General features: G+C 37.6%; 5 protein-coding genes and 1 long non-coding RNA gene across 9 annotated transcripts in view; 1 reads left to right on the forward strand and 5 right to left on the reverse strand.

Annotated features, from left to right (window-relative positions):
- The window catches only part of rnf19b (ring finger protein 19B), a 68,792-nt gene extending 50,846 nt beyond the window's left edge, over positions 1-17,946 (reverse strand). For both annotated transcript variants that reach the window (XM_056479289.1, XM_056479288.1), the window contains exons 1-2: positions 17,712-17,946; positions 3,210-4,423 (exon numbers count right to left, since the gene is read on the reverse strand). In XM_056479289.1, coding sequence (XP_056335264.1) covers positions 3,210-3,808 — 599 coding nt within the window. In that variant the 5' untranslated portion in view covers positions 3,809-4,423; positions 17,712-17,946. The remainder of the gene's footprint in view (positions 1-3,209; positions 4,424-17,711) is intronic.
- Positions 17,947-20,168: 2,222 nt separating this feature from the next.
- ak2 (adenylate kinase 2) lies at positions 20,169-29,689 on the reverse strand. Of its 2 annotated transcripts, XM_056480403.1 has the most exons (7): positions 29,499-29,688; positions 24,507-24,632; positions 24,303-24,413; positions 23,404-23,498; positions 22,718-22,790; positions 20,848-21,043; positions 20,169-20,371 (listed from the first exon to the last, which is right to left on the reverse strand). In XM_056480403.1, exons 1-7 carry the CDS (start codon positions 29,595-29,597, stop codon positions 20,364-20,366), a joined length of 708 nt encoding a protein of 235 aa, XP_056336378.1. In that variant the 5' UTR covers positions 29,598-29,688; the 3' UTR covers positions 20,169-20,363. The 2 variants fall into 2 exon arrangements, with proteins under 2 accessions (XP_056336378.1, XP_056336377.1); XM_056480402.1 differs by lacking the exon at positions 20,169-20,371 and having other exon boundaries at positions 20,433-21,043; positions 29,499-29,689.
- Positions 29,690-31,931: 2,242 nt separating this feature from the next.
- anln (anillin, actin binding protein) lies at positions 31,932-48,312 on the reverse strand. The gene is made up of 24 exons (XM_056479795.1): positions 48,170-48,312; positions 47,007-47,157; positions 45,326-45,718; positions 44,482-44,789; positions 43,943-44,324; positions 43,659-43,858; positions 43,476-43,580; positions 42,024-42,132; positions 41,744-41,830; positions 41,238-41,434; positions 40,996-41,150; positions 40,745-40,889; positions 39,332-39,467; positions 39,075-39,263; positions 38,857-38,983; positions 38,713-38,761; positions 38,523-38,576; positions 38,091-38,123; positions 37,408-37,429; positions 37,207-37,319; positions 36,587-36,673; positions 36,362-36,469; positions 33,660-33,832; positions 31,932-33,573 (listed from the first exon to the last, which is right to left on the reverse strand). Exons 1-24 carry the CDS (start codon positions 48,185-48,187, stop codon positions 33,459-33,461), a joined length of 3,456 nt encoding a protein of 1,151 aa, XP_056335770.1. The 5' UTR covers positions 48,188-48,312; the 3' UTR covers positions 31,932-33,458.
- Positions 48,313-51,471: 3,159 nt separating this feature from the next.
- On the forward strand, positions 51,472-63,925 carry LOC130246434 (uncharacterized). Its single transcript, XR_008839444.1, has 2 exons — positions 51,472-51,651; positions 62,784-63,925. It is a non-coding gene; the product is annotated as an uncharacterized LOC130246434 (long non-coding RNA).
- On the reverse strand, positions 55,806-85,971 carry ptp4a2b (protein tyrosine phosphatase 4A2b). Its single transcript, XM_056479379.1, has 7 exons — positions 85,861-85,971; positions 69,947-70,219; positions 69,546-69,654; positions 69,369-69,461; positions 62,811-62,941; positions 60,521-60,595; positions 55,806-56,948 (listed from the first exon to the last, which is right to left on the reverse strand). Exons 2-7 carry the CDS (start codon positions 69,949-69,951, stop codon positions 56,837-56,839), a joined length of 525 nt encoding a protein of 174 aa, XP_056335354.1. The 5' UTR covers positions 69,952-70,219; positions 85,861-85,971; the 3' UTR covers positions 55,806-56,836.
- Positions 85,972-86,967: 996 nt separating this feature from the next.
- col8a2 (collagen, type VIII, alpha 2) lies at positions 86,968-192,329 on the reverse strand. 2 transcript variants are annotated; one of them, XM_056479217.1, is made up of 3 exons: positions 191,715-192,329; positions 98,315-98,495; positions 86,968-92,073 (listed from the first exon to the last, which is right to left on the reverse strand). In XM_056479217.1, exons 2-3 carry the CDS (start codon positions 98,460-98,462, stop codon positions 90,161-90,163), a joined length of 2,061 nt encoding a protein of 686 aa, XP_056335192.1. In that variant the 5' UTR covers positions 98,463-98,495; positions 191,715-192,329; the 3' UTR covers positions 86,968-90,160. The 2 variants fall into 2 exon arrangements, with proteins under 2 accessions (XP_056335192.1, XP_056335191.1); XM_056479216.1 differs by having other exon boundaries at positions 191,710-192,329.
- Positions 192,330-288,358: the final 96,029 nt, after the last annotated feature.

Here is a 288,358-nt window from a genome sequence, read left to right on the forward strand (position 1 = left end):
AATCACTTAATCGGATTAGACCATTAGCATCTCACTCTAAAATTTCTAAAAATATTTTTGATAATTTTCCCATTTAAAGCTGGACTCTTCTGTATTTAAATTGAGCACTAAGACTAATGGAAAATGAAGGAGCACTTTTAGCTTAGCTTAGCATAAATCATTGAATCGCATTAGACCATTAGCATCTCACTAAAATAAAATAAAAAAGTATTTTGATAATTTCACTATTTAAAGCTTGACTCTTCTGTATTTAAACTGTGCACTAAGACCATTGGAAAATGAAAAGTTGCTACTTTCTAGGTTGATATGACTAGAAACTATACTCTCATTCCTGTACCATGACTGCAGCAGGCTAAATGATATAATGTACATAGTGCTTGAAAATAGTCCCCAGCTAGGCAACAAGGTAACATCACTGCTTAATAACTGTTGGTCTTAGTACACGATGTAACTACAGAAGAGTCAAGTATTTTTTTATTCGAGATGCTAATGGTCTAATCCGATTCAATGATTGTTGCTAAACTAAGCTAAAAGTGATCCAACCAGACCAAGAGATTGGCTGAATGGATTCAAAAATGGTAGAACTTAACTGTTTAACTCTAAGAGAGTTGTAAACAGAGCCTATTACCAAAAAAAACGAGAGTGTTCCGTTAATTAATCATAACATTATAAACTGGTTTAATTTCAAAACAACTGACTGTTAAAAAAAAAGAGTAGGTCCTTCATGATAGCTTTCATCCTATTAAAAAGGTTAAAATCTGGACCATTGTGATTCTCATTCTGATTCAAGAGCATGTTAAACCAGAAAACAAACAAAAAATAACAACCAACGTTAGAGCAATTTTTAGATGCCTATACACTGGAGACTGTTTGACGGATAGCAATGCGTAAGCTCTGTTTTAAGGGTGTGGGAAGAGCTATGTTAGGCTGAAAGCAAGAGGGAATACTGCAAATTGACTTGCTGAAAGCTGTAGCCATCTCTCTGAGATCCTTATTGGTCAACGGATGCTTAAGTCAGGGGTCATTCTAGGATTTGAGTCAAAGGGGGTCCAGATGGGACATGAGCTGATGTAGCTCTGGGGAGTGTTCTTGTTTGAGTGCCAGAGAGTTTGAACTGCTTTTTTTTTTCTTAAAAACCAAAACTGAAATTAAAGTTTTAATTTAACTAGAAAAGCAAGCTTATACTTGTTTAATTTTTGTAGCTTGACATGAAACCGACACCAGAACACATTTTCTGAGGAGCAATACTTAGAACAATCATCTACTATGCCTGAAAATCTCTTTGTGTAAATTCAGACCAATGTTTTCAGCATAATTTCGATGCATCAAAAGTGGCATTCACCTGTCAGCACATGCGTTCAGTTACAGTAGCAGATCAAGTTCCATTTTATTAGTGATTTCGCTGGAACCAAAGCATTCAAATGAGACAAATGGAGCATGACAGATGCATACAGGGCACCACTATATGTCGACCATTGCCTATGATCATGTCCGGCAATGATTACAGGGAAGTATAATGCTGGGTGAAACAAACATCCAAGTAAATGGATGATTAAGTATGAAGTCACGTCAGATATCAGGAACAGAATAGGTCAGCAGTCATATCTGATCTTTTGTGGCAGAGGGAATAGGAAATGAAACATGATATGAGGGAAAGAAATCGGTCTATATTTTCAGACCTCCTTCTGCAATACAACGGCCATCTTTAACCCCCTGACTGTCCTGTAATGGGGATGTTTTTAACTACATTTTTCTGAATTTATCTTGAGCAACTATGTATAATAAGCATATATTACCCATAATTTTCAAATGTGAATTCCAAATGTGGGGTGGCAGTTAAGGGTTAAACCGTGACAGCTAACACACAATCCCATTTTAATTTTTGTACCCCGACCACTTCCCCTTCCCCTTGGCCCTTAAAACAGTGGAAAAGTGGAATGGTTCCAAAATTTACCCCTAAAAAATGGGAGAGCCCTACAGCACCTGCACATGTCATTATATGTCATCAGTATTTGGGCTGCGTCCGAAACTGCCTTCTACTCAGTAGGTACTGCATTTGAATTTAAACGTACTACTCGGCCGTTAGAAAAGTATGTTCAATACAGTATGAATGTGAGAAGTATTAATGGAATTCGGACGTACTACATCCGCCATTTTGTCATGGTCACCCACATCAGTTGCGACACTTTACTCCTATTCATGAATTCTGTTGCAGAGCATCATGGGATATCGCAGCATGCATGAGATGCACACTTCAGAATATCGCCCGAAGTCATCCGGGTACTTCTCGCATACTGTTTTTGAATTCTATCAATTCAGACATGCTACTCGGCTCGCATACTGTTTTTAGCGTCCTATATAGTATGGAAGTATGCGGTTTCGGACGCAGCTTCGAAGGGTATCAAGCCCTTCCCCTTAGCCCTACGCCTTCAAGCTGAAAAGAATTGGGACACTCCTACCCCTTCACGTGAACGTCTAAAACGAGGGAAGAGGTAAGGGCTAAGGGGTAGAATTAAGATTGGGCCTAAATATTAGAAAAGCCCTTTAAAAGCTGGTTTATTTTAAGTATATATAATCGGTTGGTCTCATGCCTACATTTACCTACCAACTTTTTCCAATCAAACCAATACTTTGGATTTAGATCTAAAGGGATAGTTAATCTAAAATGAAATCTCTTGCTTGCCCTTCATTTGTTCCAAACCTATTTAAGTCGTCTATTGGACACAAAAGAAGATGTTTTAAAGAATGCAGGTTGATGATACCCATTCACTTTCATCATATTTTTACAACCATCATTCAGCATTTTTTGAAACACATTCTGTGCTCAACAGAAGAATGAATCTCAAAAAGGGTTTAAAATCACATGAAGGAGAGTAAATGAGGAGGTCATTTTCATTTATGGGTGAACTGTCCCTTACTGAAGTTACTCAAGTTGGTCAACATCATTTACTTAGAAAATCATTTCTAAAATGACCTCACTTTGCTCACAGGGGAACAGTCACACTAGAACAGAAATGGCCCTCCCCAAAAGTCCAAAACTGCCCACAATTCCCTAGAACGTCAGTGTATGCAGTAGCATGACGCATATTCAGTGGAATCTAGGAATCCTGCCAAACTCAGGGTTTGCAAACTTTTGTCCATGTAGAGTAAATACAACCAACAAAACAAACAAGACAACAGCATCTTTTAGGATTCCCAAAGATTCTTACCCACAGTCTGGAGCGGGACACCATCGGCAGTCGGGGTCCGATGCTAAGCAACGGCGCAACAGGAACTCTTCATACTTCTCCATCAGGTTGGGATCATCCAGGATGAGGGCCACCTGCCATGGGGCAAGTCTCTCAGCGCACTCTGGGCAGCTGAGCTGCACTCGGCTCTCCGTGATTTCGATCCGCAAGTACTGCCGTAGACAGCACAGGCAAGAGCGATGGCTGCATCCCTGGAGCTCGGGAAGCTGCTCCGCAGGTTGCCGCACCAGGCACAGAGGACATTCTAGGAGTTCTTGACCTCCCAGAGAGGCCTGGCTAGTGGAAAGTGGCTCGGCAGGATCTGCCGTTGAAGGGTCTGAAGACACATTGGTGGGCGTGGGGGGCTGCAAAAGCTGCTGTTGCTGGATTTGTTGCTGTTGGTGCAGCTGTTGAGCAAGAGGAGTGCCCACATTGGCCTTGTTCCCCCTAGGTCCACGTTTGCTATGGAAGAGGCTATGAAAAGAGATCCTGCCTTGCTTCTTGCCCGGTCCACGACATTTGGGATTGGGAATGCCGCTAACCGAGGAGTGGGGTGATTCAGAGTCCTTTTCGGATCCCATTTCCTAGGAACAACTCTGTAATGATCTCCCACTTGAGTCTTTAGAGAGGTCAGCAAGTTTGGGTTACAGGAGTTCAAGTGAAACGTCCCAGTTTCTTCCACGGAAAGATTTCACCCAAGCTCCAAACCTCAAGAACGTGCGCAGTGCTGATCTACAAAATAATTTCTGTCAAGGTCTCAGCAAAATTCCTAGTTAGTTTCCCCGTTGGAGAAATTCCATTTAATAAGTCATTTCTTCCTCTTAGCTATAAAAGGGAGTTTAAACAATAAACGGAAAGATAACCATACGAACAGGAATTAAAAGTCCTTTCACTTGAACAATCTTCTCGTAAATACTAAAAGGAAACCAGGAAACAAAAACAGTTGCACAAAAACGATTGCACCCCAAATATAATATCAACTACAAACCTGACAGATACTGTCAATTAAAAACGGGGTACCAAAATATAACCACAAAAGTTTAAGATGACAGTACAAAACAAACTGTAAAGTCTGCGTTGGCTCAAGAGGTTGTAATCCTTTCTCAGGGCTTGTCTTCTATCCTCTCCTGCTCACTGAGCCGAGATGTGTGTGTGAGTGCTCCCGTTTGCTGTTCTCCACTTCTGAATCGGCCGGTCTGTTAAGAAAGAGAAATAGCACAGGAAGTTAGCACCGAGCACAGACAGCCTGCAGGAGGAGCATGCTCAGTGCACGCTCACGTACACACACACACTCCTCCCTTCTTTTATTCTCAATCTCTTTTCATTTCACAGTTAACTCTTGATGAACTGAAGTGACTGACGAATCAGCCCCTTTCCAGCTAATTACAGATCACACAGTTAGTTGAAGAAGTAATTGGCACTGTGACATTAAACCCATTACTGTCATCAGATTTTCTGGCCATCTATCTTGTGCTGAATATTTTACATCTCTGGTTTTCTTTGTGTCTCAGTGTTGATGACTCCTCTCATCCACACACTCTCACACACACACTCCAGCGCTCGCTCTCCACTTCACACTGCGCTGCTAGTGCAGTTGCTATGGTGATTCCCACTATGAATACAGCAAACAAGGACTCTCACAGTGACTCTGGCCCTCACACACACACACACACACACACACACACCTGGCAGATATTAACACCATACTTCACATAACGCATGAGCGCAAGTGCACTTTATTCATTTATTAATACGATCATCAATACGCTTCGTAAATGTCATTCTGAAGCAGAGGAAATGGTTTTGTAGGCCAACCTAATCTGTCAATCTCTCTAGTACATATTACTACTCGAAAAAACACACACTAGAGCTCCACAAACTCATCCTCGTGTCCTGATTCCTGCTCTGGACTAATGCCTGCGTTGTATAAATCTGTTTACTTGAGCGAGGGGGAAGGGACAGAGACCACCATGCTAGTGTAAAGTTATCAGTGCACATTTATGTGCAAGTGTTATGTGATTGTTAATGGGTCAATGACAAATAAGTGTGTCACTGTGGGGGGAAAGAAGGAATATTTTGAGGAGTAAGTGAATTATTTCATTTAAGAATGTCATGTTGTAGGTTCGAGCCCCAGCTGGGTCAGTTTCTGTGTGGAGTTTGCATGTTCTCTCCGTGTTTGCGTGGGTTCCTCTGGGTGCTCCGGTTTCCCCCACAGTCCAATTTAGGACGGACAATTTAGCTTGCCCAATTCACCTATAGCGCATGTCTTTGGACTGTGGGGGAAACCGGAGAACCCAGAGGAAACCCACGCCAACACGGGGAGAACATGCAAACGCCACACAGAAATGCCAACTGGCCCAGCCGGGACTTGAACCAGCGACCTTCTTGCTGTGAGGCGACAGTGCTAACCACTGAGCCACTGTGTTGCCCTATGTTATATATGTGAAATCCAAATATGACCTTGTATGTCACATGTAATTTCCATATATTTCCATCTATCATGTCACAGCATGAAGCAGAATGAACTAAAGCAGGCTGTTAGCTTTTCTGCTGGCGTGCGTTCATGGATCTGCAAGGTACGCAGTGACAGCAGTCAGTGTGACCCACTTTCCGCCGAGTGCTTTTACACACTGCCACCACCGCGTCCCGATGTCTTGACCCATTATGAAAGATGCTCTAGGTGCTCCATACTGTACACGTACATTAAAAATGCAAAAGTGCCCGACGGAAACAGGAAAATCCCATACAGTCTCCACAGATCTGCTCATTCTAAACATGGAGACTGAATGAAGGGTGGGATTGAATCATAGCAGGCTAAATGAAACGTCTATGTATTTATAACTTGGGGCTAAGATGGTAATAGCCCTCTATTCCACTTCAGCAGCCTCTGCTAATGCAACCCATGACACATAATTACCATCTGCGCTCTCTTAGCTTTAGCGTGTGCGAGGGATGCTATGCTAGTGGGTGAACAACAAAAGCTGTTTCTGGAAAATCTGTGTCACATCAAAGTGCAAGTGTACAAAGTCAAAGAGTGTGTGTGTGTGTGTGTGTGTGTGTGTGTGTGTGATGGGCGTGGCTGGGTTTGTTGTAAAACAGAGGTTGTTCTATTATTTATCAGCTGTGAATGACGTGTCGATTCACAAGAAGCTATTCAGTGCTTGTACTGAAATCAGCCTGCTTTTTCCATCTAGGGAAGAGTTTACATCAAAACTTTAAGTGTCATGGAACAATCCACAGCATAAACTCACAGGCCTCCTTCTTCTTTTTTTGTAGAAAAATATTTATAACTTTTTAAGTTTGCATATCACAACAAATTGAATTACACTTTATACAAGAATCTGGAATATTATCGTTAAACTTGTGCAATATATCAGGAGTTACAGTTAAAGTCAGAATTATTAGCCCCCTTTGAAGTTTTAGTTTCTTTTTTAAATATTTCCTAAATGACGTTTAACAGCGCAAGGAAATTTTCACAGTATGTCTGATAATATTTTTTCTTCTGGAGAAAGTCTTATTTGTTTTATTTAAGCTAGAATGAAAACAGTTTTTAATTTTTTTAAAACCATTTTAAGGTCAATATTTTTAGCTCCTTTAAGCTTGATTTTTTCAATAATCTACAGAACAAACTATTTTTATAAAATAACTTGCCTAATTACCCTAACCTGCCTAGTTAACCTAATTAACCTAGTTAAGCTTTTAAATGTCACTTTAAGCTGTATAGAAGTGTCTTGAAAAATATCTAGTCAAATATTATTTACTGTCATCATGGCAAAGATAAAATAAATCAGTTATTAGAAATGAGTTATTAAAACTATTATGTTTAGAAATGTGCTGTGAAAATCTTCTCTCCGTTAAACAGAAATTGAGGAAAAAAATAAACATGGGGGCTAATAATTCTGACTCTAACTGTATGTATGTTCGCATTAGCCTTTTGTACTGTACGAGTTTCAGGCTACTGCTGATTGTTTGTAACTGAGCTTTCTGACATGCCTCATTCCAATCCTCTACAGATAGTTCATCCTATCTTCTTTTCATAACCTTAGTTTGGATTCTGAGGATTCGTTAGAGCCAGATACGAACAATCCGTACAAGGAGGAGATTGAACCTTTTTCATAACAGTGTCCTATGATTGCTGCCTGTAATGAGAAAATGTTAGGAATATCTAATGGATGATTTTGAAATTAGGAAATAAAACTTCTAAGTTGAAGATATATATAAAAAAAGGGTCTTTGGAATGTTATATTTGTTTGAAATTGCTGCAATGGACATAAATACTTCATCCTCATTGTACATATTTTGTACTTTCCTTAACCCATACATATAGCCCATATCCGAAATCCTGCATCACCTTTTCCTGGTTTAAAAGTAACATTAGCCCAAATAGGACTAAAACGTGACCAGGGGGAAGTTCTATTCAAATATTTACAACACAGGTCTTCCTTTATGAAGCATTGATCACAGTTATCAGAGGTTTGCCTTTAAAGGTTGTCAGTACAGCCTCACTTACAGAGTTTGTTACTAGATGAAATGTTGATTAGCACACACTAGTGAAAACATTTTTAGAAATGTTGTGAAATGAGGTGAAAAGGGGAATTTCTTCTATCGGTCGGGGATTTTTTTAGTTTGTTGTTGTTGATTCTGTGGTCCAGAGGTGCGAATCTGTGATTTTTTAAAAATGTAGATCAGGATGTGAGCAAGAATACTGAGAATTAGGTTGGTAAAAATCAAATGTTATTTTTAGGTTAGCGATAATCAAATGTGTTCCTATTTACTGTTTCTATTTACTGGGACCTTTTATGTGAAGCTGCTTTGACACAATCTACATTGTATAAGCGCTATACAAATAAAGGTGAATTGAATTGAAAAATGTGTGCAAATTACTTATGATCAAATTGATTTTTTCCATACTATTGATCAACATGTCGCATTCAAAATAGGGCTGTGCGATTAATCGAAAACGAATCGCGATTTGAAACATTGCGATTAGCTAATCGCAGAAGGATGCAATATGGAATATATATATGTATTATTTAATTTGGAGTTGCCCAGAGCAAATGCGTGACTGCCTTCTGTGTGTGATAATCTGACTAGCCAACTAAGTGAGCGCACTTTCGTTCTGCCCAATCAGAGTTTCTCAACCAAACAATGCGGAATGCCCACAATAAAAACAAACTTTTGCCGCTTCAGAAGCATTAATAGACGAATTAATACTACATGAGGAGTATCTTGCTAAAAAGTCAACTGAAAATATTGCCAGTGACACTCAGTCTAGTAGTTAGCAACAGCAAAGTACAATTTCAGAGTTGTTTCAGCCATGTTGGTTTGCTGAGTGTTCTGTATTTCTATAACTTTTTTTGTTGTTGTTTGTATAATAAGCTACACTATCTCCCTAATTTGAGTTGAACTTGTTTAAGAAAGGAAAGGTCATTTTATTTGTGTTTACTGTTTGCTCTAGAGAAGTGTTTAATTACTGAATATTTAAAAACAAATTTGAAATTAATAATAAAATTAAATAGTTGAATAAAAATTGAAATTACATAAAAATAAACAAAACAAAATATAAAATTAAATAAAGTTAAACATTTGTAATAATAATATTAGTCCCGGCTGGGTCAGTTGGCATTTCTGTGTGAGGTAAATAAGAAACATGTTTTTTGTTCCATTCATTCATTTACCTTCAGCTTAGTCCCTGATTACCAGGGGTCACCACAGCAGAATGAACCACCAACTATGTTTTACTTAATGGATGCTCTTCCAGCCACAACCTAGTGCTTGGAAACATCCATACACACTCTCATTCTCACACACACACATGCACTACGGCCAATTTAGCTTACCCAATTTACCTATAGCGCATGTCTTTGGACTTTGGAAACCTGAGCACCCGAAGGAAACCAATGCCAACACGGGGAGAACATGCAAACTCCACATAGAAATGCCAACTGACCCAGCTGACTCAAACCAGCGAGCTTCTTGCTGTGCTAACCACTGAGCCAAATGATTCTTGTTCTAAATGCATAACAAGATGCATTGACGTGTGTGTGTGTGTGTATTTTTAAAGAGTTAATTGTCTTATTAAAGAGATAGTTCACCCATTATATGAATCTTTTTCTACTGTTGAACACAAAATAAGAGATTCTGAAGAATGTTGGAAGAAAGCAGCCGTTGACATCCACAGTAGGAACAAAAAAATACTATGAAGACAATGACTGTTTTTTCCCACCAACATTCTTTAAAGTATCTTCCTTTGAGTTTGAAATAAGTAAAAGATGAGTTCGAGATGACATAATCTTCATTTTTGGGTGAACTCATTCATTCATTAATTTTCCTTTGGTTTAGTCTCTATTTCAGAGGTCGCCGCAGCAGAATGAACCGGTGGCAACTATTCCAGCATATGTTTTACACAGCGGATGCCCTTCCAGCTGCAACCCAGTATTGGGAAACACCCAGACACACTCATTCACACACACATTCATACACTACGGACAATTTAGTTTAATCAGTTCACCTATAGCGCATGTCTTTGGACTGTGGGGGAAACCGAAGCTCCCGGAGAAAACCCACGCCAACACGGGGAGAACATGCAAACTCCACACAGAAATGCCAACTGCCTTTGGGTGAACTATCCCTTTAAAACTCAGATATTAAGGTCAGAAATTAACCTAATTATCGCTGTTGTCTAGCAGAAAGTGTTAAACCATGTTATTTTCATAAATGCTTCTAAGTAAAGCATACAGTTTAAAAGCGCGGCTTCATTCAGTGTCAAACCAAGAAAGAGGGAGTCAAATGTATTTGACATAGTTTTCCAAAGTAACTTCAAATTACTGAATAGAAATAACTCAAAATGACCTTAATTTGTGTGCGTGAGAGTGTCTATTTGCATGTCTACTAAATAACAAGATTTGTCATAATTTTACACTATAAACAATAAGTGGAAAATGTATCACCAGGTGAAAACAAAATACTGTCAATTTTGTGTTAAGCTAAAAATACTGTTTTTCCATCCGTGCATTATTGAAAAAGGAAACCACTGCTCAGTCATAATGAAAGCAGATGCTTACTACACACACTTACTGTAAGAGACATCCCCTTTAATGAACAAAAAGCTTCTGTTTTAGAATGAATTGTGTTTTTTCCATACCATTGATCAACATGTCGCATACAGAAAATGAATTATTAACAGAAACCTCAAATGAAGGCTACAAATCAGAACCCAGAACAATTCATGCTAATTCTCTGGAAACATTTGATTAAATATAATATTATTACATTTAAAAACAGTTAAATAACATTTAAAAAATTGTAATTATAAAATTATTATTTTTTAATTAAATATAAACTTAAATATTTAAAATTAAATAAGTACAAATTAAATAAAAATAAATAAAGCTTAATAAAATAAAATTAAAATAAACTAAACTAAGCTAAATTGAACAAAATTAAATAAATAAAATGTATTAAATTAATATAAAATAAACCAAACAAAATTAAATTTAAAAAAATAAATGAAACTTAATTAAATATAAAACTAAATATTTAAAAATAAATATAAACGTAAATATTTGATATTAAATAAAATTAAATAAGTAAAATAAAATAAAAATAAACTAAACTAAGCTTAATTGAAATAAAATGTATTAAAGTAAATAAAAATATTAATTAAATGAAAATAAACAAAACAAAAATTAAATTAAAATAAATTAAACTAAATTAAATATAAAATTTTAATTTTAAAATAGTTAAAAATTTATAAAATGAAATATTAAATTGTTTTTTGTATTAAATACAATTAAATAAGTACAAATTAAATAAAAATAAATAAAGTTAAATAAAAATTTAAAGAAACTAAACTAAATTGAACAAAACAAAATTAAAATAAACTAAATTCATTCATTAATTTTCTTTTCGGCTTAGTCCCTTTATTAATCTGGAGTCGCCACAGCGGAATGAACTGCCAACTTATCCAGCATGTGTTTTACGCAGCGGATGTCCTTCCAGCTGTAACCCATGACTGGGAAGTTAAACTAAATTAAATTAAACAGAATAGAATAGAATAGAACAACAGAATAGAATATAATAGAATAGAATATAATAGAATAGAATAGAATAGAATAGAATAGAATAGAAGACATCAGAACAGAACAGAATAGAACAGAACAGAATAGAACACAACAGAACAGAATAGAACAGAACAGAACAGAATAGAACACACAACAGAACAGAACAGAACAGAACACAGCAGAGCATTGAGAGAAAAAATGAAACAGACAATAATTGTGTACAGCGTTTGGTCTCCAGCCAGTGATACACCACAAGCCATCTTGACAAATGTGTTACCGTGAGAGAAAGACAGAGCTAGACTGACAGCGTCTCAGCACTTCTGCCCGCGACAAACCCTGAACCTGCACACATCAGCACTTTACTATCATCCTATAGCCCTAGACTACGGCTCAGTCTGTCTCTATCTCACCACACACACACACACACACACACACCAGTCACATGGTTTAATTGGTGTACAGGTGGGCTATTGGATCTCTGGCCATTACATAACCATTTGAGTCACATCTGAAGCTGTCTGTTGTTGTTGTTTTTCCATGAGCATCTGTATCATATAGTATATTGCTAGTATTGTTCAATTATTTCAATTAGCAGCAAAGTAAAGAAGCTGAGAACGTCACCCATATAATGAAATTGATATTTACTCAGTCTCATTTTCCTTAAACATTTGATCAATTTTCTTTCAGGGTATATAAAAGGGGGGATTTCTCACAGAATCATATGATATGGCATTTAAGTAGTTATTCACTAACTATTAACAACAACTGAGGGCTCACTAGTTTACAAAACGTGACAAAAGAAAATGATTTGAAAAATGTTTTATATTTAGGTATATATAACAGATTTTTCAAATAATAATAAATTATAATAATAATGTGTTATATATTTAAGAATATTTAAATAGTTTTATATAAGCTTATCTTAAATGAAAAATGATGCCTTGGCAAATGGCAACTATACCTGAAATCCAGTGCTCAGCATAATTAAGTACACACCATTTTGAAAATGAATACTTTTATCCATTTCTCAGTGAATATAGGCAATGTATTTTGGTGCATTTGAATAAAACAGATTTATTAAACAGATATATTTATTCAAATAATATTTTAGTCACAGAACTTTTTCAGAAATTGAAAGATAATACAATTAAATTCAAGCAAAATTTTGCAAAAATAAATTACAACCTACAAAATTTCAACTAAATTTTTACATTTTTTTGCTTCTCTTGATTTTTCCTCTTTTTTTAAATTTGTATTTAATATTTTTCTATAACATAAATTTGGGTGTACTAGTTTTTGGACTGTTATCATAAGTCAATTTGTTAGATGAGCTTCAGATTTAGCTTCAGTACTGAATAATCTAATGTATATGCACAAATATAATATTGTTGAGCTTCCTATTAAAAATATGAACTTAAAAGAGAGATTTGTGAGGGGTGTACTTATATATGCTGAGCACTTTAAGTCTAAAAAAATACTAAAAGTTCAAATTAAAACAGAAAATCTAAAAATGTGAGTAAATAGTAAATGCTAATTCAAAATAAAAAGTACAGAAATGTATATAAAATAACATTATTATTATTATTATTTTGGAAAATAAAATGTGAGCAGATAGCAGTAAACTAATCCATAATATCAATACAGTTATATTAATATGTTCATGTTATAATGTTAATGCTAATATAGTCATATGGCGTTTGTTCCAAAGTTCAAAAACGTTTTTTTCATAAAGGAAGATATTTTTATTAAAGTATGAGTGATTTCTGACCCTTCTTTCAAAATATATTCACCCAAAACTCTGCTGCTTCGAAATAAAGAAATAGAAGTACGATATGAACTCAAGTCTTAAAGTATGAATTTAATGAGCATGAATGAATATGAATATGTATGAATATGTCTCTGATGTGGTATGAGTAGGGCCAGACAGAATCTGCTGACGTTTTTTGCTATTTCTGCGGAACATTTTGTAAAACAATCTGTGGATTTATGCAGTTATTTTGGGAGTAACGTAACGAAAACCTAATACCTTTTTAACTTTTCTTTAATGTTTACAATGTAAATCCATCTAGATCCACTTATTTGGTAAACAAAGCAAGTCTCTCATATAATATCTCTACTAAAAGACAGAAAATATGACTTTACAAACTGTATTGTACATAAATCACATGAACACTTTCATATTAGTCAATAATATTATGAAATTAGTATTAGTTGAAAACTGAATAAATATAAATGTACACACATTTACACAAGTAAATTAATAAACTCAATGATGGGCCAAAAATCTGCGGATTTCTGCGCGTCAGATTCAATGTGGGCCTAGGAGTGTTCAAACCAGATGTGGCACCTACGAACAAATCTTGTTATTCGCGTGTGAATAGACGCGTAAACATTTTGAGTTTACTCGCTTCATTCGCCCATCAAATTCACTTCAAAATAATCTACCCGGTGACTCTAGCATCATTGCTAAATGGCTAACATGGATATTATTTAGAGATTATCTGCGTTTATGTGCTTTAGGAGGGCTGAAAAACACCGTAGATTCGTTTGGCGCCGTGTTTGAGTGCACACAAACTCTACCTAGATGATGGAAGCTTTCAGCATTGCTTCTGACTGAGCCGAGCCCAGTTTGATGAGCTGTTGTCCGGTGTCGACAGGAGGATTTCCCCTCAGGACACCAACTGCAGCCGGTACGTCATAATCATGCGCAAACTAGAGCAAGCTCCTGATTGGTTAACTCAGCGATTTTCCATCTCAAGCGAATCGTAAAAAGGGCAAAACGCTCAATTCGTGTCGCTTTATTCCACGAATCGCCACATTCATGCCACCTCATTTACGTGAAATGCTCACGTCTTTGCATTGACTTAACATGTAAATCGCTCGCACTTGACACTTCATCTGTGTCTGGTGTGAACAGAATAGATTCAACTTAATTAACAGCTTCATTCACTTGGATTTATTTGTGGGTCTCGTTATGAATATTTGGTTTTCATAGTACAGTCAATGGAGGGACAGAAATCTCTCTGAATTTATTACAAACATCTTCATTTGTGTTCGTTTGAAACCCCATGAGGGTGAATAAACAATAAAATAATTGACATTACATTGAACTAAGATAAAGATCGGTCCAAATTTTGATCCTCCACTGTAAGAGTTTTCCAGCAGGAAGTACTGGCAGACGGACTGACTGACTAACTCATTAGAAGAGTTGTAATGCTTAATGAAATCTCTTTAAGCTGCGAGTCTGTGTGAGTGTCTGTTCAGAGCAGGTGTTGCGCTGATTCACATCCCCTCCGTGCTATAAGAACCAGACTGTCTGTTCTCCAGCTCATCCCATATCCTTTACTCGATCCTCATAACAATCTCCAATAACACTCTAATAACATGATCACAAATACCTTTTACGTAGATTCACAGGCAACACTCAACACTAACACTACTGTGCCTCATTCACAGGCACTGACAACAACAGCTAAAACCAGCCACGGCTTTCTTGTGAAACCTAAGTTCTCGATTTTATCAGTTCTCGACAATCATAGGGTGGTTTACAGTAAAAAGAATTACCCCAACATTTCAGAAAAACAAGACTGGAATTAACCTCATGTTTGGTGAGGCAAAAGAAGAATTGAAACTCAAGTTCTAGTACTGTGCATTTCTGTCTTACACTAGAGGGAAGAGCTAAAACTCCTAACACGTGTACACGTCTACTCAATGAGTTTATGACATACTATAAAGTTAATGACGAACATGTACACTCTATTTTTGGAAAGGTGTTATTGAGGAAGTAACGCCACAAAGTAGGGCTGTGCGATTTGGGGAAAATATCTAATTGTGATATTTTTTTGACAGATATCGTGGTTTCGATTTTATTAGTGATTTAATTCTGTAGTCAAGCTTCAGCTCAATAATCTGTATCGTAGCTTCTTACTGCTAAAATGCAGTGAGTGGAACTGAAAAGATATCAACTTATATTAGCAAACAACTCTGAAATTGTACTTTGCTGTTGCTTACTGCTAGATTAAGTGTGACTGGCAATACTTTTAGTTGACGCTCCTCATATAGCCGCCTGTGGTGCTTTTTAGGTGCTGGTTGTTGTATTTCCTCATGCTTTGGCAACAATTCTGGGACAGATCTTACAAATTACCTATTTTTGTTTGTTGTCTGTGACTTTAAAACCAAAATATTCCCATATTACTGACATGATGTTTTTCTTTTACATGAATTTATCTATTAATTCTTCTGAAGTGGCAGACGCCATCATCCCGCTCGGTTGCGATTTCCGTTTTGTTTGTTTGTTTTTTTTTTATTGTGGGTTTTCCGCGCAGTTCGGTTGTTGATTGGGCACGTGTGCTCACTCAATTGGCTAGTAAGGGGCCGATCACACTGAGTGTGCTTTTTGCGTTGAGGCGTTTTTTTGAATGATTTACTAACAGCCGCGAGCATTTTGCGTGCTGTTTATGCGCCTCTTGCGATTAGCTAATCTCAATGTTTCAAATCATGATTGCGATTCGATTTCGATTAATCGCACAGCCTAATTAATCACACAGCCCTACCACAAAGAGTGTGTCTTGGCCAGGGTCAACATAAAACCTTTTTGGGAAAGGAAGATATTGGTGGAAAATTGGTGGAAAAAACTTTAACAGGTCATTGACTTCCACAGTATTTTTTTGTTCCTACAATAGATGTCAACGGCTGTTTTTTCCCCAAACATTCTTCAGAATATCTTATTTGTTTTCAACATTAGGAGGAAGCTTAAAACTGGGAGAATTATACCTTTAATATTTTAAAATTAAATAAATTAAATATAAATTTATAATAAAATTTAGACATTTAAAATGAACTCTTCCAGTTTGTTAAAGTACACTTCAAAGAGACACTTTTCTGAAATATTATTATAGTGTTTATTACAAATTATTTATTTGAGCACATCATTTTTACTTATGAATGGCCCACATGATCTGTTATCAAAAATTAATGGGGGTGGAACGACTTGTCAATCACATAGAATTGACCAATAGCAAACCACAAATCAATTGCTGATGGACAAAATCCCTTCCAAAGTCCATTTCTACAATTGTATTAATCTATTCAAGAAACCATTGAATATATAACACACACAGGGGGGGGGGGGGGTGTTTAATGATAATGTCTTGATTGATCATTTAAAATACTCTATTTAATGTATCTATCCATATTAAATATGAACCTTTTCACTGAGGGATTATGGGACATTATTCCACCTATATTTTGTTTATTGTCATCAAAAATTACATAAAATTACATTTTCAAAAATCTGAAAAAATGAAGCAGCCATTTATTATGGTTTTAGAATCACTTGTTCTTTTATACATGCTTTTGTTTATAAAATAACTTATACATTTAAGTTGATTTAAACACAAAGGTTAACATATATGAAATAACAAATATATATATATATATATATATATATATATATATTAATAAATGATCAATTCCATGCAAATATTAACCTCAGGTTTTCACCAAAATAGCGAAACCATTTCTACATTTTTTGCGTAAGCAAGTATTTTACAGTAGTTTAAAAATACTTAAAAATGTCTCTGTTAATGTTTAACAGTTAATGTCAAACAATTATATTTGATTTACCAAAGTCACACAAGTGACAATTTCACATCTGCCACATCCATAACAAAGAGACGTCACGTCCATATCAAAGCTTTTTACTCATAAATGCAAAAATGTCAAATAAAATAAATCATTTTTATTCTAAAGTGAGCTGACTTTACGTATTTGATTAGCATAATTTCTTTTGGGTTGTGCAGTTTAATTCACATAATTTCTAAGAAGTATCTTGTATACTGTAAACGCTTCCTTTTTTGGTCACATCCATAACGCATGTTTCTTTCCCTCAGGTAAAATATTAAAAAATGTTTACAGATTGCCATCTTTCTGATCCCATAACTGAGTTGTTTTGGAAAATATATTGGATGTTTCAATCTAATGTTGGCATATACTTTCTCTGTCAATTTGTTTAGATTTTTTTTTTTGCAAATGTCACATCCATAACGCTGGAATTGCTCAAATATATTATTAAATAATCCGGTTTTTTTTTTTGGTGATAAACGTGCGTAAAAGAATAAATATATTATTCAGTTTTGGCCTTTTCTGTGTGTTAACTAAATCACAATTGTTTAAATAAGCTAGTTTATTAACTGTAGGCCAATTTTGTCGTATTTCTGCCTGTAAATAAAGTAAAACAGTAAAATAACACAATGCTGACTGGGTTGAAGCAGCCAGTCATCTAAACAACATATGTGCTATCATACATAGCAATATCAAAACACTCTGCCAGCATCACATTAGTTTTAAATCCTATAATAACAGGTAAACAGGGTGAGAATTGTCCATTGTAGCGATGACGGGGGATCTGTAGAGTACTTACCGTCCTGATGATATCTGAGTACAGAAGCAGAACAGGGCGGTGCGCAGTGAGCTTCGCTGCTCTTCTACAGCCGTCACATTCAACTCACTACACTGTAAAGCTAACAAATGTCACCCGAAAGCTCTGTGCTACAGCATTTCCCCGACCGTCAGTCCGCGGGGAAGATTTCAGCCCTTTTTTCTGGCTTGAACGTGATATGGCTCAGATTATGTCCGCAGCTTGATTCTCTTTTCCATTCACGTCACCGAGGAAAGCCCCTGCGTGTGACGCCACTGGCCTTCGAGTCGGAAGCTCCACCCACTTACGTCAGCTCGAAACGGAAAAGGTGCGTCGTAACACCAAAGTTGTAACTTGTTTAGCAAGACACGGCCTTTAAACGAGTCTTCTAAACATTTTCCTGAATACTAAAGCAAGTAAGTACAAGTAAAACACAGTTATAACACAACTGAACACATACAGAAGCCTTGGCTCAGTGGTTAGCACTCTCGCCTCACAGCAAGAAGGTCGCTGGTCGAGTCCCGGCTGGGAGTCTGTGTGGAGTTTGCATGTTCTCTCTGTGTACGCGTGGCCCAAAGTCTAAAGACACTGTAATTAAATAAATTAGCCGTACTGTACATGTGTGAATGAGAGTGTATGGCTGTTTCCCAGTACTGGGTTGCAGCTTGAAGGCCATCCGCTGTGTAAAACAGATTTACACAGGATAAGTTGGTGGTTCATTCTGCTGTGGTGACCCCTGATAAACAAAGGAAATGAATGAGCACGTAAGAGGTTAAAAACTACGGTCAAGAGGCCACATACTTTAATAAAGGTGGACATTAATAATCCTTAAACTTGTTTCAATAGTTTAAGATACTAATAATAAATAAAATGACAGCTTTAATTAGGATAAAATTGGCCATTGAGGAAGTTATATATGCATAACTAATTAAAATATGAATGTATATATGTATATCTGATACAATTTTAACATAAAGCTTTTGAAAATGTGTGTTCAGTGTGTGTGTACAGGTAGGTCATAGAAAATAGCTTTAACTTGAAATATAAAGGCCTTTGTAATGTCTTTACTGAAAAATATGTGTGTATGTGTATTTGTATGTTTATAATATGGCTTGGAAAAAACTATTTGAAAACTCCCTGATGCATCTAGTTTTTTCCGTGATCAGGGAAACCCAGCATTACACTTCTTAAACTTGCACTTCCCTTTTTTTCCCCCCAAGCAGTGTAGCATTGTCACACACGTTTCTGAAAGATTTTAGAAAATCTACATCCTACCTGAGTATTGTTGCTGACCACGTCCATCACTTTATGGCCACAATGAACACTACCTGACAAAAGTCTTGTCGTCGATCCCAGTTCGAGCAACAAATAATACCTTGACTTCTAGTTGATCATTTGGAAAAGTGGCAGAAGGTCGATTTTTCAGATGAATCATCACAAATACTACAGAAGACCTACTGGAACCCGCATGTTCCCAAGATTCTCACAGAAATCAGTCATGTTTGGTGGAAGAAAAATTATGGTTTAGTTACATTCAGTATAGGTGTGTGTAAGAGATCTGCAGAGTGGATGGTAACATCAACACTCTGAGGTATCAAGACATTTGTGCTGCCCATTACATTACAAACCAGAGGAGAGGTCAAATTCTTCAGCAGGATAGCGCTCCTTCTTATACTTCAGCCTCCACATCAAAGTTTCTGAAAGCAAAGAAGGTCAAGGTGCTGCAGGATTGGCCATCCCAGTCACCAGACATGAAAATTATTGAGCATGTCTGGGGTAAGATGGAGGCATTGAAGATGAATCTAAAGAATCTTGATGAACTCTGGGAATCCTGCAAGAAAGCTTTCTTTGCCATTCCAGATGACTGAATTAATAAGTGATTTGAGTCATTGCAGAGATGTATGGATGCAGTCCTCCAAGCTCATGGGAGTCATACACAATATTCATTCTTTTTCCACTGCACCATGACTTTATATTCTATACTGGACATTATTTCTGTTAGGTGACAAGACTTTTGTCTTAGCAAAGTCAGACCTTACTGTCCTAATTAAACAAATAAAAATCAAGGCATGATCATGTTTTATTTTGGTAAAATGAGCGTAATAGAGGCCTTTGCCTTTCATATAAGCCACTTTTAAGCCACCAAATGGTCAACTAGATGTCAAGTTGTTAGTTGTTGTTGTTCCTTAAACGTGGATAGGCAACAACACCTTTGTCAGAGAGTGTACACATCTGATGCCTACAAAGGATAGTTCATGGTGACGTATCCTGATCATTCAGTCACCTTATAAAGCCCCTGCAAGCTTACAATCATCAGCCTCTGCCCTCGGATTCAGCGATCACATCTTAAAATCTAACCAACAACTGACCCATAGTACCAAGTGGCTGCCTTACATTTATCCTCTTTGATAACTTGGAGGTAAATATGGAAATGGAGAATTAAAAAGAATCAACACTGCATTGTAATGTAGTAGAAAATAATCTCCAGTTTATTGGAGGTCATCAACTGGCTTTCAGTCGAATCGGTGTTCATTACAAAACACACTCACTACATGGAATGTTCACAAATTAACATCTCAGATGCTTCCAGCTCCCCCTTTCCCCCCCATCCATTATTTTCACATCTGGATCAACCTGGATGGGAGAAACTGGATTTCATACAGCTGCAGGAAAAAAAGAGAGAAATTTCCAGACGTAAATTAATGATTCACAGACTGATAAAAATAAGCAATAAAGCATTTAATGATTCATTTCTTTCATTCAGTAATGTAACCAGGCATTTATACGACCCCTGCTGGACATCATGCATTACTACAAGACTCAAGACAACCAGAAAGGCTTAGTAATTACTACATTTCATTTAGTGTAAATGACATAACCATACCTTTTTACAGGTGTCTGGTTAAAGAAAAAGCGCTACAGAACCATCGTAAAATGAAGGCTTCTTAACAATTGTATGTAATCCTAATCAATGAGACGTTACATTTAGCTTGAGTTCTACAATCACATTTAATATTTATTTTTTTTCCTCAAAACAGCCATGTTTTGCCACAAAGCACGAAAAGAATTAAATGGCTATAAAGCATACAAGGAAGAGGAGATGCAGAGATTATTTAGACAAAATAAACAAGATCTTTACAGGTAGCAGCAGAGAAGGCAGCGAGGATTGAGGCAAAGACGAGGTCGGTGGACTGAGAAGCATCAATAGCAGTGTGCAGGCCGCGGGCGCTGTAGTACTGCACTAGAGGAGACGTCTGCCTGTGGTAAGACTCTAGTCGAGAGTGCAGAGTAGTTTCATTATCATCACTACGGCGGATCAGAGGTTCCCCGGTCACCTGTGGATGAAAGCCAAACATTACAATAGTGCTCATAGGTGCCTTATCTAGTGTTGGGGACTTTAAAACTAATGTTAATTAAAGTGGGTGCTGATAGCCCAGTGGTTAGTGCACTGACATATAGAGCAGTAGCACTCAGTGTCCCAGAGTTCAAATCCCAGCTCGTGGACCATTTCTGACCCCATTTCCCCTCTTTTTAACATTTAATTTCCAGTCATGCTACAATTAATACTTAAAGCCAAAAATAAAGAAAATGCAAAAATAAACAAGTGGGTGGCACAATCGCCTCACAGTGAGAAGGTCACTGGTTCAAGCCTTGGCTGGGTCAGTTGGCATTTGTGAATGAATGTGTATGGATGTTTCCCAGTTATGGGTTGCAGCTGGAAGGGCATCCGCTGCATAAAACATATGCTGGATAAATTGGCGGTTCCTTTCGCTGTGGCGACCCCAGATTAATAATGGGACTAAGCCGAAAACAAAATGAATGAATAAATAAATGGCTAAAATTAATAAATAAAAGGCAAAAAAAAAAGCAAGAATAAAGACAAAATAAAAAATAAATAAATAAATAGACAAAAAAAAATGCTAAAATAAATAAAATGCTAAAATAAATTAAAAAAAATGCTAAAATAAATAAATATATAAAATGCTAAAATAAATAAAATGCTAAAATAAATAAATATATAAAATGCTAAAATAAATAAAATGCTAAAATAAATATATAAAATGCTAAAATAAATAAATAGCTAAAATAAATAAATAAAATGCTAAAAGAAATAAATATATAAAATGCTAAAATAAATAAAATGCTAAAATAAATAAATAAAATGCTAAAAGAAATAAATATATAAAATGCTAAAATAAATAAATAGCTAAAATAAATAAATAAAATGCTAAAATAAATAAATATATAAAATGCTAAAATAAATAAATAGCTGAAATAAATAAATAAAATGCTAAAATAAATAAAATGCTAAAATAAGTAAATAAAATGCTAAAATAAATAAATAAAATGCTAAAATAAATAAATAAAATGCTAAAATAAATAAATAAATAAAATGCTAAAATAAATGAATGGCGCATATATATATATATATATATAAATGTTGCATTACATCTTTTAAAAAGTAACTAAATATAGAATTTAGTTACTTTAAGCAAAGTAATGGACTAATTTAATGCGTTACTGTCATCTGGGCTGGCCTTGCTTGTTAATGGCACATGTAATAACATATATAATGTGCATGAAGATTAGCAGGCATGGTGAAAAACTCTTCAGGAATGAATATCTTGAGTTTGCATTTCAGTTTTTGATCATTTTAAGAGTACTGATATACTGAATCTGCTTTTGTGCAAGTGTGATGATGACAAAGTACATGTTCACATTAAAGTTAAATTATAGTACTGTAAGTATCTCATGTACAGATCGTGCATAATTCATTCTCTCAACACATCAGCAGGAAAGCTGACATTCAACAATTGGGAAAACAATGAACTGCTGTTATTTTTGTTGTTGCTGAAACTGGAGAGATCTTATTGGAAATGAAAAAGTAACGGACTAGAAAGTAACTTTTTTAGTTACTTGGAAAAAGTAATCTTGTAACATAACTCGGGTTACTTGTAATGAGTCACCCCAACACAGGTCTTTTCAATATATAAAGCTTTGTTTCTCACATCATCCTTCATGTGCTCCTTGGGAGGATGAAACTCTTCGTGATAAGATCGCCCGCTGGGCTGATGAATGAGCCTGAGGAGCAGCAAAACTGAACTTTAGGTTTATACTGATTTAATCACATTAAAATAGCCACTGCAAGCTCACATTCAACTGCATTAACATCCGATCAACAAATGATCTCTAGCATCAAGTGACTGCCCAACATTTATTGTTTTTGTTAATGTGTTGAACCCAGATATTCAGCGCAATATAGAACATCTTTTTGCCACCGCTGTTGTATTGCAATTTCAAACAAGAATATCATTTCCATGCTTTACAATTCTTACCAAAAGGAAAGAGAAAGACCTAGATTACAGATCTCCTCTTTACTCATTCTCCACCTAATCTTTCACCTTCCGTTAAACCCTAAAGGTATTTTGAGGAATGCTGGAAACAGGTAGCCATTGACTTTCACTGTATTTTTTAAATGTATTGATGAATGTCAATGACACTCAGTTTCTAACATTCTTCAGAATATCTTCTTTTGTGTTCAACAGATCAACTCAAACAATTGCAACTACTTGAGGGTGAGCAAATAATGACAGTATTTTCACGTTTGGGTGAACCATCCCATTAACAATGAAGATTTTAGAAAGGTGTTTTTTAGGTGATTGATCCACACTTACAGGACCCTCCATGCTCTTACCTTCCACAGATCCTGCGGACCAGCAGGGAGTCATCGACAGAGAACTCAATAACAGAGTCCAGTTTCTCACTACGCTTCTCCATGAGGTCGTCCAGCTACAAATGAGAATTAGCAAAAAATTGTAAGTTAACCCTTGTGTACTGTTCAAAATACTGTTCAAGGCCGTTATTGCCCATTATAACAAGATTTTTTTGATTGCAAAGCCATGACACCAAATGATCATGCATTTTTGATTGTTGGGAACAGGTAAAACTGTTCATTATTACTCTTGATCATCAGTTGGCATCATTAACCCTTTAGATAGGCCAGTGAAGTTTTAGATTTTTATATGGAGTTATATGGAGTAAAACAAGAAATTATAGTGCGCATGCATAAATACACATACCATGTTTACCATGTACTGGGAGCGGAGCTGCTTATTTTTTAAATTTCTCAAACATATCAAGGAAAGCACGCAAATGTCTCACACATACTATACTCTATATAAACATATAATTAAGCCAGAAACTAAGCTTTTTTTGCACAGCAAATGATGATCAACAGTAAAAATGACACATTTTACATCTTTTCAACAGGGAAAACCAGTAACAATCAAGTATGCATGATTATATGGTGTCATGGCTTTGCAATTAAAAAAATGGCATTATTATGGAAGTCAATGGGGCAAAAACAGTCACAAACATACTGAAAGGGTAGTTAATTTGCCCAGAGTGTTGATTGTTTCAGAATTTTCCCCAAAATATGCATCAAAATAAAATGTCACTAAAGATCATTCCATTTGCTGAAACACAGAGAAATCTGTAACCAAATTAAAACTCAAAAATCTCCCCAGAGTGGATGAAAATATCCCCGTTTTATACACAATTGAGAGGCTCAATTGTTTGCAGTAAAATCCTCACCATTTCAGCTTGTTTAACGGTGCGGGGAAATCCGTCCAGGAGGAATCCATTCTTGCATGCTGGCGTGTCCAGGTTGTTGTCTATGAGCTCCACCACCATCTCATCACTCACCTAAAGAAAAGTAGAGATGAAGAGTCAGCACTTATTCTATCCAAACAACATACTGGACAAAGAGTAATGTAAATATTAAAACATTCATTTCACCAGTTTGCCGGCATCCATGGTTTCCTTTAGACGCTGGCCAAGCTCTGAGCCAGATGCCACCATGGCCCTCAGCATGTCCCCAGTAGCTAAATGACACACGCAGTATTTCTCCGCAAGCTTGGGTGCCTGTGGGGAAAAAAAAATTTAATTATGGAAATTAGCAGAGAAATATTTTTTTTTAGGAGTAAATATTAGAAGAGCTTTCTAAAATCCCTAACTATATGTGAACAACTGCAAACTAGGAGGTAACGGATCATGGTTGATCAGATCAGATGGATCACAACCCACAGTAAATTAATCCTAAATTTGTAATGATCACGGAGAGAGATTGGCTCACGCGTCATTCAAATCACATGTATGAAAGCATTTAGGCTTTCCTGTAAAATATAATTATGACAGAAAAAGTTGTGGTGGGTTATTCGGGATGTGGAGGGTTTCTCAGGTTATTAAAGGTGTTTTCTGTCACTACTTGTTTAGCCTGCATTAATGCATTCAGTGTAAGCTGCACGATTAATCATTAAAAGATCGGAATCAAAACACCCACGCAGCATAAACTACAAATGATGGCGATTCGCATATGTTTATTAATCCTTCGAATCGCTGCATTCAAATCTGTAAATGCAAAAATCAAGAGATTTAGAGTTCAGTCTATTGATTTACAAATCAAATAACACAGAAGTACTGGGATAACAGTTTATAGTTCAGATAAAACCACTGATGTTCATAGTAAAGATTAAAATCACCGTCATATGCATTTAACGATGCTCAAAAATGAAAGTTGTAGGGAGCAATTACAAAATTTAACCAATAGGGGGTGACAACCAGCCATCAAAATATGCCACTGAGTAATTCTCCAAAAGTGACACATCTAGCAATGAAGCATGAAGTTTTATGAGTGAATAACTGAATCATTTATTAAAAATGAGACTAAAAATAAATATAGGTTGTGCAAATTATAATGTTAGATTCCGACATTCAGCAACAGTAGTAGTAGTAATGAATGTTTCACAATACTGAATATTTTTCTATTTATTTTTATTCAGCTGATTATTTCTTCATTTTATTTTAAAGTTCTACTTTCTGTTTGTTAAAACCAAAAGTGTCTTGCAGTACTGTTTTTGTAATAAATGGAAAGTAAATTACATTTGTCTTCTCCCCTTTTTGGCTGACCCGAAAAATGGTTCGATCCGTGACTCAAAAAACCATTATGTGATCCGAACAATGAGATTTGTGATACGTTACACCACTACTGGGAACTATTAATCTCATTCACAGTTATGTTGCAAGCACAATCATAAGCCAAGTTTTAACTGTTGACACAAACGTTGCCTAATATCAGCAAGCAACACTGCTAACCAAGTATCTTCTGCTGAACTATCTGCAAAGCTGATATGCTTCTTGATTTATTTCAGTTGCTCAACAGGACAGAAAATTTAGCTTGATAAGGTTCAGAGTTCAACCCAAAATTATGACATTTCAAGCCTGTGATGTTTTTCTTATGTGGAACACATTATTGTTTATAAATGACAGCTCCATTCACCAATCATTTTCAGTGTACAGAAAATTATGTAATGAAAGATACAGAAATAGTTCACCCTAAACTGAAAATTTTGTTATGTTTGACTTGTTCCAAACTTGACTTTAACCATTAGTAGTTTATACTAATTAATTCTAGTTAAAGGTGCAGTAGGTGATCTGCCAAAAATCTAACCGGCTAGCATAATATCTTTGAAACACAGTTCCTCCCCTGCCGTCCAAAGCCACGCCTCCTGAAACACGAATGCGCGCACCTTAAAGATGACAGCAGACAACCCATTCGTTATGACATTAGTCAGCTAGAAATGTAGTTAGTGGTCAGCCAGCAGCGTGCAGAAATTACACTTATTACTAAGCCATACTTACATGCTAATTCAGAGTGAATATTCAGAGTAGCATGGTAAACAATATAGGGAGCGCGTCACAGGTCGTCATTGTTCAAAAATAAACCAATGTGAGTATAAAACCAACTTCACCTCAGTAAAGCAGGCTAGGCAGAATAACACTATTTACTATTGACTTTTGTTGTTAAACTAAATAAAAATATAAATTATCGATGCTGTAAAAGGTCCCTTATGAAACTGAAAATAGTCACATCTTTCATCGGAAGATTTCAGTGGCTGAACAACACTTCTGTGCATATAACCCATTTATAACAACACAATGTACATCAGCTTTGCGTGAGTAAAAGAGTATTAAAACATAACATTACTTGTCTAAAAGAAATATTTCAGCTATGGTGTCTTCCTCCAGCGTGCAAAAACCAACTGCAATATTCATTCAGGATTTTGAATGAGTTGATTCAGCATTTGATTGTACTGTGACTGTGATTGTCTTGTGTGCACATGAACGCGCGGCGTGCATGCATGTGTGTACACGCTAATGGTGGATCTGCGTGAAGAGATGCGCAGTGGTACAAATCTTCATTTGCTGACAGTTTCATTTGTGCTACTTATCAGAATTATGGGAGATGTCGACCCGACAATATTTAATTGGATAAACATTTTTTAGTTTTATGCCTTACCCAGAATATAAAAATATATAAAAACATTTAGATCATTTACTTTAATCAGTACTATTAGAATGTGAAGAGACCTTCAACCAGGGGCGTGGCTAGACCCAATTTACTAGGGCACATTTCCCAGTAAAAATTGCCCCAGTGCCCCAGTAAATGCTTTGAGATATGATTTACTTCATATGCAAAGTATATTTCTTGAGAGTGGTAATCCTGGAATAAAGAGGTTATTCTCTGTTCAACCGAACCAACGCTGGTGAATGCAATGTAGTTTAATCAAAAAGCAAACTGACGCATCTCTGTATGTGCGCAGAAAACCATATCCACACGCCTCACACACCACTCCTCCGCCGCTCTTCTCCCGGTGCGAGTCCCGGTCGAAAAAAAGTACTTTATGCTCACGCGCCATTCATGCATTGTGAAACGTAACAGCCTTTTATGTGGAGGTGTCGGCACGTTCGACAAAACTAAAGTTTAAATAATATGATGGTGATCTTACTAAGCATGTCTCCTGATAGATTTCTTTTAAAAGTATGGATGAGGAGTCAGGGAGGAAAAACTTAATAAACCTAAATCTCTGCCATGTGTCAAGTCTAAGACAACAGATCATTCGAAAACATCTTTTTTTTGGATTCTACAGAATTGTCTATAGAATTTCATTAAAGTGAAATTATTATTCATGCAAAATATTGCATATCACCCCAGTTGTGTCTATGTTGTTTTCCACTTATATTTACGATTAATTTCTGTTATTTATTTAGAATAATAGTTGTATAACAATAATATATATATATATATATATATATATATATATATATATATATATATATATATATATATATATATATATATATATACACACATACAGTTGTAGTCAGAATTATTAAACCCCCTGAATTATTAGCCCCCCTGTAGATTTTTTCCCTGTTTAACGGAGAGAAGATTTTTTAACACATTTCTAAACATAATAGCTTTAATAACTCATTTCTATTAACTGATTTATTTTATCTTTGCCATGATGACAGTAAATAATATTTGACTAGATATTTTTCAAGACGCTTCAATACAGCTTAAAGTGACATTTAAAGGCTTAACTAGGTTAATTGTGTTAACTAGGCAGGTTAGGGCAATTAAGCAAGTCATTGTATAACAATGGTTTGTTCTGTAGACTATCGAAAAAAAATTGCTTTAAGGGGCTAATAATATTGACCCTAAAATGGTTTTTAAAAAATTTTAACCTGCATTTATTCTAGCCAAAATAAAACAAATAAGACTTTCTCCAGAAGAACAAATATTATCAGACATACTGTAAAAATTTCCTTGCTCTGTTAAACATCATTTGGGAAATATTTAAAATACAAAAAAAACAAACAAATGGAGGCTAATAATTCTTCAACTGTGTGTGTGTGTGTGTGTGTATGTATATATATTTATTTATTTGAGAAGTGGGGGGTGCCCTAGTAGAGCTTTATGTCTAGCAATGCCCCTGCTTTCAACCAGCACAACAAAAAAAATGTTTCTGAAGACAATCACCTACTGCACCTTTAATACTAACCATTCAACAGTTACAGGTTCTTTAAAATATCTTCCTCAGGGTTTAACAGAAGAAAGAAAAATCATAAAGCTTTGGATTGGGACTAAAGTTGGTTTTATTTTCGCACATTGGTTCATGTGTGACCAGTGACAATTTGTGACATTCTACTTTGAATATTGGGTCTGAAATCTAACGCAAGTATGACTTCAAAACAACATTAGCACTATTGACTGTGTGAAATGTTGTTCTTTGTTGTAATTTTTAAAGAATACTTTTCTGAAATTTTATCTGGAAGGCAAAAGTCAAAATATGCGAATATAAAACCAACTTTACCTCAATTAGGTTTGGAACCACTTGAGGGCGAGTGAATGGTTAAGTCTTTTTTTTTTTTTTTTGTCTGTAAACTATCTATTTGACAGTGTGTCTGTCTAATTCAGTCTTGTTTTTTTCCCCACAGAATAAATAAACCCATAACGTTACAGTACTGAAAAAATACAATGTGTAATGTTACATGATGACAGCACTTAACGTTACATTACAGAACTAACATTTCTGAGTGAGCTATCATTCCCAGAGCACGTTGAGGTAAAGCTGGTTTTATATCAACACATTTAGACTGTCTCCTCTATAATATAATCTCATAAAGTGTTATTTGCTCATTTTAAATAGTTAAAACATATAAGCAGTTAATGACTATCAAAGCACAGCAGTGTTCAGTCAATTAACCTAAATAGTGCTAAGTCATGCTTGCATGTGATTTCAGACCGAATATTCAAAGTAATGTTACCATGGTAAACAATACAAGTACCATATCACTGAACTCAAAATAAAACCAACTTTACCTCAATATCCCAGAGCACTATCCCGCTTCAGAATGAGCCACGCGGCCCTATGCATGAACTCTCACCTGCGTCCCCTTCCCGGCGCCGGGCGGCCCGAGCAGAATGGCTCGTATGCCTTTCCGTAAACTGGAGACGGTATCGTCCTCTTGTGTGCTGGGGGCCATAGCTACAGCTTCTTTACTAACTAAACACACTTCTCTCCACCTCACACTTCGCTTCCACAAACTCTCTCAGCCTAGAAAGGAAGTGGTAACGCCTCCGTTAGCTGAGTATTGACTCAAAACCCGCCTTCTCGCACAAAACTAATCATCTGATTGGCGAAAGGCACGCCATTCACACAGAACGTTATCTCATTGGATGAAATTGAATGCCTCAGCATCACCTAATATCCGGAGTTTGGCCTGGAATGACACATCGCACTGGAGGATCAAGGAGATGTGGAGATTTATATCATATAGAGCTTTAGATAAGGCGGAATAAGATATCCGTATATAAAACGACACTTTAATGGTTATATCAGAATGTACAAAGGTTGTTATTACGCGTTTGTTCTTCCGACTCAATTGATAACTTTATATTAACCACAGACCATAATTTAGAAGTCTTTAAAAGTATTACAACATTTCAAAACCTTTCACCAAAACTGTCGTCAAACTATTGAACACCCATTCCTGTCTAAGAGGATACTTAAAAAAAAACATTTTTCCATCCACTTCAAACATTGACTACTGTAATCACATTTAAAACTAAATATTTAGTAGTTTAACAGAATTATTAATGTTATTTTAGTAATAGTCTAGTATAGTATAATGTATAGTATAAAAGTATATGGTATAATGCTTTAAATTCGATATATTTAGGTTAAATTTTAGCTTTTTGTATGTGGTTTGTTCAGTATTTAGCTTTATTTGAGCTTCAGTACTTTAAGAACTCTGACTTTAAACATTCCTAAATGCTCGGTAATGGTTAATTCAGCATTTTATGTTTTATTTGAGTTAACAAATTAACAAAACTGCTTTAAAGGTGTTTTATGTAAGTTTTTGACTCTTCGAAAGCATAAAAATGCCAAATGTGTGCAGATATTTCAGAAACGTGCTAAGTGAACATTCTTGTTTACCTGAAAAACAATGCTGAAGTCAGATATTCGCTTTGAAAATGTCGGTTATGTGCCGGAACGCTGTCTTTGTTTTGGTTCTTTTAAACTGTCCACTGCCACGTAAGCCAATTATATTTCAGCACCCCGGGTTACCTTGATAGAAAATCATTCAATCATTTCATTTATTCATTCATTCAGAAAGGCTCTCAAAGCAAGCGCCCATGACAGAAATGCGATCTCTGGTGGACAGTAGCAGACTCTGAAATAAGACACAGATTCATAGTTCCACATGACATTATTAATTAGCAAATAATATAAATATTACGAGCGTAAACATTAGGTGAGCAGGTTACCTTGTAACCCTGTGTCCTAACAACACTCTATGTGAGGAGATTTGCAGTGATAAGCAATTTGGCTGTTTGCACCAGATGAAACACGACAGAAATTTAAATACAGCCATTCAGAAGCACAGAATATGCACTCACTCACGAAATAGTAAGGTTTATAATCCAATTAATACATATTAAACCTCTTCAAATTATTAAATGCAGATGCTGAATCACAATGTGTTGGCTTTGAGTCGCAGTTCTAAAGTTCAATTTCAAACCATTTCTAATGAGGCTTACCTGAGGTGATCATTGTCAGTTTATTCTGTTGTTCAGCTGCAAGAAATAGAAGCCATTACTACAATATCAATTTCAGTTGTTGGTTAAAACAAAAACTCCTTTTGTGTGGAAAATATTTCTTGTATTGCGTACCATTGCTTTAATTTAGAACACAACTTAAATCAGCATTTAGGCTCTATAGTCAGGGTCGCTCCTGTTGTCAATCTGGCAACCTTCGCCTGTGTTTGTTTTGATCCAGAAATGCAATACCTAGATCAACCACTGGGTGTCAAACTGGCATACTGCACCTTAAAGTAGTTTCATGCATTTGGTCCTGTTGACAAAAACGACCTTTAAAACAGCCATTTTTAAGAGATAAATTTAAAAATGCTTTTAAATTTTCCCATTTTGGGCTTGTGTATGGAACACCATTCTGATCAAATAAACGTATAAAATCATCTACATTATACCAGTATCAAAACTTTTTGCAAGTGTATTTCATATATTTTCAGGGTATAGATTCTTTTTAAGAGAGAATAATAATGTTGCATTGATTATGCTTTATTAGAAATTTGCAAGTTTATGTTAGAGCAGTCATGAGTTCAAAAATGTTCAAAAATCAAAGGAATGCACCTAAACTCCATTCATTCCACTGGGGTTAGTGCAGATGATTCTCAGATCATGTTAACTGATATAAATATATATTTTTAACAGACATGCAGGTTTCGCACCTTTACTAATTGAAAGTCTTAGTAAATCCACAGTAGTCCCACACAAAAACAGCAGCGAGAAGCAGATGTTGTCAAAAGCTTGATTTATTTAACTGCAGCTCTGCGTGATACATGGAAGCCACATTTGGAGTGTTTAAGATACCATAACACACAACTGAAGCCATGACATTAAAGTGCCTTAAATGGTCAATTAACCTCAAAATAATAATAAAAATAAAAATCTGACCCTCATGTTGTTCCAAACCCATAAGAAATCTGCTCATCTTTGGAATACAAATAAAGAGGTTAATCAAATCAGTGTCATTTTGTTTCTTTCAAAATCTCTTCACATTAAAAACAGAAGCTTCAGAGATGGAACTCTCTCAGATTTGTAATAAACATCTACTCATTTGTGCTCAGAGTTTAGAACAACATGAGGGTGAGGAGTGAACTGACCCTTTAAGATTACTACATTGATAAGGGCTGAATTTTGGTTTTGTATATCACACGACACAAGCTCAAGAAGTTTCTCAGTCAAGGTAACCTGACATTGAATGTCATTAAAAATAGTAAGCTTTTGGTAAATGTCACTTATTTAACAAATACATTTGGATACAGGTAAATAAATCTAGAGTAAGTTACAACCATTAAAAAAAACTAAAATATTAATATAAAAATGCAAATGCACAAAAATATACATATGGTGTAGAGAGCTCAGAAAACAGGGCACGTGCATGATACATAAACAAGAAATACTGTAAAGACGTGGATCAAACAGAAAAGAACAGTTTTCCCTGTTAATAAGGAATGAAAATCTCTAGTAAAATGTTGTGTTTGTAAACTTTTGTTTGTGTTTTTTGCAGAAACTAACCTGAAAAGAGCTTGTGTCACTTAGGGAAGAATTAAACTGTTCTAACCCTGTAACTGTTCCAAAAATAAAGAAAAAAACCCCATTTCCCTTTGCTTATCCAAGTGTGCTCTACTGTGAATTTCAACAAGAAGAAATATAAATATAGATTTCTCAATTGAAGAACATTTTCATAACTCTAATATCAAATCCTTTACTTATTCAAACACAACTCGCAAGAATTAAAAACATCCGTAGCATTAGCAAAAGCAGATCTGCTTGCAAAATGTAAAAAGCAGATCATGGCTGTTTAAAAAAAAACCTTAAAGAGAGTCAAATGTGCTGCCACCATGCAGTGACATTAAGTGTGTGGTTCATTTAAAGATTCAGGACACTGGCTTGCTTGACGACTTTTTTTTTTTTCCGCCTAGAGGTGCGATGAAGAAATCTGAATACAGCAGGAATCCCAGCAGTCATGCAAAAGACATTTAAATATACACAAACTAGCAAAGCAAACAAACGCCGATTAGTCGTTAAGTTAGCCATGCTTGTTTTACACTCAAGATCAAGATAGAACATACCTGAATACCCCTGTGAGGCAAAGCATTGTCCTTTCATTGAAATGTCTCAACATTTATGGCTTTATTGATTTGACATCGGTCAAAATTCTAAAGAAAAGCCGGTGTAAATTCATCTGTAAACGCTTTGTAACTGTGATGCCGTATTGCACTTCCAAATCAGACATGTATTCAGTGTAAAATTGACCTTCACATGGGTCTGTAGCAGGAATCCGGCTGCCACATGCGCAGGTCCACCAGGATCTGGTTGAGTTTCTGCATCCACAGATTCCTCTCGTCTTTAGTGTCGGCACTCAGCCAGTTCCTGCACATTACAAAGAGGAGATTTGAGTTGGGATTCGATCTCCTTCAACAAAAGCACATGGATTCACATTGCTGACTGGCTCTTACTTGGTAACACAGAGTGTGTCCTTGCACCGGCTGACCAGGGTCTCTCGGTCATCCTCTCTCTGTGGCCTCACAGTGATAAGCTCAAAGGTATTGGGTCGAGCGCAGAACTCTCGGTTTGCCGGCTCCACTTTACGACTTGTACAGTTGGCAAGGTTAATGCGACCCATTGGATTCTGGAGGAAGAACAACCACCACCACAGTTTCATTTTAAAGCACTAAACAACTTCTTTTAATACGAAGCTAACGAAGGGGTTTGTGTTCTTCCTATACTACAATGTTTGCAGCAGGAGAAAACTGGCTCAGGGTGGCACGGTGGCTGAGTGGTTAGCACTATCAGCTCACAGTAAGAAGGCTGTTGGTTCGAATTCTGACTAAGCAAGTTGGCATTTCTGTGTGCACGTTTCCCCCGTGTTCACGTGGATTACCTCTAGGTGCTCCGGTTTCCCCCACAGTGCAAAAACATGCACTATAGGTGAATTGAACAAACTAATTTGGCCGTAGTGTGTGTGTGGATGAGTGTGTATGGATGTTTCCCAGTACTAGGTTGCAGCTGGAAGGCATCCGCTGGAAAAAAAAAAATCCTGGAATAGTTGTCAGTTCATTCTGCTGTGGTGACTTCTGAAACAGAGACTAACCCGAAGGAAAATGAAATGAGAACAGGCTTATTTTGAGCATTTTCGTAATCTGGCTTTAATCTGGTGTTGATGTCATCGGTTGTAACCAGGATATTGACAGCAGTAATCAATGAGATGTCGGCCTCAATTATTCATGAGACTGGTTCCTCTGCTTAATTATTCACAGCAGCATGCTTTGGTTTCCCATGACGCATCTCAGACTGAGAGATTGAATACAGTAAGTAAAAGACTGCTTAAAATGTCACCCCTATACCATGAGTCTTTGACAAACGAGGTGGTTCATTCTCATCTTTAAGGCCTCAATATACTTCAAATAAACGTTTTCATCCTTTGTTTAAGAGCAAAAAGAAGTTCGAAATGGTTGACTGAGGATATACTTTTAACATGCCCATGCTGTAGTAGATGGGGTTGTAAATGTGTCAGGTTGTTTACGTATACCCCTAAACAACAAAGATAGCAGCTGAGACAGAGAACAGTTTTGTAAACATCTGACAAACAGCATTCTCTAGCCTGTCGCACAACAGACGAGAAACGTCCCACATCTTAACATTGTTTTCTAGTTGCCATATACAGACATCAAATGGCTCTGCTGGTGTGTGGACACTCACAAAATATTTATGTATGCTGTCCAGGAAAAGCTCATTTTTTTCCAGTGCGTAATCAAATTACATTAAAACAACCCTCTCCTATCAGTCCTTACTTTATATTTGCATGATCGCATCCAGTAGCTTAGAGTGGGTCATGGGGGCATGAATAAAATCTTGCTGTTTCAGGGTATATGCAGGAATCCTAAAGGTAATTTCAATACATTTAAGACTTTTTAAAGACCTCCGAAAATTAAGACCTCATCGCCACTTCCTGTTCTAATCAGTATCAAACCTTTAACTTAAATAGTTAACAAACAGTTGTAGTTAAATAAATCAATAGAGCACAACCATGCAAAATAACTCAGATGAGCTCTGAAGAAACAAAGCTTGAAAGAATGAATTACATGGTTGTTTTCAGCGACAGGCTTCAGCCACTGTTTAAACTAATCCATTTCCTACCAGGAGTACACAAACCTACATTTCCATTTTGTCGTCTGTTTTGCTCTGTGGTTACATGTGGAGAGCATTACATCACCTTCCAGAGTTTGTTGCAAATTACGTGACATCACCCTGATGGAGGAGCTTGGCCGGATGCGCCCCGGCCCAAACCAATCATGTGGATCGAGCAGGCCATTGTGATTATTAGGAGGAAAATAAATATATATTTATTCTTTTTTGGAGTCAAACACTTTGAACAAACTCGTAAAAGCGCGATTAAGACTTTTTAATACCTTAAGGGCCTTAATTGACTTAAAATAGAATGAAAGACACGTTTTCTTAAAATTAGTGTAAAAATCTCGTCTTGTGAACCCAATCTCTTCTCTCGTCTCTTTTGGCAAGCACCTCGTCCCACCCCTACCTTTGAGTCTTTAAAATGTGCTCTGTTACTCGAGCCTCCAGTTTTTTCACGTTGCTAACCTGATGTTGTAGTCTTGGATGTTGTTAGCCTGTCTGACATCCATGGACATGAAATATTAACCACATCAAAGGTGAAGTTCAAGATCATGCTACAGATTGCGTAAACCAATGAACCAATGGTTGTTTAAAGGTGTTTAGGAACCAAACCAAACTCCACAAAACGTTTGCTTTGATTAGCTATTTTAAACTGGCAAAATGATGGCTAGATTGGTTCAAAATTATGTCATTTCACTTCGTTCTTCTACTTTGTTTAAAGTATTTCAGGGTATTTACACCTTGATATGCTGATCAATTTCATAAAGCTTTGAAAGCTGCAAGTGTATTTCCGACACGGCGTACAAATGCTGATGTTTGTTTGTTTCTTGCATTAATTTATGGCGGTGACCAGTTATACACTGGTTTAATGTACTGTGAGCGTAATTTTGTTGCATGCAATGAAGAATTTTGGTGTACATTTTTGGACAGCATTTTCTTTTATTTGATGAGTCAAATAAAACCATATGAATCTAAAAATGCTGTTGTATTAAAGGATCAGCAATCCTTAAAAAACTTATAACAATACCTTCCGTTTTTCATCATCAGGGTAGGTCCAATAAGAGATGCAGTATCCTGATAGGACGCACCACCTCCTGTGCCAGGCCCCAAAACCACTGACATCTTCAAACATAGTCTGCAAATTATGACAAACCAACTAGCATCACACAAAGCCATCTTTGTATGAAAGAGGAAGTATATTTAGAGGAAAAAGTAGTGTTTTATTCTGTAGACGATCAGAATAAAGACTCACCAAGAAGCCTCTTTCCTCTATCCGTGAGCCAACCTCACACTGCATTTTCAGATATATATGCCCCTCCAAAGGACAAAGGAAAGGCACCTGTAGCAATAAAGGACAGTAAGAACTGGAGCATACAAGTGCATCCAAAAGAAGCAACATTTATAGCGAGAGAAATTTGCCTGAGGGAGTGAATGAGTAAAGCTAACATACACCCAAATGCATAGGAATTGTCGTGCACACAATATTTGTGAAGAAGCACCTTAAAAGTTAGTAACGCAGAAACACACACCACCCATACACTCAGACAAACAACCCGTGTTACTAAACACAGAGCAAATATAGCAACCTTATTGTGAAACATGTCACTGAGCAGCTCTCTTTCAATCCTTTCATATTTGATCTAAAAGAGAGAAATCACTACATGTGATAGAGTTTGGCAAATGCAAAACGCAGCGTTGTGCAAGAAAAAAAATGAGTAGTGTTAAAACTGGTGTGAACATTAGTGCTGTGCTTCCCCCTCTTAGACATCAGCAAGGTTTACATGCAGTGTTTCACCAGGTGGAGTGTTAGTAAGGTTTCCCTTGTGAAAAAGTTAGGGTGGCATAAAGAGAGACACACAGAGAGGAAAATACCTTCTCCAAAGGGAACTTATTTTTCCCAATAGAAGCTAGAGTTAGCTTGTGCGATCCAACAAGTACAAAGCTACTGGTGCGCACTGCATTTGGACCGCCAGGGCTGGCCATAACTGAAAAGAGACCAAATAGATTTTGTAATTGGAAAAAGTTTGAGAAAGACTAAATTGAAATGTTAAATTAAACTTAACTAATACTCACCAGGTGTTTGGAGGTTACTCTTCTGTAATAGTTAAATGGAAAGGTCAAAATGTGTTAGAAGATTAGAACGATTAAAGATTCAGTTGCATTGTTTATTGATGAGGCTTGCATTATAAAAAGGAGGAAGGATTTGGTAGCCTTAAATATAAGAATGTTTAACAACAGTCCACAGCTTTTTCCAATTGTTATTCAATGCTTTGATTATTATTTCTTTTGAACCTCATTTTCTGAAGACAAGGACAGTTGTGTGTATGATTATTATAATTATCTGAAATAATGACTAGAAGCTTTGTTTTATGCATGCCTATAGCAAAGGTTTGAGGTCAGAGAGTGTTGCTTAGCACTCTGGGAACTATATTTTTTCTGGTTGCAATCACACCAGCAGTAGGACCTCTGAAGTGGAGCTAGTTTGTGTAGAAAATGTAAACTGTCAGTGTTTAGTCACTGTCTTTTTGTTGTGCTGGGTTAGACTTTTGATGAAATAGAAGTCAACTAATCCCCCAAAAAGGTAATGTAATTGAAACCATTCCTATTTCCTGCGGTGTGAAGGCACCAAAAATAGAGAGTACTTTTATAGAAACTCTGAAAATGTTCCTCTGGTGCGTATGCTTATTTATTTACTTCAGATTCCAAACTTGAATGGTAGTGTATGTTGTTGAGGGATAAGCAAACAGGCTACTTACAGAGATAGCGAGGAACCTTTTTGGTGTGATTGCCTGAGGAGAGAATTTTATTTCAGTGTAAAATAGAGGAAAACAATTATAACATCTTTTAAAATATCACAAACATGCCTAATAATGTACAGCTGAAAGAAAAAAAAAAATACATTTTTAGTTAACAAATGAATAAGAAATAGCCTTCTATGAGCACCTTTAGACTAACGACTCACTAAAAACACCTAAAAATTTAACAAACTGCCTGCAGACCAGAAGATGATGACTTGGAAACCAAAAAGCATGCTTTCACCGAATTGAAATGCCTCAAAAGAATCTGGACATGCTGTTTGATGCTCTTTATTGTAGCTGTTCCTTAAAACTGGCTGTTAAAGTGTTACACACTACACTTCCATGTATATGGGATCTTGCAATTCAGTATGTACTACACTAAAAGTCTACCTTTGACTTGCTGGCCTTTTTCCTCTTGTCAGGGTTTGGCTCCCGTTTCTGAACCTAAAGAAGAAGAAAAAAAAAAACATAACACTTGTTAAATCTTTTAAATAAAGATGCAATTTGAATTAAGAACACTCATTTAGTAAAAAAATAAATAAAATGAAAAAAATAAAATAAAATAAAACAAAGTACTTACCAAACAGTAGACTTCAATATCGATCTCAAAGTCATTAGACACATCAGACCTGCACATTGATGAATAAATTAACATGAAAAACACTGCACTGAGGTGATTGGAGATTTAGCTATCAAGAGTGGTTTGTTAGTAAATGACACTTACAAAGTGAATGTGGTGGTGAAGGTCAAAGCATCACCACTCAGACCTGTACGTGTGCTTGATAGAGGAGTCGCCACAGTGTTTTCAGCTCCCGCACGAATCATCACAAAGTAGTAGTGATTTCCACATTCTTGCATCAAAAAAGAAAACACAAGTGTCTGTTTGCTCAAAGATGGTTAAATATTAATATGACTAAATATAAATAAATAAAATGTTCTTACCAGGCTTGTTGGCAGAAGAGCAGATAAAGTCAGCCTTCAGAGGGAGTCTCAGCTCCAGTAGTGAGATGGAGCCTTTAGAAGCAGGTAAACCCATATCCACCAGGACACCGCTTGCGCTCTTCTTTTGTGCTGTTGGTCCTTCTGCTTTTATTCGGTCCAACTCTGCCTTGAGAGCAGCCCTCCTCTCAGCTGAAAGCAAACAAATAATTATCCTATGCTAAGTAACCGTGCAATGCAAAAAGTTCAGCATCACTCACTGGCAATAATCAGCAGTCTTTCAGCCTCAGCCTCCACCTGAGATCCCTTTCCATGTTCTTCATCAGTACAGCAGTTAAGAGCCTGACTTGCCTGATGGATCACGGTCTGCTGCAAGTTCATCTCATTGGTCAACATCTGAGAACACAGTATGGCATCATAAATTCACTTTAATTCAAAGATTTGGGTTCATACATATTTTTAGTACAAAAAGTCCCTAACTTTTCCAAGACTTAAGTAAATATTCATGACCTAATGTTTCATGTAATGTCTACGTACATGTGGTAAATAATAAGAAAAACAATGTACGTTCAAATTTATTACAGCATATCATAAAACACGTAACAATCTATTTAGTTTACATGTACTTTTATATACATGTAAAATGTGTTCAGACAATTCTTACACAGGACTAATAATGTGAGAGCACATGCTAAACTTATTTCCATGACTTTTCCAGGCCTGAAAAATGCCATGTCAGAATATCATGACTTTTCCAGGTTTGTGTGACAAGCCAATAACCTACCTAAGGGCAAGCACACATATCAAATATCATACTTCCCATACATAGAATGAATCCCTTTTTTTTCATCTCCACTATAGCTTGTTTATTCAGGGTTTCCCAGGCTTAAAGTTAAATTTAAGACTTTTTAAAACCCTTTTAAAATCATTCTGAATAAAATTTTGGATTTTTTTTGCTTGTATCTGATTTGATTTTTTTGCTTGCATTTGATTTGATATTTTTTTTTGGCAATTATTTCTTAGCGACATACTTTAATGTTATATCAAAAATTGGCTTTTGGTGCAAATTGATCGAGTATAACTTCTCTTGAACTTAATGCATTTCTGTTATAAAACTTTGAGTTTCATCCCCATTTAGAAATAATAGGTCTACTCCCCCTTCTGTAAATAGTTTTTGTATGGATGTAAGATAACAAAGGAATATATTGCTCTGTTATTATCACGAGGGACTGTGTAATTGTTTTCTTTTCCCTGGGAATTTGAAGAAACTGCTGTAAAATGTCTAACTGCTGTTAAATTGTATCGCTTTGCAATAAAAAAAACTTTAAAATAAACTTAAATTTATATCTAAAAATTATTTTATTAAGATGGATTGTTGGTGATTGGATGGATGTCGGCTTTACTTGGACAGAGAAAAACTAAGACCTGTTTAAAATGATTTAAGACACACAGCACAATATTTCAGTGAATTTATAAATTTAAGACCTAAAATTTTGTTTTTGAAATTTAAGACATTAAAGACCCTGCGGACACCCAGTTTTTTTTTTTATCTGAGATTTCATTTGACAAATATTGTTGGCTGTGACTCTTCTGCAAGTTACTTTAAATAAATACATTTCATAAATAGAAATCTAAATGTGACCATTTGCAACACAGATTGCTCTAAAACAGACCTTCATCTTCTGCTTGATGTTGATGTGATTGGCGCTCCCATTCATCTCCATTTTCTGAGACACATCCTCTTTCCTGACAATCACCTGCTTAACATGAGGTCTCTCTGGCTCGGTCTTAACCCTGGTGGATCTGTAGGCATCAATGCTGAAATCAAACAAAACCACAGATTAAACTGCTGGTCAAACAAATCAATCAAGAGGACAAATATGTTTGAATACTGCTTGAACATGGAAAAGCAGCAGATACGCACCTATAGAGAAGTTTCTGGTTTTGTTGCTCTTCTAGAACATCAATGCTGTCAGATGATTCAGCTCGTAACATGCGTGTCCTCTGGAACTTACTGGGCCTGGATGGATTCTCAGGGGTGGAACTCTTCACCATGAATGAGTTGGCAGGGGTTGATGTCTGAAGCAAAGATAAACTGACAAATGTCTCCCCAATTTTCACATTATTTAGTGCAATTATAATTTCTCAAATATTCTCAGGGCTCACCATAGGCTTTCTTTCTGGGCTCTTGATCACAGCTGCTACAGTCTCTGCAAGCGGGGCAAGCAGAGACATGGAGGAGATATTCAGAGGATCTTCATCTGCATCACTTTCCTCTAGGACTCCATCAAACAGTTCATTTATCACCTCCGAGTTAACAGAGGCATCCACGTTCATCTCAATCTCACGCACTACATCAACTTCTGTAATGAAGACAACAAGAACGTTCATGATCAAACATGAAATCAGCATGAGGGATTTATATTTTTCATACATTAGGTTTAAATGGTTTAGTTTTCCCTGACTGGTTCATAAATACAGATATGAACATCTTTAATATGTTGAATACCATCACAAAGATGGCCACAGAGTGAAATGGCTTGGTTTAAAGGGACTTTGGAAATAATACAGTTAAAAAAAAGGTTTAAAATGGTGATCAAGGAGCAAGAGCCAATAAAATTGTATGAATAAAATGCACAACAAACTACAATCATTCTGTTTTATGGGCATACCTTGCACATCCTCCGGCTCTTTCCCTGTAGGCATCTCTACTTTTAATTCAATTTTCTTTGCTGGACTTGAAGGAGCACCGCTCATGTCTATAAGAGAACAGACACTGTTACTATAGTGTAACTGTGAACAAAACAAGCTGAAATGTAGCAAAAAGCAAATGCCTTTAAGAATAATTGAAGAAAAAAACACAATGATGTGGAATGACCATTGAGAAGACCACTGCACTAAATTATATGAAACATTTTTAACACATTGTTATAGATTTATATAATGAAATACCTTTTCTGATAGATTTTGAGGGGCTGTTGAACACTTCAGATGCTGGTACAGAAGGCTCATTATCATGCAGTGGTAAGGAAGTCTGGCTCTGTAGAGAGAGTTCAGTTTCCTAAAGATAAGAAACAACATTAGAGTCTCTGACTTCTCATCCCCGGGTTAAGTCCTGGGTTTATAACATACATAATCACAATGGTTACTGAAAAATGAATCATTCAAATGACAGCTGCAGTATACTGGCCAACAATACCCTGTTCTTCAACTTTTTGAAGTTTTGTTTTATGCAGTGTCAGTTATATGGATCAGGGTTTCTGCAGGTTACATCACGTTAAATTTCAGACTTCCAAAGACATTTTTAAGACCATTATATAATAAATTTTAGACCTCTACAGAGCTAAATGCTCAAAGTTTTTTTTTTCAAATATCCCAGTTGGAAAAGTTTTCATTTGCCCTATCAAAAAAAGGATACATTTAATAACACAATAAAAATGATAATAATAATTAAATAATAAAAAAATATAGGTCAGGTCAATATCCTTAGCAGTAAATACACAGAGAAATTTTAAACAAATGTTACTGTAAGGAAAGTAATTAAACCATTATGGTAAATAAAGTTAAAAATGCAACTTCTAAATAAAAAAAGTTTATTGAGGTGGGTTGTTGGTGATTGTAGGGGTGTTGGCCAGATTGGGTAGCTATACATAAAGGAAAATTAAGACCTGTTGAAAAAAACATTAAGACCTACAACACAACATGTCAGTAGATTTAAGACTTTTTTTTAGGCCTAAAATGTATTTTTTGAGATTTAAGACCCCACGGATACCCTGATGGATATTTCCACTGCAAAACATGGACAAATCAGTGATAGAAACAAATTAATAAACAAATTTTAAAAAGATAAGAGTATTCCCTTGGTCAGAAAACAACTAATTTTATCTACATTTCTTATAAAGTAGGTAAAAAAAAATAAAAAGAAGCCAAGGTGTACTTACATAATATTCATGAAATAGTGGACAATGGTAGCATCAAAATGGTTAACTTTTTACACCACAATTCTAAATGAGCATTCGGTGGTCAATGTAATTTTGCCACGAGGCCATGGTTTCTTATCCTAACAGTTGCAAAACCGCTCAAATTCAAATGTTCCTGCCACTATAATCCAATATTTGTGGACAAAATTAGACACAAAATACATATACATTTTAAATTTGCAACAAATGTGGCGTCAGCCACGGCGAGGGCTATGTGACCGTACGAAGGCTGCACCGGAGCATATGCATGCGCTTGACGCAGAAGAATAAATTCCTTAAAATTCCATGAATAGTGGGAAAAAAACAAACATCTAACTTAATCCAAGCAAGTGCCAAAACATTTGTTTGAAATGCTATGCAACAGTTTGGACTCATCTGTAACCCATCCCATGTCCAATAAGTCACAGCAAACATGATAGCCAACCTTATTTTCAGGGTCATCCTTGACCTCACTGATGTCCTCTTTGGTTCTCAACATGTTGCCTTTCTGAAACCTATTACGGATTTGTGCCAGTTCTGCTTCTCGCTCCTGTTAATAAGAAGTTAAATAAATAAATGATCCCATTTCATGTGCAATTTTAAACTTAAAATAATTACAAACACATGCCATTTTTTGCTTCTGAGTAAGGGCGGCTGTGGTGGAAGTGGCCTGAGCCCCTCCGAGCCTCTCCTGGAGCAGTTTGGATTTGGGGGTAGCAGGAGTAGAAGCTGCAGATGTGTGGCCTGGACCTCCTAACATGGAGGGAGTGTTCTGGTTGCGCTCCTGACACTTTTCTCCAAAACGCTCCAAAAATGACTTGACCCCTCCTAAAAGTCAAAATAAGCAAATATAAAGTTAACTATGGAACACTTTAGGGTGCAAACAATGAGTAGATGACAAACTCCACTGACCAGGCGTTGCAGCTGGGCCTCTGTGCTGTGAGGCTGTCGTGTCTTTGGTAAACCTCTCACGACTCACAGCATCATCAGTAGCAGATGGTTTAGGTGCCAAAACCGGTTTCGCAGGACTGGAATTAAGTGCTGCTTCAAAATTCAACGTGTCCGGTTGGCCACGGTTCTTCAGTGGGCTCTGAGAGATGTAACCTCTGTGGGGAGTAGAGGGAGATGCTGTGACAGATTTGAGTGGACTGGAGGGCTGGGTGGAAGGGGGAATCTTCAGTGGGCTGGAAACAGGAGAAGGAACTGCTTGAGCCAGTCTGGCCTGAGGAAACTCTGTCTTCTGAGGACTAGAAGGAACCACTCTAGTTGATTTGACTGGAGAATAAACTGCAGGCTTAAAAAAAGAAACAAATCCTATAAGTTTTAGACATATATGACAAGAAAATGAATAAATTAAAATTCACCATAATGCAGAGCCTTGACATCAAAAGAGATTCTCAACCCACGATACAAGCTTGTATAGAACAGAACGTGTAGATGCAGTGACCCACCTGCTGGCCTCTGTTAACAGGCTTGTGTGATGTTGGCCGGGCAGACTGAATTTGCTCACTGTTACTTGTTACTGTACTGACTGGTGGGCGCACATAGGCCGTGCCAGGCTGTGCTTGTGCATTGTCCCGGCGAGTGGGCGGGTGTCCAAGGTCATCTTCCCAGGAGCCAATTGTGGCAGCAAGATTAGCAAGTCTACCCTTTCTTCCAACAGAAACCTCAGAATTCGTTGGAGTGGCAGGAGGGAGATCCAAGCAATGAGACTTCAAAGGAGATACAACTACACTCTCTGGGACAGCTTCTGTGGCCCCTGAAAACAGTTGTATAGATCATTACACACTTATTGGTAACCCTGAAAGGCATTATTACACATGACAAAATTTTGTCTTCTATCTTTTAGATGCAATGCTACCTCAAAAAAGGACTGTTTTTATGTGAAGGAGCCAATGTAAAATGTAAAAGGCACCTTTATAGATTGTTTAAAAGCCCAAATAATAACTGTCAAATTTTAATATTAAAATTGTCTCTAATATTATTTGGAAAATACTTAGTAACTAAATAAACTAAAGTATTGAATTGTTAAAAATAAATTAACTTTCAAATAGTGTGCATTTGTTTTAATCCATTTTATCTTACAGTATGTAATCATGCTTGTTTGTATTCATTATGAAAACAGCTAAAATAAACGTCAAAAAATCTGCCATGCTAATATTTATCAGCCAAATATTATTTAATGCCAGTTAAAACAATTATGCACTTAACCCAAAAACATTGGACTATCCCTTTTCCCTCATTGTTAAGAAATCTGTAAGCAATTTCTATGTATCCGGGTGTCCAGTTTCCTACCATTAGAGTCCCAGTTCTGCCTCTGATCAGCCAGTCTCTGTAGACGAGATCTCATGCTGGAGGGTACTGTGGTTGGTGCATCTTTCTGCGTTTCTCTAGCTCCATCTAGATTATTGTGTCTCATTACATTATCAGCACGTTTGGCTGGAGACTGTGGAGGACACACCACCATCTTTTCAGTGTCTGGAGGAGGCAGAGTGGGCGGCATGTCTGGAGCAGACCTTTGTTCCACAGGTATCAGTCTAACAGTGGTTGGTGCCAGGGGTGGCTTCTGGTCAGTCATGGGGTCTGTCATTTGTGAGGCCACCGGCTGCTTGTTTTCTTCTCCAGCAAGAAGAGCATTTTCATCTGAACAGCGGCGTTTGAAGGGGGATGGCTTGGAGGAGGGAAGCACTGTAATAAAAAATATATATATATATTTTTAAAAATACATATAAATAAATACATATAAAAAATTATATATAAAGATAAACAAATTTGCTACATCAGTTTCTCTGGCTATGCTATAGCAAAAACAGATCAAATTAAAAAAAAATATATAAATAACATTATTTTAATAAAAGGTTTTATAACAATAAAAAGAGACATAAAACAAAAATAAATAATACATAAAATAAGATAAAAATCGATAAACAGCTTTTTAAGATTTACTTCAAATTAAAATCCTACCATTTTTTCAGTATTTACATTTAAAGAATTACATTTTCTCTAGATAAAAATCCTTGTCTGACAACATTAAAAACTGGGCATTGCAAAAGAATATCTTTGACAGTTAGGATTGTATTGCAATATTGACATTTTGGAGCAACTTCTCCTTTGAATAGACGTCCACGGGTGAGTTTAGTGTGTCCAACTTCATCTTGCATAAATAATCTCTTCATGGCTTGAGTTAAGAGTTTCATTTTACTCCTAGTAAGGGCTGGATATGAAAAAGCTTTATGATTTGATCATTGATTAAAAAAAGAAAAGAAAATGTATCATTAGACCACAAGTAACGAAACATCTGATATTAATCTGCTGAGTATTACTAATGCACTAATAGAGTTTTTATTTCTAAGGGATGGTTCAAACAAAATTAAATTCCTGAAAATTTCCTTTGAAATTTTGAAAAACGTACATTTATTTCACACAAGCAAGTTGTTCTAAACTTTTATTGAATGTCCTTCTTCTGTTAAACTCAAACAAGATATTCTGAATAATGTTTTATAAAAAGCAGCCATTGACATCCACATTAGAAACATATATATTTAAATACTATGGAGTCAATGACAGGGTCTGTTTTGCATTCCAAAGAAACAAAGAAAATCAAACAGGTTAGGAATAAGTGGATGATGTGTAAATAATGGCAGAATTTAAATTGAGTGAACTAACTAATTAGAGCCTGACCGATGTGTTTTTTGGGGGGTTAATGCCGAAAATAGGAGTAAAAAAACACTCATTATGATATGTCGGCTGATATTCTTTTTATGCATATTATAGCTATCTACCAAAGGTAATGATGTTTTAAATAATGTTATTGCACAAACTGACTGATTTGCTCTGTAAGAGCTCAATTTACTGTCAGAAGTCATGGGTATTAATTTTGTCTTGCCTGTGTTATTACTTTTTGACTCTCAAAGTGCAAGTAAGGAAAAATCAGTGCATCTCTAGTCAATACTGAAATGCAAAAATAAATAAAAACCTTTTTCAATGGTCGGCTCACTTAAGACACTGTTTGTATCTGTAAGTGGCTCTCTTGTTCTTTTAGCCATTGGACGACTGGCTGCCGTTGGTCTCTCCGCCATCTTCTTCTGCAGATTTTCTCTACGAGCACGTGTGCGCTCTAACAGTTTCTGCATGAGCAAAATGAGAAATTAGCATTACAATTCTTTTTTCATTATTGTGGCCTATAAGACAGTACTTTTTTTTTTTACTATAAACATAGTAAATCTACTAAACGCAAAAGCATACATTATGTACAGTTAACTTAATGTCAATGTTCTGCATGAGCTGCAAAACAAAAAAGGCAAACACTCCTAAAGTTTCAGTTCTTCATGCAAAAGCCCCATCTATCTGCTCTGCTCATCATCTGAGTGTGAACAGACCAGCAGCTCATTCTAGCAGAATGTGTCACACTCGTGATTAACAGCCTGAGCAAGACCAAACACATTCCTCGAATGTGGCTGTGGGTTTGGCTGTCTCCCAGGGAATGACTGGAAAATTCAGTTACTAAGGATTTCATGTCCATGGAATTTTATCATGTGAGCCCAGCAGATGAATCCCATTGGCTAGACTCAAACCCAGCTTCCTGTATTCAACCAGCCACTGGTTATGGCCACAGCCCTGACAGCATTATTTTCTCCCTTAATCAAATATGCGCTATATTTAAATGTAGATAATAAATGAATGCATTACTCGTGTTGTGATTACTCGCATGTTTTATAATGGTTTACAGGAAAACGTTTAGAAAACAATGGGTATTTCTTAAATGTATAGTCAGTTAACAAGCTGTGTGGATACAAATAACAACACAAAATAGAAAATGATCATTTTACACAAATGTTACACAAAACAAAATGGTTGACTGAAATGTTGAAGATTGTTTACTTTGTAATGCAGTTGTTAGCAAGTAACGTTAGAGTGGCGTGAGCTTTAAATAACAAAACAATACATTATCGACTAATGACTAGCCAAACAATATGCTAATACATAACGACAGAATGTTGACAAAATAAAACGCTAAATAACGTTAGCAATGTCGCGTTAAGTACACATATACGTTAAGCAATGGCACTGGTGCTAGTTTATATCAACACACTCGCTAACAATCTAACGATGAAATAATCTTTCACAAAAAGCACTCACCTCGGTGAATGGATCCATCCTAGTGTACACCACAAGCTAAAATTAAAGTACAATCCTCTTTGTTTTTTTCTTTATTTTTCTGTGGAGGGAGTAAAATCCTCTCCGCTCTTTCACACACACATACACACTCGCCACGAGCTCCGTCTTCAGCTGTTTGAAAATTTTGAATTTAGCGCTTGCTCACTACGCTGCAGCCAACGGTCGCAGACACGTCACTGAACATGAACTAAACCAATCAGAGAGCAGTCCGTTGGAGCAGCCACGCCCACTATGGGGAAGACTCCCATTTAAAGTCAAGGGAGCCGCTCATGTTTGTTATTCTGAATAAACAAAGGGCTGAAGTACTGTTTTAGTTGAACTTTGGATAAAAATTAACATTTTACTGAGTTTTTTTTACTACATTTTCCCATATAGTAGTCTTTTTAAGGTATATACTATAGTCTTTGATATAAGTATGCTGATGCCAGGCTAAAAGAGGTTAAACTTTAACTCATTGTTTGTGTGTTTGTCTGCAACCTGTCTACATTTTTATTTCAGTCTAGAATAACCCTGCTGTTGGGGATGTTTTCATCCACTGGGGTGATTTTGAGTCTTAATGTGGCCTTTTTTCTGTGTTTGAGCTAGCAGAATGATTTTTGGTGACTAATCTTATTTTGAGAAAGTGCTTTGATTTAATTTTAAAAACCTCAAGGATACACTCTGGGCAAATTTACTACCATTTCGCTATATTCGGAATGAAAACATTCACTGAAATAAACTTATGTAAAATGCATCAGATAATTTTTTTCCTAAATTTTCTGCATAAATCTGTTAATCAACCTCAGTACTGATCAAAACTACTAAATTGCTTAGAAAATTAGAGGATTTTAACTCTTTAGATGCCAAATTCATAAATGATGTCACTGATTAGGTAAAAAAAAAACACAGAAAATGACATATTTTAAAATAAAAAGTAATTGTGGACTGGATTTTTAAAGACATTTTATCACAGTCTTGGACGTGAAACAACATTGGCTTTGATGCATTGTTTTTGATTACATTTCATTTATTTCTCCCTAATTTACTGTTGGTGGCTGTTTTTGCCCCATTGACTTCCATTATAACCACATTTTTTTTAAATTACAAAACTGTGACACCATATAATCATGCATTTTTGATTACTGGGAAGAGGTAGAATTTCTAATTTTAACAGTTGATCATCAGCTGGCACCATTAACCTCTTAAATAAGCCAAAAAAGGAGCAAAAATGTTTAGTTTCTGGATTTTATATGGAGTCTAACAGCAAATTAAAGTGTGTGTGTGTGTGTGAGTGACCTTTACGCACTTACCTTGATGTGTCTGAGAAAATCAAAATATGCATCTCAGCTCTCAGAACTACATGGAGTAAATAAAAACAAAGATGTGGATTTGTGCACCATCAAATGTGGTTATAATGGAAGTTAGTGGGGGAATAACAGCCACCTGCTGAGCATATATTGGTCATAAAATAACAAATCGTTTTATTCATTTTTTGACAACACAATAGCAATGTTTAACCTCTGAAAAGTTTTTAAAAATTCAAGCTTTAGTCGACAAGCCCTTTTAATCACAATAAAAACATAAAAATTCTAAACAAACAAAGCTCTAAATTACTATTTAAGTTGAACTTTGGATAAAGAAAGCAAATCAACTTTTTCTATAGGTGCACCTGACAACAAATAATAATTGACTTCTTGTTGATCATTTGGTACCAGAAGTGGCTTTTATGAAAGGCAAAGGCCTCTAGATTACACTTATTTTACCAAAATAAAACATGATCATGGCTTGATTATTAATGGTTTAATTAGGACAGTAAGGTCTGACTTTGCTTAGACAAAAGTCCTGTCACTTAACAGAAATAATGTACAGTATAGAATTTAAAATCATGGTCTCTCAAGATCTCTCACACACACCCATACTGAATGTAACCCCAAACCATGATTTTTCCTTCACCAAGCTTTTTACAATACAAAAGGTATAGCCTGATAAAACATTTATTCTTTATTTGTAACATGTTGGTTTCAGACTTCCTTTAATTTATGTTGTCTACCATAATCGGCATTATATATGACAATAAAATAATGTATTTTTGCGCATGAAACATTTATTTTCTTCAGCTTAGTTCCTTTATTCATCAGGGGTCACCACAGCGAAATGAACCGACAACTTATTCAGCATATATTTTACATCGGCGCAAACAAACAAACTGCTGTAGACCAGGGGTTCCCAAACGTTTGATCCTGTGACCCCCAAAATAACAATTCCAGTGACTCGCGACCCCCACTATATCCTCGGAGGTGGTTATAAACATACAAGTATTGCAAACAATGCTGCACACACAACAATTGGCCTATATGCAAGCATTCAGTCAAACAATATTATTATTTTGTCTATGACTTTTTAAAATCTTTAAAAAAACTTTTGTTTTTTTTAAATGTACATGAGTACTGTAAAGGTGTCAAAGTTTACCGTGGTGCTGTAAAATCAGTCTGTTGCAACTGACACTATGCTAGACTCACTGACTATGCTGACACTATGCTGGACTGACACACTTTCAATTTACTAGAAGTTTTACAATTAACTAGTTAAGCTGCTTTGACACAACGTACACTCTCAGAAATAAAAGTATGCGAGCTGTCACTGGGGTGGTACCTTTTCAAAAGGTACAAATTTGTACCTAAAAGGTCAAAATTAATACCTCAAGAATACATATTAGTACCTAAAAAGTACAAAAGTGTTCCGCTTAAAATTTGTAGGTACCAATATGGACCCTTCAAGTACAAATGTGTACCTTTTGAAAAGATTCACCCCAGTGACAGCTCGCATACTTTTATTTCTGAGTGTACATTGTAAAAGTGTTATAGAAATAAACATGAATATTTTTATCTTCTGTAGGTTATGGATAAAATATGGTAATTCTAATAGATTTTTTTAAACCAACAAGCGACCCCCCACATTGTCCCGCGACCCCCCATGGGGTCTAGACCCCCACTTTGAGAACCACTGCTGTAGACCACCAATGTTACCTTTTCTAAAATACTACAATTCAAAATCCTTCAGGAAGACGACTATCCAGCAGATGGCACTGCAAACAAACACAGAGCAGCCCAGACGTGTACAATCTGGAAAATCTTCTGTACCACCAGTCAACATACTTCAGTTTGAAATTTAATCATATTATGCATGTGTCTACTTAATGAAACGATAACATTGTGTCATACATCTGACTCTTCATATTTCAGACTCCCGTGGATTATACCAGCAGGTGCAGAGATGGAAATAAATGGGTCATTTCCCAACTTCCTGTGGATTTCCATCATGTGACTGAATTAAATATTTCACGAGTTTCGTCATCTGCACTTTCACTCCTGCCGATAGAAACGTCACATCAGATGAGCTGTACATGAGTCATTGACCGGTCAGGACCTTTCTGGACAGAGGAAAAGAAAGCTTCGTGGATTCAAGTGAGTCATGCTGCCTTTAAGCGAACACTGGAAATCCGTAATCTTCTTGATCGTTCCCTGTTACTGCCATTATACAACGCCTACCAATGGCTGTAAATGCTTTCTAACCTTACTTTCTGACACCATGCTGTCACTGTCGCTACCCGTAGAAGCCAGGTCCTAAGCAATTCCAGCCATAGGGCCAAAAAGCTCTAAAAGTATTTTTAATTGATTTACTTTGCTGTTTTTTTTTTTCTTATATCACCCAATGACTCATTTTCTACTATTTGTCTCAATGCAAAAATAAAAACAACATATAAAACATCTTGTAATGGTTTGTTTTCTTAAAATGAACTAATAATTATACATAAAATATTTTGTTTTTAAAACTAAATCTTAATTAGACTGCTGGACTTCTCCATAATTTAGGGTGGGGGATTCTTTTGCGCAGATGTAATAAACATCAAACTTTCATTTAGACCCTCATCATACAAAATATGATAGAAAACGATGTTATGTATAATTTATAGGTGTAATTTACATTTCTAGGTATTTATTTGGGGGCCCTCAGATTTCCTGGGGCCCTAAGCAGCCACTTATCTTGCTTGTTAGTCAAATCCACCCCTGGAACGATCCCACCACCACCACCACAACTGACAGTTTGGAATGAGCTCATTTGTCCCATTTTTGACATTATGCCATCATACGTTGTGAAAATAACCAATAGAAGAAGGCTTTAAGACCAATTGACTGAGGAAATGAGCTGGTCAGTTTGTTATTTGCCTATAGGCTACTGTTTTTCATTTAAAACAGATTCCTAATCGTTTTTTTTAGTTTTACCCCCTTTACAAGATTTAAGGTAAAACCATGGGGTGTGGTGTGAGGCAGAGGTGGAGATACTCCCGAAAAAAACGAGTGTTGGCATGTATGCACAAATGTCACATATGTGCACGTTTACCGACGGCTGTCAATCAATTCGGTGGGCGGGGAAAATAGACTCCTACGTCACGTTGCGGTGGGCTACAAAATCACTGGGATTTGGGTCCCATTTTAACGTCAGGAAATTTAAAAAAAAAAAGAGAGACTTGTGTTTCTATCACTCCAATATGACAGTGGACACATACCTACACACAGTTTACAAAAGTTGACTTTCATCATAGGTGCCCTTTAAAATTCTAATCTGATTACATCATTTATAAAACTGTAATAGCTTACAGTTTTAATGCAGACTTGTAAATAAACTCTTTGTTGTAGAATAGTATGGTAAGCACTTTGACAAAGATGTAGTAAAAAATTTTGTTGCATCAAAAAGTGTGGTTATGATTACCCTCCGACAAGCTAACCCAGCAAAAATAAGTGCTTAATGTCATTAAAATGCAGTATTTGAACTACATAACTTTAATAGAAAATCAGGTGAATAACTGTAAAAAGGTCCCCTTTTGAGGAAAAAAAAAAAGAACCACCAGCTGCAATAGGCTGACTACAGGCCTGATACTGTAAAATATTTCAGAAACAATTTGTAACTAATATAACTAAAATTAAATTACAAAATTAAAGTTTTCTTTTCTCATTTTTTTCCTTTTCTTTTAAAAATAACAGATTTACAAACCATTCTTATTAGTTTGGTGAAATGTTTTAGTTACTATGCATTGTTTTTTTTACTCGTAAAAAGTATATATAATCAAAGAAATATTAACGAAGTAAAATATCTCATGAAAAATCTGGTATTATTGAGCATATAATTATATTTTTCAATACAGAAACAGTAAAGTTATAATAAAATAAGCATTTATAATAGCCACTGTGCTGGCTCAGTGGTTAGCAGTCACCTCACAGCATGAAGTTTTCTGGTTTGAGCTCCAGCTGGGTCAGTTGGCGTTTCTGTGTGGAGTTGTATGTTCTCCCTGTGTTCACGTGGGTTTCTTCCGGTTTCCCCTCACAGTCCAGACATGCGGTATACGTGAATTGAATAAGCTAATGCGCTCGTAGTGTATGTGTGTGAATGGGTGTTTCCCAGTACTGGGTTGTGGCTGGAAGGGGATCCGCTGTGCAAAACATATGCTGGATACGTTGACGGTTCATTCTGCTGTGGCAACCCCTGATGAATAAATGGACTAAGCCAAAGAAAAATGAATGAATGAAATCCTTAATTCTTTTAATTTATTAAATAGAAATGTTTACTAATTAAACTAGTTAATATTTCTGCCTTAATTAGTAAACCACAGCCATATCACCCTGCTCAAGACCAGTAACTCACTGAAGCTAAGCAGAGCTGAGACTGGTCAATACCAGGATGGGAAACCACATGGGAAAACTAGGTTGATGTTGGAAGTGGTATTAGTGAGGCCAGCAGGGGGTGTCTCAACCTATGGTCTATGTGAGTCCTAATGCCCCAGTATAATGAAGGGTATACTATGTCAGTGAGCGCCGCCATTAAGACATCTCTGTGGTCATTAAAAATCCTATGGCACTTCTCGTAAATAGTACAGGTTTAAGCCCAGTGTCCTGGCAAAATTACCTGTCATGGCCTCCAAATCATCCCCATCCACCGAATTGGCTCCATCACCGTCTCTCCACTCCACCAATAGCTGGTGTGTGGTGAGTGAACTGGCACCTGTGGCTGCCGTTGCATCATCCAAGTGGATGTCGCACACTGGTGGTGGTGGTCTGGAGAGCACCCCTCCCTCATAGGGCTGTGCAATTAATCGAAAATCCAGTTTTGATTTCAATTTTGGCTTCTAACGATTATGAAAAAGCATTAATCGAGATAAACGATTATTGCATCATATACCGCCCCCCCCTTTCCAGTTGTACACATGTTGCTCCGCAAAGCTCAGTTCCATGTGAAAATGACTAAGAGCATGTGCTGTAATGTAATTTCTGCAGCACGGGATGCGCATCATTCATTGATGTACGTTCGAATCATTCATATTTTTAAAAGCGCAAAGGAGCACATGCTGTTGTGTGTGTGGCCTCAGACAGGCTTGGAGATGAGCAGAGCACACACATCTAATGTCATCTTGATGTGAGCGCTTTAATGGTCAAATACATGCACATTTGTGTCAGAGCGCGGTGTTTAGTGATTATTCATATTAACCCTCCTTTGTGTGATAAACAAACAAGTTGAGAATCAAAGGACGAGAAAGAGGAACTATATCAGCGCCGCAATAATCCTGCCGCCGCCTGTTTATTATTAATCAAACAACAATAGGAGAAAATCCCTCACTGCTCTTGACTGAAGGACTTTTGTAGCTGAAGTTTTTTTCCTCACAGTGAAGATGCTTAAAGCACAGTTTAAACATAACAGATTTAATAACTTATTTCTTTTATCTTTGCTATGATGTAAAGTACATAATATTTTACTAGATTTTTTCAAGATACTAGTATTCAGCGTTAAGTGACATTCAAAGGCTTAATTATTGTAATTAGGCAAGTCATTTTGTAACAGTAGTTTCTTCTGCAGACAATCAAAAATATATATTGCTTAAGGGGGCTAAAAATATTGAGCTATTAAAATAGGTTTCAAAATATTTAAACCTGCTTTAATTCTAGCCGAAATAAAACAAATAAGCCTTTCTCTAGAAGAAAAAATATTATAGGAAATACTGTGAAAAATTCCTGTTAAATATTATTTGGGAAATTTTTATATATAAAAAAAATTCACAGGAGGGAGAATAATTTTGACTTCAACTGATAATCGTTTTGAATAATCGTGATTACAACTATGACTCAAATAATCGCGATTATGATTTTTCCCATAATTGAGCAGCCCTACCCCCTCATGATTGTGAAGCGCTTTAGCTGTCTGGCCATACATGATACATGCACTATATAAATAACATTACTTTCTAGATTTTAAGTTATATTAACGTTGGCAAGATGTTTGGAGCATAGTATTTTTATATTAAAATTAAAAACAAAAAAGGCCACCTATATTTTGGTGTTATGACCCTGGACAGAGCCATCTTTTTGTCCCATGTTCAATTTCCATTTTCTGATTGATTTACTTCCCTTTCTGTTGCAGGAGCCATTTTCCCAAATGACTTCTCACAGAATCTCCCTCCATAATTTGAGATGTTATCTCGAAGGTGGCCGTAAAATCAGTCATCCCATAATGACTCATCCACCGAGAACACTAAATAGCTTACACATTACAGGAAGGAACACACAATGAATCAATTTCAATTCATTTATTTGTCTTAAAACCAAGATGAAGTGGGGATGTTTTCAAAATGGGCACAACGATGATAAAGAAAAGGTGGATTAAAATAAAAATGAAGCCAGTGCTGACTGGTTTTTCTGCCTCCTTCAGTGTGTCTGTGGGCTGAACAGATAAAAGCTTCTAACTGACCAGCCAGCAAAGAGCAGCTATTGAAAGCGAGTACCGAAGAAGACAAGCTGAGAATCCTCCTGTGTTTGAATCTGGATGTAGGACGGTCCTAAGGGTAAGGGCTTTTCTAATCTGGACTGAATATTGCACTCCCCAGAGATTAAGAAAAGGACTGAAAAGAACATGGCTCCACGAAAGAAAAGAACGAAAGAAATGGTCTGAACCCCACCCAAACTCCTGACTAGACGCGCTAATTATAGTGAATAAATACAGCGGACTTATTTCAAACCCAGGCTAACCCTAAATTAAAAAAGTGATTGCTGCATCAAAGGGGAACTTCTTAAAAATGTCATACTGTGCAAAAATATCGTGTGCCTACTTTATAGTTTTTGTCTCTGTAACAAAATTGGCTATTGTCTGTTGAAATAATAATAATATTAATAAAAAAGAGAAAACGATGATAAAAGAAATATGCCCAACAATAAGTCTTAATAAAAAAAGTAGTAATAAATCAACAAATGACAGCATTTAACAATTGTAAATCTTTTGATCACGTTTCAAAGTACTCATTCTGAAATAACCCGAAATAAAGTCGTCCCATGATTGGAAATTTGGGAAATCAGGGGAACGTTAGTATGTTCTAGCCCGTGACTGGTAACACTGGTTAAGCAACCAGGTTTGTGGGCTTGTCTGTGTGCTTTGACCCTTCTCTTTGATACTGCTGGTGAATCCATAGATCAGCTTCATTATTCTGTGATCGATTAGCCATGATTCGTTTGATAATAATCACCACAATTATAACCCACAGCTTTTGCTCCCCTATATACCCTGGTTGAACTTCCCACTGCTGTTTTGTATGACTGACAGAATGACACACTACTGGACACAGCAGTTGTGACCGTTGTCATCCTTGAACCTCAGACGCATCTTGGGTCGGTATTTTTCAAGGTACATAAGCTGTTTGGCGTTGAAGGCTCCACGTCTCTTGCTGAAAACAAAAAAAACAGATAAAATGTTCACATTAGTCCAGTTTTAGGTTGGAGTACACAATGTTTGCCCTGGTTTTTAGTCTGGACGGGTCACCTTTAATTTGCTAAGAGCATGCGGCTGTTTAAAATAGACATTAAATGTGGTCAGCCAAGATGAGTTACAGTTTTAATCTGATGTTCAGAAAGCAAGCATATAAAAAGAATGGATATTCATGTTTTGCATTTTCAACTACCTCAAAGTTGGACAACCTCAAAATGTTTTAGACCCCATTTAAACATGCATGTAGCTTCATCTATTTAAAGATTTTTCAATTTAACCCTTTCACGCCGGTGTGATCAGCTTCGGCTGGTCCCTAAAGCGTCCGATCACACCGGTGTGATTACAACATTCAGAGCGCATGTCATTAACTGTTAAAATTCTAATCTGACAGTGCACGGTGAGGCACAGAAAGGGTTGCACAGTCATCCAGACCTTACTGCTCTGCAGGAGAGGGTGAAGTCTAGATGGGATACAGCTGAGGATACTCACGTCAATATAGCATAATTTGAGACACGCGTCACAAACAAACAAATAATATTTTTAAATTACCGTTAGGGTTGGGATTAGGGTTGAGGTGGGGTAAACACTTATAAAATACATTTAAGGTGTAATTTAATAAATAATATAAATATTTTCCAATCGCAGCTGTATCCCTTCTAGAACAACAGTGGTGCCCAATTACCTGTCATTTAAGAAACAATATGATCATTATTAAGCTGTTTAAAAGACAAAATATTTGTTCAATCACATATTTGAGAATCGGAGAATGAGAAATTTTTACAATATAATTAGAACATTTGTCAATATTTACAGAAAAGGGTGCACTGCACTCCCAATAAAAATGGACAAGTTTCTAACTTATTCATTCATTTTCTTTTCGACTTAGTCCCTTTATTAATCTGGGATTGCCCCAGCAGAATGAACCGCCAACCTATCCAGCATATGTTTTACGCAGCTGATGCCCTTCCAGCTGCAACCCATCACTGGGAAACATCCATACACACTCGTACACTACGGACAATTTAGCCTTTCCAATTCACCTATACCACATGTTTATGGACTTGTGTGAGAAACCGGAGCACCGGGAGGAAATCCATGCCAACACGGGGAGAACATACAAACTCCACACAGAAATGCCAACTGACCCAGCCGGGGCTCGAACAAAGCGACCTTCTTGCTGTGAGGCGATTGTGCTACCCACTGCACCCCCGTGCTGTCCCAATTTTCTAATCTAATTCTTAAATATTAAACTTAAATTAAAATACAAATTGAGTGACTGATGTTGTTGGTTTGCACAGAATCACATTTCTAAACTTCATGTTTAAACTATGTGTGCTAATTATTTTATTTTCAAGAGCTGACTTGAAAAACTGGTAAGCCATCAGTATGGCAATAAATGTCACATTAGATGATATTTCAACTCATAATAAAGCACATTATCTGCATAAGAGGTGATCATCGTCAGTAGTTTATGCTGTTGTTTCAATGTTGCAAAAGAAATGGCTGTATCTAGTGCAGTAGCACAAAGTGTAACAATTTTTAGAGAAAAAACAAAAAACAAAAAATCCCGCAAACATAGCAAGACACTAGGACTTGGTGTAGAGTTTGTTTACATGTTCTAAAAACAGAACAGTATTTTTTTAATCCTGCTTGCGGATGACAACACTGTCAAAATGATTGAAGTCCTCATAGATTAGATGGAGTGACTAAAAACACTGTTATGCACCGTCTATAAATGCATCATTATGTAAACATTTTTGCATACGATTTCTCTGCATGAAACACCCGCGACTGGCAGATCAATGTGCCAATTTATTTCTCTCTAATATGGTAGAAAATAAAATGTGGAGGATGTAAACGGTGACAAGATGACCGATGGTACAATTAAATGGTGACAGACTGCTTTGTTGCTTAGTTACAAGTTCATGTCCTTTTAAAGACACAATGGGGTGTATGCACAGCTAGTGTTTTTCAGCCAATGATAAACCTCCGGTCAAAGCCTAATGTGACTATTTTCAATTTCATAAGGTTCCTTTTACAGCATCAATGTTGTAATGTAATTACAATACATTCAGGGGGTACTCTCACTAGGCACGGTTGCCTTGAACCATGCCGAAGCACGATTGTCCCCCATCCCCTCTCCCCCGACGGCCTGCACTCACACCGCATCTTTACTTACCAAACTGGAGCACGTTTACTTTATCGATGATGCAACTGCTCAGTTTAACAGGAAGAGAAGCGCTCTTGCTCAGCACAGCGGACATTGCTTTAATTATATCGTTTTAGTTGTTTGGGATGCAGTGACACGCAGTCAAATATTTTGCCGAACAGATCCACAAATTGACGCTCATAAATTATAATAAAAGTCCTCTTGCAGCAGGAATTAGGAGGTTTCCTGAAGGTGCAGCTGACGTGCACCGAGGGGTTTGAGTCTTCAATTAACTATGACAGTTTGCGTTTATTGAAAAGAATGATTAATAAATTCATATGAAACAGTCCCTTAAAAGTGACATCGCATCTTCAGTTTCGGGCTCAGGCACGCTTTGCACTCACGCTACAAGCGTACCACGCCAAAGCCCAATCGAACCACCCTCTGGCACACCTCTTCCAATCGGGCCAGGGCCAGCCAACTGAACTGCGCCTGAGCCCGATTCGGAGCACTCACACTTGTCAAATGAACCAGGAAATGCATCTGGGCACAGTCCGGATAGCATCGTGTGTGTGCAACCTCAGTTAAATAGACTTAACCATTCATTTTGTTGTTAAAGCGTAAAATGAGATGAAAGACCGTGTAACCACTAGCGCCGTCAGGATTAGCAGGAGAGCACAGAAACTCAAAATAAACTCGTCATATTTTAAAGACATGGCGGGGGAAAATAAAGTTTCATGCAGAGACCCACTTCAAGATCGCTGATTTTTAAAGAAATTAGACCTTAAACATGGAAATTTTATAATGGAAGGACAGGTCACAGGAAGCGCTGAGGCTGGCTGGCTGAAATTAAAAGTGTGCATATACCCCATTATGAAATAAAGTAGGTCCCAAAGCGTTTTTTACTACACACATAAAAGTTTATACGTTTTCCTTTATAAAAAAGTACATCATTTTAGGACATAGTATTGACCTTATTCTTCGATGCGGAAGTGTGCTCGATTTTGCGATTGTTTTAGAACTTCCAATTCAGTTGCCTATGAGAGAAATGACTAGGAATAATAAACGGTAGAAAGCGGTCAAACTACTTGCTCTACAAACAAATGTGTCCATGACTATACAGACAAATCAGAATAAGAAAATAAGAAAATATCAGTAACGAGCCGTTTTTAACCTCTAAAAATTAACCGGAAGTCTCAAGTCAAAAAGATTCAAATGGCTGCGCCCGCTTGTACGCGAAGAATAAGATGAACAAGTAAGGACAATGGGATGCAGCAACATTTGTGAACTAAATTTAGAACCTATTGTTTTTACTTAACATGCATCTCCTAGCAACAAGTTTATATTGGGAACAAGGAAAGGCTTTAAAAATGTATACTTACTGTCGTATGAACACCACTGCTTCTTCATACTTCATTCCACACTCGAGTAAGGCTAAAGCCACCAGCACAGGTGCTCTGTGAAAAATAGACAAAACTGATTTAATGAAAACTTGATGACCAAGAAGAATTTCATTTTCAGGTCATGAATTTTGCACCTGCATCAACAATGATCAAAACAGAGTACCATCTTACGGAGCTCATTAACAACAAGTGTGCTTGTGTTCAACAGAGAAACTATATTCTGAGCCGCTTGTGTACGCAAAGAGGTCAGGAGCTGAGATGGCAGTCTGTAGAGTTCTCTCACACACACCCTTCCCAAAAAAAAAATGCTGAACAAACAACAACAACAAAAAAAAAACACTTCTACACTTGGAAAGCAGCACGACCACAGGCTCGTTTTAAATGGTGCTGCTGTCTGCCCCTAAAGGAACTTTGGTAAACTGAGCTCAGGGAAATGAATGCGAGAGAACAGAGTGCACTGTACTGCCCACAATGTTGGTTACACTAGCAAGTCACAGACGCTTACCTTCTCAAGTTGAGCCTGGTTAGTGTTGAGTGTGTTTGTGTCAGCGGATTTATATAGAGGTGAGAAAGGCTGAGTGCTAAATATGCAAAAGCGTTTGTAGAGAACACAAGTGGTTCTCACATGCACTCGTTACACGCCTACATATTTTTGACTACTCATGCTGCTTGAGCAACTAATCAACCCATTTAACTGGACGCACAATATAATCAGATGGGATGTGTTTAACTAAATCTGATTGGACAATGTTTAGTTCCTTATTACCCATCCTATTGTGTAGAGATTATGTAGAGGTTCCAGTACAATGATGGTTACAGTGGTTACAAATGGTTCACAACAGGCTAAATTAAATGTTAAGCTTGTTTAATGATGTTCGTTATAACTACTAATTTAAAAACCCAGGTGATCTACACTACCTGACAAAAGTCTTGTTGTCGATCCCAGTTGTAAGAACAATGAATAATACCTTGACTTCTAGTTGATCGTTTGAAAAAGTGGCATAAGGTAGCTTTTTCAGATGAATCACCTGTTGAGCTGCATCTTAAAATCTACTCATCACAAATACTACAGAGGACCTATTGGAACCCGCATGAACCTAAGATTCTCACAGAAATCAGTTAAGTTTGGTGAAGGAAAAATTATGGTTTGGGGAATACATTCAGTATAGGGGCGTATATGAGATCTGCAGAGTGGATGGCAATATCATCAGCCTGAGGTAAACATATTTGTGCTGCCTATTACATTACAAACCACAGGAGAGGGCAAATTCTTCAGCGGGATAGTTCAGCCTTCACATCCAAGTTCCTGAAAGCAAAGAAGGTCAAGGTGCTCCAGGATTGGCCAGCCCAGTCACCAGACATGAACATTATTGAGCATGTCTGGGGTAAGATGAAGGAGGAGGCATTGAAGATGAATCTAAAGAATCTTGATGAACTCTGCAAGAACGCTTTCTTTGCCATTCCAGATGACTTTATTCATAAGTTATTTGAGTCATTGGAGAGATGTATGGATGCAGTCCTCCAAGCTCATGGGAGTCATACACAATATTAATTCTCTTTCCACTGCACCATGACTTTATATTCTATACTGTACATTATTTCTGTTTAGTGACAAGACTTTTGTCTAAGAAAAATCAGATCTTACTGTCCTATTTAAACAATTAAAATCAAGCCATGATCATGTTTTATTTTGGTAAAATAAGCGTAATCTAAAGGCCTTTGCCTTTCATATAAGCCACTTCTGATACCAAATGATCAACAAGTCGTCAAGTTATTATTTGTTTTTTCTAAAACTTAGATAGGTGACAAGACTTTTGTCAGGTAGTGCATTTTGTCATCCCGAGGAATGCAACACTTGAATGAAGTCTACACTTTTTAATTAGATGACTGTGGTAAATTGTTATTGCATTCTGGGAAATATGCAAGTATTTTATGTAGAAGGGCAGTTCTTTTGTATCATTTTTATACGTTTAGTTATTATTTTGTCATGTAGAGTATGTAAACATCTGGTGTGTGATTGTTTATTCAGGGCATTATGGAGAAAAAAATAAAATCGGTTTTACTAGCCCTTCAAGAAACATTTCTTTTAAATTGCAACTAATTTTGAACAAATAAATGCAGCATTAGTAAGCATAAGGCAAGACACACACACACACACACATATACATACATATATATATATGTCGTATAAATTAAGATAATGAAGGATGAACTAAACCCAGTTTCTCTTATTTAAAAATAGTTTCAAGAAGCACATTGGAGGACTGACCGGCCCAAGCCTGCAACACAGTGAACGGCAATGCAGCATCCTGGCTCCTCTCGGAACTTGGTCTTCAGCAGGTTTAACCAATCGTCTACAATCCGAGTGGGGGGCGAAGCTCCATCATCAAAGGGCCAGTCCTGCAGCCACAGAAGAACAGAAAACAAACAAACATCAAGATAGATTTTGTTGTTATGTCTTGTTCACATTTCAAAGCAGCAGAGAAAACATGCGTAATGTGAAACAGCTTGAGAACTTGAGATGTTTCACAGTTTGCAGAACTTGCCTGTGGAGCAAAGCATTGTGGGAGAACAAATCGTTCTCATGAACTGTTTTTGGGCAAAAAGCCATAGAGATCTGGTCTCCTCCCAGATAACCACACAACTAGTGAAAAAAAGCCGAGAAGAGAGAAAAAGCAGGAGAGGATAGTCTTTGGAGTTTAAGATACATAAAGTGAAGCTGGAAAGACGAGTCCAATAAGAAGTGGAGGAGTAGAGAAGATAGAGGGGAGTTTGGGGTAAGACATATCGGTTCACTGAAATGACGCACAAGTCTAATATCATCCTGAGGGAGTATGGTGGTTTTCTGGTAAAACCAATTGCATCACTAAACACAGCTTAAGATGGCATTAATTATCAGCAGTTCTATGTAGTTATCTCGGTCTGATTTTTATTTCCTCTTTGAATATCCCAAGATCTGAGCGTGTGTGAAGATTGGTGCTTGGCAATGTCAAGGAGAAAGGGTGTGTGGGCGAGAATGACAGATAATGGAATCGGACTGGCTGGCAGATCCGTGTCTGTGCAGCTGTCTGGGCCTCCGTGCTCCTGCTGACCTGCAGACAGCTTTCCTCTCCCTTTTTAATGCTTCTTATTCAGTTCCTTGTTCTCAATCAAACCTTGATCTTTCCTTATTCTCCTTGTTAACTGTGAGTGAACAACTTCCAAAGAAAAATGGATAAGATGCACTATGTTGAAGAGCAGAGCCTATTTTTGCTCCTGAGGTACTGGTTACAGTTCCAGTTAGCCATGATTATACATCACCTATTGTATGTTTACTGTTACCACCCTACCGTGACTGCGCTGTACCTTCTCTTTAAGGAAGTAAAGATATTGCTCCGTTCCTAACACCTTTCCTTCCTTATTATTATTTCCAAATAACTCTCTGTAGGTCATGGGAAGTGATCAAATGCATACAGGAACAAAGGCTGGGGTTGAAATTCTTTCTTTTTTCCCACTTAAGCAGTGGTTAACTGGACAATTTTATAAGCCCTCTTTTAACATTTATAATAATAAGCGTAATTATGAAAGATCATGTGATTGTTCAGAAAGCGAAATTCATGAAATATGCTCAAATAGAAAACATTTATTTTAAATTGCAATAAATACGGCTGTATTTTTGAAGTAAAGTGGTTGGCTTGTCAATGCAATTTTATCATGCCCTCTTTTAACGTTTAATATAATTAGCGTATTAATCTTAATTCTGACACATGGTCATTTTAATACATTTATAGCCATCAATATTTATGTATTTTTCCAACTTGCATACAGAGAACTGGGCAGGGCTTGACGCTTACTTTTTTCAGGAGGAGCACATGCGCTCCTAAGATGAAAAAATTAGGAGCACATTAAAGAATTTCAGGAGCGCAGTGAAAATATATAAAATAAATCGTGTTTTTGCCTAATAAATGAAAACAAGATCATCTTTAAAAGCAAGGCAGTTTCACTCATTTGAACACAATTACTACAATAGGTTTCATTTTACTGCAACAACAGCTTAAATAGTATTTAATAATTTTTTATAATTTAAGCTGTTTTGAGTTTAGCTAGCGGTCCACAGCGGTACTGGGATCAAATTGCTCCAATGAAGGCCTTTCTAAACTGATCTGAATCAAGTCTTCAGTTGTGGACATGCCTAGGCAGCTTCTTGTTCAATTTTGATCCAGTTTCAAGCTGAAAAAATATCTTTCACACTGGGCAGCAGAAATAGGGAGTTATTGTTATAAGTTATTGTTAAGTTAATAAAAACTGTGCAGGTGGTTAGAGCAAAACATTCACATGACCAGAGCTATTTGTATCATAAGAAGGTTATGGCTGTATCAGTGCTCCCAAACAAACATTATTAAATTTATAATAAAATATATTGCACATATTATCTTTCATATAACTTGCAGTCTCCAGATTGAAATACACCTTTTCTCCACAGCACATAAAATAATGTGACTTTTAAGAATAATTTCAATCAAAATTAATTTATTTGCATAATATATTGCACAGATTCCACCCTACTTCCCACATGGGAAAAGTATGACAATGTAAAGAAAGACACAACTACAAACTCACGTGCAAAGCTGAGCTGAATGTGTTTATCAGAGCACTTTATCTTTCTGGGCTTTTTAAAGAAAAGCTGAATATGGGAATCCCTCTATGAATTAAAGTTTCCTAACATCCCAACCCTCTTCACTTTCATACGCGACAACCCCTCGCTCTTCACTTCCGTCCTGCGTTTGTGACACCCCCTGCTCTCCACTTTTTCCACGAGCGACACCTCTCCATCCTCTGGTAACATGCCGGATCTGTTACCCCGATCTGTTCCAGGACTTACAAATTAGGCACTACATGTCCGGGAAAAAGGGGATGCATTATCACCCTACTGTAAATAATGAGCAGGGTCAGTCTATTTAGTAAAAGGCTTTTCTTTTCAGTGTGTCCTCGCGCTCTTCTCAAAGCCACTATCAAAGTCAGAACAGGTAGTTTTGTGTCCAGCGACACAGCAACACTCTCTGAGTCTGCAGTAGCAGAGCATGCGATTCTGTGGCGGAGGATTCTCAGTTTCTCATGCACACAGAACCGGGCCGCCCAGGTAAAGTCTGTGTGCCATGACCGAATTGTAAATGTTTTCTATGAGGCTAGCACGATGCGCCATTCAGTGCCTTGCGTTTCTTAGCAGCACAAATAAAATTATGTTAGGACCTCTTTACATGAATTAAATAAACCAGTAGAGATGTGCTATAGCTGAGAGCGTCAGTGTGTGCTACTGTCACAATAGATTTCTAACATAATACACCATAACTTGTGTGAAGAGCATGTTTTCGATCAGGCTCATTTATTTAAAAAAAATAACAAATAAATACATAAATAAATAAATAATAATAATAATAATAGCACATGTGCGACAAAAAAAAAAAAAAAAAAATCCCAGTTCGCACACACCTATTTTTAGTCGCAAATGCAAGCGAAATGGTCACATTGTCGAGCCCTGCTGGGGCCCATTTCAAAAAGTAGGTTGAGTTGAAACTCTGGGTATGTTAACCCTGACATGACGGTTTCAGAATTGGATAAGCGGTGTAAGTCAAATCAGTTTCTATAGACTCAATTTCTTTCATCTCAGGGTTAACATACTCAGAGTTTTCACTTAATCTCCTTTCTGAAACAGGCCCCAGGTGATCAGAGATGGTAAATAAACCAGGAAGGTTATCTAGGCTTTTCCAGCAGGGTCGGGATAAGATAACATCATACATAAACAAGAACATTCTGAGCATGTTTCCCCAAAGGCCACTAAGAATGAGATGTGTCTATTACACATACCCACATACAGCACTTGTTGGTGACATCAGTATGTATCTGGGTGAAACAACTTACATGATCCAAAAAGAGCATTTTAGAGGTTTTACTTGATCACATAACTACGCCCACACGGAATCTGCGTGCGCAGAATTCCGCAGATTTTCCGCCCATCATTGATTGTTTATTTACTTGAGTAAATGTGTGTAAATCTATGTTTATTCAATTTTTAAATGAGTTTGTACATGAATATTTTCTGTCTTTTAGTAGATATATGAGAGACTTGCTTTGTTTATCAAATAAAGTGGATCTAATTGGATTTGCATTTTAAACATTAAATACAAGTTAAAAAGATATAATTTTTTTTATTTCATATATCAGGGTTTTTGTTATGATACTCCAAAATAATTCCACAGAAATCCACAGATTTTTACCAGAGTTCTCCGCAGAAATAGCAAAAAAGTCCGCAGATTCCGTCTGGCCCTACATATCTTTTTAATGCATACAATCACAGCGGTGTGATCAGTCTAGGCAGGTTACTGAAGTGTAGAATCACACCAGTGTGATTTAAACATTCAATCGGTCACATGATCAGCTGCTAATTTAATCAGCTTTCCCACCATAGCCGGTCTTAAATCACATTTACATTCAAATAGTTTGAGATCCCATAACACTTATTAAAGAACAACAACATTTACTCTATTCTTCTCGCAGTTAAACAGCCACTTCATTTCCTGTATTCAGAAGAACGTGGTGAATTGATGCAATTAAGCACCTCAAATTTCCCCACCGCAGTGCAAATTAACATGGTGGTGCCCATCATCCAGCATAAATGAACTAATATGATCAATATTAAATGGATTAAAATGACAAAATTGTGTTCTTGCATATTTGAGAATTGATTTAGGAAGTTTGTAAACATTTGTGGAAAAATAGAAAGGAAAAAACAACTATATATTCATACGTCAAATTGGCTTGCAGTGTGTAATAAACACATCACAAAGGAAATAAAAAAGTGACTTAAATGTAAATGGCTATATTTAAAAACAGATGCAGTAAAGTCAGCAGGAGAATTTAAAATTTAGCTGTAAAATGGTTAAATAATTATATTGTAAATAATTATAATTAGTAATTTTAGCTACAGCACATAAACAATCCTATCTGCTACCTATATGAATTAGGTATTTGTGAATGTACATGGCTATTTCTTAGACAACTGCTAAACATTTCCCCTAAGAACAATAACATACTAGGTTACTAGAAATGGTTTCCGTTTTCATGGGGCAATGTGCAAGAAAACTAAACTTCATGTTAGAGTTGGTTAGTGTTAGATGTATTTGCACACCTCTGATTGAAAATTAAAAGAAGAGAGATGGAATAGCTGTCTTCAGTCTCATGCTGACACTTACTTTCTTACAATCTTTTGAACAGTAATGTTCAAATTTTAAAAAAGATAGTTCAAAAGTTCAAAACAACATTTAACTGAAATGAACATCTGTAACATTTTGCTCTTTTTGAATTTTGAATTTACACTTAAAGGGCACATATTTTACTTCTTTTACAAGATGTAAGATAAGCCCTTGGTGTCTGCAGAATGTGTCTGTAAAGTTTCAGCTCAAAATACCCATCAGATCATATATTATAGCCTCCAGAATCTGGCCATTTTGCTGTTTGAGTAGTGTAGCGCTTTTTGTAGCCTGTGACTTTAAATGCAAATAAGCTGCTTCTTCCCGCCCACCGCTCCCATGTGCGTGTCTGCTTCTCATGCATTACATCAGATAAACAGCAGTCAGTGAGAGACAGACACAGATGAAGCTGAAAAACAACTCATCATTAAAAAATACCAAGCAAGTTTATATGATGTGTTTGTGGTGGAGTTTCAATCTGTCAATCAATTCGGTGGATGGGAAAAATGGCACATCTACGTCACATTGCAGTGGGCCACAAAAATCAATTGGATTTGGATCCTATTTTAACGTCAGGAAATTAAAAAAAAAGATACTTTACTGTCTTTATATCACCCCAACATGACAGTGGACACACTATACATACACAGTTCTGTCCACAGAGCTTACAAAAGTTGATTTTCATCATAGGTGCCCTTTAAATGAAAAAGATAAAACATACCAAACATATACTTTGAAAGGCAATGTATGTGAGCTCAATATTTACCATTTAAACATGTAAACATAAAAGGCACAATAAATAATAATGAACAGGGCACAACAATAAGGCCCTGGGCCACTGTGAGTATTTTGGAATAGTTCTATACTTCAGGGTTCCCACATTAAGCCAAATATAAAATCCTTGGACTTTTCCATTACTTTCCCAGTCTAAAAAGCTTAACCTACAAGAGTAAATGTAAAAACAGGCCTCTGTTGTTCTTATATATTAATAATAGAATATTAAAATAAAAACATAATATTAAAGTGGTTTTAGTATCAGTATAATTTTTTGCATGACTTCAAAAGCCGCTATGAGAACAACAATGGATAATTTACTTCAGAATGCGAAAAATGTGAAGTACTTGCTGTTTCTGAGGCTGTGAACTGCTCCCGCTCCAATTTTGATAGCTCGATGGTAGTTTTAAAAACATTATATCTAGCTTTTTTCTATTTACTTTTTAACAACCAGTTTTTGAAGTGGTCAATTTAAAGCCAAAGCTTTTAAAATGTATATTATCTGGACATGTTTGGCTTTGTTAAGAGTTAAGTTAACACTTTAAAATTGCAACAAACAAAAATCCTTGATATTGCATAACTTTGGCAAAATATATATATAAAAATTCCCTGACTTTCAATGTCCGGAATGGACCTTTTAAAATACCATAAAATTCCAGAAATGTCCCATGGAAACCCTGGTATTTTTGCCAACATTCAAGAGAATAGCATTGCCTTCTCATCAAACAAAGCCAGCTGATCTGGCAGAAAAAGCAGTGTATCATTAAGTGTCATGTTGACTTTCCTTCTCTCACTCTAAACACTGTTGTTCAGTTAGATTTACTCACAAAGACTTGGATGCCCTCCTTCTGCACTAGTGCAGTGTCATAGGTGGCTTCACATACTCTGACCAGTGTGTTCACTTCAAACTTCTTCAGCTCCTGAGGAGGAATGAAGAATGAAATGTGAGACAGATTATATCTAGGTTTCGCCTTTCATGATAAGCTCTGAGAAGCCTCTCTTACCTCAGTAAACTTGTTGAGAGTGGAGTTGGTGGGGTTGTGTGTGATGAGGAATCTCATGCAGTCATAGGAAATCTCAACAGCGGCAGGGCGGTTCATGTTGGCAAGACGTCTTTAAAACAATTACAATGAAGTACTTATAATTCCTGTTCCTTTTTTCTTTTCAAAAATCTTTGGCTCAGATCTCAGCAGTATGAAAAAATAAATACACAACAAAAAATGTGTTTAAAAAAATGATGGGTGGACACTGGAATACTAGAAGTACAAACAAAACATAAAAAAGGGTGATCTAGTCCACAATGTTTAAAAAAAAAGTAGAACAAAACGGATGAGAAACTGGAAAGGAAAACTAAAGAAAATGGGAGACTATCCTTCAGTCATCCAATTGAGACAATTGAGATTACCCCATTCAGGAGAAGAGTTTCTGATTGGCTACAGGGAGAAAAATCTGTAGGAAGGAAAGAGACGGATGCTCGAGGACTACACGGGATCTCAAAGGGGTATAGAAGAGACAGACGGGCCCAGTATGCTGGCTGTCAGGGAGGCTTCTGGGTGGCGTAGTCCCACGGGCAGCTATCGATTCACTTGTCCGCAAAGGTGAGGTGCTGAGCCTGGCAGAACTCTCTGCAGACGGTCACAAACGCCATATATGTGTGATCCGAATCAACACGGAAACACTAGAGAGAGGGAACAAGAAGGTACAGTGAGTGCAGAACAGGACAAATCAACTAAACAGTCATTTTGACATCCTTTCAAATCTTATGAACATCTAAAAAGTACTCTTGCTCTGCTCTAACTGATGATTCATTCTGGCTGCTGCGTAAGCCAATGACTCGTCCCATTGAGAAAAGCAATTGGAAGCAGGGGTGTATGATAACAGCATGTCTAGGACATCAAGACACCTACTTTCTGATGTGGCACAGAGCACAATGTCCTGTGTCATGCAAATGCCACGTTTGCCTCTTAAATGAAGCGACTCTCTAATCAAAAGCAGTGCCCAGGGGAGGTAAAAAACTAAGCGTTGAAGTCAAAAGAGAAAGGCTGACATGGAAAAAAAGGCACAAAGAGACAATACAAGTAAGGCTTGTTGCTGAATTTCTGAAAACTGAAAAGTAGCGAAGGATTAAAGTGAGGCTATGCTTCAAACAGCATCGACTGTTTCACAGTCCCACGCTTCTCTCGTAGACTTGCCAACCCCATCCACACTAAAAAGACACCCTTCAAAGTAACCAAGTCATCTTGGCTCCCTGTTCTGTAACAGATTGAATAACCGCATTAAGAAAAAAAAAAAAAAAAGGACACACAATGAGAGTCTTCAGGATGCCAGACTTGGACATGTTGAGACAGACACCATTTCAAAAAAAGGAACATCAGAAGACTTGGACTGTCAACAAGTTGCAATTCTCAGAAGGAAAGAGGCAGTCTCGGATGCTAGATCCAACAGATGAGGCTAAATAGACGGCAACAAAAAGAGAAGAGAGTGGCCTCTTCATAAGAGAAAAAGCAGCAAGACTAGGAATGTGATTATCTTATCAAAAGAGGAGCAGGGCTAAAAGCTTGCTCCACACTAAAACGTTACAAGTGCTTTTTTTTAAACAGTCTCCAGGGGCTACATGGTAAACCAATGGCTTACAGGAGAGAACCGAACTGAACAAGGAAGCACATCCACACAAAAGCACAGGACGGGCAGCTACAATTTTAAGGCCTCCTTTCCACCTGATATTAAAAGGTCACGAAACACCAAAACAAACTGAGATGTTGACAGTCATATACTTGTCCCACGTTGCTAAAAACATTATATTAGAATATTATAATACATATATTTAGCTTACAGGTGAAAATTGGTTGTTTTTGGTTGTTTAGAGCAAATTCATACTACCGGTTTAAAAAGAAATTGAAGCAACATCAGAGCGATGAGATCATGGAGTAAATTCCAGCATGGAGATTGGCTGTCTGTACTGGCCGGTAAGTGACGTCATCGAATTTCAGCACATCTGTACATTGTTTCATGAGAATGAGTCGATTCGAACCAATCAGCGCACTATTATGAACGAGATTCAGCTTCGAAAACTCCTTTTACCCGTTACAGTGTTCAGAGAGACGTCACGTTGTGTTGCCAACCGTAATTCAAACAAGTAGAAGAAAAATTGTTCAGAGACATGGGTCGTCAGTGTTGCGTTTATAAATGTGCGCAACAAAGGTTTTGTTTCCATTTCCCTACGATGAGAGCACAGCTAGCGTGTGGACCCACATGTGTGGATTACAGTGGTCTGGTAACACATGACAAAAATATGTTTGAAATAACATTTTTTACCCGAGAGCTCTTCGGATCTGGCAATAAGGGAAATCAGATTTGCCGCTCATCTTCTTTTAAAAAAAGATGTGGTTCCAGTTTGTGTTGATTGTCCCGTCTCTACGGTTTTGGCAAGTGTGTGATCAATGTTGTTTGTTCATGGTTATTTAGATGGCAAAGTTAGTTAGCATCGTCAGTGGAACTCTTTCAGTTTTTAAAGACATACCGTAGGGTGCTTTCACACCTGTGGTTCAGTTCATTTGGTCCAGACCAAGGGCAACAAATGATACATTGTAGCATTTTCCTGCAGTTTTGGGTCCTTTTCACACCACATGGATTGCTTCGGTCCTAACCAGTTGAAAAGAACCCAACTGCAGTCATGTGACAAAATCCACATTACTCATTGGCCAGATGTTACTCACTGTATTTCCTAAACTGCTTTTCTAGTGGTCAGAATTAACATGCAGGAAAATACCAATGGAACTCCCGCAAGTAACTGGCTGATTGTATCCCTGGTCATAGTATACTATATAGTTTGTAAATATCACTTTAAACAAACTATACATTTCGAGAATGAAGTGCGGCTGGAAAACAATGTTTTAATGTATTGCAATCGGTGAAGGTGTTTGGAGGAGACGTGAATTAATTTAGCTAAACTGTGACATGGTCATCTTCCAGAAATACTGCCAAGATCCATCAGGTAACGTTTTTCCCTCTGTATCTCTCTGTTTAAAACTGTTGGTAAAGCGCTGTCAACAAGTATTTTTCCTCCGTATCGGACTATGGCAGCTGGATTAGTCCAAAAGGTGCAGCAATTTTTGCAGTTGGGTCTGTTTTAGTGTGGATCATGTTCTCTCCACAAATGAACCACTCCAGGGTTTGTTTGAAAGCGTACCGAGACCACCTCTTCAAGTAGGTCTTGGTAAGCTTTTTTGGTCCGCTTTTGGTGTGCACTCAAGTGCGATTGCTACATTCACACCTGCCCAAACGAACCACACCAAGAGGGAAAACTCTAGTACAGTTCAACCGAACTAAATTACGCAAGTGTGAAAGCACCCTTAGTTAAAATGATTTAGTTACTAACAATAATACCACTACAATATTATGGACTGAAAATCCTCTACTTCCACACAGCTCTCAGATCCGCTGTAAATGCTGCTCTCCGAATCACTGTCTATCTCCCCTGAATCTGTGTTGCCGCTGTTAAAATCAGTGTGTGCACGTAATGAAACTCCATTTTTATGCAAACCCTTCCCTCGTTCGACACTCCACACTACCACCTAAACAAAGCTGGACTCACCCACTTTCCTGACTTTTTTCAAACTAGAGCTGTAAAAACACCCTGTTGAGACAGGTGGGGTTTCATGGCCCTTCAAGGTGGGAATTTGTCTATTTGGTTGCAAGCAGACAACACTAAATAAAACTGTCATCAACTTTTATCCACTTCTAGGAGGTAGTCAATAACGCAATAAATCTCATTATTTCATGGCATAAATGCTGATGCGGTTGAATGATTTAAAACAGCCAACTGACCTAACATGGTGCTCTTTCTCATGAAAGGATCCATAAAGGATTGAGTACTGACTCTAAAGTTTTAGTGGAAGACAATAAATAAAATAAATTGTTGCCAAACATATGCTTATTTTATTTTGGATTGTTTTACTTCATTTTAGAAAATTACTAACCCTTGTTTTAGTGTTGATTCATAGGTGGGTGGATTTGTTATCAGGGATGCCTTTATGTTTACACTACAAATACAGCTAGGTCGCATGCATTTCTCACCACCACCACAAAATGCATGCAAATGCCAAGAATAAATAAATATTGCCAGTAAAAAAAAAAACAAAAAAAAACACACTTTATAAGAAGCAGTCTGAGATACAGCTGTGTGAAATGGTGTTCCTATCATAGCCCTACTTCCTTCTGCTCTGCTTCTACCAGGAACTCATGCAAATCACACAACCGCATTTGCAAGCCGCTCCTGTAATTGCTACTACCAGAACAGATGGGGAAGAAATGAGTGCAAATTAACATAGTGAAACGAAAAAAGGCAGGTTGGAAAAAAGGCAAGTTTTAGTTAAAGAGCACTAGAGAAGCTTTCTGCCTTTAAGAATACCTAGTCGGCCCTCTGCACTAACACAATGCTCACAATCTTTTCACGAGACACATCTAGTATTTAGAGGTCACACATATAAACTAGGCAGAACTGGAACAGTCCGGTAAGACTTTCATTCGGTTTCTTTTTAACACCAGAGGCAAGATAGTGTGAAGCCTCTGCAGTGTCACACTTTCACCATGCTCAGTTCCCCTGCTGCTTATACAAACACTCACACACATCAGCTGCCCTCTGCACGAACAAACTACTGGGAAAAAAAGGAAGAATTCTCAGAAATGACAGTTTCATGTTGCCCACTGTTTTGTGAAATACTGCTGCTTGTTATCTAGAGGAGAGGTCACTGGGTACAGAGCTCTGTCTGTCTTTCTCTCCGTTTGCTTTCTTCCATCCTTTCTCCATCGGAGCTCTCTTTCCCTCGATGCTACGCAGCTGGGAAAGTTTGAAAGGCCATATGGCTGCTCTTAATCTAGGAGTACAGTGTACATAGTGATAATGAGGATGCTATCTGGGAACACAGCAGCCCAAACAGGTGATAGAAAAGTGGGACGGACAGTTTTACGTAGCATGACTGAGCAAATCTCATACTGTAAGAGCAGAGCCGTGAGTCTTAACATTTTGTCAGGAAGTTAACACCACTATTAGGAGGAATTGATCAGTTGTGGGAAACTCTGACTTATGTTGTTACTTAAACAAAAGCATGATAGGGTCTATAATGTAAATATGTACATAACCTAGTGGCTTTCAAAAATGGGGCAAGGGATCACAAAAACATTTAAACACATCATATAAGAACATGCTAAACCTGCAAACATTATTGGGATACTCCTTGGCAAGTAAAACGGATTACAGGGCTTTTGAATAGCTAATATGCCAACAGCAAAGCACTGATCCTCCTCAGATCCCTTTGATTTGAGTAACAAATCCAGCTGGGACAAGGAGGCTGTCTTCATCATCCATGATAAATCCAGGCAGAAACCTGCTCTAAACATTAGCCAAAATGTCAATGTATGAATGCACATTTTACAGCCAATGTCAGGACACGCAGAACTAGGTCAAAATTAAAGCATCTAACTGACCGTATTTATCTTAATTAGCAACAAATGTCATTTAACCAAAAAAAAACAAAAGTGAAAACATAGTAAGACCTTCATAACACTGCATCTGACCCAAAGTTTGACCTGTATCAGGGTCAGATGCAAGGCCTTCCTCTCTCCTTCAGAGCTCTTAGGAAATGACTCTGAGATCACGGGCCTTGGGCTGAGGGACAGAGAGAACGATCCAGAAAAAACCCAAAGATAAGGGCTGTGCTATGCTCTGCTCAAACGTCTGCCTATAATCCCACTAGTTCTGCATTACAAAGTTAGAGCAAGGCTTGCAGCCTTCAAGCATGTCAAATAAGTCAACATTACTTTATATATTTTTCAACAAGTCAGAAATAAAAATCCTGAAACATTTTAAAGTACTATAGTACTCTAAATGACATATTGAAATAAGAGTTGCACGACATTGGAAAAAACTCATATTTTGATATTTTGTTTTGCTGCAATATGTATTGCGATATGAATATAATTTCACCAAATGTTTGAATAGCTCTATTTGGAAAGATTTGATTAAATTAGATTGACTGGGATGATCAGTCGGTCTATTTCTTTGCGATGCATCTGCATCCATTATAATAAATTACAAGCAAAAATAAATGAATTTACAAGAACGGATTTACAAGTACAAGAAAAAAGTCCCTCAGGTGACAGTGAGAGATTCCTTGGAGATTTGCCTCTTCAGTCTACTACTAAAGTGAACAGCACCATCATCTGTAATAGGAACACAAGAGTAAGTGTTGCCATTTTTTAACCACAAAAGTGCAAAAGCATCACTTGCTGTCTCACTGTGACTAGAACTTCCGAAGATACACACTTCCTACTGAATTTGATCTGATTAGTATGCAGAAGACCACGAGCAGTGATGGAGCAAAATGTGAGGATACACCTGCTCAAAACAATTTGCCTGACTTGTGGCATGACCGTTCTGCACTGCGTTGGTGGAAGCCACGTGTTGAGAAAGTGCAGCGGCAACTCAATACACACAAACGAGCAAATGACTGATTGCTTCATCTAGATAAGAGATAAGTTCAAATCCCTCCTCTAGAACAGTACAGAAATGATTCGAGGCCATTAAGCAAATACCACAAGCAGTAAACTTTACACCAGCTTCAAAAAGGTTGATATGCACCAATGCAGGTTTCCACAGGCCATACCACAAGCAATCCTATATTAATGGCTGCCAAAACGCTTTAATTAAAATGGTATGGAATGTATGAGAAAAAGCAAGTTGGATCAAGTTAGACCATCAAAAAAAAATCACAGACCTGTGAAAGAGATATACATTCCTTTAGTGACTATCGCAATTAGCAACAACTGCTTCTGAAGTAAAATGCCTGAATATAAACTGCTGCCGAGATTCACAGCTTTGTTTGTTGCATTCCAGGTCATTTCAGATAAAAAGGTGGGTATGTTGACACTCTCATGAGATCAGAAAAAGAGGTTTGGCTGGGCAGGTGTAGCTGTATCGCTGACACTGTAATAAAGAGATTTACATGGCTTAACAAGTAGTAAATGGAATGTTGATAATGGAGGCAATACATTTTAGTCAAAATGATTTTGCCCTTGGCATAAATAACATTGCTATTGTTCAAGGCACTTGGAAATGTACCAACCAGTGATGCGTTTCCGAAAACCATCGTGAGCAAACTAAAGTCGCAAGTTCCATCGTTACAAACATAGTTTGTTGATTTGGCGGTTCCCAAATCCATCGCTCCAACGAACATTCGCAAACTTGTATGTTTCCAACTACACCACTAGAGCTGTAGTTAGAAGCATTGTTCCTGGTTGTGTTCTATTAGTAGTTTTCCCCTCTATGCCCTATTCCTTTAGAATGTTTTAACATTTAAACTTTGAATGATTAAAAAAAAAACATTAAAGTCATATCTCTTAGGTGTAATTTGCGTTTAGTATTTTACAGTTCAGTTTTAGCGATCTTCATATTGACAATTGCACTCCCTTCGCAGTGCACTTTGAAAACATTTATGCCATTCTGAACGCAGCCGTGGCTCATGACAAAGGCTATAAGTGACCTATAATTTAAAAGCTGAATTTACATTACATCTCCAAGGCTTGTGAAAACAAAAATATATAACATACGTTAATGCTTTTAATTTATAGTAGGTTATTTATTAAGAAATCTATCTGTACTGTAGACCTCAAATTCTGCACTCATTTGTCATTGAAATAACACCATAGGTAGTTGAAATACCCGTGTAAAAGGCCTGCTACCACAGCTGGAAAAAATCCTAGAGAAAACACTGACAATGGTTGTAGTGAACAAAAACAAAACAAAAAAACACCCTTGATTCATTTTAAGCAAATATATAAACTTGGCAGATAACAAAAAAAAGACTCTAAATGGAAATGTATTTAATGTAATGTACTTTTAATGTATCGACTGGATGGATGGAAGCAGAAACAATTAAAGTTGATGGGCTGGGGTCGAAGCACAACACACAAAAAACAATTAATAATATGTTAATTAAATATGATATATTTTATGTACCATAAAATGACTGAATTGTTCACAATAATACATAAAAAAGTTAAACAAATTGAAGCCGTCATTAAAGCTATATAACTGAGCTCTACATGCGTTCAGAGATCTGGGTTGAAAGATTACTCGTTTCCTCTAAACAATAAACAGCCCCTCAGGTAAATATCTAACTGGATTTTACACCTAATGCCATCAGAGTGTGATTCAGTCATGTTAGACAGGAAATCCGAACACGTAGACTAAAGGATGAACTTCGCTCCTTCAGCATGCCAGAGTGGAGGCACTCAGGAGTGTGAATTCTGGGCGTTAATAAACATTAAAGAGGTCACTGCTGCCATTCTCAGAAAAGCAGAGGAAATATGAGTTCTTCTTGAGACAGGATAACACAGTGTTACAACAAATGTCCCATCTCTGTGGGTGTTTTAAGTTGCTGAGAAACAAGTTAAGAGTAGCCCTATTGACCTAATTAACATGTCTTAACCACACCATGCAGAAAGCAACAAAAGACAAAGGACATGAAGTAACCAATGGACCATAGAGTTCATCAACTTCAAGTAGGGTTGGGTATCGTTTGGGGTTATTTTGATACCGGTGCTAAATTGATACTTTTAAAAACGGTACCGGTGCCAAAACGGTGCCTGAACAGATACTTTTTAGCCACAAATTTATTTGACAAAAAAATACATATATATATTTTAATCATTATAATTGAACAAAATAAATATATTTATAATACGTTCAAAGTAAACATCAATTTATAGTTTATATATTTGAATTGCATTAATATTTATTTTGATCATTTGTTTGTTAGGATGGATGCAAGATTTGCATTATGCTATTAACATTACATTAGCTTACTACTAACCTGTGGAAAAGCTGTCATCAAAATCAGGGAACACCTTTTTTCTGGGTTTGGGGCTTGTGACTACTTTTACATGGACATCAGTGATCTAATGATTTGCCTTAATCTAAATAAGACAATAATATGATTCGGGTGTTTACACGAGTTGCTTTTTGAATGTTACATTCATGATTCTCAGTTACACGTTATAGCACATAGATCCATTAACGTCATTGCGTCACCTGCCTACAAATGTTTCCTCTGCAGTTTGTGTCTGTGGTCCTTTAAGATAATCAAAAATCACTGTTTACGTGGTAGACTCTTGATCAGAGTATTGTTTTAATCATATTAAAATCAGAGTATTGGTGTCCATGTAAACTTACTCACTGAAAGTGCCAGATGAAGTCACAAGCTGTCAAAGACAGTCCATTCCTCACCTTTAAGTTGATTCCATGAGCTCTCAAATTTCATAAGTTTGACGTGTTTTCCCCCCTTACACGCAACTTTTGTAAAGCATCTGCTGTATGTTGGTGTGTCAGAATCCTTGCTTGTAAAATATAGCCATACTTTAGAATGTTTAGTTTAAGCAAATTAGATGAATGTGATCATGCGTGTTGATAAAGAGAGTCGCTCACCGCATGCCCCGTACTGTGTGCTTTGCCTTCTATAAGCAACATGAACGAACGGCTGACATCGCTGATGATGTCTATATCCCTCAAAGCTGTTTAGAATTAAATATTTAGAGATGGTGTGACACAATGTGCACTTATGTGTGCCTTTGATGCACCCCTTGATGCTTCTTACGGGTGTCACACACCGGATGCGCCACTCAGAGCCGCGACACAGTGTGCACATGACAGTTGAAAGTATCACACACCAGACGCACACAGTCGTTATTTAAAATGAAAGTATTCAGATGGCGCTCTGTGGTGCGGCAGAAATATGAACAGTGTCCTGAGTCGTGGCATGCCGTGGCCAGCCACCGACTTGCGGCGCCAGTGTGTGTACCCTGATAGAAACCTATGTTTAGTATTATAAAATGCATGGCGCTGCACCAGTGGCACCGGGTACCAAAATTCATATGCAGATTCGGTCTGGTGCATACCGCTTACAGATACCAGTGCCATAATGGCCCCGAGTTTTGGTACCCAACCCTAACTTCAAGTAGCTATTTAGCAGTTTAAACAGCACTACCAATTCAGAATGAGGCATGCTTGATCTCATAAAATCCAGAAATAAAAATCTGTGTAAAGCTCATGTAGCGGCATATAAATACACCTGAGGTACACACTGAATGCCACACACATTCTTGAGGCCCGCCTGTCTGCATTCCTTAGCAGTATCTCAGAGGACTACTGGAGAAGAGCTTACTTTCATTTACTCACCATGTACAAAAACCTTTCATTTATACACCATTTGATAATATGACAGTGATGACATTCAACACACCCATTGTAACAAAAAGGAGACTCCCTTTACACAGAAATGTCTTTTATCATGGCTAGTCTTGACTACTGAGCAAAGCCTGATAAATGGTTCCTCTGCAGATAAAAAGTGCTTTATTTTGAATGAATTCATCTAGCTTTTTCAGACACAATACTAATCTGATCCAATTCCAACGGGTTATATGCACAGAAAGTGTTTTACGTCATTGATAAACTTCCGGTGAATGCTTTGAACTATTTAAAATTTCATATGGTTCCTATTACAGCATCAATAATAGGGCTGCACAATATAGTTTCAGCATTGATACTGCAATGTGATCATTTGCAATAGCCACATTACAGGATATGCAATGTTGAGTTTGTTGAATTTTCATGTGTTTTTGATACCTGTGATTGTATAATAATTTTAAAAGCATTCAGGCATTAGAATTTGTACCATAATTTATTTGAATCATTCAGTTAATGTACTTAAAGACTGTTAGACTCAGGACATGATAAAACAGTTTATTTCAATTGTATTATTTTCTTAATTGTATTTATAGACTGTTATGCATGAAAATACAACACATGCAAATACAGAGGTGCATTGCAAAAAGCACAGATGACATTAAAAATGTGTCGGGGGAGCCCAAAAATGTAGAAGATTGTTTATTAGATTTTATGGAGATGCACTCCCACTGCAGAATCATCCCAATCAATCCAACAATATAAATTATTTCCAAATAGAAATATTAAGTCATCTGGTAAAATTGTATTCATATCGCAATATATATCACAATGCTAGATTTTTCCAATATCATGCAGCCCTAATTGATAATATAATTTTTTATTAAAATATAATCGGTTAAATAGACTTCAGCATTAATTTAGCTGTTCAAGCGAGGCAGTTTAAATGCAAGCAGACGAGTTTCCATATTTTAAAGACACAGCATGGAAAAATGGAATTTAACTTAGTGCTTATTGTCTGGTCTGATACCCACTTTATATTTTGTACATCAGGCAGTGAAGATCATTGATTTTTAATGAAACCTGATCTTAAACGCAGCAATTTTGTACCGGCATGATAGTTCAACAGAATTGCTTGAGCTGGCTTACTGAATTAATTGATTAATAATTAAAAGTCCCTGTGCATTAGTCCATGCATTAGAATGCCAAACGGTTTGCATTCTTTAGCGATACTAAAATCAGTCACACATAAGGGTGCTGGGTCTATGATGAATTGAAGTTTCCTGCACTTTTTGCTCAACAAAAATTAAGAGATTCAAATGTTTTTGCACTGATAATATACATCTAACCAGCAAGCCTTTTTTGTTTTTAAAAGAGATCTAATAAACATCTAAACACAGTCTTCTTGGCTAAATCAAGGCTAAATTTGGTCTGTCAGTGAAAATCTAAGAATATGCCAAAACTAGACTAGCTGTCAAATAAAAAGAAACGAATGACTACACATATAAAGTCTGTCTAATCTGTCTATATGACGATTAGTCTAGTTTTAAGCTATTCTAAGATGTCTATTAGATTTTCACTTTAACAAGGTTAAACTTGGGCTGTCTACATTTAGATGTCTATTAGACATCTATTAAACACAACATTGTTGACTGGGTACTTTATTCAGGTAAGTTGTAAGTAAAACTAAACTCCCCATTTCAGTCAAATGCTTGACAATGTCTAATTGGAAATAATGCTTTTAAGTGCTTGGCTCCATGAGACATACATGAATATAACCTATGGACTTTTTTTTTTTTTTACCATGTCTATGTAACTGCTTCAGCCCAGCTCTATCACTAATGATACTACAGAGTGCAAATATGAGCAAAAAATGCTTTACCTTGACCAAAAAAATAATACTAACTATAATCCTTAGAAATCCTAGTATTATGGAAAAATCATGAGTTTACAAAGCATGTGGTATAAAAACGTGAATGAAGAAGACAGTGTGCTGGGAAGAGAGAAATCAGCTGCCAAAACCCAGGGGCTCAGTGCACTGCTAATCTCACTCTACAGACAAGGCAATAAGGTAGAGCCAGAAGCCATCATCATTCTTGTGTTGTGCTTTGCCATAGCCACAATGCTCCACAAAAACAAGAATCATTTTAAGAGAGAATGAATTCAATAACGTAGGCTATACTTTCCATGCACCTGCTCTATTTATCTTGCTAGTCAGATGTCCAAAAGACAGAAGTGATGCTTTGGGCAAAACAAAAGAATTACAAGCCCAAATGCACTTTGCAAATTGCCTGTATTCAAATTCAAGATGCACTGAAATGACTATTTTAGGTATAATTCACTACACTAGCACCATTTAAGTGCTTCTGAATAGTTTTGTAATTTGATTTGATGCTTAAACCTTGCTCATTAAAATGAACACTAACATTTTTATATCCTTTAGATCCAAATATTTCTTTAAAAGCTAGCCATGCAAAACTTTTCTTTAAAGAAAAAGCATCAGCTTGTGCAATTTAAGTCATCAACAATGGCTGATGAAATTGATGTGTAAAATAAACCTAACAACCCCACCACCGAGCTCCATTTTATTGAGTTGTAGAAATGCTGAGAAGAGACAACTAGTATCTCTGTGGAAACTCCGCTAAAGAGGGTGGGGACTATTGTAAATGCTGCCACAAACCTGCCCACTTCCTGTCAAGCTGCCGCTTAGAGCACTGTGACTGTAAAGCTCACAGAATGACTCAAACGACGAAGCAGACAGTTCATGTTATTCAACACAGACATCTTGAGGATTGATTGCCTTCTCAAAGGCCACATCATGCAGCTTGAATGGAAGCCATGCAGAGGCAGCAGATGTCTGTCGGGTCAGGATGAGACTGTGGTGAGCAGCACGCTCATTCATCAAGGGCTAGCAGTGCTCATGCTGGGCTTGCATGCCTGCTCAAAGGGTACAACAACTCCTTCAATATTTAAGCAGAAAGCTGAAAAGACATGGGAGGAATGGGAGTCATGCTGTTGCCAGTTGTGTAGATGGTTTTTAAGAGAGCCTGCTGTGAAGCACAACTCGATCCATGTTGGTTAACAAGCTGTGAACTACTGCTACTGGTGACATTTAACATGCTGCTCAGTGAGAGTGGCTACTGACAGCTCTGTTCATCCAAAATGCCAAACAAGACATAACTATTGTCCAAACAGGACAAAAACAAAAAGGAGACGTTTTGTAAGGTTTTTAGGTTATCATGAGACAGTCTTTGCAAAAAAAAAGTTTTAGAAGACTTGACGAAAGTAGTTTTGGCAGGTCTGGAGAAATACAGTACCATGCTGATGGTGTAATGAAGGTCTGCCTAAATGACATTTTTTACTTAACCCACAAAAAGCATTGGGGTCGGTTTAATCTCAAAGTGTGACATACAATTTCTAAAAACTTTTTTAAAAAAAATTAAATAAAAAAAAAAGGTAATAAAAGTGATTTAAGTCACTCAAAATACATTTTTGAGTTTCATTTTGGAATTTGTGTATAATCTTTCTACATGTCTAAAATTTTTTATTATTGCATTTTTTGGTTATAAAAGTGTCAAAAAAAAAATATATATATATATATATAAATAATAATAATGATATATAAGGGTTGTCATGATGCTGGAATTCGATACCAATCGGTACTGAAATTTTAAAAACGTCCATTACCTGCGAACATTTGACCGCTGATTTGCCATTGTGTTTACGTGCTCAACAGAAATAACTGTGATTTGCCGTGAAGGTACTTGGTTTCCCAAGCTCACCACTGTTTACTGCGTCTGACCACAGATACAAGGACACTGGAGCATTTTAATGCCACGTTTTATCAGCGGATCGCTCGTATGTCAGCTTATAGAGAAACCAGCTGATTGACGTGACTTCAAAAAAGCTCCAGTGTCCCTGTATCTGTGGTTTCACTCAATAAACAGTGGTGAGTTTAGAGATCCGATAACCTTCATGGCCAATCAAAAATCTGTATATGATTCACACTTAGTGTTTTATTGGAAAAAACAATCTATAAAATATATATATATATATATATATATATATATATATATATATATATATATATATATATATATATATATATATATATATATATATAAAATAAATAAACCCATAATTGTTTTAAAGAAAAAATTAAGTTACTGTATTTTCACCATGCTGATACTGCTTTAACCTCTTTTTAATTCCCTAAAACTGAAGAGGAAAAAAAAAAACTTAAATAAAATTAACTCAATTTTAATTGCCATTTTAATATATATTTTTATGCATCTCTTCTGAGTCAAAACATTTACCATCTCCACCAATGTGTGTAAATCAGTGACATTCACTCAGTTTCTAAAACGGAATCAATGCCTGCCTTATCCAGCAGGTTCTCATGACATTTAGTGATGGCTTTTGTGTACCACAGGTTGACACTACAGTTAAATCTGTGTAAATACTGATAAACCACTAATGTATGCATTATGCACTATTACGGATCTGCTATTTTATTAACAACAAATAAATTTAACAAATTAAACAAATAAATAGATAATATATAGTTTGATGTATTTAAGTATTTTGTATTGTTTAATTAAGTTATTTGGCTCATATTTTAAATCATATCACTGTAGCACTGTAACAAGATTGATAGTGAGAGAAATATTTTATCATATATAAAGGTTGTAAGTAAGCTACCTCTCCAATAAACATGCCCACGCAAAAGGTATTCATTTTATAATTCAATGTAGATAAGAGAAGGTCAAAGTAATAAAAAAGCAACCTCGTCACAATTTCAAGACTTCAAACGCATAAGCTACCCTCTAGAACAGCACAAAACCCTGTCATGTCAGGAGAATATCTTACTTTTTATTACGCACACACCTCAAGTTCTGAAACATGCCCTGACTTGATCCCACTTCGCAATGTTACAATATCCATCCGATTTCGGCAGGGATACCTGATTGTCTCATCTCAAAGACAACAATAGGCACGAGAAGCACACCAAGACCTGTTTCCTTTTATGAATCGGACAGGACCAGGATGAGAACAGGTGAAGCGTGAAGACAGGTGACTCATCAAGTACTACCCACGACACCTGAACACAACACCTTGGATCATGTCGTGACATTAATAATCAACCTGTTATAAATCATACCTCCCCCATACGTCATTTTACCTGTTAGGCAAGCATGGAATTTAAATATTATCGGCTTACCTGCTAGTTTACTACGCAGTTTAGATCTTATGCTGGGTCATCAGCTTACAGTTTAACCATGTGTTGGTAACGGGAATAATCAAAGACGCGAGGTCGACCTTCTTCTCAGGGTTACCATATGTTAGATTCACGGTTAAAATGAAGCAAATACGATCACATGAACAAAATCAACCACACGCACGTGAACTGGCAAGGCTTATTTAGCAAATTATGTGGAACACTAAACGACTGACTCTAAATCTACCGTATTTTGCATAACCATTAAGCCACTAAAATCAAGAATATTCTGGGGTGTCGATAAAGTGTTATCTGACTGAACTGACAGTAACATTAGCACGCTGGCTAACAATTCAATCTCACACCCTCAGACACCGGTAATATGATGTAAAATGGCGAAGTGGCAATAATGTTTTGCGTTCAAACACACAACTTAACTTCTGTTTAAATGTATTATCCAAACAGTCGCGGGAACTAAACCGTCTAAATAACTTCTTGAAAGGGTTTATGGCTGGTGATGAGACCGCTAGCAAGCGGCTAGTAAACGCAGTCCCGGACAGCCTGAGGAAAACTCCAGACCCCACATTTACAGATAATCAACCTAGGAACGAGAGTGAAAAACGACCACGAGCATGTCAAAAATCGCTCGCCTCTTAATACAACTAAAATACCGAGTATGGAGTTTCCTTTCGAACGTACGCGGGCAAATGGCTGCCACCTTCGCGAGCTCAGCGAGCTCCTTCACCGGCTGAAGCGCGAGCTTTCACAGATACAAGAGAAACGGTCAAACAAACGTCTCCGGTAAACATTTCAACGTCGTTCTATTAAACGTGGAAGGCGAAAGAAATTAATATATACTTACAAAGAACGGGCCAACCATTGAAATCCCTTGGCAATCCCGGAGAAAGTGCACGTAGAGCCGTAACCGCTTTGAGGGTGAAGTCGTATTTGTCGCCCTCACAGTAAAAATTGAAATGAGATGAACTGAAGGGGTGGAGTCAAGCACCGAGTGCGTCACATTTGCGCAAGAGCCTGTTGACGTTTTACGAGGACTTTATTCCAATACTTTGTGAAACAATAAATATTGTTTATATAATCCAAGAATATATATATATATATATATATATATATATATATATATATATATATATATATATATATATATATATATATATATATATATGTATGTATGCTTATATATATTTTTTTAATTAATTAATTAATTTTTCTAATACAGACTAACGTTAATGTTGTTTAATGTTGTTTCAAAACAAGGATATATTATACCGTTTATCGTATCTAATAATATATTTTACTTTCATATTTTAAATTAAATAAAAGTAATATATTTAATTATTTTAATTATTAGACAGATTTTGTGCCAAAATAGTTAATCTTAAATTTGAAGCAGTTTAGATTTAATTCATATTAAACTATAATTCAATGAAAGTGTTTAAAACATCAGTATAAAAATCACAACATATGGTGTGATAACAGTTAACAGTCATCAGATTAAGTTTTCCTCAGTGTATAGATACCTCATTAGCATATATTAGTGTTAGATTTACATAATCCAAATTAGAGTGAATAAATTCTTTTTAGTGTGAGTTTAAAGCCATTTTTCTGTGCTCACAGGTGATCATTTCTGTGAGCAGCACTGGATGGGATATTCACTCCCCCTAGTGTTAGTTCATGTTCATTTCAATGAATGTGTGAAGTGAATGGGATAAATCTCTGTTCATATATATGCATTACCCTAACAATCACCTACATATTGTAAATATTATTGCATAAAATCTGTCACTGGATTTGATTTTAATATAATGTGGCTATTTAAGTAGTTCACCTGTCTCATGCAAAACATATACTGAATTTATGAGATGTATTTATGCAATGCCTTTGACTATCACTTCTATAATTAGTAACACTTTAGCTTTTATTAGATAGTGATTAAAAACAAAACAAAAACTTGATCAAGAAAGTCTTTATTGATGTTGCAGCAGTACGGTCAAGTACTTGCAGATTTTGTATGAGCTGACAAAAAAAAAAGTTCAATCAAAGAGTGCATTTTAATACCCAAAATGGATTGCGTAAGTGAATGCAGTAAGACAAAACATCCTATAGATCAATAGGTACATTATAAAACATAGAAAGTAAAACAATGGAAGCTGTTAAATATACTGTAAGGTTATTTGTACGTTCAGGGTTTCGGTGGTTGGACATTCCTTACTGGTTGTATAAATATGCCTTCATTAAGTTAATGTGCAATTGGGATGGTTGTTTCTTGTAATTTGACTAATACCAAACACATATCCCATAAAAATAATCAAGGCTTTTTTTTTCCAAGTCTGTTTTCGAACAACAAATAGAAGCAACATAAGCAGTTTTGAGATATTGTAGTGCAACGAATTCTTCAAATTGTCAATCCATTGCACAAAAACAATACACACTCATTAGAGAAAATATCAGTCACAGTGTTAATATACAATAAAAGGTCATTAAATACATGCTGAAGTATTAGGATCTGGTGCCAAAACATTATTCAGATGTGAATAATCTCCAACTAAAGCAACTAATGTCATATAACCGTGCATGAAAAGTCAGTGAGTACATTCTTTTAGTAATTATTTTAGTCTGATTCGATAAGGGTCAAACAAACAGAAGCAAGGGGACTTCTTTAAAGGGGTGGTCCACTACGATATCATATTTGAAACTTTAGTTGAAGTATAATGTAGCTGTGTGAACATAAACAACATCTTTGTATGTAATATCCTCAAAGTTCAATGCAAAGGGAGACATTGGCTTTTACAGAGTTAGCTTAGCAAAGTTTGGGGACTACAAAAATAAATAAATTTGGGCTAGTGAGATCACAAACGCTTCAGGTTGCGGGTATTCACCAGAAGCACACACCCCGGCTCATGCAGCAAAGGGGCGTAGACAGAGGCGCTGTAATATTACAGCAGAGAAAGCTAAAATGGCGTCTAAACGCTGCTATTTCCACAGAGCTTGTCCTGTTTCTGTATTTGGGCTTCTAAAGGACATGACACAAAGAGAGAAGTGCTTACAGTTTAATTTTAATTATGTTTCAGAGAATTATAAAACATATACAGCTAGCATTTGACAAAGGACAGCTTTCAGAATCTCTCCCAGTTCAGTGCTGGATTCAGCTAAAAACTCCTCCAACCGACGAAGCTGTGGAGTGGGAGCCACAACCTGTAAGTATTTTTATTTGTTAAAATTGATCAACTAAGGGCACAGTTTCTAGTGTTAACGGTATGTTGTAGTAATGATGCAAATAAGGATGTAAACAACGGGAAATGCTGTTTAGCACGGCTAACAATTTAGCTACAAATTCATATTTATCTGTAAACACCCACAATCTTCAGCAGCGCTGCAGTGTCTCTCTATGCCGCTTTCCGTGTGTTCTACATCTCAAATAACAAACTCGCAAAAGATATGTGAACGTTTCATATTACTTACACATGGTTTTTCCGAATATATGTGAAAGACACTTGTCAGATTTTGTTTTAGAGAGCAGGCGTGAGGATCAGCTGTGTCCTCTTCATTTCCTGTCTGATTAAGGCACAATCTGATACGGTTAACAGCTACTGTTCACACAGCGCAAAAGCTTGTGCTTGCAGGGTTGTGATGTAGTGACGTGGAGCTGATCCGTGAATTACAGCACATTATGTTAGCTGACCAATCAGAGCCTCCTAAGGGCGGACCTTTCAGAGAAACTAGGAAATATGAGTTGTTTTCATGTTAGCTGAGTAGCTGTATATAATCAAAGTAAGATATATGTAAAAATAACGTGATTTTTTTTTTTTTTTTTACAAATGAAGCATGAGCACACATTGTTTTGCATCTTATAAACAACACACTGTTGGACCACCCCTTTAAAGAGAGACTTCAAACCACATTTTTCACTCACTTCATTAAATATGCAAGAATGTTAATCATTCGTAGACAACACTGAAGCAGAGCTATCACAGTGTGATGCATCCAAATGTCTCATATTTTGTCAAAATGTGATTGATTGGGATGTGCACTGAATCAAATGAATCTTAGAAGAATGCAAATTAATTAGTCGAAGCATCAAGCAGCAATGAGAAAAGAAAGAATGTCAATAGTTTAGAGAATGCAATGCAGAATTTTGTGGTGGAGAATTGAATTGTTACAAAAGAAAAGTGTTATTTTCATACGCACAATCCGTTAGTAGTCCCTTACTCACCAATGCACTGTAGGCTCTCTTATGAATTTGAAGAGAAGCTAAAAATGATTTGCTTTGACGTTGTGATTTTGAAAGTATGAAATAAGTGTCGCAGAAAAGAGCATATTTGTTTTGTGAATGCAAACCATGTCATACAGCAGTCCTCTTCAGACCTCCAACTGACACAAACTTGCCATGAACTCTGTAAATCATCAAGTATTCTCTTCTTAAAGACTCTCAAACGCAACATAGTTGCACAGAAACCAACATATTAGCACAGTAAATCAAACAAAACATATATAACTAATAACTAAGCAAAAAAGATATTCACCTGTCTGGTTTAATAATAAAAAATGATATGAAGCTGAGGATTATTCTTTAAATTACGGATGTATTTAAACATACATATACAATAACAATGCTTGTATAGAATGTCTGCATTCTAAAATCTGAAATGTCTCAAGTAGCCTGTGTTATATAAGGGAAAAGATATAGGTGAATTTGACTGCAGCCAGGGGAACATACAACCCCAGAGTCAATATAAAGGACCTCAATGGGAGTCAGAACATATGGCAATGTGTGCAGTCACACGGGTAAGTCTTTAAATGGTTACCTACACATTGCAATGTACTTAATAGTCTGATCGCGATAAACAACAACTACAACAACATCAATAAAATAACACCATTATATCAACATCAACCAAAATAATATAACAGTTATAATAAAATTATCATATAGGCAGAAAAGAACAACACTTGAAAGTAAAACAATGATCAAATCAGACATTTGAAAGAGAGGGTGAAAACAGAGACCCAGCATGAATCCTCCATCTTCTGCTTCAAACTCAGCCTCTCCGTCATTCAGTAAGTCTTTCTTATTATCTAGTCGCTGTTATTACAGATGTTACTGCAGGGGACTTGAGCAAGCAATTCTCCGCTGAGACGGACCGTTATGTAGGGCACAGGAGGAACCCTGAGAAGGACGAATGGATGTACTCAGTGGAGTAGAGCCCATTTGCTTGGTCAGAGGGCATTTGCACCCAAACCTGGTCATTCTCCTTCAGCTCTAGTACTGCACTACCTGAAGCCTGGTCCATATAACCCTTCTTGTATTCATCATAGGTGTATGTGGCGGGCACATTGTTTTTATACAGTGCCACCCACAGACTGGTTCCCTTTACGTGTACATGATAAGCAAAGTAGTAGACTCCGGACAGTGGGCTTGTGAAAATGCCCGTGGCAGGGTTGTAAGCATTTTGCCCATTGTAAAGAGTTCTGTCGAATTTGATTGGCATTGCAGATGGTGGAAATGGTGTTGTCAAAATAGCAGTAAAAGCAGGAGCCACGGAGACAGAGAGCTCGGCGTGACCAAAATTCGGCCTCTCAACATTTGGTTTTGGAACAGTTTCTCCTGCGATATTTGGCCCTTGAACTGCTAACTGATTTAAATCACCATTAGAGGGGCCAGGGGGCCCAGGAGGTCCAGGTGGACCCGGAGGGCCCTGTACACCACTAAGTCCAGGAGTGCCTTGTTTTCCTGGAGGTCCCTGTGGACCAGGCATCCCCTTGTCTCCAGGCTTTCCAATTCCTTGTGGCCCTGGTGGCCCTTGTTCGCCTTTCAATCCTGGAATGCCTTGAGGTCCCATATGACCAGTAGGGCCTGGGAGTCCAGGAATCCCTGAATTGCCACGTGGTCCAGGGGTTCCTGAGAACCCGTTCTCACCTTTTGGCCCTGGTGCTCCAATTAAACCAGGATTGCCTGGCAGACCGATGTGACCTGGTTCACCTTTAGGTCCAGGTTTGCCCGTGGCTCCGTTAAGACCAGGTAGACCTTTATCTCCTGGGAGGCCAGGTTTTCCTGCAAGCCCACTTGGGCCCTGATCTCCTCTAAGTCCTGGCAAACCTGAAGGTCCTTGTGGTCCATTCTCTCCTTTTAGACCTGGCATCCCAGGTTTTCCTGGAAGACCCATTAAACCTTGTGGACCTGGAAGCCCTGACTGTCCAGTTGGCCCTAAATCTCCTGGTAGACCTTCCAGTCCAGGTTCTCCTTTATCCCCAGGGGCTCCTTGTAATCCAGCAGGACCTCTGTCTCCTTTCTGCCCTACAAGTCCTGGTTTTCCATAGCCAGGGGGTCCAGGAAATCCAGGAGTTCCTCTGGGGCCAGCTTCCCCCTTTGGACCTATTGGGCCCAAGTTTCCTGGAATGCCATCAAGCCCAGGTTTTCCCAAACCAGGTGCTCCTGGTGGCCCTTGTTGTCCCGGAGGACCAACTTGTCCAGAGGGTCCATGATCTCCTGGTGCTCCTTTATCACCTTTTGGTCCCAATGGCCCAGGCAGGCCATTAATCCCTGGTTTACCCAACCCAGGGACACCTGGAGCTCCTGGAGGTCCTTGAAGGCCAGTGGGTCCCCTGGGACCTGTTAGACCTGTATGTCCATTGCCATTTTCCCCTTTAAGTCCTGGTTCACCTGGAACACCACGTGCACCTTTACTCCCCGGCTCACCTCTTGATCCTGGCGGGCCTCTAGTGCCAGGTAATCCTGGTTTACCATTCAACGAAATACCTACTGGCCCAGGTGCTCCTGGCTGACCTTGAAGTCCCCGTGGGCCTGGCTCTCCACGAGGCCCAACCTCGCCATTAAATCCTGGAAGTCCTTTAGGCCCTATTTTTCCTGGTAAACCTGGTAGTCCCGGTTTTCCAATCCCAGGTAATCCTGAAGGCCCTTGTGGACCAGTCTGACCATTGAGACCAGGCTTTCCTATACCTGGTTTTCCAGGTAATCCAGGGGGACCAGCTGGTCCCCTTGGTCCTGGTTTCCCTTGGGGACCTGGCTCTCCTGTTATGCCCGTCATGGGTGGAAAATCTGAAATAAAAAAAGATACTAAAATTAGGGATCATGGTTGACATCCATAACAAAATTCTATAATATATTAGAAAAAAGATTTAATCAATTCAAAATTTAAAGATGCATGTAGAGTGTACCCTGAAATGCCAATTTGCATTAACAACTACCAACTCATAAAAACAAAGTAACATTGCATTCACTTCAGTGTTCGATGGTTTAAATTTGTGCTTTGATGTTAAAAATGTCCAGAAGATGCCAGTTTTGAGAGAGATTGACCCAACTGTTTTAAATGTTTGTTTTTCACTTCAGAAACCATAAAACAAACACAAACATTTGGAGCACAGTTTGACAAGAAACTTATGTGAGGAATTTATTTTAAACTAAATGTGATTTAATTATCTAACAGAATTATCCCACATATATGTTATGGCTCATGTATTGCTAATGTATATCCATCTGTCCGTTATCTGTAAAAATTTTGCAGATCCTCATCTGTTGCAAAATGCTGCATTGTAATTTCAAAGCGCCCTCAAGTGGTGCAATTGGTCTACTACACAGCCCTATGCATTCAGTATCTGTCCCAACATGATTAATATAGATCCTTACTTTTCCAATACAGACTAATTCAGACATTCTCCTAAACACATATGGAAAATTAAAGCAGTAAAAAAAAAAAGAACAGAAGACAGAAAAAAGTACACATGACATGAGCAGTTGACTTTATACGGCTATTATATAGTCCTATTTGTTATCCATGCCTGTGGGTGTGCTGTATTTTGTTACATTTTAAAGAAAAATATCCTTATGTTCTAACTTGGCAAGCAATGTGTAATATGACAGACACTTCTAAAGCAAAATCCTTTTTTTAGAACATCTGCAAGAAGAGCATGTCTTTCCACGTCCACTAGATGGTAGTAAGAACACACTTTTTCTTCAGAGATTTTTTCGGCAGTGTTTTTTTAACAGACATGAAATATATAGTAGCCTGTTGCACCCATATACACCCAAATTAAGCTCCAAAAAACCTAAAAAAATTCAATATTTATTTAGTATTCATTTTTTTATGGAAAAAGTAACTCCTACTCTTCTGAAATGACCCAGGGGTCCTCTTTAGATATTTTGAGAATAAATTGATCATGTATACCACTTATACACATGACTTCAGTTTATGGTTCAAATGTTCAAATTTCAAATATGGGATAACACAAAAACGTTACACAAATTTAATAGTCCCTGTATTACATGACATGTCCATAAGTAAATTCTGTGACTTTTTAATTAGTTTTAAGAAAAAACATTACTGTATGGGTGAAATACACAAAAACTTCAACGCAACTTTGACTTTTAGCTTGACTTTAAAGTTACCAGATGCTAGAGGACAAAAAGGACCAGCAATCTTTGTCAGCAAACCACAGACATGCAAAAACCTCATGAACAATCAGCAGAAAAATGTACACAGACATCTAAAATCACATTTAGTTGAGTAATGTTGATTAATAGGAACGCAAGTCACACCTTTTATAACACTCTAGTGTTTATAGCACTTTCTTTATTTTGTAAACTGAGAATTACAAAACAATGTTTATGCCTTTTTGGTCTTGGCATCACATTAAACTTTCAAAAGTGACTATATATTCATTAAAAGTGTATTTCACAAAAGAATTTTTGTGAAAATGAATTGTCAATTAATTGGTGATCAACATACAGCATAATATATATCACACCCATATCACTCAGCAGCCCAAGACTCACTGAAGCTAAGCAGCACTGAGCCTGGTCAGTACCTGGATGGGAGACCACATTGGAAAACTAGGTTGCTGTTTGAAGTGGTGTTAGTGAGGCCAGCAGGGGGCGCCCAACCTAATGCCCCAGTATAGTGAAGGGGACACTACTGTCAGTGAGCAGAGTTTTGGATGAGAGGTTAAACCGAGGTCCTGACTCTCTGTGGTCATTAAAAGTCCCATGGCACTTCTTGTAAAGAGTGGGGATGAAACCCCGGTGTCCTGGCCAAATTCCCTCCACCGCCCCATAACCATCTTGGCCTCCCAATCATCCCCATCCACCGAATTGTCTCTATCACTGTCTCTCCACTCCACCAATAGCTGGTGTGTGGTGAGCGCACTGGCGCCGTTGTCCTGTGGTTGCCATTGCATCATCCAGGTGGATGCTGCACACTAATGGTGGGGTGGAGAGATCCCCCTCATGACTGTGAAGTGCTTTTGGTGTATGGCCATACACAATAAATGCGCTATATAAATACACACTACATTACATTGAACATTACATATTGGTCAAAATGACACAACATCCCTGATCAATGACCTGATCTTATTAAAATAAATAAAAGAAAAAGCTATCATATTTAATAAACAATACTTTGACTAAAATATTATAAAGTAGTTTTACTGATAGTGGTAATATAAAGATTTAAAATGGCAATTGATTAGTATTTTTGGGCTTCAACTGTTATGTTGTTTTTGTACGTTTTTTTGTTCATAAACCCCTTTTCATCTTGGGCATTTATTCAACAATATACAGTGTTTCTCTGGATTAATTCAACACTGATTAAAAACAAAATCCATATACAGTCACTGGCCACTTTATTAGGTACACCTGTCCAACTGCTCGTTAATGCAAACTTATAATCAGCCAATCACATGGCAGCAACTCAATGCATTTAGGCATGTAGACATGGTCAAGACGATCTGCTGCAGTTCAAACTGAAGTTTTCCGAAACTGCTGATCTACTAAGATTTTCACAACCATCTCTAGGGTTTACAGAGAATGGTCTGAAGAAGAGGAAATATCCAGTGAGCAGCAGTTCTGTGGACACAAATGCCTTGTTGATGCCAGAGGTCAGAGAAGAATGGCCAGACTGGTTTGAGCTGAAAGAAAGGCAACAGAAACTCAAATAACCACTCGTTACAACCGAGGTATGCAGAAGAGCACCTCTGAACACACAACACATCCAACCTTGAAGTGAATGGGCTACAGCAGCAGAAGACCACACCGGGTGCCCCTCCTGTCAGCTAAGAACAGGAAACTGAGGCTACAATTTGCACAGGCTGTCCAAAATTGGACAATAGAAGATTGGAGAAATGTTGCCTGGTCTGATGAGTCTCGATTTCTGCTGTGACATTCAGATGGTAGGGTCAGAATTTGACGTCAACATGAAAGCGTGGATCAATCTTGCCTTGTATCAATGGTTCAAGCTGGTGGTGGTAGTGTAATGGTGTGGGAGATGTTTTCTTGGCACACTTTGGGCCCATTAATAGAAATTGCGCATCGTGTCAATGCCACAGCCTACCTGAGCATTGTTGCTGACCATGTCCATCCCTTTATGACCACAGTGTACCCAACTTCTTATGGCTACTTCAAGCAGCATAACGCACCATGTCATAAAGTGTGAATCATCTCAGACTGGTTACTTGAGCATGACAATGAGTTGACTGTACTCAAATGGCCTCCAGAGTCACCAGACATCAATTCAATAGAGCACCTTTGGGTTGTGATGGAACGAGGATGCATCATGAAGTGCAGCCGACAAATCTGCAGCAACTCTGTGATGCTATCATGTCAATATGGACCAAAATCTCAGAGGAATATTCAACAATGACCTTGTTGAATCTATGCCACAAAGGATTAAGGCAGTTCTGAAGGCAAAAGGGGGTTCAACACTGTATTAGTAAGGTGTACCCAATAAAGTGGCCGGTGAGTGTACACACAGGTTTGGAACACCAATCATATTTTCTGAATTTTCCTCTGGATGAACTTTATCAGCAGCAGGCAACTAAACCAATCACATTCCAGTTACATCTTTAGTACCTTCTGTACGTCTTTCATTCTGACACCCACCCTGAATATCTCATTAGCCCGAGGCTCTCTTGACTTGTTTTGACACACCCTTTAGGTCTGCACTGTATTGGCCTGTGAAATACTGCTCCAGAAGGAGGCGATGTCACCTCACCCTGATCCTCTTTTTCTTCCTCTGGCACTCTCACAATGCCCTTTCATATATTATAGAGTGAGAGAAGTCAGTGAATGGCATTCTCGTTGTGTATCTCAGTGTTTAACAGTTTAAGTCTTGACAAACATCCAACTCTTTCTTTGAGTGAAGAATTTCAGTCATCCAGTACGTAATATTGCAATAGGAGACTTGAAACTGAAAGCCCACGTCACACCATGCAAATCGCCATCCAAAGCCACACCTCCTAAACACATGAATGTGCGCTAGACAATAGGAATGTAACCAAGCGGCAACCTCCATCTCTCCATCGTGAAGCAAATACAGAAGTAACTGAAACGGCAATTCATCGAAATTCTGCTAGTCCTGGCTCCATAATAGAGCAAATTTCTATTGACCCCACTGTGAAAATGGCCAACTTCACAGCAGAAAAAAAGTGTTTACAGCCTGGTACAAAAAACGGATTTTGGTTCATATAGCTAATATTACCCTTCATGATAACTGTGAGGGGGGTGAATTTTTTTTATAACTCATCCGTTTCGTTTATATTAAGTTATATTAAGTTTGCATAATTAAGGGTGTGGCAACTTGAGCGACAGCTAGGTCTCACTTATCGCCGTCACTTCACCTTAGCTGATTCTGGCTGATTAGCCGCTGAACTCAGCATATACATCGTATTTTTGTTTTGTTTTATGTGGCTTTACACAGTCAGTTGCTTTATGGAATTATTTCCTACAATTATGAGATGATCCGTCATGCTGTGTGCACTTAAGTGTGCTCACAAACCATTCACATGGCCTCCATTTCCCAGGTGAGTGAAATTATATACTTATATCATATCTATAAATGTATTCACCGTGAGTCGGTTAAAAATCAATTAAATTATGTGATGATTCAATTGATACAAATATTGAATGAATCGTGATACATTTTTAGAACAGAGGCGGTGTTTACAAGCGCAAGCATGCTTTACCTGAACATTAGCGGCAAGCAAGATGTGGCGCGGCAGAGTAAAATGACAGTGGTGAAGTGGGCCAGACAAAACACAGTGTGCAAATACTGTGAAAAGACGTTTACTTTCACTACCAGAACAACGAATATGATGCACATAAACCATCAGCACAGTGAAAAACTACTGTCACAGACGTCTATACACACACACACAAAAAAAAACTATTAATAAGCCAAACCACGTGGACCGGATGATTGGCAGCTCCGCTTGCTTCAGCGAGTGCTACGGAGATCACACAATGCGTCAGTGTTTTCATAGGGAAAGTGTGAAGATGTTTTTCAGACGGAAAGAGAAAGTTGTTCTTTTACTAAACCAGGTATTAGATTATTTTTACCCTCTCATTTAGTTATATTATATAGTGGATATTTTAATAATTAGCTTATTTTTATTGAATATTTTAAAATGTTCAAGATTATCGCTTCTTAAGTGTATCACACTGATATTTATACTAATTAATTATCCAAGTCCTGTTTCTATCCTACTATATAATTGGTAATTTTATAATCAATTTTTTATGCCAGTGACCAGTCCCCTGGAGCAGAGGGCCTATTGACCACCTCTATACACACACTGTTTTTTGGGTTGGGAAAGGCTTTCCTCTCAATAACACTTTATTTTGATGGTCTTTTTGAGTATTAGTAGACTGTCTGCTTAATATCTGCTGATGCTGCTCCTTCAACAGACATTTAACTGACTATAAGAAACATTGCAAGTACATGTCAACTTACACTAACCCTAACCCAACAGTCTACTTATAATCTAATGAGAATTAGTTGGCATGTAGATGCAATGTAACTTAGATTCAACAAACGGACCATCAAAATAAAGTATGACCAAACAGTATGCAAGCCAAGCAGTATGTCCAAGTTCATAGTATTCGAAAAACAGTGATTTTCAACTGTGGTTTTCAATCAGTTGAAAAGTTGGAAAGTGCCAGTTGCAGGATATTGTGCTGACAAAGAGTTGAGTATATAATGAACAGGATTCTACCAAACAAACCGTTTAGACCAAAGATTACAGACAATGCTTCATCATCTGTTTGTATTTCTGCATAAAAACTGGCCTTGAAGGACCACAATGGAACCTCTTGGTTTTTTTTTTCGGTATTGCTCTGTTGCTGCAAGAACATTGCATCTTTGAAAACGAATCTTCCTGAGTCTTGGAATAATTTTTGATCCTGACAACTTCTGTCGAAAACATTTTTATAAAGCAAAATTTTCAAATGACTCAATGGATTGTTTGATGGCAAAACCACATAGATATATGTTAAATGCAACACTCACCGAGATACTGGCCCTTGCCTTCTCTGAAGGGAGGCCCAACAGGCCCCTTCATCATGGGCTGCACGTACTTCATCTGAGGCATAGGAGCGTAACCTCCACCAAGGGCATGATTCCCCAGGGTTAGCAGGACACAGAGCACCGTCAGCATTGTCAATGGCCTCTGGGGTCACAAGATTACAAACTGCAAAGAGAGAAAGATAATCAAATCATTGTTAATTTTCTTCCAGCAGCCTATTACCTTTAATATTCTTCTTTTTGATTAAAGTCATAATAAGGCTTTTCACATTAGAATTAGTTAACCCTGAGTTATTTCAAATCCTGGATTGTCTTGCTTTTTGTTTCACAATAATCATAATTTTGCCTGTAATCCAGCGTAATAATACACTGATGTTTCTCACTATACACTGCCTGACAAAAGTCTTATAATCAATCCCAGTTGTCAGAGCAACAAATAATAACTTGACTTCTAGTCGGTCATTTGGAAAAGTGGCAGAAGGTAGATTTTTCAGATGAATCATCACAAATGCTGCAGAAGACCTATTGGAACCTGCATGGAGCTAAGATGCTCACAGAAATCAGAGTGGATGGCAACATCAACAGCCTGAGGCATCAAGACATTTGTGCATTACAAACCACAGGAGAGGGCAAATTCTTCAGCAGGATAGCGCTCCTTCTCATACTTCAACCTCCACATCAAAGTTCCTGAAAGCAAAGCAGGTAAAGGTGCTTCTGGATTGGCCAGCTCAGTCACTAGACATGAACATTATTGAGCATGTCTGGGGTAAGATGAAGGAGGAGGCATTGAAGATGAATCCAAAGAATCTTGATGCACTCTGGGAGTCCTGCAAGAACGCTTTCTTTGCCATTCCAGATGACTTTATTCATAAGTCATTTAAGTCATTGCAGAGATGTATGGATGAAGTCCTCCAAGCTCATGGGAGTCATACACAATATTAATTCTTTTTCCACTGCACCATGACTTTAAATTCTATACTGTACATTATTTGACAAGACTTTTGTCTAAGCAAAACCAGACCGTACTGTCCTAATTAAACCATTAAAAATCAAGCCATGATCATGTTTTATTTTGGTAAAATAAGTGTAATCTGGAGGCCTTCGCCTTTAATATAAGCCACTTCTGATACTAAATGATCAACTAGAAGTCAAGTTATTATTTGTTGTTCCTAAAACATGGATAGGCAACAAGACATTTGTCAGGTAGTGTATAATACTAAACACTGGGTTACATTCTCATTTGCATATTTGAAGTTTTTGTATCACTGATTGGATGAATACAAGTGTTGCATATCCTCATATTATGCCGGTAGCATGTGTGTGTGTGTGTGTGTGTGTGTGTGTTGTTCGATGCATAATTAAAATATTTAACAAACTAGGTTATGTAGTAATCTTTCGCAACCTTAATGTGTTAAATGGTGCTGCACAATTAATATTTTCCTATTTAAAATGGTAATTCAAAGTCAATTTAGGGATTATACATTTTGTAATAGTAAATAAATAATGCAAATATAAATACAGAACAGTTGAAACATTTCCAAACTAGGTTGTAAGCAACCCTCACTTGAAGTAAAATGATAGCACAATTGATTATGAGCTTTTAACGTGTATCTGAACACAGTGCCAGGCTTCACTTTGACTCATTCATTCATTTTCCTTTAGCTTAGTACTTTTATTGATCAGAGGTCACCACTGCGGAATGAACTACCAACTATTCCATATGTTTTACATAGCGGATGCCCTTCCAGCTGCAAATTAGTACTCGAAAACACTCATAAACACTCATTCAGACTCACACAACTACGGCCAATTTAGTTTCTCCAATTCACCTATAGCATATATCTTGGGACTGTTGGGGAAACCGGAGCACCCGGAGGAAACCCACATGAACACGGGGAGAACATGCAAACTCCACACAGAAATGCCAACTGACGCAGCCGGGACTTGATTCAATGACCTTCTTGCTGTGAGGCGACAGTGCTAACCACTGAGCCACCGTGCCACCCTTCTCTTCAGTCTTTGATGTGATGATAACCCATATCGCAATTCTGTGGTTGTTTGGTGTTCTTGTGAGCTTTTCACTGCAGTTTTTCACTCCATGTTCTTTACTCCAAATCATCTTGGAGACCTGACCGATAATTCAGTTTCCCTTCACATTCGCGTTTATGTTGGCTTTCCCAACGTACTCGGTTGAATTTCAAAGTCCTCCGCCAGTCAGCATTACTGCCAGTAGGTGTAATAGTGAGTGACAGTGGCATACATAAACAGCTCTCCAAGAGGTACATGAAAGTTTCTCTCTACTACCACATGAGCTACCAAATGCTGAGAAAATAACCCCTTAACATCAGTCCAAAACTGAAAAAGCCCAAGTAAAGCCCTTCACGTTAAACTTCTGAAGTGAATTGTTATTTTAGGCCACGTTTCAGTACTTCTTGGAAACAATTGCAGAATGAGTTTTTGGTGTAGACAAGCAGCCATGTCAGGAGTACACAGTTTCACTCTTGGGCCTGCAGAGACGCTCATAAAAAGAGGATCTTCCTACATAGCTGGCTGTCAGACGGGTCACTAAGTAGAATTATTGACCCTATGCAAGATACGCATGGGCAATGAGCTATGGATGCCGAAGCCTAATGTCAGTGCCTCAATGTTTAACCAGTCGCTCCCCGAGACGGCTGCAGCTGTTTGCTTTAATTTAGCGGAGGGAGGAATGATAATTTAATCCTCATGTTACCCGCGCCAAATATTTACACAGATTTGATCAGGTGCATGGGAGGGACCGCTGGCTCCTAAAGAGGGGTGCTGATGGCATCACAGTGGGGCTTGGTTTATTTGCTGTGTAATGTTGCGTTCTTGGGTAGTACGGTGGCTCAGTGGTTAGCACTGTGGCCTCACAGCAAGAAGGCCGCTGGTTTGAGTCCCAGTTGGGGCAGTTGGCATTTCTGTGTGGAGTTTGCATGTTCTCGTCATGTTTGCGTGGGTTTCTTCTGGGTGCTCTGACTTTCCCACAGTCCAAACATATGCGCTATAGTGAACTGGGTAAGCTAAATCGCCCGTATTGTATGAGTGTGTGTGAATAATTAGTTGTGTATGAGTGTTTCCCAATACTGGGTTGCGGCTGAAAGGGCATCCACTGCGCAAAACATGCTGGAATAGTTGGCGGTTCATTCCAGTGTGGCGACCCCTGAAATAGAGACTAAGCTGAAGGAAAATGAATGAATGAATGTTGAATTCTATTGATTACCTGACCTGTTTCCACATGAACAATTGTTTTTGGTTGTCTCTACTTGTTTTTATGGAATCAGTGGATCTAAATTAATGGTTTGTCCTTAATTATAAACAGGGCTTGTCATAAATTTTTTTGATCACCAGCCACTGTGGCTAGTAGTTTTCCAATGTTACTAGCCACTCGCCATTTTCACTAGCCACAATTTTATTGTTTGGAAATATTTTATACACATAAACATGACTGACAAGCTAAAATTACTTGATTTAGATTTTGTGTTATCTCCACAAGCCTCCTCATTCATTTCACTTTTTGTGTGACGTGTATGAGCTTATATATGATTATGATTAAGGTGTTTACATGAGGTGCTTTTTGAATGTTCTTTTCATGATCTTGTTTTACATGTTATAGCACAAAATTCGATTAACGTCACCACGATATCCACATTTCCTCCAGAGTTTCATGTAATTTTTTAATTTGTCAACTTTAGCTGCAGTTTGGCACTTTCACCTTCATTCAGTAATGTTTGTCATGCATGTCCCCTGTGACAAACGAGATAATGGATGCGCGTATGAACTGCTGGAAAAGTGTTGTTTTAATGAAATTTGATACCGCACGCGTATAAAAAAAAAACTCCGCATTTTGCGATGCAGTGGTCCTTTACTGACTCGGTAATTGCAGAGAATAGTGTCAAGCAGGTGTGTATGAATGGAATATCCTGTCACAAAATCTGGCGAAAATCTTACACGATGGTAATAGTTTGATTAAGGTGTCTGTACCAAGCGACAACCTCCCGCTCTCCCTTGGGAAGCCGATACAGAAGTAACTAAAACTCAATTCATCCAATTGCCTTTGGGGGCTGGCTCCAGGAAATCCAGATGTTTTCTGATTGCAATGGTAAACTGGCCAATTTTACAGCTAATAAACACATGTTTACAGCCTGGTACAAAAGATGGTTTTGGTGCATGTAGCTAATATTACCATTCATGACAACTATGAAGGGGGGTGAATTTTCAACTCTTCTGTTTAGTTTATATTAAGTTATATTAAGTGTCAATAAAGGGCGTGGCCACTTGAGCGACAGCTAGGTCTCACTTGTCGCTGTCACTTCACCTCAGCTGATTCCGGCTGATTAGCCACTGAACTCAGCAAATTCATCATATTTTTGTGTTGTTTTATGTGGCTAAACACAATCAATTGCCTTTTGGAATTATTTCCTACAATTATCAGATGATATGGCATGTTGTGTGCACTAAATTGTGCTCACAAACCATTCAAGTAGCCTCCATTACCCAGGTGAGTGAAATTATATACTTATACCATCTCTAAAAATGTATTTGTTTTATTTAAGATCATTTATCATTTATATTTTTTTTAGAACTTGAATGCACTCCAGAATCTGACAGATTGAATAGCTGTAGGCTATAGAACAGTCATCTGAAACATTGTCATTCAGTCTTATGCCTGGATTTCATAAATAGCCTTGTTTTTACTAACACAGACCATATTTGAAGTATTTGGAAGGAATTTGCGTTTTCATCCTGTAGAAAAACGTCATAAGAACAATGTTTAGTGGCTTAATGTATTTCAGAAGTGTTTTTAAAAGTCTAAACACTTTATAGATATAATGTACAACCAAGCACATGTGGTCAGAACACAAATGAATCACAGGTAATGAAGTATGAAGCATTTCCCCCAAAGAAAATCCTGTCTAAGCAAAATACTAGCAGGCGTTTTTAGCTCCAATGACACTCCGCCTCTTTGCCCATATTTAGTCACCCCCGGTGGGTGTGATGGTGCACGAATAAAATGGCGACGTCTGGTTATGCCTACTTGTTGCGTTCTTCAGAAATCAATGGTTGACATCACAGATACTACACCCATATCTTTTACAGTCTATGGTCTGTTCTGCACTTTAATAATGTGACTAAAATCAGCATACTCCACATATCTTATTTTGATTTCGGTTTAGTTCGATTATGACCTTAATCGGATTCAATTAATAATAAATTGGTGTTTACATGGTAGACTCTTAATCAGCGCATTGTCTTAATCGTATTAAAATTGGATTATTGGTGTCCATGTGAATGTACTCATTGTCTGATTGGCACATGCGTTTGTTGTTTGGTTTATTGGTTTGCTCAGTATAGTTGAGGCATGACACACAGTTGCATTTTTCCTCTCGTTGTGCTTTATTCTCCATCATTTTGTCTGAAGATATGATCTCTCAAATAGTTCCTCATCCACCTTTCTCCTCCCAAACACAACAGAAACAAGTCCATTCTCAATACGGACTATCTGTCTTACAAATCTGGCCTCAGATCTATGATTGATTCCTGACCAGTTGCTCTACACTTCACACCACACCTGGATGAGCTGTCCTGTGTTCTGATTGAATGTGGCAGGTAGTTTATTGATGGAAGCGTCTCCCGGTCCTTCATTTCTGCACACTGTGTTCTCTCAAGAGTGCTTTACCTGCAAAACCTGAGAGACAGCGCTTAAAGTCTGCCGATCTTAAATTCTGTCCAAAAACACATGGACATCCTATCCGTGGCCTGCACAGTTCACAGGTTTTAGTTTGCCGTTCTCAGCGGACCTGGCCGTGCCAAGACACATTCATAACGTACCTCACTTCCTATTTCAATGTGCTGTGACAGCTGAACTCTCTCTCTCATAACCGCAGGTCTGAACACTGAAAGCCACTAGTCAGCCCGACTGCTTCTGCAAGCACTAGACCCACAGGTCATCTCAACTTTCTCCACAGTGCCACAGCCCAGCAAGAGCCTCTTTAAATACTAGCCAAAGGTTAATGGTGCCCCTTTCTCAAATATAAAACTGTTCACAGAGTCATGTAAGAACCATTTCAAAGACTGTAACACGTTTGAGGCACTTTCTGTGAATAGGGTGCGATATCATGCCAGAAACCCCATTTCTTTTTATTTTTATCATGCTTACATCACTTTCATATGGAAGCTTGTCTTTTGCTTCTGAATAAGAGAAAATAAACTGCAACTTTTTATCCTATGGATTCTCTAACAAGTTTAAATATCATACTTTCAAAAGCAAGGTCATCAGAAAAAGGAGAAAAGTTAGAGGTGTATGTCCGCAATTATTTGTATAGTACATCTACAACTGTTACTATTACTATTATAAACCCTTTAACTACCACACCAAGAAGAAAGTGTTTGGATTGCATTTCTTAACTCCTAATGTCACTAGTTAACACCCTCAGTGCATTTTATCTTTCAACACATCCCATAGTTTTACATTTCAGCATCTACCAAATGGTAGATATGTCGGTTTATGGTAAAAGTACCCTAATTAATACATATACTATGAAAAATCTGAAAATCTGAAGTGTAAGACCAGTTTATTTAAAAACGTGATCAAAATAAAATATCTTGAACACTAAGTCATCTATATTTTTTTAAGTATGCCATAAAACATTTCAGATGCTTTTCAGACTCTGTTTTTTTACTATAGTAACAAAATCAAGTGTAGTAGTGCAACATGATTATGTTTGTCTGATTTTCTTTTGTAAACCATCAATACTGTGTGTGTACCAATATTTAAAACAGTCATTCTTTAAATGACTTTAACAGTGATTATTATTAGAGCTGGCAGTTAAAGGGTTAATAAGATTAATGATGATGATGATGATAATAATAATAATATCACATCTGTTGCCGCTACTCCCTTTCTCACACCACTACTTTAATTCATTCATTCATTCATTCATTTTCTTTCAGCTCAGTCCCTTTATTTATTTGAACTTATATTAAACTTTGAAAACTTTGAAGTTAATTAAACTTATCCAGCATATGTTTTACACAGCTGCAACCCAGCACTGGGAAACACCCATACACACTCATTCACACAGATACACAACAGACAATTTAGTTTATTCAATTCACCTATAGCGCATGTCTTTGGACAGTGGGGGAAACCAGAGCACCCGGAGGAAACCCACGCCAACAAGGGGAGAACATGCAAACTCCAAACAGAAATGCCAACTGACCCAGCCTAGGCTCGAAGGGGCCTTCTTGCTGTGAGGCGATCGTGCTACCCACTGCACCACTACTTTAATTATAAATATTATTCCTCCTATTGTTACTTATACTATCATCACATGCACCCGCTTTAAATACCTCATCCATAGCTTTTTATGATAATTGCTTAAAGATAATTGCTTTATCCCTGATAATTTTTTAATTGAAGAGTTCAGATGCAAAAGCCGCTAAATGCCACTTCCACCAAAAATGAGATATTCAATTCAATTCAATTCACCTTTATTTGTATAGCGCTTATACAATGTAGATTGTGTCAAAGCAGCTTCACATAAAAGGTCACAGTAAATAGGAACAGTGTAATTCAGTTTGTAGTGTTCAAGTTCAGTTCAGTTTAGCTCAGTTCAGTGTGGTTTAATAATCACTACTGAGAGTCCAAATATTGAAGGGCAAATCCAACGATGCGCAGCTCTACAGATCCCGAACCATGCAAGCCAGTGGCGACAGCGGAGAGGGAAAAAAACTTCACTAATGGCGGAAGTGAAGAAAAAAAACCTTGAGAGAAACCAGGCTCAGTTGGGCACGATCATTTTAATTTCTCCGCTGGCCAAACGTCTTGTGCAGAGCTGCAGTCTCAGTGGCGGAAGCTGGAAGCTGGCCTCAGCGAAGACTCGTCTGTCCCTGGAGCGTCACAGGAATCAGTCTCATGTTCTCCACTCTTCCATGACCATCACAGTAGCTGCTCAGGATTCGGCCTGGTCCAGGATATGGAAACCTTGGTTCATCTCGTCGTTGGTCTTGGATCGAATCAGTGGATAATGACATTGAGTGAATGCTTTTGGCACGTAGTACATGTTCAACAAATAGATTTGCTTCAAATCATCTCAATCACAGTGTCAGCGCTTTCAGACGCTATATACTGAGAACCAATCAGAAGGCGCGAATCGAATAATATGTTTTCAATGTAGCAGTGCGCTGATGTGCCGGCTTTATGAGGGAGAGCGTTTTATTCTGCTTCCAATTTTACATTTACATTTAGTCATTTAGCAGACGCTTTTATCCAAAGCGACTTACAAATGAGGACAACGATGGAGTTTTAAAAGATGGAGTTTGATGAACTGGATGAGCCTGTCCGACTGTCTGAATGGCAAATGAAAATGTGCCTTACCTCAAAACTCAAAAGAAAACACAATGTACAGTCAGAAGTGTAACACACATTCATAACGTGCTTTTGCGCAGCGACGCATGAATGACTTTGAATGAGTCCGATTTACAATACATTAAACTACACATTTACTATACATTAAACGGCAACTCCGTTTCACAAAAGACAGAGTTAAGATGCCTTTCTTTTATCCAACATGGATGCTATGAGGATAAACAAGAGACGAAAAAGAGACCAAGACCTTAAGTATAGTGAGAATGAATGAATGAATGACAGCTTCTAGAATTGTCTGAGAGACATCCCCTTGTTGCCCAGTGGGCCCATCTTGTGATTTATCTGCTAATGTAAGCTATTTTTAAAAGATAAATATAATGCAGAAAACTATACGTTTATATAAGCCTACTTCATAATACCTATACGTCTGATAAGCTTTTTATATTAATGGACAATGCACAGATATTGATGTTTCACAATGTTTTAAACTACAATATTTAAATCTACCAAGCTTAGTTTACAATATTTACATTGCTCTTCTTGCATTAAATTTAATCCCAGATATTAGAAATGAAAACTGATTGTTAAGATTTAATTAATGTCAGTTTTAATGTTATTAATTAATGCACTTACTTGACAGACTTCATTCATTCATTTTCCTACTGCTTTTCCCCTGGTTTACCACAGTGGAATGAACCGCCACTTACACGACAGATGTATTTTTAATTCTAGGTGGCTTGTGTAATGCGTTTTATGTTTGGAAAAATTCTTTCTAATTGCATCTTTAGTCATTTTTTTTAACTAAATACACTGTCTTGTCCCAATAGGTGGATTTAGAGGTTTTTGCAAAAAAAGCAGACGTGGATTTAGCTGGTTTTGACAAAAAAGAAAATCTACCTTGTAAAAAACCAAATAGTTGTCAAAAGTGACATTTATGAAAAAAAGTTATTTTATTCACTAGCTAATAACCTTATCATTACATATAAAATGAAACTTCTGAACCTAATTATAGGAGCCTGATGCTCATTTACAAAAAAAAGGTGGATGATGTATTTAGAGGGTTTTGCATCTGAACTCTTCAATTGCTTTATCCCTTTTTTGTACATACCTTTGCTTTTTGTTGTGCACAAAAAAGTAGAAAATTCATAATTGCAATGTAATTCACATAATTGCAAGACAAATACTAAGCATATATCTCACAAATCTGTCTTAGTATGTACCAAATGCAAGTCTGTATCACACATTTCTGAAAAAAAAAGTCACAATTCTTTTTTTTACATTTTTGGTAACACTTCAATACAAATTCTCACTAGTAACTAGTCACTTATTCCTATTAATAAGATAATGGCTGTTAATGTGTACATATCAAGTACATATTCTGGATGAACTTATTCTACTGATTTTATCTAGGTAGAATTAGGAGTTTATTGTGTCAAAAGTCATAATTAAGGTTTGCTAATATGTGTGAAAAGGAGCAGCACGGTGGCTCAGTGGTTAGCACTGATGCCTTACAGCAAGAAGCTCACCGTTTCAGCTGAGTCAGTTGGCAATTCTGTGCGGAGTTTGCATGTTCTCCCTGTGCACAGAACCATCAAGGTTTTTACACTCTGTTGAAGTCTGTGAAAAACTCACACATGAGCAATGCATGACTTCATTCTCCATATGAGTGTTGTCTTTGAGCTGCCATCACCAAAAAGCCTTTTATATAAAGTATTAAATACATTTCAGCCTTGTGTTATTCCATTGCTATTACATATAACACATTTTTCTGATTTTTTTTGTTTTGTTTTGTTTTATTTTTTGTTTGTATGATTATTTTTACCATAATCTGGTTCAATTTCATGTCATCAAGTCTTTTAGAATACTTTAACCAGAAAAAAAACATGACGAGTTGAATACTTATTACCCTGCTGTAGCTTATGAAAGCATATATTGAGTTTTGGAATACCTTTTAAGGTGTTCAAATGTGAACAAGTTCAAAACGATTAGGATGTCACTTACACCTGTTTTTTGCTTTTTCCGCTTGTGATCGGATTGATGAAAACACATCTTAACACCGGGTGTAAACAGGGCATTAGATCATCGAATCTTGCACCGACTTCAAGGGAAGTTCGCGAAAGCAGCATGCAAATGGAAAGTTAACAACAGTTAGTTTGTGCCTGTGTTGCATCAGTGGAAATCAAAAACGAAAAGTATGGCAGCGCACATGTCCATGTTATACCACATCTGCAGAGAACCTGGTCCAAATGCAGCTCAGGCACTAGCTGGCCCGAGACATGAGGAAAAAATCCAGACATGCTCAGCCTCTCTGTGTTTTCCCAATCAGCAAGACTCCAAACGGGGCACTCTGTGTCTGTTTGCTTTGCCTAATTCACTGTGGTTCACTGGCGTTTCCCTCTTTTATCATTTTCGATTTTCGCTTTTATTGTTGTTCTTACTGGAATTTCAGTTCAAGGCTCTGCTGGGCTCCGGCAGGACAATTTTGGGCTTTGCTCCGGCCTTGAAGCCCTCCTACGGCGTATAGTGTAGAGTGATGCTTTTTTGCAACAGTGAGCTTATAGGCCTGTGGTTGCCATCTTATTTTACTGCCGCGTAAGGATGTGCAGTCCCAAAAACCCATGCGCAAGCCTGTATAATTAGTCACGTCTGTGTGAGCATCTGTATTTGCGCTCGCTAAAAAGCTCACTTCCTCCTAGTTCTCACATGTAGCCGTTTCCCCCTCCAGGAAAAACACGATCACAAGGAAAGCAAGGAGGCCAAGAGTGCGAAACAGAGAGTCAGACAAACAGAAACAGGGCAAAAACAGAACGCACTGGTCAGGGGCGATTTTAGATTTTTTTATTTTAGGGGGTTCAGCTAGTTAACTCTAAATTAACTGACAGTCATTATACACATTTGAAAAGACCTTTGAACTCAGTGTTGAAAGTAATGAGTTAATTAAACACCTCATTACTTTAACTTAAATGGAGTTCACAGTACTCATTAGGATTCGTTTTTGAACTTAAATGGTTTGTTGCAATCGGTTTCCTCAAATGGTTTGAGTTACCTTAACTTTTTGGGTTTTACAGTGTATATATATATATATATATATATATATATATATATATATATATATATATATATATATATATATATATATATATATATATATATATATATATATATAGATAGATAGATAGATAGATAGATAGATACGCCTAATTTTACATTTATAAGTTATAATTAAATAGTTATACACACTTAAAAATGTTTGACTTTATGGTAGTGTTGTATGCTAAAATAGCAGTATTCCACTGTATTGTATAGACAGGCATAGCCATTTGAGATCTGAATTAGCCAAATAGGCTCAACACACCTTTTTAGTGTTGTACAAAACACTTTCTATATTCAGGTATATTTTTTGTTTCCATGTAATAAATAAAAAAAAACACATTTTCCCACTTTTCTAATTAAATAACATAATATAAGTTTTAAACCTATCAGCTAATTCACAAATTTCTCGATCTATATCATACACTGTAAAACCCCAAAAAGTTAAGGTCCAACCATTTGAGGAAACTGTTTGCAACAAATTATTTAAGTTCAAAAACTAATCCTAATGAGTACTGTGAACTTAATCCATTTGAGTAAATGAAGCAATTTGAGCCCAGTAAAAACCCCATAAATAAAGAGAACTCAAACCGACTGAGTACTGTAAAACCCAATAAGTTAAGGCAACTCAAACCGTTTGAGGATTGCTACAAACCATTTGAGTTAAAAAACTAATCTATATGAGTACTGTGAACTTCCTCCATTTAAGTTAAGTAATGAGGTATTTAATTAACTCATTACCTTCAACACTGAGTTCAAAACTCTTTTCAAATGAGTAGAATTAACTTTCAGTAAATTTTGAGTTAACTACACTTATTTCATTTGATAGAGTTGACTGCTGGGTTTTACAGTGTAATAATGAATAGGATTTTTATACAAGACAACACATGATGTTTCTATTCTATCTCTGTCAGTGACTCTGACAGAGTACATTCACTAAGTGGTTCTGTCACTGTGTTTAATCCTTTCTGTGCATGACTGTATGGTATAGGCTAGTCAATGACATACGCACTGTAATGTGTTTTATATTCGTAGTTCATTTTGAAATTAAAATAGCAAAATGTTTGTTAAGAGTAGGGTTGGGCAATGTCAATTTGGCATCAAACAATGTCTAATGTGATACATCGCGATGGATGATGGCATCGTCGTCGTAGACGGCGGTGAATTAATTATTTATGAATATTTAATCAATTCATAACCAATTAATTATTTGTAGCCTACCGTTTCAACTATTTGACCCGCATGGTCTTTGTTTTACCCATAGCCAAATCACAAATAAAAGTTAAGTTACACACAAATTACCACCTGTCAATCACTTTTTCTGAGCGTGGGACTCTGGCATGAATAGGCAGAGTGATCTGTGTCGTTATAATGGCAACAACAAACTTGGTTGGTAAAAATCATGCACAACAAACAGGAACCAACCAACAGTATCTGAGGTTTTCACTGAAATTACTAAGTACAAGCGTGAAAGCGAAAAATTGAAGCAGTGTACTGACGCTGTGACACATTACCTGACAGATTTAAAAGAGAGAAGAGTCGTTAGATAGAAACAAGATTAAATATCAACAAGATTTAATATACTTTACAACTTTATATATAACAACTTTAGTGAAAAGCGATCCAGCGGTACATCCTTGTATCTCAAAGCACTCGCTGACTGAGCTCAGACGTGCACATACATTAGAGCGCATGACAGAGTGTGTTTGTGTGTGTGTGGTCACGTGATGTGCGTTTTCAGTGTGTGGAAGGAGGGCTTTTCAGAAATGCTAGGTGAAACACCAATGTGGATAGTTTTTGTTCTAAAGTGGCATTTTAAAACTAAGACGTATTAGTGTAAACGAGGCAGAAGTGTGTATTTTTTACGAGTAGGTTGCTGGTGCGACGGGTCAGGGTGGAGGAGTATGTTGCCGGCTCAGCATCGTGATGTCAATCGGCCATCAGCAATAGGCGATGGCATTGTCCATTGACCCAACCCTAATTAAGAGGTACATTTTCACTGGAGGAAACAGCTTTGATGATAAGATGAGATAGTAGATGGGAAACCTGATTGCTCCTCCATGACATTGGGGTACAAGTGATACAAGTGTATTTATAGCAAAGAACTGCAAATAAGCAGCTATTATAATAATTTATCGATAAACACACTGTTCTCTCGCTCTGCACAGCTATGGTTTGCTGATCAAATGAAAAACGAAAGAAGGGAGGAACCAAATTCTGCCGCCATTTTCATATCAAATTTAAAGGGGATTGAGGTGATAATTTAGTGCACAGTTTGTGAGCTAATCGCAAAAGTTTTAGGGAAGCTGGGTATAAACATAGGGGGGCTACAGCCCACCCTAAAATAGACCTAGCGACGCCCATGGCACTGGTACAGCCAACTTGGTTAGCTGTTGAATAGTTAGCTGATGTTGCTGGTGGTCGGGGGATGAATGGCTGAGCCTTCTTTGGAGGGGGGTTGTGGCATTGTGGCTTGGATAATTGCGATGTTTTTAACTATGTGCCCTGCTCTGAGCAGGCGTCTTCACACTCAAAATGATGAAAATCAGACATTACCCCGATTCCACAGGCAGGCGCAATCTGTTTATCTAATGTTTTTCTTGAAAAGCTCTGCAGACGCAGTAAAAAACTCTCATGCAATCTGTCTGGCCAAGCACTCGGCCATGCATGCGCACTCTCTGTGTTTACAGTGCACAGCTGAGGTCTAAAACATAGATATGCACATAATAATGGGTGACTGCCAAATGTCTATAAGGAGCTTCTGAGTAACCAAAGCCAGTCATGAGCATCGAAGGCGAAACCATGTAAAAGAACAATAAAAAAGCAGCAATTTGGCAAATGGTGGCGATGTTTTATCTAAAACAGATTTATAAAGAAGTCAGTTGAATGTAAGAATTCACGGTAACAGCTAGCAAAATTTAAAACAGAAACTGTTTAAAGAGCAGAAAAGGAAATAAGGAAGCGTTCGCCCCAGACATTACAAACTTTATGGCTTTCCCATGGTGAGTCGGGTCTTTTAAATCAGCAAATAACAGAATAATAATTCACCAAGACCAAAAATGAGCTTTAAAAGCATATCCGTGTAATTCACCTCTAACCAGACTTATGAAACTCAATCAGAAAGTGGAATGTTCTCATGCAGGTCCTTGTATGAAAACAGGAAAATAAGTAGTGAAAAAAACACATACCGCATCGCTTTTCACTATACCACTTACTGCATGCTGGCAGAAAATTAGGCAAAACACTGTGGAGGCCAAAACCCACTCGCAGTAATCTCTAAAATCAACATGGCAGCTCAGGTGGTAACCAAGACACCAAAACTGAGCGGGCCACAAGTAAATAGCTCAAAAGTAAGCTATCCCCACTTTTCATCACCTTAAATCAAATGGCTCTTTCCAAGATGTTTGAGAAATGCACACCTCAGGTCTCTAGCGAAACCCACAAACAGCCCACAGGGAGCCCACTGTAAGACCTTTCAGGTGCGTAAGCTTATATAACCTTTGGAGATGAAACAAGAAGAGCTTAACAACACAGAACTTGCATAAATGTGTGCGTGTAAACAGCTGTGGACCACTTAAAAATATTTTTCGGATCAATTGTCATTTTCTGAACAAACAGACACATAGACAGACATATAGATAGACAGATGGATGGATGTATGGATAAATGGATAGAATGACAGACAGACAGACAGACAGACAGACAGACAGACAGACAGACAGACAGACAGACAGACAGACAGACAGACAGACAGACAGACAGACAGACAGACAGACAGACAGACAGACAGACAGACAGACAGACAGATAGATAGATAGATAGATAGATAGATAGATAGATAGATAGATAGATAGATAGATAGATAGATAGATAGATAGATTTACATATAGACTGACGGACGGACAGACAGACAGACAGACAGACAGACAGACAGACAGACAGACAGACAGACAGACAGATAGACAGATAGATAGATAGATAGATAGATAGATAGATAGATAGATAGATAGATAGATAGATAGATAGATAGATAGATAGACAGATAGACAGATAGACAGAAAGACAGACAGACAGACAGACAGACAGATAGACAGATAGATAGATAGATAGATAGATAGATAGATAGATAGATAGATAGATAGATAGATAGATAGATAGATAGATAGATAGATAGATAGATAGACGGACAGACAGATGGATGGATGGATGGATGGATGGATGGATGGATAGATAGATAGATAGGACAGATTTTTTCTTTTTTTTTTAACAGAACCACAGTGGTACTGGTATCTGGTGACAACAAGTTCTACCATTTTTGTTCGACATTCAAATGCATACAAATGCTTGAAAGCAAAGACAGAAATAAAAGGAAATTATAAAAACTAATTTAGAAAAAGACACTGTCATTGAGTATCCTCAAGAAAATTCCAGAGGGAGGACCAAATGCGCCAGAACCCCTCAGATCTCTGATGTAAATTGTAGGTTAATTTTACCAGTGGTAAAAGTGTGGTGGTGTGGTGGCCTGACTTATGGACACATATGGACTTAAGGTATCTGAGTAGTTCACCATAATAATAATAGTAATAATAGTGATAATAATAATAATAATAATAATAATAATAATAATAATAATAATAATAATAATAATAATAATAATAATAATAATAATAATATACATGATTATATATATTTTTGGCCAAATATACACAAAAATTCAATACACATTCTTTATCACTATCAAAACCCTAAAAACATTTTCAAAATACACAACTCAAACTTCTTTTACAAGAAGAGTTGTATATAGGTATGCATTTTTGAATTAACTAATATATTATAAAAGTGTGTAATGACATCAAATAGTAGTTCACCCAAAAAAGAAAAATCTGTTATTAATGTTGTTCCAAACTCCTGAGACCTTCTCTGGAATACAAATGAAGATATTTAGGTAAAATCTGAGAGCTCACTCATCCTCCATAGACAACAATGGTCCAGACTCTTTCAAAGACCAAACAAATACCAAAAAAAAGTATGTGTAAGTTAGTGGTTATGAGAATACATGTGCGCACATCTAACAAAAATAACAACAGTTTCTTCTAACAGTTTCATCTAACAAAAATAACAACAATTTCACCTCCTCAGTGTCAGTATAGTGTGCATACTCTAATTTGCTGTGTGTGCACTGAACACTGAAGCATGTTTCTTCAGTGTTCAGTGCACACACACAGCAAATGTGTGTGTTTTAATGATGCTTTCTGGTATTTTTCTGGACTTTGAAGGAGTCGGGACCATTGCTGTCTATGGAGGATGAGGGAGCTCTCAGATTTCAATCAAAATATCTTCATTTGTGTTCTGAAGATGAACGAAGGTCTCTGGGTTTAGAGCAACATGAGGGGGAGTAATTAATAACAGATTTTTAATTCTTGTGTGAGTTAAACTTTTTAACCCAGACAAATATATATTATATGGCGGCACAGTGGCTTAATGGTTAGCACTGTCATCTCACAGCCAGAAGGTCGCTGGTTTGATTGATTGACGGCATTTCTGTGAGGAGTCTGCATGTTCTTCCTGTGTTCGTGTGGGTTTCCTCCGGGTGCTCCGGTTTAACCCACAGTCCAAAGACATGTGCTATACTGTGGGTAAGCCAAATTGTCTGTAGTGTATGAGAGTGTATGGGTGTTTCCCAGTAATGGGTTTCAGCTGGAAGGGCATCCGTAAAAAACATATGCTGGATATGTTGACGGTTCATTCTGCTGTGGCGACCCCTGATTGATAAAGGGACTTAGCCAAAAATAAAATAAAATAATGGAATATATATTATAGGGTTACATGATGGCTCAGTGGTTAGCACTGTCGCCTCACAGCAAGAAGGTTGCTGGTTTGAGTCCCTGCTGGGCCAGTTGGCATTTCTGTGTGGAGTTTGCATGTTCTCCCTGTGTTCGTGTGGGTTTCTTCCGGGTGAAGTGTAAAGACATGCGGTATAAGTGAAATTGGAGAAAAAAAATTGGCCGTAGTGAATGAGTGTGTGTGAATGTGAGAGTGTATGGGTGTTTCCCAGCACTGGGCTGCGGCTTGGAAGGGCATCCGCAGCGTAAAACATATGCTGGAATAACTGGCGGCTCATTCCGCTGTGGCGCCACCTGATAAATAAGGGACTAAGCCAAAGGGAAATTAATGAAATATATATCATAGCTGTTATTGAACATAAATGAGAGTGTGTCTGTGTGTGGCATGCGAGACTGTGTTTTGCGCAGTACAGGCACATGTCTGTTTGATAGGCACCATGTTTATGGAGTCAGCGAGAAAGGCGGAAATTGGGTCTGAGAGTTTTATTCCATAAATCAACTTTTCAGCACGGGTTAAATCTCAAGAGAGACCAAACGGTGCTTAACCTGTAACTGCCTCCCCATCTGCCAATCTTATATATCACTTCTCCTCCCCCCTATATACACACTATGTCACCGGCTACCTTAGTAACTCTACAGCACTGCGCAAATATTTAGGAACGCGGCGCTCGCTTTCAAAACACTGCACATTAACTTTCTCTGATTGCATGGCGTATTAGCAGCCACCGTGACTTTAGCCCACTGTGGATATTAAAACCGAGGTATGCCTCTCAGACGGCTGTTCTCAGACATGTTGACCTACAGAGCAGGTCTCAAAAGCCGTTGGTTAATATGCAGCCGTCCTCCCGCTGCGCCAACATTTAACAGAATCGTTTAATAAATCATCCATTTAATGCTGTCAGGGTCCTGCTGAGGTGTGACTTAAGCTGTTTACGCTGCCATTTTGTTCAGTTTTTCCATCAACAGGGGTCTCCGACTTTGCCCAAGGGCCCCGTAGATGTTATGCAACAGCCCTAAAGCCGACGCTCCTGTCAAGCTAAGTGACAGATAAACAGCGACGCTTCTACTGTTCAACGTCTTCAAATGTGGCTTGTGGAGAACATGTTTTTTTTTTCTCAAGTAGCTCCCTCTATCTCGGCCCTGAGGAAATGTTCTCTTAGACATACTGTAGTAAATAATGGACACGATTCATCTGAGCTGTCTCCAATTCTTGGCTTCATGAGCGATGCACATACCTTTCATAGTCTCGGGAATATAGCTAAAGTGTTCTACTCAGACGCACATGTGTGGCATCCAAGAAGTGAGTGTTTAGGCTACACCAGCTGGACCATTAGCATGTGTGCTCCTATAGTTTTTTAATGGAGGAATAGCTTCAGGTTTAAGCAGAAATTGGCCACTGGAGACACTGTGGTGCATCGTACATAACTTGAACTTATGTTGTAGTAGCATCTATCCATTCATTCATTCATTTTACTATGTCTTAGTCCCTTTATTTATCAGGAGTAACCACAGCAGAATGATCCACCAATTATTCCAGTATATGTTTTATGCAGCGGATGCCCTTCCAGCCACAACCCAGTACTGGAAAACACCCATACACTCTTGCATTCACACACACATACACTCCCGCCAATTTGGTTTATTCAATTCACCTATAGCGCATGTCTTTGGACTGTGGGGGAAACCTGTGCACCTGGAGGAAACCCACACGAACATGGGGAGAACATGCAAACTCCACACAGAAATGCCAACTGGCCCAGCCAGGACTCGAACCAGTGACTATCTTGCTGTGAGGCAGCAGTGCTAACCACAAAGCGATTTTGTGTTTTATTGACATCTAATAGACATCTACACACAGATGATAAATCAAGGCTAATATTGGGCTGTCAATGAAAATCTGATAGGCGTCTAAAAATAGTCCAAAACTAGACTAGTGATCAAAACTAGACTAGTGATCATATAGACAGATTAGACACTTGATGAAGTGTTGTCATTCATTCATGTCTATTTGATAATTAGGTTATTTTCGGAATATTGTTATGCTGGGTTCACACCAAATGCAGAGCTCTGTATTACTTGGTCTAGTTTACTTGTGGGATGATTTTTTTTTACCTCAAGCAAATTATTTGAACTTGCACATTAGACCCAATTTAAGACTATAGAATACATAGGACATGTCACTCATATAGTTTTGAATGGGGAAATGTGTAATGGTCAATATGGCGAATGAAGCCCCGCCGACTAGTCATCGATTGCTATAGACTGATGTTTCTCCAGGGGAAAAGCTCGGACCAGACGTGTACTTTTACGACTTTTATGAATTTTTTGTAGTCAACAAACACACATGAATCCCAGCAAATACTTGCTTCACAGACATAAAAATATATCCACATAAAGCTTGAAATCTGTACTTTTAATTAAATCCACTACACTTAAAAACAAACGTTTTTGGTTTTGTAATCTGCATGAAACCAACGTGAGGTACAGTCCATCCTGTCAAACGCACATCACATGACAGCAACTACTCAAACGCCCACAACAAAGAGTAGCTGTTATTTCTGGAGGAGATTTGCCATCAACACCAAGTTGTGAATTACTCTAGAAGAGCAGCGCAATCAGATGATCATTATCCAGAGGATGATAATGTGTAACAAATCTCCTTCCTTTCGAGTGCGCATGTGCATTAGTTTGGTCAACCTGAAAATATGCCGATTTGTCTGATTGGGACGTTTAGAAACGAAACTCATGAGACAATTGTTGTTTAATTGTATTGGTGATTCCAAATATGTAATGTAATCATAAGCTTGGCAAACAGTTTTGGAGAATTTGATGTTTTTCCATTCAGACAAAATGCCTGAGCATATGAGTAAAATGACTTGCCTTAAAGGGACTTTGACACAATTAAGTCACATCCTTACAGGTACTGTTTACTAGGTGACAGTTGAAAATACTGGCCTGCAACACATATCACAGAAAATGGTAGTGTACGAGTTTCTTTCATCTGTTGAACACGAAAAGAGATTAAAAAAAAAAATGCTGGTTCCTGGCACTCATTGGCATCCATAGTAGGAAAAAAAGACTATGGAAGTCAATGACTGTGTCTCATTTTAGAGGCTGCATCTTCTAGCCTACAGAGGACAGATCTTGTTATCTAGTGACCGTAACAGCTGCCGTTTATAAGCGCTAATAAAATTTGTCATTTTAAAAGTGATTTTAAAATGTATTTTAAGTTATATAACGTATTTTAAGATTTGAAGGCAAAACAAGGTTTACAAAAGCTGGAAATATATTTCCTTTGATCCATACATGTACATTTAAAACTGTAAACTGTCTATAAAATCACTTTTTAGTAAGATATGTCATACCTTTTTGTTTTTCCCATGTGTTTAGGTTTCCAAGTAAAATGAAACCTAATATATTCAACCAAGAGTGCCGTTACCAGCACGCAACGAATTGTGGGATGTTCGAGGTCGAGAAGGATCCACCGGTCGTATCCTTCATTACCTGGGATTACCAGAGGCTGCATTTGAAGGAGCCTTCACATTTAAAAAAAAATGAGACAGCCTTCGTCACACTGCGATGAAGCAGCACCCTTCGAATGCATCCTTTGCAGGATGCAGCCTCTGAAATGAGACACAGCTAATAGATGCCTGGCAGCCTGCATATTTCAATATATCTTCATTTGTGTTGAACAAAAGAAAGTCAAACAGGTTTTGAACAGTTAAAGGTGAGTAAACTATGAGGTCATTTTTGGGTGAACTATCCTAAAGGATAAAAAAACAAATGTTGTCATTGACATATAACTAGTCATGGTAATCAGGTATTTTGCTTATATTCTTAATAAGAGATACCGTTCCACTTTCCCACTGACTTAAGTGTTTTTCATTTAGTCTTCATAATTTGATTCGGTTCAGTTGAGTTCCGATCCAAGGGATCAGTCAAAAATGTTTCGGTTTGTAAACATAGCCCTAAGACTAACTGGCTGGCGCTTCTGGAAGGTTGATGATTTTAGGTAAGCACACAAACGAATGTCCCCCACTTTATTCTCCCTCACACATTGGTCTTATATAAGACCCATTGATATTTTTCCAACTCATCTTCATGAATTCATTAACAAACTATTCTGCATTTTATTCCATCATGATGGAAAACAAAGCAGGGCATCTGAGTTGAGCATGTTGAATGCTTTAAGAGACAGAAAAATGGCTGCGGAGAGAGAAATAGTAATAAGAATAAAGCCCAGTCTCCAACTGAGAACCACTTTGTTTTGTTAATTGCGAAGAAATATCTGATTAAGACAGCTGCAAATACAATCCAGGTGTCAGCTTAAAAAAACCCCAGCTTAGTTTACAGGAAAACGCTCACATTCTTTCCTATTTCACATGAAAATGAAAAAAGAGGTTTAAAGGCGCCACAATCAGGACTGATACCTGGAGGGACAGTTTAATAAAAGCACATAAAAACAAAGACTTGATAAATAGAATGAACGTTGTATTATATGTGTGTGAAACTTTTAAATAAGACCATTAGACATGCCTAAAATCCTATCACAGATTAGCCTCAGTATATGGGAGCAGTATTTGGTTCACTGGCATGACCTGTGCTCTGGCTGTATTCCTGCTGTGTGTCTGGGTTTGTCTGCCCTCCTCTTTCCTCAGACACAATCTGATCCCCATGTCCTTCCTCACCTGCTCTTTCAACACACTCTGTTTTTCCCCTTACCACTTTTTCTTTCTCACTTTCTATCTCCCTTTCCCTTCCTCTCTCTCTCCTCTTTCAAATTATACATCTTTTTTTTTTTGGTTGAGCTGGCGGTCTCTTTATTACTTCTCTACACGCCACAGTTCTTTCCTTTTCTTTCCTTTCTACATATATTTTCATTTTAACTACAAAGATGTGTCTTAATCCAACATCTGATTCCACGCAAACATCCCATAACTTTCATGTGTTAGGTCTGTAGGTGTAGAGTTTTGCGAAAGTGATGCTAACAATCACCTTGTTTATTATATAAAAAAATCCAAACAAATGTTCCTTGTCTACATCGGATAATGGTTGAAAGTGGACAAGCTCGAAAGTTTTTGAGAGCACATTTATGGCAATTATAGTACAACTCGGTACAATACAGTCCGCATTTATGTCTGTTTCTGATGTCAAAGGCACCTCACCAGTGTATTTAGTGTCATCCTGCAATGAGTCGGGGTAAAATGAAGATGAGGATCCAAATGCAGTTTATTAAGAGAGTCGTCAGGCAGGCAAAGGTCAAAACAGTGACAGATAAGTGCATGTATGTAATCCAAAGTGTAGTCAGAGTACAGGCGAATTGGCCGAGACAGGCAGCAAAACAACATGAGGCAAGGCAATGCTTCATAATGCTCACTTACAGTTTACCAGACTTAGCAATAATGTGTGTGTGTGCGCTGTGTTTATGGTCCATCTGATTAATCCATAATGAGCTTCCAGCTGTGTGTGCGTGTAATCAGGGGAATCAGAAACTGATGTGTGTGTGGGGTGCATGATGGGAGTTGTAGTTCAGTACATTGGTAGATGTGTAGTTCTCCAGCAATCTGCACAGGCTTGATCGCTGGTGATGGTGACACATCCATTGTTCTCAGATTGATGAGCATCTTAATACTATATAAAAAAAAAGCTTTTAAATCAGATCTTTTCAATGATTCAGTTAAAATACGATGAAGCACCAGCTTGTTTACAATGTGGATTGTCTTGTTGTTTGAGAATTCAATGATTTGATTCATTTGAAGTAGTTAGAAGCTAAACGGTAGGAAAGTTTTTTGGTAAAAAATTTTTTGTCATTTAAATTTTGAAGACTTGAAATACAGGCAAAATGTTAGATTTGTGTGTTTTTAAACATCAGAGCCACTAAACTATGCATTTTCATGGAAAAATAAATATCGATGTAACGAAGATCGATGTAATCAATTAAAATATATGGATTCAAATCAGTTGAGATGTCAAATAAATTAATCGCAAAACAATTGAAGTAGTTTTACTCCAATTTACTCCAAGTTGGTTTTAATTTACCAACTGGCTGTCTTTACAAAAGTTTACATTTTATTTTCTGTTCATCTTGCCTCTGAATGATACATATTAAAGTGTTGTTGCTTTGTTTAAAGTGCGGTAACACTATATCACTACTGTTCAGAAGCACCACCTACTGGCAGAGTGAATCATTCGGTTTGTCTAATGTTTTCTTCAGGTATATTTGGTTCATTCTGACCCTTTTTTGTTTCTAAATACAGTTTAAATTAACTGAATTAAATTTCAAATTAAATTAAGTTGATAAACAAACTGTTCATGCTGAATCTTTGTTTGGATTATCATTAAGGTCAAAGTCCCTGTATTCTATACTATTCTATAGTCTTTGTTAAGGTGCAGTGGTTGCCTCTAATTTTAAAAAGAAAGTGCACAAACAAAGTCTTACTTTGTTTAAATAAAGACCTTTATTTCAATTTGTAGCTTACTTATTTGTTTTGGGGTTTGTTTTAAAATTTTAATTTAGTTTTATTGGTAACACTTTAGTTCAGTAACACTTTATTTTGATGGTCCATTTGAGTATTAGTAGACTGTCTCCTTAATATCTTTCAATACTGCTTCTTCAACAGACATTTAACTGACAATAAGAAACTTTGTAAGTACATGTCAACTTAAATAAAAAAAATATTAAAACATTTTCTGTTTATTTGTACTTATAAAGTACATATTCTGCATGATCTTTTTCTACATCCCCAATCCTACCCAATGCACAAACCCGAACTATTACTATCAGCAAATCAGTTCATCGAGCAGTGAGTTTGAGTATATTGAGTTTTTTGTGAGAAAATCAAGTTGTGAAATCAAAATCATGGATTGAATCCAATCACAAGTTCAGTAATCCTTACATCACTAAAAACTAACGAAAGTTCTTCATAATTTAAGCCTTTTTGTATCTCACAGAATATTTGTGGGTGGTTAAGAAAGAACAGAAAGAGTAGAGTAACACAATTATTGATGGAAGAAAATGAAGTGTGTATAGCAGCAGACTGGACAGAGCTTTCAAAGAGCAGTCATCAGCTGGCTGTGTTTTGCCTCGGCGGCCTGTGCCATATATTCAGCCCGGATGACGAATGGCCTGTTCTATTCCTCCATGTGGGTGGCACTCGTCAGTAGAGCAAGACCTACACCAGTAGGTGAACTCATTAGACGCATTACATGTACATACCTATGTCTGATGTGGATGTGGGGCCCCAGAATTCTGTCAAGCTAAAATTACTCAGGGATTCTTCCAGAATGAGAAACAATCCACCTTCTCTGCATGGTAATGATAAATGAGTACAGTACTTAAATCTTGCCCTTCCCTCAGATCATTCAAACATTATTCATTCAGCACATCCAGTCACAAACGACTAGGCGGCAGTGGCTGCAAGGAATTTAAGACTTGTGTTAGCTCTGCAGGGTGTGAACCAAATAATTGGCTTACACCAGGGAAATCACACTTCCTTCAAAGACTCATTGTTCTCCAAGCAAGGAAAAATTGGGATTTGGTTGAAAGTGAGAATCGCTTCCAGAAGGAGAGCGAGTGACCTTTAGGTTGATTCCTATTGTGAAATTCTGACCACTGATAGCACACTATTAAAATACCTGCTTTACTAACACAGTGCTAGACGAAGCTGATGAAGAATGAGCATTGTTTTTGTTGAAACCATCTGTTCACATGAATTCACATGAAAACACTAGACCTCATGCATGGGAACTTTACAATTTTACAATAAGGCCATTTGGGCACTTCCGGTGAACTGCCATTATAAACTCACAGTGTTTAAGATCTGGTTGGTTTAAATTTGGATTGAGATACAATATAAATGGATCTGTCGACTAAAAGCAAGAAGGTCGCTAGTTGGAGTCCTGGCTGGGCCAGTTTGCATTTCTGTATGGAGTATGTATGTTCTCCCTGTGTTCATGTGGATTTCCTCCTGGTGCTCCAGGCTCCCCCACATTACAAAAACATGCAGTATTGATGAATTGGAAAAACTAAATTGGCTCTAGTGTATGAGTGTGTGTGTGTGTGAATGCGAGTTTTTATGGGTGTTTCCCAGTGCTGGGTTGTGGCTGGAAGAGCATCCGTTGTGTAAAACATATGCCAGATGAATTGACGGTTCATTCTGTTGTGGCAACCCCTGATAAATCAAGGATTAAGTCTCTAAATGTTCCTTAAAATGTGAACATTTATTTTACCATAGTATTTTCAATGGATATTCTGCACTCGGCTGTTGCTTCTCACAGTGCATGTGTTTAAACCTGCCCTTTATCTTATTTTGACACTTAAGGTCCCGTTCACACTAATACGTTTTAGTTTTAAAATGCCTAAGTTTTGCTACGGTTACGCCATCCGTCCACACTACGCTGGAGTTTTCGAGCGCTGTAAACGAGCTTTTTGAAAACGCTGAAGAGGCCGTTTTCATTTTAAAACGCTGCTGCTCCATGTCAGTGTGGATGGGGGAAAACTGAGACATCTGAAAACGGAGGGCTGCAGACATTCGCCTATCTGATTGGGGCTTTTCCCTCAATATTAAGTAGCCTACACACAGTTCAGTCTTGCATCCTCTCCTTGTAAGTTCAGACTTCGCAAGTTTGATATGGAAAACAAACTCTCGAGGACATGTCAGGTAAATCTTCAAAGGGAACTGTGTACTTTATAACATCATTCACATCACCCTGTCTACGTTGTTTCCTTTTTTTAAACAATAAAATGAAAACATGATATGAATAACTGCCTATTTTCATGTCGATATTAACTTGAACAAACACGTTACAAAACAAAACACGTTACCCGAGAACAAGTGATAAATTTAGCAGACCAAAGTCAGGGAATATGTCATTAGATATAGACAACAAGATGAATTATATATCACGTTTAACAAATATAGTGAGATTAGATCCAGCGGTAGATCCTTGATTCACAGTCCGCCGTGCGCAGCTCTCATCACTGCAGTGCATGCCAGAGTGTGTGTGTGTGTTCACATGGTGTGCTTTTTCAGCGTTGTAGTCTGGACAGAGAGCTGTTCAGAGCGGAGTTGACCATGACGATGGGGTTCGAGTCCGGTGAAAAACGGTTCCAGAAAGTGGGCAAGACAAAAACAAAAAACAAAAAATAAAATAAACAAGTAAATAACAGGATGAGAATGTGGTAAAATCTGAAAACGTGATAAAAATCAGACGAGGGCTTTACTATTTCTGGATTGCTTTTGAAAACACTGTCGGTTGGGTTTAGGGAAATGGGTGGGTGCTGGACAGTTGGTGCTTTTGAAAACACTATTGGATGGGTTTAGGGAAGGAGGAGGGTGGGTCAGTCGATCGGTCAGTCAGTCAGTCAGTCAGTCAGTCAGTCAGTCGACAGCGGCCTCTGGTGGATTTAAGCGAACAGCAGGTGCGAATGGCACTCGCGATAGAAATGTGAGATCTCAAAAAAGCATACACAGCAGCCTTTGGTGGATTCGTGAAAACAAAAAACCACAAAAAAAGAAAAAAACGTAGCTCCTGGGACATATTTTGACTAGAAATGTACATAGGGGTATGTAATCAGAATGAGCCTGGGTTGGTTTTATATTTTATAATTCTTTTTAATGTAATTGCCATTCTTAGCACTTTATGGGATTGTAGTTCATTCCCTCACTGTTAGATTTTCAATTCAAATCAAAGTTTGTAATGTTGGGAACAACCTCACAGCTGGATGTGTTTATTAATGATGACTTAAATGCTTTATCAAAGACATTTTAAAACGCCTTATGGAAAACTCCTAAAGGAAAAATCTGACCAATGCACTGTATCTAGTCTTGCGTTATATGATTGCACTGCATATACAGAGAAAGCATTTTTACTGTAAGGAATGAAGCTGCTAGTATATTCTGCTATAACAGAAATAAAAACCTGAGAAATGACAGAAGTTTCACTTTTGAGTGAACTATTCCTCCAGTCCCAGGTTGCTTTAGGGGAATGGATAAAAGCTTCGGCTAAATGACTACTTACAATCACCGTATCAGTGTGTCTGATGGGTATCCAAGACACATGGAAATCCTCCACCTTATTCTTACAGTCTGGATGGCAGCGAAAAGGATTGCGGCTCTGTGATGAGAGTAAAGAGTGAGAGTTTGGGGATTAAAATTTAATAAGGGCCAGGAAATCTTTGTCAAACCCTCTAAAGAGGATGAAAAGCGGTGGTGTTCTGTGGCAGACAGCAGGATCTCAGACGGTGGGACAGGTCTGTTTCTCTGACACAGGGATGAAAGGCCAGCTATATTAGCATTTCAGGTCGCAAACCATGGCCAAATCCACTGTCTGAGGTGGGGATACACTGTTCTGAAGCTTCTTCCATCATTCTCAGTTAGAAAAATATGGAAAACCACATACTGAAGGATGTTGAAGGATCTTACTGTACATAACCAATGCTTTCTGGTGTCCAACAGCAAACAGAATGATTTGTTAATGTCCGAGTGAACCAGATTTTGTGGAGACTTATATTTCAGTATGTTGATTTACTTCCAACCAAGAGTGAATACTGAGTAGGGGGCGGGGCATTGTTTTTGTGCATCATTACCTCATAGCAAATTCACAGTAAGAGGTGTGTGGTTAATAATATTTTGGCTAAAGCATCAAACTGATGTCAAAAGAAAAGGAAAAACGTGGAATCAAATGGTCAGACTTTGATTAAAGATTACTAAAGTACATTTTATTTTCAGTGGATTAACACAGATTAATTGTTCAGCTAAAGAATAAGTGTGAGCTAGCAAATTAAACATTGTAAATTTGGATTTTACACAGATTTTAATATACTAGGTTTGTCAATGCACAACATTGTATTATAGAATGTTCTTAGAGACCCACTGAAAATATTTTCAATAACATTCAAGCATAAATATATTTAAAGAGGTTTTAAATATAGTTTTAGAATTAACGTTTTGATTTGATTGAATAATGACTGACAGACAGATGATCAGCAGAGCACATAAAACATTATGACAACTGAATAATTTACTGAATTAATAACGAAACGATGGAGATGATAGGAAAGATAGATAGATGATGACAGATAGGGCAATAGATGGAATGGCAGAAGGATAGATGGCAGAACAACAGATAGATAGATAGATAGATAGATAGATAGATAGATAGATAGATAGATAGATAGATAGATAGATAGATAGATAGATAGATAGATAGATAGATAGATAGATAGATAGATAGATAGATAGATAGAGAGATAGATAGATAGATAGATAGATAGATAGATAGATAGATAGATAGATAGATAGATAGATAGATAGATAGATAGATAGATAGATAGATAGACACAGTTAGACAGACAGACAAGATGGACGGACGGACGGACGGACGGACAGACAGATAAATAGACAGACAGACAGACAGACAGACAGACAGACAGACAGACAGACAGACAGATAGATAGATAGACAGACAGATAAATAGACAGATAAATAGACAGACAGACAGACAGACAGACAGACACATAGATACATAGACAGATAGATAGATAGACAGATAGATGGATAGATGGATAGATAGATAGATAGATAGATAGATAGATAGATAGATAGATAGATAAATAGATAGATAGATAGATAGATAGATAGATAGATAGATAGATAGATAGATAGATAGATAGATAGATAGATAGATAGATAGATAGATAGATAGAGAATAAGAGCAATGCTTACAAAGGCTTATACATTGGGAACTTGACTGACACTTTCCACCCCACCCATCTGACAGAAAATAATGTATGAAGGATTATTGCACCAAACTGTGAGCCCCATTTCTCAAAGTGTGAGGGGGTGTTGTGGTTTCGGGGTGGGACTCTGTGCATGAGCATTTGGTATGAATTACAGTTTGCTCTCACCTCCATGCACACATATGCTATTGACCGAAAGAGTGATCAAACGAGCCAAGGAAGTCCATGTTGGACATCTTCTGTTTGAAGAGTGCCTTTTAGTGCTTCCTTCAGAAAGGTTTAGTCATCCATGTGTGCCAAACCTTGATTTAAACTTGTTTTCACACATGTGAGTGGTCAAGATTCCATCCAATCATTGAGACTTTTGTTCATATCAGGCGGTAAAAGGAAACTTCGAGCTGCAGTGTGGGATCAACATCTCATTTCCCCGAGCTTCTGGAATCTGTGCTCTCTCCTCCATTTCCTGGTGGTGAGGTTTTCATTCCCTCTCTGCTCTTAAACCTCACCCTTTCACAGGACCTCCAGTTGAGATTAAATAGATGCAATTGAAAAAACAGTGGGTTTGTTACCAGCACAAAAGTCCAGCTGCCAGTTGGACCTTGAAAGTGGAACAAATAGAGATCCCAAGAGGCTGGTATCCCACACCAGACGTTACTGTTCCAGCTCTTTAATTGTTGTTCTGACTTCCATTTAGCGTACAAGAACTCACAGTATCGATGCCAGTCTTCTTCACGGACTGAGCTCTGCAATTACCTCAACAGGCTTTAGTTATTTTGACCTATCATGACACTTTGGTTTGGCTTAAGGATACCCCTTGACTTGTCAAAAGAGAACCCTGATCCCAGTCCAGAACTCTTCGGAAGATTGGACTCTGTGTTGTCCAAGGCAACACACATTGTGTAAGGCAACACAGCTAGTCTCTGCTTCACCCTGACTCTGAAAGTCAGTGTGAAGCGGAAGTTTTATTATGTTGATGTACTTCCAACTGAAAATGCATATGCTGTTGGGATGGAATAATTTTGCGCATCATTCCCTCATAGTAAACTAAAGGTAAAAAAGGCATGGTTAGGAATAATGCTATGCAATTGCTATGGAAGTCTTCAAGTTGATGTCAAAATAAGGACCACCACTCCAAATGCAGATGCAAATGGTCAGATTTTGATTAAAGATGGGCTAAACTTCATGGATTAATTATTTACCTCAAGAATAACCATTTGTTCTAGCAAAATAAATGTAAATTTTGATTTCAGGTGGACTTTAAAGGCCTGCAAAAGTTTCAAAATAGGGTCTTTATGAAAATGTAGCCCTAAATACATTTCCGGAGATCGCGAATTATGTAGCCAGAAGCATGTATGGCTGCATTTCATCTTTAAAACGAACGCTATGGAGCAGTATGATGCCGTTATAGACGGCTTTTCCGCTGTTACCAGTTTGTCTGGTAGCTCGACACATACGTCGCCGAACTTGAGATGCAGAGTAGAGTTGACCGCGACAACGGGGTTCGAGTCCGGTGAAGAACGGTTCCAAAAAGCAGGTAAGGAAAAAAAAAGCCAAAAATAAAACAAATAACAGGGTGAAAATGTGGTAAAATCTGAAAATGTGGTAAAAATGTGGCTGTTGTAAGGACTTTTCTGTTTCTGGATTGCATTTGAAAACACTATCGGAAGTGGGAGGGTTGGGTTATCAGGGATCAGGTCGGTTGGTAAGTCACTCAGTCAGTCATTCGACAGCGGCCTTTGGTGGATTTACGTGAAAGCAGGTGCAAATGCCACTTGCAAGAGAAATCTGATATCTCAAAGCAGCCTCTGGTGGATTTGCGAAGACAAAAACTGCAAAAAACATAGTTCCTGGGATGTATTTTGCTCTCTCCAGAAATGTATATAGAGGTACGTAATCAGAATGAGCATGGGTTGCAAAGTTCTGTGTAAACAGCTAAATGAATGAAACTGTACCTCCATCAAACAAACAGACACAGTTTAAGGTTTAAGCAAGTGAGAGGGAAAACCATCGGATGGTGAGGGGGCGTGAGAGATGAAGAGGAGGATGGGGAATGAGAAACATTCATGGATCATTGAAAGCACTTTGCCATTTTGGTTATTTACTGAATATTATTATGATGACAGGTGGAACAGGGTCTCAACGGGAGATGTAAAATGTGGAAACGTCTTTGCTGGAAAAAGGAAGGTAGTGGGATCTTAATCTTTAACTGTCCACTAGGGAAGGAGCAACAATTGTGGACAATAACTTTGAATGATGGCAGGGTGGTCCAGCCAGCATGTGCAGCCGCTCTGGAAAGGAACTATAAAAAATGGTAAGACATGTGCTTTCTAGTAGGAATCATGTAGTGTATACACTGTTTAGGCCTTCATAGAGGCAATCTTTTGGACTCTGCACCTGGTTATACAAACTGGCAGGACATTTCAAGGAAATTGCTTTCCGGGGTGGTTGGTTAGTTCTTCTTTTGTGAAGTCACATTGAGTCTTGATATTGGGCCTTCGAATCAAGAGGTTTACATAAATCCTTCAGATTTTTTTGTCTAGTTTATTTAAAAAACTAGCTGAACATGCCTTAAAGAACAGCCTAGAGCAGGGGTGTCCACACTCTGTCCTGGAGGGCCGGTGTCCTGGACAGTTTAGCTCCAACCCTAATCAAACAGATCTGAACCAGCTAATCAAGCTCTTACTAGATTTACTAGAAACTTCCTGGCACGTGTGTTGAAGCAAGTTGGAACTAAACTTAGCAGGATACTGGCCCTCCAGGACCGAGTTTGGACACCCCTGGCCTAGAGGATAACTGCATTTGTACAACTAAAGCAGCAAGGCAAATCACCATACTGTCCTTCTACTACATGTCAAGTGAAGCACAGTGCATATGCAGTGTTAAAAGTGGACTAGCAACAACATTCATTGCAATCAAGTCTCTGAAATCTATTAGCTGAGACATAACTGATATTTAATACAGCAGTGGACAGCTGGCACATTAGTTAGGCTCTCATCAAACCAACAATTATTTCAACTCCAAACCCAATATTTACCTTTTTAGACAATCTTTCAATCTCCACAGTGCAACTGGCAACACATTGGATTTCTCTCATGAGTGAGACATAGCGATTAGCCAACAGCCCCGAACAACCCCCATATGAATAATCAGACCTTACAGATTTCAGAAGGAAAAACAAACATGGCAAGGCAAGAAGTTGTACATTGCCACTGAACCATGAGCAAAGGCCTCATTACTGACAATCAAAGTCTCTATTGGTGAATACATGCAAAATGTGACCTTGTTCCTGCTCTACAGCTGGAAGCAGAGGGAACAGGTTTTCCCTTCACTATCATGCACAGAGCACCAGATGTGCACCATGAATATGAGAAAAGATAGAGGGGAAAGAAAAAGGAGGGAGGGGCATAAATCTTAGCTAGGCTTGGAGTCGGACAGGAGAGGTTAATGCAACACTTCCACCCTTAATATCATCTGCATTCTGACCTCCTATTTTCTCACAACCATCACTTCTTCATTTCCCATCTCTCCTAGAGAGGAGTCCACTTTTGTCTCCACCTAATGAGGGAATGAATGACGAAATAAGCCCGAAGACGCATTAATACTTAAGCTGTAACTCATAACAAGGAATTTGTGTCATTTGAGGATGAGATATGGAGCGGGAATGTCTCGATTCGAGTCACAAGACTGTCATCCTGAGCGCTGAGTGAGTTACGATGTTATACAGGACCATTGTTTTGAGAGCGAGCAGGGAGGGTGAAGCCTGCCAGAGAAGGCGAGAAATGCTCGCTGCTAATTGCTACAAACTCATAAATGCAATTTCATTTAAGGAACGCAGACGTGGAATGATTTTCACATCTGTTCCAGTGGTAAACCGACCGGAATTGAACCAAATTTATGGCTAATGGACTGTTAAAAGATCTGGGGCTCTCCCAAACACCACTGAAAAACAAAACAACAACAAGAAATGGATAGATGGACCAAACCCAGACAATTACACCTTCAAGAACTCATTTCCACCTGTTTGATTGCGTTCCTACAGTCATGCCAAACCGTATAAAAGGGCTTGTGTGGCCAGCCTAGACGTAATGACTGTCTGATTATTCATGCACTAAATATTCAAAAGTTGAGGGAAAACAAAGGCGTCTGCTGACCCGGAGGAGAGCACTTCCACTGACTCAGATTGTATCATTCTAACAAGTACAAGGAACAGAACTCCGACCAACTGGCTCATTTAGACTGTAAATGCATCCACATTGATTTGAACAGAAGTCTGGAAGTCTAGCTATGCATCTGGGATATGTAGACGGCTCCTGAGAACTCATTACTTACTTCAATGTGACAGAAAAATGTGGGCAAACACAGATTTTTAAATAAAAAAGACATTGGCGAGACTGTTATTAGTCAAAACACGCAGGGAAGAAAGAAAGCATTCAAGAATGTCCTGGTCGTATTTACTAGGTTTCTCTACACATTGTAAATGGCTATAATGCTACAGGCAATGATGTGAAGACGTACAAAGTGAAGCAAGTGACCAAATCAACCACTAATAAGTGGTAAATCACACTGACAGATGCCCATACCATTCCCGTAATATGATTTATCCATGTCAGCAACCGTAGGTGAACTCTTTAATGTTTTAAATAACACATTAAATAAATGTGACATGTTCCACTTCTGCTGACATCTTGTGTCTAGGGTAAAGGTGAGGTCTAGATAAGGAGAGGGTTTTGAGCAGACTAGAGAGTCTCACATGACAGGTACCCCATTTTCCATGGAAATGGTACTGATATTTGGCTTGGGCGGTGAGACATGAGAGACTAATGACCATAAGAAAGTACTACATAAGCTCAGCCACAGAGATCACACCCATAAACTGCTGGTTGACTGTCTGGGGCATAAGACTCAAATAATGTTTTTTAGTCAGCGTCTCATTGGATGAATATTATAGGTTTGTGATGTGAGTCAAATTCTTTCAACCCAGGCTTATTATGAAAATGTACCTCTATATACATTTTTGGAGGCCGCGAAAAACATCCCGGGAGGTACATATACAGTTTTTGTTTTCGCAAATTCACGAGAGACCGACGTGTACGCTTTTTGAGATCTTAAATTTCTCTTGCGAGTACCATTCGTGACTGCTGTTCTTGCGTAAACCCACTAGAGGCCACTGTTGACTGACCGATCAACTGACCCACCCTCCTCCTTCCCTAAACCCAAACAATTTTATTGATTAACCTGCCCTCCCACTTCCCTAAACCCAACCAACAATTTTTAAAAGCAATCCGGAAAAAGAAAAGCCCTTGTATGATTTTTACCACGTTTTCAGATTTTACCCCATTCTCACCCTGTTATTTACTTGTTTATTTTATTTTGGATTCTGTTTTTGTCTTACTTGTATTCTGAAACCATTCTTCACCAGACTCAAACCCATCATTGTGGTCAACTCTGCCTCTCAAGTCAGCCAACATACATGGCAATCCAACAGGTCAACCTGGTTATAGTGGAAAAGCCATCCATATGGAGGTAAGTGGTCAGCTGGTAAGGACCGTAAGGAATGGCGTCATACCGCCCCATAGTGTTCGTTTCAAAAATGAAATGCAGCCATACGTACTTCTGGCTACATAATTCACAATCTCCAGAAACATATATAGGGATATGTTTTCAGAACGAGCCTATGTTGAATTCTTGAATTCTAGAAATACAGCTGTTGTGTTGTCAAAACGCTTCATAAAAAAAAGTTGGTCATGTTTGGTCCGTGTAGCCAAGTGTAATTGGTTTTCTCGTTTTTGTTTTCAAAACAGAAAAAAGAATAAACTTAATACATAAATATTTTGTTTTTTTCAATTATTTATTTTTGTTTCGTCACATTTTTTTTTACACCGGAAATAAAAATGCCATAAAACCAAAATGAATAAATAGATTTTAAATTTGTTCTCTGTGTGGGCGGGATTTATTCACGCCCCCTCTACTCTGATTGGTCGACCAAACTTCAAACCATGCTGTCACAGTTAACAATTGCTTATCAGGATCAAAAGTATGGGAAGTTTACAATTATTCATTCTCAATTACTAAAACATTCATGAACGAATGTTTATTGGTTGCATGCTGAACTGCACATGAATTAAATTAACTGCAATTGATTGTTTACATGTAGATCAGATATTGGGGTTTTGGTTATGGGCAGAGATAAATTTGTGAATTGCAAGGTCCCGGATCGGGCATGTTACCCGAGAGGTGTCGCCGATGAAAGTGAAAAAGGTTGGGGAGTCACGGAAGAAAGTGAAAGTAAACAGCAGACGGAGGAGGAGGGTGGTTGAGGAGGGGGATCGGTAAATTGAGGTGCCGGATCAGATTAAGCCTGGTTATGGGTATTATTGTTAACTAACTAACTAACTAACTAACTAACTAACTAACTAACTAACTAACTAACTAACTAACTAACACACTAAAATGTACATTCAGTTGAGGTCAGTTTTAATAAACCCCCTTTGAATTTCTTTTTTCTTTTTTAAATATTTCCTAAATGGTGTTTAACAGAGCAAGGACATTTTCACAGTATGTCTGATAATATTTTTACTTCTAGAGAAAGTCTTATTTTTTTTATTTCGGCTAGAATAAAAGCAGTTTTTAATTTTTCAAAAAACATTTTAAGGTCAAAATTATTAGCCCCTTTAAGCTTGATTTTTTTTTCGATAGTCTACAGAACAAACCATCATTATACAATAACTTGCCTAATTACCCTAACCTGCCTAGTTAACCTAGTTAAGGCTTTAAATGTCACTTTAAGCTGTATAGAAGTGTCTTGAAAAATATCTAGTCAGATATTATTTACTGTCATCATGGCAAAGATAAATCAGTTATTAGAAATGAGTTATTAAAACTATTATGTTTAGAAATGTGTTGAAAAAAAATTCAGCTAATAATTCAGGGGGGTTAATAATTCTGACTTCAACTGTATATATATATATATATATATATATATATATATATATATATATATATATATATATATATATATATATATATATATAGGTATATAAGTTTTATATATAAAACAATTGTGGTGGTTCATTCCGCTGTGGTGACCCCTGATAAATAAGTGACTAAGCAGAATGAAAAGGAATGAATAAAATACAATTTACTTATAAAAATAGTTCAAATAAACTAGGTTTTATGATCGAATAAGATAAAGACTAGAAAAGTTTGAGAGTAACTTTAATATTTATTGCAGTGGATTTAAATGTGATATATCTAAATAATAACTTCAATATTATGGAGGAAAGAACGTGTCTGAAGCTGCTGTGCTGAACTTGGACTTGGATATCTGTAAAATAAATCTGCGCTTCACCCCTCACATCAAGAGTTTCTAGAAATATTCATTCATTTTAATAGGAAATTAAAAAATAGAGCCAGATGTCTTTCTGTGTTGGATTCAATGAAGAACTGCAGTGGTTTCTGAATGGGCTGGAAAAGGGGCACATGTGGCCTGCTTTAAATGTGTCCTGTGAGAGCAGCAGTAGCCAGTTTTTATGACTAAAGATAGCTAGACAGAAGACAGGACAATTTGCCATCAGTTTAACAGTTTAACAGCATATCAGTTTTTAAAACAGCAAAACACAAGAAAGAAAAAGTGAGACTGTGACACTGTGCAGGCTCTGTGAGAGAAACACAAGCCTATTTTACTGACTGTGGGCAGAAACATGAAAGCCATACTGTTTGATCTTACAGCTGAATACTTCGCACAGCTTCTGCCACCCATTGCATTTACAAAAGATCCTTCTTTGATTTGATGCAAGGCATTTATATATTTTAATACAAAGGCACATTCCTGCTGGCTTCTGAGGGATGGCAGACATTGTGCAGCAGCATTATGATGAGAATGGCCAATATGGCTCAGTGGAAACATATACACTCAGTACATACAGTTGAAGTCAGAATTATTAGCCCTCCTGAATTATTAATCCCCCTGTATATATTTTTTTCTCCAATTTCTGTTTAACTAAAAAGAAGATTTTGACACATTTCTAAACATAATAGTTTTAATAACTCATTTCTAATAACTGATTTATTTTATCTTTGCCATGATGACAGTAAATAATATTTGACTAGATATTTTTCAAGACACTTCTATACAGCTTAAAGTGACATTTAAAGGCTTAAAAAGGTTATTTAGGCAAATCATTGTATGATGGTTTGTTCTGTCAAAAACAAAAACAAATATTGCTTAAGTGGGATAATAATATTGACCTTAAATGGTTCAAAAAACTTTGACCTTCTTTTATTCTAGCTGAAATAAAACAAATATAATTTATTTATATAAATAAAAAAATATTATAGGAAATACTGTGAAAAAAATCCTTGTTCTGTCAAGCATAATTGGGGAAATTCATTCATTCATTTTCTTTTCGGCTTAGTCCCTTTATTAATCTGGGGTCGCCACAGCGGAATGAACCGCCAACTTATCCAGCATATGTGTTACGCAGCGGATGCCCTTCCAGCTGCAACCCATCGATGGGAAACCCATACACTCTCTTACACACATATACACTACGGACAATTTAGCCTACCCAATTCACCTGAACCAGGAACCAGAGCACCTAGAGAAAACCCACGCGAACGCGGGGAGAACATGCAAACTCCTCACAGAAATGCCAACTGACCCAGCCGAGGCTCGAACCGGCAACCTTCTTGCTGTGAGGCGACAGCACTACCTACTGCACCACCACGTCACTCATAATTGAGGAAATATAAAAAAAACAATTCACAGGAGGGCTAATAATTTTGACTTCAATTGTATATCCACACACACAAACTACTGTTCGAAAGCTTGAGGTATGATAACTAATCAAGTATGAATTAAATATGAGTATTGTATTTTTTAATAAATTAAAGAGGTCCTGAATTGAGAAATCACTTTGACTTAGAGGTCAATGCATTATGAAAACATCCTCTCAGTTTTAACGCTTAAAACTTTCTTGTTTGCCTAAAAACAGCTTATTTTGAAGCCAATCTACTAAGTTTTGGAATGAAATGAGTTATTAAAACTATTAAGAAGTCACTTTTCGTATGCAATAGTGCAGCTAAACCCCGCCTCCATATCATTGTCTGTTTAGCTCTGCTTAAACATTGCCTGAAAAAGTGGATTAACTATTTTTCTATATTCTAGAGCAAATAATTGAGAACGTCAGTATTTGGACTCTCAGTAGTGATTATTAAACCACACTGAACTGAGCTAAACTGAACTGAACTTAAACACTACAAACTGAACTACACTGTTCCAATTTACTGTGACCTTTTATGTGAAGCTGCTTTGACACAATCTACATTGTATAAGCGCTATACAAATAAAGGTGAATTGAATTGAATTGAACGTCAAACCCTCACTTCCTTTTTCATTTGACAATGGATTTGTTTACAAACATGGCACATTCAGACACTGAATCATTTATTAAAGCTTATTAAAAGATTATTTGAAATGAAATAAAATACAAAATAACAAACATCCGGTGCCAACTACTGTATTTGACAGCAATGTCACACCACAAGTGCGAGTAACAGTTTTTATTTTTACTATGTGCTTACAACTACTTTGACAGTTATTGCAGCTTGTTTGATGTGTACTCAGTATTGAAGTGCTTTAACCTAAATCACAGCAGTGTCCATCTATGAAGGATGTCAAATACACATGCAGAAATGTACATTGGTTGGCACACAGCTGTCCTTACAAACTCTGAAACCCACTCGTGGAAGCAGAACATTGAAAATGGTTAAATATGCAAAATTTGCAAAAGCCACACCCACACCCACTCACCAACACACACACACACGCACGCATGCACAATGTTAACAAAATAGGTCTAAATACATTTTTAATTTACATTAACAATCTTAAGCACGTTATTTTTAAGAAAATCATAAAATGGGACAATTAATTAATTGACAATGTAAGTCTTTGACCAGCAACTGTTTAATTGACTAAATATAAATTTACCTTTTTTATTTACAACACTTTTTTTACCTTATGTGGCCAAACTACATGAGCTTTTTAAATATAAACTGAAATAATATCAGGAAGAATATCTTACAATCAGATTAAATCAACAAAATTCCTCTTGACACAGCAAAGATGGCAAAGAAAAAAAACAAAGTTAGCATTTAGATAAATGTACTGGTTATTTATAAACTGACTGTTTAACAAGGCATAGGAGATGGCATGAATGCAATGAAATTAATAATAAAAATGTCATGAGATTTGAAACTAAAACCACCAGTAGGTGGAGTCAAGTCTTTGTCACTGAATGATTCCTTCAATAGGGTATCTGCCGAGCTAGTGTGTTTCCCATACTGATAAACATCCGGTGACCTGTTATTGTGAGTTTTTTTCCAATTTATACGGTTCCTTTTACAGCATCGATGTTGTAATGTAATTCAAATACAATCAGTTAAACAGATTTCATTTAGTTGCTCAAGCGTAAAACAAGACAAAAAGCCATTTACTCGCACACGCCTGTCAGAATCGGCAGGCTAGCGTAGAAGCTCCATTGAATATACTAGGATAAAATAAATGCTCATATTATAAAGACATGCCGGAGAAAAATGTTATTTAATGCAGTGCTTCTTGTATAACCTGAGACCTACTTTATTTCAGATATCACTCAGCCAGTGGAGATCGCTGATTTTTAAAGAAAACAGACCTTAAACACGCTGATTTTGCATTGGCATGCAATTCACCGAAAACGATTAACCCAGGTTACTGGCAAATTAAAAGTCCTATTAGCATGCTTCGGCATATACCCCATTTAGTTGTTCGAACAGCTGATTCATTCACAAAATGTCTTTCTGAATGAACAACTGAATCATTAACTCATATCAAAGCTCAATATACATTCATACATTCAATATACAAAACATTCATTCATACATTCATAAACAAAACATGGTATAGAGATACAGCAGCTGAGCTGTTTGGAAGCATTTTCGAGAAAACAGAGCAACATTTGGACAACAGTGATTCTAAAAACGCATCACATCATAAGCGTTCTGATTTTAGGGATGATAATAATAACAGTTCATTTTAGAAATAGGAACGTAGAATCTGCTGTAACTTTGATATTAACAGCGAAACTTGGGTCGCTAAAGTATTAGCAAGCCCTGTTAACTGTATTTTACAGTGACTACAGAACAGCTGAAGTTACACTTGTGTCAACCCGCCTACACTAAAATGCAGTTATGCATGGCAGGTACAGCATACATATATGATATTAAAAAACTAAATATCATACCTTCTGTTCTCTTCTTTTTAAAGAATGCAAATAGTTGCTTCTGAACTGCTCTCTTAGACATTTTGAAAACCGCGCAAAATGATGCAATGAACTGTATTGTGCTTGTGCGTGGCGCCTTATTACAATACTGAGTTCTGATTGGTCAATAGTCATTGTTTAAAAGTCATAAATTATCATACATAGAGAATTTTAATATTTAATTTGCATTACACACACTGTTGTTAATCTAAAGAGCATGGTGTGGGGGGATGGTGGTTTTACAAAGGGGATGCTTTTTGTAATTTTTTCCATAAGGGGGGCAGCATCCCCCCTTAATTCAAGCACTGGGTGTAGTACAGTATGGTACACATTTATTTAAGTTTCTACTCAACAGAGGTACCAAAATAGTCAACCATACTGTAACACTTTTTGGTACTGTTTGTAAGGGTCTCTCTAACAGTACGGTACTAAAAGGATGAGTTAGACAGGAGAATGAATTTTTAAATACAAAGCAAAATAAAATAAAAAATGTTTTAAATTGCTCATAAGACCAAAATGTTTGTGAAGAATTGCATTTTTAATCACATTTTAAGGCTTTGCATTTGAATTTTTAATTTAAAATTCGCCTGTATAAAGATATGACAATACCTCGCTGATTACTTCATTGCTAAATTGAAGTTTACATTCCACAATAGCAGAAAAAAAAGACATATTGCATATGTGGCCTATTATTCAAGTGTTATTCCCCCCATACTGTACTCTCTGGAAAGATTTCTGAGAACTGTGTGAGTTTTATGAGCTTGTGTCGGTCAGAGGAATGTGACCTGTAACGTCTTGAGAGCTGGAGAGGAGTTCATTTTTTGCACATTATTGGGCCTGGTCTCCATTGCAGATATATATATCACTCCCCAGCCCCTCAGTAAATAAAACACCTGTCAGCATCAGACCATCAGGAAGGAGCACCACCCACTGGATGCACTTGTTGACATAAGACGACCTGGGAAATGGGAGTAATTATACAAAGCATTTGCAGAGGTCAGCGGGTCAACTAGCACTAAGGAGGTTCTTCTTCTTCTAAAAACACTGTTAAAAAACATCACAGCTAAGGGCAAGGATTATGGACGACCACACATGAGCATATAAGAACACAAAAATATATCTTTAAATGAGAAATCGGCTAAATTGTCCATAGTGTATGAGTGTGAATGAGTGTGTATGAGTGTGTATGGATGTTTCCCAGAGATGGGTTGCAGCTGGAAGGGCATCCGCTGCGTAAAACATGTGCTGGATAAGTTGGTGGTTCATTCTGCTGTGGCGACCCCGGATTAATAAAGGAACTAAGCCGAAAAGAAAGTGAATGAATGAATGAATACACACTTTATACTTTATATACTATCTACCAGGGGTGGCCAAACTTTTTCTTATGAAGGGCCAAAAACCAAACTTGATTTAGGGTGGTGGGCCAAAGTTAAATAAACCAAACTGTTACATAAAAAAAAAAAGCCATTTATAATGCTGAATACACTTGATTTGCTTGTCGAGGATCCTTACAGTTTTTAAAATCCAATTCATGCACACTTAATTGAAACATTTAATTTTACTTGGTTTTTCATATCTCAACAATTCAACAAACAAACAAAAGGTTACGTTAAAATTAGAAATGACGAGCTCTGTTGAAGGCCTTAACCTTCCCATTATTCTCTCTCTCTTCTCAGATGGGATGGCGGGCCCTAGTTTGGCCATCTCTGCTATATACTATGTATATATACTATTATATATAAATAAACATATGACCTTAAGTACACAGCTAAAATAACTGTCTTGAGTGTCTTTACAAAAATTCCGTGACTACTCTTGAATGGCAAAGCCAGAGCCCTGACTTAAACCCAATTGAGCATTTTTAAAGAGAACTAAAAATGGCTGTCCACCAATGTTTACTATCCAACCTGACAGAACTTTAGAGGATCTGCAAAGAAGAATGGCATAGGATGCCCAAATCCCTACGACTCACGGCTGTATTCGGATCTTCTACTAAATACTGAGCAAAGGGTCTAAATACTTAGGATCATGTGATATTTCAGTTTTTCTTTTTTAATAAATCTGCAAAAATCAAAAATATCAGTAATTCTGTGTTTTTCTGTCAATATGAGGTGCTGTGTGTGCATAATTGATAAAAAAAATTATCTTAAATGATTTTAGCCAATGCTAACAACATAACAAAGAGTGTAAAATGTAAGGGGTCTGAATACTTTCCATACCCACTGTATAAATTATGCTTTCTGTAATGGGTGTTATAATTTATTAATCATATTTATATTTTGGTGTATTAAGGTCAACTATTCTTGTTCAGTTAAGAATGTAAAATGTCATGAGGTTCATCTTTCCAAAAACTTGGCGTTTATTAATTACTAAAAATACGGATGGGGCGGCACGGTGGCTCAGTGGATAGCATTGTCACATCACAGCTGGAATGTCACTGGTTTAAGTCCCGGCTGGACCAGTTGGCATTTCTGTCTGGAGTTTGCATGTTCTCTCTGTGTTCACATGGATTTCCTACAAGTGCTCCGGTTTCCCCCATAGTCCAAAGACATGCGCTTTAAGTGAATTGGATGAACTTAAATTGGCTGTAGTGAATGAGTGTGCGTAAAAACACATGCCGGAATAGTTGGTGGTTCATTCTGCTGTGGCGACCCCTGATAAAAAAAGGATTAAGCCGATGGAAAATAAATGAACGAATGAAATACTGGTACAGCAAAATTTTCCACATAATTTCTTATATTTACATAAATTGATTAATTTATTGAATTAAATTGGGCAAAATTTTGTAGACTTGCACACAGTCAAGGTTTAATAAACAAACTTTTCCCTTTCATTTTATCAGGATAACTCTTGTTTGTCACTGCTCCATGTTTCAGTAACATCTGTTCCAAATGCTAGATTCCGCTTGGCTGTTCTCTGACTCTAATGTCTTAATGACACCTTTCCTTAGCACTTGTGGTGTCAGCCACTGTTTTATACCCGTTAGAGTGGTCTGGATTCCTCCTCTCACACAGAACAGCTCTATTTGGTTTTAACTTCATCTAGACAGGAGCTTTAAAATAATGAGGCCATAAATGTACAGTCGTTACTCAATGCTGACACCACAATGCCAATTAAAAACCAATCAAGCCTTCACTCTTCATGTCAAAAAGCGCTCCATCTCACACAGTTCAGCTCCTCTTAAATTCCCTCAAACAGCCTCCTAACATCTTCCTCCCTTCTCTTTAGTCTAAAAGGCCAGGTCTAACAATAATTTGAGCTCCAATCAGAGCAGAGCTACAATTGATAGGACGGAAGATAAAATGCCAAAGACATGTTTCCACCCAAATAAAAGCTCCAGCCAAAGCACACCTCTCCGGGAAGGGATGAATAATGGCTGTTGTGCAAGTGCAGGCCAGTCATAATTAATGAGATTATGATCAGCCTTATTCACTTCAAAAGGTCCTGGGAAGACTGTGTATCACTGGCTTAATGGTTTCCGAGGCATGGCCTGCTTTCATCATAGATGACAGGATCCATTCCAACGCAAGTCAAAGAATTTCTGCAGCTGTGATACTGTGACGTATTCAGGTATAGAGGAGAAGTTATCCTGTTATGCCCTTTTATTAATTTTGACTTTTTTATGATAGAATATCAATATGTAGACAGAAAGTGAAGTTGGAGGGGGGGGATTGGAAAAGGTCTGGGAGTCAAGACTTGAAATCTGGATGCCGAAGGGTGCAATGACACCATATGTCAGGACACTGCCCACAAGACTATCATCGCAGACGTGTTATGCCCTTTTTATAAGATGCAATATAAGGGTTCATTCTCACCAAATGCGTCTTAGTTTCTAAAAACGTAAGTTGCAGCACTCATGAATGGGTTTAAAAAATACAGCACAAGGTCCATGTGACGCGATATTATGAACGTGATGTAATAACAACAATAACAGACCAATTAGAAAGAGGAAAACAATATGCTACGCTAAGCACTTGAAGATACATTATATAAATCAGGAAACTAGACAAATCCACAACGAGCACCTCCATTAATATAACATAACACAATGAATGTATGTGTCTCCGTTGTTGTGAATCCACACTTTTCTGGTGAAGTGTAAGCAAACAATAGAGCAACAATATTATTTGTTTTTTGCACTTATTTTTCATCTACACCTCAGTAAACATCTATTTTTTTGGTGTTTACATAGACACATCAATCCATCCTGCAACTTCACAGATCTTGTTCCTACTCAAACAATTCTAATTCAAAAACTTTCCATATTAGAAAGATCCATTAGAATAAGAAAAAAGTTCTGATGTAAATAACGACTCACAAGAGGACCAGTTAATTCCAGTAGGAGTCATTTGATCCTAAATATTTGACAAAGGACATCTTCTTTGATAAGATACCTAGATAAGGACACTACCAAAGTAGATGTGTAGATGTGGGACATATATATAAAACACATGCATCTATATGAATAATGATATATATATTATGCATTTCAGAGCTTTCAAACCATGATGAATATCCCTGAAAAGTTTGTAGTGTTCATTCATTATGGTGTTAAAGTGACCCTTGTTAAAAGAGGAGAGATGGACCACATATGGTCTGAGAGAGAGAGAGAGAGAAAGAGAGAGAGAGAGAGAGAGAGAGAGAGAGAGAGTTGAAGAAAAACAGAGGATGGGGGCAAGGTGAGAGGGGTCAGTTCTGCTAGAACAATTATCTTGTTCCTGAAACCTGCTATTTAATGGAAATCCTCAGTCCCTGCCAAACTACACGCCTGCATCTTGGTATGAGCCGTGGCGCAGACACACTCGCTTTCTTGCGTTTGGTTTTTGATTGGACACTCCACTTAGATGTTTGCTTTGTAAGAAGTGGCCATTAGTTTCAAAGATGCCTCAAAGGGGGAACGCCATCAAAATTCCTCACACACATTACCTCTTTCTTTACCTCTTTTCATCCATCTGTGGACTAGCACTCACGCTCACCCAAACAGCAGGTGCCTATTGAGCTGGTAAAATCAGTTGTGGACACTATAACTGGGGCTTTGCTTTGTGCCTTTGATTAGTGAGCCATGGAAGGTTACCTATGTTGCGGCTGCTTTTCTGGATAATTATTCTGGATGACCACTTTTCCAATCTATTCACTGGGATTGTTGAATTCTGGGTTTGTAATATTGAATACTGTGCCGCTGGGGTCTCTGGCATCTGCTACGAACAGTGGCACATTCCTTTAGAGGATTGGGTGGGCACCGCTGGAGCTCCATTAAATAGACAAGCCATTGTTTATCAATGGGGCACAACAGCTACAGAGAAGCCCTTGATGTAGAGTAAAACATGGCGGTGAAAGAGACCGCACAAAACCTTCTTAAACAGCCTCTGAGAGGTTTGTTCCCATTCTTTGGTCAAGATTATACAGGGCCTATGATTTCTGTGATGTGGAAAATGTGGATTTGAGGAGTCCAGCAGTCATCAAAATGGAATTAGATGTAAAATGGGGAATGCTGCAGTATTTGGCACATTTTAGATGTATAAATCAAACGCAGGGCTGTACTACACATATATGATCAATAAGTCATGTTTTTAGTTAATTGTAACTTATTAAATTGAATTAATCATGTTCCTACTTAATTTTATGAGTTACGCAAGTCAGTTTAACATAAGTTCAAATGACTCATAAGGTTAATTTGATTCAACTTAAAAATTTAAGACAACCAGTATTTTTTTTACAGTGTACTTAATAGTAATAATAATAATAACTTAATTTAAGCATTTAAAATGTTTTAAAACATATAAAAGAAACAATATTTCATATGGTTTTTTAAAACTGTAATATTTGTTCCACTCTTTCAGGATTTCAAATTGTTTGTACATGCTTGTTTCTGAATTACAACCTGTGAAGAGATGATGCGTTGGCATTGAGGACTTTGAGGCCAACACATACTTCGAAGACAACAATGCACAAATGCACTTCATTGAACGTAGACATAAACATCACCTATACTATATAACTGCAGGTTAACTATGTTTATAATAACTTTAACTGTTAAAAGCTTAATTACTACAGTTATTAATAACTAATAAAGTTATGGTAACAAATGACGATAACCTTTCCGAATTTGATTTTAAGTGAAGTTTCATAAACTAATTTCGAGAAGAGCATGTGATATGATTGACCGCAGCTGGTCCCTATCGCTAATCATTAGCTAGCCAATCGGATTATTCTAAATTTAACATAAATATCCAGCCATACTTTATTCCCTATCTTCGATTTGGAAGACCCCCCCATCCATCCCTTCTCCTCAATTCTAGGATCGGGCGACACAGTGTCATCACAGCAAGAAGGTCACTGGTTCAAGTCTTAGCTGAGCCAGCCAACACTTTCTGTGCGGAGTTTACATGTTCTCCCCGTGTTTGCATGGGTTTTCCCCAGGTACTCCGGTTTCCTCCCACAGTCTAAAGACATGCAACACAAGCGAATTAAAGAATACTAACAGTTAAAAACATTTAATGCATACACAGTCATGTGGTTGGCGTTCTACTCCTATAAAACCATCTTATTAATCAAGGTATAGGCTAAACGAATCAGGGGAGCTTTCGAGAACTACCTAATCTTGTATCCCTCCTAACGCTCATTGACCAGGCGGAAGCATTGGGCTCATCTACTGTACCATCGACCTGAAGATTCTATCCTGGGACAGCATGCCAAACCTGCTAACATAGTCAAGCATTATCTAAGTGTGAACTCTTGAATGCAATAATGTGTACCTATTGTAAAGGTGCTTTGAAACAACAATTATTGTAAAAAGTGCTATACAAATAAACTTGAATTGAATATTTCTTTAAAACTACTAAAACAGTGAAGGAATCATTTCATTCACACATTTAAAAATTGCATGCAATGTATAGTTGTTTTAAAAATGGAATTTTATCCATTAAAAACACTTATTATATCGCCTTAACATATCTCAACCCATATTGAGATTTGAATGTGAAAACACCCATTATGTATGAATTTTAAGCATTCTGCATTATGAGGGGACATGATATGTTATCATTAACCACCTCAACATTATAATACCTAGGCCACAGCCATGTCAGTATACAAATTCCTTGCAAACCACCAAAACAAGCACACACACTTATTAATTTTTACATTTAACAGAAGAAAACAGCATGCAGGTTTTGGAACAACATTAAGGCCAGAAAATAATGTCCAAATTTCCAAGTGAGCTGTTTCTTTAAGATCTCCATCTGTAGGCGAAACCCTGAGGTCACTAATAATGTGCAAGAAACATTTGGCAATGAAACGAATGTAGGTGCTAACAAAGAGCCGAAACACACAATGTCATGGACTCAAATATATGAAAGAAAGCAGAAGGTGAGAACGTGCTTCTCCATCCAGTCCAAAGATAATTAATTGGCTGAAGTCAAAGCCACAGCCTGTAAGCGAGCTCTTCGTGACACAAAAATAAGTACATGCAAATTACCCAAACAGCCCTTTCTCTAATCATTCACGAGTTGCTGACCAAGAGCTCTGCACTTTAGTATGGTTTGGAAAAGAATGTGTTTACTTAGGTTTAGGGAAAGAGGGCTAAAAATCAATGGACCACAGCCACAGAGGGAAAAAGCTATGAGAAAACCACTCCTTGCCACTGAATATGGCGCAATCCGGTTTTACATGCAGATGTGAGAAGAATTAATGAAATGAATCTGACAAATTAGAAGTTTTACAGCAAATCAAGCATACCCTTGAAACGAACACCATGGCAGAAATTGGTATTTTACACCACAAAGGCCTACTCTCTAATGGCACAAAGGGTTGTCAGTAGGCAAATGAATTATAAATCTAAGCACAGCCATCTAATATTCCCTTTCCTGTTTTAACAATCTGCGGCCTGAAGATAAAAATATCACATTAAATGACACCATTCCCCGCTCGAAAACTCATGAAAGATCATATGAACTGAAATGGCTCCAATCACCGAGAGCTTAATGGTTATAAGCAATTTTTTAGTGACTGCCATGTTCGCTCTTTCAAGCCAAGCCAATAGTCAAGTCATGGACGAGGCATTTCAATTCGCTCCATGCAACAACCATTTTGTGGCTTCTGTGGGGTGGCAGAGGAATGTCGTTTTAATCCCTGTTGGATTCATGCCCCTTTTTCTGGACAAGACAAGGGTTCTTTGGTCCTCTCGTCTGGCTTTGTAAATCTTTGCAGACTGGGCATGTATCCATAGACACCCTGGAGCTCCACAAACCTACTATTGAAACGCAGACTAAGGAGCCTCCACACTTAAACATAATATATCAAAGTAAAGCAGACCACTGCATGTGTGTGTGTGTATGCTAATCTATGTGGCAGATGTTAAGGCGACACCTCATGAGGACAATGGCTGCAACACGGCATACCAAATAACCCAGCAATGGATATTCATGAGAAAGTGTTTGATTTCCATTGCACATATTGAGTTTTAGATGCATCTTGGGGCGATTAAAGCAGACTGTGGCATCACACAACTTCTAGTGAAAAAGATGTGCTTAAACACACCAAAATGACCACAGTCAATGACTAGGAGGTACAGTCCGAGTCTGCATGACAGGAAAAAATTGTCTATAGCAGCACACTCCCAGAAATTAAGGTACAGGAGCTGTCACTGGGGCAGTACCTTTTCAAAAGATACATATTTGTACTTGAAGTGTTAATAATGGTACCTCAAAGCTACTTTTTAGGTACATTTGGGCACTAAAATGCACCTTTGAGGTACCACTGTGGACTGTGGGTACGAATATGTGTCTTTTTAAACGGTACTGCCCCAGTGCCTCCTGTACCTCTATTTCTGAGAGTGCAGGTAACAATAGTTTATTTTTGTCAATCAAATCTGGAACTGAATATACAGTGGGGGAAATAAGTATTGAACGTGTCAAGTTTTTCCCCAATGTTTCTAAAGGAGCTGTTGACATGGAATTGAACCAGATTTTGGTAAAAACCATAAAAAAAAATCAATAAAAATGAGTTATGTCCAATGACAATGGAATGACACTAGGAGAAAGTACTGAAAGGTATTTAACACTCTATATAAAAGGCTTTTTTGGTGATGGCAGCTTAATGACGCCTCTTATATGGAGATTTGCATTTTCTATTGGATTTAAGTCAGGTGACTAACTGAGCCATTCTACAGCTTGATTTTCTTTCTCTGAAAGCCTTTAAGAGTTTCCTTGGCTGTGTTTTGGATCATAATCTTGCTGAAATGTCCACCCTGGTTTCATCTTTATCATCCTGCTAATGTAGACGTTGGACTGAAGCAGCTGATATTCATTTAAAATGATGAAGGGCAGAGAGTTGCTGAAGAACTACTGAGAGATTTCAGCTGCTGTCAGGGCTTTCACTGCCTTTCTACACCTCCTCTTTCCCTGTGTCATTTTATTTTATTACACATAACTTAATTTGTGAACTAATTAGTTTGTTTGCTCTGCACATTTGGATTTCTTTGGTTGTTTCCAACATCCGGTTTAAATTTCAAGACAACATCACCTTTAGAAATATGTTTTCAAATAAAAAAAATTGTGATGTGTTCAATACTTATTTCCCCCACTATATACAAACCATCACCAAATCAGCGCTTATTTTTAAAAATATGAATTGTTAAGTAAATTAATCTTTTTTTCTATAGCACTTTATACTATATAGACTGCTCAGAAAGACTACTTTACAAGGATGAACAGCAATAAGATAAACAATATTTCAATTTGTGGGACATATTCAAGATATCAGGCAGGTAGCAGATGCTGCAGTTGTAGTCAGTTTGAAATAATCTTGATCACTTTCATTACAGATGGCTCATGTGGAATGTGGATATGAATATATTTCTCTTTCCTAAGAATAACACTGACACCAGTGGATGCCGATCCAACATACCCAATCACACAAAAAGTCCCCAACAGAGTGAGAATAGTGCTGACGGTGTGAAACAGTCCAAAAATAAGCTGACCAATGCTTAAAACGTGGGTCTTTAAAGGTATAGTTTACCAAAGAATGAAATTTTTGTCATATTCAGTCACTCTTGTGCCACTAAAAACTATTTTTACATTTTTTTTAAATGTCATGGGGTCCAAAACAACAATAGATGCCATTGACATTAATTTTATGCTCAATTAATCAACTTTTGCAGCATTTTGAAATAAATCCTAATGTAGACTTCACTAATATCCAAGTTGCTCTAGTAAATTTGTTGTGTTGACCTACTGAAAGCTGACTTTCTTTGGTACTGAAAACAGATAATGGACGTATTTGTTTTGTTGCAATTTTGGCAATCTGACTGTAGCTTAAAGGGGTCCTATTATGCTTTATTTCAACTTCATTTACAGCAGAAACAGATCTGCAAAGTTACAAAATCACTATCAGTAATCACAGTTTCTCAAACATTTCAACTGTAGTCCTAAAAAACACACCTAAAAATCTAACAAATTTTAAATACTTGTTTTTCTCCACAGAAAGTAAGTCATAATGGTTTGGTGAACGTTCATAATAGTTATCAGCAGAAAGTATGTCCCTGTTAATGTATAAACACTGCAAAATGTGAAGAAATCTGAGGCTGAAGCAGAGAATAGGCTGATTAGCATGGTGTGTGGAGCTAATGGAGCAGATAACTGCCTCTGTCTATCAAGCAATAACACAAAAATAATAGTGCTGGAATATTCGGCTCTACAAGTATGTGCTGTTACTGGGTTTGGAGGAGACTTTGAGCCTTTGAAGTCATGGGGTCAAAAACAACATTAGCTGCAATTAACATTTATTTTATTGACAGTTAATCAACGTTTGCAGCATTTTGAAATAAATCCTAATGTAGACTTCACTAATATCCAAGTTGCTCTAGTAAATTTGTTGTGTTGACCTACTGAAAGCTGACTTTCTTTGGTACTGAAAACAGATAATGTACATATTTGTTTGTAGTAATTTTGGCAATCTGACTGTAGCTTAAAGGGGTCCTATCATGCTTTATTTCAACTTCATTTACAGCATAAACAGATCTGCAAAGTTACAAAAGCACTATCAGTAATCACGGTTTCTCAAACATTTCAACTGTAGTCCTAAAAAACACAAATTTTAAATACTTGTTTTTCTCCACAGAAAGTAAGTCATAACTGTTTGGTGAAAGTTCAAAAGAGTCCTCAACATAAAAAATAAGTTCCTGTTAATGTGTAAACACAGCAAAATGTGATGAAATCTGAGGCTGAAGCAGACAGTAGGCTGATTAGCATGGCGTGTGGAGCTAATGGAGCAGATAACTGCCTCTGTCTATCAAGCAATAACACAAAAATAATAGCGCTGGAATGTTCGGCTCTACAAGTGTGTGTTGTTACTGGGTTTGGAGGAGACTTTGAGGCTATGAATCAAGCAGATAAACCTCATTTGAAAAACTTGCATGGTCTAGACAAGACTCCTCCATGCAGTTTTTATTGTCTGCAAGAAAAATGCATGAAAAAAATGATAGTGATGCAGCAAATTAGTGTTCCCCCCGAGGGGAAAAAGCAATAAAGATCGCACTTTTAAGAATGGGAAAGTATGAACTTTTCACACCCTCCTACGCAGACTAAATCTCTAAATCTAGACGACATCCAGCGCCTTCGCGAAAGCGGCAGGAAATAGATACAAAGGAGAGACAAGAAAACAAACACAGTCTAACTCTTTCTTTGCTTTTCCAGAATCTTTTTCTCGTGCCGGGTGCCGTTTGCTGAATCGCAGGCTGCCTAATAAGGAGACTGTGGTTTCTGCTGGAATGACTTAACTAGTGCTTAAAATGCTATTTTAATGATTTGTGTGAGAGTCTGTGATGGGAAAGTGAGAGAGAGGCAGGCAAGAGACGATTGTACTAGTGTCTGTGGGCACCATGCTTCAAGATCTATTTCCAAGCTAAATGCCAAAATCACTCTCATCCCCCATATCTCCCCCAAAGATGAATAATTCACATTAAATGTACTCTAAAGGCCTCGCTGAGCTGCTTAGTTCACTTTAACACAGAGGTTTGAATACTTACTAATGCCAAGGACCCCCCGGTATGATGATCTGCTCGTTAGAGACCACTTTACTGAAATATAAAGGCTCCTGTATATTTTAGAGTATTATATGACTTTGTGTGAATTGTGTAAAATTGTAGACACAGTCATGTTTCCAGATTTAAACGTTATTTCACAGAATCCAAAACAAATTTCTTTTTTTCTTACATTGGGAAAAAATTAGGGCTGAACAACAATCGTTTGAGCATCGATATCGCAATGTGTGTATCCACAATAGTTACAACTTAAAATATAAAGATAATTCATTCATTTGCCTTTGGTTTAGTCCCTTTATTCATTAGGGGTCGCCTAATGAACCACCAACTTATCCAGCATATGTTTTACACAGCAGATGCCCTTCCAGCTGCAACCCAGTACTGGGAAACACCCATACACTGTCACATGCACGCACATACACTAGTATTAGTTTATCCAATTCGGGGAAACCGGAGCACCCGAAGGAAACCCATGGCAACACAGGGAGAACATGCAACTCAAACCAGCGAACTTCTGGTTGTGAGGCAACAGTGCAAACCACTGAGCCAGCGTGTCACCCCATATAAAGATCATATTAAATATTATCTAAAAAAATATTATTACAATGTTGCTCATGGTATTTTACTTTTGGTTGTTCAATTTCTGTACTGTTAGACTCTCCAGAAAACCATAAAGCACTGTTATTTCGTTTATTTTTGCTCTGTCATATTTATACTATATAAATAAAATAAATTACAAGCATATATAGTATATATGCTTGTAATTTATTTTATTTTATAAAAGACTGGATCACCCCGGTTGATCTAAATGAATGTAATCTTTCCAAATAAAGCTTTTAAAACAAAATATCACAATGTCAGATTTTTCCAATATCGTGCAGCCCTAGAAAATATGCACTTTCACTTACTGGAGATGTAAATAATAATAATAATTATAATATATATATATATATTTTTTTAGAACAATACCTTTCATAAGAAAAAAATACATACCAAAAAGAGCCAATAATAAGTAAACCAACAAAATGATCAAAAATGAAATTTAAGATACTGTAAGTCAGTGTTTCTCAACCACGTTCCTGGAGGACCTTCAACACTGCATGTTTTAGATGTCTCCTTTGGCTGTCACACCCATTACAGGTCTTTCAGTCTCTGCTAACGAGCTGATGATCTAAATCAGGTGTGTTTGGTTAAGGAGACCTGGAAAATGTGCAGAGTTGGTGGTCCTCCAGGAACGTGGTTGAGAAACACTGCTGTAACTGGACTCAACGATAGAGACAATTCTAACAGCTCCATAGACTTTGCATTGCAGGAAGCTGCCTCCCTGTCATTTCTGACAAATAATAAAAAACAAAACAATGTCGAAAAATTGGTGTGTTACAATTTGAAGAGTAAACAGGCTAAAGAACCCATAACTATGCTTTTATAAGATGTCAATCCCCTCGAAAACGAGCATTTAAGCACACAAAAGCAGGGTACAGCATGTTGTATTACAGAACTACCGTTAAACCTGCTGGAACGAATTTCAATCATTGACAGGAAACATTCATGATTTTTAACCATGTCAAAGGATTATTTCACAACCCTATGTGATCCTAAGAGGAGGAGATTTGGGATTCATGTTTTTATTTGACATTTTTCCCCAAGTATGAATGCTTTTTTTATATATATATACATTTTTTAGGGAGTTTCACCCTTATTGTATAGGACAGTAGAGAGTATTGACAGGAAAGCATGGGGAGAAGGGAGAGGGGAAGGATCGGCATTGGACCGCAAGGCGGGAATCGAACTTGGGTCGCCGTTAGTACCAATGTGCATGTGTCAACGCACTAACCACTACACCACTGGTACCGACGTATGAATGCTTTTGTATTGCATTATGGGACCTTGATCTTTCTTCCACCTTTTTAACCTTAGAAGTTCGAAAATGTGACATTTTTAACAGTTTAAAGTGATCTATTGTCTAGGTTGGTGTTGTACACTTCACTACAGAAACTTTGTAATAAACTGCCAGTGCATTTTATGTTGTCTTACAGACTCATTTCTCTCTATATTATTTATTATACATTATATTACTTCAAACTACTAAAATGTCAATAAAAGTCACTTTGAACTGTAAAAAACACAAAATACTGAAACTATTATTTAACAAATTTTTACAGCGTAGCTTATATATCGGTAGCTTATAAAAACTAAGTTCTGGGTTTATTTAGATTATTTACTGTATATGATGTCACACAGCAGCTTTTAGATATTGTTCTGTTTTGAGTTATAAGTCAGAAATGACGCCTTTTGGGGGCGTGGCCTAAATGTGTTCTGTCTCTATTGCAGTAAATTTTTACATCTGTCACAAATATGTAAAAATTAATGAAAACATCTGCATTGGATTTTTTTAAATTTATTTATTTCTTGCAGCAACATGCCTTATGAATTTGAATGAATAAATGAATTTATTAATTTAACAGGGACATGCACAAAAATTACATTAACCTCAAAAAAGAGAGATGCAGGTTGTAGCATGATTGCTATTTTCCACATGCAGTCCATGGACAGGTAAAATTAAAACAATAATTATCAATTAATTAAAAAGTCAGTTTAAAACATACAGGCATAATCACATGATTTGATTTGACAAAAAAAACAAAAAATGCTCCTAGTCAGGCGTGAAAACATCTTATAATTTGTACAAGTGATTATTTCTGTTGGGAGAGAATTCCATAGATTTGTGGCTTTATAGATAAAAGAAGATTGACCAAACATAGGGCCTCTTACCATAGAACATATAATTTGCAATGTTTTCCCTAATGTGGAATTTACAATTTTTTTAACGATTGAGTAGAACGATTGTGAATAATTTTAAAAACAAAACAAATATTGGCATATTTAGTAATATTTATCATGAATTTTAAGAGCTCTCTTGTTATAACCAACCATGTTTATTTCTGTTGAGCTAATGAGCGCAGCAGCCAATCAGAGGCACTTAGATTAGCCTATATTAGATTTGTTTTTTTAACACACTCTTAAATTCTTTCATCATAGACAACATTCTTTTTAAATAACTTTTTATTTAACAGATTTAGTGATTAAAATCAACAATAATCAACAGTAATGACTTCTTTTCGACAGTATACATACAATTTTAAACAGATTGATTGATTCATTGATTCACTGAGGTAATTGGTTTAAATGATTGCATTTTTATATTTGGCATAAAATACAACACAGGTACAATTAATAATAATAATTATATTTATAATTTTGCCCTTATGAAGGCAAAAATGCTCCTGGAAATCGATTTTACTGTAGTGTGGAGTTTTAATAAACACAGGGATTTGTTTGGGCTACTAAACTTCATCCTAGCGGCCCAAAAAGGACACAAGATAGTCATTAATACAGCAGCAGAACATTTGCAGTCCAGTTGATGACCAGTATTTCAGTCGAAGGATGTTATGTCTGACCGGGATTCAAAATAATTTAGTCAGCAGTAAGGCACGTAACTACTTCTTTTTCAGTGAATAATCAGATTGAATCTTTGGAAGGGAAAGGGGAAGTGGACTTCATGAAGAGCATTTTGTCCCTGTCAGATCATTTCCATGTCTGCAATCCTCTTTCCCACTGGGTAGTGATAGTACACAGCTGCAATGCAATGCAATGCAATGCAATGAAATGCAATGAAATGAAATGAAATGAAATGAAATAAGGTTAAATATCATATGATAAATTCAACATTTTTTTTTTACAGTGAGCTGGGAAAAACTCTTTAGTCAAATGAAATATTTATTGCTAAAGGAGTTTTAAATGACATATCTGAAGGGTTAAATTGCAAAAATCTCTAAACGCCACCAACATTTTCTTCTTAAATGAACATCTTTCTTGTGTTTTGGTTCAGTAATTTCATTTATTCAACCCAGGCTCGTTCTGAAAATGTACCTCTATATACATTTCTGGAGACCGCAAAATACGTCCTAGGAGCTACGTTTTTTGCAGTTTTTGTTTTCGGCCTCTGGTGGGTTTATGCAAGAACAGAAGGCGTGAATGGCACTCACAAGAGAAAATTGAGATCTCAAAAAGCATACACAGCAGCCTCTGTCACCACTGGCTTGCTTGGTTTGGGACTGGAGGAGCTGCACATCGATGGATTTGCTCTTCAGTGTTTGGACTTTCAGCATTGAAAACTAAACCACACTGAACTGAACTAAACTGAATTTCAACTCTGAAAACTGGACTGACAGTTTAACTTTACCAGGACTTCTATGTTAAGCTGCTTTTGACACAATCTACATTGTAAAAGCCCTATAGAAATCAAGCTGAATTGAATTGAATTAAAAAGTCATCATTTAATTGATGTCTTTAATTGTCTTAGAAGATTTTTTAACACAAATTATATGTATTACATTGCAACATGTGCATTTAGTTTTTCTACTGTTCAAATCTATACTTACGTTATCTTTATACTGTTGTACATCAATGCTTTTAAAATCCAAACGCTCTAAAGGTTTGTTAAGCTGCATTAACTAGGGCAAACAGAGCCGAAAACACTTTCCAAAAAACATTATAATTTGAACGGGGAAGGATGGAACGTGAGATTGACAGGCGGATTGGTGCAGCGGCAGTAGTAATGCGATCAATGTATCTGTCTGTTGTGGTAAAGAAGGAGCTGAGCCGAAAGGCAAAGCTTTCGATTTACCAGTCAATCTACGTTCCTACTCTCACCTATGGTCAAGAGATTTAGGTCATGACCGAAAGGACAAGATCTCAGATACAAGTGGCTGAAATGAGTTTCCTTTAAGGGTGGCAGGTCGCACCCTTATGGATAGGGTGAGGATCTCTGACACCTGGAAGGAGCTTGGAGTAGAGCCGCTGCTCCTCCACATTGAGAGAAGTCAGCTGAGGTAGCTTGGGCATCTGTTTCGGATGCCTCCTGGATGCCTACCTAGGGAGGTGTTCCAGGCATGTCCCACAGGGAGGAGGCCTCGGGGAAGACCCAGGACACGCTGGAGGGACTATGTCTATCGGCTGGCCTGGGAACGCCTTGGAATCCCCCCGGAAGAGCTAGAGGAAGTGTCTGGGGAGAGGAAAGTCAGGGGTTCTCTCCTAAGACTGCTGCCTCTGCGACCTGGCCCCGGAAAAGCGGTAGAAAATGAATGAATGAATGAAAAAGTCTGTATTGCAGTTCTGTTAGTAATGTTTATCCTACTCGATTTCAATATCACTTACACCACAGTGAAACAACACTCTATATAATTTATCACCAATACATAACCAGGCTAAATGAAATTCCACTCCATCTGGATTCCTTAAATAATTAAAGACATTTATGCAATGACACTATTGGATGGTGTGACCAATGTAGCCATTTGCAAACAGAAACAATCCTAATCCAATTTCTGTTGGACCCACACACTAATATGAACTGGCAAATTCATTGGCCAAGCAAACAAAGGCACGTCAAGTCATGCACGCAGCGTCTATTCTGCAAAGCATGATGGGATGCAGGATGTGTGTTTGGTTGCATAAAAAATGCCACACAATACTCTCCAGACTTAATATGCTCTTACTGAATCTCGGCTGAATGTAAAAGGATTAACAGTTGCTACTTGGATCCAGACACTAGTCCATGACCCACAGTGCTCTGGGAGAACTCAAATTCTACAGGGATTCTTTAGTCTGGATTTACCAATACATGTAAAAGCAAGGCAAGGCAACTTTATTTTAATATAGCACATTTCATACACGATGGTAATTCAAAGTGCTTTACATAAATAGGAATAAAAGAAACATAAAATAGAAGTATAAGAAAACAAAAACAACAAAGAAAAATGTGATTAAAAACAGATTTAAATGTGTTAAAACAGGTTTTAAAGGAATGAAAATGAAAAGAAAAATATAAGTATAAGCAGATTTAATAATGTTAATGTTTTTGGGAGCTTAAAATATCAATATTATTATTAATTTTGGCTAGAAAAGAAAAAGATCAAAAGGAAGAGCTGAAAATATTAAAAAGTTCCAAATGAAATGTACAGAGTGTTCTTTTAAACATGATAAGTTGGATTTCAGTCAGCTTTTTGGTTCGTAGTTTCATATTTAGAGCAAGATTTCTTGATACAAATGAGCACAATGTAACAATGCATAAATTTGGAGATAATCTTCATAGAGTGCCATTACTTACTGCTTTGCTAAAGTGAAAGGACAAATGGGATCCAATCGTGTTGTGATTATGATGTTTATATATCATTTAAAACCATCATTAAGTTTAACCAATAAAAACTGGTCTTAGGTATGATGGGTGGGTAGTGGGTGGGGTGATGAGTAGAGACCAATCAGGGACTTTTTTACAGCAGCAGCATACTTGGATTGTATTAGGATATTAGGAGTATTAGTATTTCTGGAGCATGAGTGTAGAGTGAAAGCATTTATCAAGCAGATATGCACACATTGTGATCATACAGTGCTCAGCATATACGAGTAGACCCCTCACAAATCTCTCGTTTAAATGAATATTTTCTAAAGGAAGCTTTACAATATTATATTTGTGCATAAACATTAGATTAGTCAGTACTGAAGCCAAATCTGGAGCTAATCTAACAAAATAAGTTTTGATAATGGACCAAAATTAGCACACCCAAATTTATATCTAAGAGAAAAATATTAAATTTAAAAAAAGAGCAAAAATCAGGAGAAAATTACATTTGAAATGTTGTAGTTTGCTATTTTCCCCCAATATTTTGCATGAATAATTTTTTAATAAATCAATTATATATTTTATAAATTATTTATAAATTATCTTACTATTTCTAAATAAATTTGGTGACTAAAGTATTACTTATAAATATATCCATTTAATAAATCTGTTTTATTCAAATGCACAAAAACACATTGCCTATATTTACTGAGAAATGGATACAAATATTCATCTTCAAAAGGGGGTGTACTGTATATGTGTATGCAAACACATTTGATCTTTGTCTGCATTGTTAACACTACACTTGTGTTACCAAGGCAACAACTGAACTGACACATTTGTATTTCACATTTCCCTTTCCAGAGAGTTCCGTGTCCATGATGATTAGCTAGGATTGGCTTGGAATGTAACACCATGTCCTAACTACATGCAATATTGCGGGGCAACATGCGATAAAAGGTATCTTTTTCATGTTAAAACAAGTTTTGGCCTAACCATCTGTGACAGCAACACACACAATTTAAATGTTAGAAACAGTTTCTATTTCCGTGCCGTTGCGGCAAAACAGCACAAACTAATATGACTATTATCACCTCAGGTATATATTATATGCTTTATTCAGTGTTAAATGCTACCAATAAGAGTTTGAACATCGTTTTACGCGACATTTATTGCCATACTACTGAAAGCAGCAGCAGATAGTTCACCTTAGAAAATAAACCAACTAGCGGTTTGAAATTGAAAGTCAGAACTGTGACTCAGCGCAAACAACATTAGTCACTTAGCCTACGTCACTTTAATACTGTTAAATAGATTAAATATGTGTTAATTAATCATTACCATTTCACTGGGAGCACAGTGACTGATATTTAAATCAGTGGTCCTCAAACTTTTTATCACTGCAGACCGGTCAACGCTTGACAATTTGTTCGGAGGTTTGTAGGTTGCTAGGGGACCATCAACCATTTTCTCAGAGGATGACAAACTGTCACTCTGATACTCTGAAATTTTATTTATGGAGAAAATTACAAAGCACTGCAGTGTTTGAGTGTTCTGTGTTTGTCTGACATAATTAGTCTACTGAAATGTGTATATCCCATACAAGCTGAACGGTCAGTTCTTGTCACGTGACACGCGGTGCGCTCGAGGCATTCATTTAACTGGGTACGGTTGGAAGGCATCAAGGCTGATTTTCACGCCGCTTGGGTATACAAGCCACACACCTCCATTGGAAATAATGAACCTGCGCGAACGCAAGACGCGATATGCAGAAGAATCAATGGGGAGACAGAAGCCCTACCCATCACGCAAATCCGTGTCTATTGTGAAGTGAATTTGATGCGCGAATTAAGCGGATTTGAATGAAGCGAGTAAAAAAAGGTTGCATGAATAGCGCGATTTATCCGCATGTATTGCATCTGGTGTGAACACAGCATAAAAGGTCGTTGTCATTTGTGATCTCCAGCAGTTTAAGTTCTTGCACAGACATGGTGGATTCACCTGATTTGTTGACAAATTGGTTGTGGATCCATTCCCTTGCAGTTCGTGGGTCCTTTACAGGGTCTTTTCCCCTATCACAAAGAAAATTTCCAAAGACGTCTGTTTCTTACTCATTATGCTCATTGTGTGTTAAATTTGGGCGCTCAAGTGACCGAGATGTGAAGTGAGAGAGTACGTTTCAAAATAAAAGATCGTTCAGACTCAAAAATAAATATAACAGAAATAATTTATGATTTCTTGAGAGGCCCATTACCAATTGATCCACTGACGTGTACTGGTCCGCGGCCCAGTGGTGGAGGACCACTGATTTAAATGAATGGCTGGTATTTGAATGTTTATGTTGTGCTGTGTTTGTTTGCGCTGACAACCAAATTGCTTGTTGCTGGAATCTTGTAGCGTCACGTGTAGTTAGAACACAGTGTAGCGGTTAAGCAAAGAGAACCTTTGGCCTGATAGCGGAAATAAAATCTGGGGTTGCCACAGCTGAACGAACCGCCAACTTATCCAGCATATGCTTTACGCAGTGGATGCCCTTCCAGCTGCAATCCATCACTGGGAAACACCCTGTCATGGATTGGTCAGGCTCTCACGACCCCCACTCACGAAGATCACCATCACCTGACTTCTAATGAGCACACAGCTGCATCACATTCACGAGCACCAGATAAAAGCACAGCACTCCAGTCGCTCATTGTCCGGGCTCGTCTCGACGAAAGCGGACAACTGAGCGACCACTCAGCGTAGTCATCCTCAGCTAAACAAACGATTTACTTACCTGTTCTCTTTGTATTCCTCCTAGTCTTCCTGGTCCTCCCGAATCGTCCTGTCTTCCAGTCCTTCCAAGTCTGTGTCATCCTCTGTCAGCTGTATCTGGTGTGTGCTGTCCATCCTCGTGTATTCCTGTTACCCAGCCACGGAGGAAAAGACCCCAACATCATTCCTGATCCTCCTGGCTATCCTTCATGTGCTCCTTGTTGTCATTCAATAAACACCCTAACGTTTCCTTACCTCTGTCTCCTGTCCGCTTCATAACAGAAGCCCGGACCCATAACGACGACAACATGAGCACCCTCGATCACTTTCAAGAGCTGGTGGACCAGTTGAAGCGGATTCTACAGCCACCAGCTCCACTTTCCAACGCACCACCAGCACCGAGCACTTCCGCCTCCACAGTTTCTTCTTCGGCCCTTCCTTCCAGTCCCATGGCCCGACCAGCGCCCTACTCAGGCGGAGCGGGGGAGTGCAATGGTTTTCTGTTACAATGTTCCCTCATATTCGAAATGCAACCTTCTCTATATCCCACAGATAAGTCAAAGATCGCCTACATCGTATCACTACTCTCTGGACCTGCACTTAAATGGGCTGAGACGATCTGGAACCAAGCCGGGCCGGTCATGAATTCCATCACTACCTTCACGGAGTATTTCAAAGAGGTGTTTGGACGTTCTGATGGGGAAGTAGCCGCTGGAGAGCAGCTGTATCATCTAAAGCAAGGTACTCTATCTACACAGGAATATGCTCTCCGGTTTCGCACTCTAGCAGCTGCAAGTGGATGGAATGAGAGATCGTTGTTGACCACGTACCGGCTCGGCTTGGAACCCACTCTCCGAATCCAGCTGGCCACATTAGATGATACAATGGGTCTGGAGAGATTCATCCAACATTCTCTCCGATGTTCCGATCGTCTCCGTTCCTATCAACAGGACACCATCACCCCCTCGTCTGCACTCCTCCAATCGCCTGAGTCAACAGCCTCTCCAGAACCAGAACCCATGATAATAGAGTCTGGAAGACTGACATCAGCGGAACGACAGAGGAGGCTGACCCGGGGTCTGTGTCTATACTGCGGTGTCAGTGGACACACCCGTATGGAGTGTCCCCTTCGTCCCATTCGGACTTCAGTGAGTGTATTCAGTACGAATATTGAACAATGTAAACCACTTACTACCACCGTACAAATAACTACTGCCTCTATTTCTCTCCTTGTCACAGCCCTCATCGACTCCGGGTCAGCAGGGAACTTCATCTCCCAATCCCTCTGTCGTCAACTCCACCTCCGTACTGAGGCGTCCTCGCATATATACCAGATACAACCGATAACCCAGTGCACTCGATCTTCGACCCGTATCCATCGACAATGCGAAGACATCCTTCTTCAAGTGGGGCTGTTACATCAAGAGAGGATTCAATTTCTGGTTCTGGAGGGTGCAAATATGGACATCATTCTAGGGCGCCCGTGGCTGGTGAAGCACGATCCCATCATCTCTTGGGGCACAGGAGAGATAAAGAAATGGGGATCTGGATGTACACCTACCTGTTTTCCAAATCTCCCTCTTCAAGGTCGGAACCCCATTTCTTTGTTTGCAACATCGGTCGAGAGCCCTCCTGAGAAGCAGTCTATCCACATTCCTAAGGAGTACAGCTCCTTTCATGATGTCTTCTGCCCCAAGAGAGCTTCCCAGCTACCGCCGCATCGGCCATGGGACTGCGCGATCGACCTAGTTCCAGATGCCCAGTTGCCAAGAGGTAGGATCTACCCGCTCTCGCTTCCAGAGAATCAGGCAATGGAAGATTACATAAGGGAGGCTCTGAGTCAGGGGTACATACGTCACTCAAAATCACCAGCCGCCTCAAGCTTCTTCTTTGTGGCCAAGAAGGACGGAGGGCTGCGTCCATGCATCGACTACAGGGTCCTAAATAACGGTACAGTAAAATACCGATATCCCCTTCCTCTGGTACCAGCCGCTTTGGAACAGCTCCGAGAAGCTAAAGTCTTCACTAAATTGGACCTCCGCAGCGCGTATAATCTGATAAGAATACGTGAGGGGGACCAATGGAAGACAGCATTCGTGACCCCTACTGGCCACTATGAATATGAGGTCATGCCTTACGGTCTGGTCAACGCCCCCTCCGTATTCCAAAACTTCATTCATGAAGTCCTCCGGGAGTTTCTTCACCACTTTGTAATAGTGTACATAGATGACATCCTCATTTACTCCCGGAGTGAGGCCGAACATCGCCAACACGTTGCGGAGGTCCTACACACATTGAGAGAACATCACCTCTACCTCAAAGCGGAGAAATGCTCATTCCACCAGAAGTCGATTCATTTCTTGGGATACATCATTGATCAAACCGGTATACGTATGGATGGGAAGAAAATTGAGGCTGTTCTATCCTGGTCAGAACCCACTTCCATTAAGGAGCTCCAGAGGTTTCTTGGGTTTGCTAACTTTTATAGACGGTTTATCAAGGACTACAGCAGGATTACATCACCTCTCACTAATCTCCTCAAGGGTAAACCCAAAGGACTGGAGTGGACCAAAGAAGCAGCCGCAGCCTTCCGCCTTCTTAAGAAGGAGTTCACAAGGGCCCCACTCCTGACTCATCCTGACCCAAATCTTCCTTTCGTGGTGGAAGTGGACGCATCCACCACCGGCGTCGGGGCAGTATTATCTCAACATCATGATACACCGCCCCGACTGCATCCCTGTGCCTATTTCTCTCGGAAGTTGAGCCCGGCGGAGCAGAATTACAGCATAGGAGACAGGGAGCTGCTAGCAATCAAGCTAGCCTTGGAGGAGTGGCGTCACTGGTTGGAGGGAGCCAAACATCCGTTCCAGGTGATCACAGATCACAAAAACCTCCAATATATTAAAGAGGCCAAGAGACTATGTCCACGTCAAGCCAGATGGTCACTTTTCTTCTCACGTTTTGATTTCTCCATTTCCTATCGTCCAGGACCCAAGAATCTAAGAGCAGACGCTCTCTCTCGTTTACACGAGCATCACGATCATGAAGAACTCCCAACGAAGATTCTTCCCGAACACATCTCCATTTGTCCGATCACCTGGAACGCTCCTCCAGTCGTTGCCACTCCGGAAGCCCCTGCTCCGCCGGGATGCCCTCCTCATCGGCAGTTCATACCACCTGAACACCGGGTAGATCTGATCCACTCCTTACATACCTCGCTAGGCACTGGACATCCAGGGATCAACAATACTCTCTCGCTAGTATCCCAACGATTCTGGTGGCCAAACATGGCAAGGGATGTGAGGCAATATGTTCAGGGCTGTAAGGACTGTGCCCAATCCAAGAGCCCACGTCATCTACCCGCTGGAAAGCTCCATCCCTTGCCGATTCCGAACCGTCCCTGGTCACACCTAGGAGTGGACTTTATCACTGATCTCCCTTCGTCAGAAGGTAATACCTGTATTCTAGTCATAGTAGATAGATTCTCAAAGTTTGTCAAACTAATCCCTCTGAAAGGTCTTCCCACAGCCTTTGAAACAGCCGACAATATCTTTAATCAAGTCTTCAGGTCATTTGGTATTCCAGAAGATATTGTGTCGGACAGAGGTCCACAGTTCATCTCACGTCTATGGAAAGCCTTCTTCAAGCTCCTAGGTGTGGCCGTCAGCCTCTCTTCTGGATATCATCCCCAAACCAACGGGCAGACAGAGAGGAAGATTCAGGAGGTGGGACGGTTCCTGAGGACCTTCTGCAGTGGTCACCAGAGCTCCTGGAGCCAGTATTTGGGCTGGGCAGAATATGCCCAAAATTCACTGCGGCAACCCTCCACCGGACTCACGCCATTCCAGTGCGTCCTGGGCTTCCAACCACCGCTCTTTCCCTGGGATGGCGAACCATCTGATGTCCCCGCAGTGGATCACTGGTTCCGGGAGAGCGAGAGAGTCTGGGACGAGGCTCATCAACATCTGCAGAGGGCAGTCCGTCGAAGCAAGGTAACCGCCGATAGAAGAAGGTCTGAAGAACCCAGATACACACCCGGACAAAAGGTGTGGCTATCCACCCGGGACATACGCATGCGACTGCCCTCTCGCAAGTTAAGTCCCCGATTTGTTGGTCCCTTCACCATCGTGGAACAGGTTAACCCCGTCACCTACAAACTACAATTACCCTCTCACTACCGTATTCACCCTACATTCCACGTATCACTCCTGAAACCCTATCACGATCCTGTTCTTCCCTCCACAGAGCCTGACCACGAAGAGGAACCCCCTCCTCCACTGCTCCTAGAAGAAGGAGCCGTCTACGCAGTGAAGGAGATCTTGCGTTCCCGACGTCGTGGTGGCCAGTTGGAGTACCTGGTGGACTGGGAAGGGTACGGCCCCGAAGAAAGGACATGGGTTCCCAGAGCTGATATTCTCGATCCTAGTCTCATGGTGGAGTTTCATGAGAGCCACCCTGAGTTCCCAGCGCCTAGAGGCAGAGGGAGACCACCACGGCGTCGGAGGTGTCGGCCCTCAGGAGCGGGCCCTGGGGAGGGGGGTACTGTCATGGATTGGTCAGGCTCTCACGACCCCCACTCACGAAGATCACCATCACCTGACTTCTAATGAGCACACAGCTGCATCACATTCACGAGCACCAGATAAAAGCACAGCACTCCAGTCGCTCATTGTCCGGGCTCGTCTCGACGAAAGCGGACAACTGAGCGACCACTCAGCGTAGTCATCCTCAGCTAAACAAACGATTTACTTACCTGTTCTCTTTGTATTCCTCCTAGTCTTCCTGGTCCTCCCGAATCGTCCTGTCTTCCAGTCCTTCCAAGTCTGTGTCATCCTCTGTCAGCTGTATCTGGTGTGTGCTGTCCATCCTCGTGTATTCCTGTTACCCAGCCACGGAGGAAAAGACCCCAACATCATTCCTGATCCTCCTGGCTATCCTTCATGTGCTCCTTGTTGTCATTCAATAAACACCCTAACGTTTCCTTACCTCTGTCTCCTGTCCGCTTCATAACACACCCATACACACTCAATAACACACACTACAGCCAATTTAGCCTACCCAATGCAAACACGGGGAGAACATGCAAACTCCACACAGAAATGCCAACTGACCCAGCCGAGGCTCGAACCAGCGACCTTCTTGCTGTGAGGCGATTGTTGTTGGTAATCAAAATATCCTTTTTTGTTTTTTTTTAATTGTGCTTTAATTGATTGGGTGGACCAGCCATCAGTCTGAATAGGCCCTCGTATGTGCAAATACTATAAAATCTACTTAATTATTAGTGAATGAGAGCCTTTATTCTGCAGTTAACATTCTCTGTGTGAATGGCCTTCTTTAGGGGTCATGTACTGTTATTGATCACATAGGAAGCACCATAGAAAGTCTTTGCAATCTATGAAGGTTGGATCATATTCACAGAGATCCACTCAAACAAGGCTAATGGCTTGATTCTTTTTAGCTATGCCAGGAAATTGAATGGGTGACAGAGATAACTATGTTTGGACCAGAGGAAATCATGGCATTGTCTTTTGACTTGGGTTATCTTCAAAAAGGCCGATATGGAAGTGAGAGCATACGTAGCACTGTAAGATTCTGTTTTGGAGGATCTATGTTTCAGTGCTGAAGAACAGGAACAACAGTGCCTTTGTCTTGTCATGGGTTTATATTACAGGCCGCTTTGAACTTAAGACTCCCTTGGTTTAAATTCTCATCAATTCAACCAGGTTATGATGATGACATCTGGATGTCAGGATTAGTTATCCAATCTAGTTATCGGGCAAAGTGTCGTCCAATGACATTTTTTTTCTTCTTTATGAATGTTAAGGTGACTCTCCTACTTAAACTCACTTTATGGTTTCATTTAGATGCATTTATGTGTATTTCAGAGAAGGAAATGTACCAAAACATCTACATCTAGGGAAACCCTAAGCATTATATGCTGAGTGGACAATACTGAGGATGACCTTCATCTTGTCTGGCATGAGAGAATCTTTGTCATACATGTGGGGTACACAGGAAGACGAAATACGATTTACGATTGCTGTAATTATTTGGAACAGATCGCCCCTCACTTTTCAAAAACACCTGAAATGAACAATATAAAAGATGTATGTCACCAAGTATACATTTATTTTAACCCAGGCACATTCAGAAAACGTAGCCCTATATGCATTTCTGGAGAGTGCCAAATACGTCCCTGGAGGTATGGTTTTTTTTGTGGTTTTTGTTTTCACAAATCCACCAGAAGCTGCTTTAAGATCTCAAACCCCTTGCCTTATTTTTGCCATGTTTTCAGATTTTACCACATTCTCACCCTGTTATTTACTTGTTTATTTTATGTTTTGGCTTCTGTTTTTGTCTTATCAGATTTCTGGTACGGTTCTTTGCCGGACTCAAACCCCATCATCGTGGTCAACTCCTCTCTGCACAGGAATGTCCAGAAATGTATATAGGGCTACGTTTTCAGAATGAGCCCATGTTGATTTATTTATTTAAAACACAGAAAATGATAATATGAATTTAAAATTTTACATGTTTTTATGTGAATGTAATCAAGAAATCACTTTTGCAAATTTAATTTGAAGTTTGTTGAGGAAAACAACATTGTGTAATTTATGCAAAAATGAATGTACTTAAAACATACATTCTGCTATGTACTTAGGCCACTTTTACACTGTCAGGTCTTGATGCCTAAATCTGATTTGTTGCCTATATCTGATTTTTTTCCTGTCCGTTTACATGTTATTTTAAGTGTGACCCATATCTGATTCATGTGTTTATGCTTGCCATACAATTTACAATGTTGCGCATGCATAAAGGCGGGTTCTAGCATCTAAACTACACTAGCCATGGATTTCTTCGATGGAAGAAATTGTCTTGATTTTAAATGATTTTGAGGAGGAGGGAAAGGGCCGTCATCGCAGCTTGCGCCTATGGTTTAAATTTGGTGTTTTTTTCAATATGGCAAAGAGTTTCCAAGATGTATACAAAAGAAGATGTGAATGAAGATGGGGTGTCCCAGAGAGACAAAGCCAAATCCCTTTTCTCTACATTTTCATCAGCTTTAGCTAGGGTAACGTGAGATACAGTGCACCATTTACACTAAGAAAACAGAGTGGGCCTTTGAGATTTAGACAAATAGCACAGCGATCTTGATTGCACAACCGGTGCAAGGCACGGGACATTCTGAGACGAGACAAACAAATTGCAGGAAACAAAGGTTGCAGGTGGGACGGTCTCCTTAATCAGGAAAAAATCTGCAGCTAAAGGCAAATCTAGACCAAACAAAAATGCTAAATCTCATACTGATTAAAGCATAAAACCCCTTAAACAAAACTTATTGCACAGGCATCAGGTAACACGAAGAGGAATATCATGCAGGTATTATAACACATGGGAAAGTTTGTTCTGGTGAAAAAGCATCAGATGAAAGGCCTCAGACTAAAAAAGCATCAGACAAATGGATTCAGGAGGAGGGTTATGGTGGAGTGCGGTTCAGGAAAAAGTCATATGGAATACTGATAGAAAGTTAGACCTAATATTCATTCATTTTCCTTCAGCTTGGTCCCTTATTTATCAGGGTTTGTTGACCACAGAAACTGTTGTAAAAGCACACGTCTGATCTGAGCTTCTCCCTCGGAGAATAGTCAGTCTATAGCGATTGATGATTGGTACCTGTTCAAGCACGCGGGCCTTCATTTGCCATATTGACCGTTAAACTTTTACCCATTCAAACCTATATGAGTGACATGTCCTATGTATTCTATAGTCTTTAATAACCATCACAGAGTCTGACCAAAAAGTTTCAAATCCAATCCATCTAATGAGATTAATCAACCAGCAGAGCATAAATAAAACAACATCCTTTCCAGTGCACTCAGATTCACTCACTCATTTCCATTCACTCCTTCAAGTTGACTATATTAGTGGACTAATGTAGGGAACAGTAAATGAAGCGATTTCTGATACAGCAAATGTTCTATGACCGAGCTTTGAGGATGTCCTAAAATGAACATTGTACCACTGTTGTAATCTGTTGCATGTGTTAATAAGCACAAAGTAATGCAATAAAGAAACTTAAAATTTTGTCAGACTGTCTTTAAACAAAGCAGCACAGAAACGATATTGGATTACTAAAGTACTTGAAGTCGGATGATCACAGTGACCAACTTTATACTCAACAGTCAACATATTCCATTTTTTTCACCAACAAATGCTAGCATATGCGAAAGGTCAGCCGCGCTGCATCGGGAGCCAGTTCTCCATGCTAACATGAATCTCTTTCCTTGCTGTGGTTAGCGGAGAACACAAGCGCTCTGTTGTGTTTGGGAGCTGGATGATGCACGGCCCATTTGAGCGCTCTCATCTTTGGCCAGCTTGTCAAGCTCCTCCTTCATTCTGTCACACCAAACTGCCCAGAGATGCAGAGCTTTACTGGGCAACGTTAAAGCTGGAGGCAGAGGGGAAGGGAAGGGGGATTTAAAATCATAATTGTCAGCATTTTGGATGCATATGAAAGCGGGACTTCCAGAACAGGATGCGATTGGATAACATGTACTGAGACTACACAACCGAGTAGTGACACAAACCGAGACTGTGAGAGTTTTAAGTATTAAAATGGGTCATGTTGCACTGATTTTCAGACTTCTACTTATATTTGTACAAATTTTAATTATTGCATGTTGTCCCGTGTTGGCGTGGGTTTCCTCTAGGAGCTCCGGTTTCCCCCACAGTCCAAAGACTTGTGCCATAGGTGAATTGAATGAACTAAATTAACTATAGTATATGAGTGCATGTGTGAATGTGAGTGTATAGGTGTTTCCCAGTACTGGGTTGTGGCTGGAAGGGCATCCACTGAGTTAAATATATGCTTGAATAGTTTCATTCAATAGGTTCATTCTGCTGTGGTGATCCATGATACATAAGAGACTACGCTGAAATAAAAGGAATGAATGAACTATATTTTTAGATTCGGATATCTGGATAATAATAAAACAATATTTATATAACCTATATGCAATGATGTTAATATATTAATATTTATTCAGATTAGTAGATGATAATTAAACAATTATTGAATAAATCATTAGCAATCATCAGAGTTGGGAGTACTGCATTACAAAAGTAATGAATTACAGTAACGTATTACTTTTTCCTGTAACGCAGTAATGTAAGGCATTACTAATACATTTTTAGTAATATTTTACTCGGTATTTCACTTTTCGCATTTCACTTGCAAGACATTAACAAATAAAAAATACCGCAAATAAGTTCTATCTCCTGTCCGTGGTTAGTAAATATAAGCGTGTGTTGTCATTAATCTCCCTCTGGCTGTTGGAACATTTTACTTTGAATACAGAATGATTTCAGCCTATGAGCTCGAGGTCCGAGGCTCTTGGCTCAGCCCGGTTCGCGGTAACGTGAAGCGCTAACGCGCAGCATAAAGGCGGCAAATATATGAAAATGGCAGAAGACAGTACATTCGTGAGATGGAAGTACGCGCATATGGCGTTATTTTATTGACAAATGTCGTAAGCGCAGTATTACAAGTCAAGAGTGCATTCATGTAATACAAGCGAGCGAATCTCTTTGCTCAGTCGCCGGTTTCCTCTGTTCGTGGACAAAACTGCTCGCGAGCTCTCAAATATATGCTGCTCGTGCGCAAAACTGCTTGCACGCACTCAAAACACTGGCTGCTCATGTGCGAATGATCTGCTCTCGCTCCGTCAGATGGTGCAGACTCACAATTTGTGCCTTGTGTTTCCTCTACTTTTCGTGCTTTTGCTCTCCAGAGATCCTCCTGTTCAATTGGTTATCCCAACAATGTTGATATGGTTTATATATTGCTACACTATTTATTAACAATACACGAAAAACTAAAAGGTTAAGGTAAATTCAGCTTGTTAATGAATGCTTCAGCATACTGTAGTATTAAGAATAGTGAACTGATGAAATGAAATACAAAGTGTAGTTTTACTACAGTAAAATGTGGTGAATTGTAGTATAATATACCCTATATTGTAAAAAAAACTACAGCACTGGGTAATTTGTTTACATTACACTTGCTGTGTTACCATAGCAACTATAGTATTACTGGATGTAAAATGCTCTGCAGTACATTTTGTCATTTTAGAAGGTTAAGTTCTAATTCTGTAGTTATTTTGGTGAAAATAACTAAAAAATAATATAAGAGTCACGTAACATATTACAATTCTGAGACAGTAATATTGTAAGGTAAAGGATTACTTTTTAACAGTTACAAGTAATCTGTAACGTATTACAGTTTGGAAGTAACTTGCACAACACTGGCAATCACACTAATCATCAAATCAGAATCAAAGAGAATTCCCATAAATAACCAAGCTCATCCTACCTCAGTCATCTCAACGACTTTGCATCCCTCCTCCACCCCAACTCCACACTTTCAACCAGATCCATACTAAGCACAGGGAGGAAGAGCTTTCTGGGATCAGGCTAGATGCTGAGCTTGTATTCCTCTCTGTCTCTCTTGATAGAGAAAATACCCCGAGCTCAGACGTCTCTCCGGCCTCAGAGCCCTCTCCTTGGACAGCATGCCAAATATGCTCATTTTGATCTGCTTTCTATGTATTGGTGTGAACTTGTGAATTGAAATGATTGTCAAAGATAACACAAGTAAACACATCATGCAGTTTTTAAATGAAGGTTTCTATTATTAACAAAATCCAAAACTACATAGCCCTGTGTGAAAAAGTGTTTGCCCCTAAACCTTATAACTAAATATTAGGTCAAGACTAGGCCATTCCAAAGTCTTCATTTCGTTTTTCTTCAGCAAGAAAAATTTAAGAAATCAGGAAGGATGCAAACACTTTTTTCACACCACTGCATATTACGAATAAATACTATAGGCAATGCCTACTGTCAGTTTCCCAATAAAAACAGCAACAGTTTTATATAGCTGCAAAGTCTTTCAAGGATTTATACAACCAGACAATATAAGTTATTCAGATCTCAGATCTATTCAATCTAAAAGATTAAGGAACAAGCTTCACGGAGGGTTATTTCTGAACTAACTTCACTGAAAGACTTCAACAATCGCCATGACAGACCAAATCCAAATCATGAGGATCTCATGACAGCGGGGTGAACAGTACAGTCTAATGTTACTAATGTATTTCTGGAAAAGTCTTACTGAAGAGTGCAAGGGTAACAACTGGAGCTGTTGTCGGCAGTGCTCTCGATTCCCCTAAGAAGTCGCCGGCGGAGAAAAAAAACTGGGAACATGTGTAAAGAAATATTATCCAAGACTTAAGCTGAAGTAAATAACCTCTAAAGCCCTATTCCCATCTCAGCTCTCGCAGACCATCCATCAACCCTTGCCATAATGTGAGAAAAGAGGGTAGAAAGTCCTGTCCTGGGAGGACAAAGGCAAAGTTATAACTGGAGTTTTATTTTAGAGATTTGACCCAGAGAGGAACTGGCGCTGTTCTGTTGCACAGAGTCCCTCATCCGTTTGGCTCCCAGATGCCGAACAAGAGACTAATGAGAAATCAACCGGCATCCAATTAAAAGAAATCAAGTCCTTCTGAAGCTCAAATCACCTCATCTGATGTCCCATTACAGTTCAATTGGGTTGCAGGTAAAACTAAAGCAAACAAGGCCGTAAGTGCCTCCAGCTGGATTCGACTTTTGTTTTGATATCCTGTCAATGGCTTCAATGTTTTCTAGAGTTTCCTTAGAAGATTCGGGAACATCTTGCACGCAAAATAAAGATTTGATTCTGGAAAGCACATGGCAGAGATATGTTATTCTGGCAAATTAAACCACAGAAATGTCTTGTTTTGGTATTACAGTATGATTTTGTGAAGTCCTCTGAGATGCTTCCTTCTTTGTTTGTGGACAAATAATATTTTGAGTCACAGAACTTGACCGAAATCATTCTTGGGTCCAGTATGCCAAACCACACACCACTGTTTCATCACAGACATCAAACATGGTGTAGTAAAGAGCAATGATTCATAGAAAAAATGAGCTAAAAAAAGATCAAACATAAAACTTGAGGAAAAAAGACAGAAAGAGACAAATTAATCTTCAGATTTTTAAGACTCTGCCATCACTTGAGGTCAATGGCTTATTGAAAGACATCCAGCAAAACCACAACATAAAAAAAATAAAATAATTATATGTATGAATAAATAAATCAGTTTAAAAAAGGTTCTGGCAAAAAACAAATCTTTAAATTTGGTTACATTTACGTCATCTTTTTTACTTTTGTATTAAATGTTCAAGATTCTTTGTTGAGGGTGGCTCAGTGGTTAGCATGATCACCTCACAGCAAGAAGGTCACTGGTTCGAGTTCCAGCGGGACCAGTTGGCATTTCTGTGTGGAGTTTGCATGTTCTCCATGTGTTCGAGTGGGTTTCCTCTGGGTGCTCCGGTTTCCCCCACAGTCCAAACAAATGTGCAATGGGTTAATTAAATAAACTAAATTGGCCTTAGTGTATGAGTGTGTGTATGTGTGTGTGTGTGTGTGAATGAGTGTGTATGGGTGTTTCCTAGTAGTGGGTTACAGCTGGAAGGGCATCCACTGCATAAAACAAGCTGGAATAGTTGGTGGTTCATTCCGCTGTGGCGACCCCTAATAAATATGGCACTAAACCGAAGGAAAATGATTAAATGAATGATTGTAGAAACAACATTTATTTGAAATAAAAAGTTCTGTAACATCTATCTGTAAATTGGCTGTCATTCTCTACCAATCTAACATGTCTAAAAATGTTTTATGGTGCTTTTTTAATGGTAACATCCAAAAAATTGAAACAGAATTGTGTTTAACATCCGAAATATCTCTTGAGCAGTAAATAACCATGATAGTGATTTCTGAAGAATCATGTGACAATTAAAAGAATGATGCTGAAAATTCCAACATAGGCTCATTCTGAAAACGTAGCCCTATATACATTTCTGAAGATCGTGAATTACGTAGTCAGAAGTACTTATGGCTGCATTTCGTCTTTAAAACGAATGCCACGAGGCAGTATGATGCCGTTTCTCTTCACGCTAGCAACTAACCGCTTACCTCTGTATAGATGGCTTTCTTGCTGTTACCAGTTCGTCCAGTAGCTCACCATGTACGACGCCAGACTTGAGACGCAGAAAGTAGTTTACCATGATGATCAAAAACAGAAGAAACTAAATAAAATAATCAAAAATAAAATAAACAAGTAAATAACAGGGTGAGAATGTGGTAAAATCTGAAAATGTGGTAAAAATCAGCCATGGCTATTCATTTTCTGGAATGCTGGGTTGGGGTAAGGGAAGGGGGTGGGCGGGTCAATCGATGCTTTTGAAAACACTATTGGTTGGGTTTAGGGAAGGAGGAGAGTGGGTGAGTGGATTGGTCAGTGAGTCATTCAGTCAGTCGACAGCAGCCTCAGTTGGATTTACGTGAGAACAGCAGGCGCAGTTGGCACTTGCAAGAGAAATTTGAAATCTCAAAAAGCATAAACAACGGCCTCTAGTGAATTCGTGAAAACAAAAACTTGAAAAAAAAAACATAGCTCCTTGGACGTATTTCGCGCTCTCCAGAAATATATATAGAGGTACATTTTCAGTATGAGCCTGGGTTGGAAAATTTAAAACATAATCAAACACAAAAACTGTTCTATAATTTAAGAAATTAATAAACACAGCCAAATATTTTAGCCAAACTTTTGAATGCTAGTGTATGTTGGCTAATTATTGCTGTGAAAATATCTCCATAAAAATATATAGCTTCTATTCACAGTGCTTTTTGCAAGTCATCTTTGTATCTAACATTCATTATATTCAGTATTTAGTCTCTCTCTGTGAGTCTCCATCTGAAGGCATGGTGCTGATAAGACAGCTTGAGATTGTGACTGGAGATGTTTGCTGCCTCTGAATGACAGAGGGGCTGCTGAAAGAGCTGATACTGAGCAAAAGGAAAAATAATAACAGCCGCTTGCCAAGCTTCCCCATTTCCCTCTACAGCCAACGGAACGGAAAAACTCATCCACGTCCAGTGCATTTTCAAGAGCCAGGGGAGAACAAATGAGGGAATGCAGTGAGGAGGGGAATGTGAAAATGAAACACTAGGATGACAAGATAGATCGACAGAAAGATAGATAGGAGATTTATTGATCCCCAAGGGGAAATTTAGTAAAACTGCAAGATTAGTGGGAGGCTAAAAGTTTGACTGAAGTAACAAAGGTTGAGGAAGGAGATGCTGGTGCTATGTATGTATGTATGTATGTATGTATGTATGTATGTATGTATGTATGTTTGTATTTATGTTTGTATGTATCTATGTATGTTTGTATGTCTGTTCTTCTATTTTGAAATCGATGATCAATGAATGCCATTAGGAATTTTAAACTCGCTTGAGGTTTGAGTATTGTTGTGAAACTGTACATTAGGAATGCACAATATATTGTTTCAGCATCGATATCTCAATCTGCGCATCCACAATAGTCACATCACAAAGATATGCAGTGTTGAATCTGAATTATAGTTAACCAGAAGCTACAGAATTGTATTTAATCACTGTATTTATATGGAATGTATGTGATTTATGCAAAGAATGTCTTTCTTGCAGCCCTACTTCACATTATGGTCATGCAGCAGCAGTGATGAAAGAACAAGCTTGAGAAGTTTAGACTGGAAAAATCAATCTAGATCTAAAATATCTGCCACAGATTTCTAGTCACATGATTGGGTTTTACAACTGCAAATATGTTAGGAACATTGTCTCAATTATCTGTGTGCAACCGTCTGTCCCTGTTTTGAACCTTGCCTGTCTGACCATGGCTTATAAAAGCTGCATTTGAATCCTACACTGAAACAGGTGTGTGACTGAAGGTCATGATGGGATTTGTAGTTCGGTAGAATGACAGGGAGTGCTTTCCAGAGATCTGCAAGAGCTAGATCGCTGGTGATCATAACAATATACTCAAGACTAACATCTAAAAAACTGTTTTTAATTTCATGGGAACTTTAAATGTGAACTTTAATCCAATGAACACCTTTTAAAATTATGCATTGCATTGTTAATTTTTTTTCCCTATCCCTTTCCCATTCCTATTGTGGAAACACAATTGTAAGGTCATGTTTCTAAGTAGAATCAACTATTTACAGTATTTTCACTTTTGTACATTTTTAAAAAATAGATCATGTATTACCACTATATAAACATATATGAATAAAACAAAATCACCAAATTACACAACTAAAATATGAAAAAAACCCTCAAATTTAATAATAATAGCGGCACCTTGGCTCAGTGGTTAGCGCTTTCACCTCACAGCAAGAAAGTCGCTGGTTAGACACTCGGCCGGACCAGTTGGCATTTCTGTGTGGAGTTTGCATGTTCTCCCCATGTTGGTGAGGGTTTAGGAATAGTTGGCGGTTAATCCCGCTGAGGCAACCTCTGAAATAGAGACTAAGCTGAAGGAAAATGAATGAATGGATAATATAATATATAAATAATAACATAACAGAAACTAACACAAAGAACTAACTCTAATAATATAATAATTATATGATCAAATGTATATAGAAACGATATATAGACAAATTATACAAATAATATCTATGAAAACAAATTTGTTGAAATGTTAACGTTTGTAATTTTTAGCAATATTTTGCATGAGTTTAATTGTATTATCTTTCCATTTTTTAAAGATTTTATGTGACCAAAATATTATTTTAAAAATTATATCTGTTTAATAAATCTATTTTGTTCAAATGAACCAAATATATATTACCCATATTCACTGAGAAATTGATACAAACATTCATTTTCAAAATGGGGTGTACTCATATATGCTGAGCACTGTTTATCTTTAAATATTAAATAATTTTTTTGCAGTCCATTCACATAGTTGGAAGTGATTCATGATATTATAAATGAGCTCTGCGTCTAAAGCCCAGATATGTGGCGCATTCATCAGACTTAAAGCAAAGCTGTTAATTTCCTCAAGCATGTGTTCATTTACATCCTGTTGAGAATAACAAAAAAGACACATCTGTTCAGGCCAGGACACCTTTCCACTGGATCAATCAAACGGCAGACATCTTCACACCCCAGCTAGCGCCTATACAATAAACCCACTGGCCTTACGCAGATAAACTCCACTTTCCTGGATGTGTTTGCACCTCTTTTCCTGTCCAGACCAATTCATGTACAACCCGCTGGAACCAAGGCTTATGTAACAGGATGTTTGATTGAGCCACTGGCGGCTCGTGATGTTCACTTATAAACGCACACACATTCATCTAATGCAGGCTAAGCGTGTTGCTGATTGCAGACGAGGCTTATGCCAAAGCGCTGTTTCCGACAGATTTGAGGGTAATTCCTCATTCGCTGTTTTTCTTTTGTAAGTCGTTCACCTTTTTCCTATGCCCCATGATGCTTTGCAAGAATTATGCGAGGAACTTGTGTTAAACTGTAAACGATTAGTGAATTGTTTTAAAAAACCAGGTTCAACGAGGTGCCATAATTCTCCCAAAAGTTCATCCTCCGAATATTTAAAGAAAATGAATTAGAGCTAGGACCGCACAATATGTTGTGTATATCACAATGGGAGTATCCACTCAAAATAGCCACAAAGCTAGATATGCAATGTCCAGTCAGGATTAGACCAAGCACAAGAGTTCAAAACACATGTGATTTGTGGAATAATTGAAAGGTTTAACTATAATAGAGTGAAATATTTGCATGCTTTTTAAGGCCTGTGATTGTGCAAACTTTTCATTTGAGTTTTTAATTTGAATTTGAAATCGTATTTATTTATTTACGATGGAGACTATACACTTTTATTTATTTTTTTTTACATATGATTATTTAATTTCTGTACCTGGATGCTGTTTAACTCCCCAGAAAACCAAATAGCACTATTTCATTTGTTCTGTTGTACTTATTTATTTATATGCTTGTGCTTTTTTATTGTTTATTACTTAATGCACTACCCAAGAAAATCATCCCAGTTGATGTAAAATAATGAATTATTTCCTAATAGAGGTACTCAACTAATTTGGTGAAACTATATATAAATGCACACACACAAACATCTATATATCTATATACATACATATATCTATCTATCTATCTATCTATCTATCTATCTATCTATCTATCTATCTATCTATCTATCTATCTATATCTATATATATATATATATATATATATATATATATATATATATATATATATATATATGAAGTCAGAATCATTTGCCCCCCTTTGATTTTTTTCTCTTTTTTAAATATTTCCCAAATGATGTTTAACAGAGCAAGGAAACTTTCAGGGGCAAGGTTTACCTACAGTACTGAGCTTTTCACTAGCTGTCCTCCATTACACTCACCCCCCTAAACCTCACTTCCATCCCAGACAAGCCCCCACGTGCAACCCAAAAGTCCTACTGCACCCAACCCGGTTTGACCTGGGATTGAACGGGCAATTCTTTGCATAGGAGTTGGTTGCTCTAACAAGGAGGCCAAAGACCATATAAAAAAAGGGTATTGCTCATAGCCATGGAAATTCTGACTTGAAAAACCTCCTCATTCAGACTGATGTTTTGTATTGCATTTTACATTTATTTTTGTAAAAAAAAATCAAAATATCCTAAACACGCTCGCTGGCCATGTGCATATTTTTACCAGAATCCTTATTTGTAATCAGTAATCTACTCTTTATGTAATGGTTATATGAGAGGAGCTTGACGAATCAGGGAATAGTCCTGAAGACCAGTCAGAGAACGATTGTGGATGGCCACGCCTCCTTTTTCAAAAGTTTGCATTTCAGTCTGCCAATACTGAAACAAAACACCAACATTTACAAACTAAAATGGGGTCTTTAAAATTTTCTAAATGTTTCCGCTTTCGCAGAACTGAAAATGCTAGTGTAGTGTGAACACCAGGCATAACCATAACACATCCATGTTTTGTACATTGAAAATGCATTAGTGTAAACGACACCTCCATTTGCACCATGGATATATAATATTCTTAGTAAAACCATATTCACTGAAATAAATGACTTCAGTTCTTAAGTTCTCCAAACAGGAAATGCAACCCATAACACCTCATCACATAGATTCTTTTTTTGTAGCACCATTGAGCAGAGCAGTTTTTCCTTTCTCTTGGTGAGTTAAAAACATCTAGAAATGAATGGTAATGCTGAGAGAGGAGGGCGTGAGTTCCTGGAACGTAACACAGTCTCGGAGCACGAGTGGTATTCTCCTTCATTTCCTGTTTAAAGCAAACACCAAATAAAGGAGGTATGAAGGTTACCACGCGGCCGGTGGGAAGAGACGTTTTGCTAACACTGATGGGTTTAAGATAACAGAGGATGACACGGTCATATGCCAATCAAAATACAGATCAATCGTTTGCATTATCAAAAGGTTCACAATTGTAAACAGCAGTAATTTCACGCCACCCAGGAATACTTAATATTGATTGGTCAATCAAATCATCAAATGGAAAGTCTCAGCCTTAGATCCCAAGATGCAGAGTTTCATAATATTAGAGGATTTCCATGCGAGTTGGCGTGGTCTGCCTGAAAACAATAAAAAAATAATAAAGTATGTATTTTTCTCCCATATTGAGAACTTCTCAATTTACTTTGTAGGTAAAATTTTGTTTCATGATTTCATCTGATCAAGCTTTTGGATTACTGTAATGTATTTGAAATGAAATCGTATAGGGATGCAATGATTTTAGATTTTGGTTGAACGATTATAGTCTGAGGAATAATCACAGTTTCATGGTTATCATGATTATGTATTAATTCACTTCACTAGATTAGAAAATCACATGAAAACTTATTATGTTTAAAGTGTTATTTATTGCTGCTTAGTAACCAAATAATACAAAATAATAATAAAAACAAACAATAGTCCATTTTTCTTTGGCCATGCACCTCCATTAGAAATTACAAACTTGTGCATACAAAAGACGCAATTTGTGAACAGCTTAAGTTAATAGCCTCAGCCATAGTTAATCCAGTGTGTGTGCGTATTAGCCTTGTGTACAAGCTTGGAACTTTAAACTAGCGCACATACATAACTTTGTTTAGTTGCTGCAGTTTTGTTCCATGCAGAAATGCGGTGTTGAGAAGCCTTTGCGATTAATTAACTGTGACAAATTAAAGCGCGGTTAATAGTGAAATCACTTAATTGTTGCATCTCTGGTCGTAAAAAAAAAAAAAAAAATTATGAATTAAGAAAATAACAGTTTGTTGGCGCCAATAGCCTAGTGGTATTGTGCACCGACATAGCACTGATGTGCTCACGGCGACCCGAGTTCGATTCCCGGCTTGAGGTCCTTTGCCAATCCTTTCCCTCTCTCTGCTCCCAATGCCTTCCTGTCTGAAATCTGTACTGTCCTATCATAATAAAGGTGAAAAACCACTATAAAATAAAAAAGAAAAAAAAGAAAAGAAAATATTTGTTGATTTAGTGTTTCCCAAATCCATTGTTCCAACGAACATTTGCAAACTGGATCGCAAACTTGTACGCTTATAACTACACCTCTGGAGCTGTAGTTAAGCATAGTTCCTGGCTGTGTTCCATTCCAGTTATCCCCCCTATGCCCTATTTATTTATAACGTTCCAACATTTAAACTCGGAATGATTAAACAAACATTAAAGTCATCTCTCTTAGGTCTAATTTGCTTTCAAAGTATTTTTTACAGTTTAGTTACAGCGATCTTCATATTGACAATTGTGCTCCCTTCCCTCCCTATAGCTGACTATTATTTAAAAGCAGAATTTACATTAAGTCTCCAAAGCTTGTGAAAACAAAATATACAGTATACATTAATGTTTTTAATTTATGGTAGGTTATTTATTAAGAAATGTGTCTGTAGCCTACTGTATACGACTTTGTCCTAGGGGTTAGAACATTTCTGCTGTGGTTTGAATGTGTCACAGTTGTAAAATTAGACTTTTCAAAAAATAAAATAAATAAATAAACAATATCCTACTTAATAATAATAATAATAATAACAATAATAACAACAGTAATAATAATAATTATAATAATAATTATTACCTTAATAAATAGCCTACTGTAAAATTACAACCATAAACAATTTATATGATTTACTGTATATATGAGATTAGAGTGTTAGCTAAGTAGTTTTATGTTTTAGCATAGAATATTTAATATTCTCAGTAATATTTGTAAAGGAAACACAGCCCCTATATGTGCTGTTTACATATATTTCAGTTAATATAGAAATCGAGTGCATGTTTTTACCAAAAGTAATATTGGGTATTTTTTAAGTGTGTGTGCGCGTGTCAAACAATATCATTTTATACAAAAAATGATGGTCATTTTCTCTAAAAAAGTTGTTACTCCGCCCCGTTTAGAACGTCATTATGAAGGTTGTACGTTATAACTAACATGGTTCAAACCATGGATCTGCGACAGAAAAACGAAGGTTTTGGGAAACACTCGTCACTACATTGTTTATTTCCCAAATGATGCATCGTACTATGATAGTTCATCCATGAATTATGTCATTGATGGGGAAACGCACCCCAGTCCAGTGTTATTGCTATAATATGTATATAGACTAAATGCAAATATAACTAACCTCCAAAAAGAAGGAAAAAATTATTTACAGTTCAAGTCACAATTATTAGTCCCCCTGAATAATTAGTTCACGCAATTTCTGTTTAACGGAGTGAAGATTTTTCAACAGATTTCTAAACATAATAGTTTTAATAGCTCATTTCTAATAACCGATTTATTTTATCTTTGCCATGATGACAGTAAATAATATTTAACTATATATTTTTCAAGACACTTCTATACAGCTTAAAGTGACATTTAAAAGCTTAACTAGGTTAATTAGGTTAACTTGACAAGTTAAGGTAATTAGGTAAGTTATTGTATAACGATGGTTTGTTCTGTGGACAATCGAAAAAAAAAATAGCTTAAAGGGGCTAATAATTGTTAACTTAAAATGGTTTGAAAAAAATTAAAAACTGCTTTAATTCTAACCAAAATAAAACAAATAAGACTTTCTCCAGAAAAAAAAATATTATCAGACATACTGTGAAAACGTTGTTGCTCTGTTAAACATCATTTGCGAAATATTTTAAAAAGAAGAAAAAAAATCAAAGGGGGGCTAATAATTCTGACTTCCAACTATAAACTACCGGTCAAAAGTTTGGGGTCAGTACAATTTTTAAATGTTTTAATATAAGGCTATCCTGCTCACCACGGCTGCATTTATTTCAAAATAAATTACAGTAAACTTTAAAATTGTGAAATGTTTTTGCAGTATAAAATAACTGTTAAAAAGCAGTTTACAATTTAATTTAATAATTTATTCCAGTCATTTTAAAGCTTCATTGGCTTCATTACACCAGTCTTTAGAGTCACATGATCCTTCAGAAATCACTCTAATATTAATTATTATTATCATCATTATTATTAATAATTTTATTATTAATAGTAATAGTAATAAAAGCAATAATGAGCAACAATGACTGGAGTAATAATATTATTTGAAACTACATACAATAAGAAAGCAGTTATTTAAAATTGTAATGAATATTAATCTTTTTTTTACATTTAATAAATGCTGCCTTGATGAACAGAATAACTTAATAAATAAAAAAAAACTGACCCAATCTTTTGACCGGTAGTGTATAAAAAAGAAAACAGTAGAAAATAGTAAACATTAGTAAAAAAAATTATTTAACCAAACGTTATGATAGTGTATAAATGTCCCAATGTTGTGATATAAGTACATAAGTACATCTAATCTGAAGTGAGGCCCACTTTAATAAACTGTAAACAAACAAAACTAAACAACATGCTTTACTATTTACAAAGAAAGAAAGGAGGCCTTTGTTATCCAGCATATTTTCCATGTTGAGAACCTGTGTGTGTTCCACACATTCCCATGTAATAGTGTTTGTGGTCACACACACTGAAGGTCAGCAGCTCTGCCCTCTAGTGGCACAATGTAAAAAAAACCAATGTGGATTACTGGTCCTCTCATCAGTTCAGAACAGCACACGAATTCATATTTCAGCTGGCCTCAAGCAAACAAACATCTGTAGGTCTATGAATAACATAAAAAAGAAGACTCTGCATATGAAAGTACAGTATGTGGCCATCCAAATAACCCACTGCATAACTCTGACACTCAATTCTGTCTAACTTTATAAACAGATCAGTTTATTCTTTCACCTATTGGTTAGGGCTCGGTTTGGCCGCAAATACAAGACATCGCCTCTCGTAAACCCCAAGTAAAAGTTCAACCTATTGGTGTGTCCAACATTTCCCATATGCTTCTCGGCCTGCTCTGGGCCAGCTCCTCTGTCTAGTCTCTCCCACTGATTGAGCATGTGTAATGGATTTCATATCATTTTCCTCTGTTGCGTGGTTAAAAAAAATAAAAACTCAAATGGGAATTGAATCTGCAGTAAGCCATTACATGCTGAATGAAAAGAGACATCCATAATGGTTTGGATACAAGCTTTGCTTCTTTTTATTTCTCAGATACGGCTTCTCGAAGGCACACATTTACATCCGCCTTGAGCTACAGAGATCTAAACGTAATTTTCAGCATCTGTGATGGACTTTTAATAGCTTATAAACGAAATTCGGTGAGTTGAAAACGGCCCCAGAATTAACAAGGCAGATGGTTGGACACGGACAAAGGCTCACTGACCAGCACAACCAATCAGTGTGTGGCAATTATGAATGGTCCATATATTAAAGCCTCTGTCAGGTCAGTTGGAGTCGTGTAATGTAATAAAGAAAGAAATGCATTTTATCAGGCGCGGCCTGGCAGAGTTAACCGTCATCATAAAAAGCAGTCAGCGAAGTTATTGGGCCATGCGAAAGGTGGGCATCCATGGTTACAGCACTGCTTTGCCTTTGTGGATGCATAATGCCAAAGTATTTGCTTTTGTGTGCTTTGGCCAAAGGGTCAAGGTTTGGAAGGTTAACATAACTCCGTTAGCCCCTGCTGGTAACTGTTGAAACCAGCCCCTGCTGGTAACTGTTGGTAATTACACACCATTTTCTTTTCAAGCAAAAAAAGTTATATTTTAGGGCTTAATATGAGTAGGCTATTATTATTGTTATTTCTCAAACATATGGCATAACAACAATAATAATATTAGGCCTATGTATAGGTCTACTGTTGGTTAAAATGCTACATTTTGTATAGACTTGGAATGGTGGACTTGAATAGACTTTAAATGTGTGCTGGTCATTAATTCACAGTAAAGTGATTAAATCAGAATACAACTATTCACAATTTTTAAAGTTGAATTATGTTTGAGACATGTGCTTGTCATTGGTTATTGAGATCTTTTTTCACTGAAAAAAAAATGAGACATTTGTATGAGACATGTCTCTCTTGCATTATATTCAACATTATATAGGCTAGAGTAGTTATACTGACTCAGTAAAAATTCATTTTCATGCACAACACGCGTTCACTATGAAAGAAAAAAACATATCAAATGCTTGTCGTAATCATAACTCTAAAATGCGATATGATCATTAAATGATGCGCGTGCTTTCGGTTTCACTTTTACGCCGTCACTTTGAGAAAAAAAAACATACATGCAAATCATTCTCACGCGGCTCCCAAACAATCTTCTTATTTACAACATTATGACCTGTTATTCACAGCCTATGCAGCTTCTGTTCACTAAAGTAGACATCATTGGCAGGCACGTGCCTCCTTTCAGGAGTAAACAAACTGTGCATCAGCTCACGTGTGATTTTGCGGCCATGAATACGTCATTACATTAAGACAGAAATGACTTTTTGGGTGAATTACACCTTATAAATACAGTATGTGACTCTTCCAACACGTCCATGTTGCTGAGCAACAAGTATAAAACGTGAAGACTTGTGAAACTGCCTTTACGCTTCTCTCCTGACCTTGAAAATATAATTAGCCCAATCGTAGAAAAGCTGAATTAAGATCGTGTGTAGGGTTGAAGCGAGATTGTGAGCTTTTTTCGATTAATCGTGCAGCTCTATTATATTAAAAAAATAAATAAAATTGTCAGTACCATATAAGTCAGCATTCAGTTACAGTGATTTCTGCAAGGTGTATAACACAGATAATGTCATGAAATTAACCAGATTTTTGACATTTAATTCTTCAAATCCCATTATCGAATTTCTCTGTGGATAATAAAATATAAAAAGTATATTTATTATTAAGTCTCCATATTCTATATATGTGAAGGAAAAGTCTTAAGCATGTGTACAACTTGCAAAATATTCAGTATCATTAATTCATTCTTTTTCCTTCAGCTTAGTCCCTTATTTATCAGGGGTTGCAACAGCGGAATAAACTGCAAACTATTGGCATATGTTTTATGCAGTGGATGCCCTTCTGGCCACAACCCAGTACTGGGAAATTTTTCAGTATCAAGTTATACATGGAGTTAACTTGTTAACAAAGGTTCAGCAGCGGGACCACGCCTCACTTTGCCTCATTAACCAACTTATTTAAGGCAGACCAGCTTCTAGCACTGTTCTTCTCGGTCTCTCGAACCCACCCTCCCTCTTTCTATTTCCTTACATCCCATTAACAAGAATTTAATAATTAACAACAATAATCCTCTTAGATTGAATCAGGGGGTCCAATCACTCTACCAAATATTACAGAGAGGGTACCCCCACTCTGAGCCTCTGGGCATCATTGTAGGACGCCCGATCAACCTACCTATCTATATTCACTGTTTATCCTCTTACTCCCCTTCCCCTTCATCCCACTGTTTCCTTATCATCCCTAAAATAAAGTCTAGCTCAAAGTGTGGCGTGGTCCATGCTGGTGAAATTTTATTAGAATTTTTTAAAAATATTTTACTGCTGTCTAGTAAAATGTACATCGTTAATAATAATAATAATAATTATTATTATTATAATAACAACAATATTTTAAGGACTAAATACAGAATACAGATATTTAATGAAAAGGAATTTGAGAAATAAGTAAAAATTATTCTAAAGGTCTGTCTATAGGTATTCTATATGTATAGATAAATAATGTTTTTGTAAACTTCTTGAAAAATCTATAAAAATGAATTAAAAAAATAAATAAATTAAAAAAGAAAAATGTTTATTTGTGTATATCTATTTTAAATCAACAAATAAAGTCACACAGGTAGACATATGATAATATGTAAGGAATAATATAGAACCAGTTCGAGGGATGTAAACAATAACAATAGTCTAAACGTATTTTCTGTTTTACATTTTTAATTCCTATAGCTTCCAAGAATCCAAAAAGCTTCACATATTGATAAATAATGTTATGGCAGCTGTTTTAACATTAAGATATTATTAAATTGCCTCTTGTTACAGTTCTAAAATAGTTTGGTAACAAGTAGGAAATGTTCAGGGCCAGCGACATCGCCACATTGAAATGGTCTATATAAGGAATTGTGTATTTGTAATGTATGAAAAATATATAAAGATTTTTTTATAAGGAAATTAATGTTTATGTTGTTATGTGTTTATGAGATTACTGAGTATGTTTATATAATTTTTTTGCTTAACTATCCCATTAAAACCATTAAAGGTCAAATGGTGATGTCATGCAGCTCTACAAGTGCTTAGTCACATGACATTCACAGCTCTAGAGATTGGCAGATATGATTCCATGGTCCCACGTGCAAATCCAGCAGATCTGAAGTTGAAATATAACCTGCTAATGCCAACAGATAACTTTCCCCAGGTATAACAGATCTCTGAGGCTTAACCTAACTGCATGCGCATATGGAGAGAAGGGCAAAGTGTGTGCGAGAGGGATTGAAGCTATCGCTGTAATTGCAGTCAGAAAGGTGGGACGACGTCTGCTGCATCTCCTGATAACAGGCCCAGATGAGACGAATCCATCACAAAAATCACATCATACTTCACAGCTGACTTTCTCAAGCTCTCAACTAACCACAGACAGCATCCCATCTCCAAACCCTGGCCCATCTCCAGATGCAGGAATCACAAGTGTGTGACCCTGTGGAGCATCACACTCACTTATCTCTAATCGCTCTTTCCCACTCAGGAGCTTGTGTAAAGTATTGAATGGGTGATATATACGGATTTAAAACTAGATCACAATATATTCTGGTATTTACTGAGATATCTATGAACCCTTTTCCCAAGACTGTTATGACAAATTTAATGGTCTTCAGCATCTTAAATCCTTGAAAGTTTTTAACATTTCGATAAAAAAAAAAAATTATGAACATTTATGTGTATTTATGTATGTATTATATCATCTTTGCATCAAATTACTATACGTTTGTAATGCAGCGTATGGGGGCAGGACAGTAAATTTAATGTTGTTTTCACTTCTGGCTGCAGTCATCAGTCTCACTTTTTTTTTTCCTTTTTCTGAAAGTCTTGATAACAAAATCGTGGAGTATTTTTTTAATTATTATTTGAGCAAATAGGATTGTAAAATAATTATTTGTTGTACTCTCCCTTTAACTGCACTCTAAGTTTACCCAACTATGCAACCCAGGCTCATTCTGAAAGCGTATCCCTGTATACATTTCTGGAGAGCACCAAATACGTCCCAGGAGCTACGTTTTTTTGCAGTTTTTGTTTTTGCGAATCCACCAGAGGCCGCTGTGTATGCTTTTTCAGATTCAGATTTCTCTCTAGAGTGCCGTTCGCGCCTGCGGTTCTTGCATACATCCACCAGAGGCCGCTGTCGACTGACTGACTGACTGACCAATCGACTAACCCGCCCTCCTCCTTCTCTAAACCTTCTCTAAGTGTTTTCTAAAGCACTGATTCACCCGCCCACCCACTTCCCTAAACCCAACCGACAGTGTTTTCAAAAGCAATTCAGAAAAAGAAAAACCCTCTTCTGATTTTTACCACGTTTTCAGATTTTACCACATTCTCACTCTGTTATTTACTCATTCATTCATTCATTCATTTTCTTTTCGGCTTAGTCATTTTATTAATCCGGGGTTGCCACAGCGGAATGAACCACCCCTGTTATTTATTTTTGTATTTTATTTTTTGGCTTTTGTTTTTGTTTTACGCGCTTTCTGGAACCGTCTTTGCCAGACTTTGCCACTGGACAAACTGGTAACAGCGGGAAAGCCATCTATATCGAAAGGTAAACAGTTAGCTGGTAAGCGCAAAAAGGAACTGCCCCGTAGCATTCGTTTAGAAGATGAAATGCAGCCATACATACCTCTGGCTATATAATTCATGATCTATAGAAAAGTGTATAGGGGACGTGTTTAGAACGGGCCTATGTTGCAACAATGACGACATCCACTACTGAGAAACCCAAATTTGAGAAGGGTCCAAATATGTACAAAAATGCCATGTGTCTTTAAAGATAAATATAATTTCTCTATCTCTCTCTCTCTCTTTCTCTTTTTTAAACTAAATGTGTGAGCACATACGTAATGTAGTATCAGTTTTATTCATACGGGACATTAGAGGGCACCTTTAAGCATAAACTCCTCAAATGTATCACAGAACTAAAGACATCCACCAAAAGGTCTTTGAACTCTGAGTCTGTAATTTCTGTAATTTTTTTTTGTATTTATTATTCTAAATATTCATTATCACAGAAAGCTTGCACACTTAGTCCAATCTGTATTAATGAATCTGTTAAAAATAAACAGCAAAACCATTCGTAGCGATGTTTGTGTTCTCCTCCCTCTCCAAAAAAAAAAGAAGAGGAAATATTGTGTGTTTTGAACTAAATTGATTCTGAACAGAGAATGTCAAAGGTATGGGGGGAGGGACGGACTGACGGACGGACGCACGCACGCACGCACGCACGCACACACACACAATCCAGCAAAGTCTATCTTTATGTTTCACACTTTTTTTTTCATAAAGTGTTTTTTGCAGCGAGAAGAATGTGAATTAATTTGTCAGACTTCATTCTGTATTTTGGCTTTTGCTTGTGAAATGCTTGCAACGGATGCAAAAAATCTAACCAAATCAGATTTTTTTTTTCATTATTGATGGAAGTTTTTGAGTCAGTGTATAAATACGATTGACACAGCGTACGATAAAATTTTTTAATGTGTGAAAAGTTCCGATGAAATTTCGGTAACACTTTATTTTGATGGTCCATTGAGTATTAGTAGACTGTCTGCCTAATATCTGTTGATACTGCTCCTTCAACAGACATTTAACTGACTATAAGAAACTTTACAAGTATGTCAACTTACACTAACCCCAACCTAACAGTCTACTTATAATCTATTGAGAATTAGTTGGCACGTAGACGCAATGTAACTTAAATTCAACAAACAGAGCATCAAAATAAAGTGTGACCAAGATTTCAGACTCAACAAACATAAACTTAACACTGTCCCTGATTAGAAAAAAGCCAATATATTGTTTAGCTGTATTCTTCAAGCCCCTTTGTATATTTTGTAAGAATAAAATATGTATTAGTAATAGTAAGTATATAAGAATAAAGTGAAATATTTATAACGCAGTGCCACACTAATAAATGCTGGCTTCCACATAATTTATTCAGGTTGTCCCAACACAAATTGATTGAGTTAACTTAACCAATTTAAATGGATTGAACATAAAACAATTAAGTGGTGCCAAAAAAAATCTCAAGAATTGTGTTGTTTACGGTCATTTTACACACTGTAAAACCCAACCGTCAACTTTATCAAATGAAATGAGTGTAGTTAACTCAAAATTTACTGAAAGTCAATTCTACTCATTTTAAAAGAGTTTTGAACTCAGTGTTGAAGGTAATGAGTTAATTAAATACCTCATTACTTCAACTTAGATGAAGTAAGTTCACAGTACTCATATAGATTGGTACCAATGAATCTTCACCTATCCCTAGTGTAAAGTGGTAGCAGTGACGCACAGGTTCGCAGTCAAGACCTCAAGCGCTTCTCCTCCTGAAAGCCATCATGTTGAGGCGCCAAATGTTTTTAGTGGAGAGCATGTCGTCTTTTCCAGACTGGGTCTGTTTCAGTTCGGTAGAAGTCGGGCCCTGCTACTCAGACGAGAAAAAAAGTATTATTGAATACTATTCCCCAGTGCTCTTGGTGAAGAATGTATTATGAAAGCACATTCCCTTCTCTCTCTCACAGTCGTCTCTCTCGCTCTCCGTCTGAAATTAAGACTGCAGCACAGAGCTCATGCCATGTGCAGTAGTTGATTATGTGTGGAAAAGCTTAAACATCACAAAGCCAATCTTTTAGGTCTTTTTGGACATATTATGACAAAACATCATGTACGACTCTTGCTGGGGTGAGAAGTATGCTACTGAACACAACACCTAGACAGAGTTTTTTTATTTTTTTTATTTTAGCCAATAAGAAGTGCTGTTCTCAACTCACATCCATATCTGACATATTTGATGTTGTTTAGAGCTGGAGTGACCAACCCTGTTCCTGGAGATCGACTTTCCTGCAGATTTCAGTTGCAACCCATATTAAACCCACCTGCCTGTAATTATCAAGTGCTGCTCAGGTCCTAATTAATTGGTTCAGGTGTGTTTGATCAGGGTTGAAGCTAAACTCTGCAGGAAGGTAGATCTCCAGGAACAGGGTTGAGCACCCCTGGCTTAGACTATATTAGGTAGACAATGAAAGGTGGGACTCATTTTATACATCAAAAAAATGTAGGTGATTGAAAATTAGTAGGTTAAAATGCTATTTATGACATCACAAGTGGAGGCGAGTGATTACATTTTGTGAAAATGATTTTAAAGAATATAATACTGTTATTATTATGGTATATTATATTAATATTTATAAATATAATACTTATATTTATATAACACTTCTTATATAATTTAAGTATTATATTACTACAAACTAAAGAAATATTTAAAACAGAACAAGGAATTATTAAGAACAATCATTTATTATTAATATAGGCTTAATCCATTATTGTTTAATATTTATTGTTTAATGTTATTGTGTAATATTCAGTTTAAACAAATGAATAAATAAATAAAGAAAGAAAGAAAGAAAGAAAGAAAGAAAGAAAGAAAGAAAGAAAGAAAGAAAGAAAGAAAAAAGAAAGAACAAAAGAACGAAAGAACAAAAGATCGAACGAATGAACGAACGAAAGAAAGAACAAAAGATTGATCAAACGAACGAACGAAAGAAAGAAAAAACAAACAAACGAAAGAAAGAACGAACAAACGAAAGAGAACGCATGAAACAAAGAATGAAAGATCGAATGAATGAAAGAACGAAAGAAAGAACAAACGAAAGAAAGAAAGAACGAACGAACGAATGAAAGGATTCAAATGTGACATTTTTATCTAAAGTAGACTAGACGGTAAAAAAAGCTGGGTTCCACAAAATCCCTTCATGTTGTCTCAACACAAATAAACGTTAACCTAACCAGTTTTACAAATTTAAATGAATTAAACATAAAACAATTAAGTTGTTGGGAAAAAAAAAATTAAGGATTGAGTTTTCAACTTATTTTAAATAAGTGCATCCCAAATTGCATACTTATGCACTATTCTACGCCATTTTGTAGTAGTGCAAGTAGTGCATTCACACTGAAAAAGTGCAGAATAAGTGCATAAAATCCAGATGATGCACTTATTCAAGCGGTAAAATAAAGTGTGGAATGATGGACACTTCACACACTCAACAGCCGCTGCTATGCTCACGTAGAGGAAGAGGCGGAGCTTTCAGGCGCTCATGTTGGATTACTTCATGTACAGTATTTTTGATTGTGAAAGCAGTATTCTCCTACGAGAGCGATTATAGCACCTCCCGATGGTGAATGCGTTTATACTCATGGCAGGTGTTATTTGGTAGTTTGCTCATTTATTTAGCTAATTTGGCAACCGTCAACGTCATCAGCGAAACAGTTTGAATTTCCACTTAGTATAAAAAATGTTAGGGTTCCATTTGGGACGACACTACATTCATATACTATGCTGTTGAGTGTGTAAGTACTAGATAGTGAACAGTGTGTCATTTGAGATGCAGCTTATGCCTGACAGTTCAAACAGCACACTTTTATCATAATGTTAGTTTCATGTTGAATTTAAAAGAGCAAATTTAATGTGGATTATTCACCAAAATGTATAATAATACTAATTCCATAACAACAACAAAAATAACAACAACAACCATATTTTTACACACATATACACTCAAAAAATGGCTTTTGCTGCTTTTTTAAACTATTTATTTAACATGAGTTGAAACAACACAATTATTAAGGGTGTTTTTGTGACAACTTATTTTGTTTTATGTTTAATTCACTTAAATTTGTAAAAACACTTAAGTTAACTTCATCGATTTGTGTTGGGACAACAGGAAGGAGCTGTGTGGAACCCAGCATTTTGTATAGTGTATATTTTCATCCATTTATACTAATTTAATCATGTTTAGTATGAAATTTCAACCTCTGAAGTGAACTGTGTCTGACAGGACATACTTCACTTTCAGATCTGATGTGTCATTCCAACCTCCTATAAAAAATACAGGAAGCTCTGCAGTGTAAATATATTTAAAATATGAAGACTAGTAGACTGACAGGTCAAAATGCAAAATTTCAGAAGCTGAAAAGTGGGCAGGGGTTTTAGGAGACTGTGGGCGGAGCCACATTTAAGTGAGTGGCATTTGTGCACAGACCAAACAGTCCCAGGTGTCAGCGAGAGAGAGGCAGCTGCAGTTATATAACTCTCTCCCTCTCCAACTCCAAAAGAGACCCACAACAGTACCTGAACCACACAACCTATCAGCCACAGGAACGCACAAACCACAAGCACACAAGACCAGCACTGGTAGCCACATGGCTCTATTTAGAAAAACATGCCGCATATTTCGCAGAGATTAACGGGGGTAGAGCACTAAATCATTCTGTTAATCTGCCTTGTGCGAAGCAGTGCGCTGAGAATTATGCTGGTCCCATGATTGAGATGTAAACCCGACTGTTTTTCCCCTCTCTGAATTACATTTGGATTCAATTGCTGAGAAGCAACGGGATATGAAAAACATTTTCAGGGATGACATAGACCCGGAGGGGAAGGAAAATGAAAGATTCAGAACTTACCTCACCCTTCTTGCGTCTCAGGGCAGGTAACTTCTGCAGGTCAGGTGGCTTCTTTTCTGCGTTCCTCCTTCAAAAAGTCATCCCTGGAGAAATGTCTCTGGGAGATAGTGATGGGAACCCAGCAGCCAGGCAAGTCTCGGGAATGTCTTGGCACTTGCGGTCGCAGTCAAATATTGTTTACATACGTGCCGAAAGAACAAATGCAACTCTTGAGAAAGTTCTGGCTCTCAGTGGCAGGTGCCAGTCTGCTTCTTGTTCTTCTTTCTGTCTCCGCTGGAAATTAAGTCCATGTGCTTGTCGCAGCAAAAGGGGGGAAAAAAAGTCCTTGTGGTGTTGTCTCCAGCCTGAATACAAGTAGATTTCAGACGCACCTTCTGAATCTCTGTGCACTCAGGGTGGAAAGTAGGAGGGAGAGAGAAAGAAAGAGAGGGAGAGGGAGAATGCGAGAGGCTTCACTAGGCAGTGGCTCTCCTGACTCCAGGGAAGACGAGAACCTCCTTTCAGGGCTTTTAACAGGGGGCAAAGCACCTGGAAGCTCCCGGTAACTTTCCTTGTAAGTATTTTCCAAACAGAGAGAGTGGATTGTTTCTCTGGTTCCCTCCATACAAAAGCCAAGTGTCTGCAGCCGGGCAGAATAAGGAAGCAGTATAGAGGATGGGGTGGGGTAGGTGGAGTAAAGGGATGGATTTGCACCCCTCCTCTTTTCCCGGTAACCATTTAAGCCCTTGTTTTCCCACCTCCAACATAAACATCTGCAAACAAATGCTCGCACTCATACAAACAGAGCAATCTTTCCCAGAAAGCACCTTTTGGAAAATTCAGCCAGTGTTGGCGCAGCACACGGAGCATCGATTTCACCTCCGCTAAAGCATTCTTTCACCAAAAAAAACGGCGTAAATTTGCTATCCCGTGCATGATTATAAGCAGCAATAAGCACAGCGAAAGTCTGTTTTTATGTAATCGTGCCAGACTCTCAGCCAATTAAACCAATCAGTTTTATATGATGAGATTAAATTTCTTGGCTGACTGATCTAGACTGTGAACCACTTAGCAACAGTTCTCAAGTGGAACCTTTCCCGGATGAATTGCTACGATAATATGTACAAATGCTTAATTCAGAAAGAGTAAAGCAGCATTTCGAGGCTACAATCTGAGATATGCATTAGCGCAGTTAATGGCCCCTATTACCACATTCAAATTCTCCTGGAATTAAAATCCCTAGATTATCTCGGATAATTACGAGACGAGTGTGTTGTAAGTACGGGCGATGTTACAGAATCCCTTATCTAGACCTAAATTAACCATCATCCTCATTTGATACACTATCCCAATAACAATGAGCTCATTCAAGTTTCAATTAGCCCCTGTTCAACATATATGAACTGTATAATTTGCACCACCAGCTTTATCATAATATCCAATCATAAAACCCAAGATTAGATTGAGCGCGCACTGAAAAATGAGCGATTTGAAGCCTCGGGAAGGGCCTGATATGGCTTTATGGAGACGGAGCAACAAGTGGGGCATTGTGCTCGAAGGGAGCTATGGCTAAGACTAGCCACTGGATACCTTCCATCCATGCAGCCCCTGACATTGTTGGATATTAAGTGCGTTATCAGATGCTAATCTGAGTTTGTATGTCTCCTAAGTAATAGAGTGGACAATAAAGAGACACACAGCTAATTATTGACCTGTTTACATGCAGACTTTTCATAATGCAGGCTTTGAAATGTGGATCCAAAGTTTAAGAAAACATACTTAAACTTAAACCCAATTCATGGGTTTGAAATTGGATACAAACAAATTATGACACATTCAGACACCAATGTACAAGAGAGGTTAATGAGGCCAATCTGGAAACGTTTAAGCACTCAATAATACTTTATAACACTAGATATAAAGTTTAAAGTCCGTGTGAATTGGAAGTTGCTGAGATGTTTATTTCAGTATGTTTATGCACTTTCAACTAAAATTGAATAATGAATAGGAGACAGGGCATTTGTGCATCATTACCTGCTAGCAAACTAACGGTAAAAGGTAAAAACGGAAACGGTAAAAGGGCAGAGGTTAAGAATATTATTAAACTGACGTCAGCAAAGAATGTGACCCCACTCCAAACATGACTTTAGTCAGACTTTGATTGAATTTTTTTTTCAGTGGATTATCTTGCACAGATTATGCATTCACCTAAAGAATAACAATGTGTGCGAGAAAAATTTTCATTACAGATTTTGATTTCACACAGACTTAAAATTTTATAACCATAAGATCTAGGACTGAACAATATATCGTTTGAGTGTCAATATCGCAATGTGTGTATCCGCAATAGTCACATTGCAGGATTAGATTGCTTAGTAAAATATAAAGATATTATTAAATATTATATTTAGAAATTATTTATACAATGATGAGAATGTTATTTTACATTTGATTGTTCAATTTCTGTACTTGATTAGTCTTCAGAAAACTTCAAAGCACTGTTTATTTTACTTTTATTTTTGATCTTTCGTATTTATACACAGTTGAAGTCAGAATTATTAGAATTATTATTATTGAATTTTTTTTTCTTTTTTAAATATTTCCAAATGATGTTTAACAGAGCAAGGATATTTTCACAGTATGTCTAATAATATTTTTTTCTTCTGGAGAAAGTCTTATTTGTTTTATTTCGGCTAGAATAAAAGCAGTTTTGAATTTTTTTAAAAACATTTTAAGGTGAAAATTATTAGCCCCTTTAAGCCTTATTTTTTTTCGTTATTCAACTTGCCTGATTACCCTAACCTGCCTAGTTAACCTAATAACCTAGTTAAACTTTTAAATGTCACTTTAAACTGTATAGAAGTGTCTTGTAAAATATTATTTATTGTCATCATGGCAAAGATAAAATAAATCAGTTATTAGAAATGAGTTATTAATACTATTATGTTTAGAAATGTGATAAAAAAATCTTCCCTCCGTTAAACATAAATTGGGGAAAAAAAATAAACATGGGGCTAATAATTCAGGGGGCTAATAATTCTGATTGCAACTATATGCATGTAATTTATTATATTTTATGCAGATGCACTGCCTAGAAAAAGACTATAACTTTCCAGTTGATCTAAATTAACGAAATCAACTCATCTGATGAAATTATATTCATGTCGTCATATATATCGCAGCAAAACAAAATATCACAATCCAATATCATGCAGTCCTAATCAAATCTATACTAGGCAAAGTTGCTGGTGAAGATAAAGAGGTGAACTGCGATAACAAGTGTGCTTACTGACAGAATCAGACATTGCAGCTTTTAAACTAACAAAATTACAATTATGATTTATCATAACTCTTGGTCAGCTGGGTGAGATTGTCTTCTCACTGCAAGAGAATTGTTCCACACATGGTTTTTATCAGGCCAAGACCATTTCACTAATGCAGTTTAACAAGTCCTGTGTTCATATATGCCTAAATGAATCATACTAAGGAAAACAGCACCATATTTAAAATACAAAATGAGCAACGTGTGAAAATATCCTATACTTTTGTGTAATATAGAGATATATATAACGTCAGATATAAAACCAGACGATTCGAATGTTATCACTCAATTTAATGAGTGTTATCAGTGGTTATCAGCTGATAGATTTCTGGTAGGCTCAGGTCCCATTTACACTTATACGTTTTAGTTTTAAAACAGCGTTTTAGAATGAAAACGATCCGCGTCCACACTGGCGTTTCACCCAGCATTTCTGAACAACACTCCGTCCACACTACACCGCTGAAAACGCACATCACGTGACCATACACGCACTCTGGCATGCAATGCAGCTTATGTGGAAATCTGAGCTCCAGGCAGTCATCTACCCAAATCAAAGCTGTGCACGTCAGAATGCTCATCAAGGATCTACCGCTGGATCTAATCTCACTATAGTTGTTAAACAGGATCTTTAATTTATCCTGTTGTCTATATCTAATGACATATTCCCTAACTTTAGTTTTTGAATCTATTACTTGTTCTCAGGTAACGTGTTTTGGCTGAGCGCAAAGATAAGATAATATATTAATTTATGTAACCACATACATTGATTCTGCACATTTGACTAATATAATTGCATTTATTTCCTATAATTTATAATCTTATTGTACGTTATACCTTTTTAATGGCCATTAGTTATTAAAACTGATATTCAGCAAAAGAGAGGTTGTTTCATATTTTAAATGAAATGGAGCCTATAAAAAATATGTTTCATATATTCAATGAAAATTAAAGGAGGCTGTAATGTTATAGGCTCTGTTTTGTTATGTATATACAGTAGTGAAGATGATGGTCATATAAATATGTAGCTACACGATGCCTCAACATTTTTGGTGTCTGTGAAGTTAATATCAATGAAAATAGGCAGTTTCTTAAATTATGTTTTCATTTTATTGCTAAGATAGTGGGCGACGCATTGGCGCAGTAGGTAGTGCTGTTGCCTCACAGCAGGAAGGTCGATGGTTCAAGCCTTGGCTGGGTTTAGTTGGCGTTTCTGTGTGGAGTTTGCATGTTCTCCCTTCATTCGCGTGAGTTTCCTCCGGGTGCTCCGGTTTCCCTCACAGCCCAAAGACATGCGGTACAGGTGAATTGGGTAGGCTAAATTGTGCGTAGTGTATAAGTGTGAATGAGTGTGTATGGTTGTTTCCCAGAGATGGGTTGTGGCTGGAAGGGCATCCGCTGCGTGAAACATGTGCTGGATAAGTTGGCGGTTCATTCCGCTGTGGCGACCCCAGATTAATAAAGGGACTAAGCTGAAAAGAAAATGAATGAATGAATGCTAAGATAGTAAAACAACATAGCCAGGGTGATGTGAATGAGGTTTTAAAGTACACTGTTCCCTTTGAAGATTTACCCGACGTGTCCTCTGGAGTTTGTTTTCCATATCAAACTTGTGAAGTCTAAATTTACAAGGAGAGGATGCAAGACTGAACCGTGTGTACGCTACTTAATATTGAGGGAAAAGCCCCAATCAGATGTCTGCAGCCACGCCTCCGTTTTCAGATGTCTCCATTTCCCCCCACCCACACAGCAGCAGCGTTTTACAATCAAAACAACCTCTTCAGCGTTTTCAAAAAGCTCCGTTTTCGGCTCTTGAAAATTCTGGCGTAGTGTGGACGGATGGCGTAACCATAACAAAACTTATGTGTTTTCAAACTAAAACTTATTAGTGTAAACAGGGCCTCAGAAGGCTGTTATCATCCGTCCACATGGTTAATCAGCTATAGATCACATATGGCTGTGGCCAGAAGTTAACGAGAATTATTTATATTATTTATTAAATTTCCCATCAATTTATTGACGTCTACCCCTACCCCAACCCTAAACCTAACCGTCACAGTAATGTAAAAACAGACCTGGATCTGGAGTCTTCTATATTAGTATAGTTAATTAACCATGTTGATGGATTATAACAGCTTTCTGAGCCTACCCGTAGGCGCAGAAGGCCCCTACTGGCCCATATCTATCAGCTGATAACCACTGATAATGGCCATTTAATCGAGTGATAACATTCGAAGTGGGTATCTAAAACATAAAATGACATTTACAGAATGATAATGGAAATTATTTTATGAAGTTAACATTTTTGAAGGGAAAAAATGGCTTTCAATGAATTGGCTCTCGCTGCTTCCATTATATGCATCTCACCATAACCTCTTTTTTGGTATTATTTTTTTGTGTCAATAAACATTATGACAAAAATCTCTCAAACATGTTTGGGTACAATAAAAGTGTAGTGTTCTCATATGAAATCAAACCGTTACGAGTGCTGAATAAACATAACCTATTGTGTTCTTGAAAAATGTTGCTGGCTACCTCTGCATATGCGTGATTAAAAGGAGTGGGGTGAGGCTAGACCCTTAGCTTTCATGACCAGGTGAACTGTTTCTTATGAGGACAAACATATTTTTGTAATGACCACTCTCCTCGGTGAGTTGGGGGCTTTGAAGGCCATCATTAGCCACAAGCTCTAATAGCAATGGTTTTCCGTGTTCTTTGCTGGTTCGTTTGATCTATCGAAGCAATTTTCTCAACGAGAGTCACTCAAAGATTATCAGATATTGAAATGAGTATGAATGGTGCTTTGCAAAAGGAAAACAGACCTTGGTTTTGCTCCCAAACGTAATAGTCCTACTAATCTAAGCCCTGGATCATGCCATTAAGTGGTGTAAATAGTTAAGGATACTTGCTTCAGTCCTGATTCCCCATCACTTAAATGTCCAGACACAGGCTCTTCTTGCAATGGTTGATGGAGGACTTTTGAAACAACTTTTGGTGGCTCTTAAACATGCAGTTAAAAACAATCTCTCACTCTTTTCAAAGGAAAGAGTTCTTTAAGTGTTTTTAACTACTCAATGGAGGTCAGTGAGATTCAAAACAACACTGGCCCACACTAACATTTTATTGTATGGATGATTAATGTCAAAAAACCTGGTACTTACTTTCCAAACTGACACAAAGAGTGCTTCACACTTGGTTCAATGGCTAATACAGAATGCCAAAATGTTTATTGGCAATGATTGTAATGCCAAGATCAAAAAGAATGTGATAGTCAATTTGTGCAAGAAAAAAAAGAGATATAATAATAATTCCTTACATTTCTACAGCACTTTTCTGAACACTTAAAGCGCTATACACATTTTTTGGGGGGAAAGGGGGGGGCATACACATTTTGGGGGGGACTATACACATTTTTTTTGGGGACCCTATCCCACCAGTTTGCAACATCCACCTATATGATGCAATAGCAGCCATACTGCGTCAGTGCGCACACCACAAACCACCCGATTGGTGGAGAGGAGACAGATTGATGAAGCCAGTTATGATATGAGCATGGATAGGAGGCCAGTGGGCAAATTTGGCCAGGATTCGCATGTGGTCTCCCATCAAGGTACTGACCAAGCGCCACCCTGCTTAGCTTCAGTGGGCGACCATGTGAGAGTTGCAGAGAGCTAGCTGCCGGCATAATCCATTCTCTCTGCTTATTGCACATTAGTCACAATTGTCTGTAAAGCTAGTGAGTTAACACATACAGTAGATACTCAGACCTATTCAAGCCACCACCAACAGCATTCTTTCAATATATAGTAAACTCTGGCCTTGCTTACACCAGGTCAGGGGCATTGCTAAACATAAAGCTCTACTGGGGCATGCACCCCCCTATATATATATATATTTATTTAAATGCTGTTATTTATTTATAATTATATATTACATATATAATATACATATACATATATAATTATAAATAAATAACAGTATTATTGTTATTATTATACAATTATTATTCTAAATAACAGAAATTAATCCTAAATGTAACTGGAAAACAATGATATGCTAAGATTATTTACGAAATCTTTGCATGAATATTATTTTAATTTGAATAAAATTCTATAGACAATTCTATATAATACAAAAAAGATGTTTAAAAAGAATAATCTGTCTATACCACCTTAGACTTGACACATGGCAGAAAATTAGGTTTATTAAGTCTTACCTCCCGGACTCGCCATGCCTCCTTTTTGCTTACGAAAAAGCAAAAATATATATCAGTAGGCATGCTTAGTAAGATCACCATAATATTATATAGTTTTGTTGACTTGCAAAACTCACTGTGTCCCGACACCTCTGCATAAAAGGCTGCTATGCAGGTTTCACAACGCATGAGTGGCGTGTGAGCAGTAAGTAGACTATTTTTTCAACATGAATGTTAAGGAGAAGAAGGGCAGCGTGTCAGGGTCCATGAGGAGCGGTGTGTGAGGCGTGCGGGTTTTCTGTGCACACGCGAAGATGCGTCAGTTTGCTTTTTGATTAAATTACATTGCTTTTACCAGCGTTGGTTCAGTTGCATATACAGTAAAGAATAACATCTTTATTTTGGAATTACCACTCTTAATAAATACACTTGCATATGAAGAAAATCCATATCTCAAAGCATTTAAGGCACGTGCCCCAGTTAAAAAAAAAAATCGCCTGTGCCCCAGTAAATTGGATTTAGCGACGCCCCTGCACCTCGTATTAATATTGTTGTCAATCCCGTCACATCATGAATGAATAAGATTATAAGTATACTGTTAGGCTGGGGTTAGGGTTGGGGTTAGTGTAAGTTGACATGTACTTGCAAAGTTACTTATAGTCAGTTAAATGTCTGTTTAGCAGCAGTATCAACTGATATTAAGCAGAAAGTCTACTAACACTCAAATGGGCCATCAAAGATGATTGCAAGTACATGTCAACTTACATTAACCCTAACCCCAACCTAACAGTTTACTTATAACCTAATGAGAATTAGTTGGCATGCAGATGCAATGTAACTTAAATTCAACAAACGGAGCATCAAAATAAAGTGTGACCTTATTTAGAATAAATTAAAAGTTTTATTTTACTACTTCTTTAAAAGAATAACAAATTGTGCAAGAAAAACACTTCAGCAAATTTTCAAGGAAAACGATGTATCCTATTTTTAGAGTCAACAAGTGAAGTGTTATAATACAGTGTCATTAATCATACGACATCATCAGTGTCAACAAATCTAGAATGGGAAAATATGACTTGCACCGAAGAGGCCCTTACAGTCCTTCCAGACTTTATGGAGGAACGGATGAGTTTTCTGGGCGTCTTCTTGTGATGTCATCAATAGTATCCTGTGTGTGCGGTTTGGAATCGCAGCCTGCCATTCACACCCAGGTGTCAGGGTGTTTTTTTTTCTTTTACAGATCTCAGTGAAGTGACTTGGGGAGTAGGAGAAGGCCTGCCACTGGAGCTCATTCACAAACCAACTGACCTCACCACCTCCACCCTGCCTTTACAAGGTGAAATGGACCCATGGAAACTCTCCTGGTAATAAGAGTTACCCCCTCTTTCACCCTGTTATGTTCTGTGAGCGAAGTATATAAAAATAAACAGCCATCACCCATTTGAATGGCTCAGCATTCCATCAGGAAAGCTGTTTAGCTTTACATGTTTGCCAGAGACTAAAAGTAAGATGTGACACCTGCGACAGTTGACACCCCACCCAAGGCTCCAGTTTGTTGAGTCAGAGCTCATGTGTGGGCCTGTGTGTGTTTTACTGAAGGTCCCACTGTGTTCTTGTATGTTAATATGTTTTGGGTGGAACCTAAGCACTTTCACAGGCCATTACCTCGCAGCAGAGCTATTAGGAGTGTAAAACACGAAGAATAGGCACCACCAAGCCACTAGAGGCACTAGTCAACCACTGAAAACCAAACAGAGACATAATTCGTGACTAAATCTTTTAATATTAATATTAGTATTTTTAATATTATGTCATTTAAATATGCATAATATAAAACAAAGCTGACTTAAATTGAGTAAGTGATTGAGTCGGGCTCAAAAAAGTCCCCCAAAAATCTCCCGACCAATCATTGGGGTCTTTAATGGTCCATTTCAACTGAGTGGTAAGGTACGGTACGGTTCTGTACGCTTTTATGGCCATTTCTACTGTCAAAAGGAACCAAAAAGCTAACCGTACTGTACCACTTTTTGGGTAGGTACAGCTTCTAGCCACTTGGTGCACCGACAATAATCTGCTCCTTAACACCACCAAGACCAAGGAGCTCATTGTGGACTTCAGGAAGGCACGAACAGACTCACATGATCCCATGCACATCAATGGGATGGCCGTTGAGCCTGTCTCATCCTTCAAGTTCCTGGGGACCCACATCTCCTGACCCACCAAGGACCTTTCCTGGACCACCAACACCTCCAGCCTGGTCAAGAAGGCTCACCAGTGGCTATTTTTTTTTGAGGCAACTTAAGAAGAACCAGCTGTCATCAGCCGTCTTGGTGAACTTCTACCGCTGCACAAAAGAAAGCATCCTGACTAACTGCATCACAGTCTGGTATAGAAGCTACTCTGTTGCTGATCGTAAGGCACTGCAGCGGGTGGTGAAAACTGCCCAATGCATCACAGGGACTACACTGCCAGCCATTGAGGACATCCAGAAGAAACACTGTCTGCGCCGAGCACGCAGTATTCTTAAGGACACCTCTCACCCTGCTCACAGACTGTTTTCTCCTGCCTGCTTCAGGCTCCCTTGGACAAAAAACCAGCAGACTGAGGAACAGCTTTTTCCCCAGAGCTGTCTCCCTTTTGAACTCTGCCCCCACAGACACTTTTGCCCCAATACCCCCCTCACTCTCCTCATAACTTACACTCCTTATAATCACTGCACTATTTAACATATGCACACTTAAAAATTAAAAAATTGCACATATTCATTGCACTACATTGCACTGATTCATTTATTTGAACTGTACATACCCACTGTACATGAACGTTTGCAATTTTATATACACCCAGTGTACATATACATTTGTAATTATGTTTATCTATCTGCACACTTCTGATTATTAATAGCAACCTGTACTTATAATAATTTATTGTAAATCTCTGTTCATAGCTAATACAACCTGTATATAATGTTCATAGTACATTCATTTGTAAATATCACCATAGTTTTTCTACTTTTTTTTTTTTAACTGCACTTTATAACTTATACCTGTATAAGGTATAATTATAATTATACCAGTGCTATTGCACTGCTGGTTAGACCTTAACTGCATTTCGTTGCCTTGTACTTGTACATGTGTAATGACTATAATAAAGTTGAATCTAATCTAATCTAATCTAATCTATTAGCTCCAACCCCCTCCCCTCGAGCAAGAATGACGTAGACTGAAACTTTCTGTCGTACACCACGCCATTTCTAAATAAAATCCAACGTCCCTACGACGTTGGGGTACAACGTCAATATGACGTCATGTTGACATCCTGTGCCTTCAGGGCTGGATTCAACTATTACAGCAGTGTGTTAACAAGAACAGACACAAGTATAAATGTAATGAATTATTTACTCATTAAAGCTGAAATCATCATGTTAAAACTTAAAATAGTGGATTTGTCACTCCAGTCAGTCCATTTAACATCAAATACAGTAGTACAGCTTCAAATCATGTCAATCAACAACAAGGAAGTCAGGCAGCGTTATACAGAGAGTGGTCCAGAGCGCATCAAATGATCGGTAATTAAAAGAGATGAAATAAAAATAGAATAAATATATACATTTTTATATTAGACCCACATCTGATGCTTGTATTTACACCAGCTCCACGTTTGCAACTTCACGCATTGGGTTAAATTAGGCTTTACAGTCTACGTGTTCAGTCCATTACTACCACTGTATCTGTTTAGTGGAGGGAATGGAACCAACCATGTGACGTCAGACACAGCGACATTCCAAGATGGCGGCACTCTAGGTCTAAAATCTATAGTAAAACAAGCCACTTCTTCTAAATCATTACATTAATCGAGTTTGTTTAATACATTTTTATTAAAGTGGGATCCAATGTACAAAATAATGTAAACTTGACTGAGTGCTTAATTTCCTCTTTAATGGTATTTTTGGTACACAAACCCAGAATCTCCATTCCTCTCCCTTTCTGAATCACGACAAGGCCCTGACACTTGGCTATGTTTCAATATGACATATTATTCGGGTGACAGAGACTAACCTTAGTCTCCTGTAACCTTAAAGTGGAATGCCTGGCATTTGGTCGCTGGTGGTGCTGGTAGAGTTGGACGAAGGGGGGTTTGAGGTGGATAAACACTGGCCAGCCATTGAAACTGATCTAAAATTCTCTGAGAAATTCTTTTATGTACGGTCAGCGAGGCTGCCAGGGCTCAGGCTGGCACAGGAAAGCAGAAGAGTGATGCTCTGCCTGACCCATCTTGCACCTCAGTCATGTTTCCTCAAGGTAATTATTTTGCATTGATAAAAGGAGCACTAAAGAGGTTGAGAGATCTGGAGGACAGAAGGGACACTGTCTTTTCTCTCTGGGTTAGAAGTGCACGATAGAGATTAGAAGAGTGAGCAGGTAAACTTTACTTCTGGCTGGATGAGAAAGAGGAAACAAGCACTATGGCTAGATGACAAGGAACCATTAGGGAATTCCTATCAAGGGAGGGGAAAAAGGGAGTTTACATCACTACCAATTGCACTAAAAGCCTTGTTTCAGCAAGTCTGATACCCTTAAAAGACAAATAGCACTTTGTTGCCGTGTTTAAGGCCAGCGACGCACTAGTTGATCTTAGGTACATTCAAATTAGCATTTAAACAAGATTTTTGACTCGCATTTGACCATATGTCTAACTAGTCAATAGTTACTACACTGTAAAAATGCCAGGTTCCACAGAATTCTTTTATGTTGTACCAACACAAATCAATTAAGTTAACTTCATCACTGACTACGTTTACATGGTCATCAGTAATCGAATTATTTGCCTTAATCTAATTAAGACAATAATAAGATTAAGGCATTTACATGAGTTTCTTTTTAAATGTTCCTTTCATGATCCCGTTTTACATGTTATACCGCATAATTCCATTAATGTCGTTGTGTCACCATGCTATTAGCATTTCCTCCGGAGTTTTATGTAATTTCGGGTGTTTCTTAATTTGTTGACTTTAACTGAAGTTTGGCACTTTCACTTTCATTCGGGAACATATCATGCATGCCCCCCGGGACAAACGAGATATTGGATGCAACTATGAACTACTGAAAGAGTGTTGTTTTAATGGAAGTTCATACCGCAAGCTGAATGGAAGAAAAAAAACCCCGCCGCACTTCACGATGCAGTTGTCTGTGGTCTGCACTGACTTGATAGGTGCAGAGAGTGTCAAACAGCCGTGTGTGTGTGTGGACTATCCTGTCACAAAAAAGTCCTACATGATGGTAATGGTTAGATTAAGGTGTTTATATGACTGTTCTGCACTTCAATAATGCGACTACAATTGGCATACTCCACGTCTTAATTCGATTTCTCTTTAGTTCGATTATGACCTTAATCGGATTAAATTAATCTTAAATCGCAGTTTACATGGTCGACTCTTAATCAGAGTATTGTTTTAATCGCGAATTATTGGTGTCCATGTAAACGCACTCATTTTTACAAATTTAGGTGGATTGAACATAAAACTATTATGTTGTCCAGCCCAAAAAATGTAAGAATTGTGTTGTTTCAACTCATTTTAAATAAGGAGTTTGAACAAGTAGCAAAAGTTATTTTTTGAGTATATTTTACTAAATAAATTTAATTCTGTAGAATTTTATTTTACATAGATGTGTCACAGACGCTACCTAAATGAACAGGAAAATAATAAAATGTAACAACAATTTCTGTTTGTGGGACATATATCACACACACTCACTGGGCACTTTATTAGGTACACCTGTCCAACTGTTTGTTAACGCAAATTTATAATCAGCCAATGGCAGCAACTCAATGCATTTAGGCATGTAGACATGGTCAAGACGATCTGCTGCAGCTCAAACCGAGCATCAGAATGGGATTTAAGTGACTTTGATTGTGGCATGGTTGTTGGTGCCAGACGGGCTAGTCTGAGTAATTCAGAAACTGCTGATCTACTGGAATTTTCATACACAACCATCTCTAGGGTTTACAGAGAATGGTCTAAAAAAGAGAATATATCCAGTGAGCGGCAGTTCTGTAGGCACAAATGCCTTGTTCATACCAGAGGTCAGAGTAGAATGGTCAGACTGGTTCGAGCTGAAAGAAAGGCAACAGTAACTGAAATAACCACTCGTTACAACCGAGGTATGCAGAAGAGCATCTCTAAACGCACAACACGTCCAACCTTGAGTCGGATGGGCTACAACAGCAGAAGACCACACCGGGTGCCATTCCTGTCAGCTAAGAACAGAAAACTGAGGCTACAATTCACACAGGCTGACTAAAATTGGACAATAGAAGATTGGAAAAACTCAGCCTGGTCTGATGAGTCTCGATTTCTGCTGCAACATATTAATGGTAGGGTCAAAATTTGGCATCAACAACATGAAAGCGTGAATCCATCCTGCCTTGTATCAATGGTTCAGGCTGGTGGTGTAATGGTGTGAGGGATATTTTCTTGGCACACTTTGGGCCCATTAGTACCAATTGAGCATCGTGTTAACACCACAGCCTACCTGAGTATTGTTGCTGACCATGTCCATCCCTTTATGACCACAGTGTACCCATCTTCTGATAGCTACTTCCAGCAGGATAACGCACCATGTCATAAAGCTGGAATAATCTCACACTGGTTTCTTGAACATGACAATGAGTTCACTGTACTCAAATGGCCTCCACAATCACCAGATTTCAATTCAATAGAGCACCTTTGGGATGTGGTGAAACAGGAGATTCACATCATTGATGTGCAGCTGACAAATCTGCAGCAATTGCGTGATGCTATCATGTCAATATGGACCAAAATCTCTGAGGAATATTTCCAGTACCTTATTAAATCTATGCCATGAAGAATTAAGGCAGTTCGGAAGGCAAAAGGTCCAAGCCGGTACTAGTAAGGTGTACCTAATAAAGTGGCCAGTGAGTGTGCATTTTAAATGTTCTATTTAATGTAAACATCACAATTGCTCTTACAATACATTTATAACATCTGTCATGCCAAAAGCAAGTTTGAATTGAATAGAATTGAATTGCATTGAATAGTGAAGTTCTAGATAGCCCAAAATATTGATTGAGTTTAATAATAAGACCCCGGATTAATAAAGTGACTTAGCCGAAAAGAAAATGAATGAATGAATGAATAAATTATTCAGTATGTAACACAGCAAAATGATTCAGGTTTACAATGACATGAGTGTTGGTAAATTACCTCAGTATCATTTGATCATTTCTTTGTTTTTACTACTATTATTTTTAGGTTCCACCATCCCTTTAAGCTAAATAACAGTAAACAGATATAATTCTGAGTGGTTCATGGGTGATTGAACAGAGTAAAAAAGCAAATTATTGGAGAATGACAAGACTTCTTAGAATCTCGCATTCAAATCAATAATTGCCTACTACACAGAAAATGACTGACAGGATCTCTCACGCATGCTCTCAAATGCAGGCACGCACACAAACTGTAAATGTCTGGACGCTGCCGATAAGAGCTCCACTTTCACTGATTGTTATCTCAGATCATTGACTGTTTCGGCTTCTCTTACCCTTCAAATGTTTATTCACGTGCGACACAGGATGAGAACCGCAGACGCAAGAGATAATTGGGATTGAAAGGGTTCAACAACTGAAAAAAAAAAAAAAAGTTTTACTTTGTTTGTCTTTCAAAAAATAATTTTCTATTTCCAAACCAGCAGGCGAGAGAGCAATTTCCTCCACAGCAGGGGCAACACAATCCAAAAACCCAAACAATCATGTTAGAATAAATAACGTAAACTCCCTGAGTTAAAAATCCCAGGCAGAATTCCAAAATCCTTACATGGATGGATTTTAAGAGCCACAGCTTTTATTTTACTGCTTACGAACAAACCTCCAAGTGTGGAAAATACAGAAGAACTGCACATTGCAGGCACCGACACTGTGGTCTGAACTCTGCACACAAGGGGGCAACATTTTTGAAAAGTAGTCAACAACCATGCAAGCAATAAGATGACCGTTCTGATTCCCAGACTAGACAACAAAAACGACCAAAAATGTGGAAACAAAAGGACAAATTATCTACAGATCAAATCAGTTCAACAAAACTAGCAACAGATGTTAAGTTCCAGTCTATTCTTAACATTATCTGTGTCCACTGAGATGTTTTGTTTGACCAGCAAATAAAAGCATACCACGCATGCCCATCATGCACTCACACTCAATCCAATTCACCTAACTGACTCAATGGGACAAACATTGGCCTGTGTGAATTTCTATGTCCTGATTTGGATTGTACATGACCCAGGATGACCGTATCATCCTGTAACTATCCATCAACACACTTCCAAATGCTGTGCCCCATCTCACCTGGTTTCCTGAGAAACCACGTCAACATGGCTTGGCCTCAATGACAACAAGAATCCCACCCTAAACAGCTGCTTCCACCAACGTCATTTTGATGTTTTTTTTTTACATTAAAAAAAATCCTTATAGACTGTCTAGAATAGAGAATTTGTTCTAGAGAGCAATACACACATCGGCCACTTTATTAGGTACACTAAACTTGATACTAGTACCAGGTTGGTAACCGTTTTACTTTGATTGCTAGCTGTATAATTAAGTCTTGGTCTCTTCTAAAGCATAAAAATATAATATTTTTGCAGATATTTATGAAACATGCTAAGTAAGCATACTTGTTTATCTGAAAAACAATGCTAAAGTCAGTTATTCTCCTTTGGAAAATGTGCATGTTCAATGTTCAAGAAAACAGATGATTTGAGCATTGTGAGATGGTGTGTTATCTTGCTGGAAGTAGCCATTACAGAATGTATTCACCATGGGTATAAATGAATGCACATGGTCAGCGACAATACTCAGCTAGTCTGTGATGTTTAAATTAGTACTGTCAAATGGTTAATCACAACGAATCACTTTCAAAATAAAAGTTTGTATTTAAATAATAGGGCGGCATGATGGCGCAGGCGGTAGCACTGCCGCCTCACAGCAAGATGGTCGCTTGGTCGAGCCTCGGCTGGGTCAGTTGGAATTTCTGTGTAGAGTTTGCATGTTCTTTCCATGTTCACGTGGGTTTCCTCCAGGTGCTCCGGTTTCCTAAACACTCCAAAGACACAGCGCTATAAAATTGGATGAACTAAGTAGGCCGTAGTGTATGAGTGTGTGTGTGAATGTGATAGTGTATGGGTGTTTCCCAGTAATGGGTTTTGGCTGGAAGGGCATTCGCTGCATGAAACATATGCTGAAATAGTTGGCGGTTCATTCCACTGTGGCCACCCCTGATAAATAAGGAAAATTAATGAATGATGAAATCACAAATAAAGTACAATAAAATCAGAAAATATTTTTTTACATGCATATTGTTGGAATATTTACCCAATTTTCTATGCATGTTCAATAAAAAAGGTCAGGAGAGGGTTTTCTTCAATGCCAAAATATTGGTAATTTATTGGGTACAAATGAATGATTCGATGAACAGAATCCCCAATGCAATGAAAGAATTACATTCAGGAGGTGCGCAACAACACTACATTTCCTGACTCAAGAATTTAGACTCAAGAGTTTGGTTAATATATCACCATAAGCAATACAAATACAATTGGTTAATGAAAAGTAAAAGAGACAAAAATAATTAAATCAAATAATAAAAAATCCTATTCCTAACAATATTTACATGCATACACAATAACATGCACAGCAGGCACACATATGTTTTGTAAACACAAACTTTTATTTTGTAATGAATAATTCACAGTTAACCATGACAGCACATGACAGATACTAAATTGGTACCTAAATGTTCAAGGATTTGTTCATAATGCATACAGTATATCATCAGTTTATAAAGAATATTATCTCACATGCATAATTAGAAATGTATAAACAGTTTATTTGAAAAACAAACTTACAAACATCTAATCATATTTCAATCGCCATGAAGACTAAACTAAATTAGTGTGCACTACTTGAAACATGCTGTAAAAAAGTTGTCAACACACGTCTAAAGACTATGCCAGGAAAAAGCATTTTATGTGGGAAGAGTGAGGCTGACATAGAAAAGGAACGCTTTGGAAAACAAAGTTTTGTTCCTCAGGAAAAAAAAAAAAAACTGTGAAAAAAAACACCAGCAGTTTGAAACATGCCAGAAAAACGAGACGCTCCAACACTGCGCAAACACCAAACATAAAAAATTTACATCAGACCACCCATGATGGTGGCAAACTTACAAATGAGCCCAAACAGACGTTCTGTGACCAGAACAAGACTTAGAAGCTGAGTAAAATATCTGGAAATTTGCTGTGGTTTCCAAATGAGCACATCATCTGCAGCGTACAGCAGTGTTATCCATCTCAATTAGAGGGTTTGAGTTCATGATTGAATTAGGAGGGCCTGACTCATGGTATTTAGCGCATTAGTGCCCACTGGAATAAGAACAATAGCTTTAACCCTTGTTGAACGTGTTTGTAAAGAGAAACAGAGATTCAGAGAACAACAGATCCTTCACAACATGATCTTAGAGGTCACTGAGTGCATCAGATGGGCCTCCATCATTGTCTTACTATGAAAGCAAATATATTTCATTCATTCGTTCATTTTTCTTCAGCTTTGTCTCTATTTCACAGGTCGTCACAGCGGAATGAACCGCCAAGTATTCCAGCACATGTTTTGTGCAGTGGATGCTCTTCCAGTGACCACCCAATATTGGGAAACACCCATACAATACGGACAATTTAGTTTATTTAATTCACCTGCACTGCATGTCTTTGGACTGTGGGGGAAACCGGAGCACCCTGAGGAAATCCACGCGAACACTGGGAGAACATGCAAACTCCACACAGAATGGCCCAGCCGGGACTCGAAGCAGCGACCTACTTTCTGTGAGTTGACAGTGCTAACCACTGAGCCACTGTGCCGCCCCGATTTGATAAATTATAATTGTTTTTAAAGAACGTATGGGTACACCACCAGTTTTGTTTAGTATTGATTATGGTTTATTTACTGTGGGTATTTTTGTGAAAATACATTTATAAACACTACAGATCAATACAATCAGAGTTGTTGCTTCCAGAAAGCCATGCGCTGCATGATTGTGAACATCTTTAAACGCTGTAAAACAATTCTATAAAAAAGACCTACATATTTTTATGACTGCAACTCGAATTAAATTTAAGTCACAAGTCATATAATTCCACCACAATACATGTTATGAAATCCATGACGCACAGAAATCACCAGATTTTTGCTAAATTCTTGTCTAGCCACAAACACAGTCATTTGTAGACCATGTTTGTTTGTTTCAGGGTGGTTTTCTCTCCAAAAGTGTTTGGCAGTACATTATGGCCACCACAAAAGTAACGGGTTTCAGGTTTTAAGTCTGTCAATACTATGGAGAATGTTAACCTGTAATTGAAGAGCTGCTGATTAATCCTTGCTCTTGTCTAGAATTGATTAGCAAGACACATCTACTAGGGATTACTACTTAGTTCTACTTAAAAAAACATTGTAAAACAAAAAGGCAGATTTTTCCTTGAAGCTGGCGGCTACCCTCTTGACAATGGGCAGGAAGATCAGAATGGTTATGATTCTGATTGATGGTTTCAGGATATCCTCAGCTGTTAGCCCGATCTTATCTGTGGCCTGTATCCTTACTGATCAGCATCAGTAGACAGCATGAAAAACATCAGACATTCTTGGCGCCAGAAACCCAGAAGTGTTCTGAACAAGTAATCATAAACAGAGAATTGGACTCTACAAGACTAAAAATTAAGGCAGTGTTTCTCAACTGATGGGTCGTGACCCAAAAGTGGGTCGTAAAAGTGTTTTTATTGGGTCGGGACTTTGATTTTGAAGGAGATGTGTGATTGCTGTTGAAGCTTCTTGTTATATGCGATTAAGGCTGCACAATATATCGTTTCAGCATCAATATCGCAACATAATCATTCGCAATAGTCACATCGCAAGATATGCAATGTTGAGTCTATTATATATCAATTTTAAGGACTATAATGTATCATTTGCATGTGATTAGAGGCCTATGACTGTTAGTATTGGACCGTTAGTAACGTTAATAACGAAATACTGTTAGACTCGGAAAACAATAAAACAATATTTTAACTGTAACTCTTTCTTTATTGTATTTTTCTATGCTTTTACTTTGTTTCAAGAGTACACACTTAGCTGATGATTGATTATAAAGCTTGTTTGGCATGCTGTCCCGGGAAAGAGCCGTGAGCTTATAAGATCCTCGAGACCGGGGCTCCCTCCTGTTTGCAAGGCGAGAGGGGAGTTTGAGCTCAGGTAGATCTCGAGAACTCCCCTGCTGTAGTAGCCAATAAATAGATAGTGATTTCTTTTAAAAGATAACTACTTACTAGGTGTAAACTTCACACAGAAACATTGGCTGGTTTGGTAAGGACTAGAACCAGTGACAATCTTGCTGTGAGGCAACAGTGCTAACCACTGGGCCACCATGACACCCATCGGGGAAAGGAGGAGTATGAGGTAGAAGGGGGAAATTCCTCAAAATGAAGATGGTTGTGATATGGAACTTAGGGTATTCATAGTGGCTTAGTAATCGTCTGATTGGTGAAAGCTAGCTCTCTGCAACTCTCACAAGGGTAGCCCACTAAAGATAAACAGGGCTGCGCCCGGTCAGTACCTGGATGGTGGATGGGAGATTACATGGGAAACCTAGGTTGCTGCTGGAAGTGGTGTTCGTGAAGCCAACAGGGGGAGTCCTAATGCCCCAGTATAGTGAAGGAGACTCTATACTGCTCAGTGAGCGCCGTCTTGAGATGTTAAATTGAGGTCCAGACCCTTTGTGGTTGTTAAAAATCCCAGGATGTCCTTCGAAAAGAGTAGAGGTTTAACCCTGGCATCCTGGCCTAATTTGCCGGTGTGTGGTGTGCGGTCTGGCGCAATATGACTGCCATTGCGTCATCAAGGTGGATGCTGCACACTGGTGGTGGATGAGGAGTCCCCCCCCCCCTTCATGTGTAAAGTACTTTGATTGTCTAGAAAAGTGCTTTATAAATGTAAGGAATTATTATTATTATGAATCATAAATAGGATAATGTGGGACCAGCCCCAAGCAATCATAAGCACGTGATCCTCTCGAAATTAGTTTATAAATAAACTTCACTTATTAGATTTCATACAGAATCATCCCCAATCCCAACAATTATGAATTCTTTCCAAACGGTTTTCAAGTCATCTGGTGAAAATGTTAGATTTTTCCAATATCGGCAGCCCTAGATGAGATTCATGTGCATGAAAAAACTTCTTAAGGCTGTTTTAAAAAGGATGAGGCATTTATGAAGGTCTGGTTCATTTTCAGTGGGAGAGATTTGGAAAGCGACAACGTGTTAGTGGGTTTACTGGTGGTGGTAAAATGCTATGGCTTTCACCCTAGGAATAACAAATGGTCCTGACTTGTCAGCTGTTGTTCTTTTCTAACAGCACATTCTTAAATTGCGTGCACAAATGAGGCGATGTTCACATAACTTCATTATGAATAGAATAGAAATTACCAGCATGCATATTGTGACTCACAAAAACTTTTTGTACCAACAAATAATAGTTGTGGACTGCTGTTTAAATCTTATTCATCAGTATTAGTAATATTGTTTATATTTATGTGTTCGTTAGGTAGTGTAGGGTGGCACTTAAGTTCATAAATATACATATAAATGGGTTGTAGCTAATATTTGAAATGGGAATAAGTGAGTACCAGTTGAATAGCAATGAACTAAGGTGGCCACAGCCATATTACCCAGCAGCCCAGTTACTCACTGAAGCTGAGCAGGGCTGAGCCTGGTCAGTACCTAGACGGGAGACCAAATGGGAAAACTAGCTTGTTTTGGGAGTGGTGTTAGTGACGCCAGCAAGGGTCTATGTGAGTCCTAATGCCCCACTATAGCGAAGGAGACACTATACTGTTACTGAGCACCGTCTTTTGGATGAGATGTTAAACTGAGGTCCTGACTCTCTATGGTGATTAAAAAATTCCATGGCACTTCTCGTAAAGAGACCCAGGTGTCCTGGCCAAATTCCCTCCGTTGACCCTTAACCATCATGGCCTCCTAATCCTCCCCATCCACCAGATTGGCTCTGTCACTGTCTCTCCACCCCACCAATAGCTAGAGCGTGGTGAGTGCACTGGCGCCATTGTCTTGTGGCTGCCGTCGCATCATCCAAGTGTATGCTGCACACAGGTGGTAGTGGTATGGAGAACCCCCACCCCCCTCCTCATGATTGTGAAGCGCTTTGGGAGTATGGCCATACATGATAAATGAGCTATATATAAATACACATTACATTAAATAGGTTGTCTCCAGTAGAGATTTTGGTGTCAAACATATTCTGGATCTCAGATTTGGTATCAAAACGACAATGCGTTGCATTCTACACACACAAAAAACAAATAATTATACAAAGAAGGCTTTACTTTGTGCATTTTTAAGAAAATAAACCAAATTATTTTGTGTGTGGATCTTTCTTGTTTATAGAATCTTCACACCCAAATTCTCTAATTTTGGGGCTTAAGTAAAAGCATAACTGGCCTGCTATCCACACACATTTGAATAGGGTCAGTTCTGTAAGTGGCGATAGGAATATACATATACAATATCTCTCAGAGGACACCATTAAAGCTTGACAAGCGAGCGGTATCTGTATTGTTATCAAATATTTAAAATGCATGCAAATTGTTATGAAAGACATTTTAAATTCATCCACTACTTGGAACCACTCGACTTTGTAAGTGCCAAGTCAAAACTGTTGATCATTTAAGAAGTCTACAATGCATGCACAAGAAACTATGAAGGCTCTGAATGAGTAATAACAATAACAAACACACATATCGCCCCCTGAGATATGAACATTAAGACCATTGTGTACCAGATGTTTCAGAGACCCATTTTAATTGAAGGTGGAGCTAGGGTCAAACTGAATAGAAAGCACAATGATGACCAGGCCAAAATAGTACAAGCACTCTTACAGAATTCATTTTATTCATTAAATCTGAGAAGGCCTTAATTAGGAAATTACACAATAAAGCACAATTGGTAATGTTTCATGAATTGCACACAACTTATCTTAGTATCAATAAAATGAGCAAACCGTACATTTTACAAATATTAAATGGGACATCAAATATGTGATATACACTTGGCCTCAACATATCACTCCAAAGAGGTATTAGAGATATTGTGGATTTAGTATTTGCTAAAGGCACTAGGATTTCCAGACAAAGGACAGTCTTGCACACTTAATTCCTGTCTTGTGCATGTGCTTTCAAGTAGCCGATACCATAAGTGTGGGTATTGGAACAAATAAAACACACCTGAACCAACAAAACAGTGTCTCGGATTGCTAGAAACATTCAGGCACGTGGGTTAGAACGTGCAGGACATTGCAGGAGTACAGAGTAGTCAACATCGTGAGCTTTAGTGTCAGCGGTTATACTGTACCATGATTTTGTGTATTAATGTACATTATTATTTTAAATTAGTGAATTATTTTCAAATTCTCATTGAGATAAAATGCAAGGTGCTACTACATTAGCATTAACCTTCGTTAACTAGCAAACACCAATTAGCATAGATTACTTTGATGAACTTTGATTTTTTGCCAGCAGCTAGCTCTCTGCAACTCTCACATGGACTGAAGCTGAGCAGGGCTGCGCCTGGTCAGTACATGGATGGGAGACCACATGGGAAAGCTAGGTTGCTGCCGGATGTGGTGTTAGGGAGACCAGTAGGGGGTTCTCAACCTGCAATCTGTGTAGGTCCTAACACCCCAGTATAGTGAAGGAGACTCTATACTGCTCAGTGAGCGCTGTTTTTTGAATGACATGTTAAACCGATGTCCCAACTCTCTGTGGTCATTAAAAAATCCAGGATGTCCTTTGAAAAATAGTAGGGGTTTAACCCCGGTATCCTGGCCAAAATTTACCCATTGGCCTCATGGCCATCATGGCCTTCCAACCATCCCCATATGATAATTGGCTTCATCACACTGTCTCCTCTCCACTAATCAGCTGGTGTGTGGTGTGTAGTCTGGCGCAATATGGCTGCCGTTGCATCATCCAGGTGGATGCTGCACACTCGTGGTAGATGAGGAGATTCCCCCCAAAAATGTGTAAAGTGCTTTGAGTGTCCAGAAAAGCACTACATAAATGTAAGGAAATATTATTATTATAATGAATATTTACACAGAGGTTAATAACAATTCCCGCTTCATGATCAAGTCCATGAAAATGAAAGCGTATCCATGGTGGTGCTGAGGAGATGGTTGTGGACTTTCGGAGAGCACAAACCCAGCACGCGCCACTAGCCATCAATGGTGCTGCAGTGGAAAGGGTGAGCAGCAATAAGTTCCTGGGTGTGCACATCTCTGAAGACCTGTCTTGGAACCACAACACTGCATCACTGGCCAGAAAAGCCCAACAACTTCCTTCGCAAACTGAGGAGAGTAAGAGCCCCACCTTCCATTATGTACAGCTTTTACAGTGGTGCCAGTGGTACGGAGCCTGCACCACGTCATGTCTGAAGACTCTGCAGCACATTGTGAGAACAGCTGAGAGGATCATTGGTGTCTCTCTCACTGCCCTCTCAGACATCTACCACTCCCATCTTACCCGGAAAGCCATCAGGATTGCAGGTGACCCATACCACCCATCTCACAGCAACTTCAGGCTGGGAGGAGACTGCGCAGTCTCCAGGTCAGAACCAGTAAGCTCAAGGACAGTTTCCTCCATCAGGTGGTCAGGAGACTCAACTCCCTCTCAGCTCTACCTCCTCTGCTCCCACCCCCGGCTAATACATACACAGACTGAGGACTTCCTCCACCCCCAACTTGAACTTGTTGCATATTTCTACTGAGCGATTGGCTCTTAGGATCAACATAGAGTAAAAATGTCCAGAGCTTATCATCATTATTGATATAAATGTTATTGCGATTCAATATGATATTGTTTATTAGAACAGCCCTACTTCAAAACAAACCCAACATCATTCAGTGGTTTAGGGCTTTTGATAATACTCCTTTTTGATGTGGGGAAATTTCCATTTTGTCCCGTCCAAGGGGTTAGCAGTCCTAATTCTTTGTCTGTATGAAAAAACATCATTAATTAATTGCCCACTTGATGGACTTTAGTTATTATCACGCTTCATGTGCAAGGCATGCCGTAGAGATACAGGAGATTGTGCTGTCTTTTTGATGTCAAAAGCCATAAAACCCAGAACCAGGGCCTTAACACAGGCAAATGCCAGCACAAACAAACACTTTCATCAGCATCTATCTGTACTCTGTTCATCTGGCTGAGCCTGTGTAAATAACTTGTGAAGCAAGCAATATCCTCAACAAGAAAGAATGACTTTCATAAACCCTTCTGAACGGCATTTTATTGGCTAAACTCATCGAATGCCACTTCTAAGAATTTAAAAGTCAACAATAAAATAAAGAGAGTTAAATGCACAACCTTTAGTCACAGGGAAGACAACAAAACAGAAATCCAGACTAAGGTTATTATAGTTAACAAAAATGAACAACAACAAAAAAAGCTAAAATTTTGAATCATTATCGTTAACTGAAATAAAAATAAAAATTAGAGTTTTTTTAAAAACCTAAAACTAACACGGAATCTAATAAAAACTAAACTAAATCTAAGCAATTTCAAAATATAAAAACTAATAAAAACTAGTAAATCTACCTCTAAAAACTAATTCAAACTAACTGAATTTTAAAACAAAGTCAAAAACGAAATAAAAACTAAAACTAATGAAAAATCCAAAACTATTCTAACCTTGATCCAGACCACATTCTTTCACTGCAGAAATTACGATTCAATATTTTTTTAACGGTTTAACACTAAGTCAAAAAGCTGTAAGGTTTTCCCTCAATCTACACACTTCTTTCCCAGTCACTTTAAAACCTAACGCAAGGCCCAACTATTGGACTGCATTCCCATCCAGACCATTCACATGGAACTGGTTAGAACAACATTCCTTCCATGGAGAAAATATTTGGCACACATTTAATACAAAATCATAAACGAGAGGTCTTTTCTAATCACATCCTGTGTCATTTTCTCTCTCCTTAATCTCTTCCTAGAGTTTTCACATTCTGTTAGAAAAACAAGGAAGAGACTATTCTCTCTCTGACTCTCACTCATTTTTTTACAGGAAAAGAGGACAGATGATTGTGCTTTTTAGCTGACACTGGGAGGATGGGAGTATTCTAAAGGGTGGAAAATGTTCAACCTCTTGCTTTTTGTGTATACAGTTAAAAAGACTGAACGCAGGGTAATTGTCTTGTGTTCTTTGGCCTGCTAATGTGCTGATGAAAAATGTTCATGTGCTCATAGCCGCAGCACAGCGATATGTTACATGAGTTAGTTGGCTTTGAGAAAATATACAGGGCTGCTAAAAATTACCCCTTCACATTCAGAGGGCATTTCTTTCTCTGTTCGCATTTTCTTGTTTTGTTCGACAACCGCAATTACATATTTTCCAGAAATCTGAGATGGAACAGGGATAGGCCAGCCTAGTTCTCACGTTTTAATAAAATTGCAATGACTAACTGATTAAACTGTTAATAATTGATAAATAATACATGATCAATTTTAGTACCCATTATTTTTGTCAGTAATATATTTACAAAAACTGCACTAAAACAGTGTTGTTTTAACCACTGCATGTGCATCATTTAATTTGACGCCTTTTGGTTTTTGATGTGCGAATATAGTGCACATCTACAATCCTGAGAAGCTTTGTTTTGTTAAACATAGGCTCATTCTGAAAATATACCCCGGGATACATTTCTGGAGATCGCGAATTATGTAGCCAGAGCTACGTATGGCTGCATTTCGTCTTTAAAACGAACGCTATGGGGTGGTATGGTGCCGTTCCTTTTCGTGCTAACCGGCTGACCGCTTACCTCCATATGGACGGTTTTCCCGCTGTTACCAGTTTGTCCAGTGGCTCACCATGTATGTCGGAGGACTTGAGATGCAGAGAGCAGCTGACCACGACGACAGGGTTCGATTATGGTGAAGAACGGTTCCAGAAAGCGAGTAAGACAAAAACAGAAGTCAAAAAATAAAATAAACACGTAAATAACAGGGTGAGAATGTGGTAAAATATGATACAGTGGTAAAGGTCAAGGTGTTTTCTTTTTCTGGATTGCATTTTAAAACCGTCAGTTGGGTTTAGGGAAATGGGTGGGCGCAGGTCAATCGGTGCTTTTAAAAACACTATTGGTTGGGTTTAGGAAAGGAGGAGGGTGGGTTAGTTGATCTATCAGTCATTCAGTGAGTCAACAGCGCCCTCTGGGGGATTTATGAGAGAACAACAGGCACGAATGGCACTAGCGAGAGAAATTTGAGATCTGAAAAAGTGTATACAGCGGCCTCTAGTGGTTTCGTGAAAACAAAAACAGCAAAAAAATAAAAAAATAAATAAACACTTCCTGGGACGTATTTCTCGTTCTCCAGAAATGTACATAGCGGAACGTTTTCAGAATGAGCCTGGGTTGGCTTTGCTAGATTTGATAAGAAACAACATCTCTTCTGTTGTGCTTATTTGATCAGGATATTTACAAAGTAAAAAAAGTCTTTATATACAGTGTTTCGCAAAGGTTTTGGGAACCCCTTGCAGAATCTCTGAAAATGTGAATTATTTTGATAAAATAAGAGAGACAATACAAAATACTTGCTATGTTTATGCAGTACTGTCCTGAGTAAGATATTTTGCACAAAAGATGTTCACATTAGGGTTGGGTCGATAGACATCATGATGCTGAGCCGGCATCACGATCTTCTACCCCACCCCAGTCAGAGCAGCATCCCGCTCGCAATAAATACACACTCACGTTTACACTAATACGTCTTCGTTTTAAAATAGCATTTTAGTATGAAAACGATGCCCGTCCACACTGGTGTTTCATCTAGCATTTCTGAACAGCTTTCTGTGCACACTATACCACTGAAAACGCACATCACGTGACCACACACACACTCTGGCATGCGCTGCAGCATATGCGTGTGTCTGAGCTCCAGGCAGTCAGTGGGTGCTTTGAGCACAAAACCCCCAGAGAGCGGTGCATGCCGGACAGTTTATCAAGGATGTACCACTGGATTGCGTCTCACTATAGTTGTTAAACGTGATATTTAATTAATCTTGTCTCTATCTAACGACTCTTCCGTCTTTTGAATCTATCAGGTAATGTGTCACAGCGTCAGTACACTGCTTCAATCTTTCACTTTCACGCTTGTACTTAGTAATTTTAGCAAAAACGTCAGATACTGTTGGTTGGTTCCTGTTGGCTGTGCACCTTTTTGACCAACCAAGTTTGTCGACGCCATTATAACAACACAGATCACTCTGCCTATTCATGCCAGAGTCCCGCGGAAAAAGTCATTGACAGGTAGTAATTTGTGTGTAACTTATCTTTATTTATTTATGATTTGGTTATGGGTAAAAAAAAGACCATGCGGGTCCGGTAGTTGAAACGGTAGGCTACAAATAATTAATTTGTTATGAATGAATGAATTATCCATAAATAATTAATTCACCACCTACAATGACGATTGCATCGTTTCACATTAGACATCGTACAATGCCAAATTGGTTGACATCAGCCCTAGTTTACATATAGTCATTAAGACAGAAAAATTGCTCAAATTATTGTAATGCCCTGCAAAAGTTAGAGAACCCTCAGTTATTAATATTGTGTTGTTACTGGGTGATAATTGATTTTGTTTCTTACTTTTTGATGGTTGTTGATGAGTCCCTGTTTGTTCTTAAAAGTTAAACAACTGCTGTTTACTATTTTTCTTCAAAAAATATCCTCAGAGTCCTGCAGATTGGCCAACTTTCAGCATCTTTGAACCCTTTCTAACAGTGACACTTTTCACACCGACCACAATTGAGGGACTCAAAGACAACTAATAAATAAGTTCAAATGCTCACAGATGCTCCAGAAAGAAACATGATGCATTAAAGGCTTTTAATCAATATAAGGATCAATGTAAATTGTACTGTAAGAAAACATGCAAGTATTTTCTATTGCCTCCTAAGGACAGAAACAAAATGGAATAAAATGATGTTCCTCAAAACATTCCTCAGAATATCTTGTTTTGTGTTCAACAGAAAAAAAAATAAATTAATAAAAATGTAGAACTTGAATGTGAGTAAATTATAAAGAATAAATATGGACAAACTCATAATGCTGGGTTAAACATTTAATCCAACTATTGGTTTCATTCATTCATTCATTTTCTTTTCGGCTTAGTCCTTTATTAATCTAAGGTCGCCACAGCAGAATGAACCGCCAACTTATCCAGCACGTTTTATGCAGCAGATGCCCTTCTAGCTGCAACCCATCATTGGGAAACATCCATACACACTTATTCACACACATACACTACAGACAATTTTATCTTACCCGATTTACCAATAGCGCATGTTTTTGGACTGTGCGGGAAACCAGAGCACCCGGAGGAAACACACGCCAACACAGGCAGAGCATGCAAACGCCACACAGAAACTGGCCAACTGACCCGGCCGAGGCTCAAACCAGCGACCTTCTTGCTGTGAGGTGATTGTGCTGCCCATTGTGCCACTGGTTTTTACCCTATTTAAATAATGTATGCATGTCAAGTGCATTCAATCACCTGACCACCTGTTTAGTATCAAGATACTAAAAAAAGTATCTTTTATGAAACTATAAAGTAGGGGCTCTCAAACTCAGTCCTGGAGGTCCGGTGTCCTGCAGATTTTAGCTCCAACTTGCTTCAACACACCTACAAGGATGCTTCTAGAAAGCCTAATAAGAGCTTGATTAGCTAGCCCAGGTGTGGCTGATTGGGGTTGGAGCTAAAATCTGCAAGACATCGGACCTCCAGAACTGAGATTGAGAACCCCTGTGTAATTTGAATGGGACGCTGACAATGTAGGTGCTGATCCAAATGCAGTTTATTATGAGAATGGTCAGGCAGGCGACGGTCAACAGGGTCAAACAGGTACATGCAGAGCAAAGTCCAACATAATGGTCAAAGAACAGGCAAATGGTCCGTACAGGCAGAAATGAATTAAAACGATAGAACAAGGCAAAGGGTCAAAACACCGGAAGGCTAAGCAAGAAAAAATGCATCGTAATGTCACAGTACAGTTAAACAAGACTCAGCCCAGATGTGTGTGTGTGTGTGCTGTATTTAAAGTCCATGTAATCAGTCCGTAACGATTCTCTGGCTGTGTGTGTGCGAGTGTAATCAAACTGAAACAGGAACAGCTGTGTGCGAGGTGCATGATAGAACTTGTAGTCCATATACCGGCGGATTTGTAGTTCTTTAGCGAACTGCGTGTTTACCAATGATCTGCAGCCGCTAGATTGCTGGTGATCATAACACCCTGATGTAAAGTTTACATTTTTTTAACCCCCAAAAATCAATTTAAGTTTTTATAGCTCAGGTCTTTCAATAAAACTTTCTGACAAACATCCAGTTGTCACAAAGTTGAGACTAATCCAAAAAACAAATCATTTTAACATGACTATTAGTGATAAAATAGGGAGTTCATACCTGCCTTTAAACAATTGTTAAAATATGTGGAAGCTCTTTGAAATTTGGCTTCTCTCAAGGTTTCATTCTGACTCTGCTAAACCATCTTAGAAAGTTTTCTCTTGCAATAGTTGCTTTTGGCTGGATTTTATTCTCTTTTGGACTGCTTTAGAGCAATATGTATTGTGAAAAGTGTTATATAAATAAATTCAGTTGAACAGAATTGGGTGTATGGAAACTGCCAAGAACTAATTGGTTAAAACAAAAATTACAGAAACTGTATAATAACCAAGTTTATAGTAACAGTTCTTGTCTTTGATGACAGACCTATTATCTGTAATTACTGAGGTAGGCATGCATGTAAGCAGAAGGTCAGCCAACCATAATCTTGCTTCAGAGCAATTTCATATCCTCTTAAACAAGGAGAGAGAGAATGCAAATGACCGTTCCAGGAGATCTTCTGTTGAAACCTCAATCCATTCTTCTGTATTCAATATGTTTTGGTCAAGTCAATCATTGCAGACAATCATTGTTTTTCATTCATAATTTTCATGCGTATGGTCTTATATATACATATGGTTCCACAGATTTCGCTTGCTATGCTACTACCATGGTACAGTATGAGGAAATCTTGTTACAATATCTTGATACTTTGGCACTCAATTCAAAGAATACTATGGTACTGCCATAGCTGCTCACATGTCAAGTAATATTGTCATGCTTCTTCAAGTATATTTGCACTAATGCACTTTCAATGGAAATGACACAAAATGCACATGCAAAACTTGAACGATGGTTTCCACTTCTGAAAAAAAAAAGATAGGATGCATTTGCAGATTGGACTGCAACTGACTGCTGCTACACTTATAATTACTTGCACTTTATTTAGTGCTGATTTTCCTCTGTAACAAACTATGCCATAGTTGTTTTTTTGCTGCTACATGCAATTCAGTGTGTGGGTGAATGGAAATCAATTGTGAACCAATTTGGTGGCAATCCCCAAGTAATGGATACCTTTTTGGCCATTGGACCAATTATTCATGGACCATCAATTTCTGTCATAATGCTAAATAGTGGACTTAATAGACAATGCATACCCATTTTAGTTGATTTAAATGCATTACCTCAACCGACCAATGCAATGCAATTACGACCAACCGACCAATCGCCCCCCCAGCCTCCCCCTTCCCTAAACCCAACCAATAGTATTTTAAAAGCATTGATTGACCCCCGCACCCTCTTCCCTAAACCCAACCGCAGTGTTTTGAAAACCAATGGAGAAAAAGAAGCCCTTGCCTGATTTTTACCACATTTTCAGATTTTACCACAATCTCACCCTGTTATTTACTTGTTTATTTTATTTTTTGGCTTTTGTTTTTGTCTTAACCGCTTTCTGGAACTATTTTTCACCGGACTTGAACCCTGGCTAGTTGTGAAATAAATAATTAATGTGTAGACTCTGAAGAAAAGTAAAAAAAATTAAAACAAATGGATAGTTTTTCAATTGTATCGGTGAAAACACACAGAAATATGCACACACATAAAGAAAAATATAGGTTTTTCAAAATATTTTTGTTCCACAAATGAAAGTAAACCTTATTTGGAACATGTGAGTGTATAAATGGTTTTTAAATAAGCTCACCCACTTTCAGATGAACTATCACTTTAACATTCTTTTTGCTTTACCTTTGAATAAATACATTCTACCTATTTGACTCATTTTGCAATTTTGCACTAAGGTGAGTGAGATGGCAATGATGTGTGATTCCTTATTGGGAAGCTGTAAATTAAAGAATGTAAGCACATGGAAAATAAGGATGGACAATTTTCCAGAAGACCTGCAAACATTAGCAGAAACCGAAGCTGTATATTTCTGTTGCAAAATGAAAATAAGTATAAACGTGGACCCAAGGCCTTCTGGCAGACAAAGCTGCCTAACGTTCTGTCTGCCTGTCTTTCAAAATAGTCTAAATATGTCCACCGATGTCTAATGTGAGGTGAAACACGTCCTTCACTTGTCCATTCATTGCTGAAAACCACATCTCAATTTTGTAAACCAAAGCGTGAACTAAGACACGGATTCAACTATTTGACAGCCAATTACAACAATATGTGGTGGCTTGTATGGTAATACATTTCTTTTGTTCATTATTGTTTTTAAGTGTGAATCTCATGAGATCAACATTCACTTACCCTCACATTGTTCCAAATTCATAAGACATTAGTTCATAAGATATGTAGAAAAACAATTGAAATATCCAACCCAGCTTCAATCTAAAAATTTCCCCCCATTTATACACTTCAGGAGAACACCAAATATGTCCCAGGAGCTATGATTTTTTGCAGTTTTTGTTTACACGAATCCACCAGAGGCCGCTGTGTGCGCTTTTTGAGATCTCAAATTTCGTGAGTACCATTCGCACTTGCTGTTCTCACATAAATCCACCAGAGGCGGCTGTCGACTCACTGACTGACTGACCGATCGATCGACTGACCCACCCCACTCCTTTCCTAAACCCAACAGACAGAGTTTTAAAAAGCAAAAGAAAAGCCCTCGCCTGATTTTTTACCACGTTTTCAAATTTTCCCACATTCTCACCTTGTTATTTACTTGTTTATTTTTTGGCTTCTGTTTTTGTCTAACCTGCTCTCTGGAACCGTTGTTCATCAGACTCGAACCCTGTCATCGTGGTCAACTCCTCTCCGCCAACTTACATGGTGAGCTACTGGACAAACTGGTAACAGCGAGAAAGCCGTCCATATGGAGGTATGCTGGTAAGCACGAAAAGGAACGGCATCATACCGCCCCATAGCGTTTGCTTTAAAGACGAAATGCAGCCATACGTAGCTTTGGCTACATAATTTGCAATCTCCAGAAATTAATATAGGGCTACGTTTTCTGAATGAGCCTATGTTGGAAATGTCTCTTAATTTACTGTATATTCCGAAGTGTCAGAGTTTTGCTTGAAAAGGCGTTCAATAGAGCAGTGTTTCCCAACTCTGTTCCTGGAGGCACACCAACAGTACATATTTTGGATGTCTCTGTTATCAGGCTTTGGAGTCTCTTCTGATGTTATGATAAGATGATTCAGGTGTGTTTGATTAGGGAGAGGTTGAAAATGTGGACTGTTGGTGTGCCTTCAGGAACAGGGTTGGGAAACACTGCAATAGAGGATCAGAAATCTTTATTTGTGCTCCAAAAATGAACGAAAGCCTTGTGGGTTTGGAACGACATTAGACTGAGTAAATAATGACTGGATTTCCATTTTGAGGTGAACAAAGTTTTGAACAAAAACCAACCCAAATGCTCGAACCTCTTTAGTTGTATAACAACTCATCTTACATTTTATACTTCATGTTCTTCCCCACACAGCCAATACAAGTAGACATTTAATTTACGATTATCCTTTATCAGTATTATGAATATGAAAATGGATCGCATTTAAAATCAAACACTAAACCTAAATGTGCTTCCAAAAGCAGACCTCGGAAAAAGCTAGCATGTAGTAAATGAAAATTTTAAGCAGATTCCACCAAAGTTAAACAAATGATAATGAAACCACTGCAGAAGCAGCAAGAGATCTTATTATTTGTCTCCGATGCTGAGCTGATAAGAGGCATTTGACGTGCTCTCAATCTTCTGGTACAGTTGCAGACGCCAGGCTGTGTGTGAACGCTCTGGAGGGGGTGTGAAATCCTGCACTAGGGTCACAGACTCCATTCGGCGCTGCTACGCCCTCTACAACAATGGCCATATTGATAGACCCCTTCAGTTTGTACCCACTTTGTTTTGACTCATCGCTATGGGTCTCTGATGAAACATCCCATATCCGGTTTTCCAATTACTAAACCTGAACCCCCACCTTGTGGAAATGACTTTAACCAATTAAAACTTCTTGGACGCTTTGTATTCACAGCAAGGAATTTAATTAACCTCATTCAAAATACAGAGAATATGAAGAATCTGTACAGTGTTTCCCCTAGGTTTACACCTTTTCTGAAATACTGATTTTAGTGCATCATTAGTTCTTTTCTAAATTTGCAGTAATATTTGTGTCGTTATGTTGCAAAAATAGACACAAACTTACACATTTTAATACTTCATTACATTTTTGATCAAGAACCATTGCTCTGTGCAATTTAAATAAAGGAAACACCTAGAGGAACAAAGAGAGAAACTTTAGTGTTTACATCTTAATCTTATAATGTCTACTGCATCAACTTAATACATTAAGGACTGTAAATCATCAAAATAAACAAAACTTTGCTAAAATCTCTTTAACAATAACATTAGAATAATCATTCCAAAATATATTTAACAAATAAGTATTAATTTGTTTATTTAATCAGTTTTAAAGTCCTACTGCTTTGCCCAGGATAAAATTACAGGGCTTTCTTCACAAAACCAATTTTTTTAATGCGATCTCTCTAAAGACTAAAGATTATTAGGAGATTTAGAGCAATAAAATATACTTACAGTGCATCTGGAAAGTATTCATAGCGGATCACTTTTTCCACATTTTCTTATGTTACAGCCTTTCCCCAAAATGGATTAAATTTATTTATTTCCTCAAAATTCTACACACAATAGCCCATAATGACAATGTGAAAAAAGATTTTCTTAAATTGTTGCAAATTTACTAAAAAGTAAAAAACCTGAAAAATCACATATACATAAGTATTCATAGCCTTTGCTCAATACTTTGTTGGTGCACCTTTGGCAGCAATTACAGCCTTAAGTCTTTTTGAATATGATGCCACAAGCTTGGCACGCCTGTCTTTGGGAATTCTTGCCCATTCCCCTTTGCAGTACCTCTCAAGCTCTTTCAGGTTGGATGGGAAGCGACAGTGTACAGCCATTTTCAGATCTCTCCAGAGATGTTCAATAGGATTTAGCTCTGGGCTCTGGCTGGGCCACTCAAGGACATTTACAGAGTTGTTGTGAAGCCACTCCACTGATATTTTGGGGGTGTGCTTTGGGTCATTGTCCTGCTAGAAGAGCAGTCTGAGGTCAAGAGCACTCTGAGGCAGGTTTTCATTCAGGATGTGTCTGTACATTGCTGCATTCATCTTTCCCTCTATCCTGACTAGCCTTCCAGTTCCTGTTGCTGAAAAACTTCCCCATAGCATAATACTGCCACCACCATGCTTCACTGTAGGGATGGTATAAGCCTGGTGATGAGCGGTGCCTTGTTTTTTCCCCAAACGTAACGTAATTTTAGTCTCATCAGACCAGAGATTTTTTTTGGGATTCTTATGGTCTGAGAGTCCTTCAGATGCCTTTTGGCTTCCGTCTGGCCACTCTACCATACAGGCCTGATTGGTGGATTGCTGCACAGATGGTTGTCCTTCAGTAAGGTTCTCCTCTCTCCAAAGAAGAATGCTGGAACTCAAACAGAGTGACCATTGGGTTATTGATCACCTCCCTGACTAAGGCCCTTCTCTTCCGATCACTCAGCTTAGATGGCCGGCCAGCTCTAGGAAGAGTCCTGGTGGTTCCAAACATATTCCACTTATGGATGATGGAGGCAACTGTGCTCAATGGAACTTTCAGAGCAGCAGAAATTTTTCTGTAACCTTCCCCAGCCTTGTGCCTCGAGACAATCCTATCTCGGAGGTCTACAAACAACAGTGTTGTGCAAGTTACTTCCAAACTGTAATAAATTACAGATTACTTATTACTGTGATTTAAAAGTAATCCCTTACCTTACAATATTACTGTCTCAAAATTGTAATATGTTACATTACTCTTATATTACTTTTTAGTTACTTTCACCAAAATAACTACAGAATTAGAACTTAACATTCTAAAATGACTAAATGTACTGCAGAGCATTTTACATCCAGTAGAAAGCGATATGATGTAGCAGAATGACGGTGACCTATCCAGGCTACTAACAATATAGTATATATTTGGCAACGTGAAGGCTCAAGACAATGCAAGAAAGGATAAGAGCCAGAATCACAAATGATCAAAGTCTGTTGAAAGTATGGTAAACGTAAAGTGATTATCTGGCAATATCTGTGAATAGCTTGGCTATTTTCATATTAGACACAACAGGCCTATATGTAAACTCCAATGCCATGACGAGATGCATTTTTTTCTTAATCTTGCCATTATTCTATTCACTTTAAATTCAGGTTCACAACACAAAACTGTCATGCACAAAGTGAGCATGATGAACATAGCTTTCTCAATATAATGCTCGTGCACCGATTTCCTCTGTGGACAAAACTGCTTGATATACTCAGATATACGCTGCTCGCGTGCAAATTTTCTCATGCTCTCTCAAATATGCACTGCTCATGCACAAAATTTCTTGTGCGCTCACAGTACACTACTCGATCAGTGAGATTATATGCAGACTCACAATTTGTGTCTTGTGTTCCCTCTTCCTTTCATGCTTTTTGATATAATTTATATTTGTACACTATTTATTAACAATAACCAAAATACTAAAATAGACTTATATATAAATTTTTAATCTAATCCACTATAACCTTTTTTGTTGTTTGTTATATGATGAAATATTTCCAATTTCAAACACTTAAGACACAGAGAAAAGAAGTTGAATGCAAAGAATACATTTTTAAAAACATTTATTAAACATCCAAAAGGTGCACCATACTAATCAAATAAAACAACATTTAAACAAAAATATAACGAATGCAAGCAGAAATGTAACCGATAAAAATAGGGGAAAACTTGATGAGGTATTATAGCCTACTGAACTATTCACTCCTCAAATAAATCTCACTATCAATCCCATTTTATCATGGCAACTAAAATAAATTGAACACGTCTCTGTTGTCTTCCACATTGCTGATGAGATTGTGGAGGATATTTTCCCTGTCATGTACAGTGTTTTGAACAGTTCTACAGTAAAGTACTTCAATTAATCAGTTGTGCTAATACTAGTTGCTATGGTAACACAAGCGTAATATAAACAAATTACCCAGTGCTGTAGTTTTTTTTTACAATATAGGGTATACTATACAATTCACCACACTTTACTGTAGTAAAACTACACTTTGTATTTCATTTTATCAGTTCACTATTCTTAATACTACAGTATGCTGAAGCATTCATTATTAACCTCTTGTAAATAATACTAGCCTAAAACATAGGCAGTATATCTAACACTCAAAAACACAAGTATTTATTATAGAATTTATCATAACCTTTTAGTGTTTCGTGTATTGCTAATAAATACTGTAGCAATATATAAACCATATCAACATTCTTGGGATAACCAATTGAACAGGAGGATCTCTGGAGAGCAAAAGCACGAAAAGAAGAGGAAACATGAGGCACAAAATGTGAGTCTGCATCATCTGACGGAGCCAGAGCAGATCATTCGCACGTGAGCAGCCAGTGTTTTGAGTGCATGCGATTGCGAAAAAAAAATTGCGGTCGAGTTGTCCACGAACAGAGAATTACATGAATGCGCTCTTGTAAAACTGCGCTTACGACTGTTGTCAGTGAAATAACGCCATATGCACATACGTCCATCTCGCGAATGTACTGTCTTCTGCTCTATGGAATCATTTTGCCGCTCTTCCGCTGCACGTCAGGGCTTGACCTTACTGTGAACCGGGCTGAGCCAATAGCCTCGGACCTCGAGCTCAGAGGCTGAAATCATTCCGCGTTCAAAGTAAAAAAGGTTCCAATAGCCAGAGGGATATTAATGACAACACGCGCATATATTCACTAACCACGAACAGAAAATAGAACTTACTTGCGGTATTTTTTATTCGGTAATGTCTTGCGGGCGATAAGTTTGTTGTAACGCACGCGTTACTGAACATGTACCGAGTAAAATATTACTGAAAATGTATAAGTAATGCCTTACACTACTGCGTTACAGGAAAATGTAATAAATTACTGTAATACATTACTTTTGTAACGCATTACTCCCAACACTGACAAACAATTCCTTTGTCTTCATGCTTGGATTATGCTTTGACATGCACTATCAACCCTAGGACCTTATATAGACAGGTGTATGCCTCAAATCATGTCCAATCAACTAAATTTATCACAGGTGAACTCCAATTAAGCTGCTGGAATAGAATGTACCTAAGAAACACAGCTGTAGGTTGCATGTAAACCAAATTAGAAGAGCATTAGAAGAAAACAAAAACTGGTTTAATCATAAACCTTTTACATAACTTACAAACCACTGCGAGGTCTGCTTTCAGTTCTCAGCAAGAATCGCTTGTAGTGTAATTTTATTACTAAATTACAGAGATACTTGTGCCTAATGGTTGACATTCAAAGCTGAACACCGCTGATACCAACAGAGATAGACTGTTAGAAAAACAGCTGAAGCCAAGCAGATCAGACCTTTGATAATAAACGGTTTTCGCAACATAAGGAGGACGCTATTCCAAGCAGCCCGCCGCTATTCGTTTACAGCAGAATCAAATGGTGAAAATGTATCCTTTTTTCTTTTTAAACACAAATAATACATCAAGGCTTCAATGGCCCATTTATCCAGAGAAGGAAATTCTCCCAAGCTTTATTTTCTTAGTGAGAGCAGGTGGGTTGAGCTAAATACTTTAGAATGTAACATATCTGTCTCCATTAATGGTGGCAGAAGCTTCCATGTCAAAACATTCTGGGTGGGCCACGCATGCTTGGAGAAAAAGGTAGCATCTCCACATGCCTTGCTGTTGTGTTTTTCTAAAAGAAAGCATTCGTTACTGCTAGAGAGAGGGGTGAAAAGAAGATGGAGCATGAAACAATAGTGCCTTTGAATTTCTCCTGCTCATTTTGCATGTTAATATTGGCAAAAGGCAGGTAGTCAGTGTTTCTATTTATATTGGAGGTGTGCTTCTCATGGAAAATGTGTTTGAAACATCCCTAGAATATTAAACCTCCTTAAAAAATTAAGGAAAATTAATTAAGTCAAACGGTTTGAGAAGAATTATGTTCTTTACAGTAATAAAATGAATGACCTCTAAGCTACAAATGAAAAAATAAGCTCAATAAAACTCATTAATGAAGACATAATGTCAGTTTTGTTCAGTCATTTACTCACCCTATGTCATTTAAAACAATTACCGAAAAATGATGATCTCTAAATTAATGAAAGTTAATAACATTAAAGCTACAAACTGACAAAAGCACCATTTAAGTTCATTTAAAAGGTAGTAAAATCTGATATTTTCTGTCAATTTTTACCTGCCCTCATATTTTTCTTTTCAACCCTGCATGATGTTTTTAAAACAACTTTGGAAAATGATTTTCTTAAAAGAAAATGAATGACTTTTAAGCACAAAATTAACAAAAAGCCACAAAATATCATCATATATCAAGTAATGACACTGGATTGTTTGGTCATTATTTATGCAATCATTTAAATAACAAAAAACACTTTTAAAATCTATATTTACAACAATAATCTGACATTAATTTTATCTGTGACTTTTTTAATTAGCAGAAGTGATCATTCCATCACCCATTTAACATCACTAATGACAGTTCTAAGCAATTTGATTAAACAATGTGGCATACTTTTTCAGAAAACAGTTTCATAATAATTCATAATAATATTGTAGTTAAGCCACTAATTACATCATTGTTCAGAAAATGAACAATGTTTTGAAAAGGCATGGTGGCACGCAAACATTGACAATTTTTGTCTTCAGGAGAATTATGCAACCCAGGCTCATTATTGATACGTTCCCCATTATATATATATATATATATATATATATATATATATATATATATATATATATATATATATATATATATATATATATATAGAAATCACAAAAACATCCCAGGAGCTACTTTTTTTGCAGTTTTTGTTTTCCCGAATCCACCAGAGGCCAATGTGTATGCATTTTGAAATCTCAAATTTCTCTCGCGAATGCCATTCGTGCCTGCTGTTCTTGCGTAAATCCACTAGAGGCCACTGTCGACTGACTGACTGACCGACCAATCCCCCCACTCACTCCCTTCCCTAAATCAAAACGATAGTGTTTTCAAAAGCACCGATTGACCTGCCCACCCACTTCCCTAAACCCAACCAACAGTGTTTTCAAGAATTAAATTCATTCCAGAAAAAGAAAAGCCCTCGTGGCTGCCTGATTTTTACCAATGTTATGTTTTTAGATTTTAACACATTCTCACTCTGGTAATTAATCGTTTATTATTATTTTTTACCCACTTTCTAGAACCATTCTTTGCCGCACTCAAACCCCGTCATCGCGGTCAACTACTCTCAGCATCTCAAGTCGCTAACGTACATGGGGAGCTACTGGGATAACTGGTAACATCGGAAAAGCCGTCCACACAGAGGTAAGCGGTCAGCTGGTAGCGAAAAAAGAAACAGAAGCCATCTAAGGCGTCATACAACCCCTTAGCATTTGTTTTAAAGACGAAATGCAGCTATACGTAGCTCTGGCTACATAATTCGTGCTCTCCAGAAATGTATACGGAAGTAAGTTTTCACAACGGGCCTGTGTTGGAATTATGCAAATATTTGTGGCTTCATAAGTAGTTAGAAAGGCCCCCATTTACACTAATATGTTTCAGTTTTAAAACGCATAACTTTTTCTACGGCCTTCCATGGTGAAATAAGAAATAGTCATCTCTTTTGCTGAATATAATAATCAGTAATCTTTATTTTTTAATAATCAACAATAACTCTAAAAGTCTAAAGTACAATAAGTTTATACAATTTAGCAAAATAAAGGCAAGCAGTTGGTCACACCTGAATCTGCGGACATTTTTTGCTATTTCTGCGCAGAATTTTGTTAAAATCTGCGGATTTATGTGGAATGATTTTGGAAGTATCATAACTTAACCCTTAATATATGAAATAAAAAGTAATACATTTTTAACTTGTATTTAATGTTTACAATGCAAATCCAATTAGATCCATTTTAGTTGGTAAACAAAGCAAGTCTCTCATATAATATATCTACTAAAAGACATTAAATATTACTTTACAAACTATATTGTAAATAAACCATGTAAATATTTTCATATTAGTCAATAATATTACTGAAATTTATTTAAAAACTGAAAATAAACAATCAATGATGGGCTAAAAACCTGTGGAATTCTGTGCGTGCAGATTCCGTGTGGGCCTAGATGTAGGTCTACACAAGATGAATAATAGATCATGTTTAACAGAGATGAGATCCAGCGGCAGATTTGGGATGGACTGACCAACGTTTGGCTGCTCTCAGCTAGGTAGGTGTGCTCAGATCTCCCACTGACTGCCTGGAGCTCAGACGTGATAATACGCAGAAGCAGCTTTTTAGTGCATGCCAGAGTGTGTGTATGGTCACGTGATGTGTGTTTTCAGTGGCGTTTCATAAACGCTAAATAAAACGCCAGTGTGGAGGTGGATCGTTTTAAAACAAAAACGTATTAGTGTAAATGGAGCCTCAAGAAAACGTGTGCTTCACATCACCTGTCTGAGAGAGCATGGACCTCATAAATGTGTGTAAAGGTTTAATCAACATAGAGACGTCCAATTGAGGGATGAACTCTTGCCACCCTTGGGCTAAAGGCATATACCTCATTCTAGATTTTCTCTTTTGTTATTTGCGAACCATGTCCTCAAAATAACAGAAGCACAGAAGCACATAATCTGTCCTAGCCTCCGCACATCTGATCATGTTGAGGCCATCTAATCGCATTTAAGATCTACAGAGAGAACAGAGAAGCCGGACCTTTCATCCTACACCAAAGTCAACAATATGGGATTCTTGGGAAGCATTGCTAACATTCTTGAAGGCAGAGAGGAAAAAAACGCTGGACCCCTCTTTCCCAAACCTTACAGGGAATGGATAAAAAGGCGCAAGTTCTTGTTTGACAGAATGTTGATGAAATAATAAATTGTAACCACATTGGCCCTTTCTTTCTCTTCTCAGACAGGGGTGGGGGCGGCTGGTGGTTGTGGCAAGAAGTCTGCACTGTAAGTGGGCGTCAGAGAGATTTATGGTCAACTTGGTCTTGAGCCCTCTGTAGACAGGGCATACGTCCATGCGGTTTTTTACCACACTGAATGCCTCCAGTCAGCTGGAATCAGATAGTGGGAGGGGGATCAGATAAATCCTTGGCAAATGACTGAGGTTAATTAATAACTCCCCTCAATGAGGTGTTGTTTACACAGATGGATCCCCTTCTTTTGAACTGGCCACCCGTTTGGGATGCATTTCCCGAACAACAACGTAACTCACTGCTTGGCAACCAAAGTACGATGCACTGTTAGACCAACTGGAATGACCGTGTTTCCTGAAAGTGTAGGAAGTGTGCCAAACATCGTTTATCTTAACCACTTTAGAACGGCAATGTTTTTATTTGTTTTGCAGGTACTAGTTTCCTTGAATTAAAAAAAAATGTAGAGATCAATATTAATAATAATATTGTCCATTTATTGCTGTAAATACTGGACTGTCTATGGACTGTTTCGCTCTTTACGTTCTTTGTTATTGTGCTATATTATGCAGCTTCATTTAGATCAGTGGTTCACAAAGTGAGGGTCGACATTTTGACAGCAAATTTTGATTTAGTTTTAGCTTTTTGACCAAATTTCATTTTAGTTTTAGTCATATTTTAGTTTTAGTCTAGTTTTAGTCGACTAAATTGCATACGATTTAAGTCGACTAAATCTACTCTATATTTAGTTGACTAAAATATATTTGGTTTAATTTAATTGAATTAAATATTTTATACATTTATTTATACAAAATAAAATTAAATCAAACAGTCTAATTAAAATATGGAATATAGCTTTTCCATTGAAGACCAAAAATGAGATATGCATTGTTTATTTATATCATACGTACTACAGTATGTAAAATTATGTGTCGGCAAGAACAGTAGACTACTGAAAAGTAGGACTTTGCAATTATTTAGCAAACCCTTTATTTTAACATGGTAAACTACTAGTCTTTTTAACCAGTCAAGGGAAATGCAGACTGCAGATGTGAACCTAGCGCGAGTTAGATCAGGCCAGCTAAACTGTAGCCACAGCTAAAATATACGCATGAGAAAACGAATGCTCACGAAAATGAATGCCATGATCATGTTACCGATGAAATAATGTTTAATTTACAATCTAAAGGAGTCAGTTCTCTAAAAGTCAGCGAGAGGCTACAATGTTTCAGTTTAGCAAAAGCACACAATCGAGTAAATAAAAAAGATCGAGTTTACTGTGAAGTTCGGGATGATTCTACGGCCTGATGTCGCTTTACATTGGTTAATTTTATTAGCTTTTAACTCCCCATACGGTTTGCGGTCTTTTTGTCTTGACATCAAACGTGAATCTTCTTTTTTTCTCAGCTGTTGCCATCTCATTATACATAGGTTAATCAAGCAGACAGACGCCCCTATGAAAGATAACGTAATTGCATCCCATGTCTACTGTGGGTCAGTTACTTTTCAAATGTGTGTGTGTGTGTGTGTGCGCGTGTGATTAATTCTGATTTGATATTTTCCAAAAAACGTCCCTCGTGTATATTTATTATAGTTGTCGTCATCATCATTTTAGTCTGTAGGAACTTGTTTGTCACACAAATTATGACAAAAATGTTTTGTCAACGAAATTAACACTGGTTACTTGGCGATATCCAAAAATCTAATTAATTTTATTAAACTATTAGAATGACCAAATTTTATCCATCGCCTACTGAAGAACAAAAGAGTTAATAGTAACACTGTTACCATGTTAATAATAAACATTAAAAAACAACATGCAAATAAAAAGCCATCAGCCTTTATTTTTATTTTTTTGGCAACCCCTGGGATGATTAAATCATATTAAAGACACGGCAATAGCGTGAGATGCAGCACGTTGATTTTATGTCACCAGGTTAAACTTTCTGACACCTTTATGGCACTCACATATATTAAAAATGAATACATGCCACTACTGAACATGGAGGATGGTCTCCAGGTAGCGTTCTCCAAAATTAAACAATGAATAGACTTAGGCCTATATTGGTATGTGTGCACCGTTGTGTGCAAGGTTTATATATTCATGACTACCTCAGAGAATATTGGGGTCGCTGGCTGAAAAGTTCAAATAGGTATCGATGCAGCCCGGAGACCTCCAAGTGGGAGGGATTACACCGCAAGTAGGTTGGGTGACCTCCAAGTGGGAGTGACTTAAACCACAAGTAGGTTGGGTTAGGGTGGTGTAGGAGGAGCAGATATTAATAAAACACACCAGGTTACTGTGTGGTTGGGTTTAGGGTTGGGGTAGATGTAGATGTAAATAAAACACAACAGGTTACTGTGTGGTTGGGTTTAGGGTTGGGGTAGATGTAGATGTAGATGTTAATAACACACAACAGGTTACTCTGAGGTTGGGTTTAGGGTTGGGGTAGGTGTAGACATTCAAAAAGCACAATATTGGACTCTGTGTCATGTACAATACATTAAATAAATAAAAACTCCAGGTTTATACAACCCACTTGAAGTTTGAGGGCGCACCCACTTGGAGCTGGCTCCAACCTCAGTTTATACCCTTCTAGAAAAGTTTGGGAACACTTGTCTTAAATCACTCCAGGTTTCTGTCACATTTTAAAACTGTGCATCAATTCTCCTAAAAAAGTAGAAGACGTGGTTTAAATTTGAATATGTGTTGAGTGAATATATACAGCATATACAGCAGTCAACATTTGAAGTGGATCAAAACCTTTCATCAAAGCAGTCCTAAAACTATTCAACAACACCCATTCTTGTTTTAGGACAATTTTGAAATTTTATTTTGATCCACTTCAAATGTTGACTACTGTAGATTAAAATTGCATGTTGGGTTGTCTTATTGTTCAAGTGGATGCTTTTGTAAGGAAGAAACTATGTTTGTAATTATGGGACCCACATATTGCGTTGTGCTTCATATACAACCATAAAACACATGTAAACCCTTATGTGTCTCTTCAGAACCTAATGGACCTACCCCAAAACCTTCATAAAAATCAGCGTTTCATAACACTTGATTCTACACCGTCTCTGAGCATAGCAAACACTTTTGGTCTCTAGGGTCATGTTAGCAAAAGGAGAGGAACACTGAAATCAATAAAAAGAGAGTATGGGGGAAGAAGGGAAAATTTTGGTATCAGGACTGCCAAAAATGAATCAGAATTACTTGGCTGGGGCTTTTGTGGTGGGAATGGCAAGAGTTCAAACTCAAATTCAGAGCCCGCAATGGCTGGCCTTAAAGGTTCTCTCATTAGCGTTCTCTGAACGGGAGCACCAGGGTCGTAGTAATGTTCCAAAGTGGGTGCACGAGAGGCCCTTAAAACAATATGAGTTCCTTCTGATGTTGATGTTTCATAAACCTGGGAACACATAAGAGACATGAGGCAGCTGCACTTTAATTTGAAATCATAAAAAAACAAACTTTTTGTCAGAAAAACTAAATTTCTTGTGCTATTACGTAGATTAATTGGTATTTTATAATCTTCATTAGTTTTTATACTAGACTCATTCTATCAGTTCATACATTTATTGAAACTCAAGCCCATTTAAAAAAATGCACCACAGTTTGTGCAACATAAAACATTGGTTACACCATATGACACTGGTTACAACAAATATACACTGGTTAGCCAAACATAAAGATTAATATTTTCTCCTGCCATGGACTTTACCCCTGAAGACCCCTGAAAATCCTGCAGTTTATGGCACTAAAACATTACAGCAGATCCTTCAATAAACGCATTTCCACTATCGTGCCTAAAGCGAGCGTGCCAGTCACTTCCGGGGCCTGATCAGGCCAAAGCAGGGCTTCCTCGGGGCCAGCGGGCGGCCTTTTTCGGCCTACCGAATACCTTGGGCCAGAGGTGTCCACACTCGATCCTGGAGGGCCAGTGTCCTGATGAGTTTAGCTACAACTTGGTTCAACACACCTGCCAGGAAGTTTTTAGTATATCTAGTAAGAGCTTGATTAGCTGGTTTAGATGTGTTTGATTAGGGTTAGAGCTAAACTCTTCAGGACACCGGTCCTCCAGGACCGAGTTTGGACACCCCTACCTTGGGCCAAAGAGGGCCAGCTGGGGCTTCCGAGTGGAGTGAAAGGAGTCGCGGAGTTTACCCGAGTCTGGTAAAGATGGCGTGCCACCATTACACTAGTTTTCCAATCACAAGGAGTACATGTGCCAAAAAAATAAATAAACAAATAAGGGAAAGAAAAACATATTGCTGGTCAGTTAAAGATCAGTTTAAAGCTATACCATAAAACACCTTATTGGTTAGGGGTCTTTTGCTTATGATCGCCCTTATGTATCCCTTTTCAATGTAAAGGTGTTGCATAAAATAATAAAGTAGTTTTAATTTATAAGTGATATTTCTTTGCTGCGTCCTCTTTGATGTTTCAATAATGCATAATAATCTTTACACCATATTAAAGACACAACAGTCAGTAACTTTCAGTTGTCAAGAGTTTTCGCTCATCAACACATACATAACAGGTGTACATACACCTATAAATTACTCGCATATACACCTATACTGTTGAATGGTCAAAACATGTATGAAACTTGCGTATCTGCATATAAACTTGATGCATGCATACACAGGCACGTAGATATCAAGTCGATCCTTGCATAAACACCCACATTAACACAAACATGTACAACTCGATCCTTCCTTGCATATACACGATCCTCGCATAAACACCTAAATTAACACTCAGACACACATAAACTCGCTGCATGCTGGTATAGCACTCACGCAAACTTACAAAATAAAATTCACAAACATTTATTAGGAATATGGTTATTGCAAAGCTGATGAAATAGAAAGAATGCGATTAATAGACGTACTAAATCTGTTAATTAATGAAAATGTTTTATATAAAATAATATAAAATATTAGTGTATATAAATAGACTATATAAAATATATAAGAAATATTTTTGTTAAACCTTTTTAATTTAATTGGGTAATTATACACAAATATAATAGAGAGATAGAACCCTTAAAGGACGTTCAAGATGAAGAGCAACCAGAACTATGAATACACTCAAAAAACTTTCTATAGCAAATATTAACGTAGCCCATACTCTTTTTCATTTTTATTATTATAATTATTATTCTTTTTCAGTTTTTTTACAATGTGGGTGTCATAATTGTAAGATTTTGGTATTATTTTGATAAAAAGTTTCTGTTCATCATGTTGGTCAAGCTAATTTGATATATTATTTATATATATTATATAAGCTGAGTCTGAGAGTTTTATTTATTTGGTAGTTTATTTCACATTTCTTGTTTATAAAGGCTAAATACAAAAAAAAATTGAATTTTTTTTTGTACTGTTTTTAATTTTAAAATAAGTTGTAAGAGCCTGGAGGTATTATAGACTTTACAAATTCAGTTTGCAGACATGTGTGGGTACAGACATCCATTGTGTGCATTCTTAGCAGTTTTTTTCCTGGCTTTTTAATATTGTCCATATCGATATCGCAATTATATCGTATGGACCAAAATGAAGAAATATATCATGATATACATTTTTGCCATATCGTCCAGTCCTAACCTAAACACTGCTGTGCTTTTTACTTTTCTCCATAAACTTGCATCGGAGCTGCAGCAATGGTTTGTCCATTTGTCATCCTCTGAAAAAAACAGTTGATGGTATCCTACACTCTCAGAAATAAAAGGTACAAGAGCTGTCACTGGGGTGGTACCTTTACAAAAGATACAAATTTGTACCTAAAGGTCCATATTAATACCTCAAGGGTACATATTAGTACCTAAAAAGTACAAAAGTGTTCCTCTTAAAATTTGTAGATACTAATGTGTACTTTTGAGGTACCAATACGGACCCTTCAAGTACAAATGTGTACCTTTTGAAAAGGTACTACTCCAGTGACAGCTCGTGTACCTTTATTTCTGCGAGTGTAGTTATGAGAGAGGCCATAGAATCTGGTGAACGAAATCACGCGCTTGTGCTTGTCACTTCAGGTCAGAATAACAACACATGTGAATATGAGTGCCGTATAGCAGCAGTAAGGAGGTTGTAAATAAAAAAAGAACGTAAGGATATCACCAGAGTGGCTTTTTGGATTCTTTTCTTGTGCATCCCAGCCACTGGCTCCCCATCATAAAGATTTTTTTAAGATAGCATAGGCGGTAATATAGAGGGTAATATATGCCCTTCCGCTGTGTAAAACATATGCTGGATAAGATGGAGGTTCATTCTGCTGTGACGACCCCTGATGAATAAAGGGACTAAGCCGAAGGAAAATGAATGAATGAATATATTAATTAACTAATGTAAGCAAGCATGAATTTGGATGTTAATGATACATTACTAAATGTTGAACTATGATTAATAAATGCTTCATTCAGATTATTCATACTTAATTTAAGTACTGTAAATACATTGACTACTGAACCATTATTCTAAAGCATTACTGAGAAACTGAGCAAACACTGGACGTGTATAAAATCGAAGTATAATTGTGCATTTGAAAAATCGTGACTTTACTTCCCGTAATGGCAATAGTAAATCTCACATAAGTGTGACAGTGCAAAAATAGGCTTCCAAAGAGAACAAAAGGAAAATCAAGTGAAAATATTACACAAAGACATTTGGGTCACTGTGGTATCTGTTGTAAATTGGGTTTTGACAAGCCACACATAATACATCAGATGAATAAAAAAAGTAAGAATATGAAAAACTGGCTGTGTGTTCTTGGACACAGGTTAATAGTTGAAACCGAATTGCCTCTTAGATTTCAATGGAAGCTTAAACTAGAAAGGAAACCATGAAAAAATGTCTTAAAGAACAAAATAAAGCCTTTAAACAACGATAAGTAGCTTTAAAAGGATGAAATGGGCTTCCAGCAACAATGTATGCTACATTTTCTCTGGTGTACCGCAGAAGAACACAGGAGAAGTTACAAGTAACACAATGCTAATGCTAAACAGAGCATTTAATGCTTAAGGGTAATATATTAACCTCAGTGACACGGGGCACGTGCTTCAGCCTGTCCAAACCCCCAGAGGGATCAACTTTGCTGAATCAAGGTTAAGGAGAGCGCCACTCCCTACACGCTCCATCAAAGGGGGCTGCCTCTGCTGCTTCTCCAGTCCCCCGATGATACAGAAAGTACATCCCAATAAATCACATCCTCTGATCTCCCTGCCAGGAATTCCAGCAAAGATTTCGTTTGTCACACCATTGAGATCCGTGAAATACGGAAACACCAGCCTTGCTACCCAAGAATCTAGGGAATGCCATTAAAATCCATTGGCGTCTGAAGAGGGTGGTAAAGAGAGTTCACAGATATTTTTGATCATTCGACAATTGAAAATAATCAACCTATACAGTAACTGTGTCCACATGTTTTGGTCTGGTTGGACCACACACGCAACTTTTATAAATTTATTATATCTGCATGAAACCTTTTGGATTCCACTGTACTGACAATCAACTGAAACATTCATTGAAATATCTTCTCATTTAGATGTGAAATAAGGTGACCATGATTACTATGTCTGTTTATTAGTGCAGACATGAGTCTGACACTTATTTGTCCCCATTTTAAGATCATCACTACTTTATATTTGATCCAGTAGTAGCTATTTTATAAATAAATGAGTAAAGTTATTAAAGTTTATATGAAATGATATTTTAAATACAATATTGTCAACTTTCCTCTAGTAATGAATTATCTCTATTAAATAATTACACTCACCAGCCACTTTATTAGGTACACCTGTCCAACTGCTCGTTAACGCAAATTTATAATCAGCCAATCACATGGCAGCAACTCAATGCACTTAGGCATGTAGACATGGTCAAGAAGATCTGCTGCAGTTCAAACAGAGCATCAGAATGGGGAAGAAAGGTGATTTAAGTGACTTTGAACGTGGCATGATTGTTGGTGGCAGATGGGCTGGTCTGAGTATTTCAGAAACTGCTGATCTACTGGGATTTTCATACATAACCATTTACAGAGAATGGTCTGAAAAAGAGAATACATCCAGTGAGCGGCAGTTCTGTGGGCGCAAATGCAAGAGGTCAGAGGAGAATGGCCAGACTGGTTTGAGCTGATAGAAAGGCAACAGTAACTTAAATAACCACTCGTTACAACCGAGGAATGCAGAAGAGCATCTCTGAACACACAACACGTATAACCTTGAGGCGGATGGGCTACAGCAGCAGAAGACCACACCAAGTGCCACTCCTGTCAGCTAAGAATAGGAAACAGGCTACAATTCACACAGGCCCACAAAAATTGGACAATAGAAGATTGGAAAAACGTTGCCTGGTCTGATAAGTCTCGATTTCTGCTGTGACATTCAGATGGTCGGGTCAGAATTTGGCATCAAAAACATGAAAGCATGGATCCATCCTGCCTTGTATCAATAGTTCAGGCTGGTGGGTGTGGTGTGAGGGTGTAGGGGATATTTTCTTGGCACACTTTGTGCCAATTGAGCATAGTGTCAATGCCACAGCCTACCTGAGTATTGTTGCTGACCATATCCATCCCGTTATGACAACAGTGTACCCATCTTCTGATGGTTACTTCCAGCAGGATAACGCTCCATGTCAAAAAGCGCCAATCATCTCAGTCTGGTTTCTTGAACATGACAATGAGTTCATTGTACTCAAATGGCCTGCACAGTCACTAGATGTCAATCCTATGATAGATGTCAATAGAGCACCTTTGGGATGTGGTGGGATGAGATTGGCATCATGGATGTGTATCCGACAAATCTACAGCAACTGTATTCAAACAGCAACTATTTCCCCAGGCTAACAATGGTGTTTTGTTCCTGAATGATTCAGCTTTTTTGAACAAATTAAGTGAGTCAGTGATTACAATAAATGATTTATAAAGAGAGTCACTGCGTCCCAAATTGCACACTACACACATTCAACAGCATGATATATGAATTGCTTGCACAATCTAAAATAAATGAATAAATGTCAGTGCCTGATAGCTCCGCCCATTCCGCTATGTGAGTCGAACCCTTGAGTGCATGAAGTGTCTACTTACATGCAGTAACATGGCATAGAATAGTGCATAAATATGCAATTTGGGATGCACAGTCACTTGATTTGGTCCTGAATGAATCAAGTATTGGTAAAAAAAAAAAAAGTGAATCTATGACTCTAGTGACTTACAGCAACCTACTAGTGGCAGATTTATAGTTAAGTTATGATTCTCGCTTTCACTCTTGGTGATTTGGCAATGTTTAATGAATCGGGTGAATCAGTAATTCAACAGGCCATTGATAAATCCAGCTACCGAATCACTTGAATGATTCAATGATGACTCACTTGTTAAAACAATGGCAGTTTTAAATTCACATTTAAAGTATATTTTCATGGTTGTGTATTCAGTGCATTTAAAACATTTCTGTAATAAAATGATCAAATGGTTACTGCAATGTAAATCCATTCTTGAGCAGCACTGAACAGTGTGTATCAATACACTTGATCATTTAACACAGCTTTTGTGCCACTTCTGTGTCTTCTTATGATTTATTTATTTAATTCAAGCCTTATCATCCTAACTGCGTTCACTGAATACCTTACAAATTACATAAAACATTATTAGAATCCTGCAAAATTCCCCCTTTTTGTTATTATAGAAATAGCCACCCTTGTTTGCAAGCTAATGATTGAGAATTTCCATTTCTTGGGTGAACTACTCATGCATTTTATGGATGATGGACAGAAAAGGGTCGTTCTCAAAAACCTGTCACATTTTTTATAACATATTTGTTCCAAGCGCGCACAAAAGAGAGATGAGATCTCCCCATATTTAGGAGAAAAAAATGAAGAACTAAATAATTCCAAATGTGTGTTGCAGTGCCTGTGTGCTACTAGGATAATTCTCTGTATAATTAAAGACGACACTGATGATGGCACTCAAACAACAGGAATTTGTAAGGTAAAGGAGTGGAAAAATAAAAATGGCTGATCAAAGGCACAACGAATAGCCTTTGCCATCTTAATTTATACTAAATGGTTAAGATTTCATACCCAGACTTTTAATGTGGTGTGGTCATGAGTCTTTTACACCATGGAAAAAATATCATAGCCACCTTGCCAGAGTGAAAAAACACACATGGAACATATAAAGGTGAAGGGAATCATCAGGGAATAAGAGATTCTCATATCAGAGAATGTTGTGTTGTTGCCAAAATAACCAGGTCACATTAGGCCACATTGAAGACAAACTTCTCAAAATTAATTTTACAAAAAATAAATTAAAACACTTAAATTAAAGTGTTTGATCACTGACAGCTTTAGCAGCTAGATGTTAACTATGTGCTTTTTCTTCTCACTCTCAGTTTAACTGATTAAAACCTCTTATTAAAAACCGTTTAGGCAACACTCTGTTTTAAAAACTAAGTTTAATGTTCAGCTAAGTCACTGAGGACCTTTTCTAAAATCACGATTGTTTTTTTTAGGGTTTTGTAAGTGGAGATTAATGCTACAATAAACAGTATTTTACATGTAATTATAAAGCATTGTCGTGCTTGCCAGGATGATGCAAAGCCAAATGCAGAGTCAGACCTTGTTTGCTGTTATGTCAAAACACTGTCCCAGTATTGAAGGAGTTTCATCAGGAAAAACCGATTTTGGAAGCAATATTAAAAATGAATGTGGTGACACGACAATAACCCAGTCTACTCAGTAATAGTTCTGCTAACAGAAGGATTCTTGGCACTCGATCTGAACTCTCAATGACCTTTGCCTCAAGGATGAGCTCTGGTTTGCTTTCTAAGCAGGATGAATGAGGGTCCCTTTGTTGTCCCACAGTCTCATAAAACACATATACTTATTAGGATCACCTGTTCAAATACACAAACACAAAGCTACTGTTTGTTTTTAGGAAGTGTTGACTATAGTTTGTGTTACCTGGCATGCCATCAGTTTAAAATAGTTGTATATTTATAATAATGTCTCATAGAAAGTTCACTTACACCACAGTATGAGTGTAAAAGTAGGTGGTTTTATTGGATTTTACAAGTTTTAGAATGGGAAAAAGATGATATGGGGTGAACTGGGGTTAAATAATTTCTTCTTGCTAATATCATAAGGAATGGCAATAGTGAGTTTAAGTCTTCCTGGCAAGTCCACGCTTAGGTGAGTTTTCCTCGCCTTCATTTAAAAAACAAAATCTCAGTGCTCATGAAAGTGCAACAATACACTGTGATGCATTGTTAAAGGCATGCTGAACCAACAGAATAAGCATGCTAAAGGTTCGGCAAAATAAAAGTCTTCATGCGAGTCAAATTACTGTCGCATGGCACAAATGACATGGCATGTGCTATGCGTTTTCCACGAACGCATCTAATGAGTTTGGTGTGAATTCAGGATGAATAAAGCCATGTTGGAAAATCTGAAAAAAGAACATAGCATGCACACTCCCTCACATCATGAGGAAACATTTTTTAGTGGCCAAACGACCACACTTTAACTGGAGATTTGGAAAATCTTCACTTTGTTTCAGTCACCTGATACTGCTTTTTTGTGTGGACAAATAACCAAACTACGTAGAAAAAAACATGGGTAGTTTTTTTTAAAAATACTACCGTAGGGCCTTAGTTTTGCTTTAAAAAAGTACTCGGTGTCTCCACACTATCAACAGGGTCAATTGGTCGGTCAGTCAGTCAACAGCAGCCTTTATGCGAAAAGGATTCATGCGAAAAGAGCAGATGCGAATGGCACTAGCCAGAGAAATTTTAGATCTCAAAAGGTGTACACAGCAGCCTCTGGTGGACTTGCGAAAACATTAAACTGCAAAAAAACGTAGCTCCTAGGACGTATTTCACAATCTCCAGAAATGAATATAGTGGTACGTTTTCAGAATGAGCCTGGGCTGGTTGAGGCAGAAATCTTGAAAGTTGAGGCAGAAATCTGTAGTTGTCCTATGGAATAGGACTACTTTTACCTTGTTGCTGCAGTAACCTTTTTATTTTCCCTTTATTTACCTTTTATTTTTGTTAGGAAAACCTGGGAATGGTAGACATTTAAATTGATCTTTGAGGGGCTTAAAAGATAAATGCAATTGTATTTTTAATTGAATATAAATACTTTTTTAATGCTCAGAACTTTCGAAGAGGAAAAGCACAGACATTGGACAAGAACTCATCTTTCTAGTGCACAGTTGTCTGTTTCCAAACACATAATAATCAAGCGTGCATTATTTGCATTCATTCATTCATTTTCTTTTTGGCTTAGGCCCTTTATTAATCTGGGGTCACCACAGCGGAAAGAACCGTTAACTTATCCAGCATATGTTTTTACTCAGCGGATGCCCTTCCAGCAGCAACCTATCACTGGAAAACACCCATACACTTCCATTCACACAGATACACTACGGACAATTTAAGCTTACCCAATTCACCTATAGCGCATGTCTTTGGACTTGTGGAGAAAACCGGAGCACCCGGAGGAAACCCAAGCCAACACGGAGAGAACATGCAAACTCCACACAGAAATGCCTACTGACCCAGCCAAGGCTCGAACCAGCGACCTTCTTGCTGTGAAGTGAGAGAGCTACCTACGGCGCCACCGTGCTGCCCTATTTGCATTCAAGTAATACATTATTGCTGCTGTTAGCACTATTTTCTATTGTTTGCACTACAGGAATATAATTTTCTTTCATCATAATTTTTAAAACCCAAACCAAAAGTAATCTGTATTATCAGTTGGTATATATATCAACAAATCATCACTTACAACAAAGCAAATTCTAATAAATGGTCTTTACCATGGCATATAATTTAGACAAAATGTTCCCTCCTGTATTATAACCTACCTCCTTTAAGTTTGGAGCAACAGACATGGAAGGCACAACAGTTACATCAACATCAAGAGGGTCTGCAGAGGGGGAGCATAAAAAGAGGTGTTTGCAAAAGGAAATGTGCCAGACTGGGAATCTGGAACCTTATTTTATTGTGCATATAGACTCTGGGGGTCTCCACTCCAGACAATGCCAACTATTACAAACATCTCACCGGCACTCTTAACAGTCGGCGTAGCATAGTGTATCCCAACCTGATTTATTTGACTTTTACGTACAGAAGTCCAGACATGTGCCCTAGTGCCCACTGCATTAGCGAAGAATGAAAAAGACAGAAGGGGATTATGTCTCACAAGTCCTAAAAAGGAAACAGACAGACACATTTTTGCAATAGTTTCAAGTCATATAAACTCCAGAGAGAGGGATAAATGTTTTTGAAAACGGGAAAGGGGAAAGTATTATGGCATGGTTGAGGTAGCAAGGCTATGGGACTGTTCAGGCCTGCTCAAAAATAAAACTGTGAAGGGCAGCTGGTGTTTCGGGATATGGGGATTTTACTGATCGTCTTGAATAAACATAAGGTTCAGTTTAGCCTTGTCATTTGCAAAGGCAGAGAAGTCCATTCGAGCAAAATTTACAACATTGCTTGTAATATTGGTGGATAGATTTCCCCTACACCAGATGTTGTGAAGATGACTTGCAGAGACTTGTGCACTTCACCACATATATGAGGTTGTTTTACTGGATAGAAATAGAAGCAAAAAGCAACACAATGTAATTTAGCATTTTTGTGTTCATTTTTGCACAATGGGTAGCTTTTATTTAGTATATTTCCATTGTTGATTATTTACTTACAAGACAAACACCATCTGATGTGCGATCAAAAGGAGGAAAACGATCATTTTGCCCTGGAATTACACATGCGGCCTAAGCCGGTGGCCAAATTCAGAATGGTTCTCTGCCCATGGCTAGAGTCCATTCTGCTTCCTGCCCTATCGATCAACCTCACAAAACAAAACATTTCCTAAGCTGCGAACTTGGAAGAGCACCTGCGAACAGTCTTGAAAAAAGCTTTTGATAGGACACAAGCTTGGACTGGGCACACGCTAAATATTTATCTAGCCGCCCCTGGGAAAAGAATAAAGAAAGCCTTCTAAATATCCAGTAAAAGACTGAAGGAAAAGGGAAGAATGTAAGCTTGTCCTTGGATGACTGAAGGAGAAAATGTGTTTCATATACAATATTATTGAACACCGTGAAAGCAAAACATGGTCTTTTCTCTCTCTTGCAAACCGAAATATGAAGGTTTAAGCTAGAATGTACATGAGAAACAGAAGTGTGAAATATATGATATTTCACCCAAACAACATGTTCTGTACTTAATTTATGGTTTGAATAAATATGCTTGATTTAAGGTAAGCATAATTCACTGCTATTACTACACTGTAAACCCAGCTGTTGTCATTACTAAAGGTATTGAGTTAATACAACTTGACATTATTTAAAGGGGTAGTCCACGGTGTATTTTTAAGGCTTGGTTGTGTTTATAAGACGCAAAGCAATGTGTTCTCATGCTTCATTTGTAGAAAATCTTTATTTTTTCATATATCTTACTTTGATTGTATACAGCTACTTCGCTAACATGAAAACGACTGTCATGTTTCCTAGTTCCTTTGAAAGGCCCGCCCTCAAGGGGCTCTGATTGGTCAGCTAACATAATGTTCTGTGATTCGCGGATCGGCCAGGAAGTGTAACGTGCCTTCAAGCACGTGCTTTTTGCACTGTGTAAACAGTCAGTCAGAAAAGCTGTTAGCCGCAGCATTTTGTGCTTGAATCTGGCAGAAAATTAAGAGAACACAGTTGAACCTCACGCCTGCTCTCTGACAAGTGTCTTTCACATATTTCCGGAATAAGCATGTGTAAGTAATATGAAACGTTCACATATCTTTTGCAAGTTTGTTATTTGAGATGTAGAACGCAAGTATCCGCATAGAGAGACACTGCAGCGCTGCTTTACAGGGGTTTCACTAATAAATATGAATTTGTAGCTAAACTGTTAACGGTGCTAAACAGTTGTTTACATCCTTGTTCATTTCCTCGCTACAACATACTGTTAACCCTAGAAACTGTGCATGTAATTGATCAAATTTAACAAATAATATACTTACAGGTTGTGGCTCACAATCCACAGCTTTGTTATTTGGAGGAGTTTCTAGCTGAATCCAGCACTGAATTAGGAGAGATTCTGGAAGCTGTTCTTTGTCAAATGCTAGCTATATATTTTTTATAATTATCTGAAAAATACTTAAAATTAAACTGTAAGCTGTAATTACACTTAAACTAAAGTTTAAAACATGATTTCGTAGGGGACCACCCCTTTAAAAATACCAAGTTTTGGTATTAAAACTTAAACAGGTGTGTTTAACTTACTCATTAGGCAACAAAAAACTTAAAATTAATATTTTAAGTTCACTGAACTTTTTAATTTTAATGAACAAGTTAATTTCTTTAAACAATTCACCATGTCTCTGTTTAAAATGATTGGTTGCACTTGAAATTCTGCTTTGACAAAATGCGCTTATTGGTCGATAAGGTGGACACAAGGTGGTTATTTTGCTTATGATGCTGAATTTTGCTGAAGAGAAGTATAAACGAGGCACTACCTGAACCCATCTGATGAACGAGAAAAGTTAAATTAGTAAGTAGATATTTAAATGCTTATATACATTTTTCCTAATTGATATACATGCAGGGGCGACATGGTGGTGCAGTGGGTAGCGCTGTTGCCTCACAGCAAGAAGGTTGCTGGTTCGAGTCCCGGCTGGGTCAGTTGGCATTTCTGTATGGAATTTGCATGTTCTCCCCGTGTTGGCGTGGGTTTCCTTCAAGTGCTCCGGCCCCACAAGTCCTTCCTCCACAAGTCCAAAAACATGCACTATAGGTGAATTGGGTAAGCTAAATTGTCCGTAGTGTATGTCCTGGTCCTCCAGGGTGGGGTTGAGCGCTGGGCTAACAAGCCACCTCGTAAAAATTAGATGTTACGAGGTAGTTAATTAGATGTTAATTATATTAAATATTAACTTTGATATAAGTAAAGATTATAAAGGCTGAAAAATTTGGAAGTTTAGTCTATTAGCCATTTTAAGTTATCTATACTTAAACATTTAAATTAATTCAATGAAGAGACCACATTTGGTCAAGTCAATTAATTGAGTTGTCGATTTCCCATTACGAACTGAGGATATCACTTTCCTCAAATCATTTAAGTAGTTTCAACTTATTAGGGCTACACTGTACAGTGAATGTAATAAGGAAAGTGGAAATAAGCTACCCTTAAATTGCCATTCTTTAAAGTCTGCGTCAAATCAAAATGTACACAAAAGTGAACAATTAGTACAATTTCTGCCATGAAACTCTGTGCACGCACAGGCTTATAGGTCACCTAATCTGCGCTCCTCCGTCATTTATCACATAGCGCAGGAGATTTTTTTCTGTCGCCTCGGCAGCCTATGAACTCGCTCCTGAGCATTTTAAATTCTCAGTGTCATTCTAAGCTGTTATGCAGCAGCGAGTTTTCAGAGACCTACCTCCACCCCAGCTCTACCTGTGTTTAGATTTGCTGCGAGGGTTACATATATATTATGTTTGCAACAACAGCATGTTATATTCTCAGATGGCATCTCTGTGAATATACTGGCAGTAGCAGGTCTCAGTACTTGCTCTGCAACATTAATCAAAGCAGCGGCAGCAGCGTAGCAGGTCTATTCCACCAAGCCTGAACACATCAAAATTGCCATATACATATTCAGTACAATACTAAATCCCAAAAGTGATCATGACAGAAATTCATTAATTAATTAATCCTCAACATACTGAAATAAAAGTCTCAGAAACTTTCGGTTCATGCTGACTTTAATGTCGTCTACTGTAATTTTGTATTGTACTGAAAAATCTAACTGATTATTTACACTGTATGGGCTGTAATAGATAGATTTTTTTGATCTTTTGTGGAGATTTTTTCCCTTGTTAAACTTTGGTCCCATCTACTTTTTTATTCAAAAAAGCAGCTCTGACATTTCCCAAAACATCTTCTTTGTTGTTCCACAGTAGAAAAAAAGCCAAAAGTGTGAGTGTGAGAGAAATGCGCCTGTTACGCTAAACACAATCCAATCCAAATCTCAATTCAGGGGCAGTTTAGTAGACCTGTACGCCAGCCAGCCATTTTTGGAATGCAGCATGGATATAAGATAGGCCCAGGTTAGAAATTCAAATATCCGAAGGAATGCTAATTACAGTGGAAATCAAACACCATCAATTATAGAGTTTCAGGCATTACTTGTCTTTCCCTCTTTCCCTCAAAAAGCTGATCCTCATCCAGCAATCTCTTCCGGCCATTCTTTTATGATGGGAACAGACGTAAAAACAGGATAAAATTCATGAATTACACCAAATTTGTTCGCTTCATCATCATATATTTCATCACCGTTTACAAATATTATCAGGCGTGGGAGAAGAAATGCTTTGGAATGTCCCAGATAATAACCACGGCTGTAGGAATAATAAACAGATTATTATTGATGAAAGGAGAAACAATAATTCTTCAACTCAAATGCGCTTTTGGACACACATATTTTGAATATTTAAGTCATCTGTTGGGCCTATTTGAGAACACTGTTGTACCACAGTGTCACAGAGACCAAACACTGAATCCCTGACCTCTACTGCAGTGAATTCCTACAAGATTTACTCTACATAGACGACACACACACACACGCACACACGCACACACGCGCGCACACACACACACACACACACACACACACACACACACACACACACACTCTGGCATCCCTCTCTTTTGCACAGCTATTTGGCAAACTAATGACTGCTAACAAGCTAGTTTATTTTCTCAGTACATGTCTGTGCTGAACCACAGAATACTGAGACCAGCTCTCAATAGAAATATCTGTTGTTCTAACCTGCTGGATTTATCGAAGAGAAAAAAAAAACGATGCTAGATCTGGAGCCAATATGCTAGGGGTGTCAAAATTTCTATGGTGGATTGCGATGCAGACTAGGATGATTTGGAATCCATTTAGTACCAGCCCATAACCGATTATGATGTACTTAAGACTCTTTTGGCACAGAGGGATCCAGAAAATAGCATAGTATTATAATACATAATACATCACAATCATCACAAATACTGCAGAAGACCTATTGGAACCCTTATGGATCCAAGATTCTCACAGAAATCAATCCAGTTTAGTGAAGGAAAAATCATAGTTTGGGGTTACAGTCAGTATGGCGGCATGCAAGAGATCTGCAGAGTGGATGGCAACATCTACAGCCTGAGGTCAAGACATTTGTGCTGCCCATTACATTACAAACAACAGGAGAGAGCAAACCATTCAGCGCTCCTTCTCATACTTCAGCCTCCACATCAAAGTTCCTGAAAACAAAGATGGTCAAGGCACAACACTTATACCGTCCTACTGTGTGTACAACTACTGTAGATTGAAGAAGCATCTCAAAGTTAAATTTAGATATGATAATGAGCATTTTGTGAGGGGATAGGGTGGGAACTGGGGGGTTGGTGTTGGGTAGTTGGAGGTTTATAGGTCGCTAGGCGACCGATCGTTTTCTCAGAGGACGACAAGCTGTCACTATGTAACAAGTTTTATTTATGGACAAAATTACAAAGCACTGCAGTGTTTGGCTGTTCTGTGTTTGTCTAAGATAATTAGTCTACCGAAATGTGTATATTCTATACATTCCATGATCAAGTTGAGTGGTCAGTTGTAAAAAGCGGGGCCGTTTGTATTGTAAAAAATGAACTTGCGCAAACTCTAGAATGCGATATTCAAATGGACCCTAAAAGGCCACCATCATTTGCAAACTCCAGCTGTTGATCTTCTTGCACAGACATGGTGGATTCACCTGATTTGTTGACAAATGGCTTGTGGATCTGTTCCTTGGCAGTTCGCGGGTCCTTCATTGCGAATTTCCCCTTAGCAAAGAAACTTTCCAAAGACGTCCGTTTGTCACTTATTTTGCTGCTTGTGTGTTAAATTTGGGTGCTCACGTGACCGAGATGTAAGAGAGAGAATACGGTCATTTTTCTAAATAAAAGATTTTCAAAATAAAAGATCATTCAGACTCATATAAAAAATAAAACAGAAATAATTAATGATTTCTTGTGTGGCCCGTTACCAATTGATCCACGGACCCAGTGGTTGAGGACCACTGCTGTTGACACTCTAAAAACTAAAAAAATATTGCTTAAGAGGGGTAAAAATATTGACCTTAAAATGGTTTAAAAAAAATAATAATTGAAAACTGCTTTTATTGTAGCCAAAATAAAACAAGTAAGACTTTCTCCAGAAGAAAAAATATTGTAGGAAATACTGTGAAAATTCCTGGCTCTGTTAAACATCATTTGGAAAGTATTTGAAAAAGAAAAAAAAATCATGAGAGGGCTAATAATTTTGACTTCAACTGTAAATTATTCATGCATATTATACCAGTGTTGTGTAATGCATGTAAACCGATTGCATGCGACCTCCAAAACAAAACCAGCACCCTTTAAATTAGCATAATGATGGAACTTTAATGATGTTTGGTTAACTGAAAAATATGTGGGAGTATTGGATTCTTTCTCAGACCTTCTACTGGGTTTATACAAGCAGCAAAATCTATGCGAGGCTGGTGTAGATTTCAGGGTGCGCAGAGGTTGAGCAAACGTCTAGGCCAGACGGTGATGGGAGAATACTTAACGAGTCCTCTCTGCCTAGCTCTTATCGGTCATCATCTTTGCATGCTAAATCAACCGTCTGTCTGTGAGAAGACAAATACTGTGCGGAAGAGACGCATTAACGGGTGCTCTCCAAGCCCCGCCAACTGTCACTAAGCGTTTTTGTCAGAGCCATGCTTTAACACCATACTGCTGACCTCCATTTCCTGTTTCCTGCCCCTAGAGGGCCTAAACACAATCTGAGGAAATCATTCTGCATCAGCCCTGGAGAGGAAGGTGTTCGTTTAAACAAGAAACCCAGGCACATGTGAGTACTTTGGGGTTTCAGGAATAAGCACCCCCACCAATGTGTTAAAAAATAAGCAAATTATGCATGCTACCCATAATGCACATGTGGAAGACAGCCGGACAAGCTGAGAATCATTCATGGGGTTGTATAACTATGCTCTGATTGATTGTCTTGATTTGTGACTGTTCACAGTGTGATGAGATGACGACCCATTCCTTGCATGCATTTATCATGAAAGGAAGAAAATTGAGGTTCAAAGTAAAGTTCTGCAACTCATATAAAACCATAAAGTGGAAATGTCTGAGTGACTCTAAACTAGCCACAATCAAAATAAATGACCGCGCAACAAGCTAAAATGACTTCGTAACATTTTTTTTTTTTTTATATATGGCATTTTCACTGATTTCCTGAGGATATATGACAATCATCACATCATATCTATTGCCTCTTTTTATAAATCAAGTGTCTAAAGTAAGTTTTTTCATTGTTTGTTGTTCTTTTTGAAACATTCGACTGGCCAATAAAAAGTATTCGTTAATTAACAGCTTTCGTATTTTGTAATTCACAGATGTATTCATTTCACGGTTATGAATTGCATTATGGGACTATCATCTCTGCTCTGTCAACTCTGCAGTTTAAAAAAGTAACTTTTAATAACTATTAAAATTATAAACTATTATTATTAAACAACATATAAATATACACTCACCGGCCACTTTATTATGTAAACCTTACTAGTACCGGGTTGGACTCCCTTTTGCCATCAGAACTGCTTTAATCCTTTGTGACATAGATTCAACAAGGTACTGAAAATATTCCTCAGAGATTTTGTTCCATATTGACATGATAGCATCACACAGTTGCTGCAGATTTGTCGGCTGCACTTCATGATGTGAATCTCCTGTTACACCACATCCCAAAGGTGCTCTATTGGATTGAGCTCTGGTGACTGTGGAGGCCATTTGAGTACAGTGAACTCATTGTCATGTTCAAGAAATCAGTCTGAGAGGATTCACGCTTTATGACATGTGGCGTTATCCTACTGGAAGTAGCCATCAGAAGATGGGTACACTGTGGTCATAAAGTGATGGACCGGTTCAGCTGTTTGAACTGCAGCAGATCGTCTTGACCATGTCTACAAGCCTAAATGCATTAAGTTGCTGCCTTGTGATTAGAAATTTGTGTTAACAAGCAGTTGGACAGTGTACCTAATAAAGTGGCCAGTGTGAGAGAGAAAGTGTGTTTGTGTGTGTGTGTGTAGTCTATAAAATAACAGAAAAAGTAAAGACAGTTTATTACCAGATGTTTGTACCATAAATGCAATACCAATACAGACAATATATCACTGCAAACTATTAAAAATGTCAATAAAAGTGACTTTTTTTTAACTATTTAACATCAAATGTTGCTGAAGGAAAGATCAAGGTCCCATAATGCAATTCAAATGCATACATAAATGAGAGAAAAAAGCATGAATCACAAAATTTGGAAAACTGCTAAATTACCGATATTTTTTTACAGTGTGTGAGTTTAAAGCCAGAGGCTTGTGGTCCAGTATAACAATACTCTCACATGTCACTCATCTTTTATAGGTGCAGCTGACCTCTAAATAAATCATCGCACATTCATGGACCATGAAGCATGGGACTAGTGCAGGAAATCAAAGCAAAGGGCAAAACTTGATGATGACAGGCTCAAAGAGGCCTCAGACTAAAACATACATTAAACGTCTGCTCCCATGGTTACTCTTCAATGAGCTGCCATAAAAACTGAGAAAGATCTCTTTGAATAAAATACACAACATCCGAAGTGGCCTTTGAATTATATCACAGACTGATTCGAATCAAACTTCCACATTTCATTCCCATGTTCAGGAGTCCGCTTGTCTATGGCGTGCGTAATGGTACAAGATGATCTGAGATAATTAAACTGGTATGCAGGCTTGTTTGAGGTCCTATATCTGGCAGGGCTTGTTAGAATGGGCCCCTCTCTTAGATGCATAAATATGTTTTTATGTTCCCCTGTCCCATGGGTCAATTTGGGACCATTGACCTATAATGCTCACAGGTATGTATATTTACTTCCCTCATAAATCCAAGTACTTTAAAATCCCAGGAGTCTGAAACAAATTTCATTCGCTCAATTTGGCTGGAGTAAAATCTTTAGAATACCAGAGTAGATATAAGATATTGACATTGAAATTACAAGGTAACAATCTTGAAAAAATATGAGGGGCTGAGTGAGGTCTAAAGTCAGAATACTTAAAATATTTTTAATAATGTGGAAAAAGTCACCATGATTCCATCACGCAACATTTAAAACCACTTAAACATGTAGGCTTTGCTAGAAGTTATGAAAATGTTTCTGGGAATCTGCACCATCCTTAGGACTTACGTCTGACCTAACAATATTTTTCAGATTTGCTTTGTTTAATTTGAATTCTGTGATGAAATTAGATTAGAGAATCAGTGGTAATGATATCACATAAATCTAGAAATCTGCAACACATGCTCGCAATCAGAATGTGCACTTTCAACAGAATAAGACTAAATAAATAACTGAACAAATAAATAAACCTTGAGATTTATGAACAGCACTGTCAGAAAAAAAGATGCTTAGCTCGTAACAAACTTATAAGAACGAGAGCTTTATAAACATAAGCTGATTTATTCTTTGTAACACTGTCCATGTCCATGGGCAGGTTTTATGTTGAACTCTTGCATTTGAACAGCAACACAACACAGGCTAAGATTTTGGCAACTTACAATATGAGAATATTACTTTTAACGATTACATTTTAATTTCTAACATGCTTGACAATTAGCTTAAATGTAGATTTGATGAACAAAATCTGTATTGTGAAAGGCTTTACTCTTTAAACAAATATTTTACATTGGATATGTTAATCTAGACTGGAAATACTGAAACATGTACAAATGCCTTAGCATACTTGATGCAAGTATGATGTGTTAGGGTGTACTCGCACTAGACATGATTACCTTGAACCGAGCCCGGGTGTGATTGCCCCCCTGTCCACTCCACCAATGGCCTGCACTCACAGTGCATTTTTACTTTCCAAGCCCAAGCAACCTTTCATTATCGATGTGACTATTAGAAACAAACAGGAAGAGAAGCACTCTTGCTCAGTACAATGGAGATTGCTTAAGTTATATTGTTGTGTATTATTTGGAGTCATTTGGGATGCAGTAGCAAAACAAATCCACCACTTTTGAACCCATATATTTACATAAAAGTCATTATGCTGCAAGTATTCACTGAGGTTCGCTGAAGATGGCAGCTAAAGTGTAGTAAGGCGTTTGCATCTTTGATAAATTATGACAATTCCAATTGAAGTAAAAATGAGTTGTAGATAAATATGAAGCTGTCCCTTTAAAGTGACATCACAACACATCTTCAGTTTTGAGATCATGCATGCTTTGCATTCACAATAAACGCGTAAGCCAAATAAACCACACCGGGCAGGAAATGGATTGCACACAGTTGTCAAACAACCCAGGATTTGGGGGTCAAATGCCCTCAGCCACGGTTCGGATAGCCTAATGTGAGTGCACTTTTAAATAAACAATCTCAAAAGCTGGGTCTAAAGCCCCAGTTGGGGTTGTCCATAATTGTCTTATCTACGGGTTGCACAGGAACACAAACTGTGCAACTTTCAATATTCAATACAAAGTGTGGAATGTGCAATCTCTCTCAACCAAGTTCAATTGCTGTCTTCTACACTTACCGGCCACTTTATTAGGAACACCTGTCCAACTGCTCGTTAACGCAAATTTCTAATCAGCCGATCACATGGCAGCCACTCTTTTAGGCATGTAGACATGTCAAGACAATCTGCTGCAGCTCAAACCGAGCATCCGAATGGGGACGAAAGGTGATTTAAGTTACTTTGAATGTGGCATGATTGTTGGTGCCAGACAGGCTGGTCTGAGTATTTCAGAAACTGCTGATCTACTGGGATTTTCACACACAACCATCTCTAGGTTTCAGAAGACCACATCGGGTGCCGCTCCTGTCACTAAGAACAGGAAACTGAGGCTACAATTCGCACAGGCTCACCAAAATTTGACAAAAAAAGATAGGAACAATGTTGTCTACTCTGATGAGTCTCGATGTCTGCTGCGATGTTTGGATGGTAGAGTCAGACAGTACAGGCTGGTGGTGGTGGTCTAATGGTGTGGGGGATATTTTCTTGGCACACTTTGGGCCCATTAGTACCAATTGAGCATTGTGGCAATGCCACAGCCTACCTGATTATTATTGTTGACCATGTCCATCCCTTTATGACCACAGTGTACCCATCTTGGCTACGTCCAGCAGGATAATGCACCATGTGATAAAGCATGAATCATCTCAGACTGGTTTCATGAACATGGCAATGAGTTCACTGTACTCAAATGGCCTCCACAGTCACCAGAGCTCAATCCAATAGAGCACCTTTGAGATTTGGTGGAATAGGAGATTCGCATCATAGATGTGCAGCCAACAAATCTGCAGGAACTGTGATGCTATCATGTCAATATGGACCAAAATCTCTGAGGAATATTTCCAGTACCATGTTGAATCTGCCACAAAGGATTAAGGCAGTTCAGAAGGCAAAAGGGGGTCCAACCCAGTACTAGTAAGGTGTACCTTATAAAGTGGCCGGTGAGTGTATGGCTTCAATATGATTTCTTATTTTATACAAACTGGAAATGTTAATACTATTGGCTCCCACAGACCAAAACAAAAACAGACAGTTCAACATTTTTCATAGTAGCATAAAGCAGAGAAACGCATAGCTGAAGTTGGCGTTTCCTAAATCTTTCCAAACATATTCGTTTTTCTTGTTCTGTAGAGTCAAAAATAACACCCAGCACCTTTAAAATAAGATGAAATAACATCCATGAAGTCTTGCCAACTGTTGCTTTCATTTTTTAAGTTCAGCGAACACCTCATTTTTTACGGTGCGACCTTTGGATATCCAGAAGAGCATCTCACATTGCATCATCTCTGTCTTCTTGTTCCTTTTCATGACATACTGGGTGTCCATAGAGCTCTCCACAGCAGCACTGGGAGTCCTACATTTCACTGAATGATCATCTGTGTCTGCTGGCCCATCTTTCAGCCCTGCTAAAAATAAGAGGGAGCTGTCTGCACAGTTATCTGCCTGGCTGGCTCGGTTGTGTTTGGTTACCTGATAAAATATTAGCTCAAGGAATTGTGGGGGTTAGGATGCAAAGAGGGGTTAGCAGCTTTTTTTAATGGTGCAGAGATGCACACATACATCTCATCTGTCTTTCTAGTGGTTCTGCAGCAAAAGACGCTGAACACCATTCAGCTGTTGTCCAGATGTGCAATGAACAAAAAGGGGGAAAATGGTTTTACTGGCACGTATCTCACTGATAGCATTGAGGCGTACAACAGATTGTGTCAGCTATTGGGCCTCTCATGAAACAATACAGTGGTATAAATTTTCTTTAAATTTGGTCTATACCAAAGGAAACACTCAATATACATCTGGGCCCATGATATCACCTTGTAACAAATGTTTTGAACAAGTGTGATTTACAAATGGCCCTCGCTGACCCATTTTGATTTCAGTGTGTCAAAAGCTGATATATTAATCCTTCATACTGAGATATTCAAGGCACCTGCCACTATTTATATTACAACACCAAAATCAGTTCCAAGACACTGTTTTAAAGGGATAGTTCACCTGAAAGTTAATATCAGATCATTGTTTACTCAACCACGCTTCATTCCAAACCTGTATGACTTTCTTCTGTAGAACATAAAACATTTTGAGAAATAGTTTTTCCAATAGGGGAGAGGAGGCATATTATCAATCCTGCTTGGGATGCACTAAATAAAATAAAATGAATAAAAAAATGTACATTTGGCTGAAACTAAAAATTCTGAATGCACTTGGAAACTGACATCGAAACTGAAACGCTTTGTAATAATTATTTATTATTTTATTAAATAATAATTTTTTTTGTAAGACTCTTTAAATCAACACATGCTCATTCTGAAAATGTATACGTTTCTGGAGATGCTGAATTATGTAGCTAGAATTACGTATGGCTGTATTTCGTCTTTAAAATTAACGGTACGGGGTGGTATGACGCTGTTCCTTTTTGCGATTATCAGCTGATCGCTAACCTCCGTATGGACCGATGTTACCAGTTAACTCGCAGGAGTTGACCACGACGATGGGGTTCGAGTCCGGCGAAGAACACTTCCAGAAAAACAAAAACAAAAAGCCAAAAAATAAAATAAACATGTCAATAACAAGGTGAGAATTTGATAAAATCTGAAAAGTGGTAAAAATCAGGCGAGGGCTTTTCTTTTTCTGGATTGCTTTTTAATACTGTCAGTTGGGTTAAGGGAAGTGGGTGGGCGGATCAATTAGTGCTTTTGAAAACACTACTAGTCAATTGGTCAGTTATTTAGTCAATAAGTCAGTCAGTCAACAGTGTCCTCTGGAGGATTTAAGCGAAAAGAGCAGGTGCAAATGGCACTCACGAGAGAAATTTAAAATCTGAAAAAGAGTACACAGTGGCCTCTGGTGGATTCGCAAAAACAAAAACTGCCAAAAAAATGTACCTCGTGGGAGGTATTTGGTGCTCTCTAGTAATGTATATAGCGGTATGTTTTCAGAATGAGCCTGGGTTGTTTTAAATGCACTATTGCAAGCAGCAGGATCAAGTACTACACAGAAATGTTCTGTCAATGTATTCTTTGAGCAGACTTTGCTTTACCAGTGACCGTGTGCAGTTTATGCATAGATAAGACTATGGGTTGATGAAGGCAGAGTGAAACCAGTACACTGAAAAGATCTGGGCACTGTGGCCAACAGGCTCATTGCGGATACGTACCCCTGTCTACATTAAGAGACCGAAAATTATGTACCCAGATGTACATCTGGTCCCATTTTGTCTGTAAAACGAACGCTATCCGACTGCATCTGTTTCTTTTCGTGCTACCGCTGACTGCTTATCTCCGTGTGGACAGCTTTTTCAGTGTTTTCAATTTGCCCAGTAGCTCCCCGTGTATGGCAATGGACTTGGGATGCGGAGCAGAGTTGACCGCGACAATGGGATTCAAGTCCGGTGAAGAACAGTTCCAGAAACCAAGGTTAATCAAAAGCAACCAAAATAAAATTATTAAACTACAGGCTCAAAACGTGGTGAAATCACGTGGCCGTGATGGCTTTTCTTATGGTAGATTGCCATTGAAAACACTATTGGTTGGGTTTAGGGAAGGGTGTGGGTGGCTCAGTCTGGCCTGGTCGGCTGAAGGGTATATTTCACCCTCTGGTGGATTTACAACAGAAGAAGAGGTGCGGGATAAATTTGAGATCATCAAAAATTGTACACGGCAGCCTCTGGAGGATTTGCAAAAACATCTCAACCTGTGGTTCTGTATTTTGCTGTCCCCAGAAATGTGGACCTAGGTACGTATCCGCAATGAACCTGGGTTGACTGCGGCACAGCATAAGCTTTTTTCTGCTCAGATTTTTAGCCGTTTTTCTCTTTTGGTTGAAAATCGAAAAAGTAATTTTTATCTTTTCATTTTCAAAACTGAAAATTCAGAGAATCTCCAACTCTTTGCTGTGCAAATAATAATCATCCATTCATTCATTTTCTTTTCGGCTTAGTCCCTTTATTAATCTGGGATTAATAAATTAGAATAAACCGTCAACTTATCCAGCATAAGTTTTACGCAGCGGACACCCTTCCAGCTGCATTCTTGTTATATTCCAGCTGTATTCTTGCATTCTTGTTATATGTGAAGCACCACCATGTCGGAATGAATTGCCCCAAGGGGATTAATAAAGTTTTAAACTACGGACAATTTAGCTTACTCAATTCATCTATACCACATGTCTTTGGATCGTGGGGGAAATTGGAGCACCTGGAGGAAACCTACGAGAACACTGGCAGAACACACTGGCACAAACTCCACACAGAAACGCCAACTGAGCCAGCCGAGACTCGAACCAGCAACCTTCTTGCTGTGAGGCAATCATGCTACCCACTGCGCCAACGTGATGCCTAATAATAATCATTTATAACCAAATAAAAAATACTAATGTTTTCACTGTTTCATGGTCTGAAGTTTAAGATTAACAATCGAATCAATCAAAGATACATTCTGGCATTCTATGAGATTTCTAAACATTAGACAAGCAGCTGAACATAATCAATTTTTTCCAGAATGAGCGATGTTTTTCAGCATGTAAACAGTTTCTGTAACACATGTAGCTCAGATGAAAGGATGAAAAACAGACCTAATTTGATCAAATAATCCAGAGCTTATAGTTAATTATCCAAAAACCCAGCCCTGCCAAAGTCTGCAAAATGACTTTTGCTGGCTCCAATTCCACCACAATCATTATTTGGTAAATTGCAGTAGGTTATTTATCGTACAATCGCATCCTCAGCACTCAGCCTAGTGGATCAGTTAAACTAATGCGATTACCCATAAAAACCCAAAAGCTAGAGGAAGCTCTTTGCATTCTGATTCTTACTGCATTTCATCGCTTCCAGTTGAGAAGTAAGCAGACACATAATTCTCAACGCTCTCCTAAAACAACAGCTGTCGTTTTCCCGTGGGCCAATTCGAGTCAGGCACATCGAGTGAATGAATTCAGGTGGGGAAGGTATTTTAGCCCAGCCGGCCAGACATATGCCTGTTCCTGAATAAAAGCATCAATGGGAGTCCACCGATTACAGTCATCAATCCCGGAACAGTGACCTGATGTCATCCTAGAGTTAACGTTAAAGCATACACTGCCTAAATAAGCTACCGAATCCATTTTTCCCCCCAAAAATAAATACTCTGTTGTTCATAATTATTGTGCTCCTTTCCATATAGAGAAATACAAATCAAACGGAGGAAAAGAAAACACAAAAACAAGGCAAGCACTTTCCAGAAGATGAATTTGGCTTCTTTTCCAAGTGTGTAAATGGGAAAGAGTAATATATCACCAGAAAGGGAGAGTAAATGAGAAGAAAACTCTATGCTTAATATGTTTTTTGCTGTTTGCACGAGCCTGTCGCCGCTTCATGGTCAATGCATCATGTCAGCACATTACATTGAGTTCTTTCTTACACAGCAGCCATTGTAATGTTATTCATTGCATCAAATGTTTATTAAATCCACATGCTTAATCCTGAGGCAACACAGTCCTCTGTGAAATCAAAATAATGCTTATAATGAATGTTCAACTATACTCGAAGGCCACTAAGTAATAAATGGACGATATATCAACAACATGCTCTCACCAGTGGACATATTCATTGACAATTTGATGTATTGAGCTTTAAATAATGCAAGTTTAAAGTACGCATTTATGGTGCACTTTAAGTGCATTTTCAGACTGGTATATCAAAATTAATGGCACAGGGTCTAATACTAAATGTATATCTAGATGTACACATTAAGATTTACATGAAACACCAGCATTGCCTTGAGCTAATAAAACCAAGACTGAAGGAATATAACTTTTCCACTGTCCTATTTGCTTTACAGCTCACACAACGTGTAATGAATTGTGAAATAAAACGAAGACATGTTAAGTATGAAGCTGGCCCCGGAGTATGGTAAAAAATCCACTAGTGCCTCGGTGACTCCATGGCTTGATTTTAATTACAGTGCAGGGAGCTGTTTTTGAAAACATTCCAATATTTTGTTATATGGTCTGTGGTCAAATAGTTTTTTTTTTCTTCCCATATTCTAATGAGGTTTAAATGAAAAGAGAAGACATTAATGACATTTCCACCCAGCTCTAATTTCAGTTATATTTTAGTTACAGCTTGACTAAATTATCAACCTAATCTTTTGAAAGGCATTGTTGAAATGTGACACACTTGGTAAGAAGTCACAATAGGTCACTTATGGAAAACTGGAATAGTTATCTAAATAAAAATAATTTGAAAAGGCTATGTTTTGTTTTCTAATTTTTTGTTAAGCAACATCTCTCCACTTTCAAATTCAGTTTCTTGTTACCAAAATTTTGAGGAACAATGTTTTTTAGATGTTCTTTAATTATGTGACATACTGTATCTCTACAATTACAAATTGTAAAATGCAGTTTAGGCACATACACTCACCGGCCACTTTATTAGGTACACCTTACTAGTACCGGGTTAGACCCCCCTTTGCCTTCAGAACTGCCTTAATCCTTCGTGGCATAAATTCAACAAGGTATTGGAAATATTTCTCAGAGATTTTGGTCAATATTGACATGAAAGCATCACACAGTTTCTGCGAATCTCCCGTTACCATTCTCTGTAAACCTTAGCGATGGTCATGCATGAAAATCCCAGTGGATCAGTAGTTTCTGAAATACTCAGACCAGCCCGTCTGGCACCAACAACCATGTCACGTTTTACATTGCTGCCATGTGATTGGCTGAATAGAAATATTACATTTTAAAGTGTATCTATGCACAAAGGCTAGATTTATTATAGGATTAAGGTTAGGATTTTGTTTTTTTGTTTTTATTTTTAATTTATTGTACACTGAAAAAAATGGTTCATTAGATTTACAAAATGTTTTTAAATGTAAATGTTTGAAAACAACTTATATGGGCTAAAATTAAACAAACAATTAAATTTAGTCATGTTCAACTTAATTTTTTTGTTTAAATTCAGCCCAATTATTACAAATTATTTGCAACCACTTACCTTAAAAATCATGTGATGGTAAAGATTTAGCTGTAGTCATCAAAAAGCTAATATGCATTTATTGTTATTATTAATGTGATTTTCAGAATTATTAATGAATAGAAAATACAAAAGAACATGATTTGATGAATTAATATTTGCAACATCATACATGTCTTTACGATCACTTGTGACCAATTTAATGCATCCTTCCAGAATAATGTACATATAATGCATTATTGTATTATAATGCACTCTCTCCAAACTTTATTGTGTGCTCACACTATACAGTTCAATTCTAGACCAAATAAATTAAAATATTAAAGTCTGGTTTGCTTTCCATTCACACAGTCATTTTGAACTTTTTAAAATACAAAACAAAAAAAGGCCTGTGAATTTATGACTTATATTTCGCAAATGCACTTACTTCATATCCAAAACAATGTTGTGTTCTGGACTAATAGCTCATTTTATGTGTGCACGTGTTGGTATTTTGATGAGCTGTGAACTTGTGAAGATCGTATAAAATGTCAAAAAGCAATGCACCAGCAATTCCTCTGTTGTCCACAAAACAAAACAAAAATCCACACCTGTAATGAGCAACATAACAACTATAAGAGAAAAAACAGGTATGCTTAAGCATGCCATCCGTTCAGGGTTGCATACTGTGAATTTGTTTCCTGTTTATGGTTCATTCAGATTAGGGCTGAGCAATATGGCCTTTTTAAAAAAATCCACAAAATTATTATTATCATTTTTTTAAATACACAAATAAATTGAATTACGATTTAAATGAATTTTTTACCCCCACAAAAAAATATATATATATTTGGACTTGAAGGTTTGGAGTATGACGAGGTTCATAATTATAATTAATTATTAAATAATTATAGGATGTAAACATACTAAAGAAAAAATAGCTGTCATTCATTCATTTTCTTTTTGGCTTAGTGCCTTTATTAATCAGGGGTCGCCACAACGGAATGAACCGCCAACTTATCCAGCATATGTTTTACGCAGCGGATGCCCTTCCAGCTGCAACCCATCACTGGGAAACATCCATACACTCTGCATCTGGTAGATTAGTCCAATGCACTGAGCAAGCTTTGTCACTGTTGATATTTACAGTAATGATCGTCTTTGTGGCTGGGTCACGTTATTTATCCAGAAACAGCTACGCTGGATTCCAACATCAGAACGGTAACAGTTCCTTTCAAATGTGCGTCTTCTCCATTAATTGTCTAATCCATTACTTCTTACTGTGAAAAACACAAGCTGTGGCACGTAGTTTTAAAATGCGTGTGTTGCGGTGAATGCATCAATTATTATGTTTACATGGACATCAGTAATCAAATTATTTGCCTTAATCTGAATGAGACAATAATATGATTAAGGTGTTTACATGAGTTGCTTTTTGAATGTTCCTTTCATGATCCCGTTTTACATGTTATAGCACATAATTCGATTAACATCACCACGCTATCCACATTTCCTGCGGAGTTTCATGTAATTTTACGTGTTTCATTTTTAATTTGTCAACTTTAACTGCTGTTTGGCACTTTCACTTTCATTCAGGAAAATTTCATGCATGCCCCCCATGATAAACAAGATATTGGATGTGAGTACGACCTGCTGGAGGAGTTTAGTTTTAATGAAATTTGATACTGCATGCAGTATGGGGAAAAACCTCCACATTTCGCAATGCAGTGGTCCTTTAGTGACTCGGTAGGTGCAAAGAATAATGTCAAACAGCCGTGTGTGTATAAACTATTCTGTTAAAAATCCTACATAATGGTAATAGTTTGACTGTGGTGTTTACATGCCTGTACTACACTTCAATAATGCGACTAAAATCAGCATACTCCACATGTCTTAATCCGATTTCTGTTTAGTTTGATTATGATTTTACTCTGATTAAATTAACCAAAAATTGCTGTTTACATGGTAGACTCTTAATCAGAGTATTGTTTTAATCGTATTAAAATCAGATTGTCCATGTAAACATACTCAATGAGAGCCCTGAATTATGCCATTTATTGGGGAGATGTGTTTGTGTGACTGTAATCTGTTTCATTTTAAAGAGCGCAACATTTGTCTGCTCGCTGCATGTTGTATTTCTATGGAAATGTGGAGAGAACTACGGAAACCCAGAGGGCAGTGTCACGTGTTAGGGTGAAAACCAACTTTCATTCAAACAAATCGATATAAACTTCACACTTGAGTAAATCGATTTATCTTTCAGCCCTAATTCAGATGTATTTGATCTATGCTGCATTCAAATTTCAGAGTTCATCTGGAAATGGATGGAAATCCACCTTTCAGCATTCCCCCAAAATTTGAATGACAGCACACACTAATAGAGTAATCAACCTAGATATACATTTAATAAAACCAACCCTTCCAAGTGTGCATACAACCTCAATCAGCCGTACACCATATCAAAGATTCATATATTGCAGAAACAGTGTTGGACAGTAGCTTCGCTACAAGTAGTGACTCAGTAGTGTGGCGGTTGCAGCACTACTTTATAAATCAAATAGCGTTTCTGTAGCGAAGCTTTTTTTTAGTAGCGCAGTAGTGTCCAAGAGTTGGGTGTAAAGCATTTTTGAAGATTGCAGTAATGTAACGACCCACATAGCAAAATATCTCTGGCCCAGCTCTGGCCCACACAATCAGCTTTTGCTTGGCCCACATGCCGCAGTGAATTACGGCACATGACTGGACCATATCTGGCTTCCAGACAAGGGCCAAACACGGACCATATCTGGGCCAAGTCTCAGCCGAGTTAGTAACCCATAACTGAGCCTAAAATGGGCCAGATATGTTGGTGTGTCACGACTGCAATGAAAATGATAAAGCCATAAATCATTGCACTTTAGGCTTGCTATGGGTGAGCTTTTTTCTCAAAGCGACCTGATTGGTAGAATTTGTTTTTTTATTTTAAAATAATAAAAATGTATTTTAAATGTGGGTCAGGACAGGCCAAACTTACATGGCCCACATATCAAGTATTAACATCTGGGCCAAATACTACATTTTACTTTTGGCCCGAGTATTGTTTGCCACCTTAAAGACGGTGCCACCTCTGCCAAACCAGGGCCAAGTTTGGCCCACATGCTGTATGCCAGTGCCGGATAAATGCCTGCTGTGCCAGATTTATGCCAAATCTGGGCCAGAATTCTTTGCTACCTGGGGAATTACATTTTACATGTTTGTAATTTAATTACAGTTACTAAAGTCAATGTAATTGCATTACTTACGTTGCAAATAAAATATTTAGAAGAAACAAATGCTTCTTTTAAATCACGCTTTCTGCTCCAGCGTCAGTAAATAATCATGTGATTTTAAATTGCTGGAGAACGCAAGCTGAAATGGTTGCTGTTGAGAAGTACAGTGGAAATAAAGACATTATTTTCATTGAGTGTAAAAACTAAAATATTGTTGTGATAGTCAGTCTATGTCCAGTCTAAAGAACTTTCGACTGCTTTTAACTCGACCAGCAACTTGTTCAAGTATTTGAACAGAAAGCCTTCTAAGACAATACTCGTCACTAATGAGGACACCGGCACCCAGAAACACAGCCGCCCAACTCTGCCTAAACAGGCTAAATTGGATTTTTGTGCAGGATCGGGAGTGAAGGTATCTTCTGTGTGAAGAGAAGCGTAGCTTCTTATGGGGCCGTTTACATATCACATTTTTTGTGCGTGCGCACATTCTGGGAATGAACGAACTGACCGATCAGCTTCATACTTTGGAAGGAATTTACACATTTCGGTAGACTAATTACCTCAGAACCTGCAGTGCTTTTTCATACTATGGATGTCAGCAGTTACAGGTATCCAGGTTTCTTCATGTCCTTCATTTGTGTTAAAAAAAAAAGAAAGAAAAAGACAAACGGGTTTGGAACAAGTAAATGATCAGAGAATTTTAAGTTTTGGGCGAACTATCTCTTTAGCTCTTTTGAATATGTCAAGCTGTTGTGATCAACCCATTATAATGTTTTTCAGTGAATATTAAATTACAGAAAGAGCTGCAGTCTATTTTGTATTTTTATAGGTATATTTTATATGTTTTAAAAGTAACTTCAAAGTAATTAATAATCTGATTACTTTTTACATGACGTAATTAGTAATGTAATCAGATTACAATTTGAGTTGTAATCAGTAATTTGTAATCGATTACTTTTTAAAAGTAACTTACCCAACACTGGTGTCCACACGAGCTACATTTACAGATTGCGGATCAATAAGTCATTCACAGAGCTGTGAGGCCGGTGTCTAGCCGATAAAAGTAAATCCATATCATGGCGAGAATGACGATTTCTTCCTGTTTTTCAGTGGTTAACAACAAACTTTTTGGTGCGTTACTGCCACCTCTCGCTCTGGTCGGTGACGTTGCCAACCAATTAGGCTAACACGAGTTTACTTGATATAAAGATGACTGAGGGAGACAAGTATGGGGAGTATAATGCTTATTCCTTAATAGTTCCCTTTACTATAGTATTTTAAATGTGCAACACCTGGTTTTATTGGATTTTTTGTTTTTGCTGTTCTATTCTATAATTTGTATAGATTTGGTACAGCATATTAATTGCAGTAAATAATTGAACTGAACAATTATGCCTCATTGACAGTTTCATTGATAACTAAAATATGACTGACTTGGATTTAAGTTGCTTCGATTTAAGAATGAAAATTGCAAAAGAAAATAGCTTAGATGTAGACTTTTGCCAAGTAGCTTTTAGCTTAACTTGCTACATTTTCCAGAGGATAGCTTTTAGTGTAGTTAATCTACATTTTAAGTACATTTCTACAGCTAATTGAAGGAGCGACATGTTTTACAAGCTGCGGCATTCATGTTTCAGTAAAATCAGCCCATGCTTTCAGGACTGAACATCTGGAAGAGTGTCTCCACGTATGTGTTCCAGCGAGTGTGTCCATTTTTGATTTCCACGTCACACTGAAGATATTTTCATTCATAAGCGCAATACTGTTTACACAGACGCAGCTGTAATTGCGTTCATATGCGACTCCAGGGAGACATGTACAGTGCGTTTCCACATGTCCGACATCTAATACCGGGTGCTAATTAATTGGATGATCCCTTTCACAGATCCAGCTTTCGACATTTAAATGCTTAGGCATGCCCGAGAAATTCTTTTTCATTGTTTTTTTTTTCTCCTTCCAAATTGTTTGCATCTGCGAACAGAGGCTTTGTGCAATCTATCCCTTTATCCCCTCATTTTCACAATAATTTGCTTTTATCCGTCAACCGTTAGTCAGAGACTTATGTGTTTAAGCTTTCAGATCTTCTCTAAAAGCAAAATAAAAGTGTGTTCAGGATGAAATTGTGGCCATCTCAGCGAATACCTGACAGGAATGAATTCACGATTTGAATTCCGCCTTGAAATTGCATTGGAAATATTTGTATAAAGGCCACAATCACTGTGAATTATCTCTGACATGTTTGCACACTCATAAAAGTGATCTTCGGAAAAAGCCAAAAATCGAAACACAACTCATTATTTGTGTGTGTAAGAGAGAAATAAATCCATTAAATGACTCGTAAAGTGGGTAGAGAATAGGGTAGGATGAGCTGGAGGTGGCTTTTGTTTGTGAAAGGCATGTGGAAAGTATGTCGTTTTCTCAAGGACAAGTTAGACAGGGCAGGCCACCTCACAGAGGGAAGCTGGAGTCTCTATGGTCCCGTGTGGAAACAATCCGGGCCAGAATGAAAAGAGGTAACCCAAGCCGCTGAGGTGGCCTGATAGAAGTCAGAGGCCAGGGTACGGCTCCCCCTTTCCCCCCCATCCACACCCACTTTGTGTTGTGTTGAGTGCAAGGAAGAAACTCCTCTGCTTAGAGCCAAGATAAGCAAATATAATGGTGCCACACATTAGGTTACTGTAAGGAGGGAGAAAGAGAGAGGCAGTAAGTGAGAAAGTGAAAGAGAGAGTGTGTCTTCGTTCTATCAGGAGCCCAATCGGCTCCTCCTTTTCTTGACATTTAAGAATAGGGAGCCATGCGATAAGGTGATCTTTCTCAAGCTGAAGTAGTGAGCCAGAGAGCGCCAGCTGGATCCGTACGATGTCAAGCCCTCATCATGCTATAGCCCAAAATAAAACAACATGTGCATTTCAACCAAGCCTGTGGTTTCATTCATTCATTTTCTTGTCGGTTTAGTCCCTTTATTAATCTGGGGTCGCCACAGCGGAATGAACCGCCAACTTATCCAGCATTTGTTTTACACAGCGGATGCCCTTCCAGCCACAACCCATCTCTGGGAAACGCCTGTGGTTTCAATAATTCTTAATATTAAAGGTGTAGTAGGTGATCTGCCAGAATGCTAGCATTAGCATAATAGCTTAGAAACTTTATGACCCTCCACTGGCGTCCAAAGCCACGCCTCCTTAAGTCATGAACGCGTGAAAGTGGACTGATTAGATATAACACTAGATCATGTCATTCACCAGTTAGAAAACTCTATGGAGATTAGGGCTGCACGATTCTGGCAAAAATGTGAATCACAATTTTTTTTGCTTAAAATCAAGATCACGAATTTCTCACGAATCTGTAAATGTAAAATAAAGGTTAATATGATTTGCCAAACATTATTGTTAAATCTCGAACATATGGTAAAACAACAATAATAATAATATTAGGCCTATGTGTAGGTCTACTGTAGCTTAAAATGCTAAATTTTGTAGTCATTATGGTGGACTTGAACAGACTTTCAATATGTCCTGTTTGTTAATCCACAGTAAAATGATGACATCAGAATATAACTATTCATAATTCTGAAGTTGATTTATTATGTTCAAGACATGTGCTTGTCATTTGTCATTGACAACATTATTAGACCATTATATTTCCATTATTTATAGGCTAGGGTTGTTATACTGACACAGTAATAATCTATTTTCATTCCCTCCAGCGTGCAAAAAGTAATTCTGATATTGATTCAGGGTTTAGAAAAGTTTTGATTCTGCATTTTTGACAGAAGCCCTTTTAGAAACAATCTTTCTTTTCATGGCTTCAAGGCCACGTTGGTCTTTCAGCAAGAAGTTCAGGTTGATGCAGAGTTTGTCTGATGTCTCTCTGTCAGCGGTAGATCCATATGCTTCATGTGCATGTGCGAGTGGCGTATCTGTCTGCTTAAAGAGGCTGCGCAGAAATTCTAATTTAAATTTGTTGACAGACAGTTTGAAATACCTGTCTTAATTGAGTTATTTGTTGGCCCAACAATATTTAATTGGATGAACGTTTTTTAGTTTTATGCCTTATCCAGAATATAAAAAGACCTGCGTTTCTTACTCATTTTGCTAGCCTACTGAGAGATTACCAAAAGAATACGGTCATTTTTCATAATAAAAGATTTTTCAAAATAAAAGATCATTCAGACTCAGATAATAAATAAAGCGAAAATAATTAATGATTTCTTTTGTGGCCTGGTACAAATTGATCCATGACCGGTCTGCAGCCCGGGGGTTGAGGACCACTGCTGTAGACAATCGAAAAAAAATTGCTTATTCTAGCCAAAATAAAACAAATAAGACTTTCTCCACAAGAAAAAATATTATAGGAAATACTGTGAAAAATTCCTAGTTCTGTTAAACGTCATTAAGGGAAATATTTGAAAAAGGAAGAAAGAAAAAGAAAAATCACAGGAGGGCTAATAATCCAGTTGAAATGACTTCAACTGTTGTTTTTTATTATAAAAATATTCTGATATAATTCTTCTTATTACATTGATACTGTTTTTTATAATAATAAAATCATATTAGATATTAAACATTATGGTCAAATTAATTTATATCATAGTCATTATATAAAAAATGTTTAAATATATTAATACAACTAAATTTCATAAATTTTGATTTGTAATTTCTGAGTGAAACTGTAAATCACATCTTATCTTCACATGTGTGCCATTTGATGAAGTCTTAAAAAAATGTAAACACTGTCTGTCTTACACAGCTTGTCTACTTGTGTGTTTACATACCTAATGACTGTATTTTGGCAATGCATATCTGTGTCAGCCAAATGTTAAGACTGACAAAGGGCCATAAAGATAAACTAGGTTAAACTAACAGATGTAAATAATAGGATGTAGACTGCATCCTGTTGTGGAAATGCATCCTTAGACTGGCATTATTTTCTGATTTGGGGTCAGTGAGCACAAGGTGACAATACACTCTGTGGCCAGGACGAGCTGCTAATATTTACTCTTGAGCACAAATGCTTTTCCTACACACTTCCTTTCTCGTGATGTGAACAAATATAACGACTGTAAAACCTACAAAAAACATACTTTGGCAAGTAAATAATAATTAAAAATAAATAAATACATTATATGATTTATTTTCTTTGTACTTACAGGGATCAGATTAATAAAATGGTAATAAAAAGTATAAATTTGTATAAATGTTTACAAAATGCAAAAAAAAGAAAAAAAATTAAAATAAACAAATAATATACAAAATTTAGTTGAATCAGATCACATAGTGTTTTTTAGCCACTGATTGGACCATTTTTTAATCAAAAAGGGGAGGAGACAAATGTAATTTGCCAAAAAGGGGAGGAGAAATGTAATTTGCTTTCCATTTATTACACATATTTATTTATAACAAACAGAACTTAGAACCTGTATTTTTATTAAAAATAAAATGAAGAAATAATCTGAATAAATAAAAGCTGTATATAAATAAATTGTAAAATGTTCGGTACTGTGAAAAATTTACTGTTACTACTACCATTACTGATAACACTAAATGTAGAAATCTAACATTATAAATTGTACAATCCATATTTACTTTTTGTCTCATTTTCAAGAAATCTTTCAGTTATTCACTCATAAACTTCATGCTTCATTGCTAGATGTGTCATTTTTGAAGAGTTATTCAGTGGCATATTTTTGATGGCTGGTTGTCGCCACCTATGGGTTAAATTATGTACTTGCTGCCTACAAATTTCATTTTTGAGCATCAAGTTAAATGCATCTGATGGTGATTGTAATCTTTACCATAAACATCAGTGGTTTTATCTAAAATATAAACTTTTATCCCAGTACTTCGGTGTTATTTGAACACTTTATAACTAACTCAAAAGAATCTCTTATGCTGTGTTCACACAAGATGATAATGAAGTGTCAAGTGACTTTACAAGTGATTTACATGTTAAGTCAATGCAAAGACACGAATTGACAATCGGCGGCTTGATATGCACAAATGAGGTGGCGCGAATGATACGATACGGTTTCTGGAGGAGTTGATGAACTCATAGAGCTGGGTGCACCTCTGAAATGATGTAGTGAACTCAGACACGGTGGCACGCTGTTTTAGCCTTCCTAAAGCACATAAACACAGCTATTCTCTCAATAAAATCCATGTTAGCCATTTAGCAACGAAGCTATAGTCACCGGGCAGACAGAAGGCCTGCATATGACGTGAATCCGCCTCTATTGTGAAATGAATTTGAGGCACGAATGAAGCGGATTTGACGTGCGAATGAAGCAAGTAAACTTAAAATGTTCATGCGTCTATTTATGAATATTCATGAATAGCATGATTTATTTGCGCATTCCGCGTTTGGTGTGAACACAGCATTAGGATTAATAAACATATGCAAATCACCATAATTTATCATTTATGCCGCTTGGATGTTGAGATCCCAGTCTTTTAATGAATAATCCTGCATCTTACACTGAATGCATTAATGCAGGCTAAACAAATAGTAACAGAAAACACCTTTAATAACCTAAGAAACCCAGCACATCCCGAATAACTGACCACAACTTTTTCAGTCATCATTATATTTTAAAGGAAAGCCTAAATGCTTTCATACATGTGATTTGAATGACGCAAGAGGCGATCGCTCTGTGATCAGTACAAATTAAGAATTAAATTAAAAGTAAAAAAATGTATTAATCAGCGGGTCAAGTGTGTTCCGAACCGTGGGTTGTGATCTGTACAAATCACTGATTAACCGTGATCCGTTACCCCCCTACTTCTATAATTTAACTTATAATAATTAAATTATATATTAATAATGCAATTAGACGTTAATGCAAAATGCATTTTCATGGTAAAATAAAAATCTAATGATGGCTATTAAATGTTCTTAATTTATCGTTAGTTCCTTTTAGACCCTGAATGTCTGTGTTTCATCAAACAATTTAAAATGAAATGAATGAGCATGTGACATCAACTGAATCCATATGTCAAGTCAACGTAAAAATAAAGGAAGAATAATACCAGATTTACAGACGGAATAACTTACATAAAGCTTACAATACCGAAAAAACAGGCATTTGGACTGCAGCCTATTATTTACAATGAGCAAAACATTCCCGCACAATATATCCAGGCCAATTAGGCATCTATTGTGAGTGAAGAAAACTTTGAACTTTGGATAATACGTCTGCCAAATGCATACATTAAACATTAAACAGCCAGTTCCGACTACTAGAGGCAAAGTCTGGACTAAAACCGGAGGAAGGAAGCATCTCTACTTCTCAAAAATAAAGCAGGCCCATTTTGGTTAGTAGATGAACCCAAACACTTCATCAATCAATAAACAGAATCCCTGGCTTAAATTTCAAAACAGGATATGAGTTAATCGTTTCCCTATTTAACCATAATAAATATCATCCTCCTTAGACTGCATACTGCTAGCACGACCTTCTATGTAGAAATTTAAAGTCTCTTTTTTACGTTGGACTGATTTGACATCTAATCATTTGTGATTCCTATTGTTGCAATGCAGCAATATGGTGCCTGCTAGGCTTGTCGAAAAGCAGTTGGAGTACATTTATCAAAACCTTGTTTCCAGCATGCTTATGTAACCTCACACACTCTGCCCAGCATCGCTACAAAGACTCCCTCAGGCCTCTGTAACATGTGCGACTACACTACATACAGACATAAAATACTAAAAGGAAACGAATACTGAGCTCCAGCCTCATATTTAGTAGAGAAAGGAGGTTACCGCTGCCAATATATTTCCCCTTTCCTTTTCCATCACCCTATTCAGCTCAAATATGCAAGTGTAATAGTCAACAAAATGAGAACAAGGATTTTATGGAGGGAAACTGCCTCAGAAAGGTTAATGCTGAGTTTTTTTTTTTTTTTAATTCAGAGGGAGGAATCTCCTGCTATATTGGCCGAGTATTCACCAAATGCATCTCTGGAATGAGAGAATGCATCTATGGCTTTCCTGTGGTTTCTCGTCATCTGCAAGTCATAATTAGACCCTGATAGGGTCTCGGCTCCTTGCCCTTTCTTTCCACTGCCAAGCAAACGGCAGGGCAAAACATTCCCTCTCTTTACTTCGCCATGTCCATCTTGTTCTTACCGGTGCAGTTAATATTTACAGAGCATAGCAGTAGAAGTCACAATTTCCATTTGAAAAAAAAAGTATGGAAAAGTATGTCTTTGAGTAGTGATGTCATTCTAGCTTACATCAGATTCATCTACCCAACAGAAGTTACCTAGCCTATAGGGTTCAGAAATCAAGATTCAGGTATGGTTCAGTTAAAAGTGGATTTTGTTTATTTTTCGTTGATATAGCAAGAAGTAAACAAAAAGAAAGAAACATATTTTCTCATGATTGCTTCCATGTAGACTTTTTATAATATGCCATGATTTAGATGCAGATATAGAAATAACCAATGCTTTCTCACTGAAATACCCAACTTTTGGCTAATTTGTATGAATTTGTACAATCTCATTTGTACAATTTAGTACGATTTGCTCATCCCCTAATGACGGTTGGGTTTAGGGGTAGGGTTGGGTGCCACGCCTCCTTTTAGAAATTCCAGCCTGATTTCACAAGGAAATGCAACTATTCACATAATTTCACTCATAGGAAAACATACGATTTTTAAAACCCACCCTGAACCCTAGACTTCATTGTGTATAGGATGTATGACCCCACACTTCATTGGGTATCCGATGGCTGATAGACATCAAGATGCTGAGCTGGCATCGCGATTCTCTGCCCCGCCCCATCACAGGGCTCGTTTACACTAATAAGTCTTAGTTTTAAAATGGCCTTTTATAATGAAAACGATCCACGTTCACACTGGCATTTCATCTAGCATTTCTGAAAAGCCCTCCTCCCACACTATGGCCGCATTTACACTGCACTGTTCAAGTGACCCAATTCCAATTTTTTTTTCTCCCATGTGGCACAGATCGGATATGGCTCATGTGCATGTAAGCAGGAACGAATCACATGGATTACTATTTACTCAAATCAGATTCAGGCCTTGTTCATATCTGGAAATTTATCCGATCAGAATCGGATCTGTGTTCTATTGTCTGCAGTGTAAGCAGGTAGATCGGATTTCACCTGTCAATGAGAGTCGCGCGTCATTAAAAACCGTAGCGAATGACGTCAATTCTAACACTTTCTTTTCAGAACAGACTTCAGCAGAGTCCCAAACATCAAATTTCAAACACGGGTACTTAAACAGCTTTTTATATTGTCATATAGCACAGGTATTTAAGCATGTTAACGAGAGCGAGAGTGCGCAATGTCCACCACGTAACCAATACAAAAGAATGTAAAACTAGTGCATAAATCACGTGCACATCATGCCATGGACATTACATTAAGATGCCTAATAGTTTGAAAAAGCCTATAAATCAAAAGAAGATGGACAACTGAGAACCTTTCTGTCATAAACTATAGTAAAACAGCTTGTCAAAAGCTGCAAACAGATTACATAAAGGAATCGAGAAAAGAGCGCTCTTTTATTATCAGCTGTTTTTTTTCCTGGTCATTTCGCCTTTGCCGTCTGCTGTGTAAATGCAGAGGATTGGATACGAGTCACTTTTAAAAGATGATGTAAGCAGGTCATCAAAAAATCGGATACAGTCACACAATCAAAATTGACTATCAAGATCTGCAGTGTAATGCAGCCTATAAAGCTGAAAACGCAAATCACATGACCACACACACTGTCATGCACTGCAGCATCCTCGCACGTTTGAGCTCCAGCAGCCTTGAGCACAAAACCCCAGAGAGCAGTGCAAGTCGGTGATGTGCAATTAGGGCTAATTGGGGATGTGCAAAATTAGGCAATTATGTGCAAAAGTGTATGAATGAGATCATAAAAATTAACTTGAACTTATGAATTGCAGTAAGATTGTGTTGTGTCACATAAAATTAACTTGATTCCTCTATTCATTTGAATAAATGTGAACATATATAATCTGAACCTTTGTGCCACTAAACAAGCAGACAACAACTGTGGCAACAAATTCTGTTTTCATATGAAATTTAAAGGAACACTCTGTTGAAGATTTACCATTTTTGAATCCATTCAGTCGATCTCCAGACTCCGGGACTGCTGGGAGCACTTTTAGTTTAGCTCACTCAAAAATTACCAAATTGTTTAGAGTAAATTTTTCTATTTAAAGCCTCACTCTTCTATAGTTACATTGTGTTCTAATATTGATGGAAAAATTAAAAGTGGCTAGAAACTATACAATCATTTCAGTGTAATAATCAAGAAACTTTGCTGCCATACCATGCGGCAATCATGAATGTGTATAGTGTATTATATACGTTTAGGGTAGATGAGTGGAAATGGGGGGTGGGGTGGAGTGTAAACACCTTACAAATGGTTTAGCGAAGCCTATGAACACAGTTTAAAAAGGAAAAAAATAACTCTTTACTTCAAGTTTTTCTGTTTTGCCTAAAATATCTTAATAGTAACAAGAACATTTCAAGTGTAGTGTTTGCCTGTGTTTCTGCCATAGACATTGATAACCACTGTTCACCGCTTCTGTTTGACAGCTTTGTTTGCCCTCACTCATCCAAATTAGGATAATAGAAGGCAATTATTGCAGACCAGTGACCGTTAAATGTCTGTCTCTTAGCCCAGCAACAATTACCCATCAATTACCATGAACTGATATTAGCTAACTATACAAGGTCATGACACAGTCTGTCACAAGCGAAATTGAGACCTTATCTGTCCACAAACAGGCTCTTTTCAGGTAAAATGCCCCGTAGAGGACCCCGCAATTTTGTTGAACTCAGTAATAACACACAATCTGCAGTATTAGGGTGTTTTAAAGACAAAAAGGTTAATTCAGGCTCAAGATGATGTTTATGCATCAAAGAAATTACAGGAAAAGGAAGCTAACTTACTTCCTAGGTTCAGGAAGAACTTCTGTGAACTCCACCCATCCTTTCCTGAATATCATCCGTGGTTAATACAGCTGCCGGTATACACAAACCAAGATCCCTGAAGCTTCCACACACAAAGGAAAGATGCATCCCAGTGTTCTGGAATTGGAAAAGTTGCTTCTTCCATACTTTCAAGCAATAGCTGCAAGTTTGTACCAATGTCATTTCTGACAAACAGCACTGGACGTTTCAATGTATGTAAAAGAAAAATGACAAAAATAATAATTTAGCTTAGACCATTGAAAAGTGTATATATTAGTGATATACTAGCAAATAGCATATATTAATAATAACATTGAATGGGGTGATTCTAGTACAAGGGTTTTTATACTATGACAAGGAATATAGTCTTTAATAAAACTATTAAAAATGTCCCTGCTCTAAAAACGAGCTTAAACCAGCCTAGGCTGGTTGGCTGGTTTTGGCTGGTCGCCCAGCATGGTTTTAGAGGGGTTTTGGCCATTTTCAGGCTGGTTTTCAGCCATTTCCAGCCTGGTCTTACAGTAGCTGGTCAGGCTGGAAAATGATGGTCTAAAAATAGCTTGGTTTAAGCTGAACATAGCTGGTTTTGGCTGGGCTCCCAGCCTGGATAGGCTGGTTTTAGTTGGTCATCTACCAGACTGATCAGCTGACCAGGCTGGAAATGGCCAAAACCCCTCTAATACCAGGCTGGTCGACCAGCTAAAACCAGCCTAGGCTGGTTTAAGCTGTTTTTTTTTCAGCAGGGGTAGCATAAAACAAAGCCCTCTAATCACTGATTTATATAACAGAATATATAGAATTTCTAAATACACCAGATTTATTCTATATAGAATTTCTATAAAGACCCTTGATGATAGTTTTCATGACCAACTCCAATAACTGTCATTAATAGCAATGACAAGTAGGCCGACATTTTGAGTCATCCATTTCACAAAAACAAACAAGCTGAAAAACAGCTTCAAAATAAACTTTCTCTACAACAGACCAGCTGTCAAATAAATACTGTAATTAACTTACAAATACATTAATTGTGAATATTGTATATGGATAGCTATAGCAGCAATACAATTCAAGAGTTGTTTGGTCTATTTTTAAACAAGAAATTCTTACTTGAGGTAACGTTAACATGATAACTAGCTTATGTTTAACGTTACTCATACAACTGTTCAGTACACAAGAATGACTTGCTTACATTTTAGATGCAGTAACGTTACTGCAGCAGATACGTCGTCTGTTTTTGCTCCACAAAACAACAGAAAGGTTGAGGGTCGCTGAGGTGCTTCAACAAAACGATTCACTGATTTGAACATGAAGAGGATCATTCACTGACTCACTTACAATTCAAGTTTTCATTCCGCGATGAATCTGCTCTTCCGAGGGAAGTTGTTTACTGAATCACTTGTAAACCCTTATCGCCATCTACTGGTGTAAAAATATCAGAAACCCATAATCTTCATATACTTTTTAAAATCATAGATTCTCTTTTTCAGTTGGTGACAGTACAGTAAAGGCTTCTGTAAATAAAGCTGCTTGTGGCATGCTATTATAGTGATAATAAATTATTAAAGTGTACATTTTGCTTTATTATGAATTTTACATTTCATACAGTGTGTGTGTGTGTGCGTGCGTGCGTGCGTGCGTGTGTGTGTGCAAAAGACCAGCTTTCAAGATAAAACTTAACTACTCACGGTTGTTTACAAAACCAGTTTTACTTACCATAACAGAGTTATATAATTCGTTTTTACTGTTTATTGTATTCGTTTGCATTTACACTGGATGCATGTAAAACCACCCAATGCATCTGGATGCCACCCAAACAAAACAAACCTTTAATGTAGCATAATAGTGGCACTTTAATGTTTCACACATGAGGCTCTTTTTATCAGGCAAGAACCTATACATGTGAATGAAAGCTTTCCAGACAATGCAGGAAATGAATTAATATGATATGAAGGGTGATTTAGGGATAATGCCAGAATAAGCTCTCATGGGCATGCAATCCCAGACTCCACTTCTAAAGGGAAAACGGTTGAGGTTGATCTGTTTCAAAAATTAGGAGGGCTTCTTCACCCTGTCCCACTGACAGAGAGGATTGAATATCAGCAAAATACTTTACAACATGTATGAATAAACTGACATCGTTCCCTCTAATGTGAGAGAGGTAGTATATCAAAAATAGGCCTTCTTTGTCTTAACCCTTATGCGTAATGGACTTTTTTCAGTTTATTTCCTGTGATCATTTTGGCTGTGTTAATGCAAACAGAATCAATTTGGGGTAAAAAGGAGTATTTTTGATAAACTTTTAAGAGAACCTTTAAATTATATATATTTTTCATTGGTTGCAAAAACAGTTTCTCTTTATGCAACATAGCATTGCATAAATTAAAATGATGCAATTACAAAACTGTCAAATATGTCAGATATTGTATGAATATCAGAGTTTGATTTGTGTGTATATGCAGAGAACATATTTGTAAGTTATTAAATTATTAAATAATTATTGCTGTTTCTGATCATCCATTCATTCATTCATTTTCTTTTCAGCTTAGTCCCTTTATTAATCTGGGGTCACCACAACGGAATGAACCGCCAACAGCACATGTTTTATGCAGCGGATGCCCTTCCAGCCGCAACCCATCACTGGGAAATCTGATCATCCAAAATTTTTATAATAATAATAATAATAATAATAATAATAATAATAATAATATTCATGCATTCATTTTTTTTGTTCGTCTTAGTCCCTTTATTAATCCGGGGTCGCCACAGCGGAACTTATCCAGCACATGTTTTACGCAGCGGATGCCCTTCCAGCCACAACCCATAACTGGGAAATCTGATCATCCAAAACTTTAATAATAATAATAAATTAGATATTAATGTTTTTCATTAGTGAGTTTATGTATACAAACTGCAAATTACAGTATTACAATGCTGGTAAAGAAAAACATCAATAAAAGTAAAAAAAGATATCTAAATATGATACTTTGGAAAAACGTTCTTGTTCTCCACTGATCAGTGTGTTACTTGGGTCAATTAGCACACAAGTGCTCATTTGAAGCTAAGACAAACTGCCTTGTAGCAAATCTTAAAGGGATAGTTCATCATTAAATCACTTGTAACACACCTGTTGAACACAAAATAAGATATTTTGAAGAATGAACTGTAATCCTTGAACCTCTATAGTATTTGTTTTTTTCTATATGTGTCAGTGGCCACATGTTTCTAACATTTTTCTAAGTATCTGCTTTTGTGTTCAACAGAAAAAGGAAGCTAAAGGTATGAATCCACTCGTGAGTAAGTAAATGGTGAGTAAACCTTAATTTTTGGTTGATCTATCAATTTAATCTACATTTTAACACTATTTGACACCAGTGACCTTTGAAGGAAGAATTGTTTGAATCCATAAGGAAGAATTGCTGATGTGCTTTTTTTTTTAATGACGATCAACTGCTTAGTTTTGAAGATGTTTAACTCCAGATGAGCACTGATGAACTCATAGAGGGCAGGGCCATGATCACACTCGAGGGACTGAAAGGAGGACGCTGTCGTCTTAGTTGGGACAGTCTTGTGGAGCCGGTGTTGGTGTGCAAGATCAGATTTCATTGGTGAGCAATACCGGGGTCCTCTATTCTAAGGATTTGCCCCGGCTGAAGACTGAAGCTGAACTGCATTTCCAGGAAAGCAGGATGCAGGAATTAAATCAAGGTTGAGGAGAAATCCACAGATCTTTTCTTTAGGTGACTATGAGTGAACTCTAGCATGAAGGAGTTTGGAAACATCAGCCTCACTTTTGTTGTGGTATGCAAATTGGAAGAGGATTAGTTTTGAGGCACCAGTTTCTGGGACAGTTTCCTTATTATTCGAACCAATATTCAACCTTTGAATACTGCGCAATGTGCAAATATTTGGGCTTTTTATGTGTATTGGGTATAGCTTTGTTGGGGATTTAAAACGTATTTAATAGTAACTGTTTAAGAAGTCAAATGTTTTATGCAAATGTTCAAATTCAACATATGTTATGATAAACTAATGGCTCATGAATACAGAAAAAACTGTGTGTGTTTGTGTTATTTTTACACATATAGTATGGATTTGCAATGTTAGATATGTTCCAATTCAAATATATATTTGATTTGCTGCCACTATGTCAACATTGCTCTTCTAACACATTTCCAAATAGGCAAAATTTATATTTACACTGAGGGTCTTGCAAATGGCGTGAAGTAGATAAAGGGTGTGCTTATAGAAACAAATGTATACTAAAAATTTGACTTTTTTTGGTGCACTTTTGCAATTTAATTGAGTCCACACAAAATGTTGTTATGAGGACAGTGGGAACCAGATCATCCAGGTTGGAGCTTGTCTTCAGAAACACTCCCAGGTGGTACAGTTAAATCCGTGTTTGTCAGTCGCTTTTACTCTACAACACTAACATTTACACATCAACAGTGAACCTCACACCACAGATGCTTGAACTCTGAATGGTTGCTCTGTCTCGGGCTAAAATGAATCGAGCATGCGTTAGCTAAACGATCACCACAGGAGAAAGCGACATGTGTTCTGTTCATGGTCAAAGTCAAGGCCTAAACAGCTTAACAGAGAGAAAACACACACACAAACTGACTGCAACATGAGTGAGTTGACAGATGAACGTGACCAGAGGGATTTAAACTTTTTTTTAAATACAGTGATCTAACAGCTCCTGTTTGGAAAGATGTCTTAACACAGTTTGTTGTAGAGAAAATGCATTACTTGATGGGGCATCGCAACCGGGGAGGACGGGGGGGATACGTCCCCTACACTTTTAGAGACAGACCGTTTAGAAACAGGTGATTAAGAATGTAAACCTTTGGATTTCATACAGCTGTCCCCCCCACTTTTAAAATGTCCACTACACCTCTGCTTGATGCAAACACAAAAGAATGCTGTCTGTGTCAAACCAAGAGGACAAACACTGTAAAAACGCTGGGTTTCACACAATTCCTTATGTTGTCCCAACACAAATCTATTAAGTTAACTTATCTGTTTTTACAAACATAGGCTCATTCTGAAAACGTAGCACTACATACATTTTTGGATATCGCAAATTATCTAGCCAAAGTACGTATGGCTGCAATTTATCTTTAAAACGAACGCTACACCCTTTCTTTTCGTGCTTACCATCTTACCGCTTACCTCAGTGTGGACAGTTTTTCCTCTGTTACCAGTTTGTCCAATTAACTCGCCATGTACGTTGGCAGACTTGAGACGCAGAAAGGAGTTAACCACGACAACAGGGTTAGAGTCCGGCGAAGAACGTTTTCAGAAATTGGGTAAGACATAACCAGAAGCCAAAAAAAAATAATAAACAAGTAAATAACAGGGTGAGAATGTGGTAAAATCTGAAAAGATGGTAAAAATCAGACGAGGGCCTTTCTTTTTCTGGATTGCTTTTTAAAACTGTCGGTTGGGTTTAGGGAAGGGGGTGAGCGCTGGTCAATCGGTGCTTTTGACAACACTAATGGTTGGGTTTAGGGAAGGAGGAGAGTGGGTCAGTCGATCGGTTAGACAGTCAGTCAACAGCGGCCTCTGGAGGATTTACATGAGAACAGCAGGCATAAATGGCGCTGGCGAGAGAAATTTAAGATTTGAATATGGATTTATTTGCTGCTCCATAAATGTATATAGTGGTACGCAGGGTCGCCGCTAGGGACATGTGGCCTAGTAAAAAAATAGCCAGTGCCCCAGTAAATGCTTTGAGATACGATTCACTTTGTATGCAAGTGTATTTATTAATAAGTGGTAATCCCAAAATATTGACATTATTCTCTATGTGCAACCAAACCAATGCTGGAGAAAGCAATGTAGTTTAATCAAAAAGCAAACTGAGCATGTGCGCAGAAAAAAAAACATACCTGCGCACCTCACGCACCACTCCTGTGTGACTCTGGTCCCAGTGTAAGTCCCGCTTGTGAACATGCATGCTGAAACTCACACGCCGCTCATGCGTTGTGAAACCGGCGTAACAGTCTTTTAAGCTGAGCTGTCGGCACGCAGTGAGTTTTGCAAGTCGACAAAACAAAGTTTAAATAATATGATGGTGATCTTATTTAGGCTAAGCATGGCTCCTGATAGATTTTTTTGTATAAAGCAGAAAGGAGGGATGATGAGGGAGGTAAGACTTAAAGGGGTGGTCCACAATGTTTTTTTAAAGGTTTGATTGTGTTTATAGGGTGCAAAACAGTGTGTGTTCGTGGCTCATTTGCAAAAAATCACGTTATTTGTTCACATACCTTACCTTCATTTTATACAGCTACTGAGCTAACATGGAAACGACCATCATATTTCCTGGTTCCTCCTATAAAGCCTGCGCTCAAAGAACTCTGATTAGTCAGCTAACCAAATGTGTTGTGATTCGCGGTCTCCAGAAATGTCTGTGGAGGTATGTTTTCAGAATGAGCCTGGGTTGGGTAAAACAGTCTACTTTTTTTTTTTTTCCGTTCACTTTCTGAAGTTTAATCACGTCATAAAATGTAATGGTAATGAGATTGTACCGATGTAAGGCTAGAACAAATTAAAATCCACTTCAAGTATTTATAAAGAGTATGTTCATGCTCAATAAATATATGAAAATATACTGAAAGCACGGTCAAACCTATTCTGAAAACAACCGCACTTTTGTAAATAAATAAATAATGAAACATATGTTGCAGGAAAAGGAATAAATGATATGATGTGGTATTTTCTTTATTCGGAGTAAAGCGGTTCATGAAATTACCGTAATAGTAATACGCGTGCTCAATGCATTGCTGCCGTCTTGACTGTTGTTCTGAAGTGCTGCTGGCTTGAGTAGTAAAACAGGTAGTGGAGGGGGGCGGTGGCGGTGCCTCAGGAAGACTTGAATTGTCTGTACATAATATACTCCATTATTTCAAATGTAAAACTCATACAGATATACTGCAGTCGCTGGTGACGATTGTGGATGTTTACAGGGGTAAAACAGACACGTGTTTGTAGTTAAATCATACCTGCCAAACTCTTGTTTTTAACGAGAGTCTCTCGTATTTGACACCTATCTTCTGCTACCCTCCCGTCTTGTAATTTCTCCTGGAAAACGTCCATAATTTCATCCCCACGCCAGCTCATCAATTTTTGTATAGCATCTGATTGCCACCGGTCGAAAACATGGTACAGTTGATAACACCACATACACCCGCAGCCCATCCATATCCCCGGTTCTCGATTTTGCTACTCAGAGACCACCACACCAAACCAAACCCCCCACACCCCCCCCCTCTGGAAATTCGGGCACAAATGTTGGCAGACATGAGCTAAATTGCTAATAATAATTGCTAATGACAAACCGCGTTTCTCGTTGTTTATATCCTTGTTTATGTCCTTACTACAACATAGCCTACAATGAACGCTAGAAACTATGCATGTAAGATATCAGTTTTTACAAAAAGAAGTACTTACAGGTTGTGGCTCACAATCCACAGCTTCTTCTTTTATTGTCAGCTGAATCCAGCACTTAACTGCGATCAATCGTGGAAGCTGTCCTTTGTAAAATGCTTTGCACAGAGAGCTATATCTTTTTTATAATATTCTGGAACATAATTAAAAATGAATTTAATTACCTTGCGTCACGTCCCTTGGAAGGTCAAATAGTGAAACAGAACAAGATCCATGGAAATAGCAGCGTTTGGACAGCATTATCCTTACTAACGGGTCTGTGGCCATGCCCCTTTGCTGCGTGAGGCGTATGCTTGGTGAATGCGTGTAACCTGGAAAGTTTGTGATCTCAATAGCCCGGATGTATTTTCTTGTAGTCCCCAAATTCGTTTGCTGTAGGCTTTGCTAAGCTAACTCTGTAAAAACTCTGTATGTCTCCCTTTGCATTGAACTTTGAGCATCTTACATTCAGAGATGTTATTTATGTTCACACAGCTACATTACACTTCAACTAAAGTTTAAAATATGATATCGCAGTGGACCACCCCTTTAATAAACCTAATTCTCGGCCATGAGTCAGGTCTAAGACAACACACAACAGATAATTCGGTAACACTTTACAATAAGGTCCATTAGTTAATGCATTTACTAACATAAACTAATCATGAACAACACTTGTACGGCATTTATTAATCATAACTGAACATTTACTAATGGATTATTAACATCCAAGTCCATGCTTGTTAAAATTAGTTAATGCACCCTGAGTTAACATGAACTAACACTGAACAACTGTATTTTCATTAACTAACGTTAACTAACATGAACAAATACTGAAGTAAATGTATTGTTCATTGTTTGTTCATGTTAGTAAATGCATTAATTAACATTAACTAATTAACCTTATTGTAAAGTGTGACCAATAATTCTATAAAACATCTTTTTTTGTATTCTATTGAATTGTCTAAGAATTTCTTTCTAATGAAATTCATATTCATGCTAAAGATTTCTTAAATTATATTAGCATCACTCCAGTTGTGTCTTTAGATTGTTTTCCAGCTACATTTAGGATTAATTTCTGTTATTTATTTAAAATAATAATTGTATAATAAAAATAATACTGTTATTTATTTACAATAATATATATTTTTTGTTTTATTAAAAAAGAATAATAAATAAATAAATAAATATTTAAAATCTTTGAGTTATTTTTTTTACTGGGAGCTGTGCCCCAGTAGAACTTTATGTCTAGCAATACCCCTACAGGTACGTTTTTAGTTTGAGCCTGGATTGGTTTTTACAAATTTAATTGGATTGAACATAAAACAATTAAGTTTAAAAAAAAAAAAACTCAAGAATTACATTGATTCAGCTTATTTTAAGTAAGTAGTTTAAAAAAAGCAGGAGAATTTTTTTTGAGAGAAGGCTTAGCAGCTGTTACTAAAGATCAAATGAGCAAAAGAACATTGTAATTAAATCAATATGGAAATCATCAACCGTCTAGACTCATCAAAAAGACATAGCCTGGAAAATATGTCCCAAACAAACTCGAAAAAATGACGAAAGAACAAAATGTGCAAGATAAGATGCCTGGAAGTGCTTCTGCAGAAGTACAACATGAACTTCACGACAAGGATTTCAATTTAATCATTGCAAAATTGCCAAATCGAAGGTTGATCACCTGAAAAGGTTTCAGAGAGAACACGGAGCTGTGGAGCACATAAATTCACTTTCGCTTTGAGTTATGGAGCCTCTGGTGACTAATAACTAAAATGTTAGGCTGTGCAATCACAAAGAGCACATGAATTATGTGGTATGTGATGGGAGCTTTAAAAGGGATATAAAGTGTTTATTTATGTCGATAAATCATGACAAGTGATGAAGTTTCTACTAAAGTCTGAAGTAAAAAAGATGTCACATACTGTGTGAATTATAGTTCGGGTTTATTCTGATTAGCTTCTCGCTCGACAGATATTTAAATGTCATCTTGTCATCCAACACAAGTACTTTTTATAGCAGGAGATGTTTACATGATGCTTGACAAAAAACTGAAATGTTTTATGCAATTTGTCCATTTATAAAAGAAATCAGTTATTAGAAATTAGTTATTAAAACTATTATGTGTAGAAATGTGTTGATTTTTTTAAAATTTCTGTTAAACAGAAATTGGGGGACAATATAATGAGGGTAATAAATCAGGAGGGCTATTAATTCTGACTTCAACTGTATGTATTACCAATGCAATCTCTCTGCAATTCATAAGATTTAGATTTATTGGCGAATTCAAATTAATTTGTATGTTTATGTTTGTACATTTTTAGTATCATCATTTTAAAAATAACAATTATTTTTCACCTTTAGTTGGAACAGGACAGTGGAGGTTACAGACAGGAAGGCATTGGGAGCAGAGATGGAAGGATCGGCAAAGGGCCTCGAGCCGAGAATCGGCTTTATGTTTTATGTTGGCGCAACTAACCACTACACTGTAAAAAAATTGGGTTGCC

The sequence above is a fragment of the Danio aesculapii genome, chromosome 19 (genome assembly GCF_903798145.1).
Source record: "Danio aesculapii chromosome 19, fDanAes4.1, whole genome shotgun sequence".
NCBI classification, from domain to species: Eukaryota; Metazoa; Chordata; class Actinopteri; order Cypriniformes; family Danionidae; genus Danio; species Danio aesculapii.

Coding starts and splice junctions, on each gene's coding strand:
- ak2 (XM_056480402.1), bottom strand. CDS start 29,597: ATGGCCCCCAGCACACAAGAGGACGATACCGTCTCCAGTTTACGGAAA. Junction 23,499..24,302: donor CCGTTAAACAAGCTGAAATG/GTGAGGATTTTA, acceptor TCTCATTTGTAG/CTGGACGACCTCATGGAGAA. Junction 21,044..22,717: donor AGGAGCACATGAAGGATGAT/GTGAGAAACAAA, acceptor TTTCATCCACAG/GTGACCGGGGAACCTCTGAT.
- anln (XM_056479795.1), bottom strand. Junction 45,719..47,006: donor TGAGCCGACCATTGAAAAAG/GTTTTTATTTAT, acceptor TTTTTATTACAG/TGCTTCCCTCCTCCAAGCCA. Junction 38,124..38,522: donor AAAAGGCCAGCAAGTCAAAG/GTAGACTTTTAG, acceptor TTCTCTCCTCAG/GCAATCACACCAAAAAGGTT.
- ptp4a2b (XM_056479379.1), bottom strand. Junction 62,942..69,368: donor AGGAGGGCATCCAAGTCTTT/GTGAGTAAATCT, acceptor CTGTGGCTGCAG/GACTGGCCCTTTGATGATGG. Junction 56,949..60,520: donor GCAGTGGTGTTCATACGACA/GTAAGTATACAT, acceptor TTTTGTTTTCAG/CAAGAGACGTGGAGCCTTCA.
- col8a2 (XM_056479217.1), bottom strand. CDS start 98,462: ATGCTGACGGTGCTCTGTGTCCTGCTAACCCTGGGGAATCATGCCCTT. Junction 92,074..98,314: donor AGGCAAGGGCCAGTATCTCG/GTGAGTGTTGCA, acceptor TTTTTATTTCAG/ATTTTCCACCCATGACGGGC.